At 41.0% G+C, this 236,772-nt stretch overlaps 7 protein-coding genes and 2 non-coding genes across 16 annotated transcripts; 4 read left to right on the forward strand and 5 right to left on the reverse strand.

The window, feature by feature from the left end:
* Positions 1-23,776: 23,776 nt before the first annotated feature.
* On the forward strand, positions 23,777-31,764 carry LOC141911227 (zinc metalloproteinase nas-4-like). The gene is made up of 11 exons (XM_074802208.1): positions 23,777-23,822; positions 24,321-24,359; positions 24,624-24,655; positions 25,064-25,139; positions 26,223-26,367; positions 27,415-27,590; positions 28,397-28,630; positions 29,531-29,572; positions 29,826-29,957; positions 30,873-31,126; positions 31,484-31,764. Exons 1-11 carry the CDS (start codon positions 23,777-23,779, stop codon positions 31,562-31,564), a joined length of 1,257 nt encoding a protein of 418 aa, XP_074658309.1. The 3' UTR covers positions 31,565-31,764.
* On the reverse strand, positions 24,480-24,551 carry Trnae-uuc (transfer RNA glutamic acid (anticodon UUC)). The gene has a single exon. It is a non-coding gene; the product is annotated as a tRNA-Glu (tRNA).
* Trnae-uuc (transfer RNA glutamic acid (anticodon UUC)) lies at positions 30,668-30,739 on the reverse strand. Its single transcript has one exon. It is a non-coding gene; the product is annotated as a tRNA-Glu (tRNA).
* Positions 31,765-43,568: 11,804 nt separating the features above from the next.
* On the reverse strand, positions 43,569-47,889 carry LOC141910884 (U6 snRNA-associated Sm-like protein LSm8). Its single transcript, XM_074801745.1, has 2 exons — positions 47,717-47,889; positions 43,569-45,067 (listed from the first exon to the last, which is right to left on the reverse strand). Exon 2 carries the CDS (start codon positions 45,032-45,034, stop codon positions 44,744-44,746), a length of 291 nt encoding a protein of 96 aa, XP_074657846.1. The 5' UTR covers positions 45,035-45,067; positions 47,717-47,889; the 3' UTR covers positions 43,569-44,743.
* Positions 47,890-73,823: 25,934 nt separating this feature from the next.
* Positions 73,824-85,800, forward strand: LOC141910808 (X-ray radiation resistance-associated protein 1-like). 3 transcript variants are annotated; one of them, XM_074801634.1, is made up of 15 exons: positions 73,824-73,933; positions 75,086-75,294; positions 76,207-76,351; positions 76,833-76,930; positions 77,435-77,589; positions 78,180-78,281; positions 78,378-78,497; positions 78,549-78,625; positions 79,280-79,482; positions 80,199-80,350; positions 81,083-81,380; positions 81,838-82,024; positions 82,831-82,946; positions 83,758-83,928; positions 85,151-85,800. In XM_074801634.1, exons 1-15 carry the CDS (start codon positions 73,828-73,830, stop codon positions 85,274-85,276), a joined length of 2,265 nt encoding a protein of 754 aa, XP_074657735.1. In that variant the 5' UTR covers positions 73,824-73,827; the 3' UTR covers positions 85,277-85,800. The 3 variants fall into 3 exon arrangements, with proteins under 3 accessions (XP_074657735.1, XP_074657734.1, XP_074657736.1); XM_074801633.1 differs by having other exon boundaries at positions 78,378-78,625; XM_074801635.1 differs by lacking the exons at positions 73,824-73,933; positions 75,086-75,294 and adding an exon at positions 76,001-76,070 and having other exon boundaries at positions 78,378-78,625.
* A 5,364-nt stretch (positions 85,801-91,164) lies between these two features.
* On the reverse strand, positions 91,165-124,789 carry LOC141910862 (serine/threonine-protein kinase 25-like). 4 transcript variants are annotated; one of them, XM_074801718.1, is made up of 12 exons: positions 124,107-124,789; positions 122,606-122,833; positions 118,572-118,737; positions 101,662-101,819; positions 99,688-99,873; positions 98,328-98,470; positions 97,472-97,634; positions 96,303-96,518; positions 95,492-95,578; positions 93,366-93,452; positions 92,293-92,516; positions 91,165-91,766 (listed from the first exon to the last, which is right to left on the reverse strand). In XM_074801718.1, exons 1-12 carry the CDS (start codon positions 124,140-124,142, stop codon positions 91,754-91,756), a joined length of 1,707 nt encoding a protein of 568 aa, XP_074657819.1. In that variant the 5' UTR covers positions 124,143-124,789; the 3' UTR covers positions 91,165-91,753. The 4 variants fall into 4 exon arrangements, with proteins under 4 accessions (XP_074657819.1, XP_074657821.1, XP_074657820.1 ...); XM_074801720.1 differs by lacking the exon at positions 96,303-96,518 and having other exon boundaries at positions 91,166-91,766; XM_074801719.1 differs by lacking the exon at positions 95,492-95,578 and having other exon boundaries at positions 91,166-91,766.
* Positions 124,790-125,449: 660 nt separating this feature from the next.
* LOC141910769 (ankyrin repeat domain-containing protein 42-like) lies at positions 125,450-136,590 on the reverse strand. The gene is made up of 12 exons (XM_074801558.1): positions 136,555-136,590; positions 135,891-136,054; positions 134,951-135,058; positions 134,176-134,295; positions 133,297-133,432; positions 132,570-132,770; positions 131,694-131,819; positions 130,982-131,134; positions 130,179-130,304; positions 129,472-129,598; positions 127,579-127,714; positions 125,450-126,727 (listed from the first exon to the last, which is right to left on the reverse strand). The coding sequence occupies exons 1-12, from the start codon at positions 136,559-136,561 to the stop codon at positions 126,593-126,595; spliced, it is 1,539 nt and encodes a 512-aa protein (XP_074657659.1). The 5' UTR covers positions 136,562-136,590; the 3' UTR covers positions 125,450-126,592.
* A 355-nt stretch (positions 136,591-136,945) lies between these two features.
* On the forward strand, positions 136,946-144,670 carry LOC141910885 (FMR1-interacting protein NUFIP1-like). The gene is made up of 7 exons (XM_074801746.1): positions 136,946-137,342; positions 140,851-140,961; positions 141,549-141,611; positions 141,776-141,858; positions 141,973-142,259; positions 143,025-143,368; positions 143,668-144,670. Exons 1-7 carry the CDS (start codon positions 136,995-136,997, stop codon positions 144,229-144,231), a joined length of 1,800 nt encoding a protein of 599 aa, XP_074657847.1. The 5' UTR covers positions 136,946-136,994; the 3' UTR covers positions 144,232-144,670.
* Positions 144,671-145,827: 1,157 nt separating this feature from the next.
* Positions 145,828-232,799, forward strand: LOC141910868 (fibronectin type-III domain-containing protein 3A-like). 3 transcript variants are annotated; one of them, XM_074801729.1, is made up of 23 exons: positions 145,828-145,951; positions 168,065-168,708; positions 199,215-199,387; positions 202,258-202,450; positions 206,354-206,363; positions 210,990-211,144; positions 215,391-215,515; positions 216,131-216,339; positions 217,787-217,925; positions 218,970-219,148; positions 219,738-219,984; positions 220,876-221,014; positions 221,292-221,357; positions 223,568-223,680; positions 224,448-224,553; positions 225,165-225,337; positions 225,942-226,133; positions 226,948-227,022; positions 227,243-227,493; positions 228,198-228,398; positions 228,990-229,156; positions 229,687-229,814; positions 230,566-232,799. In XM_074801729.1, exons 2-23 carry the CDS (start codon positions 168,102-168,104, stop codon positions 230,893-230,895), a joined length of 3,978 nt encoding a protein of 1,325 aa, XP_074657830.1. In that variant the 5' UTR covers positions 145,828-145,951; positions 168,065-168,101; the 3' UTR covers positions 230,896-232,799. The 3 variants fall into 3 exon arrangements, with proteins under 3 accessions (XP_074657830.1, XP_074657829.1, XP_074657831.1); XM_074801728.1 differs by lacking the exon at positions 206,354-206,363 and having other exon boundaries at positions 210,983-211,144; XM_074801730.1 differs by lacking the exons at positions 145,828-145,951; positions 168,065-168,708; positions 206,354-206,363 and adding an exon at positions 181,640-181,909 and having other exon boundaries at positions 210,983-211,144.
* Positions 232,800-236,772: the final 3,973 nt, after the last annotated feature.

The raw sequence follows: 236,772 nt of genomic DNA on the forward strand, positions 1-236,772 counted from the left end.
CCAGAATTTTCGAGATATTCAAAATCTGATTGCAGATTTGGATTCAGCGCCCCTGAAAATAGTAAGGACTAAAATTTTAAGCAAATCGAAGAGATTCGATTTTTTGGCCAAAATCGGCAAAAATCAAAGAAGTTTTTTTTCGGCGAAAAATTTTTTTTCTCTGACTCCTTGTAAACTTGGTAGGAAGATGTATTCTGTGGTGTAGATTCCGGATATGCAATCAGATTTTGAATCGGAATTCATCTTCATTGGCAAATAAGGGTTTTAATGCCCAAAATATGCACCCCAAAAATGGGGTACAAAATCAAAATATTTTTTTGCCCCAATTTTAATAAAATTTGGTACAGAAATGTTTTTTGGTGTGCTGATCACGAATATGAAGTTAGTTTTTGGATCTGAGGCCTCTAAAATGAGATATTCAGGATTTTGTGTTTTGACCCTTATTTTCGTCACAAATTTTGATGAAATTTGGTCCAAAAATACAATTTTATCTATTGAGCCAAGTATTCAATTAATTTTTAAGGCAGAAATTGATACTCTCACTAAAACCCTGAATTATAATTCCTGCCACACAATTACAGGCTGCTATAAATAACTCCATTGACAATTCTTATGACACTCAGTAAACACTATGTTTACAGATAAACTGCTCTCTCATAATTGTTTTTGAAACATAAAAGAAATTCTACTCACACAAGTCTCTCCTCCCTTGTCTAGCAGTAATAATAGTCCACTGAGTTCCACAATTCCACATACAGAGTTCCACACCTTCAGGAGTCAACCACTGATTTTTTACGAGTATCAATCCACTTTTAGTCCAGTTAGTCCACATGTAGTTCGGTAAGTTCACATGTAGTCCAGTTAGTTCACTAGTAGTCCGGTTAGTGCACATGTAGTTCACATGTAGTCCGGTAAGTTCACATATAGTCCGGTTAGTTCACTAGTAGTCCGGTAAGTTCACTAGTCCGGAAGAAGTTGACTGAAGAAGTAAAACTGATGAATTTCAGTCGAAGTCCACATCCAGTATTTGTGATGAAGTTTACCAACGATAGTCGAGAGAGGAAAACCTGAAATATGAAATTGAAACAGTCTCTAGAGAAACACATTAACAAACTCAAACTCAAACTCTCAGACATACTAGTAAAGGCTTATGCAAAAGTTTTCACAACTTTACTGGATTAACAGATTGTTTTTACGTAACTGATATACTCGGCCACTGTGGGAGTAAGATGGTGAAACTGGTTGAGTCAGCTGGTGATGGTAACCTGCTGAACATGTGGAAAAGAGGAGGAATTAACAGGAATTGTAACAACAGCTCATCAAGATTTGTGAAACTATCACCTGCACCATGTCGTGCATGCGGCGCCGCCTGGCTAGTGAAAGTGGTTATTGACACTGAGTGCCGAGGTCCCTGTGTCTGTGAGGTCCCCCTGTGTGTCCCTGAGGACATGAAATCTTGTGAATTCTTATTCTTACGTATGTCTTACTTTAAACGGCCAAGTGAAAGTGACCACAGCCACAGCAAGGTTACCGTTAAACACTGACTCCAGGTCCCTGTTGTGGTGGACGTGTCTGTAAAGTCCGTGTGTCTGTGAGGGCACGAAATCTCATGAATTCTTATCTTTTAAACCAATATCAAAGTTCGTACGTTGGGAATCATTGTGGCTTTAAAGTCTTTATCAATTGAGAGACTTAGTTTCATTGTAAATAAAGAATTAGAGATTGAATTGAGCGCGCTCCACAGTGCACGATTTCCATATCGACCGTCTAGTGCTGCCCCTACATATAACGATAGCGGGGAAAACGTGAACTAACTTAATACTCGCTTGCCAGAGTCTTCGGACGGCCGTAGTGGACGAACTAATTACCGATTTGCGGGCCGGATTCCGAGGGAATTCTCCAAATCTTACAACTGCTCTGAAACGTTTGAACCAAACAATTATTCTATAAGAGAATTAACCTTAAAAGAGTAAATTGAATCGGGATATTTTTAGTATCGTCTGGCAGAGAGCGACAGGTGTTTGAATGTTCCCTGATTATTTGCGCGCAATTAAAATATATCGAAGAAAAAATATGGAAATTTTGTCAATTCAGATGATAAATTATCATTCAAAAATATAACTGAATAACTTATTCTGAATATAAATACTAATTAATTGATAAGAAAGTGAATTTTAGCTATCAAAATTGAATATCGTTCCCTAAAAAATAAGAAAATTTCATTAAAAAGTTATAAAGTATTCATAGTATCATATTTAATCAGAATTAGGCACCACACTGGTCCGTATTGTACGTAATTGGGAAATTCATATTCCGGCGGCGCTATTTTAGTTCACAGAAATTCCGCTGTCGTTATTCATAGGGGCAGCACTGTACGGTTGATATCTAACCCAGCCTCGCAATCTTACTGTGGCATGCAAGTAAAACAGATATTTTTTTAGCCGAATTTCGTTCATTATTCACCACGATTCCGTTTTCTATGAATAATTCAATTAATTTTTAAGCTTTTGGAAAGGGGATCTTCTTTTTAAAACGATTTTCAAGCCATTTTTGATAGAACTCTTCTGTCAACGGAATCTAATTGCATAAAGCGGTAAAGAGGTAGACTCACATGCCACAGACAGAATCTAAAGCAAATTAAATTTTATTCTCCAAAAAAGTGCATTCATCCAACGCTATCATCAAAGTTGCAGCACGTGAACCATTAAACCTCCTATTAAGGTCGACCCTTCTTGGTCAGGGTTAAAATCAAACTCTCCCAACCACAAATTGGTGCAAACAACTGGAAAAACTTCAGTTGAACATCGTTAATACGACAAATCTGTGTAAAGACGAAACCAGTTTGATTCAACAATTGTATCCCACAAGATTCATATCAACGAGATTCCACTTAAACTAGAACAGAAAATCAGTTACAACCACCACAAAATTAGTGAATAATCAATTTATTGTGAAATTTATTTCTTTCAGTGAAAAATGTGCATCAGAGTTAAATATCAAATAAAAGTCTTGCATAAAGCGAACATGTGATCAACTCCGCAAAGAACTGACTGAACTTACCCAGGAATCGAAACCTGAAATCATATTTACAATATCAGACATCAGATTTATGATGCATCAGTATCACACATGTTGTTTCTGGTGCGCTATGTTATTACAGTACAGTAGAGTCTGCTCCTAACTTGAATCAATGTGATACCAGTGATACCCCATTGACTGATGATTCAAGTTCTGTGGTCGAGAATTAAAACCTAGCAATCTAACTCGGAAATGTCTAAAAACTCCTGGACTTTTGTCGAATTCAGACGGAAATGAAATCATTTTCTGACTTTCTAATGGAATTTTCTGATCCTCAACTCAGATTTTTGCTTAGCAAGTATAAATTTTGCAAGTCTCCGCTTCAGTAAGACAAGGTTTACTGTTTTTGAGTTAAAAGCCGACATTTCTTTGTAGAAATAAACCAAAAATTTTGAGTGACTGGTGCTTTAGGAGTGTTTTAAATCTAGAGAAATTGAGACTTACCTTAAACGGAAAGAATTGATCGTCCATGTTTCCGAAACCTAAGGAGCCATGTTTATTTCTACCCCACACGTACAGATCATTGTTATCTACAATATAATAACATTGTAAACAATGTAACATCATTCTAGATGCTAGGCTAGGGATTGATAGAGAGAGGGAGCAGGGCCAGGGAGTTTCACACAGTAACTAGGCTTAAGAATAGAAATCCGATTCCCTTTGTACTAGCATGTCTCCAGCCTCGATTGCCTACGTACCTATTGATAACTATTAAAATGAGACATCAATTTCTAGCATTTCTTCCAAATCACAACTCTACTTGGTTCATCTTGGTTTATCTGGGTTCGTCCTGGTTCATCCTGGTTTATTGGGGTTCGTCCTGGTTCATCTTGGTCCATCTGCTCCACTGCATCAATGTCTGTATAATGTTCAAATCAATTCTCTACTGATTGTAGGTAAAGGGGGAATCGTCACCACCATAACAACCGTCAATAGTTCCGCCATATTGATGACAAACATCCTAAAAATATACATGAAACTTAATAAATTTGAGTTATGTTAGAGTTAAGTCTAGTTACTGGTGTATCATAGAAATGGCAATCTAAGGTACCCCCCAAAACGAGGGTTAGGGGTCAAATATTTTTTGTCTCCAATTTCGGAGAAATTTAGTATAGACATGTATTCTGGGGTGCTGATCACAAATCTGAAAGAATTCTTAGGATCCGAGGCCTCAAAAATGAGAAATTCGAATTCTTAGGGGTAAATTTTAAAAAGGCCCTGGACCCCAGGGTTTTTGAGATATTTGAAATCTGATTGCAGATTTGGAATCAGCACCCCCGAAAATATTTAGGACTTAAATTTCAAGCAAATCGAACAGATTCGATTTTTTGGCTAAAAACGGCAAAAATCTAAGGTGTAAGTCCAGGAGTTTTTTTTCGGCGAAAAAAATTTTTCTCTGATTCCTTCTAAACTTGGTAGGAAGATGTATTCCGAGGTGTAGATTCCGGATCTACCGCGGTCATCCCCGTCTTACTTTGTTGCTATTGTTTCTTCAAAACAATCTGTACCAAACAAGACCTTACTCACCACAATCAGATATCCACGCGCTTCACTTAGCTTCAACTCAGTTATTATATTGACTGTAGAGCGAATTTAGTCAAAACAGATATTGACGAAATGTTTTACAGAGACGCAGAATATTTCGAGGTACAGATAGAAAATGTCATAGAATATTATCACAAACTGAACGCAGTTCGGGAGCGACAGTAAATATTTTTAGAGAAATAATTGCACATGATTATAAACACGATATATTGAAACACGTCTAAATTTAGAAACCGCGGTAATTACAGCGAAACCGAGAACAGATGAAAGTTTCACAAATACGAGACTGGCGCCAGTTTGATGGGAGATCTTTTTACAAAATAATTGGACTCGGTCAATTCGTCAACTTCTGACATTTGCGAATTCGTCATTACTTTGTTTGCAGCCACTCTTATGAGAAATGTCGTGAAAACTTGGAAATAGTTAGAAATGTGTTTGTTTTGAAGCGTGAATTGTGTTCAATATGCCGCGAATGAAAGCGTTGTTCGTAGTTTTACTGATCGCTTGCGGAGACTGTATATTTACGCGGGCTGATCGCGCAAACTCTGTCGAGGAAGCCGCGTCTGTTACAGTCAGTTCATCTTGTAACAACACTCAATACTCCGTCGATTCTACGTCTGGTTACATCGTTTCACCGAACTATCCGTCGTTAGTGCGCGGTGTTGAATGTCGTTGGTTCGTCAACAGCTCTTTACCGGGAAGTTTTCTCGTTCAAGTTTACTTCGACATCGAGCCGTCGATATTCTGTAACAAAAACTACCTTCTCGTCGGTGAGTCCGACAACAAACTCTGCGCTACCGGAAGAAAACAACTAGATATCCGCAGTAACGATTTGATTTCGTTGTTGTTTAGGAGTAACGTCGATGGAGCGCGAGGTAGTCGGGTTTATATCATATATCGTTTTGAAGAACAGAGTCGCTTGAAAATCTTACATACATGTCACAAGCATGCAGTGAAAGAATTACTAACTCAAACAGGTTATGAATTCATGATTTCTGCCTGGCGATGTAAATTGTTGTTAGAATGGATCGGGATGCCAGACAGGTTTGCAATGAATTTAACGTTTATACAGATAGATTTCAGATTATATCCAGGTGAGGATCCGATGAAAACTCGTCCTCAAATTTACGACGGATGGAACAGCACCAGTGAACCTATAGCTCTTATACGAGAACAAACCGGACATCCACCTTCATCGTTTTATACTAAAACTAATAAAGCACGTATTGAAATTATTTCAAATAGAAACCCACTTTTTAAGTCGCAGTTACTCGTGCAAGTTTACCAAATATCAGATTGGAACATCTCTAACCCGTTAATTCAAGTCTATAATAAATCAGGACTGCTCACTACAATTGATGGAATACCACATATAGTAACTCAGTCTAAACACTTATACTGCTGGTCTATCACAGTCGATGTTCTGCAGTACGTCGTCTTCAACTGGTCACGTGATCTCGTCTCGTCACCTGGTGTCGTTGGTGTATATAAACAGGAAGGGTTACGTATTGTGAGAACTGATATTTTACTCAGTTTTAACCATCTTAAATCTCTAAATGTAAAATCAGACGGATTTCTCGTCATTCTGTGCGTTTTAACGACATCGGATTTTGAAAGATCCAATTTGAAAATAGAATTTGAGGTGAAATCAATGACAATATCAGACGTCTACGTCAACAAACCGAGGATATCGGTAAGTTTATTACAGTGATTTGTAAATTTGGTTCGTGTAATAGAATCAATGTAATTATCTATATTTTAATGGCTTTTTTGACCAGTGAAACTTTACCGAGAATCTTGGAATAACAACGTTATGTGTGACCCAAATTTCAATATATTCGGACGCACTTGTTGTTTACGCAGAGTAATTATGATGATTTGTGGAAGATAAGTTAAGATTTGATTGCAACATTTTGAACTATTATCAAAATATCGAGGTCGTACAGAGTTTGAAATTGCCGTTTTGTAAACATAAAATGCTGTTATCAATTTTCTTATATTTCAGCATTTATACACAAGGAAATCAATATCAGCTAATCGATTGTTCCCGAGATCAAAGAATACATTGTATCGTGTAACTACATTACAACTAAACTGGAAAGTGAACATCTATGAAGAACAGTTGAAACTAACAGTGCAATCAGAAAACTGTGATCGAGCTGGTTTTTATATATTTGATGGTAGTAATTTCACAGCTAGACGCTATGGTCCGTATTGTCCTGGTTCATACTACGGTCGATCTGTCGTCAGCCTGATTACATCAGGTGGACCGGTTACTGTAGTAGCATACGCTTATTACTATAACAATCAGTTAACAGTTGGTTACACCGGCAACTCAATTCTTAGATTTGCTCCTACTGATTGTGATGGTTATGTTCTACAGGAAGAAGAACGTCAGATCAATATGACGTCACAATGTCTCGCGATTACACCTGAAAATCGACGCCTTCGCTTGAAAAATATCCATATATTATCAGAACACGAATATCAAATTGATATATGTTTTCTCAAGATGTCATTATTATGTGATCAGTTTCTGAGTTTAAGTAATCGGTTTCTTAATAACAGTCTCGTAAAAAACACTGTAGATTTCACAGGTGGGTTTGTATTCTGGCAAGAACCACTAATAGTTAAACTACGTCGTGAATGTCTAGGAGTGAAAAAAGCGGTTAGTTTTGGATTTCTTGGATCCCGTCTTCCAGTTACTACTAAAGATAAATGTGGACTCGTGCAGTCACCGAACTACCCGGGTTTGGCAGACCCTACATCAAAATCTATTTCCTATAAATTCGAAAACCCGATACAACAAAAAATATTTCAATATTACAGATTTATTGTCAAATTTATTGGATCAATTTCATGCGAAACAAACAGCAGGGTCGAGAATGATCCAATCATTTTGATACAAACAATAAATTATGACCTCTTTCTAAATGGAAAATATTACAAAACCATTTTAACCCAACATGAAACTAAAATATGTGAAAATAACGCGGTTCGTGGACTTATATTTTATAGTTTAACAGATAATACTCTGCGTTTTGAAGTAAAAAATGGTATACCCATCTTTCAAATACAATACACTTTACACGAGTCGTTACCGATTAAACATTTCGATGATTTCTACTGTAAACAAGGATTTCTAGATTCCGGAATTTCTTGCATCAAATTCATCAGAGATGAACGTCTGAATTGGGAGAACGCTGAAATATACTGTAGACAGAAGTTCGCGGGACATCTACTCAGTATCAACTCGGAACAGGAAATGATTTCCATCAAAAGATTATTCGCTACAGAACTTCTCCGAATGGCGTACACATTAAAAGCGCTCATAATGATGATTGGATTGAAATGGCAGGTAAGACTAATGTATTCAAATATGAATTAGAAAAGAAAGGTTTTTAAAGAGAATGATATATATTTCATTTTCTTCACGAAACAGAATGATGGTTATTACACGTGGACTGACGGTAAACCATTGAGCTACACAGAGTGGTATAAACCTGTTATTAATGAAACGATACCAGAAGTTATTCGAGGATTGATATCTCCGCTAAGAAAACAACCGATAAATGACGTCAATATGCCGTGTGCGGCGATGATACTAAATAATCCACGAGGATCAGCGAACTGGGTTCGATTCCCGTGTCAAATCGAGGAGACGCACACGACATTCATTTGTGAATCTGAGAGAATCGACATCAAAAACAAACATAATTCAACGATAAACGACGCGAACAATTCAACAAATACAGGCTTAAATAAAACCAAAGATCAAATGATTCCCGATGTTACTTTAATAAATTCAACCTGTCCAAGAGGTTGGGTAACTATTACCGGACAATGTTATCACATACTAACCGACTGGAAAAACAATCGAGGTTTGAATATTCGGATTGCTAGAGAAATGTGTAACAGCATCCGCACCGAAATAGTAAGAATCAACTTAAATATAGAAAGTGATATGAAAAATTTGATCAACAAATTTCAATATCGCCATCAATATGGCGCTATACTGACAATGGATCGCGGCGGATTTAAAGTTATCAAACCACTGGTGACCAGAGATGAAATTACTTATATTCAGTCAGTTAAATGGTTATTGAAACCTTTCGATAATACAAAAGATAAAGTGCATTCCGTGTTGTGTACCTATAATGTAACTGGTAAAGAGTTAGCTTCTATAAGCGGTTGTAAATCGTGGCAGTTTGAATGTAACGATCGAAGATGTATCAGCGACCATCGCGTATGTGATACCAGACACGACTGTCAACACGGTGAAGATGAACTCAATTGTACGGATATCAATTTACACAGTCAGTTCCGCTGTAACGATGGACAGGTTATATCGATTAGCGGTTTCTGTGACTTTATGAGAGATTGCGTCGATGGCTCGGATGAGAACTCGTGCTATCATCCACCGTGTTTATCTACGCAATATCGCTGTTCCAATGACCAATGCATCGATAGTTATAAACGATGTGACGGACTAGCCGACTGTAAAGACGGTTCCGATGAGATCGGATGCACTGCCGAACTTTGTCAGGGGTTCTCGTGCGCGGACGGTGAATGTATTAGTTCTCAGTTGTATCGGGATGGTGTCGTTGATTGTAGCGGAAGTCTCGAAGAAGACGAATTGGTCAATAATATGACATTGAATCCCGAGGTTTACTGTAATAATGACAATCACTGTACGACTCGTTTCACAGATCTGTGTAAACAATCGGGTGAACAAAGATGTTCGTTCAATTCTCCTCGCTGTTATTCCCGACACGAAAGGTGTATTTTAGAAAGGATGCCGATTGGTTTCCCGGTATGTCGAAATCTTGAACACATACTCGCGTGTAATGACTTCCAATGCGCGGCTGGTACTGTAAAATGTCCGGCATCTTACTGTATACCGATCAGACACGTTTGTGACGGTCGATCCGATTGTCCTAATTCAGAAGATGAACGAAACTGCGAGACTTGGTCGTGTCCGGGAATGTTTAAATGTGGCCAGAAAAATCGATGTATTCCGCAATCTGAAGTTTGCGACGGAGTCGTAAATTGTAAACATAACTCGGATGACGAGTCATACTGTAAGGTCACGTGTCCTGAACGTTGTAATTGCCGGGGTCATTTCATCGATTGTGAAAATGCTCTTTTATCAGATATTACCGGCCGTTTTATAGAATCAACTCGGGTTTTGATTTTGTCGAATAACCGAGTCGTATTTAACGAGTCGACGTTCAACTCTTTCATTTATCTTCGTTTTCTCGATATTTCGGGCAATAATTTGTCTTATATCGTTCCCAACGCGTTTTCTAATCTAAACAATCTATACGCATTAGACCTTACACACAACCGCATAACATCATTATCTGCTAATACATTCGCAGGTTTGATCGGTTTAAAAGAACTATTTCTTATCGGAAATCCGCTGCAACATTTAGAAGACGGTAGTTTTCGAGGTCTGAAGTCACTTACTGTTCTCGATCTTCACGGACTTTCTATATCGGTTCTCGGTGAAAATGTATTCAAAAGTTTATCCGCATTACAGTCGTTAAATATCAGCAGTAACAGAATCCATTACATTTCGACATTTGCTTTTTCTGGATTGGTTGGACTTGAAATTCTAGATCTTGTCAAAAATGCCGAAGTGATATTTGTAAAAAGAAACGTTCTTGGCGATCTTACATCATTGAAATACCTCGCTTCGGATGCTTACAAATTTTGCTGCATGGCACCGAATGTTGACCGATGTCTTCCCGAAGCTGATCAATTTTCGACCTGCTCTGACCTGATGGGTAACGCTGTACTGAGAGCCATCATCTGGATGATCGCAACTTTCAGTTTTCTCGCTAACAGTATCGTTATTGTATTTCGCGTTCAAGCTTTGCGGATTGAATCCTCCGGAACACGTAACACATCTTCAGATATCTTCATCATAAATATTGCCGGTTGTGATTTTCTGATGTCGGTCTATTTGTTTTTGATCGCAGGAGCTGACCACGCGTTCAAAGGCGTTTATTATCTGAATTCTGAAACCTGGACGGATAGCTCATTATGTCGTCTCGCCGGGGTTATTGTCACCGTTTCGTGCGAAGGTTCCTTAACTTTTCTCTTATTTCTAACGCGTCAGAGATATTCAAATATCGTCAACCCGTTTTCTAGAAGTTCGATTATAACTCCTAAATACGTTATCGGTATTTGCTGCATTTGTTGGCTCGTTATGAGCACAGTTTCTATTCTACCGCTGTCATCGTCGTCTTACTTCGGACACAATTTTTACGGTACAACCGGAGTTTGTTTGCCTATGAATTTACTGACGATCGACGTCAATGGCTGGCACTATTCATTCGCTATTTTTGCCTTGTTTAATGCGGCCATATTGGCTACGATAATGACGACGTACGCTCAGATGTATAAACTCGTATCTGGAAGTAGGTCGGGCTCGGGAAGAGCCGATCCTACCGAACTGGTTTTAGCTCGAAGGAGTTTAGTAATCAATCTTTGTAATCTATTTTGCTGGCTACCGATAATAATCGTTCAGTTTTGCGCCGTATTTTCGGTCGAGATACCGAACCAGGTGGCCGCTTGGCTGGCCGTTCTATTTTTACCGATCAACTCGTCTCTGAATCCGCTTCTTTATACAATACTAACTATCGATATGAAATCAATTAGAACGAGATATAAACGTCAACAAAAGAAGTAGATTACGAACACTTCAGTAGCAATAAAGGAGCTTTTAAACGAATCGTTTTAGTGTTCATGGTCGCGCACCAAGCTCTAGTAATGAATCTAAAGAACAAAGGACAGATATTAACGACGACCTTTGGGCCCATGGTCTATTCAGTTTTTATATCACTACTTTATCTAAACAATTCACATGAAACAGTGTTTTTTTCGTAGCTATTAGATTAATTGTAGATCGTTTGTTAAATGCAATAGTATTTACTTAAGGTGTGGATTTAAGGTGCTCGGTGAGCTCTTTACTGACCACTGCAATTGAAATAGACGATTACATAGATGACGACTTATTAATTTATAAATATATTCACTGATGTAGTGTGAGCGTGTGTGTAAGAGTGATTGGTTTGATTTTTCTTTTCGCAATATGTGATTTAAACAGAATAGTAGATTTATTTCTCTCACAATTTAATCATGTTAACCCCTTTATCAGATTTAATTTCGAAAGTTGACTATATTGCTCGCTATACAGGTATATAGTTTATGATTATTTGTCCTTGTTTAATTCCGGTCACGATACAGTTGGATTGACAGGTACTTTCGTTGATCACGCTTAATCAGTTATCAGAAAAGAACACTAACTCTCCATCTATCCACTTATTCTGGAAAATGAACAATTTGAAATTTTTTTTTAATGGCTCACAGAATTGTCGAAACGTCTCTTTTCTTACTATAGGTGGGTTTATCAACTAACAGTTTGCAGAGTTAGCCAATAGATAATGCTTTGGTACGATCATCTGGAAATGACAAAAATCGCTTTTCGATATCAACCACTTTTGTGGGTAGGTACCGAATGGATGCCCCATCTTAAGTTTTATGTAGGACCCAGTTTCGTTAACTGAATATTTTGTTTTAAATCGCTTTCAATGCGGAAAAAAAATTCAAACTCAACCGCGATTTAAAGTTAGAACTTTTTCATAAATCTCTTGCCGTTTTCGTATAAGCAAGTAAATTCCTTTAGGTAAGCGATGTTGTTATTTAGCCATATGAACTGTTCAAACCTGTCTGTTTTACGGTACCGAGTATCCATTGTATTCCGTACGCTTAATGCGGGTATCAGTTTGTATCCATGGAACCACATCGCTTCAAGCGATCACTATTGAAAGGCTGCTGATTGAATGTATCTAACGTCTGGTGCAGTTCATATTTTCCGGGGTGACCTCTGGTTCGAAAATATATAAAAGTTTAAATTTTAGAAATATAACAGAATCAAAGTTCATTTAATTCTTACTTTCATTTGTTCATAGTTTTGATGATTGCAAAAAGCCTCTGCATCTGCCGTTGCCTGCCCCTGCCCCTGCCCCTGCCCCCTGCCCCTGCCCCTGCCCCTGCCTCTGCCTCTGCCTTTCCCCCTGCCTCTGCCTCTGCCTCTGCCTCTGCCTCTGCCTCTGCCTCTGCCTCTGCCTCTTCCTTTCCCTCTCCAATAACAAATATCACAGCCAGTGATAAACATCACGGTTAGATACATCGTTTCATAGCGATGTATAAATATTTTACCACATATTATACGAACGCACCAGCGAGCCGGCGATCATATCAGCGGATAAATCACTCGTAATAAATGCAAATAAAACCGCGATGATGAGTTATAAAAACACGTTTTGAACGAATCTGTATCGATACAACACCTCTCCACACGTCAGCTCGTATGTACGTACCAGTGCGCGACGTACTTGAACAGTCATTTTAATCGCGTTTTTCATCAGTGACTGTTTGTCACACAGTTCTGTGATCTAGCTACCAGTTGTACTTTATCATCGCTAGGATTTCGTCAACTTCGGGAGCCGGTCGAACCCAGTTCCATAGTTGCCGTTACAATTTGATTATGTTGAATTTATGAATGTTAAAAAAACAACTTAATCTCGATCGTATATGATACAAAAAAACTAAACATTTCTATGGCGACTACATTGGAAACTGGATAATGACGAGTGATTCATATATTGAAAACTGGTCGGGATCTCGGAGGGAAAAATTGACAACTGATTTTGAATTTATTGCGAAACAATCGGAAGAAACTTAACAGTGACGTGCTAAAACTGATTGTGACATTACAGATATCATCGTTGGACAACGATTGTGAAAAATGAAATCTGATTGTAAGTTCTAAATCGATGGAAAATTGAATTTGAATTTCTTTAGAAATTGACACATTGAAAACTGATTGTGACTTTCTTGCCAAATCATCGAAAACTAATCGTGATTTGGAAGCGAAATCATTCTAAGCTGATTGTCACTTCGCGATCAAGTTGACTGGAGCGAACTTTTCAGGAGAATTTATCCGCGAATAAATGGAAAGCGATAAAAGGCGTGTGACCCGCGAATTCCGGGACGCCATCAAACGTAACGACCTCGGCGTCGTCAAGAAAACGCGCGACGAATTCTTCAAACTCGAGCGAGGATCGGATTTGATCGATTCGGATCTAACCGTAAATCTAACCGACGATTCTAGCGTCGTCGTTCCCGAACGGCGCTACCCGGACGAGATAGCCGACAAGTCGGTGGTTTCGAACCCGCTGTTTCTGGCTTGTATTTTCTGCAGCGCGGATGTCGTCTGGTATCTCATCGCCGAGGGAGCAGACGTGCTGGTCAAGGACGTTAACGGTAACAACGTCGTTCACGCGCTGGTCTCGGCGGCGGCCGCGTGCCCGCGTCTCGAGTCAAAACTCGTCGAAATCTACCGTCTCGTAAACCGCCAAATATCGCCGAATATGGCAGTTCTACTGACGGACGAGAATAAACTAGAACTTCGACCGTTAGAGTTCGCCGCCCGCGTGGGGGCGTTCGGTTTGTTTTCGGTTATTTTGAACACGGAGGGCGTCTACCGCACGATGACCGCCGATCACGGCATGAAGGTCGTATACTCGTACGATCTCGGGGTTTACGATGCGGACGGCGATCGTTACGATAAATCGCCGCACTGGTTTATCGTCTTGAACGACGCCGATTCGGTGCTGGAGAAGATGCACGCCAGCGCCTGTTTGAAGAACCCGTCGATCGAGGCCTGGTCGAAGCTGATTTGGGCTAGGAGTAAATACGTGCACTGTCTGGGAAGCGCTTTTAGATTGTGTATTTTCATGCTGTTCATGTTGATGCCGCACGTCAGGTTTTACGAATATCAGGAACACATTTCAGCGGATCTCAACAACACAGGTAAACAAGAAAACTAACTTGAAAGTTTAGACGCATTTATAAATAACACATAATGCGTTATATTGTCGACAATGAAAAACGTGATATAAAGTAAGCTAGTATTTAGGATCAATAAAGTAATTTTGGATTTTAAAAAAAATCGATTATCGAATTGACCGGTAACCAGTCCAGTAGCGATACATTGATGACGTTATACAGCTTCTACTGGCGCGCTGGAGGTCATCTCTTCCTCGTTGGCGTACCGTAGCTATTGCAGAATAGAATGGAATAAGTATTTTATTTGTCTACATTGCCGAAACGATATTATTAACAAGTTAATAGCGATAGTAAATATAGCTGCAAGGCAGCGATAACGGATTTTCTGCACAGCCTTGTTCGTATTATATATATACTAGTTTATTTTCAAGAGAAATTATAACAGATATAAATATGAATAAAGAGTCGACAAGATGTTATGATATCTAGTGAAGGATAGCCCAATAGAAAGCATGAATGCTTGTTTGGAGCATTGGGCCACCTTAAAACACACACAATCACACTTCATTCATTCCCCTCGCATACAGATTCATACAAGAAATAACATTAGATCAAAGGCGGATGGATGTCAAATGTAACAATTACAAGCAGATTACAATCAACAAATAAACTAGTTTTATGATTGATAGTTGTCTATGGTCCACTTTTTAAATCAAGATTTCGTTGAATCGATCGAAGTCGAGAGTTTGATGTGTTGGTTTAGATTTTGCCATTTGAATATTGGAATTAGGCGCGTATTCTTGTTGTTGTACCGTGTTGACCACGATAGCGCGTATGATTGACGCATCCGCATCATATAATTGAAAATGAAGGGAATTTAGAATCCTGTTCAACGGTCAACACGGTTTTATAAAAGGAAGGTCTACAAACAGTCAATCTGGCCTACTTTAAACCATGTGTGACTAGAACAGATGCTTTGACCCTGGTAAATCGACTGATAGGCCTATAGTATTTATGGATTATGAATTAGCATTTGATAAGTTACTTCATCAGCGATTACTAAACAAGCTATTAGGAAAATCATCATTGTCTAGTGTGGGCAGACATGTCACATTTTGAGGGAAAATTATTATACTTCTTTTCACGGGAGTCTAGTTCGTATTCAAAAGTTGACTATATTCGAGTTTATTGGGTCGTTGCCAATATCATTCCGCTTATGATTCCTGTCGGCGACGTCTAACTTTTTACACACAAAGATACGATGTAACTCGCCACAGTTACATTTTCGGTCATCGGTTCATCTATCCACTAATTCTGGACGATGAACAATTTGAATTTTTTTTTTCTTAAATGGCTCATAGAATTGAGTCAAAACGTCTCTTAGTTTTTCTTCGTACTATGGGTGGGTTTATCAACTAACAGTTTGCAGAGTTAGCCTATAGATAATATTGCTTCGGTCCGATCCTTTCAGGAAATGAGACAGAAATTGTTTTTCCAGATGCTATTTAGAATCAAACAGATAGTTTATCAGTAAAATCTGTTTAACTGTTTTCTAAAGGCGCCGTTTGTCGCGCAGTAGACGAAAAAATTAGCGGAAGAGTCTAAAACGCTGAGCAGAATCCCTGCTTTACGCATGACCATTAGTTCATCCACAGATAGACCGTGGAGTAGTCCGAAATGCGTTTTGAAGAAATACAGCAGACGGTCCAGCGATGCGGGAATTTCACAGATAAAAAATATAGCTACAATTATGAGAACGACTTTTAATATTTTGAGTTCGGTAGATTTTCCACCGGGCGCCGCTGCGTCCGCGTGAAATTGTTTTTTTCGATTTAGTTTTCTAGATATCATAATTCCGAACAAAGTTAAGTTGATCACGATAAGAGTAATAAAAGGTAAAAGAACAGTCATGAACATATAGGAATTAATAACGTCACGTCGTGCATTATCAAGCAAATAAACAAAAGGTGTCGGTATTGTACTCGCGCCGAAAGCGCCCATTGTATAAACACGTTCGTAACAGCGTTGCGTGCCCCTACCGGGTAAACTTAGCGGAAAGTAATACGGCCAGAAACAAACAGCGGAAGATATTGCGTTCAAAACTGAAAGACAAATGATTTGTTTTTTGTTCCAGAATCGTTTAAAATACAGCGGACTCGCGACGACCAGAAGTCTCTCGAAATTGATTACGACTACGGCCCAATTTTTTGCCATTTGAAACGTATGAAAAAGCGGCAGAACCCAAATTATAATTTCGTGTCCAAAAACCAGTCGTCGAAACGCCCGAGAACAAAGTCACTTTGTTGGAAATGTATTATGAGTATCCTAAGCGGATAAAGAAGAAACACTGAAAATACGAACAGTAAATCGAACCAGGCAAGAATGATTATAGTTTGATAGGTGTCGCGACCGATCTTTCTGAATACTAGAATAGAAACAGAGTTTAGAATCATTCCTAAAACTGAAGCCGGCAAATATCCGTACAAGTAAATCTTATAGCTGAAAACGTGATCCCATCGTTCTGCTGGTAATAGGCTCGGGTGGCAGGGTTTAAGCGTAGTCGTAGTGATTGTGGTAGAATTCATACTGATGCTTCTATAACCTGTAATCATTGACTCGCATATAACCTCTATTTATATATATATATATGTATGTATATAATTCATGCTGAAGCTTCTATAACCTGTAATCAGTGACTCGTAGTGAGTCGGTTATCAAATATATACAAGCATATATATATATATATATAAATATATATATATATATATATATATATATATATATATATATATATATATATATATATATATTTATATATATATATATATATATATATATATATATATATATATATATATATATATATATATATATATATATATATATATATATATATATATATATATATATTCCGGACTATAGTTCCGACTAGCTGACATTCGGTTTCACTTAGTTCGGTCCGAGCATTGTCTCACGGTTGGAGGATCTTTTTGCAAATCGAAGTTAGCGTTAATTATGATATCTAAACAGCTCGTAAGAGCCTATGGTTAAACCGTGTCAATTATGACCGTACCTGATTAACTATCCGAAACTCGAGAATCCTATCTTCACATCTCTCAAATCGCAACCACAATTCGCATACGTTCATTTACATATATTCAAATTTTATATCGATTTTTTTCTCTGCAGATTACTGCATGGCGAATAAGTCATACATACCGATGCCGCGACCGGTTCGAGTATGCATGCGTGCGTCCGCTTACGCGGTCAGCTTGATAGTTGTATTGAAGATACTGGCCTACGTCGCCCTCATCATCGCCGCGCTTAAACGCAGGCTCGTACTGAAATTCATCTTACGAAATACGTTCGGTCAACTTCTCCACGATTCGATTCTGGTGACGATCATGCTAGCGAACGCCGTCTACACCATGAATCGAGTGCCCTACGAGTTCAGCTGGATGTACCTGTTTTTCACGCCGGTTTTTCTCAGCAACGTCTGCGCGTTTTTTCAAATATTTCCCTCGTTCGGTTTCTACTTCATGAGCTTGCAAAAAATGTTGCAAGCTCTGGCGAAGTTTTCCTTCATATTCACGGTGGTTTTCATGATCTACTGCACGTGTCTATCGTCGTTGCTGGTGAACGCGAACGTCTGCGGATGGTCCAGCTGGAAAGTGATCTACGGCACGTTTCTGAGCATGATAAACATGGCGGACTACGCGCAAATATCGTCGGATCGCCACAAGTTGGTGTTGTTCCAGGTTTACCATATGGAAATGGTTTTCATCGTGGCCATCGTGATGTTGAACTTTCTGATAGCGATTATGACCGGCGTGCACTCGAAACACGACGAGCTGAAGGAGACGATTTCGACGGTGACGCGCATGCGCCTGAATACGATGGCGCTCGTGCACGTGGTACAGTGGCGGCGTATGCTGCGTATGAAACCGTTGAGCCTCGGTCTCGGCGATATACGAGTTGTCGTCAACGCGGCGGACGAAATGTGAACGACTCGTCGAGGAACCGGTGACAAACACTAGATGGCGCGACTAACAGTCAGTTTTGGGACATTCCGAATATAAAAACATTTGAAATGTTTTATATATATATAGATCTTGGGTAGAGAGTCTAGATAATTAAAAATCCATAGCAGCAAAAACAGTACAAATCTCATTTCTTATTTATCATAGCGAACGTTTTCGGGAGTTACATTAGCCCCTCTTCAGGCATAGCGCAAATGATTAAATTTACATATCATACTGGTATTTATATAGAATAAGACGAAGCTAATTACTAACGATTTCAAATTACTGAGTGACAAGATAATCATAATATCGTCAAACATCGTCTGCGTTTCCGGTGTCGCTGTGAGCACGTGATCTAAAACGAATCGGGTCAATGTCGTACGCGCGACAATAGAGTTTACTCTTATCTGGAGACAAACAAATAAACAACGGTTCAACGATGAAGAATGTTTGTCAGATACTCGGAGTCCCTGTTCATATACCTTAACCGGTGGGCCCAAAAGCTGTCCCAATAGTTTACGTACCCCGTGCGGTCCAAATTGTACCGCCCCAAGTCGCGTCATCGCGTCAAAAGTCGCTTTACTGATTATACAGGAATCGACCTTCAAGTCGAACCCACGAATCGAACCGATACTGGACATATTGACAATATAAGCGGCAACTTAACGATCGATAGAATTCTTAGCCACGACCTTCAAAATACAAGAAACAGAAATTACGAACGTTGATGTAAATACGTGAGAAGTGTTGTTTGTTGACTGTTTAAATATGCGAGAAGTGTTGAATCACCTGACTGTTCAAATATGTGAGAAGTAAGTGTTTGATCACGTGTTTTGATCATAAAATAGGGATTGTCCACGTTATATATTTGTTTGGCTGGTAAATTTCGTTTGATTTTTCGATTGAGTGTCCCTTACAGACCCACCACACCTGCCGGGAGCGAAACAGGGGGTTTGATTTTAAAATCGAAAATCGAAGTACAGATATAGTTGTGTGATCGGCGATCGAGTTCAAAAATTTTGTTTTGTTCAAATCGAAGTACAATTGGTAATTGGTTTCCTGAGTTACGTTAATCACTAATTTTACATTCACGTTTCATCGTGCTAGGAATGATAAAATTAGAGGATATTTAATCTAATTACCTCATACAAACATTGGAACATTATAGATGAAATATAGATTAAGTAATGTACAAGAATTTCTGAATTAAGCTAAAAGAAAAAAAAAATTTTCAAATGTAATCTTTGGATCGAAATTAATACGATTGGATCAGTTAGCGATATACATGTATGTACGTACTTTTCTGAGACGGGCTCTCTTAAGAAAATGCACGTACTAAGAGGAATCAAAAATCATGTCAAACAGTTATACAATTACAGAATCCTAATGTCATCGTCGCTATTGAATTCTAGCATTAAACGTCCGAGATTTCCGTTCTGGTGGGTACATGAGAGCTCATATTTGAATAATTTTTCTGTTGATGATACAATGCCATTGAGGTTATCTCTGGTCTAAGAACGGATCCAGATGTTTCACCACCTAAGGGCGGATAGGTTAACTGGATAGTCACCTACATCATGGCCAAATATGGAGGATCTGGGGGCACTCCCAAGAAGATTTTGAATGTCAAGGCCCTGAGATGCGATCTTTGAGTATATTCGGGTCATTTTCAATTAATGGTAGGTCAACAATTTGAAAAATAACCTCATACAATTCGTCGATTGATGGGAATAGGCTTCAAAATGAACGTATGGTTGGTCAATAAAGTAAGTACACCTCTAGATTCGGGATTAATGCCATAAGGGGGTGTGCTCACGACCGACGAGAAAGCCGGGTATTCAGCTAGTATGTATATAAAAGTGGAAAAGCACCATGGGACCGGTCTTACAGCATATTCGAATAAGCCACCCAAAAGAAACTCTGGTGGACCACGTTCTTCGACTTTTGGACTGAAGTCTTGGATGTGCATCCAGTTTTCTTTTCTATTTCGAATCACAAAAATAATTTATCAGTAAAATCTGTTTAGCTTTTTTTCTAAAGGCGCCGTTTGTCGCGCAGTAAAGGAAGAAATTTACGGAAGAATCTAAAACACTGAGCAGAATTCCTACTTTACGCATGATCATTAGCTGAGCCGTAAATAGACCGTTAGGTAATCCAAACTCTTTTCTGAAGTAACCTAGCAGACGGTCCAGTGATGCGGGAATTTCACAGATAAAAAATATAGCTACAATTATGAGAACCAATTTTAATATTTTGAGTTCGGTGGATTTTTCACCGGGCGCCGCTGCGTCCGCGCGAAATTGTTTCTTTTGTTTTAGTTTTCTAAATATCATAATTCCGAACAAAGTTATATTGATCACAATTAGAAAAATAAAAGGTGCAAGAACAGTCATGAACATATAGGAATTAGAAACAAAGCTGGATGCTCGATTACTTTTATAAATAAAAGGTGTTCGAATTATTTCCGCTCCAAAAGGTCCCATTGTAAACAAACCTTCAAAACAGCGTCGCGTAGCCCTTCCGGGTAAACGTTTTGGAAAATAATACGGCCAGAAACAAACGGCGGAAGAAATTGCGTTCAAAACCGAGAAAAAGATGATTTGTTTTTTGTTCCAGAATCGTTTGAAATACAGCGGACTCGCGACAACCAGAAGTCTCTCGAAATTGATTATAACTACGGCCCAATTTCTGGACATGTGGAACGTATGAAACAGCGGTAGAACCCAAATTATAATTTCGTGTCCAAAAAACCAATCATCGTAATGGCCAAAGAACACAGCATCTATTTGACCAGAGATAATTATTATCCGAAGTGGATACAGAAGAAACACTGAAAATACGAACAGTAAATCAAACCAGGCGAGAACTATGATAGTTTGATAAATAGCGCGACCGATCTTTCTGAATACTAGAATGGAAACGAAGTTTAGAAACATTCCGAAAACTGATGCCGGCAAATATCCGTACAAGTACAGATTATAGCTGAAAACGTGTGTCCATTGTTCTGGTGGAAATCGGCTGGCGAGGCAGCGCTCAATTTTAGTCGTGGAGATTGTGGTAGAATTCATGTTGAAACTCAAAGAGACCCGTAATCAGTTGCTCTGCAGTTCTGCAGTAACACAACCTCTCTCTCTCTCTCTCTCTTTCTTGCTCTCTCTCTATATCTGACACCCTATTATCAATGATGAAGCTGTGCAATAAAATAACACCCATCGTTCTCCGCGTCTCTCATCCCAACCCCTATCATCAAACATATACATATATATATATATATATATATATATATATATATATATATATATATATATATATATATATATATATATATATATATATATATATATATATATTTATATATATATTCGGTGGAAGGCAATCAAACCCTGGCAAGCGAGGATGGAGAAAACGTACCTATAGCCCAATACGGGTAAATCGGAGAAAATGCCACGTTTCATTACACCGCGCGATAGTATATATCGCGTATAGTATATATCTATCGCGCGGTGTAATGAAACGTGGCATTTTCTCCGATTTACCCGGATATATATATATATATATATATATATATATATATATATATATATATATATATATATATATATATATATATATATATATATATATATATATATATATATATATATATATATATATAACCCAGAATTGACAAAATTTATTCATAACGGTTTAGATAGTATAGATCGCTGGTGTTGTATGTTAGTAAATAGTACATTTGTATAACCTTGTAAATAACCTTGTTAAAAGTCTTTATTTTTCTCCTTTTCGATTGTAAGCAAAATTATTGTTCCCTACATATATACCATTACTATCAAAATGGTAGGAAAATAAATTAATTTATCCATCTTTACATTTAGGGAAAATCATTTTTGCCTACCGTCAGTTTACGTTCAGTCAACCTTAACCAGACAATGGATCAAATTAACTGCTCGGTGTTTGGTAAAGTTAAACTTCAAGCAAAAAAGAATAAATTATCCGATTTCATTTGAATGAAATGTAGAAGGAATTAAAGCGCGGAAGACCAAGTAACTACTAGCGACACCCGCTGGATCCTCACTTGCCACAAGTGGAATTTTCTTGCCGCAGTAGTTGATGTCCTACTGCACACTAGCGACACCTGGTGGATCCTCACTTTCCACAAGTGGAATCCTCTATTGTCGCAGTAGTTGATGTCCTACTGCACACTAGCGACACCTGGTGGATCCTCACTTTCCACAAGTGGAATCCTCTATTGTCACAGTAGTTGATGTCCTACTGCACACTAGCGACACGTGGTGGATCCTCACTTGCCACAGGTGGAATTTTCTTGCCGCAGTAGTTGATGTCAACTGTTAATAGATCGACGTTGTTCGTGTTTGGCGTCGCTAAATCTAAAACAAATTCGAATCTGTGGTTTCGTTGTTTTCGTCGAAATGTAAATAATGTATTGTCAAGATATGCGCAGCTGCAGATAACACAGTCAGATGAGATCGTGATATGTCAGCATGGTTATGATTTCATAGATCTCTTTTATCCTACTATTTATTCTATTGATTGATTTGAATTCTTCGTCGACATAGTTGTAGGGTGTCCCGAGTGAAGGGGCGTAGCCTCCATGTACCACTGTCCCACAAATTTTTGGCCAAGATCATTATTTTGTTCCTTTAGTTCAAATACATAAACTAGCTGGACGGGTTTCCGAGTGCATTTAAAAGTGATATCGAAATAATAAAGTGACCTTGGCCTTGGGCAAAATGTCTCTCAAATTACAGTTATTTCCGAAATCTCGATGTATTAAATTAGGCGGCCAACATAATTAACCCCAGTCAGTCGCTTGCCTGTTCAGGTTAGTTGGAAGATTGGTTGAATGAACCGGAATCGACATTTTACAATTATGCACTTCGATATGTACTTCGATTTAAACAAAAAGAATTTGTAAATTCGACCGCCGATGCTATTTCTATTGTATCTGTGCTTCAATTTCCAATTTCAAAATCAACCCCCCTCCCTCCTCCCTCCCCCATTTGTTTCGTTCCCGGCACATGTCGATGGTCTGTAAGGGACACCGAATAAAAACAGAAAAGAATCAAAATCTATCAATTAAATAAATAACATGTTCAATCCCTATTTTTAGGTAGAAAAATACGAATAAATTTTCGTGGCTGCTACTTTTAAAATCCTGACTTGGTAACCAGTTGGGAACGTGACATCTGGTTTGTTTTTTTAAACAGAATAAATAGTTCAATAAATGTCTATATACTATCATTGCGAACATGTTCGGCATATTCTGGATTTTAGCAGTTTTCCGCTGCATTGGAGGTAAAATGTAATGAATATCGCCTCTTTTTACCAATTCATTTTTGATGAAATCAATATTACCAATTTGACATTGGATTCAGTTTTCAAGGCGTAAAAGCCAAAATACCACAATCTATCAGCCATCATCACACGTGGATTGTCGATGTTTTTTGGGAACAATTGAAGTGTTGTGACATAATCAACTTTTCAATTCTTGATTATCTCTACTATTTTTCAATTGCGGAATCTTGCTTTGTTTATTACTGATTTACGCGTTTGAATAACTGTGGTAAATATTGATGACAAATTCAAAAATTCGTTCCAACATAACTTTAAAAACTTATCTTAAGTCTGTGAGCTATTTAAACTATGTTCAACTTATTTGTGGGACTGGGCCCTGTTTGAATCATGAAATGAGCGTTCATTTTATTTTGGAGTAATCTATAAGACGAATAAGACTATAGCTCCAAAGACGATTTCTTCAAAATTTCATCAATAGCATTCAATCTATGTTTACAGCGTTCAAGATTCCTTACGAGGATCCGCTTTATAAAGATGGTAAGTTCATTTTGTACGATTCATATACGGAAATGAAAAAGATTCCTTTCCATTAATTGAACAGACTTTAATTAATTGCATGTGTAAAAAGGTAGCAAAAACATTAAACCAAAAAGTAAGTTCCCACACCGGGAATCGAACCCGGGCCGCCTGGGTGAAAACCAGGAATCCTAACCACTAGACCATATGGGAATCTAGTCACCAACGGCCACACATGTTCTTAAGTCTTTGTTGTTATTAAGTGATGTCTATTTGATTTTCAAGGGTATTTCGAAGGAGATATCGTATTAGATGACGTAAGTTCGGAATAAAAGCAATTCGTTTACTTATCAATAGAGGACTTAGATTAGATTTAAACAATCCCATTTAAGTTTAAATGTTTTATGTGAATCTTTCGTTGGCCGAAGTAAAACTGACCAATAGGAGATAACAATGCTCTAGAAATATAGAAGTAAACGGTTAGTCCGATTGGTCAATGCGTGTACAGTACAACTTGATCACATCTGATCAAATCGAATATATTGCTTTCGCACTGACAACCTATCGATAGGTCTATATCCGATTTATGAAAAATTTTTTAGAATTACTTGATTTCCAATTATATTCAAATAATCTGTTGAAATCACTAGGAGGACGATTAAATGAAATTCGGCTGAAATCTTTAATCTTGTTTTTTTGTTCGTTCTGGATGTTTATATTTGTAGTACCGCACAGCTCATGCTGATAAATCGAAGAAATGGGCCGATAATACATTCTACTACGAGTTCGACGAATCTTTAGGTAATCGGTTAATCAAACTGACTTGTTGATAGTTTTTATATACAAGAATACCACAATAATGAAGAAAAACAGTCATCTTCCGGAATACTGAATTCCTTGAGCTAGTAGTTTATTCAACGCTTCGACTATATCCTAATAGTCATCTTCAGGAATACTGTATTCCTTGAGCTAGTGTAGTTTATTCAACGTTTCGACTATATCCTAATAGTCATCTTCAGGAATACTGTATTCATTGAGCGAGTGTAGTTTATTCAACGTTTCGACTTTATCCTAATAGTCATCTTCAGGAATACTGTATTCCGTGCGCTAGTAGTTTATTCAACGTTTCGACTTTATCCTAATAGTTATCTTCAGGAATACTGTATTCCTTGAGCTAGTAGTTTATTCAACGTTTCGACTATATCCTAATAGTCATCTTCGTGAATACTGTATTCCTTGAGCGAGTAGTTTATTCAACGTTTCGACTTTATCCTAATAGTCATCTTCGGGAATACTGTATTCCTTGAGCTAGTAGCTTATTCAGCGTTTCGACTATATCCTTATAGTGATCTTCAGGAATACTGTATTCCTTGAGCGAGTAGTTTATTCAACGTTTAGACTTTATCCTAATAGTCATCTTCGGGAATACTGTATTCCTTGAGCTAGTAGCTTATTCAGCGTTTCGACTATATCCTTATAGTGATCTTCAGGAATACTGTATTCCTTGAGCTAGTGTAGTTTATTCAACGCTTCGACTATATCCTAAAAGTCATCTTCAGGAATACTGTATTCTTTGAGCTAGTGTAGTTTATTCAACGTTTAGACTATATCCTAATAGTCATCTTCAGCAATACTGTACACATAATCCTGAAGATGACTATTAGAATATAGTCGAAACATCGACTAAACTACTACATGTAGCTCAAGGAAAGATTTTCGGACTTTATTTCCTTCATTGTTGCGGGATTCTTTTATATTATTCTCACAACACGGATACAGTAACTTATCAATGATAAGTGATGACGAAGAGATAATTTCATATGAAAAAAATATCAAAACGACAATTAGAAAACGCGAAATTTCGAAATTTCTTTTTCCGTCAAGCTTATTCCCGGAAATTGGTCGAGGCAACTCTCGTCAAGTTTGCGGAACGGATCAACTCTGCCGGCCATTGTCTGACGTTCAAGAAGGTAGATCCCAATCAAAGGAAGAAGCCCCACAACAGAGCCCTCTATTACAGGGGTTACGGGTAAGAATATTCTACGAAGAATCGCTTCGTTTTCTTGAAGTTGGCGTTAACTCAAGGCGGTCCCATCACCTCATGGAGGTGATGGGACAAGGCATGACCCATCCTCGCTTGCCAGGAGTCCGGTATCGCTCCCAAACTCGCTTCCACCAGCCCCCTGGCCTCACGACGCGCGATTTCATTACTGGCGCTTTTGCGCATGACGTCATATATCAACACGCGACAATACTTCCGCGTTCGCTACGTGTTCGCTGATTGGTCCATTTACCGGGAAATTCCATAGATGCCTAATGTCGTTTGTAACAAGCGCTGTGATTGGCCCGACCGGATTCTGGTCGGCTAGTAACGACTCCAACGACTCGTGAGGTCAAGGGGTTCGGGGAACGGCTTTAGCGTAGTTGGTTCGAATCCCTTGACGGGTGAAGATGGGCACGACGCGTGGTTCGGTATTTTAGACGGGGTCCAGTTATGAGCGCAAATGCCTCTCAAATCTCTCAAGCAAATGATTGTTAGATCGGCTTAGAGTAATCTTAAATCTTAAATCTGAAGGTTATCTTTAATCTAAAACATGGCGGTACAATTTACCTCGAGGTCAACTCAACGATAAGTCAATTTAGTTAAGTACGAATGGTTGAATAGTTAATCCAGTCAAACAGAACTGGTACCCCGGGTGACGGGCAATAAAGCGACCAAGGGAAATGGAAAGGGTGGTGCATCAAGGCAAATAACTTTCTTTTTGAAATATCAACACCGTCAGTATTGTAAACAGTTGAGACAATTCCTAGTTTTGATGAATATCTAAGAGATCCACAATATCAATCTAAAAAAAACTGTTATTGTTTTTTTCATTCGTTTCGGGCGGAATCCATCGATATTGTCAAATAATCTCCGATAAGATGGGCGGAAGGATTCTGCCCGAAACGTGAGAAAAAAAAACCAACAACAACGAGCCATCAGTTGCTCAAAGATTATCATGTCAACTATATCCATTGGTTAAATCTATAACCAACTTTTGAGCAACTGACCCCAATATGTTTTCAATATTTGCAGATGTAGTTCAAACGTTGGCAGCAATAACGGTTTACAGCGAGTATCGATCGGTCGTGGGTGCGATACAAGCGGTACTATCGTACACGAAACGATGCACGCTTTAGGATTCTGGCACGAACAGTCGCGTATGGATCGAGACGACTATATAACAATACATTGGGAAAATATGAAAACAGGTGACTATTCAGCGAAGAGTCTCGGTTCCGACGTTTCTTTCAGGAGATGAGCGGAACTATGGATCCCGGGTTAGAGTCACGCGGCTTGCCAGGTATCGGCCGCCTTACCGCTCGGTTCATACTTTAGATTTATGATGAATAAATTGAAAGTGAAATTGAAATTGAAAGTTGCAATGGGATACCGGTAACACCAGATCGCGAAACAAAACACTGGCTTATTCGTAGTGAAAATCGGTTCATTTTCGATGCAATTTGAACGCCATTTTTAGCCTTCCAAAACCGAAGATTATCAAACGAATCATTGGATAGTCCCTTTCTCACTCAGTGGCTTGTATTGATTTCACTGAAAATTGATTTACAAATCAAAAAAGTTGACTCGAATTTAATTGAAATGTAGAAGAAATTGGAGCGCGGTAACGCAGTACCACTAGCGATCCTGGCGGATTATCGCCGAATCCACGCTTCCCAGAGTAGCCTCGCCGGTATCCCATTCTAGAGAGAATTAGATTGAACATCTTCTTAAAGTGAAAATCAAATATCTCTTGTATCCTATCGAGATATATTCATATTTTCATCCTATGTTCAGCATTCCAACAAGAGGTCAACTCAATGTTCTCAACAAAATAGAAAACAGGGACAATCCCTGTTTTCAGATTTTAAAAAAAAGATACCGCCGCTTAGAGGATACTGGAGTACTCACAAAATCAAACCTTGCGTGACTATGTCCACTAGGAGTCATCTACGTAACATAAACGAAATGTAAATCTATAATGAGACTGAATAAAGAAATTTCCTGGTTCTTTCAGGATCGTTCGGCCAGTTTCAGAAATACGGCCCGGATAAGATCGACCATCTCGGGATCCCGTACGACCTCGACTCGGTGATGCACTACAACGAATACGCCTATTCGATGAACGGCAGAAAAACGATCGAGTCGAAAAAACCGCTGAAAAAATGGCAGTTTATCGGGCAGAGGATCGCGGCCAGCGAGTTGGATCTGAAACGGATTCGCGTACTGTACGGGTGCGACCCGAGACCCGGTAAGTGTTAGGGAATCACCGTCCTCATTGGCGTCCTCGATTGCCAGGGTTTGATTGTCTCTCGCCGAAGCGTACGCCAACACATAGACCCCAAAAATTCCGTCATTGGTCTTATTACATTGTCCAAGATTTCTCGGGTGGACTGGTTGCCGTTCAGCACCCAGTCTATGTTTTTGCCCATTTTGATTTTAAAGTCACTAATACCCCAAGACTAGTCTAAGCTTATCATGATTCTGGTCATTCAACATAAGACCAGGCAAAGCTCATTTTGGTTCTATAACCAATCAAACAACTTAAGACCAGTCTAAGCTCATTTTGGATCTATAGCCAATCAAACAACTTAAGACCAGTCTAAGCTCATTTTGGTTCTATAACCAATCAAACAACTTAAGACCAGTCTGAGCTCATTTTGGTTCTATAGCCAATCAAACAACTTAAGACCAGTCTAAGCTCATTTTAGTTCTATAACCAATCAAACAACTTAAGACCAGTCTGAGCTCATTTTGGTTCTATAGCCAATCAAACAACTTAAGACCAGTCTAAGCTCATTTTGGTTCTATAACCAATCTAACAACTTAAGACCAGTCTAAGCTCATTTTGGTTCTATAACCAATCAAACAACTTAAGACCAGTCTGAGCTCATTTTGGTTCTATAGCCAATCTAACAACTTAAGACCAGTCTAAGCTCATTTTGGTTCTACAACCAATCTAACAACTCAAGACCAGTTTTATGCCCAATCTAACAACTTGAGACCAGTCTTAAGATCTACTTCTGGAATCAAAGTCAGCGCTCGTTTCGTAAATGCATCCCACTCATAGTTAGGTAGACGACTGACTATAAGTGGGCCACCGGCCACCGGGCTCTTTGAGCGTCTGAAATTATTTAACCTAATATTTCAGCTGAAGCGATCACCACTACTACAACTTTGCCACCAGTCTCAGGTCAGAACATAATTTCTAAAAAAATTGTTATGATTTAAAACTTCTCAAATCAGCCTAAGCTAAATAACGTATGTAATTTCTCAGCATAAAAAAACTTAAAGAAAATATGAATTTTTAAACTTCGTCAAATTGGCCACAAACTACAGAACAAAGCAGATATTGTGGTGTTTTCTTCAATTTCATACATTCGCTTTGTCTATGAAAACGAATAACGGCGCTTTATCCCGTGATATTTCTGATTTTACCGGTGTAGGTCCCGGGTTTAGTTGGAGCTGTAATTTCGAGGACGACTGGTGCGGAGTCACCCGTTCTAGAGAGGATACTTTAACTTGGACGCGACGTAAGGGCGTTTCCGATCTTAAAGATGGACCTGATAATCCTAGAGGTAAGAAGATCAATCGAAACCGCATTTTCGAGATGGCTTTTTAAAAGTCGGCCATGGTTTGCATATCAATGTTGCGCCTAACTTATAGGAAAGGTTCCTAGAGAAAATGATAATTGCAGGGCCGTACCTAGCATTTGAATTTTATAAGATATAACACTAATATTTGCAAAAAGGGCACTTTTCGGAAATATCTGGGGAACGCTACCTGCTAAATGCGGCCCTGAATTGGTGAGTTTGGTTAGTTCGTTAACACAGCATGAGCACCAGGTCCTATAGTGGATCATCTTCACCCGTCAAGGGATTCGAACCCACTACGCTAAAGCTGTTCCCCGAACCCCTTGACCTCACGAGTCGTTGGAGTCGTTACTAGCCGACCAGAATCCGGTCGTACCAAACCGTCAGTAGACTTCTGTTGGTTTTCCCGTTAAATTGACCAATCAGCGAACGTTTTACCGAACAAGGAAGTGTTTCGCAAATCGATATATGACGTCACGCGCGACAGCGCCAGTAATGAAATCACGCTTCGTGAGGCCAGGGGCTGGTGGAAGCGAGTTCGGGAGTGATACCGGACCCCTGGCAAGCGAGGATGATAGTGGATGAGTAATGGGAAGGGAGCTTTTTTAAATAACACGGTCAAATTAAAACAGATACTTTCAAGCAAGATAGCAATTGACCAATACACATTTGGTGTCGCGCGGCAAAAATAATCGTTCCCACACCGGGAATCGAACCCGGGCCGCCTGGGTGAAAGCCAGGAATCCTAACCACTAGACCATATGGGAATCATGGCTACAATACAGCGCACGTGGTTCTTATTGCATATTCGATATTTCAAATAATCTTTCCTAACGATAACCCGTTATGTCTGGAAAAGCAAACTACTTGCGATTAGTAAACACGCAAGATACGTTTCAGAATCGTACGCCCAGGTGTCGCTAGTGAACGCGGATAAACAGGTAAAACTAGGTCGTCTGTACAGCCCGACGATCCCAGCCGACCCCCGGGGATACAAGATCGAATTCACCGGCTACGCTACAGGTCAGAAATCTCGTATCTACATCACGGCGACCGGAACCGAAGTCTCTAAAGTTCTCCGCAACGACGAAAGGACGAACGCGGGTTGGTTCAGCTTTAACCTACCCCTAGAACGACCGGCTAGCGATTTTAAGGTTCGTTCTACCCGTAATCTAAAATTTCTGGTTGGTTTCATGTTAAACCACGGTCTTTTTTACGCAAAATTTAAGGATTTTGTAACAAGTCAATTCTTTTAAAGTCAAATGCGTTCTTAATTTCAATCAGTTACATTATCATTCATGTAATTAACCAATCAGCGCTCCTTATATTGAAGTCGTACTCTTATTGGCTAGTTAATTGAAATACCACTGCGCAAGACCAATCAGAGTGATTTTTATTTACAGCGCCACCTAGTTTGTCATTTTTGGCCCATTGCCTAATTTTGTGACGTTTTATGCCTCCGAAATTCATTTGTTCATTTAATACGATAATCGATCTACCTTTTTTTCCAGTTGAAATTCGCCGTTATTGCTGAAGAGGGCGCTGCCGGCGTTTTCGCTCTGTTTCATGTCAAAGTCACGGCGCTTCGATAGACCGCGCGTATCAATCGAAACACGCTTTTAGCTTTCTTTATAAACTTTCACCAGAAAAATCAAAACTACAAGACCCAATTCCACAGTTCTGAGCGGAGATACGTGGTTGTCGATTCGAAGAGCTAAAACTCAACAATATTGAGACGAACTTAACCACGCGGATACTGTGGAATTGAATTCAAATCTATTGTCTTGGATGTTCATGCGACATTTGTCAAAAACTGAAATAAAATACCATTCGACGTGTTACATGTTTCTTTTAGTTTATATATATATATATATATATATATATATATATATATATATATATATATATATATATATATATATATATATATATATATATATACACTATATATATATATATATATATATATACACTATCGCGCGGTGTAATGAAACGTGGCATTTTCTCCGATTTACCCGTATTGGGCTATAGGTACGTTTTCTCCATCCTCGCTTGCCAGGGTTTGATTGCCTTCCACCGAAGCTCACCGCAAACATACCCCGTCTTATGCTAAGCTATGGTGTATATGTTCTACAGGGTCCGTACGACTCCCTGATTCCTTGAAAACTTCTTCTAAACCAAAAATGTTTTTCAAGTCCCTGAATTTGCCAATGGGCGAAATGATTGGCAAAATGCCCAAAAGTCATTGAAAACTCCTTGAATTTACAGAAATTTGAAAATTTTTAGGTTTCAGGCCTAGATAGTAGTCATAGGCCTAATACACACAGGTTCCCCAAAATTAAATGTTTTAGGCGAAATTACTGAATTAGGAACCGAGTTTAGTAAGTGTAAAGGATTATATTTGCTTACTGAAACACCGAATTAACGGTTTACAGAGATAAACAGTTACCGATTTAGGAGGTGTCTACAGTAATTGAGATATAAAAGTGATGCAGACGCTTCCTCGAAATTTGAAATTTTCTCCTTGACAAGTCGTTGAATTCTGGAATGACTTATCTGTAGGGACACTGTAACTATGCAAATCAAAGCAGCATATTTGACACGTCATAAACCTTTATTTTTGCCATTTGAAACATGAAGAGCCGGTATTTAAAGCAATACCGATCGTCTTAACTATAAAACAGTTATTGTGATTGATCAGCGGCGCCTAACATGCAAAGGACACAGTGATAAAATCGGACATAAATTTGAATATGATTTTTATTACCTTGTATTCTATTTAATTAGCAATCGGTTTTACCGATTTCCCTGAGTAGAATCATAAGCGCAATTATTGTTTAAGGCCCGTTTGAGGATTATAGTCGGTTGAGTTTGAAATTGATTCATTTCTAACGGCTTTACCCTACGAGTCCATATTTGAACCGAAATCTGTGAAGCAGGGTATAACCAGCAGTGGCGGATCCAGGATGGGCACGCATTTACTAGAGCACAAATAAATGAAAAGGCATATATACCAAAAAGGGCAAAATAAGTCTAAGGGTCTAGAAAATATTCTGAATTTCCATTGCATTTTTCAAATAATTTCTAGGCACTTGAGAGGGAAGCTAAATTACGTACTGAGGACTGCTGTGTCATTAGTTGCGGGTAGAAAAAATGCCCCGATTTTCAAAAGGGCATGGGGATAATTACGACAGGAGTCCGCGTGCTCCTTGCGCTCCAGTCTAGATCCGCCCCTGACGAGTGTCTTATAACCCAGCGGTAGACTCCCACCCACCCCTTCTGCCCAATTCTGTAGGTCCCACGAGATCTGAAGCTCCGAACCTTAAAAATTAGCAAGGAAACTATTCTCCAAGATTGTATCAGTTACACTTACAGACAAATAGTACTTTGAAGGTTACCTAGATTCATTCGCAGTACTTTTATATTTCACTTGAATATCTATATCGCCATATGCACTAAAGTGGAACCTCGTTATAACGAACTCGGATACAACGATTCATCGGATATGACAAATATGAAATTGAGTGCCGAGTAAGATCAAAATCAATTTCATACTGGATATAACGAACTAACGGTTATAACGTACTCGAAACGTTTGAGAGTCCGTGGTTATAACGAACAGACTTTCTAGGCCCGTGAAGTTCGTTGTAACGAGGCTCCACTGAAGTAGCGAATGCTCGTACCCTAAATATATCTACAGTTAACCCTCAAAGTCTATCTTTACATGTTCACACCAGCGTCGGGTATCGAAGTTAAAGCTTACAAAGCGGTTCAGTTTGAATCGTTGCCGACATTGTAAACACGTACTAGTCACCAGTACAGCAACTAGACCAAAAATACGAGTCTTTTTCGCGACAGGTTAACAAGACAGGTTAACAAGACTTCATCACAGCTGCCTCTCTGCTAGATTGGACTAATCTTTCAATCGCATATAACCGTCCGATCAACGGGTACGCCTTCCATTTCAATCGAATATCTCCACGTATCCAAAATCAGTTTACCCACCTTAAGAGTTTCGGTCATAATTCCGGCGCTACATGTTCTATTAACGAACGCGAAGTGCTCGTGTAAAGCGGGACAATCGACGTTCATCACAATCGCGTACCGCCACGTTCTGTGCGACAAGTGCAGTGACGTGCATTTCTTCTCGATATCCCCGTAACGATCGAGGATTACCTTTTTCCACCGACGAGGCGCCGGCAACATCATTCCCATGAACGGAACTTTTATCAACGGGAAAATATCCACGTAGTCCCTTCGCACCCAAGGTTGGTAAGTACTGTCCTGCATGTAGACTCCTTTGTCGGCGTACGGCCAAATATCGACGAACGGCCACGATCCTTGCGGCGAGAACGACAACTTCCACGGACGTTTGTACGGCTGGAGTAAGGACATGTTTCTGACTTGCGGGTGTTTGTCGTCGAAAACTTTCTTTATCTTCGCCAAGTCCGTTTCTGGCACCTGGACGTCGAAATCGTCGTCCCAGGGCACCGGCCCGTGGTGGCGATAGGCGCCGATCAGCGTCCCGGAGAACAGGAAGTACGTCACGCCGAGTCTGCGCATCAACGCATCGAACTGTTTAACGAGTAATCTGTATTTGGCCTTCTCTTCCGGTTTCAGTTTTGTTTCGACGAACCTCTTATTGATATCGGCCGACAGAACACTGGACACTGGTTTTATCGGGTTAGCGTCGCCGCGGTGATATTCGTAATAACTGTTCACCGGTCTCGGTGTCGAAGTCGTCTGCGGTGCCGACGAGGCGGCGGCGCGCGGGGCTAAACCCATCCGTTCGCGGCCGTGCAATATCGCAAAAACGACGAACGAAGTCGTTACGATAACGGCGGCAGAAACTCCGAATAAAAACATGCAATATCTCGCCGACGAAACCATCTCGTCGCCGCGCGCAGGTTCAGGCTATCCACTGACTGATCTGAACGCAATCTGTTTAACTACTGCCCTGCGTGTCCCGCTGCGGTTTCCAGATTTCTGGACGAAATCGATTATAACTATTACCGTCACATGTTTGCGTCCAATGACCGAAATGTGGAAAATGGACATTTTTGTGATCAAAAATTTCATATTTTGTACATTCTCGTTTATCTCTTTAGGACATGTGATTTGTTGTGAAAATGAAATTATAATAATGATAATAATAATAATAATAATTATTATTATTATTATTATTATCATTTATTATTACTATTATTATTAAAATACGCGACCAACGTCAAAATGATTGATGCGGACATTGAACTTTATCTAATTCATTACGTTTTTATCATTATCATTACTATTATTATTATTATCATTATCATTATTACGTTTTCTATAAGAAATATGTCAATTTCCAATAATTATCCGGATTAATTAAAAGTCATTTTCTTGTATGTTAATGAACAAATAGACCGCAAATAAGGTCCTGATTAGAACAAAACCCGGATTAAGCCGATCCGGATTAAGCAGGTTTGACTGTACTTTTAAAAATGTATGCCAATCACTGAACATAGATTAATTGTATATTTGGTGGGTCCTCGGATTCGGGGGCCAGTTGCACAGTCGTGGTCTTAAATCTTAAGGCCGGTCTATAGTTGTTAGATTGGCTATAGAACTAAGTATGTCTTACACTGGTCTTAAGTCTAAGCCATGACTACGCAACCGGCCCCGGGAGCGTAAAAATCCATTTCAAAGTTTATTGCTTATGACGTTCAACGCTGAGGGCTTTTCACGACACATGGCCGGATTGCAAGAGTAACGATTTCCCGTTTAAACGTTTCAACGAAAACTAGAACCATTTTCACAGTCGCGGCGCTTAGAGTGAATTAAGGTCAGCCTGTCCAAGGCCAACTTAGACCTATAGCCAAAACTACAAATTGAGACCACAAGTTGTTTCAATATATGCGGAAACCAATTTCGGACTCAGAGTCACAACTGGGCTCTGGGCCCGTATCCAGCAATGGACTCTAAACCGTAAGTCAATGGTTTAGCCTTTTGACGCGTGGCGTTTTGAGACATCGCTCAGTGACACTGCTGTTGCCGCGAGTTTTTCTGGCCATAATCCTCGGCTTCGAATTCGAACTTGACCACGGGTCTTTTTACCTGTATTTCATAAGCTCCTAATTGGATAACAAGATCATCAAAATGCCAATATCTATAAATATGCGTGAATTTTTCTTCGATCGCCACTTTTGTCGAACAGATTTCGGACGCACTTCGAGAGTACATTGATCGGGTAACGTTGCCTAACCGAGTGCAAATATACAGCAATACAAAGTACACGTCAATATATCAAAATCGGCTATAGGCCTAAACAAAATGTTTGTCCAGCTGCCGAGTTTGCAACCGGCGTCATATAGAGAGTTATTAAGCTGTTAACAATTATAAAATGCACCAGCTGCCTCAGATTACAATACATGTACATTTATATTGACGGATATATTCCCTGCCCTTTGATTTTCGAAATTAGTTGTATTTTTTACTAGCCGGAACTTGAAAGCTGAATTCGTTTTACAACCGATCAGTCATAATATTCTTATTGACCAAGAACCTCTCAGTGTCTCGCTGCCGTAGTGGGGGGTGGGGGCAGTAACTGTTGCCCCCCAGGATCCAGTTCCACAGTCATGAGTTACAGTTAACTCTGAGTCGAAATTTGTTCCTTTTCAATGAGTTAACTCAGAGTCAAATCTTAAGTCAGAACTGTGGAACTGGAGATTTTGGAAAAGTGCCCTTCTTCCAAAATTATTGTTGTTTCCTTAAGAACTGGCCTTTTCGGGTTTCTCTAACCCACCACCCCCCCCCCCTCCCGCCACAAACATTTAAAAGCTGGTACGGCCCGAATATAGTTCTTCGTAACGACCGATCTATCGCGTGGAGCTTTCACGATCTGGTGCACGCACCGTGGAGACGCGTGTATTAGTATCGGGTGATTCTAGACTGATTAGTTTACCCCTGCGCTTGTAAATTGGAAGCTCAATCTTTGCCGGTGACATTTGCGCCCGACTGAAATAAAAAAAAAAAATATGTGCCCTTTTGACGAATCGCTATAAAAATGTCGCAGGTTTATATTATCGTAGGTTTTATGGTTGAGCCACACGAATGGCCTATCGAAGATCGATTAAAACCACGCGATCGTTTGTCGGATTCAATGAAATGGCGCGGGCTTCATTGAGAAGGATATAAAAAATGAAATCGAATTCATCGTCACCGTAAACATTACAAGCAGAACACAACCTATCGTTTCGATCTCACGGATGAAAATGATTCTTAAAAAGAAAAAAATTCTCTTTGTATTTTCCAACTTAAGATGTAAAAATATCTAACTTTAAGAGGTTTCGAATTCTGCACTAATTTATTCAGTAAGCTTCCACGCTCACACACGAAAGCAATAAGCTTACTTTGAATTTGTGAAACGGCTTTTCCTGGATATCTAATCAGTTGTTGTTGAGTAAATTTGTAGCATTGATTATTGACTCGAAGTCGACTACCACTGACAGAATGCTAATGTTTAACTGGCTTCTCATATATCTATTAGTCAGAGACAGCTGTGCACATGGTGTCAACCGTACGATTTTTACCATTCGAAAATTCACGATAGCAACAACAGTAAAAACATCGTTTTCTGATGAGTAGAATAGAGCTCTGGGTCCAGTTCCACAGTTCTGAGTTAAGATTTGACCCTGAGTTAACTCATTGAAAATGAACTAACTTTAACTCAGAGTCAACTCTAACTCACAACTGTGGAACTGGGTCCAGTAAGATAAAAACCCACTACGTATAAATTAAAAAAATTTCAAAATCGATATTTAATTTCTAAAATGTGAAATACACGACGATTCGATCTCGCCCACACCTGACGATGATCTCTGCGGTGAGGTCGTAACGTCGTGTATTTTACATTTAGAAATAAATTCTCGATTTTGAAATTCTTTTGATTTGTACACAAAGTGGATTTTTATCTCATTATCCGTGCACCACGTTTGAGTGTGGTTATCGTACTAGATTAGAGCTATTATTGCGAACGTTTTCGGGATTTCGGTCATGGTGTATATAACTGAACCTTGAAAGCATACACCCTTCATTGGTGTATTACATTGCCCAACATTTCTTGGGCGGACGGGTTGCCGTTTAGCTGTTGGCAGATGCTTTGATAGTCACCGGTAGTTCCGCTACGGATCCGATAAGCTAGATATATGGACTGGTTGCCGTTCAGCGGCGAACTGTCCGCCCAAGAAACTTTGGCCAAACTTTGTAATTTACGGCCGGGTTTCGTGTTGGCGTGAGTTTCGGCGGGCGGCGGTCAAACCCTGGCAATCGAGGATGGCAATGCTTAGACAAAACAAAGCGAGTCATTTCCGGGACCAGTCTTTGGTCAGGCCAAACGAGCACAGGTTCATTTGGCAACCGTAATGAACGGTTGTTCCCGGGCCAAAGTTCATTTCAATGACTCCCTAGCCGAATCGTAACTCGTCGAACCAGTAAAAGAATTTAAAAAAACTGTTTATTTCACAAGTTAGAATTACTTTATTCGCATTTATCTGGACACAGAAGAAAAAACCCTGATTTTTTTAAACCACAGATCAGTCATAATACGGCCTAGTGTTCACCATTTTATTGTACGGGGCTTTCATGCACACGATCTGTAGGTAACACCCGCCGTACAGACACGTGTATGAACCGCCACGGAACGAAACCGGTTCTACCGAGCAACTGTTCGAGTACTTTCTGCCGTCGAAATTTCCGAGTCTAATCTTAACCGGTAACCTGTGCGCCCAGCTGAAATAGAAAAAGAAAATGTGTGCACCAGATGGCTCGCAAAAAAAAAATCCTGTTTGATTGTCGGATATATGAGTTAGCCGCCCGAATGGGTTACCGACACGCTACGCCGCTACTTCCACTGGGCTCCACCAGGTGCGCTAGTGTACATCGCAATAAATGTTTTTTTCTAGTACAGCGACGAACGTAAAAAATGTCAATCATTGTGTATGCTGCGTGAACGTATTTCTATAGCACGTGAATGTATGTTAGCATCTTTATGTTTTCAAAAGCTTTTATGATGATGTTGATGATGATGATGATGATGATGAAATACTATTGACATAGCGCCAATTTTACTGGTTCAATGTCCAAAGGTGCTTTAATTTAATGTATTAAGCAGGTTTGTTTTTGGGAGTTGTCTGAATACATCCAGATCGGGTTCAAGACGAATATTTTAGGTAGAGCATTCCAAATGTCATGAGCAAGAAATCCGACGAAGGATCGTCCGCCAAAGGTGCCAAGTTCATAGTTTTAGAATGTTCCGATCCAGATCTAAGTTGACGAGCAGGTGAATATTTTTGGAGAAGTTTGTGGAGATAATCGGAAGCTAATCCACGGTAGCATTTGAAAGCGATCAGGAACAGTTTAAACTTGATCCTTTTTATTGCTAACTCAATTAGAATCCAACCATCCTTTCTCACATTCTTTGGACGGAACGGTTGGTCAAATAATGTAGACAAGTAATTTGTATCTTTTTTTGACGCGAAGGCTTAGAATTTACGTCTGGATGTTACAGTGGTGCCGTCTGGCGGGCTAGCTGGTGTGCTAGAGGAAGCACTTTTGAGCACATGGAGATTCCTCCCGTGGCAATCGAGGGTCCGGTAGGTGCGCTAGTGTATAACGCGCGTCTGCTCTATCCATCGGAAAAATAAGATGAACTTACGGATAGTGGTACATGCATCCAACTAGTTGAAGGTGTGAAGGACAGCCGATCATCGGCTGCTGTTCTAAAGATGTCGTCTGTAGAACTGTGTATCCTTTATCAAGCGGTATCTCTTCACAAATCGCTTTAGCCTATACAAATAAATACCGTAGGCCTGCATTACTTATTCGTGACATCATTCTGATTACAATTTTGGAGTCTTTATTTCAGTTCAGATTTTCAATCAAAACCTCAGGTGGCAGTATAGAGAATCGCAAACCCGGTTATGAATTGTATATAAATGTAGACGAATCACAGTGCGGATAAGATACATAGTCTCCAACCGTATCGTATGAGTGTGGAGGGAAAAAATTATTTTTTTCACAAAGGAAACATATAATCTTCAATATATGCACCAACACACTACAGGGGCGATCAGTTATTAATGTCAAAACCTTCTTAAAAGATTTGATAATTGACTACGAGGTATAATTGACTACTAGCGGATCTACATTCGCCGCAAGTGGAATCCTCGATTGCCGCAGAAGCATTTAAGATTCCCTAATTACGGGCTGATTCAGTGATCCGGCTTACCTTAGTTCTTCCTTTCCCATTCATGTGAAAGGCGGTACAGGTTCGACCGTTGTTTGAAATGACCGCGCCGTCGCAAGTTCCCAAATCGTGACACGAACAGGAGGTAATCTTGAAACCCGACGGGCAGTGGACGGCGCTAGGCGCATCGTCGCGCGAGCCGCTTTGCGGGCCTTCTACGGTCGTAGTCCGAGCAGATACCACTGAAAAGAAAACATGGAAATAAGTATTCAAGAAACTTGTAAAGTTCTGGCGTGACCATCTTAATTTAGGTATCAATCTACAATCTATTTCCCCTTCAGACAGTGAGATTTTTATTTGAAATTGACTGGTTATAATGTCGAATGTCTGGTGTTTGTAGTTCATTTCAATTGAAAATGTCTTAAGTGAAGTTCATGGGCCGGTTACATAGTCATGGCTTAGACTTAAGACCAGTCTAAGACCAAGTTAGTTCTATAGCCAATCTAACAGCTTGAGACCGGTCTTAAGATTTAAGACCACTTTTGAACCTAAGTCACGACTGTGCAACCGGCCCCCGAACACATGCGAAGTGTGGACGATCAGCTTTTGAAAGTGCGCTGATAAAATGTCTAATTCTAGTGGTTTAGTTCATTTTCAATTGAGAATGTCTCATAGTTAGTTCTGAACACATGTGAAGTGCGAACGATCAGTTTTTGAAATTGCGCTGATAAAATTTCCAATGTCTGGTGCTTTTAGTTCATTTTCGATTAAAAATGTCTCAGTCGAAGTACTGAACATATGTGAAGTGTGGACGATCAGTTTTTGAAAGCGTAAGCTACCGATAATATTTATTTCTAATATTTTATTTCGAATGTCTAAACCGGGTACTGCAGGACGCAGACTTGCGGATTCATATCATTGATATAAAGTTACGGTCACAACGTCACGCAAAATTATCGTTCTTTTTTGAAATCGAATGGTAATTGAACTGTTTTGCATACTTACCAGACGGCCGCGGAAATAATGCAAGTAGTGCTACAGCTGAAATACAAGCAGATATACTATATGGTTTCATTATGTCAAAAAATTAAGGCCTCGACCATAGTTACTAAAGTTACATGTTTACCGTACATGATAATAGATTTAGATTCATGAATTACTAAGTATAATTTCTAATATATATATATATATCGGAAGTTCCACAGTCCTTGATTTTGAATATAGCAATTAAAGAGAACATTTGGGATAAACCCGAGCATGTTGAACCCTGAAACCCGTTCACCGTTGATACTAATGAATATCGTCCTAATATGTCCTAAATGACCCGTACCTGCAAGAATGATCGATTTAACCTCCATGATGAACCGAAAAAAGAAATTCCTTGAAAGAAAAAACTATTTTCTAGCCGCCTTTTTCGACTTCAAATTTAAAATGCGTAGTTTTAAGACTAAGATTTAAAATTCTAAAGCATTGATTAGCAAGCGTTCAAGCACTAATACACTAAAACAATAAACCTGCTATTTTCATGCACGTTTTCGTGGATATTTAATCATTCGTAATTGAATACATTTGTAAATTTGATAATTGACTTCAAATCAATCACCATCGACAGCATGTTAATATTTAATGAGTCGCTTCTGGAATATCAATTAGCGAACAGCTGTTTTAGACGTATATTTTTCGAATTCGAGAAGTCTTTGAACTCGATACGATGTTCGATCTACGTCTCATCCACAGACCCTATCGTCCACGCACAACCTTTAGAAATAATAGGCGAATTTATCACATATCAAATTAAATTTGATTTTAAGTAAAATCGTATTTATCTTGTCATAATCAAATTTTATTTGGTCTAATCTTTGAATATAACACGGCATCGAATTCAAATCGATTTGTCAAATCATCAAATCACCTCGAGAGGTGATTTGATACGATTTGAAGATGGTGGACTCAAAAATCTTTTTCTCGAAGAACTAATATGATGGCCAAAACTGGAACAGAAACTGAAACTCATTCATAGGAAATAATACTTTAGAAATCGGGGCAGTATTTTCTTGTCAGCTGTTTGGTGAGCAAGTCATCAAATTCACCCAGTTGTGCAAATCCTATTTGATTAGATTACACGTGACTAGCAAATTATGATTAGGAAAATCAAATCTGATTTGACGAGATAACTTCGCTTATGCATTTTCTCGCGAATACGTTATCATTTGGATGCTATGAACAACCTGGGCCAACATCGGTTTTCGGAGTTAGTCGACTAACTAAGTGAAACCGAATGTTAATTACATGTTGTCGGAACTATATTCTGGAAATAGTTCGGAAATTAGGCGCATTCGGTGTTTCGTTCCGTCCACTAGATACGAAAACCGAATTTGGCCTCGGATGTAAAAACAGTACTCGATTTTTGCATATGTTAATATATAGTTCCTGTCTGTTACGATAGATGGCGAATTGGTAGAAACATATTCGCAAACGGGCTCGAATCCCAGCCGAGGAAAGGATGATGTCCAATACAGTTTTTACGATTTGATCTAATTACTCCTTGCCTGCCAGGCCTATTTTTTCAGGAAATCCTGCGCTTTGCCAGGATTTCCGTGTTTTTCAGAGATTGATAAAACAAAAACTTGAAGAGATATCTTCATCAAATTTGTTTTATTTTGCTCATCTGGTCTTGCTGTCTCATGTAGAATAAGCAGAATTTCTTCTAAGAATGATAAATCTGCAGCAATCACTAGTGCAGAGGGGGTATTTTGCAGAAAATATGCCCATCATCCATGCGTGTTCAGTCCCCATTTCAATAGATGACGTCACTAACTTAGTGACGTCATCTATTGAAATCGGGACTGAACACGCAAAACACTGCGTAGAAGGACTGATGACACTTCAAAAAGCATTCAACTGTTTGTACGGCGAGGAATTCGCCATCTATCGTTAGAGTTAAGAACCGAGTCAACCGTCCCAGTACGTTTTTTGCAGACGAGATAATAGCCAAACACACTCAGATAAAGTGCTTAGCCGAAGGCCTGCTCTTATTTTACGATTATTTTACAAAACACAGCCCATCATCCATATTGCTATATACATGTAAACTGCATGCGTTGGTACTAGTTAGTTACCTAATCGTTGGTGGTAAGCTTTTTTTATAGTCGGATGGGCTTATGTGGTTTGTGAAAATATCCGATCGTGAAACTTAACCACAGACAGGTTACTGACTAGCGTTGGTACCTGCCTTCAAGCCGCAGAAATCAAGCTCACCTTACGATAACAACAGAGATAAAAAACAAACCAGAAACAAAATTCATCATACTGGTAATCATAATAATTATTATTATCATTAAAATATAATAATTGAACATATAATCATTAGATATTTACACAGAAAGTTTGTTTTCTTGTACAAGTAAAAAATATATACACATAACAGGTACCAAGTTAAATAGACTCAAAGTTGCAACTTTACAAACAGCTCTATTTTAATCATTCCTAGTTTTCACCAGCGCCCCCTAGTTCCCACTACAAATGTAAAGACGGTCAGATGCGCAGTTTGCTATAGTAATACATCGAAACCTTACAGTTTTTGCCACTAATTTCCATAAAAGTTTAATCATCGGTTCATAATTTGAGTTTAAAAAAAACAAACGAAACACTTTAAATACTGCAAGTGACAAATCAGACGTTTTCTACGCTCAACATCAAACGACGATTTCATTTTTTGGAACACAGGCCGGTAAAAAACATTTGAGGCAGGTTTCAATTTCGATTCGGGAATTCTCTTCAGGCACATTCAATCATTTCAACCGGAATACGCTCAACCTACGGATCCAAGATTTTTTTTGTAGAAGAACCCTTTCAGTGCTGACTAATCAATACCCCATAGTGCTGGAGGATAATTTGAAATATTCGAAAATTCCACCCTAGTGTGTTTAATAACGGGAATACCGCTATAGTGCGTCTACACCTCGGTGCGGTGTTTCGTTAGTTACTAGTATTTCACTATGTTTGACATGCGCTGCCATCTTTAATAGAGATAAAAACTAATTACAATTTACATCAATAAACTGCAGTACGGTGTACTAGCAAAATCCATCACCGATTCATACACCGCACTGCGGTGTAGACACACTGAAGGGGATAAGGATCCTTGAAAAGACATATTAGTAAATAAGGCATCACATTCGAAAAATCATGGATGGTAAATTTCAAAGCATTTCCAAGTTAAGTAAAACAATTTTCATAATCCTACTCGAGTTATTCATATAATTCAGAAACGCAAAACTGAAAACATTTGAGGATCTTGCGCATGGCGCACACGACTCGGGCTCTGCGCATGACCTATTCCAGAAGGGTATCAGAAAACCTGATAGAAGCGACCCGTAGAGAGTTCGGCAGATTTTGATCGGTCTCTGCCGATTCTGAAATAGCTGTAAACCTGATAGCAGTTTGTAATCGAATATTGATATTCCTAAACCGGAATACGTCCGATCGAAACCTGCCTTCCGGAAGAATTCCGAAAAAAAAAGAAATCCTCGAACTTCCGCGACGATCAATGAGTGACGATGTTCAACGGTTCAGCTTTGATCGCCGCGAAGTCCAGAGCGCCGTCGATACCGTCGTCGATCTCGCCGACGACGGCGACGTTGTCGCCGCGTATGATGTACAACCCGAGCACGACCTGCTCCATGCCCTGCGTAGTGCTGAACACGCGTTCGTGTGACTCGTCCAGAATCAGGTTGATCGTCTGATCGAATCCCTTCAGCTGCCCGACGATGATTCGTCCGTCCGCCGTGATCACCGAAACCGTTTTGTTGACGTATTTCTCCAAATCGGACGCCATTTTCTTTCGATTTTTTTTGCTTTCGACCGGCGACTGAAAAAAAAAAAAACATCGAAATGAAAACGTGAGGATTGTAATAAAGATAATCACGGTGCACAAGACAGGCCACCGAAGTCGGAACAGAAAAAGTTAAATCGCAACAAAAATATCCCCTGTCCGTTCTAAGGAACATTCATTACGTACGCATTAGGGGAGGGGGAAGGGGGTGAAGTTCTTTGCGTACTGTAATGCTTAATGTTTATGAAAAAAATGGCCGATTTACGTACAGGGGGGGAGGGGGGGTAGGTAGAAAAAGTCAAATTTCATGCGTACGTACTGAATGAATGATCCCCAAAGCATATCTGAAATTTCACTTGCCCCCTCAAAAATCAACTTGCCCTAAACAGGCAGTCCGATTGGTGGCACTATCATCCATAGTATCGAGTGGGAAAAAACCTTTGATATATGATATTGCTGCGCGGACAAGTGATAATTGTAACCTACTTGCCCTCATTAAAATATACTCACCCCGGGCAATCGGACCCTGCATGTAAATCTGATTTCGCAAAAGGAAAATTCATGTTTTCCTACTTTGATGTCAAAACAGGGATTAAAAACCTCGATTAAAAAATAAACAGGGAACCATAATCCTTTTTATCAAATAGGCTGGGGGAGGTCCATAGATGTCTAACAGTGGCAGAGGTCTACTAACAGTGGCGGATGTAGGGCACCTCACATGCCTCGCGTGAGGCACTCAAAAAAATCCAAAATGCCCTTCGTGGAAAGAAAAAAAATTTCGAAATAATTTGAAAACTTTTCAAATGTCTTATCAGGCAAAATGTCCCGAGGGTTTGCCTCTAACAAATGAGTGGCACTGGTACCATAACTGCAGCTCCCTGGCGACGAGGGACACCTAGCTGCAGTTTCGCGACTTAGAGAATTCAAGGAAAATGTGGAGAACAGAGTAAGAGAAAATAGAGCGGATAGAGCGAGACTCGAACCCGGGCCGGTAAATTACTAGCATAACGTCTGCCCACTAGACCACCGAGCTCGCTGAAAACCAACCGAATGTTTTAACTAGATATAATACCTCACCTTACCCTTATCCTATCCCTAGGGGTAAAACGGAACCCTCTGGACCCTCTTCTCACCCTCTCAACAGGGACTCGAACCTGATGGCATCGCTACACTCAGCCACGGCACGAACCCCTGCACCAGTAGACCGGGTGCGCAGGTACATGCGCAGCTTTCCGAACGAAAACTGGCGGCACCAATCAGATTGCTCGTTGTATAATCGTTGAGGCAAATTTCAAGGAAGAACTATAAATGGGAAAACCCGGGCTAAAATAAAACGGGATTTCTGATTGGCTAAAAATCACATCATCTGAACTGCGCATGTATCTGCGCACACGGTCGATTATGGCAGGGTTTCGTGCCGTGGCAATCTCGATGCCATCAGGTTCGAATCCCTGCCGGGGGAGGATGTCTCAACACTAGCCCTATCGAAACCCTAAACCTAAACTCAATATAATGATTTTATTGTTACTTTTATTCGTTAATACGATATATATAGTAATAATGTATGGTGAATTAAAAAAGTGGAAGCAAATACTTTGGATCGATTTAAAACAAAGTGGCTACATTAACGGCGTCGTAAAGCAGTCGTGAATTCTATATTTACGACGGTTTTATAATGAATTTAGGATTATGGTCTAGAGAAGAGAGGATTAGCGTCAAGCGGGTGAGAAGAGGGTCCAGAGGGTTAGGGTAAGGGTCCGTTTTACCCCCTAGGGATAGGATAAGGGTAAGGTGAGGTATTATATCTAGTTAAAACATTCGGTTGGTTTTCAGCGAGCTCGGTGGTCTAGTGGGCAGACGCTATGCTAGTAATTTACAGGCCCGGGTTCGAGTCTTGCTCTATCCGCTCTATTTTCTCTAACTCTGTTCTCCACACTTGCCTTGAATTTTTCACAAGTCGCGCACCCTAATGCACATGCGCAACGTGCATAAGCCAATCAGAATGAAACGTCGTAAATATAACTAATGTCTATTTATTAATTGATGAGACCTGTTTTTCTTGGATATTTTGCTTACTTTTTGGGGTACATACCTCATTTATGTCTTAACAGAATGCCAAAAATCGCGGACAACAACTGAATATCCGATATATTTCCAGTTCTGTACCAATTGGATGGATTGGCAAAAAGACTCCTTAAGTCCAGTTGAATGAGAGAGAAAATCCTCCATTTTGTCAAATTTCTTGGATTTGAACATTGTTACCATGCCTACGCCACCCTGATTTAGTTGTTGAGACCCCACAAGAAAAATAACTTCATTTCGTAGGCATGGTGACAATGTAAAAATTTAAGAAATTTCACAAAATGGAGGATTTTCTCTCTCATTCAACTGGACTTAAGGAGTCTTTTTGCCAATCCATCTAATTGGTACAGAACTGGAAATATATCGGATATTCAGTTGTTGTCCGTGATTTTTGGCATTCTGTTAAGACATAAATGAGGTATGTACCCCAAAAAGTAAGCAAAATATCCAAGAAAAACAGGTCTCATCAATTAATAAATAGACATTAGTGTCATTCGTTTACGGCGCCGTAAAAATAGCCTGAGCGATTTAAAAAACGAGAATTGGATTTGATTGATTTTCAAGAATCTGATTTCGACGCGATATTTCCATATTTTTACTCACTTCAAAAACTTCCAACTGGTATGATCTATTTCTTCTCACTCTAAACTTTCTTCTGCGGAACTTTCGGCGTCTGAATGCTGTTTACCGGGTTCAAAATGATGAATCTAAAACGTTTCGACGCCGGTTTCGATTTTTTGTCGATGGTAAAATGTACGATGTCGGCGGAAGATGTCTCGTTCCTGGGAACAATTCAAATTATTTATTGATCAATCCAACATTAAATTAGTTTATTCTTCAACGGAAATTCAATGTAATTATATTGCTAAGCGGGCCGAACCCGATGCTTAGTTTTACGTTGATTTTAAAAAGGGTTTTCTATTGTATTCTTAGTGAATTCATCTTTTTCCGCTTTGCAAATCCGTCTCCTACAGATTCGTAATAAAAGCTTGTAAGTAACAATTTCCGTGAAAGCGCTCTGAACCAGTACTGGGACTTCCGTGCATTTGTCCATCTATTTCAAAACTCAAATTACTTACAAAACCGACCGCAACGCAGAACTACTATGAATGGTAACGCGGTATGATTTTGATATTGTGCCGGATAAATGCGCCATGCGCGATTCCTGGCTAGAACCGGCTAGCTGAGTGGTGACGGTCTCAGCCCACGCGAGAAGTTGCAGGAGAGATTAATTAACTTGCGACTTGGAAAAGCTATCTATTATTTCACCTAATATCGGAAGCCTGAACAAAAATTTTAACTGTTTTACTGACTTTTTGACTTGCTGTAACGGCCAATTTTCGGTTATTGGTTTGACCGAAACTTGGACAAATTCTAATAATTCTAACTCCAATTTATATAGAATTAATGGCTACTCGAGTATTTTCAAGTCTCGCGCCAATGGTCAACATGGCGGTGGCGTAGCTTTATTTCTTAAAGAGAATTTCAATTTCAAAGTTCGGACTGACTTGTCATCTAAGTATCTAAGCTTCGAATCTTTATTCATCGAAATTGTTTCAGAACATAAATCTAATATTACTATTGGAGTAATATACAGACCTCCAGGAGGAAGATTACCAGCGTTTCAAGATGAATCCGAAGTCTTAATGGCTGAAATTACTCGCGAGAACAAACTTTGCTATTTAATGGGGGATTTTAATATTGATCTCATTGAATATGATATGCAAAAACATACGGATATTTTTCTCGAAACATTTTTCTCCTATTCCTTTTCACCTTTGATTGACAAGCCAACGCGAGTGACTTGTGACTCGACGTCTTTAATTGATGATATATTTTTTGTAACGATTTGAGAAACATTCATAAATCTGGGATTTTTATCACCGACCTTTCGGACCATTATCCAATATTTACTATTTGCAGTGGTGAAGAGCCTCTGTCTGATAAACAACCTTATAAAACTAGAATCTTTTCGCTGCGAAATATTTCTAAATTTCAAAGATTATTAAACAATGTTAGCTGGAGTGAAGTTTATTCTTCTGATAATCCTTGTTCCGCTTACTTAAAAATTTCTTCAGTTTTTCATCAAGTTTTTCCTTTGGTATCTGTTAATCCAACCGATCCATCATTTCACAAACCTTGGATAAATCCTGGTATTGTCACAGCAATTAAAACAAAAAACAGCCTCTATAGGAAACTTGTTCGAACTCGTTCGGATGAAATAAAAACCAAGTATAATTCGTACGAAAATCTCATTTCAAAGCTTATTAACAAAGCTGAATCTGATTATTATTCTGAAAAGTTACTTGCTGCTGGAAATGATATGAAGAAAAAGTGGAATCTGTTGAACACAATTTTAGGGAGAAACATTCATTCAAAACTACCAAACTCTTTTATCTCCGATCAACGCATTCTTTCTGGTGATACAAATATTGCCAACGAGTTCAACAATTTTTTTTGTTGTAAATATTGGTGAAAAGCTTGCTAGTCAAATCCCCGATATAGGGCAATCTCCCATCAATATATGAATAATCGTGTCAGTGAAAATATCTTTTTTCTCCCAACCTCACCTAATGAAAGAAGTGATGTTTTTCGGGTCTTCCCTCAAAAAAGAGTGCCGGCGTTGATGTTTTTTTAGTATTTTTATCATTTAACAAGTAATTGATACCGTTAAGTTCCCTCTATCCCACATCTTTGTTCTTTCAAGTTTGTCCTTTGTTTAAATCAGGAGCCCCTAATTCTTTTGATAATTACCGCCCGATTTCTTTGCTTCCTAGCTTCTCAAAAATTCTGGAAAAATTGGTTCACAACAGATTAGTTTCATTTTGTAACAAACAGGATATTGTAATCCCCAACCAGTTTGGTTTTCGTCCAAAGCAAATTAACTGCCTTGGCACTATCCAAGGTCGTTGACAATCTTACTGAAGCCCTAGAAAAGAAAGTTATTACTATAGGATTATTCTTGGACCTTTCGAAGGCATTCGATACTGTTAACCATACAATTTTGCTTAAGAAACTCGAGTTTTATGGTATGGGGGGGGGTTGTCATATTTGGTTAAAAAGTTATTTGACTGATAGGAGTCAAGTAGTTAGTTTTAATAATACTATATCGTCCCCATTAAAGGTATCAATTGGTGTACCGCAGGGTTCCATTTTAGGCCCTTTACACTTATCTTATACATAAACGATTGCGATAATGCATCCAAGTTGCTCCGATTTATTCTTTTTGCAGATGATACCAATTGTTTTTATAGCCATTCAAATATTAATGAATTGGTTTCTACAGTAAAATCAGAACTAGTAAAACTTGGTATCTGGTTTCAAGTGAACAAACTTTCTTTAAACATTAAGAAATGTCACCTCATGATTTTTGGTAATGAAAATCACTTCAATTTTTCCATTCGTTTAAATGGTGAATTAATCAAACATGTTCACAGTACAAATTTCTTAGGTCTTTTCATAGATGATTAATTAAATTGGGATGTCCATATCAAAAATTTTTGTTGTAAGGTTTCACGCTACATTGGAATTCCGAATAGATTTAAAAAACATTTCCCATCACATCTCCTTATAACCCTTTATTATAGTTTTGTTTATCCTCATTTACAATATTGTAATTTAATCTGGGGTAGTAACTATGCAAATAAGCTCAATGCACTCTTTTTATTACAAAAAGGCGTGCGTGCGTGCGTGCGATAAGCCTTTTATAAGCCTTTGTTGGCTTCATCTAATCTCCCCCGCATTACATTAAAATGTCCCACACTTGCATATTTTTGTATATCCTTATGGTATGTTGTATTTAAATGTAGAAATGAATTATTATTATTATTATTACTATTATTATTACTATTATTATCGCTATTATTATCGCTATCGCTATCGCTATCGCTATCATTATCACCATCACCATCACCATCATCATTATTATTATTATTATTGTTATTATTATTATTGTTATTATTATTACTATATTGACTTGAATAGTGATAATATGTGAATCATTTTGTGCTAACTGAAACCAAATTTTTGAAAAGAAAATATATTGTTGGACATTTCTTTTCCGATTTTCGAATTTTTACGCCATCTTGGAAGATACTAAGGCCAACGAAAGGGGTAGCACCGAAAATATCCATATACCCATATCCCTTGCATCCTATGCAAGGTAGATCTGTTGATCGTGTTCGCATTTGTTTTTTTGTCATAATAAAGTAGAATGGTTAAAAAAGAAAATATCCATATCAGAGTATCCGTGGCAGCGCTCTCATAACCAAAACGGGTAATATCCGCGGAGGGGGAAGGAGTCACATAACATGCATCTATCGTTCACTTAAGCGCACAAATTTGATGAAAACTATTGTCAATAAAAACTAGACAGTGAGTAGTTTTTCAGACACAAAAAAACCCAAAACTGACCCAACAATACAGGACAAAAACACCGTAACGAAATTGCGGCTAGCAACTGCAAAATGGTTTTATGCAGGTGCTTCACTTTTCAGCAGTTAAGCAGTTAAGGACGTTTTAAAATCGTATGTAAATATATAAATATAAAACTGACTACTGTATACGTCCTATATCGAATTATATTTTTAATCTCGTTAATCATTACTCGGTTTTGTAAAGTATCGAATTTATTTTTAATGAGCGCCGTGTAGTCTGACTCATCCTCTCTACCGCTCTCTCTCTCTCTTTCTCTCACTCGGAAACGCCCAACATTAATTGGATTAAAATCTATTCGCTGTAGTTAGAGTTAAACTGATCGAGGAGAATGTCAACATGACGCGCAGTCTCTTAACGTTATTACTCATTCTACTAATGAAACTGTCGTCGGTTCAGACGACTGATCGGATCTCTACCGATCAACCGTCTGTAACTGTCAGTTCACGGTGTAACAATACGTGGTTTTCACTCGATTCTACGTCCGGTTACATCGTTTCACCGAACTATCCGTTGTTTACGCGCGGTGTTGAATGTCGTTGGTTCGTCAACAGCTCTTTACCGGGTACCTTTCGCGTCCAAGTTTACTACGACATCGAGCCGTCTATATTCTGTAGAGATAACTATCTTCACATCAGCGATTCTGATAACTTACTGTGCGGTGCTGGAAAACAATTAGATATTTACCGCAGTAATTCATTATCGTTGATGTTTAAGAGTGATGTAAATGATGTTGTGAAAGGAAGTCGAGTTTATGTATTTTATCGTTTGGAGGAAAACCATCTAAAAACTGTTCACCACTGTTCGTCCAACCGACTAAAACAATTGCAAACTTTTGAAATTGGTTATAAATTTGCTATCGCCATGGGTGGAAAATTATGTCATTTCCTGCAGCTCGAGTGGTCCGGGTTACCAGAGGGTTTCGGCATGAATCTGACTTTTGAGGAAATAAACTTAAGATTAGAACAGGCGGGTTTAGATTTGACCGTTCAAATTTATGACGGATGGAACACAAGTGAACCTATAACGAATATACAGGAACAAACGGGACATCCGCCCATCTCTATTTACACTAAAACTAACAGAGCTATCATCACTTTTTCAATGAAACAGGCCGGATTACATTTTGAAACTAATCTATTTGTTAAACTGTATAGAATATCAGATTGGAATATTTCGAATCCATCGATTCCGATCTGTAAAAACAAATCCGGAGTGCTCATTCCTGGTGATAGGCCGCACGTAATAACTCAGTCTAAACGCTTATACTGCTGGTCTATCACAGCTGAAATACTGCAGTACGTCGTCTTCAACTGGTCACGTGTTCTCGTCACTTCCGGTGACGTCATCGGTGTTTATAAACTGGAAGTTTTAACGGTTGTCGGAACTGATATTTTACTCGGCGAAAACTACCTGGAATCGTTAGGTGTAAAATCTGACGGATTTCTCGTGATATTGTGTTTACTGTTATCAGAGAATCTTTCCGGAAAATCGTTGAGGAATTCAACGTCGATCGATTACAAAATAGAATCATTGAAGGAAACAGACGTCAAAGTGGAAGATAAAAAAGTGAGTTAAAACAGCTTGAAAATATCTTTTATATTTATTGTATTGATTTGAAATTGTTTGATAACGATGAAATAATGTGTAGAATTCACATGAATCGTAATTTTTTTAATCAAACCTTATCGAAAACAAGTCATTGACCCTTTAACGGCAGAGTTGCAATATTTTCGGTTAAATGGCAAAGAAAAATACGGCATGAACATTTATTGATTATCGATGATTTACTCTATGTTTGCATCTATTGTAGGCTAGAAATGGTCATTTAGTGTCGTATGACAGTCTGTTCCCCCGTTATTCGAAACGGAAGTTACAATATCGTATCAGTAGATTTGCACTCAGCTCGAAAATCGACATCTATGAGTCTGTATTCGGAACTCAGGAATTAAAACTAACAGTTTTATCAGAGAACTGTGATCGAGCTGGTTTTTATATATTTGATGGTAGTAATTTCACAACTAGACGCTATGGTCCGTATTGTCCTGGTTCATACTACGGTCGATCTGTCGTCAGCCTGATTACATCAGGTGGACCGGTTACTGTAGTAGCATACGCTTACAACTGGCATGATCTACTAGTATCTGGTTATCTCAAGTTTGTTCCTACTGACTGTGACGGGTATGTTCTACAGGAAGGAGAACGACAAATCACATTGACGTCATATTGTCTCGTGATTACTCCTGAAAATCGACGCCTACCGGTAGAAAACATTGATGTATTATCAGAACACGAATATCAAATTGACAGATGTTATCGTACAGCTATGAATCCCTGTTCAGCGATAAGTCTCAATAGTCAATTGTTAAATACCAGTCTCGTAATAAACCATGTGAAATTATTACTCACTAAATATAGATTCTGGAGGACACCACTAATGATTGTATTACGACGTAAATGTCAGAAATTAAAACAAAGTCTACATATTCCAGGGATCCGGGGTGGAAGGGATGCTATAGATTGTGGACTCGTGCAGTCACCGAACTTCCCTGGATTATCAACCTCTTTCTCAACTATATTCTTTAGTTTTTCTTTTCCTACTGACAAAAATATAAATCATTACATCAGATTCCTGTTTAAATTTATTGGACAAACATCATGCTCCGAATCTGTTGGTACCCGCACAAGGGGATCAATATTACTAACACAAATTATCAAAATATTTGATGATCCGAACAATTTATTTTCCACGTTTACAGAAACCCGTCATACAACAACAATATGTGAAAATAACGCAGTAGCAGGACTTGTATTGTACAGTCTACTCGGGTATGACTTGTATTTTGAGCTGTCAAAGTACATGCCAATATTTCGAATTCAATACACTTTAGAACAATCACCTTTAAAAAAACACCGAATCAATGGCTGCCGATCAGATTTTCTAGATTCAGGTGTTTCGTGTATAAGATACATCAAACATGAACGTCTGAATTGGGAGAACGCTGAAATTTACTGTCAACAGAAATATGGAGGACATCTTCTCAGTATCAACTCTGAACAAGAAATGATTGCCGTGAAAAAGCTGTTCGCTACAAAACTGCTTCATGAGGCATATTCACAGGTGGCGCTTATTGTGATGATTGGATTGAAATGGCAGGTAAAATACATATCAAATATTAATCATCTAATTGAGCTTTCATATTATGATTTATCTTCATGTCATGTGTATATATAAGGTATTAAAAGCTATTCCAGAAATGATTAGAACACAGAAAATAATCCAAAACAAGTTTTCACCAATGTAGGTATAACAAGTGTTTGTCTTTAAAGGAGTCCAGTGGTTATTACTCGTGGTCTGATGGTAAACCGTTCAGTTACACGGAATGGTTCGAACCCGCTGCTGTTAATGAAACGATACCAGAAGTTATTCGAGGATTGATATCTCCGCTAAGAAAACAACCGATAAATGACGTCAATATGCCGTGTACGGCGATGATACTGAATAATCCACGAGGATCGGCGAACTGGGTTCGATTCCCGTGTCAAATCGAGGAGACGCACACGACATTCATTTGTGAAACAGAAAGAAACGATTTTAATGCATCTTCACAAAACGATACAACTGGAATAAAGCGGAAAAACTTTGAACTATTTAACTCCACGTGTCTAAGAGGATGGATTCATATAGAAGCGCATTGCTATCAGATACTTACAGACTGGCAAACGCTCCAATCTGAAAGTGTAACAATCCAGACAGCCAGAGAAATGTGTCTTAAAATCGGTGGAGACATAGGTATAATAACATCTGATATCGAAATTCAGTATTTGATAAATGTTTTCCACTATCAGCATCAATATGGCGCTATACTGACTTATCATATAAGCGGAAGAATTGTGGCAATAAAACCAGTTGTAATTAGAGATTGGATAACATATTTTCAAACAGTGAAATGGTCAGTGACTGCCTTCGATAATGTCACAGATGAAGCGCATTCCGTGCTATGTTCCTACGATGTAACTGGTGAAGAGTTAGCTTCTATAAGCGGTTGTAAATCGTGGCAGTTTGAATGTAACGATCAAAGATGTATCAGCGACCATCGCGTATGTGATACCAGACACGACTGTCAACACGGTGAAGATGAACTCAATTGTACGGATATCAATTTACACAGTCAGTTCCGCTGTAACGATGGGCAGGTTATATCGATTAGCGGTTTCTGTGACTTTATACGAGATTGCGTCGATGGCTCGGATGAGAACTCGTGCTATCATATTTCATGTTCCTCTGATCAGTTTAAGTGTAACGACGGACAATGTGTGGGTAAATATAAACGATGTGATGGACTTGCTGATTGTCAAGATAAATCCGATGAGATCGGCTGCTCTTCGGACGAATGTAACGGGTTTTTGTGCGTAAATGGCGAATGTATCAGTTCTCTGTTGTATCGGGATGGTGTTGTAGATTGTGGCGGGGACCTCGAAGAAGATGAAATAGTAACGACCGATATAACAATCAAACCACAAATTCACTGCACTACAGAGAACTACTGCACAACCAATTTCACTTCACTCTGTACCGAATCGGAAAAACAAAGATGTTCATTCGATTCTCCTCATTGTTACGCGAGAAGAGATAGATGTATTTTAGAAAGAATGCCGACAGGTTTTCCTGTTTGTAGAAGACTCGAACATTTACTGAATTGTAATGAGTTTGAATGTGCAGCTGGTACAGTGAAATGTCCATCGTCTTACTGTATACCGATTAGACACGTGTGCGATGGTCGATCAGATTGTCCTAATTCAGAAGATGAACTCAATTGCGAAACGTTTTCGTGTCCGGGAATGTTTAAATGCGCTGACGAACATCGATGTATTCCTCAGTCGGAAGTTTGCGATGGCGTCGTTAATTGTAAACATAACTCGGATGACGAGGCTTACTGCGACGTCACGTGTCCTAACTATTGTAAATGTCAAGGTCGTTTCATCGATTGTGAAAATACTTTATTATCGGATATTTCTCGAATTTTTGCCGCTTCGACTCGAGTTTTGATTTTATCGAATAACCGAGTTAGATTCAATGAATCGACATTTTCCTCTTTTCTGTACCTTTTCTTGCTCAATATTTCCCGTAATGATTTATCTGACATTGTCTCCAACGCGTTTTCTAATCTACGCAATCTAAATACATTAGATCTGTCGTATAATCGCCTAGTATCACTAGATACTGATACATTCACCGGTTTAAACAGTTTGAAACAACTTTTACTCGCTGGAAATCCGCTGAGATATTTGAACGACGGAAGCTTCAACGGTTTGACGTCACTTCCGGTAATGGATCTCCGTGAACTCTCTATATCGATTCTTACTCGTAACGTATTCCGAGGTTTACCAGCGCTGAAATATTTGAATATCAGCAGTAACGTAATCGAATCAATATCCAGATACGCGTTTACTGGGTTGAGGTCACTGGGAGTTCTAGATTTCACTAACAATTCTCGGATCATTTCTACGGAAAATAATATCTTCGATAATCTGACGTCTTTATATTTTCTCGCTTCGGACGCGTATAAATTCTGTTGTATGGCGCCGAATATTGACCGGTGTCTCCCGGATCCTGATCAATTCTCATCGTGTTCAGACCTCATTGAGAACACTGTCCTCAGAGCTGTTATCTGGATCATCGCTTGTTTTACTTGCACTTCCAATATTACCGTTATCTTATTTCGTTTTAGGTCGATTCGAGTTTCGTCAGAAACGCAAAATAAATCGTCGGATATCCTCATCATCAATATCGCGCTTTGTGATTTGCTGATGTCTGTTTATCTGTTTCTGATCGCTGCAACTGATCACGTTTATAAAGGTGTTTATTTTCTGAATTCTGAAACTTGGACTCGTAGTTCATTATGCGGTGTTGCCGGTATTGTGGTGACGATATCTTGCGAAGGTTCTTTAACATTTCTCCTTCTCCTCACGCGTTTCAGATATTCGAATATAATCGACCCATTTTCCGGTAACCCGGTTTTATCCTCAAATATCATTATGATTCTGTCTTGTTTATGCTGGATATTTCTGAGTTTAATCGCCTTTCTGCCGCTGTCTCGGTCGTCTTATTTCGGTGATAATTTTTACGGTAGTACGGGTATCTGTTTACCTATGAATTTAATATCTATAGATGTCAATGGTTGGCAATATTCGTTCGCTATATTCGCTGTATTAAACGCGATCATTCTCACTCTGATAATGATGTCGTACGCGCAGATGTACAAGTATGTATCCGGAAGCAGGTCCGGTTCGGGTAGAGCCGATCCTACAGAACTCGTTCTAGCTCGACGCAGTTTAGTCATCAATTTGTGTAATTTATTTTGCTGGTTACCGTTAATAATCGTTCAGTTTTGCGCCGTATTTTCGGTCGAGATACCGAACCAGGTTGCCGCTTGGCTGGCCGTTCTTTTCTTGCCGATAAACTCAACTCTGAACCCACTTCTTTACACTATTCTAACTATCGATATGAAATCAATACGAGCTCGAAATAAACGCAGAAAACGACAACCAATCAAATGATGATAATACTGATAATCTCTATACTGTGAAGACAATAATGATCAATAATTATCATTTATTTCCTCTATAGCACAGCGTTAAGGATAATCACAACACTTTACAAACATTAAGATAAGATATTACACATAAACGATATTTGAAAATATGAATACATTTCATCGACCCACATTAAAGACTGCGCCGACCGCGGAGCCAATAAAGAAGTTTCCAGTTTCTAAGCGCCATTTTGTGGCGGTCCCTCGAGATTTCTCGAGGCTTCTGATTATCTCCTAACCCGTGATTGTAAACCATCGTCCATCCGACTTCGCTCTACCTCTGAGAAAATTTATTCTTTTCCCATTTTGAATCTTTTTTTTACAATTATCAATAATTAGACACTGGTGAGATTATACTGAATTTATTTTAGAACTTAGAATTGCTCTGTTAATCTTCCCTTATCTGTAATGATCAATCCTGGTTTCATCAAAGTCATCTTTTCTATCGCTGCTTTCTTTTATAAGCTTCTAACTATCGTTTCAAAGCCGTCCTTGATTTAATATCATTACAATTTTAATTTACTTGCTGATTCATTAATTCTGTAAAAATTTTTACCTCAAAATAATTATTCATATCACCTCAACATTGTTGAGCACTATCACGGCTAATGATTTAATTCCGACATTCAGTATTCCTGAAGATGTCTATTACGATACGAGGCGAAACGTCAACAATAAAACGTTACTAACCTTTTCGGGATCGTTTTGCTGCGCGAGAGCAGATAATTTATTTAATGCTCGATCACCGTTAAAGCTTCTCAAAACGCGCAGACGAATAGGGCTGGAAACATGAAAATAGAAAATCAACAAATGTCACCAGCAAGTCGTTGAAGTATCTCCTATTATTCCGATACAGCAGAACCAGCCATGGTTTCGGCGTTGAACGTTAAACTCTCCTCGCAATGGGTAGAGAATGTGTAACCAAATACTGTATAAATAATAAAACAGTTTCCAGTAGCGATATCGGATCTTCTTCTATCGGTTTTGTGAAATATTCGACTACAACAAGCCAGAAATTTTGGGGAATCATCATTCAGTTCTGTTTAAGTTGTGAGGTGGAGTTTATACGTCGGAAAATGAGGAACAAGTCGCTCTCATCCATCGTATTAGTGATCGTTATCGTGATCGCTCGCGGTATCAGTAAGTTCAGAATAATATTATATTACTTTCAACACAACACATTCATTATTCACATTTTGCTGGAAGATATTCGACGGTCGCAAAATGATCAATAAACATCTTTTTAAAAAATCGATTTTTCTACTTCAAATTATTCTTCCGTAAAATCTTCTAATCGTTTTAAACCAAACACATTTTCAGTGTTTTTCTATCGATGAAATACACGCATATCGGTTCGTGACGATGCAATGATCATCGTCGGTACGCTGGGCTAGATATAGGGGTTAATCTCATGGGACCCCTGCCTTCCAGTCGAGTTCGCCTTCTTACCAGGACTGTTGGAGATTGCTAAAACTTAACGATTTTACGCTCATCATTTGAAATCGTATCTATTCTGGTGGATTACTTCAAAAATACCTAGCGCCCCGATATCGTAGCCCACGTCGAGGCTGCTTCCATCCGACGAACGCCAACTCAGACCCCGCTTTCCGATTTTCCTAAAACTAGATCCTGATATTTTCGTACTCGTATATTGTATATTATATATTCGAAGTCTTGCGGAACGTCGCTTTGAACAAACCGGTATACCAAAGCTCCTTAGGAGGAAATGCTCGAAAAGCTGTCGACGGTAGTACTAACACTAAGTACGGAGCTGGTAGCTGTACCCACACCGCGGCCAAACCCGGAATGCATTGGTGGATGGTTGATTTACAGGCTGTTTATGAAGTCAAGGCGTTTACGTTGTTCAATAGACAAATGGCACGTAATCATCTCGTTTTATGAAGTCTTTTTAGAAAATTTTGGAAATCGATCGAATCGAACGCCATGAGCGCTTAATTTACTTTTACCAAATCAGAGGGCGCACCCACGTTCACGAAATCGTGGAGAAAGAGTTGTTAAAAATTATAAATGATTTAGTTCTTAGAAATCATAGCAAAAGGGGGGTTGTTTATACGTGGACTCTCAATGAATTATTCACGTACGTGACGTAATTGAACTCGAGTTTTTCTGATTTTTTGTTCACAGCTCAAAGACTCAGAAACTTTACGATCGTCGTTTTTGAACGCTAAGAACGTTACGGGTAATTTGGTACAAATTGACCCGTCCTCAATCTGTGCCTTTCAAAGTGAACCAATGGAATCCAGTGAGATGAAACAATTCGACTGCGCGCATTAACTGGTCGCTTTATAACGGTCAAAATTAGCTTCATGAACAATAAATGAAATGAAAATCAAACAACGTCCTTTCGACTAGTTATAAACATAATTATCGTCACAACTACTACGACATATCTGAACTGTTCAGTTGGTTTTATTAAGAAATCGAGTGAATAGAAATTACCTTCCCAGGGGCGGATCCAGGGTGCCTTCCATGCCTTCCGGAAGACAGTCAAAAAATCCCGAGGTCTCGAATTTTTAAGTGCCCTTCGAAATTTCACCGGCAATATTTTTGACGGCATTATTTCAGCAACCGCTATTTCAGTGTCCGTAATCCGGGCATAACTATAAAATTAATCGGTATATACCGCTGCCGAGAAAGTGAGGAGAGATAATCATATTTGTAAAGCCTTTAATCATGATAAATTAAAAAGGGCACTTTCCTTTTGCAAGGGGCACTCATGCTTTAGATGAGGGCACCTTGTCCTTGCCTTTTCAGGGAGGGCTAAAGGGGCACTCGTACTTTAGAAGAGGGCACTATACGCGGAAAAATGTTGAAGAAAAGGGCACTTTTTTGCCTAATTTTTAAAATTTTAGGGGCACTTTTGGTTTGGATGGCACACGACATAAGGATAAATGTGAAGACGGGGCAATTTTTGCCGATTGTTAACAATGAAGGGACACTTAGACATATTCTGTATAATTGTTAAGGGGCACTTTTAAAGATTATAGGGGCACTAGGCGAAGTTGGCGACAACCATTCTTTCATGGGTTCACCAGCTTCATTTTTTATCCGCATCTGTTGAAATCTTGTCTCGAATTCGTTTATTCTGGATTGCTCTGCTAGCCTCTAGAAGCCCCCTAAAAGCCTTTAAATGGTACCATATTTTCAAAATTTTCTGGGGGTGGGACCCCCCTCTAAGGACTTCGCGCCTTCGGCGCTCGCATTAACCTGGATACTGGGTGTGCACTAAGATCAGAAAGGAGCCCTTAAATTTCCTTCCAATACTGTTTACCCATCCCCCTGGATCCGCCCCTGGGGGTTACCCCGCACTCCCCCTTTGGGTGCCCTCATTTCTTTAGGAAGGCAATCAAAATATGCCCCTGGATCCACCCCTGCTTCCTAACTTCGTAATGTACAGTATTCTCATCGGGTGAGAAGGGGAAAAAAGTTGATTACAGACATAAGACATATGAGCACGACATAAACTCATAATATATTGTGTTGTGCGATGATTCTATGGTGAGTTTTATCTATATATTATCCATGTTTTGAAATATCCTTCTAAGTACAGCATTGGGTAGTTTACCTTCTTCGACGAGTTCCATATGGATTTTATCGGCTTCAGCATTGGTCGAAAACAAAGATACGTCGGAAATATTTTGCAACCCTACTACTGGATCGAGCAAACCTCATAACTGGATAACAGCCTCTAAAGTGTTGCTCGAACTGCATTCAGCAGGACTCAAACTCTTGAGCAGGTATAATTCTCCAAAGCGCTGATAGCATCAGGCTTTGTTCCAATGAGCTTTTTTTGTGGTTCCTTTTTGAATGTCCAGCTCATCCATCCGTACAGATACTCCGGCATCCGCGAGTATTCTATGACGAAAGGATTTGTTAGATCTGTGAGTAATCGGACGCTGATTATGTCCTGACAGAAAAGCATTATGTCCTGAATGAAACAGCTTGATCCACCGAGCCACGCCGCAAACTACAACAGGGACTAAAACTGTGGATACAGTGGAATTTCTGGATACGGCGAAATACTACCGCTAGCTGTATCGCAAGTTGCTGCCACTATGCTCTTTTAAGCGGGATTTTCATTCTAAAAATTAATTACATCGATTTAAACAAAAAATTCTGTAATTTTGACCGCCGATCACACGACTTTATCTATACTTCGATTTCCGATTTCAAAATCAAAACCCCTGTTTCGCTACCGGCAGGTGTGGTGTGTTTATAAGGGACACCAAATCATAAAAATCAAACGAATAGCAGAGTCAATCCCTATTTTAAGATAAAAAGATATGAATCGAGTCTGGCAATCAACAAATCGATGGCCAGTCGACTCAAGTTGGTATCTAGAAAATCCGCTAACGATGAGGAGAACAGCACCTTACAACGAGCTAGAGGTAGTATTCGAAATAGGACGTTTTGAATTTAGAGTTTTGAAATTGTATGTACGTATATAAAACTGACTCGGCACAAAATATCGAATAACATTTTTACATTTCATTTGAATCTCGTTAATCATTAATTCGGTTTCGTAGATTAACGAATTCAATTTTTAATGAGCGCCGTGTAGTCTGACTCATCCTCTCTACCGCTCTCTCTCTCTCTCACTCACTCGGAAACGCCCAACATTAATTGGATTAAAATCTATTCGCTGTAGTTAGAGTTAAACTGATCGAGGAGAATGTCAACATGACGCGCAGTCTCTTAACGTTATTACTCATTCTACTAATGAAACTGTCGTCGGTTCAGACGACTGATCGGATCTCTACCGATCAACCGTCTGTAACTGTCAGTTCACGGTGTAACAATACGTGGTTTTCACTCGATTCTACGTCCGGTTACATCGTTTCACCGAATTATCCGTCGTTTACGCGCGGCGTTGAATGTCGTTGGTTCGTCAACAGCTCTTTACCGGGCACCTTTCGCGTCCAAGTTTACTACGACATCGAGCCGTCTATATTTTGTAGAGATAACTATCTTCACATCAGCGATTCTGATAACTTACTGTGCGGTGCTGGAAAACAATTAGATATTTACCGCAGTAATTCATTAACGTTGATGTTTAAGAGTGATGTAAATGATGTTGTGAAAGGAAGTCGAGTTTATGTATTTTATCGTGTGCAGGAAAAGCATCTGAAAACTGTTCACCACTGTTCGTCCTACCAACTAAAACAATTGCAAACTTTTGAAACTGGTTATAAATTTGCTATCATCGAAATGTATGGAATATTATGTAGTTTCCTGCAGCTGGAGTGGTCCGGGATACCAGAGGGTTTAGGTATGAATCTGACTTTTGAGAGAATAGATTTTAGATTGTTACAAGCAGGTTTAGATTTGACCGTTCAAATTTATGACGGATGGAACACAAGTGAACCTATAATGAATATACGGGAACAAACCGGACATCCGCCCATCTCTATTTACACTAAAACTAACAGAGCTATCGTCACTTTTTCAATGAGACAGGTCCGAGTGACTCTCAAAACTAATCTATTTGTAAAACTGTATAGAATATCAGATTGGAATATTTCGAATCCATCGATTTCGATTTATAAAAACAAATCTGGAGTGCTCATTCCTGGTGATAGGCCGCACGTAATAACTCGGTCTAAACGCTTATACTGCTGGTCTATCACAGCTGAAATACTGCAGTACGTCGTCTTCAACTGGTCACGTGATCTCGTCACTTCCGGTGACGTCATCGGTGTTTATAAACTGGAAGGTTTAACGGTTGTCGGAACTGATATTTTACTCGGCGAAAACTTCCTGGAATCGTTAGGCGTAAAATCTGACGGATTTCTCGTCATATTGTGTTTACTGTTGTCAGAGAATCTTTTCGGAAAATCGTTGAGGAATTCAACATCGTTCGAATACAAAATAGAATCATTGAAGGAAACGGACGTCAAAGTGGAAGATAAAAAAGTGAGTTGAAACAGCATGAAAATATCTTTTATATTTATTGTATTGATTTGAAATTGTTTGACAACGATGAAATAATGTGTAGAATTCACAGGAATCGTAATTTTTTGACATCAAACCTGATCGAACACAAGTCATTAACCCTTTAACGACAGAGTCGCAATATTTTTTGGTTAAATTGGCAAAGGAAAACACGGCATGAACATCAATTGAATACCGATGATTTACTCTATGTTTGCATCTATTGCAGGTTGGAAATACTCATTCAGTGGACTATTACAGTCTGTTCCCCCGTTATTCGAAACGGAAGTTACAATATCGTATCAGTAGATTTGCACTCAGCTCGAAAATCGACATCTATGAGGATACATTAGGAACTCGGCAATTAAAACTAACAGTTTTATCAGAGAATTGTGATCGAGCTGGTTTTTATATATTCGATGGTAGTAATTTCACAGCTAGACGCTATGGTCCGTATTGTCCTGGTTCATACTACGGTCGATCTGTCGTCAGCCTGATTACATCAGGTGGACCGGTTACTGTAGTAGCGTACGCTTACAACTGGTATGATCTACTAGGATCTGGTTATCTCAAGTTTGTTCCTACTGATTGTGATAGTTATGTTCTACAGGAAGGAGAACGTCAGATCATTATGACGTCATACTGTCTCGTGATTACACCTGAAAATCGACGCCTACCGATAGAAAACATAGATGTATTATCAGAACACGAATATCAAATTGACAGATGTTATCGTACAGCTAGGACTCCCTGTTCAGCGATAAGTCTCAATAGTCACGTGATAAATACCAGTCTCGTATTAAACCATGTGAAATTATTACGCGATAAATATAAATTCTGGAGTTCACCATTAATGATTGTATTACGACGTAAATGTCAGAAATTAAAACAAAGTCTACATATTCCAGGATCATTTGGTGGAATTTCAAGGAACGCTGATCATTGTGGACTCGTGCAGTCACCGAACTTCCCTGGATTATCAACCTCCTCAACTATATTCTTTAGTTTTTCCTTTCCTACTGACGAAAAAATAAATCATTACATCAGATTCCTGTTGAAATTTATCGGACAAACATCATGCTCCAAATTTGTTGGTACCCGCACAAGGGGATCAATATTACTAACACAAATTATCAAATTATTTGACGATCCGAAAAATTTATTTTCCACCTTCACAGAAACCCGTCATACAATAACAATATGTGAAAATAACGCAGTAGCAGGACTTGTATTGTACAGTCTACTCGGGTATGACCTGTATTTTGAGTTATCCATGTACATGCCAATATTTCGAATCCAATACACTTTAGAACAATCGCCTTTAAAGAAACACCGAATCAATGGCTGCCGATCAGATTTTCTAGATTCAGGTGTTTCGTGTATCAGATACGTCAAACATGAACGTCCGAATTGGGAGAATGCTGAAATTTACTGTCAACAGAAATATGGAGGACATCTTCTCAGTATCAACTCTCAACGTGATATGATGGCCGTTAAAAAGCTGTTCGCTACAAAACTGCTTCATGAGGCATATTCACAGGCGGCGCTTATTGTGATGATAGGATTGAAATGGCAGGTAAAATACATATCAAATATAATTCATCTAATTGAGCTTTGATGATTATCATATATGTTCTTGTCATGTGAAAAGATAAGAAGTTGTTCAAAAAATGATTAGACCATAAAAAATAATCCAAAAAGAGTTTTCTGCAATAACAAGTGTTTATTTAATTAAAGGAGTCCAAAGGTTATTACTCGTGGTCTGATGGGAAACCGTTGAGTTACGCAGAATGGTTTGAACCTGCTGCTGTTAATGAAACGATACCAGAAGTTATTCGAGGATTGATATCTCCGCTAAGAAAACATCCGATAAATGACGTCAATATGCCGTGTACGGCGATGATACTGAATAATCCACGAGGATCGGCGAACTGGGTTCGATTCCCGTGTCAAATCGAGGAGACGCACACGACATTCATTTGTGAAACAGAAAGAAACGATTTGAATACATCTTCACAAAACGATACAACTGAAATAACTCGAAACAACTTTGAACGATTTAACTCCACGTGTCTAAGAGGGTGGATTCGTATAGAAGCGTATTGCTATCAAATACTTACAGCCTGGCAAACGCTCCACACTGAAAGTTTAACAATCCAAACAGCCAGAGAAATGTGTCTTACAATCGGTGGAGACATAGGTATAATAACATCTGATATTGAAATTCAGCATTTGATAAATGTTTTCCACTATCAGCTTCAATATGGCGCTATACTGACTAATCATACAAGCGGAAGAATTGTGGCAATAAAACCAGTTGTAATTAGAGATTGGATAACATATTTTCAAACAGTGAAATGGTCAGTGACTGCCGTCGATAATGTCACAGATGAAGCGCATTCCGTGCTATGTTCCTATGATGTAACTGGTGAAGAGTTAGCTTCTCTAAGCGGTTGTAAATCGTGGCAGTTTGAATGTAACGATCAAAGATGTATCAGCGACCATCGCGTATGCGATACAAGAAACGACTGTCAACACGGTGAAGATGAACTCGATTGTACGGATATCAATTTAAACAGTCAGTTCCGCTGTAACGATGGACAGGTTATATCGATTAGCGGTTTCTGTGACTTTATGAGAGATTGCGTCGATGGCTCGGATGAGAACTCGTGCTATCATATTTCATGTTCCTCTGATCAATTTAAGTGTAACGACGGACAATGTGTGGGTAAATATAAACGATGTGATGGACTGGTCGATTGTCGAGATAAATCCGATGAGATCGGCTGCTCTTCGGACGAATGTAACGGGTTTTTGTGCGTAAATGGCGAATGTATCAGTTCTCTGTTGTATCGGGATGGTGTTGTAGATTGTGGCGGGGACCTCGAAGAAGATGAAATAGTAACGACCGATATAACAATCAAACCACGAATTCACTGCATAACAGAGAACTACTGCACGACCAATTTCACTTCACTCTGTACCGAATCGGATAAACAAAGATGTTCATTCGATTCTCCTCATTGTTACGCGAGAAGAGATAGATGTATTTTAGAAAGAATGTCGACAGGTTTTCCTGTTTGTAGAAGACTCGAACATTTACTGAATTGTAATGAGTTTGAATGTGCAGCTGATACAGTGAAATGTCCATCGTCTTACTGTATACCGATTAGACACGTGTGCGATGGTCGATCAGATTGTCCCAATTCAGAAGATGAATTCAATTGCGAAACGTTTTCGTGTCCGGGAATGTTTAAATGCGCTGACGAACATCGATGTATTCCTCAGTCGGAAGTTTGCGATGGCGTCGTTAATTGTAAACATAACTCGGATGACGAGGCTTACTGCGACGTCACGTGTCCTAACTATTGTAATTGTCAAGGTCGTTTCATCGATTGTGAAAATACTTTTTTATCGGATATTTCTCGAATTTTTGCCGCGTCGACTCGAGTTTTGATTTTATCGAATAACCGAGTTAGATTCAATGAATCGACATTTTCCTCTTTTCTGTACCTTTTCTTACTCAATATTTCCCGTAATGATTTATCTGACATTGTCTCCAACGCGTTTTCTAATCTACGCAATCTAAATACATTAGATCTGTCGTATAATCGCCTAGTATCACTACACGCTGATACATTCATTGGTTTAAACAGTTTGAAACAACTTTTACTCGCCGGAAATCCGCTGAGATATTTGAACGATGGAAGCTTCAATGGTTTGACGTCACTTCCGGTTATGGATCTCCAAGGTCTCTCTATATCGTTTCTTACTCGTAACGTATTCCGAGGTTTACCAGCGCTGAAATATTTGAATATCAGCAGTAACGTAATCGAATCAATATCCAGATACGCGTTTACTGGGCTGAGTTCACTGGGAGTTCTAGATTTCACCAACAATTCTCGGGTAATTTCTACGGAAAATTATATCTTCGATAATCTGACGTCTTTATATTTTCTCGCTTCGGACGCGTATAAATTCTGTTGTATGGCGCCGAATATTGACCGGTGTCTCCCGGATCCTGATCAATTCTCATCGTGTTCAGACCTCATTGAGAACACTGTCCTCACAGCTGTTATCTGGATCATCGCTTGTTTTACATTCGTTTCCAATATTACCGTTATCTTATTTCGTTTTAGGTCGATTCGAGTCTCGTCAGAAACACAAAATAAATCGTCGGATATCCTCATCATTAATATCGCGCTTTGTGATTTCCTGATGTCTGTTTATCTGTTTCTGATCGCTGCAACTGATCACGTTTATAAAGGTGTTTATTTTCTGAATTCTGAAACCTGGACTCGTAGTTCATTATGCAGTGTTGCCGGTATTGTGGTGACGATATCTTGCGAAGGCTCTTTAACATTTCTCCTTCTCCTCACGCGTTTCAGATATTCCAATATAATCGACCCATTTTCCGGTAATCCGGTTTTATCCTCAAATATCATTTCGATTCTATCTTGTTTATGCTGGATATTTCTGAGTTTAATCGCCTTTCTGCCGCTGTCTCGGTCGTCGTATTTCGGTGATAATTTTTACGGTAGTACGGGTATCTGTTTACCTATGAATTTAATATCTATAGATGTCAATGGTTGGCAATATTCGTTCGCTATATTCGCTGTATTAAACGCGATCATTCTCACTCTGATAATGATGTCGTACGCGCAGATGTACAAGTATGTATCCGGAAGCAGGTCCGGTTCGGGTAGAGCTGATCCTACAGAACTCGTTCTAGCTCGACGCAGTTTAGTCATCAATTTGTGTAATTTATTTTGCTGGCTACCGTTGATAATCGTTCAGTTTTGCGCCGTATTTTCGGTCGAGATACCGAACCAGGTGGCCGCTTGGCTGGCCGTTCTTTTCTTGCCGATAAACTCAACTCTGAACCCGCTTCTTTACACTATTCTAACTATCGATATGAAATCCATACGAGCTCGAAATAAACGCAGAAAACGACAACCAATCAAATGATGATAATACTGATGAATGATTATAACTTACTTCTTCTACAATGCAGCTTTAGTGATAACCGCTAGCTACACTTTATAAAAATCACGATCAGACATTACAAAAAAATACGAATTTTGAAAATATCACGATGAACCACAGTAAAGACAGCACCTACCAAACGAGGCTTCTGATGATCGTCTCTCCGGTAATATCCAGTTTACAATTATTGAAATTTTCCTAAGAAAAATCCCAAATATATTTGGGATTTTTCTTTTCTAAATAAGCTCAGGCTGCACAAATTCGATCACTCTGTGCCTGCTTTTCGTTCGATTAAGACGCAAATAAACTAGTAGCAGAAATTGACGAAATCGTTCATATTTTCAGACTTGGAAAATAGCAACTAGAAATTCTGTTGCTTAAATGGTTGACAACCCTAAAATGTTGGAGAACCCGGGAGAACCTGGGTATTCTAGGGTTGTTACACCTAACTGATAAATCTTTATATCGGAGCCTTGTAACAAGGTTCCACTGTTCTAACTTAATCGGTGTATAACTCAAATTCTCAATTATGATATTGTTTCTATTGTGTACTTGAAATTAACTACGATACTTAATATTAATTTGCGTGCAGAAAATCCGAAAATAGATTTATTCCAGATGTTGAAATGCTAAGTTCTGCGCTCATATATGTCCCGTTAAAGTGACATTCGTCCAAGAAGTCTGTAAGGGTCTAAATCTTAATCCTGGTGGGCTCGTAACGGTTCGAATCCTGTTTTTTTCTCAGCGTCCTAGAGAAATGGGTTTGAATCCTGCATTTTCCTCGGTGAACAAGAAAAATAAGGGAATGCACGGGTTCGAATCCTACATTTTCCTCGGTGTCCAAGAGAGTTGGGCATGCAATGGTACGAATTCTACATTATCTTTAACGTCCAGGAGAAGCGGCCTTTTGCGAGGGTTAGAATCTTATCCTCAGCGTACAAGAGAAGTGGGAATGCACGGGTTCGAAATCCTACATTTTCCCCAAGTGTCCAAGAGGTCCAAGGGTTCGAATCCTACATTATCTTCAGCGTTCAAGAGAAGTGGGCTTGCGAGGGTTCCAATCCAACATCATCATCAGCGTCCAAGAGAATTGGGTTGGCAAAGGTTCGAATCCAACATCATCCTTGGCGATAGAGAGAAGTGGGCTTGCAAGGGTTCGAATCCTGTTCTCCCCAGCCTCACAAGAGAGGCAGGCTTGCAAGGGTTTGAAGTCTAAATCATCCTAGGCGTCCAAGAGAGTTGGGCTTGCGAGGGTTCGAATCCTAAGTGTTCCTTGACGTCCAGAAAGGCTGCAACATACATAGTCCTTATCAGGAATACAATAAAACAGACGAATCGAAATCAATATTATTTATTTCATTCCGAACCGCCACCTAGCGACACGATTTAACATCGAATATCAGAATGTAGCTCCTTTCGAGTCTTTAATGCTGAAGTGATGATGCAGTCATCTGTGATATGTCTCGTTTGCTGGAGCTGAAGATGTATAAAATAACCAAAAAGTTATCATCAGATATGATCACAGAATGGTCAATAACCAAACTCCCAAAGTGGTCTTAAAACTATTTTAACTGGTTTAAGTCCAAAGTTTCACTGTAATACATCCGTCTTAAGTGTAGAGCAGTTCTAGTCAGATCTCGGTGTTCTAGTCAGTTTTGCTGGTAGAGGTATTCTAGTCGGTTGTGGTAGCGGTGTTCTAGTCGGTTGTGGTAGCGGTGTTCTAGCCAGTTGTGGTAGCGGTGTTCTAGCCAGTTGTGGTAGCGGTGTTCTAGTCAGTTGTGATAGCGGTGTTCTAGTCGGTTGTGGTAGCGGTGTTCTAAATGACTTCGGCACGAAATGACTTCAAAATAAAACGGTGCGAAACGACTTCAAAATAAATCGGCGCGCGAGATGACTTCAAAATAAAACGGCGCGCGAGATGACTTCAAAATAAAACGGCGCGCGAGATGACTTCAACATGAAACGGCGCGCGAGATTACTTCCTGCGCGAAATGACTTCAAAATGAAACGGCGCGCGAGACGAAGTTACTTAGTCTCTTCTTACGCCGATGTAGGGCAGACCTCATCGAAGTCTTCACAACCTCACTCGAAACTACTACAAGTCTCCAATGACCGATAGTTCACCTAATACTAGATAATCGAACCAGAACAAGAGCGAACTCGTTAAAGCTACTGACACACTCCGAGCTATGTTTTTTTCTGCCAATGGAACAGTTTGCCAAATCAGGTCGCTATCAGCACACATCAGTCGACTGTTTTAAAGCTGGATAAGCGTTGTAAAGGACTTGTACCGGGTTAAAAGCAATCGCATCGTGTACTACATGGCACTCCGTACAGTTTAATAACTTACTGTGAATATATATGTTTCGTGGCTATAACTCAGGAAGAAGTCATCCATGCGCTCTCTCTCTCGCAGTTAATACTCCGTATCGCACAAGACCCGAAAGGGTTATTTGTGGCACCTGTCGTTAGCTGGTAAAATGAAACTTCTCGAGATGACTCCAAAATGATACGGCGTGAAAATGACTTCAAAACAAAACGGTACGAGACGACTTCAAAATAAAACGACGCGAGATGACTTCAAAATGCGTGAGATGACTTGAAAATGAAACGGCGTGAGATGACTTGAAAATGAAACGGCGTTAGTTGACTTCAAAAAGTAACACGGCGTGACATGACTTCAAAATAAAACGGCATGAGATGACTTCAGAAAGTAAAATGGTGCGAGATGACTAAAACGACTCAACGTGAACTAAATGGCTCGATTAAGACATCGCGCGCAAGAATCTCAAAACCAATCGGGGAAAAATCGACGCCTTTTAGCAAGCGGTTTTTGTCGATTCATTTTAAGAGTTTAACCAGACGAAGCTGTAGAGTTGAAAAAGAGAGCACCAGTATCAAACTGACAACAATTACACCCAAAAACTGAAAAAAAGTGGGACAGGGCGACGGTGCGAACATGAATATACAAGGTTCTCGGTTCTCAACCGGAGCCCAACATCAATCCGGATTCCAGTAAACCCGTTACAAATTACCTTGAAACACCTGTCTGCCACTCTGGGAGTTTTCACTTTGGGCCTATAGGGGGCGCTAAATACGGGGTATTCGTTTAGAAGGAAAATCGTCAAATATATTGCAAATTTACCTTAAAAGGTTTTTGATCTATTGTACGTCAGCATAGCATGGTTTCATATGTATACGCTTATGCATGAATCGTTTCCGATATGTTTTGCAAACTCAGGCAAGCTATACCCAAAAATGCCCAAAGATTGATTTCTAGACGTCATGCAGTCAGTTGGATGGTTGACTAATACCAGTAACCTAGTGGCTAAATACCAGTCACCAGGCCCTGTTCGATGTTGGGTCTCTAATCCAACACTAAGCCCTAATACCAGTAACCGATTGACTAAATACCAGTCACCAGGCCCTGTTCGATGTTGGGTCTCTAATCCAACACTAAGTCCTAATACCTATACTTATCCAGGCGTATGAGTACCTAAATGTTCTAAGTTCAACCCATCAAATCTCACCAAAGTAACACTTAACTTACAAACTGTTAACTAATTCTAGTTTTTAGTGGGAACGAATTGTAAAGTACATTTATACAATAGGCAAGAAAAGAATTAACAACTGAAATTATGTTTTAGTTGAGGATCGACTAACTAGCTAAATTACTAACATCGATTCTATTCTATGAATCAGTGCAAATAGAAGAAGACATATCATACAGGTCGTACCGGAGTTTTTCAAGCCACTTTGTTATCTCGTCATTTAGCTTCGGGTTCGATCTTCCGTGGCCCGGGGGTCTTGTTCTTCTCACTGAAATCATGGACGTATCAACTCAGAGTTGATAAGTCCACGCTGGTTTATTTTTTACCTTATTCAATCCGGAACACTTTGTTTTTCGTCGCTCGGCGGTGAGGCGAGTCTGACGTATCGTCCATGTAGAGCCGTCAACCAATGACCTATATATTTTTGCAACCTAACCTAGGCTATTTTTTCCTAAATCTAAACCTATAAAACATAATTTCAGCCGCTAATGTTAAATAAAGTTCCACTTACCTTACAGCGACCTTGCGAAGCGATGAACCAGCGATTCCAGAAACTCGATTAATAATCCTCCAATTTAAGTCAATTTAATCCTTCGATTTCGAGGCAATTTTGAAGTCATTTTTAAATTCCGTGTCCCTGAGTTAAAACTAGAATTGTATTTACATAAATAGTTCGCATGAGCTCAGTTGGCGAATGCTCTAATATTCCGTGAAATTTTTTTAAACGTATGTCCTGTGTACACAGGGCAACCACATAGACTTCACAAGATAGAATTTCTAAAAGTTCAATGACGACTTGTGCGAGCGCCCAACAACTTTTAACTGACCTCTCAAATTTTGTACGCGGTTATGATTGGCTGCATCGTCAATAACCGAAATATGACTAAGGAGGGATTAATACAGGCCGCCGGTCAAAGGCATTCTCCGTTCGGGCCAGTAGAGAGACAAGTGTTTAGCGTAGCTGCGGATTTTAAAATTTTTCATGAATCGATAAGCAGTAGAAATGCACATTCAAATGAGGGGAATAAGATTGGTTATAGAACTAAATTTTAAGTTTTAAGCCACTAGGCACTCAGCATCCGGCGCGAACCTTAATGCATTGCATTTTTCAATATAGCGCATTTACATTGAATTTAACCGTACGGTACTGCCACCTTCCTTAATATCACCGTTTCCTTGGTTACGGCTATACAAGATGGCGGCGAAACCAGGGATGGCTGGGATAAAATACGACGATGGTTCGGCTACTTTCGCCATCAACTGCTTCCCTGTTCGAACGATCTTGAAACAAAGCGAAGAAGGTGATTTTTAACTGGCGGAAAACTCTCCCGATAAATAAAACTGTCATCATCATAAGATATGTCAAAAAATTTTTAAAATCAAAAAGATAGAATTTATGACTGACTGGACTCCTTCAGTCCTTGCTTGCTGCTTAAGCCTTTGGTTGCTGACCAGACCTGACCATCCTCCGCTCCCGATAGGCAGGGATTCGAACCTGGATGGCATCGCTAGACTCAACAGCACAAAACCCTGCCACACTAGACTGTGACCGGGTGCGCAGGTTTGTCGCACGTAAACTTGCGGCACCAATCTCAGGCTGAGACAACTTTCACGGATAAACTATGAATGGCAAAATCTGGGCTAAAATAAAACAGGATTTCCGATTGGCTGGTAATGACATCATCTTGGTTACGACTCGCTCAGGGCTTCCGGGTTCGAATCCCTGCCGAGGAGGTTCCTGACTTTTGCCCCCAACTCTGGGACTTTTCATCTTCTTCGACTTTTACCCTTGTCCGATCAGTCCACTCCATCCAGTCGCTAAGACAATCTGCGCTGGCGGATATAGGAATTTTAAGTTGGCCAATGTCTAAAGTTAATTTATTTTCGATTGGCATCAATTGTTTTGGGATATTTCTCTTCATTTTCGGCGCGCATACCTCAAAACGGTCTTAATCGGATCAGTTGTGCAGCTAGATCATCGTAATTACTAATTTAAATCAATTCACCGCAGTGCAGTGTACTAGCAAAATCCATCACTGATTCGTACACTGCGGTGTAGACGCACTAAAAGGGTTAAATCTTAAGTTTTAGGACCAGTTTTGGACTTAAGTCTCAAGCCTAAGCGGTTGTTTCTAGTGTTTATGACCAGTTTTACACTTTAATCCGGTAAGGCTACGTATTTGTGTTTCATTTGAAGGAGCTCATCGAATTGATATACGATTGCCTTTCTCTCTCAGTATATGGTATTGATTTCACTGAAAATTGATTTACTAATCAGAAAATTTGACCCGAATTTCATTGAAATGTAGAATAAAAGGAAGCGCGGTAACCCAGTGCCACTAGCGACACCTGGGGGATTATCGCGGAATCCTCGCTTCCCTCAGTAGCCTCGCCGGTATCCCATCGGTCGATTACGATTAGTTAAGTTCTTTTTCAATTTTTTTCGGTTCCAGGCGAAGGCGCGTGGTTAGTAGAACAGAGGACCGAACAACGCCGTCGTTTCAAAGCCGTCCTCTGCACGAAACCGCCGAAAACTTACTCGCAAATAAGAGAGGAACGAAAACGTGCGGAACGTCGCGAGAAGCAGACGCAGGACGACGACGATGATAACGAAGAGGACGATGACGGCGAAGAGGCTAACGTTCTAGACGGATTTTTTTTAGTAGGTTTTTCGGTGTGATCGATTGAGACTGCGTTCGGGGAGTCGATTGCCTTGGATAATTAATCCAAATCATTCGTGCGTCGTCTGCCCTGGAACAAATTGCGTTTTGAATCTTCTTAATTTTTAACGTAGTGGATATTTAGCCACATATGGCAAAAGTATAAGTAACAATAAAATCATTTTATTGGATTTAGGTTTGTTTTTCGATAGGGTCAGGGTCTAGAGGACCCAGCGGGTTAGGGTTAGGATTAGGGTCCGTTTTACACCTAGGGATAGGGTCGGGGTAAGGTTGAGTTCTGTACGCCATATTGAAACTTACGGATGGTTTGTAAGGAGCTCGATGGTCTAGTGGAAAGACGCTACGCAATAAAAGTGAGTTACGGTATACAATCCGCGATTCCGATGTACCCTATTGCGCATGCTCATACTTTGAAAGCAAAATGGCGGCTTTTTCAATCGGATTTAGGGTCTAGAGGTTCCAGAGGTTAGGGTCCGGGGGGTAAGGGTCCAGAGGGTCCAACGGGATAGGATTAGGGTAAGGTGAGGTATTATATCTAGTTAAAACATTCGGTTGGTTTTCAGCGAGCTCGGTGGTCTAGTGGGCAGACGTTATGCTAGTAATTTACAGGCCCGGGTTCGAGTCTCTCTCTCTATCCGCTCTATTTTCTCTAACTCTGTTCTCAACTCTTTCCTTGAATTTTCTAAGTCGCGCACCTCAGTGCGCATGCGCGGCGTAAATCAGCCAAACAGCGACGATGTACGGTAAAATAGCGAAGGTAAACACTATGCCGTATATGGTAAAATATCCATTGGGAATTTGTTAAGAGTCGGTTTTAATCTTATTATCTGCCAGGTATTCTCCGCGTCTGCCATTCGAATTGCGACGTTAATCGTTTGCGTATCGTTTTCTAGATGAAACACACGTGCGTACAGGATCCGTCCGATTTGTGCTCGGTGAATATCGTCGGTAAAGAATTGAGCGAATACAAAGAGGAAGATCTCGCGTTGTTCGACAACGTCGCGTACGTGAACGCCGCGGAGAATTACCTACCGCTCGGTGAGTACGACCGTCAGACTCCGCTCGAGTCGGATCTCAGAGAGAGAGAGATACCGTGTACTGTTCACAAACACAGTTTTACAAACAGGGTTAACAGGGTTTCTGTGCGTCTACACCGCAGTGCGGTGTATGAATCAGTAATTAATAATTAGTTTTTTTCTCTATTGAAAGATGGCAGCACCTGTCAAACATAGTGAAATATTAGTAACTAACGATACACCGCACAACGGTGTAGACGCACTTTAGTGGTATTCCCGTTATTCAACACACTAGGGCGGAATTTTCAAAATTTTTAAATTATCTCCAGCACTATAGGGTATTGATTAGTCAGCACTGAAAGGGTCAAACAAACAGTTAATAGACAACCTGACGATCCCGCAGTGCAGTGTACTAGCAAATCCATCACCGATTCATACACCGCACAGTGGTGTAGACGCACTGAAAGGGTTAATGTACCCCCGATGATTATTTGTTTTTGTAGAGGCGTTTAGAGGTTTTCCGATTATCCGAGAACTGGAAATGCCGATGAACGGACTTCGCGGAATCAAACTGCAATTAACCGATTTTCAACATTTAGAGGTTTGTACCCGATTGTTATTTCGTGTAAATTCGTTATTTGAAGAAACTTGACCGATGACGGATTACCCAGATCTGTCCCGAGGCTATAGCTAGATTGGTTTTATAAACTAGTATTAACTTTACCCGGACGCTAACTCCATTCATTTTTAATTGACTTAACCCCCGGGTGAAAGTTGATACCACAGTTGCGAGTTAGAGTTAACTCTCAGTTAAAGTTAGTGCCGTTTTCAATGAGTTAACCTAGAGTCAAATCTTTACTCAGAACTGGACCCAGGAGTTTATGTGGCTATTTTGCATTGTTTTCATTTGTTTGATGTAAGCCCTTTTCAAATATTGACTACCCTATCTAGCAGCCATTTTCAGCTTTCTTCTTGCTTCAAAAAAAAAAATGTCCACTTTTCTGAAAAACTTGAAGTGAATTCTTGTATGAGAAGCAATTGTCCTTAGTCCACCGGATTTGAGCCAGGAAATCGTATTTTTCTCAATTACCTGTTTTTTTTTCAGATTCTCGATTTATCGTACAATAATCTATCGAAGGACGACATTCTGCCGTTGGGACTTCTGCCGGTTTTGAAAGTTTTACATCTGACCGGAAACGGTTTCAGTTCATTGCCGCCTGAATTAGCTAAACCACTTTACTTTATGGATAAAAATGAGGAGTAAGTGAAATATATCGAATATTCGCAAGAACTAAGATGTTGTTAGACTTGAGTTGTTAGATTGGTTATAGAACCAAAATGAGTTTAGACTGGTCTCAAGTTGTTAGATTGGTTATAGAACTAAAATGAGCTTAGACTGGTCTTAAGTTGTTAGATTGGTTATAGAACCAAAACGAGCTTAGACTGGTCTTAAGTTGTTAGATTGGTAATAGAACCAAAATGAGCTTAGACTGGTCTTAAGTTGTTAGATTGGTTATAAAACCAAAATGAGCTTAGACTGGTCTCAAGTTGTTAGATTGGTTACAGAACCAAAATGAGCTTAGACTGGTCTTTAGTTATTAGATTGGTTATAGAACTAAAATGAGCTCAGACTGGTCTTAAGTTGTTAGATTGGTTATAAAACCAAAATGAGCTTAGACTGGTCTTAAGTTGTTAGATTGGTTATAGAACCAGAATGAACTTAGAATGATCTTAAGTAGCTTAGATTGGCTATAGAACTAAAATGTTCTCAGTCTAAGACTGGTCCTAAATCAAAACCATGGCAACTGGATATATCAGTTTCAAATTATCTTCGAAAACGTATTTTTCAGATTCCAGAGAATTCCGCGATTTCCGATGTTGGAAATTTTCATGCTAGACGACAATCGATTATCGGATTATACGACATTCGCCGCCCTCGCCGGACTGAAAAAGTAAGTGCTGCCCCCTGGGTGAAAGTCCCTAGATCATTCGTGTGTCTCGGAAAAAAAAAAGATTTTTTCCAAATCTCCGTTTTTGATTTTCTTCAGGTTGAAAGTTCTCAACTTACAAAAGAATGAAATCCACTCGGTGCCGCACCTGAAGGTCACCGAGTGCGATCACGTGACCGAGGCTTCGACCAACGGCGACAAACGCTCGAAACGATCGAGGTCAAGAACGCACACGAGCAGGACGAACTCGTCGAGACGTAGTTCGGCGAGAGCGCCCTCTAGTCCCGTGAAAGAATCGACGAATACGACGGATCCAGATAATCAGATCGCTCCGCAACCTTCAGCAGGTGAGCAGACGCCATGGATCCGGTTCCTCCGTTGTATCCTAGGATTTACTAATTTCCATTGAGTTAACTATGAGTAAAATCTTGACTTGAACAATTGAAATGAACTACAAACACCAGACATTAGACATTTTATCAGCTCACTTTAAAAAACTGATCGTCCATATTTCACTTGTGTTCAGCACGTCACCTTAGACATTTTCAATTGAAAATGTACTACAAAAAACATCAGATATTAGACATCTTATCAGTGCACTTCAAAGACTGATCGTCCACACTTCACATTGCAATGAAGAATATCTGTATCAGTTTACAGGGAGGCACCACTGACTTGGAAAACTGGGAATCAGAAAAAAATCAGGGAATTTGACAAATTTTACCAAAAACCTCGAAAACTCAGGGAATTCGGATAATGTTATTGACCGCGTGTTTCTTTATCAATACGTGATTCATTAAAAAATGAATGAACATTTTAAACCTAGAAACTTCTCTTATTCACTGAGGGAGAATTTTGTGTAATCACATGGAAAAATCACGGAAAACTCAGAGGATTTGTAAATAGGTTGAAAGTAGCGCCACCCTGGTTTAGTTCCTACGTCCTACAATTCTATCGAGTATCCTCCAAACTCGTCTCATTCAATCCGATTAATTCCGCAGAAGATGTAACCGTCGCGAAATCGCTAGCAGACGTGCGACCGGGTGAACTAGACAGCGAGCGTAAAACGGACCGCGACGGCGTCAACACGGAAACCGGTACGTCCGTCATATCGGCGAGATTGAACAAAATGATCGGCGACGTCAGAGAGCCGTCGTTCCCGCCGTTCCCGGAATTACGATCGGTCGATCTCTCGTTCAACAAGGTAAGTAAAACTCGTCGGCTAGTCGCTGTAAACAGCGTTTATATTAACCACTGAATGAATACGCGGTATAATGTACCCTCGATGTATTCTAAAAGGTTTAACTGTCACACCTATCAATCTGTGTGAATAGTTGTTTACTTACTGGTGTGGTTTTATGCCCTTCTGTACAAAGTTATTTCATATATCCTAACCCTTTCGGTGCGTCTACACCGCTGTGCGGTGTATGAATCGGTGATAGATTTTGCTAGTACACCGCACTGCGGTGTATTGATGTAATTAGTAATTAGTTTTTATCTCTATTGAAAGATGGCAACACCTGTCAAACATAATGAAATACTATTAGCTAATGATACACCGCACCGCGGTGTAGATGCACTATAGTGGCATTCCCGTTATTCAACACACTACGGTGGAATTTTTCAAAATTTTCAAATTATCTCCAGCACTATAGGGTATTGATTAGTCAGCACTGAAAGGGTTTATAATGGTAATAATGAATGTCCCACAAATGCCGCTCAAATTCTGAAAGAGTGCTTTAGAAGATCTTTTTAATCGCATGATTCTATTCTGAAGAACAATTCATTTCCTAGCAATTTTCAAACAAGGTGACGATTCCAATTTCAACGGTTCTCCCAGCTTCAAACAATCCTAGATCGGCTCGCCTGGTTTTTCAAACCGTTATTCACGGTATTTTCGTTTGTTGGGTTGTATTTTAGATCGAACATGAGGAAGGTTTACTGGCGACCGCCGGTTGGCCGATGTTATCGGAATTAGTCATCCACGACAACCCGTTAACGACGCGTAACAGCGGCGAACCACCGTTACTGAAACGTTTCTTACAGCAGCGACTCGGTATAGAGGTCGTCAGGTAGGTAACCCCGACCTCCCCGTAACCCCGCCACTTCCCCTTGCATCAGAACCCATTGTCTGTTATAAATCCACTGCTGGGATCACGAAACACATGATGTCGTAACAAATTCAGCGTGTCTTAAAGAATTGTACATTTTCATCGAATTGAATTAAATTCCGCCCAAATATTTTCTCAGAAAAGTTGATGAATTTGACTGTAGTTTATTTAGCCTTGCTAAATTTAGAAAATTCATTAAGGACATACAAAGAAATTGCCAATCTTTAACTCCCCGCTGAGATTTTTATTAGCAATAAATGATCTACGAAGTTAACTCATACCATAACAATGTCTCTGTAAATAATGAATAGGAGATATGGACCCAGTTCCACAGTTCTGAGTTAAGATTAAACTCAGAGTAAACTAATTGAAAATGAACTAATTTTTACTCAGAGTTAACTCTAACTCGCAACCGTGGAACCGGGTCATGGGGTCTAAAACACACCCAATCGAATCGGGTGAAATATGCCCCAGGGTCCAGTTCCACAGTTCTGAGTTAAGATTGAACTCAGAGTTAACTCATTGAAAATGAACTAACTTTAATTCAGAGTCAACTCTTAACTCACAACTGTGGAACTGGGTCCAGAATATTCCGTGGTTAAAGGGTTAATGTTTAAACTCTTGAGGGTCAAATTCAACTGTGGGACTGAATCATGATCGACGAATGTTTGAAATTTTTCTGATCTTCTGCAGAAAGAGAATCGAATACGGTAAAAAGCCGCAGATAGAAATCGCCGACGACCCCGTACGCAAAGTGAAAACGATCGTGCCAAAAGTACCGAAGGTTCCCGTCGACGTCCTACTCGCTTTAGAAGCAGCTCCGCGCACGCCGCCGGGTACAGCGCCATCTACCGGACACGAACGGGAACGACAGTCGACCCCGCCGAAGAGTTCGACCCCGCTTCAGACGCGGGAGGCGAACGAGGAGGAGAGACACGAGACGAATAAGGAGGAAACATTAGCAGGAGATCCGTTCTTCATGACTCAACCGGTAAAAATTGAAAATAATTTTCCAGTCGTCTTTCATTTTAGATGTGTTGATTTGATGCATCAGCCGCGGCCAGTTACCGGCATGCGCAGTCATGGATTAGATTTAAGACCAGTCCAAGACCATCTCGGTTCTATAACCAATCCGACCACTTAAGACCAGTCTTAACTCATCTCGGTTCTATAGCCAATCTAACAACTTAAGACCAGTCTAAGTTCATTTTGCTTCTATAGCCAATCTAACAACTTAAGACCAGTCTAAGTTCATTTTGCTTCTATAGCCAATCTAACAATTTAAGACCAGTCTAAGCTCATTTTGGTTCTATAGCCAATCTAACAACTTAACCACCAGTCTGAGACCATATTTGTTCTATAAACTATAGATGTCCGGTTTCACAAAGCAAAACTTGAATGAGGTTTCGGATCCGTTTTCTATTCTTATCGTCTCGTTCGTTTGTTAGGCCGATCAAGAAGCTGAAAAATCCGAGGAGCCCCGACAACAACAGAGAGTGCCGGTACCCCCGGCGGTCGCTAAGGATACGCGAAAGAAGCACAGACGACGTAAAGGGGTCGAAACTAGGTATAAAGGTTACGAGGATTTGTTGGACGTCGACGCTGATGACGAAGACGACACAGTTTTACCAAAAGGTAAATAGACGAAATATTCTCGCGAGTCCGAGCTCGTGATGGCATAATATGGAAGACATTTTTACGTCGGAATGTCGGCCGTCAAGAACTGAGCTTGGTTTGACATTCACGTTGGGCGGGGTTACTCAGCAAATGCCAGATCGGACTAACTTCGATATCTCTTAATCCTAGTTGCCGCCAAAATTGGCAGTGATTTAACGTTAAAAATAGTAGCTTAACCCTTTCAGTGCTGACTAATCAATACCCTATAGTGCTGGAGATAATTTGAAAATTTTGAAAAATTCCGCCCTAGTGTGTTGAATAACGGGAATACCGCTATAAGTGCTTATACACCGCGGCGCAGTGTATCGTTAGTTACTAGTATTTCACTATGTTTGACAGGTGCTGCCGTCATTCAATAGAGATAAAAAATAATTACTTATTATATCAATACACCACAATGCGGTGTACTAGCAAAATCTTTCACAGATTCATACACCACACTGCTGTGTAGACGCACTGAAAGGGTTAATTGAAAATGAACTATGATTATTTTGAGAGTATTTTGATATTTTTGGGAGTAGTTGAGCCGTTAAAAAGCATAGAAACTATTCTCAAATAGTAGTCGTAGTCAGGTCCGAGAAACATCAGGAAAAGGACCTTTTTTCTGACGTAAGAAACATTGGTTTGATCGAAAATGAACTGTAAATCATTCGTATTTTAAGAGGATTTTGATATTTTTGAGATCAGTAGTTTAGATAGAGAAATAACTGCTCTCAAAAAGTCATCGTAGTCAGGTCTACAACTCGAACCGATTTCTATTGTAGACATGCAGGGAAGTGTGAGGGCGCTACAGTATACGCTGAATCATCCGTTAATGTTCCGCGATCCGGTTCAAGATTTACACATTCCTCAACCTCCGTATCAGAAATACAACAAAAAGGTAACGGCAACGATAATCAAAACAACCGCTAAAAACAAATCCGATCATAGCGAGTAGAAAAATCATTCATTCAGAATCACGTAGTGTCAATTACTCCTCAGAAAATTCAAGGCGAAATCCGCGTTCATCGCGATACCGAATAGCTCATTTGCTGTTTATTTCCATGCGTTACAAGTTTTGATGAGGTGGGCCACGAAAATTGTGTCCTTTTGCCCCCCCCCCCCCGAAATTCATCCAAACTTACTTGGATTTGATGTGAGCGCTCAGATCTGTCATGTTTACACTCGATATACTCGAGAAATGGAAATAGGCATTGGCGTTGGAAATTCAGCCGCGAAAGCCACAGCAATAATTTACTGAATGACGTTTCTTTTTCTTTGAATACCACGTTTTTGAAGCAATTAAGTAAATTCGCCGCGGCAATATTTACAATCTGTCCAAAATCGGCATTTAGCCTCGGCAATCAAAAATTGCTTCCAACACCCCTGATAGGAGGAAGTGCCGGGGCGGATTTGGGCAGCTTGAGGAGTAATAGGCAGGGTGGATGCAGCTTGAGTGCTAATGGGTTAGACAGCTGTAATTGTTTTTCCTTACGTTTAGTGTAGAATCCTTCCACCTATCTTCAGAATTTATTTGAAACTGAAAGGATTCCACCTGCAGAAGAAAAAACAATAACAGATGTTTGAATTGATTTTGTGGGTTTGTCTCAATGCGAGTATTCTGTCTTTGCCTAATCTAAATGTTTTTGAGTACGAGAGAAAATTTGACGACCGATTTCCAGCGATTAACGTCGAGTGTATATATTCTATAGATGGTGATGCCGCCGGCGCCGGAGAACAAAACCAAGTCGGAGCGCGTGAAAGCCGTTCTACGGGAAGTCGAGGAACGGCAGACGATCGTCGAGGCTCCGCTTCCCGTCGTGTTGAAACAACGCAAAAAATATACGAAAGATTTCCCGGAAGCCGACAAACTTTTACAACAGGTATTTCGAGAGAAAAAAAATCTAATCCATTTTCAAGCCTTCTTCAATTTTCTCTTTCATAAAATTCTTAGAAATATTTGAACTATCTTTACTAGGGTTCCTACGACTCCTTGATTCCTTAAAAACTCCTTTTAAGCAGAAAATGTCTTAAAAAGTGCTTGAAACTCCTTCAATCCAAGCAAAATGTCAGAAATTCCTTTAAAACTCCTTCAATTTTGGGAAATAGGCAACTTGCAGTAGACTAAACCTAAATCCATACTGTTTGGAACCAGGTTCTTTTTGTTACTCAATTAGGTGGTTACCTAGTAAGAGTTTATTAGTGTACTACAGAATGCCCAAAACCGAGTTTAGGCAAAGTGAAGGAAAAATAAATTTGCTGACAAAACCAGTCAAGTAATTGGGGTATAAAAGTGATGCAGACGCTCCCTTGGAATATGACATTTTCTCCTTGAAAACTCCTAATATCCAGGAATGACTGATCTGTAGGGACCCTGTATATCCAGGAATGACTGATCGGTAGGGGTCCTGTATATCTAGGATTGACTGATCTATAGGGACCCTGTAAATTGTCTTTCTACAAATTCAAAATTATCTATAATTTTCAAACTGTCGTTCAGCTCGGTGAACAGATAACACTTGACTAAACTACGGCAAGTATTTCATCTAATTCTTTCACGTTTATTCTATTTCATTCTGGTTCATATTTAGGTTCATTCTTCAAATGTTGTGGTTCGTATTTTCATCAGTTCGTTTTCAGCTTTTTTTCTTCAAAACTTTCTCTCTGTTTCAAAAAATTTCTGAATGTGGCTTTTTATACGTATTTGAGTCACTGGTATTCATTTATTAGTCTGCAGTCTGGACCCTGCAACCCCTCAGCCTGGGATGGATTGGACCCGGCATTCCTTCAAATATTAGATATTTTATCAGCCAATCGCCTACACTTCACATGTGTTCAGTGCTTCACCCGAGACATTTTTAATTGAAAATGAACTACAAACACCAGACATTAGACATTTTATCAGCACACTTTCAAAAACTGATCGTCCACACTTCACATAAATGATGAAAGTCAGAAGGGGTGGCTGTACCAGGCTGTAGATTGATGCGTGCATGAGAATCACATCTCACAGCTAAGGAACTTTATCCAAAGTCACATCGAAGTCATAATCATTGAACAACTCAACCCCTTATTGACTGTTTTATGACTTCTTATTATTTTCAGATTCAGAAGAAATACAACGATGTCAGATTTGATTCATTGGCAGACGCAGAGGAAGTCAGATCATTAATACATAATACAATCAGTGATGTGCGGAAAAATGCTCAGAAATTAGAACTCCATGCCTAGTTCTTAACCTACCGAGCTGCCTAGTTCTTAACCTACTGAGCTGACTAGTTCTTACCCGACCGAGCTGCCTAGTTCTTAACCTATGAAGCTGCCTAGCTCCCTTCTGAGCAGCCTAGCTCTTAACCTACAGAGCTGCCTAATATTTACGGGACTAAGCTCCTAGTTCTAGCCCTTCTGAGCAGCCTAGCTCTTACCCTGCAGAGCTGCCTAGTTCTTTAACCTAAGAAGCTGCTTAGCTGTCCTCCAACCTAGCGAGCTAGCAAGCTGCCTAGCCCTTACCCAGCTACCGAAATTCAGCAATTTTATAGATTTCATTCCTTATGTATAAAAACTCTATGGGTGAAAGCAGCAGGATCAAAATAAACTTAGCCCTGTTGTTAATCTATGCATGCAATACGTAATTCCGTCCAAATACAGAAACCTCAATCTGATTATTATTCGTGATTATTGATTATATTGTTAATTCTATTCTATACTCTGATTTTTCTGTTATATTCTAATTATAGAGATTTATTTATACCTCGTCTATTCGTAAATGTGAGTGATGATATTTAAATCGATCGTTTGTTGTTGATATTTATGTAATAATTATTTGTAAATGAAAATTAATTTCTACCGTACGCGAAAATCTTTGTGATCATTGTTTATCCACAGCAGACGACATTGTGTCATTTTAACAGGTTACAGTGTTCAAGGACGAATCTAGGATTCCTTGAAGGAGATCGGCCCGACAATCGAAATGGACACTTGATTTGAAAAGGGCAGATTTGGCAATGCGTGGGCCGCTAGCACGAAAATTGTTCTGGGCTTCAGGCGGCCCTCTGGAAATGTAGGACAAGAGTCGCAAGGAAAATTTAGGACAAAAAACCGGGCTGCCAACATCTAAAATGTGCTATCGGTAACAAACTGAATTTTTTTCAGTAACATTTCATTGAAATGTTAAAATTAATCAGTAATCAATGGGGTAAGACCCTCGGTAACATCTTTCACATATCTATTCAAATTAATCAGTAATCAACAGTAAGACCCTCAGTAACATCTTTCATATTAGTGTTCAAATTAATCAGTAATCAACAGTAAGACCCTCGGTAACATCTTTCACATATCTATTCAAATTAATCAGTAATCAAGGGGGTAAGACCCTCAGCAACGTCTTGCATATTTCTGTTCAAATCAATCAGTAATCAACAGTAAAACCCTCAGTAACATCTTTCATATTAGTGTTCAAATTAATCAGTAATCAACAGTAAGACCTTCAGTAACATCTTTCATATTTCTGTTCCAATTAATCAGTAATCAACAGTAAGACCCTCAGTAACATCTTTCATATTTCTGTTGGCCTACAAATTCACCAGTAATCAAGGGGGTAAGACCCTCAGCAATGTCTTGCATATTTCTGTACGCATCGAACAAATCAATCAGTATTTCTCGTTATTGAACGGTCACAAACACTGAAAATCAGAAGCAGTTGACAGCTCTGCTTACACGTTTGCTGAATCCTAAAAACTAGATACCTCAAACAAACGTCCAAAAACAAAATAAAGAAATGATGTGTTTTTTGTGTAGGTTAGATTGGACTGTCGTTTATTTCATACATTACACTGTACAATATACTGTTTATATATATATATATATATAACACAGATTAATGAACTATCTTTTAATAGATTATACCTCTTTATACCTCCCTTATACGAGCGAGGTTACTACCTCTTTACTCATGCATACAATACACACGCACTCGCGTCACTCACAAGATACCTCGCTAACAACCTCCTCATTCAAACTCGGTATATATTTACATAAATAGTTCTACCCTCACACTCCCTCGCAGCCCCTATCCCCTCCCTCCCCCCTCCCCCAGCTTCTGTTGATTATAAGTGCACCGTGAAGCGAAGTCGAAGATCGTAAATATTCGTATTTGAAAATAAAATCAGTTTTCGTGGTCTCGAAACCATTCTTGTGTCGATCTAAAGCCTGGAACCCGCAACCATTCAGACATTCGCCATTGCAACTGTCGTTTCATTTCTCTTCAAGATAATCGGGACAAAAACCAAAATTTGACTGAAAATATGTCTAACATAATAGAGGGGGTGAAGTCCTGTGAAATTTGGACGACCAAAAAATTGTTAAGACTGGCGATTATTACCGGTAAGTTTAGAATGTTCGACAGGTGCAGGATCCAGGCTGCAGATTGATATTTATGTTAAGACGAACTCAGGTTTTTACCGACTGGAAACTAAAACTCGAGAAGACAGTTTTTAAAATTTGGCAGTTAATTCTGTGGCATCTCATCATAGTTACGGCGATGGTGATTAGTTTGATAAACGGCTCGGGACCGGTCGCTGAAAAGTCAGTTAAAATCATTCGACGTTAACCGACTTTTGAGCGACGAGGCACTAGGTCCCGAGTTTTGCGCTCGGAGTAACCTCTTCACTTAGAATTTGTTGATTTTCAAAGACATTTCATTGGAGAGTGATCTTTATGATTTCAGCTGGATAAGTGCGTAAAAGTCGTCCGCAATGTCCCTAAGTTAATCAAACTCCATTGACTACATTTATCGCCATATTATAAACCAGCAATGCAGAAAACCCGTTATCGCAGCTTTGCAGCTATTTTCGATACTTTTTTTTTCTGTTTGACAAGTTTACTATTTCTAAGCTCGAATGCGAAGGGCGCAGCGATGCAGAAAACCCGTTATCGCTATATGTGTCGAATATGTTTAATTTTAAGTGAAATCAAGCCATATCATGCAGAACCAGGTCCTTTCGATTTTCGTTAAGAAATGATGTTTTTTTTTTTCTAACTCACAATGTGCCTTCATAGTTGCTTTAATCGTGATTTCCTAATTAGAATCGAGAAAAACTTAATACACGGCACGAAAAAAAGCGGCGATCGATTTCTCTAAATAATACATTTTCAACAACAAAACACATTATCATCGAATTTTCACATACACCGAAATAGGATCCATACGTATAAAAAACTGCGCGACTAGGGTACGATTTCGTGAAAAAGTTTCAGCTTCAAAACGGTTAAGTTTGAATTTGTTGTTTGTCCTCATCGGAAACATTAAGTGACCAAAATACAGAAACCCTTGCCCAACTTAGAGATGGATAACTACGATTTCACACGAACTTCGGACGAACTAACTTTTTAAGATTTTTCCAATTGTTGACTCGGATTTCTGTTTACCTTGTTTACCAATTTGGTTGGTGTCAGTTTGTCCGTTTACTGACTACTAAACTGAAAATTTTCGTTTTAACTTTTTCACGGAACTGGACCCCGGCGAATGGAGATATCGTACTGGTAACAAAGCTGTCGTTTGGGGAGGGGCGATCAAGCTAATTTAGGGCACAAGTTTAATAAACGTTTATAGATATTATATATTATCATATTTACATGAAAGATGTTTTTTAAAAACTATTCTGTCTTAGCTTCGAGGAACGCCGACGCGTCCATTTACGCTTAATGAGCAAAGATGAGAAATTCTATTTAAAAAAGAAGTTACATTTGATATGTGAATTGCTGCCTTATTAACATCTATTATTACGTGATTAATTAAAAGATAAATCAGAGGCTTCGGTTTCAGGAAAGAGCTCGAAATGGTTGTTTCTTATTCGCTGTCCTCGAAATTATGAACTAACGTACTATAGCGCTTACACCAAAATTCTAACTGCTTTAATTGTTGTCACTGGTCACCTACCGATCTCAACCCTACGAGATGCGAGCGCAACCATTCCGTAAAACCGGGCCCTGAATGAATAACTGTGGTTAAAAAAAAAACAGACGAACACCTATCTTGGACGAACTCAATCAAAACGGTTTTCAAAGCCAGTTTCTGATAACGAGGGACCTTAAATTGGTTGCATTCAATGGGTCAAATGAATATTTGAAGTCACGAACAATAAAGCATTAACTCTTTCAGTGCGCGTACCCACTATGCGGTGTATAATCCGCCTACCCATCATCGCGCTTACTCCAGTGCGGTGTAGCCATAATCATAAATCAGTTAAAATCTCTATTGAAAGATGGCAGCATTAGTAACTAACGATACACCGCATTGCAAAGTTGTCACTAAATATCGGTATGCCCGTTATACACCGCACTGGAGTGCAATTTTCCAAAATGTTTTTCGAATTATCTTTAGCATTTTAAGGTATGAAACTTTCAGCACTGAAAGGGTAGAAAAAAATTTACCAGACACAGCAAGTAGATAACCTAGATATAAATCACAAATATACCAATTATAATATTCAAGGGGCGACCCCGCCCTCCCCGACAGCTTTGTCGCTACAAAGAGGAGTTAACCCTGAGGATGAGTCTATTACACGTTGAAGGGAGTATAGAAGGTTAATGCGAGATTTCTGCACAGAAAAACGAACGAACATTAATAATAGAAACCTACATAACAACGACACATTTATATCAGTCATAAAACTAAAATTACATAATAATAATGGTAATCGTAATAATAATAATAATAATAATAATAGTTATAGAATGTTTATGACGCGGCGCACCACCCCCACCAACCGCGACCGTGGTGGGGGCGGGCGTTACGCGTCGTTTATCATTCAACGCAAAATAACCACCGAACGATCGTATCGACAATGCGTTTTTTAATCACAAGTTTATGCGTCGGAATTGATAAAACACGGGTCGTCACTTTCTCTCGGCCGTTCGTCCCGAGTTGAGGACCTAATGGAATCCTTAGCGTTTTTAATCTAAAATCAACGAGTTACACGTTCGACAGGGGTGGCTTAGAAAGAAGAGGCTATCACCTTGACCCTTCGCCCCTCCCTCTACTCTCAGCGGGTAGGGCTCTCCGCGATAGGTCAGTGAGACTTTGCTCCTACTAGGATGACAGGAATCCCTTTACATCTCTCATAACCGTTACAAGAGCTCCTTACCTAAATAGTGGTTACAGGGACTCAGCCCGGAAGGAAAGATTCCAACCCCGCCAGGGTGACAGGAAACCCCTTTCCTCTATAAGGGATCATTCATCTATTACGTACGCATGAAATTTGACTTTACAGTGCGCAATTGCACTTACCCCTCCCCTAATGCGTAGATAATAAATGAATGATCCCTAAGGGTGACAGGATGTCTGTGAAGTGAAATTTACTGTCCAATCCCGCGAGGGCGACTCCACTCCCCCGGCCTTTCCATCCGTCTGCCTTTCCATCCGTCTGCCTTTCCATCCGTCTGCCTGTCCGTCCGTCTGCTCCTGTGAACTCTTGATTTCTTTCTACCTATCATCACAGTTCATTGAATGTTTGATTTTCATCTCAAGAAATAATAATTATGATCAATAATAATAATAATAATAATAATAATAATAATAATAATGATAATAATACACGCTTTAAATATAATTAAAAACCCGTTTTGCGCGAAAATGAATGAGTCATTTACGAAGTGAGAATGTTTTTAGTAGCAAAGCAACGGTTTCTCAGACACCCTCAGAACACTTCACAGAACGACCCTAAATGAAATGTTCAGAACAAGATTTTTCGCCACGGTCGAATGTAAGACTCCCCCATCAAAACAGATGGCGGCCTACGCGAATCCCCCCATGACATCATCGAATTGCCCGAGAGGAATACTACAACGATGTCATAGGGAGATTACGCACGACCTCGTTCGTAAAAAAAACAAATCTTCGATCACGTATCAATTAAAAACAGCTACGGTAATTAGTGAGACGATTAAACAATAATTAAATCATTTTGACACGGAAAGACGAACGTTTCGTTTGACTCGAGAAATTTCTCGCGACGAAAAGAGAAATCTAGGGAGAGAAAGAACAGCTATCTTTTTTTTAGCACAAATCGCATGAACTGAATCATGATAATACATGTAATTATAATTAATAATAATAATAATAATAATAATAATAATGGTAACAACGTATGGACAGCAGCCATTATTGCGTCGTCTGCTAATGTTGAATATGGCCGGCAGACGGATCTCGGTTAAATCAATATCTATTCTATCATCTATAGTTCTGGAGTAGTAGTTCACTCCGACGTATCTACTCCGTCCTCTCCTCCGACTTCCTTTCTCGTTTAGTTAAGCGTTTAATTTCTTCGATAAAAAAAAAAACGCACAAAATAAAAATCCCGATCCGATGACCTCCTCCACACGACCTTGGACAGTTCGCTTGACTACGACCGTCGAACGGCCAATCACAATTCAGCCTCAATACACGACCTCCCCACGACCTTGGACAAACCGTAGTTCGGCCTCGTTACAACCTCCACACGACCTTGACCTCGGATGAACCATAGTTCGGCCTGGTCGTCAAACGTCCGTCTGCGAATCGGTTCCGAAATATAACGAGTTCTGGTCGGTAGAGGGCAGCACTAGACAGTGTCTGGTATTTTTGGAATTATTTTCACGTTCCTGTTTCAGATCTATATTGTCTGTAGACAGTTCATTATTTTACACATAGATTCCGGTTTTTATTCATCTCTAGGACGTCTTTCTGTAAAGTACAAAACGTTCAGAACAATTAGCCGCCAACTTTTCTGTTAATTTGACGATGTCATAGGGGGATTTCATGGAGGTAACCATGTTTTCTGGAAAGCCCGTGAATTCTGTATCAGCGTGGGTTCTAGTGACCTCATAAGGGGAATTCGCAGAAGCAGCCATGGTTACATATCCACATATTGTTTTCTTAGCAATCATTTTCAGAACAGGTTAGGGGGAATCAGAACTAATATCAATGTATCGTGGTTTAGGGTATAGGGGGAATCTGAACCAACCTGCATATTTCATCTTTCATACCTGTGGCGTATGATGTCATAGGGGGATTCAGAACGCATAACCGTGGTCTATGATGTCATAGGGGGAATCAGAACTAATATCAATGTATCATGATCTAGGGTATAGGGGGAATCTGAACAAACCTGCATATTTCATCTTTCATACCCGTGGCGTATGATGTCATAGGGGGATTCAGAACACATAACCGTGGTGTATGATGTCATAGGGGGAATCATAGGACATACCCGCGTATTTTATTCGTAGCTTGTCGTAATTGCGTTTCGCTGAGCTCTTTGGCGCCGCACCGTTGGATGATTTCGATGACTAGTTGATCAGTTATACCCGGACACGATTTCTCAACCAGTTCGAACGCGTTTTGTAACTCTTCGATAGCGTCTCCCGTTCCACCGCCGCCGCCGCCGCCGCTACTGTGACTCTGTACCATCGACCGACGGTGTTTATCTTTTAACTAGAAAAAAAAAACCACGAGTAAAAATACTTTCAGTCAGGGAAGTTTCTACAGTGACTCTATACATTTTATGTGTAAACGTCTAATGTAGTTGATGTCCTACAGCACGCAAGTGACACCTGGTGGATCATCACTTGCCACAAGTGGAATCCTCTACTGCCACAGTAGTTGATGTCATAGTTAGTTTGCACTAGCAACACCAGGTGGATCCACACTTGCCACAAGTGGAATCCTCTATTGCAGCAGTAGTTGATGTCCTACTACACACTAGCGACACCTAGTGGATCCTCACTCGCCACAAGTGGAATCCTCTATTGCAGCAGTAGTTGATGTCCTACTACACACTAGCGACACCTAGTGGATCCTCACTTGCCACAAGTGGAATCCTCTATTGCAGCAGTAGTTGATGTCCTACTGCGCACTAACGACACCTAGTGGATCCTCACTTGCCACAAGTGGAATCCTCTATTGCAGCAGTAGTTGATGTCCTACTACACACTAGCGACACCTAGTGGATCCTCACTTGCCACAAGTGGAATCCTCTATTGCAGCAGTAGTTGATGTCCTACTGCGCACTAACGACACCTAGTGGATCCTCACTTGCCACAAGTGGAATCCTCTATTGCAGCAGTAGTTGATGTCCTACTGCGCACTAGCGACACCTAGTGGATCCTCACTTGCCACAAGTGGAATCCTCTATTGCCGCAGTAGTTGATGTCCTACTGCACACTAGCGACACCTAGTGGATCCTCACTTGCTAAAAGTGAAACCGTCTATTGGCGCAGTAGTTGATGTCGTAGTAACCCGTTAAGACGAGATAACCCGATCCCTGGACGGAGTACGACTTACCTCTGATATGATAGGAGATATAACAGAGTATAAAATGGTGGACGTTGATACATTGAGACCAGAACTATGACGACTAGGATTTACAACCTGCAAAATACGTTATACAAAAAAACATCCCATTAATCATAAATACGAGATAACTATTTGACTACGAAAAATAGAGCGGGAGATCAGTTCCACCTTGGAAAAGACCATCCTCGCAGAAAAGATGGCCGCCATTGAAAAATCCCCTTATGACATCATTAGTGACATGTGCAACCACGTTCAAATCGATAGCCAATCAGCTTTTTGCTAAAATTAGTGAAACTTCTCCACGAATCATAATGATGATGTCATAGGGAGATTCACGCGAGCAGCCATCTTTCATGGAATATGTGGTTAAGTGGGATGACAACAATTCTAGAGATCCGTAACCATTTTCACTGGTTTTTTACATGCAATAACAAATCCTACAGAATACAAGAAACGAGAGACTGCGGCTCTACTAGGGACGGGTATTGAGTAGTCAGAGAAATTTGCGACTATCAAAAAAATCTAGAGATGAAATGATAAACTGTTCAAACAAATCCTGAAAGAGGAATCTCGATGAGACAAGAAAAAAAAAGATGAAAAATTTGAAGAAATTCTAGAAGATCGAATTCATATCCGTGAAACACCGTTTATCAAAAAATACCCAGCAGACGAAAAAAACAGATATCGGCGAATTGTTTCAGACTTACATGATGACATATAGTACAGTATTGACTGGGATAATAACTCATACACTGCAATACAAAATAATATCCCTGTATAGTGGCGACTCCTATCTAAAGCCCTGTGGTAGTGCTGCCCCCTATAGACTTATACCTCTCTAACTGTGAGCTTATACCTCTGTAAACTGTACAGTGGTGCCCCCTGTGGGCTTATACCTCAGTAAACTGTACAGTGGTGCCCCCTGTGGGCTTATACCTCAGTAAACTGTACAGTGGTGCCCCCTATAGGCTTATACCTCTGTAAACTGTACAGCGGTGCCCCCTGTAGGCTTATACCTCTGTAAACTGTACAGTGGTGCCCCCTGTAGGCTTGTATCTCCTTCCTAATTCGTTATTAAATATTGGAATATAAGTATTTTTGTATTGTGTTATCCCCTATATAAAACCCCAGAATTACATAAAACTGCTATAAATAGAGAAAAATGTCTTAAACATTGCTGGCCCTGTGTTACCCATATAGGATAAGCTGTATAACCACTGGCCAAGTGGACTATAGTTTGATTGGACTAGCCCAGTCTTTCCGCGTACGAGACCCGGGTTCGATCCCCGGTGAGTGCGCGAAATTTCACTGTCACTTCTCGTAATGGTTACCATACAGCTTGTCGTATACGCGTAACACCAGTATAAACGGTGGTACCCCTAGTTTAATACCCGAGGCATATGATTTCCCCTTTCAGTGCTGCCCCCTATACGATCAATAATGTGCTTACCTATAATAATGAAGTAAAATGAATTAATGAAATGCATTAATGATTATTAGAATATCATGCAGCATACAAAATTAATTACATGCCAGTTGGAACATCCTCGCTTGCCAGGGTTTGATAGCCCCCCCACCAAAGCTCACACTAGACAAAATCCGCGGACCTTTCATTGGTCTTTTACAGGTTCCCGCTCAGCAGTCATTAGTCTATGTATTAAGCCAATCAGATATGTTGTTTTTCAAAGACAGGTTCGCTCTATCCAAACAACGCATCTGATTGGCTAGATACATAGACTGGTGGCCGCTGAACGGCAACCAGTCCGCCCAAGAAATCTTGGGTAATGTAATAGACCAATGAAGGGTCTGCGGCTAGGGTTTGTGTTGGCGCGAACTTCAGCGGGTGGCAATGAAACCCTGGCAAGCGAGGAGGATGCAGTTCGAATAATTGAGAGGTAAATAATTTTCGATGGAAAAATAATTTCGATCGCATAATACATGATAACTATAGATAAAATATTCGGCAAGCGAAAAATCATCACAATCAAACTGAGCATTGATCGATTATAAAAAACCGTCGCGAGCGCGGCAAATCGCGGCGAAATTCTGAAACCGAAACCTCACTCCACCGAGCCGTTCAACCCGAAACTACCACCGGTTTTTATAAAACTTACGATCGGTTTGCGGTAACGATCTAACGACGCTGTTTTACGAATCTCGGCCCCGCCGCTGACGCTCGTTTGCGTGAACACCGACTTACTCTACATCGATACGAATATTCAAATTAACCGTACGATTCGTCGTCTCGGGCAGACGGATTTCATTTCCGAAACTATTTTACATTAATTTTCTGAACCGGGGTGCTACAGTTGAGATCTTAATTTGACCTTTTGAATTAAGTTTTTTTTTTCAATTAAACCTTTACCTCAGACACCATTCAATCGCCATTCAATTAAACATTGACTGTGGAGACACTATTTCAGTAAACTAGGAATTAACTGATTTGTCATTTTTTTCTACGGTGTCAACCTAACTTTCTTTAATGTCTATTTCAACTTAGCCTAGCCTAGCTCAGTCAGTCTTGGTAGTACACAATATAGCTACTAATATCTATTTCAGTACAGATGGACAGTTGAACTTAAAACATCGATTCTTCATCCATTTTACTTAATATTGAAAGATCGCCTTTAAGTTGAAGTTGTTTATGATCAATTGATTTTTCGAATTAAAACCACATTGTTTCTACGGCATTTATCCAATGGTCAAGTTTAAACAACTCTTCAACAACCTAAAAACTTATAAGGTAAACTTATAAGCTTTTCTGGTAAATTGAACGTTTCGCTGTTTTGACGTAAGGATAAACTTTTTTTCGATCGCGCCGAGCAAAAACGAAGAACGATAATTCGCTCCAAAAAAAAAAAAAAACAACAACAAAAAAACGGAAACAAGATAAAGGGATAGAAAGACCGTGCCGGTAGAACTTACAGAATTAACAAGCTGTTTAGAATGAGTTGAAACTTCGTTTGAATATTCAGCAGTAGGTTTATTGTTGGTGGTCGAGTACCGGGCGGAGGTGGCCGTAGTAGCGGTAGTAGTTGCTGCGGTAGTAGTAGTAGTAGTTGTGGTAGTAGTAGCGGCGGCATTCGACGAACTAACGACGCCCCCGTGCTGATGATAAATAGTATTATCAACGACGCCGGGCTGTAATACGCGCACGTAAATTGAAAAAGAAAAGAAAAAAAAAAACGAAAAACGTTCATGCAAATTCAACTTGGGAAGAGCAGCAGACGTATGATGAATATATAGAGACACCAGAATTCTGTACCAGATAATGATATGAATATTTACGATTTGAATATTTTAAATGATGACTCTGATTCGTCGAAAAGTGGCCAATCGCAGTGGCTTTTACATTCAGAACTAGCCTATCATTAGAATATTCTAGTTCTTAGTTCTCATGGGGACTGGGGCGGGGGCGAATTGTTTATTTTGAAGAACTTGTTAAATCCCCAAAAAGACAATATTAGGTGTACTCCCGCACCGAGGGGCTAATTTTGAAGAACGGAGGGCCATAGGGGGATTTCATGGAGGAATTCATCACCGCTGCATATTATATAGGCAAACATAGAGAGTTTGCGAGATCAGATTTTGCTGATGAGAATTTCGCAAATAATTCATTTTTCTTCTCGAGTACAGAATTTCGGGTCGACTACAAACTGAGGAATTTCTACGAAGATATCGACAAGCATACAGCCACGTTCACGCTATCGCTAGTTAGTCCTGGAACGGACCAATTTAGAACGGATCCAACCAAAGCTGTTACAACACTGATACGGCTAGATCGACCGGCAAATAAAGCGACATTTCTATTCGCACACAGAAAACTTGGTCCATACTTAGTCCGTTCAAAACTGACGGGACTAAATTCAGGGATCAGTTGCTCAAAAAATGGTTAAAGTTAACTAGTGGATAGTCGACATAGTGACAATTAAAAGCCGTCGGTTATCTTTAACCAACTTCTGAGCAACCGACCTCGAAACTTTCTAAATCGCGTCGCGTGAACACGGCTTTTAACAGTAATCAGACATAGATATAGGGGGCGCTATTATAGGATAATAATCGGATATAAATATAGAGGGTGCGAGGAGACGTACCGTTTTATCTTTTTTATTCGACGACGATTTCGCGTCGCCGTTCTCGAGTTGTAACTCGCGTAGTTCCTCTTTCATCTGCTCGTCTAGTTTGATCGTGCCGCGGATCGTTTCGTAGTCCCACTCGGCGAGCGCCGGATTCGAGTCGCTGTTCTCGTCGTCCGAGCTGCGAATATACAATAGAAATTCTTACGCGCCTGAACTAACTCAGTGCGTCTACACCACAGTGCGGTGTATGAATCGGTGATGGATTTTTGCTAGTACGTCGCACTGCGGTGTATTGATGTAATTAGTAATTAGTTTTTATCCCTATAGAAAGATGGCAGCACCTGTCAAGCATTGTGAAATATTGGTGTGGATGCATTAAAGTGGTAATCCCGTTATTCAACACACTAGGATGGAATTTTTCAAAATTTTCAAATTTCAATCTCCAGCACTATAGGGTATTAATTAGTCAGCACTGAGGGTTAAATGTCCCCATGAACATTACCATTTGGATATTCTCGGAGCCATCCCCTTATTAGAAATACGCTCAATTTTGTGTGAAATTTCAGACGTTTAACATAATGGCTGCTTTTTTCTTTGATTCATCTCGAGTAAAAGAAGATTTGCGGCGATCTTTCTGCACACTAACGACACCTGGTGGATCCTAACCTTGCAAAAGTGGAATCTTGGATTATTGCAGTAGTTGATGTCCTACTGCACACTAGCGACACCTGGCGGATCCTCACTCGTCACAAGTGAATCCTTAATTGCCGCAGTAGCGTTGGATGTTCCCCAACAACAAAATACGATCAAATCTAATTCTTGGATTGATTTTCTTAATTGGAGCATGAACAATAGAATAAAGGTAACATACATGTCGCTATCACTGCTGCTGTCCTCATGCTCTTGTCTCGCCAGTTTCCATTTCTTATGGCTCTCGATCAGCTCTTGTAAAAACGCCGTTTTCTTCGCTTTGCGTATGAACGTGTGTTTCAACAGTTCTTTCGCCGTCGGTCGCTGTGAAAAATAGAAATAAATCAGTCAGGAATCTGCAGACGGGTTCAGGAATCAGCAGGTGGGTTTCAGGAATCGGCAGACGGGTTTCAGGAATCGGCAGACGGGTTTCAGGAATTGGCAGACGGATTCAGGAAACAACAGACGGGTTCAGGAATCAGGAGACGGGTTCAGGAATCAGCAGACGGATTCAGGAATTAGCAGACGGAATCATCGAAATCAAAATGGATGATAGGAATTTGATTGGTAATCATGGTAAATCACCATTACTCCACTCAAATTAAATTATTCGTATGAATATTTACCGTTTTACTATTATGTTAATATGACTTGGTGAGTACCATTATAAGCATCTTCATGCGTTACCAATTTTATACTTTGTTAAACAATTGTCAATATATTATCATGATTGTCAATATATCATTATATTGACATTACCATGTGTTACTATTTTGTATAACATCTATTACTACTTATCATTCGCACTACGATGTTACTATTACTATTATCATTCTCATTATGATTGTTATTTTCAATTTATTTATATTATTATGGATGAGTCCCATCATTATCATATGTTATATTATTGTAACTAATTCCATGATTTGTTAAATAATTACAATCATTTGTTAAACAATTATAATCAGCATAATATTATGTATTATTATTTATTTTGTATTTATATTATTATTATTACTGTTATTATTATTATTATCAATACTATTATTATCATTATTATTATTATTATTACTAATATTATTATTATTATTACTTTTATTATTATTATTATTATTATAATTATTACTTCTATAATTATCATAATGTTTTTCAGGTGCAGTGACTTGTACAGCCTCTAGGCTTTCACTGCTTCCTTCATTTAACTGTTATTTTTCTTCACTATTGTCGTTATACTATCTTGTACTTTAAGTTAAATGAAAAATAAATTATTATTATTATTATTGAAGTATTGCGGTGTTAACAGCTGTAAAGATTTTGAGAATTTATCAACGTTCAATACAGCCATTCTCTTTTTGGACACGCTGAACACCGATCACTTGAGGGTTACGAATGTATTCATAATCCTCGCTGTTATGTCGCTATGGTCTCCATTCAAAACAGGCTGTCGCACCGCGTTTAGGACGTAATTTTTACGAGTGAAAAACTACGGGATAATGGACACCAGAAACAATCGAAACCGTTTTACTTTTTCGGCGACTTACGTTATCGGGATCTTTGTTCAAACAGCCTTCCACGAATTCTTTGAACTGTTTGGAATAATTGCCGGTCAGTTGGGGTGGGTTATTTTTCGGTATCAGGAACAGAACTCTCATCGGGTGCAGGTCGGAATTCGGCGGTTCGCCCTTCGCCAGTTCAATCGCCGTTATACCTAGACTCCAAATATCCGCCTGCGAAAAAAAAAACATTATCAGTTTTAGAATTGGGATATTGACTCTTTCAGTGCGGTGTATTAATCGGTGATGGACTCTGCTAATACACCGCATTACGGCTAATCCACCCATTCGCGGTCGATTTGCGGTTAATCAATTATGATCTCTATTAAAAGATGGCAGCACCTGTTTAACAAAATAAACTGTAACTAACGATACACCGCATTGCGGGGTAGATAATGCAATATAGCTGTATGCCTATCATACACTTCACAGAGGTGGAATTTTCCAAAACTTTTCAAATCATCTCAAGCGCTTTAGGGTAAATGGCCAGCAATGAAAGGGTTAACCAGAATCTGAATAATTTTGAACTCAGAAACTCATTTTCCGCATTTCCGAATTATTTTTCGATGAGTTTTTCTCATAGCTCTTGAGTGCTATCCCCTATTTTGGGGGTGCGTCCCTTCCTGAATCAGACGCTTGATCCCCCCTCGGGTGCGCACATAGAAGACGAAATTTAGAATCGTTAGCAGTTTGGACAAAGTTCTAAACAATGTCTACAGAAACAGACCACGGCTGCAGTTGCTAGAGTTATTAACCAGTGGATACTTGACATAATGACAATAAAAAGTTCATTGTTACTATGGTATTTATCCACCCGGTTATCTCTAACCAACCTTTGAGCAACTTCAGTCCCTGGAACGTGTTGCCATCTGCAGACGGAACGTCGTACTAACGAATGAGACACGAGGAATTTCAATAAGACGGCCGTAAATCATATTAGATTAATTCGATTAGTTTTTCACGCCGTGTTGCGGATATTTCCGCGGTGTTTAAAACGGCAGACGCATCGAGGATGTCGAGGATATCGACGGCAAGAATATTTTCGATGAGAAATTTTTCCGCGGTAGTTTTTTTTCCTCCTCCTTCCCGAAAGCGTCTGCTACGACCACCGGTGGCAGACGGTTTAATTAAGCAGACGTTTTATTGAGCAGACGCCGATGGATGAATAGTCGAAAGTTATTTTAGATTCATCGAGGCCGATGTTTTCAACATCTCTCTCGCGTGCGGGATCGTCGAGTACTGTATAAAAAAATATCCGCTTAAAAAAAAAAAAACACATGAAGCTATTGACGATTCAAACGAAATCTGTTTCGAAACTAAACAGGTTTTTTTGACCTAATTTCAACGTTGTTCCCGCTTGAGGTAAAATCTAAATTGTTCAACCCGGCAAGATCGCGAATTCCGCAATTTTCTTTGAAAGAAAATAAAATTTATTAGATAGCCTTGTCTCGGTGACTTTTTTATTACGAAATATTCGCGAACATTGGCGGGAAATGAAAGCAATTCAAATCTTTTTCCGAATATTTTCTCAGAGGGGACCCTAAACCGGCGCGCTATTGCCGGTGTCAAATAAGTTCCGCTTCATCTAAATTTGAACCCACCCAAAACAGAGGCTGCGCATACGCAGGACTGTCGTTCTAAAAAGAATTAAATCTAATTTGAAACTATGAAAACTGGGCAACAGAACTGGATCCAGTTCCACAGTTGTCAGATCAAATCAGTTCATTTTCGATGCGTTAACCTCGACGATTCAAATTCAAACTCACAATTGCGAAACTCTGGTCCTTGGCTGCAGGGTTTCAATATTACCCTGAATTCAATTCCACAGTTGTGAGTTAGACTTAAAACTCTTCGAGTTTAAATCAGTTCAATTTCAATGAGTTAATCATAAGCCCATTCTAAACTCATAACTGTGAAAGTGCGGGTCCCGATAAATGGTGATAAAACTGATAAATTGCTTACCTTCGTATCGTACGCCGATTGTTTGATAACCTCCGGAGCCATCCAGAACGGAGTCCCGACAAACGTTATCCGTCTATTAGTGGTATTCGTCAGTTGACCGGCGACGCCGAAATCTGCTAATTTCACTTCGCCGTTCTCCGACAGTAAAACATTCGCGGCTGAAAAATATGAAAAAACGAAAAAACCATGAAAAACTGTGGAGTTTCAACAATGGAGCCACCCTTCTATTTTGCCGAGAACGTCATCCATTTGGATATTGTCGGAGCCACCCTTATTGGATACAGGCACAAAAGCATGGCTTCTTCACGCTAAGATTGATGAAGCCACCCTTCGATCTCTCTAAGAACATAATCAGATAACAAAAGAGAATTAATTTTTTCACCTAAAACTACAAATTCAGGTTATTTCCTATTCTACTCAGAGTCTCCGGGGGTACAGGGGACATCCAAGTATTTCTCCTCGGTGAAGGACCCTGCCCTTCCAATTTGAAAAAACCCCGGATTTTTCAAGCAATTACACAAAATTATCCAAGTTAATCAGAGAAATTTCTAAGTTTAAAATGTTTACAATTCATTCATTTTCTATTGAATCACGTATTGATAAAGAATCACGCAGTAAATGGCATTATCAAAATTCCCGGAGTTTTACAGTTTCTTTAGCACAATTTGTCAAATTCCCTGAATATTTTCTAGATTTTCCTGATTCCCATTTTCTAGATTTTCCCGATTCCCTGAGTTTTCCAGGTATTTTTGTGCAAAATCCATCAAATTCCCCGAGATTTTCGAGTTTTTTTTTCTGATTCCCCGAGGCTTCTCGGGTTTTCCAGGTCAGCGGCCTAGCTGAAGATAGATTAATCAATTGCGAAAAATCGCTCCCACTTAATTCAAGGACAACGAATTCGAGTTACGAAACAACAGTTCACCGGTACAGTCAGCTAGTGTCGCGTAAAAACCATAATTACGCGAACCAACAAAAGGCACGAAAAAAAGCCCGGTAATATTTATTTGACACCTCGAGCGCGCGCGCGGCATCGAGGCCTAAAAACACAGTAATAACCCCTTAAAAATAAACCGAAAAAAAAATAATTCATCATTACTATTCCGCGAAATCGTCGCGTGACCTTGAACTAGTTTCAATACAGCAGTGCAGTAGTATATATATATATATATATATATATATATATATATATATATTATGACCGCTGCGAGCAGACGCGCGCGCGCGCCCAGGGCTCATAGCTCCGTTAAAATATGAATATCATAATCGATAAAAACGACAGCTGGTTCCGAACGGTTTTTTGTGACAATGTTACCGATACAAGTAGTACTGACACGGTATATATATATATATATATATATATATATATATATATATATATATATATATATATATTATATATTACACCTGCTTCAATGGGTGTCCGTGCGCTTGTGTATGGGGGGGGGGTGACCTTCATATGAATTGTATATATTTTTATCTCCGCAGCAGGGGGGGGGGGGGGTAACTGATATGATACGCGTATAGATATGAACCGTCGTAAAAGTAGGCAACGAACGATAACGTTTCTCTCTAGTCCAAGGTCGTTAACCTCGGCGAGAAAAATGTTCCCCGACTCTCGTTTTTTGACTTCGAAGTTGAACTCGCAGTTTCCGCGCTTCAAATTAAGGCTTCGTCATTTAAGTTTTCGGAGGCGGATCCAGAGCTTATATCGAGGGGTAGCACCCGATAAGAAGGACAATAATTATCACGAAGAGGCACTAACCACGCGTAACGAAAGGGGGGGTATGTTGGCCCTCCCCTACGAAAATTTCTAAAAATAAACCCCCGCAGATGAGATTTCCAACGATTTGAGCTTGTTTCAACCAAAGAAAGATATATATATATATATATAAAAGAGCCTTTCGACGTCCTCAGGTGGTACCGAATTTTTTACGGGAATGATTTCCGATGCCTACTGAAAATTTAGAGGGTAGCACGTGCCCCAGGTGCTACCCCTTGGATCCGCGCCTGGTTTTCGTGTCGGGAACGTCTCAGGACTTGTCGTTTACGTTCTCACGACTGTCAGGGTGTGTGAATCCGCGCCGCGGAGCTGGTCCGAACCAGACCCGACTCAAATTTGACCTGCTGCCTAATTAGAGAGTGCGTTCACTCGTAAACCACTCATTCCATACTAATAAATGCTTAAACTGAGTGAAGCGAGTCATTTCCGCAATCAGTTGCAAGACCCGTGCTAAAATTTGGTCCGGCCAGACATGGTCTCATGGAACAGTTGGCCGGGGCCAAAAATGCTGGTGTGATCGCGTCAACTATCGACCCTGATAAAAATAAAGATATAACAAAATAACAAATTGTTGGATGATTAAAATGTTCATCCGAAATATTAGAAATATTTCGGGGTGGTCCCTATATATGCCACTCTTCTTCAATCTGAAATGATTAACCCTGATAAAACCTGAATTATGACTAGAACAATTTCTGGAATGAACGCAGCGCAGTATTGTCATACGATACGAGAGAACTGTTGATAGTTCAAATAAACATAGATGATGTATTGTGTATTGCGTATTGAATGAAGGTATCGGCCACCGCCGCGGGACCTGTTGTATCGATTACCAATACACGACGTATAATTCCATACTCGATAATCTAACGTCCCTCGAAGGTTTTAAACCGCCGAAAACCATCTTCCATCCATCCATCCACGCAATGGCATCATCATCATCGCCGGGGTTATTACTGGTAAAAATGAGTATTGATCAGTCTGCTGGTCGGCTGGGGGAAAGCTGCGGCAGAGAGATGGGGCAGACGGCTGAGAAGAGATGGGGGAGAGATGAAAAGAGAATGAGGAAGAAAAGAACAGGAGACAGGGAGAGGGAGTTAAACAAGGAGATAAATCAAAGAACCGAGGAAGGAGAGGGAGATTAAACAGGGAGATAAATCAGAGAAGGGGAGGAAGGAGGGGAAGGGATTAAACAGGGGGATAAATTGGAGGAGGGGAAGGAGGGGAGGGGGTTAAACAACGAGATAAATCAAAGAACGGGAGGAAGGAGAGGGGGATTAAACAGGGAGATAAATCAGAGAAGGGGAGGAAGAAGGGGAAGGGATTAAACAGGGGGATAAATCAGAGAAGGGGAGGAAGGAGGGGAAGGGATTAAACAGGGTGATAAATCAGAGAAGGGGAAGGAGAGGGGAGGGGGTTAAACAGGGAGATAAATCAGAGAAGGGAAGGAGAGGGGAATGAGTTAAACAGGGAGATAAATTAGAGAATGGGAGGAAGGAGGGGAGGGGGTTAAACAGGGAGATAAATCAGATATGGGGATGAGGTGTTTGGAGGTGAAGGAGAAAAAAGAGAACATGAGAGAGAAAGGGGCGGAGGAAGAAGAGTAGAAAGAACAGGGAGAAATAAGAGTGGAGATGAGGGAATGGGGAGAAAAAAGAAGGGAGAGAGGGGAAGGGGAGGTTGAGAGGCAAACAGCTAGGGAAGGTGAGAGCTACTAATTGCTCGTAGGAGAGAGTGAGGCAGAACAAGGGAAGAGAAGAGAGAGAGCAGAAGAAGAGTCTACGGAGCAGACGTGAGCCGTCTGACTGACTTCATGACGGGGAAGATGATAAACGATTATCATCATCACCAGCATCATCATCATCATCATCATCAATCATCCCGAAATTAATCAATAAAACCTCGCTCTAATTTCAGATGGCAAAAAATACAACTAAACCGCGTCGCAACAGATTATCTCACAAACCTGACCCTAACCTTGAAAATAAGGGGAGGTAATTAAAAAATACAGTATTCTTACCCTAACCGTAAAAAAGGGGGTGTAATTAAAAACTACAGTAGTCTTGTCAGTCAGTTCTAAACCTTGCAACTTCTTAAACGAAAGAAAATGCCTCATATTAGGCCACACAAAGAAATACCCGAGCTTCTCAAGAAAGTCAAATTCCGCCCACGTCGATAAAAGTCCACAATAAAAATCAAAAAATCAAATGCAGTCTTTAAAAAAAAAATATAAAGATAAAATTTTCATCACTTTCGAGAAAAAAATCTGATGAGAAACAAGGGTATTTCTTTGTGCGGTCTTATATTTATATATTTCCCTGAACTAAGCATCCTTTAAGCTAAAACCTTTGCGCGAGCGCGGCCGGGCTTCGCTCGTACTCAATCTAAAACGAGGAACTGCCGTCCGAAAATATCACGCGGAAACGCTTTCAGGAAACGTAGGACGCACGGGTCGACGTGGGAAGGCATTAATTTAAAGCTAAACTAAAAATAGACCAGGTCGATGATACAGAGCATGAACAGGATTAAGTCAGTTCTTCGACCTTCTACGAATACAGCCTGACAGAAAAATATAGAATTTCGATAAATTCTATATTTCGATGTATCAAAAAATTGGAGTTGGCGTTTATTTTTTTTCATAGATTATAAAACTATTCTCGATGCGTTTGTTTATTTATCTATAAAATCATTCGCGAATCGATATCGGTAAAGTTTTTTTATAAGCTCCACCCTGTTGTTGTTTATCAAGGAGAAAAACCTGCCAGCACTGAATATATGGATCTTTCAAAAAATGTGTTAACTATTACACGCTATACAGTGAAATTGAGCCCACGCAACTGTGGAACTGGGTTCAGAGTCAAATTAAACCTACACAACTGTGGAACTGGGTTCAGAGTGAAATTAAATCCACACAACTGTGGAACTGGGTTCAGAGTGAATTAAACCCACACAACTGTGGAACTGGGTTCAGAGTGAAATTTAACCCACACAACTGTGGAACTGAGTTCAGAGTTAGACTCAAATTAAACCCACACAACTGCGTAACTGGGTTCAGTCAAAGTAAACCCATAAAATGGTGGAACCGGGTTCAGAGGCAAACACAACTATGGAACTGGATCTACAGTCATGTCAAATTAAACCCATACAACTGTGGAACTGGATTCAGAATCAAAATAAACCCACAATCACACTTGAAAGAAATAGATCTCTCCAAATATGCTAAAACATTTCTAATCAAAATGTTTCCTAGTATTCAATAAGGCTAAAGCAAATGCGAGAAGGACAGGTGTCAGACGGATTCTTTCTGGGACATTGAGTTAGTCCTGACAAGGACTGTGTTAAAGCGTGTTGAAATTCAACAACACCGCTGCTGCCATCTGGGGTGAGAGTAGCGCCATCTACATGACGTCTGCATCCGTCTGCTGCTGGAAGCGCCATCTACAGGAGAATATACGCATCATTTCTATGTCGTCTGCTGCTCAATCGGCGTCTGCGATGTCCGTCTGCTGCTGCTCTGAGGCGTATAAATCTTCTTCGTCCAACTCGATCAGACAAATCTCCCTCAACGCGTCCATCTCGGCGGCCTGGCGCTTCGCGTATTCGTAATACAGGCGACGCACGCCCTCTATACGCGACGTCTGCAAACGCCGACTGTACATGAACGCGCGCGCGTTCGACGACTTGGCGCGCGTGAACTGCACGTCAAGCCGCGCCAAACGCTGGTCGAGCAGCACGACTTTGCGACAGGCGGCGCGGAACTTCTTTTCGATCGCCATGAACTTCTCGATCGCGGTCGTCGTCGAAGACATTTCTGGTCGAAGTCCGAGTTTATAGTAATTAAAATAAAGCGTAGTAGCTGTAAAGTCGCTGATGACTGAATGAACGGATGATGTTGATCTCGAGTCCTGGCTCTGTATTTATAGCAGGTCTGCACAATACACCTGCTGTGGCTACTGTCAAACATCTGGTCCAATCACTGTTCGGATATCAATATGACTATCGACCAATCGCTGACCACGTCTGGAGTGTGCCAGGCATGTGCCAGCACACTGCCATATCCGGGTTATTTCCGCTGGTAGGTTATTTTCGCCGACACGTAACAAAGGAATAATGCTCGGCCTTGAATATATACACGCAGTTGAATAACTAATTTAGCACACGAGGGGAAGCTTTGTTCCTCTTGTGGGGGAAACATTGTTTAGGCCGAAGCATTCAAATGCTCCCGATCCATACCTTATGCATAATGTATACAACATTGATCTTTGATGAGTCTTCTCGGCAAACAATGAATTTCCCCTCGAGTAGTAATTATTAGTTGCGTTTCATTATTCACGAAATCATCCGCAACTAAAATTCCGATTATCAAATCCGATACGTTCGCTGTGCATTATTTGAAAGTATAGAGGATATCATCATCAATCGATTCAAGTTTAATGTAATATCTGTATCTATCGGGAGTGTTGAGATTACCAGTTTGGAATAGAGATAGCCAGCGTACACGCTTAGACATGGAGTATAGATAAATATAGAATTAAAAACCGCCCTAAACAAATTTCAAAAATTAAAATAGAAACACGAACATTTTATGAAAACAAAACACGAAATTAAAAACCTGACGATGGTCTCTGGAAGAGCGCGAAACTTTGCGCCGGTGAAAATGCGAAATTTGCAAAAACTGATGATCGGATCTTGGAACAACCGATGCCAGGTCAAACTGAATGTATAAATCAAGTTTCAATCCAATTGATTCCGACTGCAATTTAGAAGGAAAGAATTCATCTGATCAATAACTTTATCGCTTATCAATATTCTATTAACTTTTCTTTAAATATAAATATAGGAAAGAGTTTTGACGAATTATTTCTAAATATCTGGGAGCCTGAGTTACATAGTCATGCGTGCTTGCCCATAGCTAGCCCATTTTACTAAAACTTTTAAATAGGCCCTATTAGATTTATAGCTCATTCCCTCTTTACACACGCGGAAACTAGCTCAAGAGATTAACCCCTATCATTTACAACCGAACTAAAAATGCCTGCACATCATATTCATGGTCAGAAAATTTATAACGAATTTCTTTTTCCCAAATTGAAAAAAAAAACTAAATCATTTTCGAAGAAAAATGTTTTTCGAAAAATATAAGGAAAATTTATGTTTAAGAATTATTCTCAGTATAAAGGCCAGCTAATTTGAACTGCTTCAGATCGGTCAGGGCGTTGGTCAGGTGCAGCTCCGATGGCCAGCATTACGTGGACAATAGGAACAAAGGATCGATGGCCCAGTTGTCCCCCGCTGTGTTACATACCTCTAGAACGTGGACCCCCTAGCGGCGTATAACAGGTCACAAGCTTTCTGCGTTAACGTTTAACTGCAAAACTGCTCCGAAAGGTGACGAAAAATTTTGTCAGGTCTATGGCAGTTATATAATGGACTCTGGGCGCCCCACGCTGCTGTGATAGAGGTGGTGTTACCTAACTGTTCGGACTAAACGAAACACCCAGTCCCCAATCCCCCCCCCCAAAAGATCGCAAAATATTGAGAACAACATCAATCGGGATTTGAAGAGGGATTTCTCTGTCCCGGTTATGGGGGAATAAGTAAAACAACTAGTCTATTTAACTAGTCTATTTGAAGTACCGCGCTTTCGCTACTAATGTATAGTAGCTTATAGTCAGGTGAATTTCCATTTTAAAATCATTTGTCAACAGAAGGATTTGTTACTTTCTTATAACAACAAAGTTAAGCATGGGGATTAGTTTTGAAAATCCTGTTCTAACACAATTTAAACACCTTTCACAACTGCGTAAACAATTGACATTGAATCATTTGAAAACAGAACAGGGGATCAGGCTTATGGGGGTAGACAATATATTCTAACTAAGTTCTCAAACCTCTCAAGTTCGGAAATACCAGTTTCGGAGGTGCGCGGGAACAGACTATTGGCACTAAGAAAGGGGATTAAACGTATTAACCCATTTTAGGAATCGCTAGGCAGAGAAATCAGCCACGATTCTAATCCGCATTTGTTTTCTCAACTGGTGAGGCTGTTTTCGTTAAGAGTACAGCTGACCTAATAAAAATAAACATTTCTCCCACTGGCGACCTAACTATTATCCAAAAATAAGGACACCTTTTTCACTAAAACCACCTCAAAAACCCAGGAGGGGGTCCGGGTTTTAACAGAAACTTCAAATCTATTTGCTATAGGTAACTTCGTGATTTCAGATGCGTGGTTCGAAGTGCAGCGCTAATTTACTGAATGGTCGCGGCAATCAAAAATTGCTTACAACGCGCTTGATTCGAATGAGGACAAAAATTCAAACTTCACCGTTTTCAAGCTTTCATAATCCTTTTCGTAAAAACTGAACCAAAAAAAAAATTCTAACCCGATTCCAAACTATTCTTAACCGCAGATATAGACATTCATCGATGAAATAATATCTTTCATAGCCTATTTTTCCGCCAAACGCAACTTAAAAATCGCCTTCACCAAAAAAAAAGATGTCCCTAGGTGTATGCTGTATACACGACATAAATGACTATTTGCTCGGTGAACTGATTCCCGACAAATATTATTCCAAGCATTGACTTTCTACGTAGAATCAACCGCCGGGTCGTCACGCGAGCGAAAGCTATGTTTGAATACTTGATTTGCGCGACTGATAAAAACCGGCGAGCGGCGGGCGGGGCACGGCGGGCGGCGGTGAAAGCCATTTCCGTAGATAAACAAAACGATGAATTCATGTTATCGTATATCAAATATTCAATATGATAGAGTTTGAAATACCAGACCGTTTCAGACATAACCAATATTTGACTGGGCGGAAAAAATTGTTTTTTTTTTGTTGCTTGATCGTAAAGTTTTCATCGTGGCTCTGATTTAGTCCTTAAACGGGCAGAGCTGTGAAATAGTTCGTCGGACATCTGAATCGGCACGACCGGTCTTGTCGTCGAGTTCGCTCAGGGTAGCCAGGTCCGGCGGCTAGTCCACGCAGTGTCTCAGATTTAAGACTAGTCTTAACGAATATCTCGGTTTCGGGTCAGTTGAATACTCGAGGCTTTTTAGATTTAAGACCAAAGACTTTCATTTGCTTCTATCGCCAATCTAACAACTTAAGACCAGTCTAAGCACATTTTGCTTCTATCGCCAATCTAACAACTTAAGAGTCTTAAGCTCATCTTGGTTCTATAACCAATCTAACAACTTTAGACCCGTCTAAACTCATTTTGGTTCTATAGCAAATCTAAACTCAGTTTAGTTTTATAACTGCGGTCAAGCTATTGTGATTTAAGACCGTTTTTGGACTTTAGATCTTGTCAAATAAATAACAGAATCAATCCCTATTTCAAGATCAAAAACAAAGCTTAACAAAGCTCGATTTCAAAATAATTAAGACCGTTGGTTCCTGACATTGAGATGGAAATATTCGCTAGATGGAAATATTCGCTACATAAAACCTCGCGGGCTTAATATCGTAAGTATATCGTACCATACACTAATAACCATTACTCCGCATGTTTAAACAGTTGTTTTAATAAGCGTAAAAACATCTCGCGTGCGCAAGAGAGAAGAGAATTACTTGTTTTTATTAAGTTTAACAAATTCATTCGTTGTTTATTCATATTGCGTATATATATATATATATATATATATATATATATATATATATATATTTTCGCTACTACTACAGACCTATACAACACTTGCGATACTCGTAATAACTACTCGCGCCGTTTAAAAAATCTAATATTTAATTCAACCCAGCAGTGAATAAACAGACAGCGTATTTTTTCCTCTTCAAGTACCGGGTTAGATCGATGAACTCATTCACATTTTTCCGCAGCCGTATAATCGGAACCCGGTTCCACAATTCTGTGAAAACGAACTAATCTTAATTTCGAAGTTAATCCTAACTCACAACTGTGGAACTTGGGCCACGGCGTTTTTCGCATTTTCTTTTCACATAATTTTTCACCGAAGTGGTCACCGATCACGATCCGGACCGATTGAAAAGAAATTTCTTAAACTTTAACACAAATTTAACGCAATTAATTCAGAGCTCGACTCGGTATTAGGCATTAAAAAAAAGGGATCAAAATACTTCTGAATATTTCTTGAATATTTTCACGACATTTCATCGCAGATTTTTTAAAATTTGTTTCCCTTCCCAAGCGCAAAACAATGCTCCTAGTAATGACTCGACCCGCAATTGAAACAACACCTACTCAATGACCTAGATCAAAGACCTAATCAGCCTATCAGGTGCGCTAATTACCGAGTATACTAATTAATTACTAAACAAGCTTAATTAACATTTCTTTCTGAGGAACAGTTAAGCTATATAATCAGGGTAGGTAATTATCAAATAAAAGATCAAAGCACCTCGAATGGGCGTTCAGCTGCCCTCAGATACTACTGATCATAAATCACTTGTTTATTCGAAAAGATTATCATTTAAAGTGTTAATCGTTTCAAAACATTGGAAAAGGTGTTAACAAACCACTGTTTCAACTCAGGGCGAAATTTAAATACCCCTATAGGCGTTAACAAATCACTATTTCAACTGAGAGTGAATTCAAAAGGTGTTATACAAATCCTTATTTCAATTTCGCTTGAAATAATCGCTAGAGCCTTTGTTTTAGGTCGAATTAAATTAGCTTCTTAGGTTCGATAAAATTTTCAACTCAACTCTTGTTTTTTTTTCTTTTTCGAATAAAAACTTCCTCAATCAGCCCATGTTTAGGATATAGTCTAAACGTAAAAATGAATATAGAATCTAGAATTCTTGCTGATGACTTCAGTATAAACTCTGAGTTAACTCTAACTTTTTTCTTTTTAAATGTATATATAGCTTTATTTCAGGGAAAATTTTACAATAAGTTACATTTGCTAAGGTCAAAAATTGACATTAATAGCAAAGTTGTTAATTGACATTAATAGCAAGTTAACTCTAACTCTGACTATGATGTGAAACCGGGATGGAACGAAATTAATTTTTAGAAACATTTAACCTTATTCGAACATTGAACTCGAGGCTGTAGAACTATTGATGGGGGGGGGGGGTGTGGTAGATAGTAGGTCTGGTAAATGTCAGGCACACACTTGTCACCCACCCACGGTGTCTGGTTTGAAGGCTTAATTGAACACATACTGACCATCAGCAGATCAGGTGTGAACAGTGTCATATTATGCAATAGGGACTTGTCATTGACAAAGTCAACAAATAACAGGCACAAGTCACCGATACAAACCAGACTACCTGATCTATCTCTCCTGACGTCTCTGATTGTTGTGGTTTTTACCAGAAATGAGAGTAATTCGATATTAAAAATAGTTGAAATGGACAACGAAAGAGAAATTATTTTTTTGATCCTTAGTTTAAAACAGTCTACTCTCAAATTGTAGTTGAATTGGCAAAAAATGAAAAATGGGGGAAAAAACTTTTTTTTAACATCGAAAATAGTAGTTCGATTGAAAATGAACTAGAAATTATTCCGATTTTGCGATTATTAATTTCGATACTTTTGGGTTCAGTATTCGAGCTCTTCGAAAAGAAGTAACTACTCTCGGAAAGTCATCGTAGTCAGGTCCGAAAATAGGGAAAAGGACCTTTTCGATATCGGAAATGGAAGTTTGATCGAAAATGAACAACAAATTATGGTGATTTTTCGAGTATTTCGTATAAGTTTTGGATCGGTAATTTTGCTGTTAAATAGGGAGTAGAAACTACTGTCAAATTTCAGTCATTGCCAGGTCTGAGCAGTTCTTGACGTTCTTGTTCTTGTTCTAGCGGTTCCGGCCTATATGACGTCATCATCAGACCAACCAACGAGTTTGTACGTAATATCACTCATTGTAGTAGGGGGTAGTGGTAACTAAGGGGGATCTTAAAAGGGAATACTCGACAACTAAAGGGTTCCCATAATAACATAGCACAGTTATTACATCATCAGTAACCTAGACGAGTAGTACTGAATATAGCATCCTCCCCCGGCAGGGATTCGAACCTGATGGCATCGAGATTGCCACGGCACGAAACCCTGCCATAATCGACCGTGCGCGCAGATACATGCGCAGTTCAGATGATGTGATTTTTAGCCAATCAGAAATCCCGTTTTATTTTAGCCCGGGTTTTCCCATTTATAGTTCTTCCTTGAAATTTGCCTCAACGATTATACAACGAGCAATCTGATTGGTGCCGCCAGTTTTCGTTCGGAAAGCTGCGCATGTACCTGCGCACCCGGTCTACTGATGCAGGGGTTCGTGCCGTGTCTGAGTGTAGCGATGCCATCAGGTTCGAGTCCCTGCAGAGGGAGGATGTGAGTATAGGTTAACTATTTATTTGACGCACGAGCTTTCGCTACTAATGAATAGAAGCTTCATCAGGTGAACGAGTGAATACATCATCAGTGACAGGTGCATGTCACCAGTGACAGGTGCATGTTAACAATGACAGGTGCATGTCATCAGTGACAGGTTTATGTTAACCAGCAGTGACTGAGCGAGTGGTCACGCACGCAAACAAACTGATCACAACTCAACAGGTCGGTCACGCAGACAGCTGAAATACTATACAGGCCCTTCAGATGTTTGATGACGAACTGACTGCAATTGAAAGGGATTTTGGAACGCAAACATAATTTCGAACAGCTGACCACTGATAACATACTTTACTATAATAGGTTTTACTCTTCCCGAATTCAGTTTATTCTAAACCGATTTAAACTTATTTTGATACTGGACCCTGTTCCCCCCAAAAAAAAGTCCAACTAACTATAAAGGACCATGGGTCCAGAAGAAGCAACTGAGTGACGTTTTACTTCTAGGCGTAAAAATCAATTTGTTCCGGGATTTGCACTGATAACGATGAATTCATGGTGCAATACTGTACACCATCGCGGTTCTAGACATTGAACTTGAGGCTGAAGGGTTTTCCCAGTGATGTCATCATCACGAAACTAGGTCAAGCATCGATTAGAGGAACAGGGAAAAATTCAATGAAATTTTGCGCATTTTCTCCCAGTACTTCCAAACGGCTTAGAGCTGATGGACGAAACTTTCCACATTAATTCCGACACCTATTTCCCTCCTAACGACAAAACACCGGTGACCAGTTGCTGAAAAGTTGGCTAGAATTAACCTATTGGATAGTTGACTGAGAGACAATTGAAATATCATTGTTACTATAGTATTTATCCACTTTCGACCACTGAACCCAGCTGTGTATATCCAGTGGTTACACTTTGTGCCACCAAGGAGGTCACCTCCCCGGTACCACCAAGAGCTTACGAAAGTCTTACGTTCGATCTAAAAACAGGGATTGTCATTTATTTTGTTCGATAGATTTCGCTTGATTTCGTGAACCGTCCCTTACAAACTCAACTGTCGCTTAAAAACCGGCAGGTTTTTGTTTTGTTATAAGCTCTGAAGAGTCGAATTTCAATTGTAATCAAATTATCGTCTATAATTCTAGACATGTTTAATGCAAATATCGTATTACATCAATCTAAATATAGCTCACTTATATTTACATAGTGGAATATTTATAAATTAAACTAGATTAGTCATAGAATATGAGGAAATCCTGTGACGCAGCGGTAATAAACATATTGAAAATATTTTGAAACATGAATTTATGAATGAATTGTATATTACGGTTGATAATAACATTGAGATAATCTGCTCGCGTTTTAAATCCTTCAAGCCTGCTGCGAACATACGGGGCTGTACACGTATCAGTAACCAGTTGAAATGTGCCTCAAATTCATCGGTAATGAATGAGGGTAAGACCGGAGCGCTTATCAAGAGTGGTAAGAACCTCAGTAACACCTTTCAATGGGTAAGACCCTCAGTAACACCTATCAATGGGTAAGACCCTCAGTAACACGTATCAAGGGGGTAAGACCCTCAGTAACACGTATCAAGGGGGTAAGACCCTCAGTAACACCTATCAATGGGGTAAGACCCTCAGTAACACCTTTCCAGGGGTATGACCCTCAGTAACACATATCAAGAGGGATAAGACCCTCAGTAACACATATCAAGAGGGATAAGACCCTCAGTAACACCTATAAAGGGGCTAAGGGGACAATAGCATTATCTGAATTCCATAAGTTTTTTTCTGATTCTGAGTATAACAGGATTTTTCTTTTGCTAAAATTGTTCTTGATCAGTATCGGTTGAGGCAGCTGAGATTGAGAGATTTCAAACTGACAACAACTAATTAACACTACTCCACACACATACAGATAACTGTGTCAATAATTTACTTAATTAACGAGTTAAGGCTTAATTACAAGCCCCACAGAAACGAGAAGTGATGACTGGTTAATAATTCAATTAGTAATTAATTAACTCCCAGTCAGGTGAGTAGGTATCATTCCGGGCAGCACCGGCTATATAAACCAGTAGCATACTGACAACAGTCAGTTCAGTTCAGTTGAACAGAGCAGACGCATCGAACGCAGACGCATCGAACGCATAGAACACACAGCAGCAGACGCATCGAGCACACAGCAGCAGACGCATCGAACGCTTCAAACCAACCTCTACACGATGGACGAAATACAACAAATGGAAACAGCGCCCCCTGCCGGTGACCGCATCGACTACTACATGAGCGTCGTGCACCGCATCGCCGAGCTCGAGTCGAAGTTCGTTGGCGTCGTGCGCGCGATCGCCGTGCTCGATCGCAAACTTGACCGCGTCGAGACGCAGTTCAAACGCGCGACGCGAGACGACAACAAGTCGTGCCGATTCACGCGGCGTCTGCAACTCGCGAGTATCGAGGGCGTGCGACACGTCCATTACATCTACGCGCAGAAGGTCGCGCTCGAGATGGAGCGCATGAACGTGCTGTGCGCCGAGATACAACGCGACTCCGTCAGCTTCAACGCGCGCAACTGAGATACCGGCGGCGACACCTGGTGGCGTTGATAGCGGTGACACCTAGAAGGTGTAATCGGTACTAATACGCTCGGTCAAACGGTCCTTCTCAGGACCAATCAAACGTCCCAGAAATAGATCATTCATAAAACCGGTCAAAACCCGTATTAAACCCAATATCAATTTTGATATTTCTAAAACACTTTTTGAGTTAAAGTTCTCAAACCGTTGACTAAGTATTTGACACAAACTCGGGGTAGAATTTTAGCGGTCTCAACTTAACCGCAGTAAGAGACAGAGTCTACTGTATTTCACAAACTCTTACTCAGTATTTGACACCAATTCGGGGTAGAATTTTACCGGTCTCAACTTAACCGCAGTAAGAGACAGAGTCTACTGTATTTCACAAACTCTTATTCAGTATTTGACACCAACTCGGGGTAGAATTTTACCGGTCTCAACTTTACCGCAGTAAGAGACAAGAGTCTACTGTATTTCACAAACTCTTACTCACTATTTGACACAAACTCGGGGTAGAATTTTACCGGTCTCAACTTTACCACAGTAAGAGACAGAGTCTACTGTATTTCACAAACTCTTACTCAGTATTTGACACCAACTCGGGGTAGAATTTTACCGGTCTCAACTTTACCGCAGTAAGAGACAGAGTCTACTGTATTTCACAAACTCTTACTCAGTATTTGACACCAACTCGGGGTAGAATTTACTGCAGTAAGAGACAGAGTCTACTGTATTTCACAAACTCTTACTCAGTATTTGACACCAACTCGGGGTAGAATTTACCGCAGTAAGAGACAGAGTCTACTGTATTTCACAAACTCTTACTCAGTATTTGACACCAACTCGGGGTAGAATTTTACCGGTCTCAACTTTACCGCAGTAAGAGACAGAGTCTACTGTATTTCACAAACTCTTACTCAGTATTTGACACCAACTAGGGGTAGAATTTTACCAATCATTACGTAAACTAGGTCGATTCGACTCTCAACTGCGGTTAGAATGAACCAGATATATCCCTGTAGTAATCGTAGGTACGTAACCATATATGGCATTTGAACAATAATAATGTTAATCATCATCATTTCAACTCGGATAGGGGTAGAGAGCGGAAGTTGTCAGCCCACATCAGGATCAACAATACACAGCGCGAAGCCCTCATACATATATCAGGTCGTCGTCATACTCATTTCAGTATGACCTGTTTTTTGTTTTTTTTCATTATCAGTCTCGACAATACTTCGCCAACGGGAAGGAAAACAAAAGCAACCAGTCGGCGATTGAAATGTCAATTGTACGTTCATTCAATGAGATATTTTGACGTAGTTTTTTTTTTTATCCGAATGAACGGGAAAACGCCCAGCGCCGACAATTTAGAGAACCACTCGAACCGCAGTCAAAAGGGGACTAGAAACATTCGCCGCCGATTATAGCGAGGGCTTATACAGTGTACAGGTAGTGGAGGGAATGACATCGACGAGGGGTATGAATAAGGAGTGGAGTGAGGGGATCATACAGAGAATGAGGGGTCTTGAGCGGAGGCAGGGATAACAAGGGGTAGTGCTAGCTTTTCCCGCTAGGTGGCGCGACTCTCAATAAAACAGGGCCGGATCAAAGTTAAAAAAGTTTGCCTTGCACGTATAAAAAATTCGGCAAATTATAAACACAGATTGATCTTATTACGACGATTTCTATTCAACATTCGTAGAATTTTAGTAAATTATCGATAGATCTTAATTGAATCTGAGAAGAAATCCAGCATCTAATCACGCTAACGACACCTAGTGGATCCACACTTGCTATAAGTGGAGTCCTCTATTGCCGCAGTAGTTGAAGTTCTACTGTACACCTGGTGGATCCTCACTTGCCACAAGTGGAGTCCTTTTTTGCCGCAGTAGTTGATGTCCTACTGCACACTAGTGACACCTGGTGGATCCTCACTTGCCGCAAGTGGAATCCTCTATTGCCGCAGTAATTAATGTCCTACTGCACACTAGCGACACCGGCTAAACCCTCACTTGCCACAAGTGGAATTTTAGCTATTTCCTAAAAACCAGGTTCGATGAAAACCTATCATAAACCTAACAACCTTCACATTCCTGGAAAATGTAAAATTCCCCGACACCGCGCGACCTCGATAACCTTGACCAGAGAGCAGACCGTAATGGCTTCACCCTCGGCTGACCGCCGGATATATACATACAACAATTCTTATCTGTTACTTACCTTTGATATCTCTGTGTAGCTTGCGTTCCGAGTGTAAATATTCCAAACCCTTGAGAATCTCTCGTAGAATAATCGCGATGTACATCTCTTCGAACGCGCCCGGTTTCATCAGGTCCAACGCCGAACCACCCCCTAAATATTCCATTATAATCCATAATTTCGTACCCTGAAAAAAAAAAAAAAACAAACGAAATTCACGATGAGTTAACATTTTTTGATTATTCAGGCTCTTTTATATCGTCTAGCATCAGTTTTCAAATAACTTCTTGATACTTTTGATATGTTATCGAAAAGCCAGTAAGTCGCTACCCTAGACTGTTTGTTTTTCAAATATTTCCGGGGTACGTCCCACCCCCAAAACTCTCGCCGAAAAAAATTATTCATGCCTCGGTGGAGTTGGAAGTGCCATGACTGCAGCGGCGAAACCCGAGGCAATAATTTACTGAATGACGTTTTTTTTCTTTGAATACCACATTTTTGAAGAAATTAAGTAAATTCGCCGCGGCAATATTTAGAACCTGTCCAAAATCGTTTGGCCGCGGCAATCAAAAATTGCCTTCAGGGTTTGCGGGGCAGTAATCAGTGCATCTGAGTTCATAACTGTGGAACTGGGTTCACTGTGGAACTGAGTTCAGTAACTGTGGAACTGAGTTCAGTAACTGTGGAACTGAGTTCAGTAACTATGGAACTGAGTTCAGTAACTATGGAACTGAGTTCAGTAACTGTGGAACTGAGTTCAGTAACTGTGGAACTGAGTACAGTTACTGTGGAACTGAGTTCAGTAACTGTGGAACTGAGTTCAGTAACTATGGAACTAGGGGTTCACTGTGGAACTGAGTCCAGTAACTGTGGAACTGAGTACAGTTACTGTGGAACTGGGTTCACTGTGGGACTGAGTTCAGTAACTGTGGAACTGAGTACAGTAACTGTGGAACTGAGTCCAGAAACTGTGGAACTAAGTTCAGTAACTGTGGAACTGAGTACAGTTACTGTGGAACTGAGTTCAGTAACTGTGGAACTGAGTTCAGTAACTATGGAACTAGGGGTTCACTGTTGAACTGAGTCCAGTAACTGTGGAACTGAGTCCAGTAACTGTGGAACTGAGTTCAGTAACTGTGGAACTGAGTCCAGTAACTGTGGAACTGAGTCCAGTAACTGTGGAACTGGGTCCAGTAACTGTGGAACTGAGTTCAGTAACTGTGGAACTTAGTCCAAATACTGTGGAAATGAGTTTGGTAACTGTGGAAGTATGTTTAGAACTGTGGAACTGGATTCACTGTGGAACTGAGTTCAGTAACTGTGGAACTGAGTTCTAAAAACTGTTGGATCAATATTAAGCTATATACGTGGTAGCGATATATATATATATATATGTGTGGTATTTTTTGTCAAGGCGTCAATAAACTTTAAAGTGAGATTTCTTGTTTCGATTGAGTTTAGACGACGAAGGGCTTCTATCATCGGCTTGAATTGAACGCTCTAATGCACAGTATAGACCTGTAGTATATACACGCACGTATATATATATTATATATATATATATATATATATATATATATATATATATATATATATATATATATATATATATATATATATATATATACAGTCGGCGGGTGACATTTCTTTCAAAAAAAAAAAATCACCCATTTAATAAATAGCACCACCCAAAAAAACCGGCTATCATTCGAAGAATGTCTCAGTCACAGCGCGGTGAATGCGCGTACTATAGTTACCTTCATACACCCACCCTATAAACTAGGTCACACATATATACATACATATTCACCCATTCCTGATATTGAACACTGGTGAAAAAAATAACTTATTACTATCACTGAACGTCTCATTATCTGCTGCCCGATAATTACAGGCGACCTGGTCATAAATTGTTTAAAAAAGAACCACCATCGTCTGCTCGTTAGTTTCGTAACTCGCGGTAATTCGATTCGTAAAAATACATAAACGTTGTCATCGTTTTTTTTTCCTACTCTATTACTACAGTACACACAGGCCTAATAACTGGCGTCTGTATCGAACGAAATTGGCGAACGTCTACAAAAATTGACAGCTAGTCCTCAATGAACCGTAGTAGATATCTGAATAGATAATCCATCACGAGGCGTATATATGCATGAAATTGAAATGTTAGAATCGCCTAATTTCCGCGAGAAAGTGCCCGGATTCCCGGAAATCCAAGCGGGGAATTTGTAATCCTAAATTCCGTGATCTGCAGGAATCCTAGAGGACCGCCCAGTCCAAAAGCTCTGAACTATCATAACCCCCTCCCCGCAGGCTCAAGTTATACAATTTTAGAGTATTGCTAGTACCCCGACGCGCCAAACGTCAGGGCTTAGACTTAACCCGAGTTAAAAAATTCAATTAAGTTTCGTGCCCATCTAAAACAACTTATGACCAGCCTAAGCTAGCCTAGTTCTATCTATAACCAATCTAACACTTAAGATCAGGTTCCATAGCACATCAAACACCTTAAGACCAATCTACACTCATTTTGGTTCTATAACCAATCTAAAAACTTAAGATCAGCCTAGGCTAATTCTGGTTCTATAGCCAATCTTACAACTTCTTTAGACCAGTCTAAGTTCTATAACCAATCTAACATTTTAAGACCAGTCTAAGCTCATTTTAGGTCTATAACCAATCTAACAACTTAAGACCAGTCTAAGATCATTTTAGTTCTATAACCAATCTAACAACTTAAGACCAGTCTTAACTCATTTTGGTTCTATAGCCAATCTAACACTTAAGATCAGGTTCTATAATAGCACATCAAACAACTTAAGACCAGTCTTCACTCATTTTGGTTCTATAGCCAATCTAACAACTTAAGACCAGTCCTAAGATTTAAAACCACTTTCGGAACTTTGTCTCGTCTAAGGAAACAGTTCAGGGATAAGTTGCTCGAAATGTAGTTAGATCTAAGCTCGTGGAGAAATACCATAGTGACGCTTGATCAACCACAGTATCAGTCGACCAGTTCACAATAAACTACTGACCACGCGGAGAGTTAGTCTGCATTTTTTAACGGTCCTACGACTTCGAGACCCTACGACCGAATAGTACATGGACACACGTGACGTCGAATGATTAGTAATATTAAGAACAAGGTCGATAACTGTGAACTATAGAAATGTGTGATTAAGAACACTTAAAACCGTACGCGGAGACTAACAGTTATTCCTACATACACTACATGACCTTACAACAGCAACAATAAATAGCATACGCCCACCCAGGTCGCAGCCTATACAGTACAGGAAACATATGTTCAGGCTTCAATGTGTCTAACCACAATGATAAGTGCCTTATTTGGAGTATCTAAAGCTTAGCTCTAAGGGACTTACCCCATCCATCGCGCGTGAAATATCAAAAATTCGAACGCATGCAGCCCTCTTCCGAAGACTTCTCAAATCATAACTGACCGCTATTTATACTTTTGTCTATAAGCCAGGGGTGCCCTAGGCCTACAGGACGCCACTAAAAACTTGTGTGATCTGGACGCGAGATTTGGATGGTCGAAAAAAGACTCTTTTTTTCGACCATCCAAATCTCGAGCCATTACCGAGGGAGGTCTAACCTAGATATGGATGCTCTAACCGTGATAGTTCCGCTGGCCCTAATTAATAGTTCTGACAGTTTCGCTAACCCTGATAGTTCTGCTTACCCTGATAGCTACGATAGTTTTACTAACGCCGATAGTTCCAATAGTTCCACTATCCCCGATAGTTGCACTGGCCCCAATAGTTCCCACAGTTCCGCTAACCCTGATAGTTCTGATAATTCTGCTAACCCTGATAGTTCCAATAGGTCCACTAACCCTGATAGTTCTGATAATTCTGCTAACCCTAATAGTTCTGCTAACCCTGATAGTTCTGATAATTCTGCTAACCCTGATAGTTCTGATAATTCTGCTAACCCTTATAGTTCTGCTAACCCCGATAGTTCCAATAGGTCCACTAACCCTGATAGTTCTGGTAATCCTGCTAATCCTGCTGTTCCACTAAAACGCTTACCTTCAAATAAGATCCGAAGTACTTAGTAACGTACGGACTGTCGCACTGCGACAGAACCATGATCTCCTGTTGTATATCCTCGATTTCATCTTCGGCCTCCTCTAAATCGATGATCTTGATCGCGACGACTTGCTGCGTGCGTTTATCGATGCCCTTGTAGACCTCGCCGAACGAACCCTTTCCAATCCGTTCGAGTTTGTTAAATATAGTCTCCGGATCAACCTGATTCTGAAATGACGAACGAGCAATGATCATTTAACCCTTTCAGTGCTGACTAATTAATACCCTATAGTGCTGGAGATAATTTGAAAATTTTAAGAAATTCCACCTTAGTGTGTTGAATAACGGGAATACCGGTATAGTGCGTCTACACCGTGGTGCGGTGTATCGTTAGTTACTAATATTTCACTATGTTTGACAGGTGCTGCCAATTTTAAAGAGAGATAATTACTAATTACTAATTACATCAATACACTGCAGTGCAGTGTACTAGCAAAATCTATCACTGATATATACACTGCATTGCGGTGTAGACGCACTGAAAGGGTTAAAGCTGGTTTTATCGGTTCTATCAACCTAGACTGTGGGGGGGGGGGGGGTAACGTCGCGTAAGCGTAGAGGTATTGTGCAAGTGACATCATAGCTAAAAGGGTTAATACTTGACGATGTCATAAGAGGATTATCTGGAAAGGTTGTATTTGCTGATGTCATGGGCGATTCGTTTAGGGGGGGGGCAATAATTTGTAGAATGGGACCATCTAATGATGTCATAGGGGGATCGACAGAGAGACCAATCATTGAGTTACGTTGGGTAAGCATAGCGGTGTTGCAAGTGACACCGAAGCTAGAAAGGTTATATTTGCTGATGTCATAGGGTGAGTTATGGAAAATGTTCCAGGAAAGGGTATTTTTGACAATGTAGGGGGGCCAACAACTTGTAAACTGGGACCATGTAATACGGGGGGGGGGGGGGTATGAATGAGAGACCAAGCATTTGATGATGTCATAGGGGAATTTACTGAGGGACTAATCAATTCTGGAAGGGCTACATTTGATGATGTCATAGGGGAATTTACAGAGGAACTAATCGATTCTGGAAGGCCTTCATTTGATGATGTCATAGGGGGATTTACAGAGGAACTAATCGATTCTGGAAGGGCTTCATTTGATGATGTCATAGGGGAATTTACAGAGGAACTAATCGATTCTGGAAGGGCTACATTTGATGATGTCATAGGGGGGGATTCATGGAGGCAGAGATCTAGGTCTATCTATGCAAGGCTACGGCCAATGTCTGAATGAAGCTGGTTTCTAACACCCATTTATAGAAACCGACAAACTGTGCAAATTGTGACCGCTTAAACTGGACTAGGGTCACGAAAAAGATGACAAGTTGTTTTAGGGTCAACGTTGTTACGCTCAAAGGAAACATTTCAGACACAATTTATTCTTAGGGGATACGACAAGGACTGTTTAACATCGAAATGGTTATCGAACTTACTTTTTGGTTAAACGCCATATTTTGTTTGTCTTTCATCGGAACATAATAATCTTAATATCAGCTAATCGCAAACAACCACCACCAGACGGGGAAGAAGGGTATCTTATAACTCCGGCAGCGTGGCAACAACAGGGATTAATCCGAATCCTACTGCGAATGATTCTCAATGAATCCAAACTCGCGATGAAATTGAAATGGTAATATACCGGTACGTCACTTTTTCAAATCAGGAAATAAAACGAATTTACGAGTTCCCAGGAAAAAGTGACTCACACTCTGTCAACTCAATAATTTGTCAATTGTCAACTGGAGAATAATCCACCTAATTCTCTAAACTCTATTTCTGGCTTTTAAGGCTTTTAAAACCGACTGATGGTAAATCCCTTCGAGAAATTACGTTTTCCACGGTCAGTAAAAACCAAGTGTCAAAGTTATGAAAGTGACACGACGTTGCTCTCTCACTCCTCAGCAGAAAATAATGTCCCCTTCAACTTTAGAAAAAACGGCCGTATTTCCACGTTGTCTTCCCCCTATTCGCCGTAATTCCAGCTTCGAATTAAAGACGCACAACTCATCGAACTAATAAATTGACTGACACTATTTTCCGGGCGCTCGTGCGGCTGATATTCCGTATTTTTCGACCGAATTCTCGCTTAGATTTCATCGAATTCTCTCCGCGATTTCGGCCGCCATTTTGTTATAGTTCGGGTGTGGTTCGATCGGGTCGCCTGCGCGCGGAAATAGGCTTACAAACGATCAAGAATTTCTGATCGGAATTAAATCTTTTCGGTAAATTTCTATCATTATTCTATATTCACGGTCATGTTTCAAGTCTCTTGTAAGAAAACGATTAGTCAGGGCTATTTTCGGGGTTTTGTTTACGATGGAAACCTTAGTAAACAAACCGAGCGCATTACTACACGAGTATCGGATGCACGGGCACCAGGTAGCAGCATCGCCCGATAGCTTATTTCAGTTTTTCTTGAAGGCGGCCCGCCGCCTGGTTCTACTGCTAATTTGAACAACTTGCGCCAACCAATACGGTTAAACGTCTCAAGTCGGAAAGATTTTGCTAAATGTATTTGAAAAATGAATTTCATCTCCCTCATTCTGAACTAGGTATTCGGTCAACTTGGTGAAATATTTAAGTCCCAGCCTAGCTTGGCGCAAAATGCAACTAACGTTTTCCATATCCTTGTCTCCTCTTGGCCTTTTGCATACACCATAACATAATCAAACAGATACCATTCAACCATTGAAAACTCATCCCCAGCAATTTCTAAAGAAATTAAGATTAAGGCGAATTAAGCAAAAGTGTTTTTTATTTTCTTGCTTTCCACAATAAATACATAATAATACATTTACGAATATTTCAATAAAACATTATATAGTTGTTCGTCTACGATAAACGCATGTATACAAAGAATTTTCTATAAAAAAAAAAACAATGATTGTGATAAACCCTGTCCAACCCCTAGCCCCGAACTAGCACCACCCCTAGCCCCAACCCAGCCCCAGAAACATTACCAGTAAAACTACGATATTAATCACTGAATTACAATTCAATAATGGACGGTCAAGTGAAATTAATTTTTTACCAAGTGCAAAAAAAAACGTTTTACATGATGTACTTTTTTTTAGAAAAAAAAATATGTATGGTCAGACACAAAACTTTGTGGGAAATTTATAAATTCAATCGACTTTAAGAGGAAATATAGGCTACTTCTCGCTAGGCTAATCGATTCAACCTTACAGATCGGCAGAAATTATCTGTGCATATTTTACGATAACTGAATAAGTTGGGTGCGAAAAGCAAGTGATTCTAAGTGGCCCTGAACAATTGAATTCCTAACTGACGCAAGGGGTTTCAAGTGCTCCCTGGTGAAAAATATCAACTGAGAGTTAAATATCTACAACAACACATGACACAAGAGATTTTGTCACTTCATGATTGCTTGTTGAACCACACTATTACAGGGTGTGTGCCTAATAAATGTCTTAGAAATAAAGTTTGGCAACCTCGTTTACGCAGGAACCAGACCGGGCCAGTTCCTCAGTTGCGCGGTTGAATTTCAGTATGATTTTAAATCTCATGAAATGGGTCAAATCCACACGCACCGGTGGAACTGGGTTCAGATTCAAATTAAAGTCACACTAATGTGGAAATGGATTCAGAGTCTAATTAAACCCACACAACTGTGCAACTGGGTTCAGAATCAAATTGAAGTTACATAACTGTGGAACTGGATCTAGATTCAAATTAAACCAAGGGAACTGGATTCAGATTCAAATTAAACCCACGCAACTGTGGAAGTGGGTTCAGAGTCAAATTAAACCCACACAGCTGTGAAACTGGGTCAAGATTCGAAAAAATCAAACTTATTCAACTGTGGAACTTTGTCTGAAATGAAATTCAACTGCCACAACTGTGGACCTGGATCCAGTTTCTCTGGTTGTTTCAGTCGGTTCCCGATCCCGCGTTCAAATTACACGATCCTCTGGTTTTTCTTCACCGTCACGTTGCGTCGGATGAAAATTCCGTCTTTCTCGGCGCCCGGTTTCGGTTTCCTCGTTTTCTTCTTCTTCGGACGATCAAGCGAATTCAGGTCGCCGTCGTCTCCCTGAAAATAAAAACAACAATCATACGATACCCAGACGAACAGGAAAACTAAAGTCGATATAAATATGAATCAAAGTTAGGGACGCAAACAATTAAGTAATGACCTAAGTTTATAAAAAGATCCGCAAATTATTGCCTTGAGGCGGCAAATTTTCTTTGACCTGCTTTCTCCCTGACTTTCCCCTATCATGTTGTTTTCCCCGACTCGATCTGCTAACAATCGAATCAGTTAACAGTCAAATACGTTGAGACATAGACAGAAACTGTTTTCACACGCAATCTGACCATCTCAACAAATTTCCACGACTTTTTCCTGATTTGCTAATTCTTTTCAAAATTCCCAAGCTATTCCCTAATCTGTTTAACCCTTTCAGTGCGTCTACACCGCAGGGCGGTGTATAAATCAGTAATGGATTTTGCTAGTACACTGCACTGCGGTGTATTGATGTAATTAGTAATTATCTCTCTTGAAAAATGGCAGCATGTGTCAAACATAGTGAAATACTAGTAACTAACGATACACTGCACCGCGGTGTAGACGCACTATAGTGGTATTTCCGTTGTTCAACACACTAAGGTGGAATTTTTTAGAGTTTTCAAATTATCTCCAGCACTATAGGGTATTAATTAGTCAGCACTGAAAGGGTTAAAGAAAAGAAAATTCCCTGACTGTTCTCTGATTTCCCTTACTTCCACGAGTTCCCTGATTCTCAAGTCGGCGAAATATCTACAGCAGTCCCAACGCTACCGAAATTTCCAACACATGGTCAAGTCGACCGATAGACCAGATATCTTCAAAATCGAAAGCAGGGACTAAATCAACGCTCCCTGGTGTTTGACGAAGTAACTTACAGCGCTATCGACCGATAGAGATTCTAGTTGAGCGTTCAGATGCGCGATCTCGCGTCGGTACTCGTCCAGTTGAGCCTCCAACTTCTCGCGTCTCAATCTTTCGTAGTCGAGTTGAGCTTCGAGTTCATTCACTTGCCTGTGTACGGAATGAATGAATGGTAATTACTCAAAAGTCTCTCAGTTGTTAAATGTTTAACCTGAACTAACGAATCTAATGTGTCTGGTATGTGTGTTTGTGTTCAATGAAATAATCTCTACGTGAAATGAAAAAACACACGCCATCTAACTTTGCGTGTACAAACTATGGGTAGAGTGCGTGGGAAGCGTGGTGGGGGAAAGCATGGGGAGGAAGGGTAGGGAGAGAGGGAGGGGTAGAGAGGAAGGGAGGGGAGGCAGAGAGAAATTCTGAGCGTTTTAGTTTGTATAGACGAGTGTGTGAATGGGGGTAGGGGGGACAGGGCCTTAATAAATCAAATACATTAAAAGCCTTGTAAAGCCATTAAAAAGTGGAGCAGGGGAAGTGTAAGCAGATGAATAAGTGGAGAAGGGAAAGGTGTAAGCAGACACGAATAAGTGGAGAAGGGGAAGGTGTAAACAGACACGAATAAGTCGAGCAGGGGAAGGTGTAAGCAGATGAATAAGTGGAGCAGGGGAAGGTGTAAGCAGATGAATAAGTGGAGAAGGGAAAGGTGTCAGCAGACACGAATAAGTGGAGAAGGGAAAGGTGTAAACAGACACGAATAAATGGAGAAGGGGAAGGTGTAAGCAGATGACTAAGTGGAGCAGGGGAAGGTGTAAACAGACACGAATAAGTCGAGCAGGGGAAGGTGTAAGCAGATGAATAAGACAATGGAGCAGGAGAAGGTGTAAACAGACACGAATAAATGGAGAAGGGGAAGGCATAAGCAGACACAAATAAATGGAGAAGGGGAAGGCATAAGCAGACACAAATAAGTGGAGCAGGGGAAGGCATAAGCAGACATGAATAAGTGGAGCAGGGGAAGGTGTATGTAGATGAATAAGACAGTGGAGCAGGGGAAGGTGTAAGCAGATGCACTATGGCGGCTTGTGGAACTTTGCATAATTTGAAATAAGCAGCAGCAGCAGCAGCAGCGACGGTGGGATAATTTTGTAATAACAATTATCAGCAGATAATTAATTAAAATCATTAATCAATCATATTTATACTTACTGGCTCATTCTGTGATTAGAAAAATAACGATAAAGATTTAAGATATTTTCCATTTCATCAAATAACAAGTTATATATAGATATATATAAGATCTAATATATAGATAGAACGGATAAGATGGCCGCACCAACAAATCCTCTTATGACAACATCGAATCGGCTAATTATCTAAATCACAAACAATTTTATCAGAAGAATGGTTCTTAATTTCGATATTACAGTGGTATATACACTAATGATGTCATAGAGGGATTTTATGGAAGCGACCATCTTTTTTATAAGGGTTTTTTACTTATATAAAGCACCGTAACCAATAATGAAAATTCCCATGCGCAAATATTTACAACAATTCTAGCTACTGATGCAAGGATTCATGACGTAACTATTTCTATCGACCTTTTTCCATTCTAAGCAGTTTGCCAGATATTATATGATTTCTATTTTGTTAACATACAGGACTCGGTTCCACAGTTGTGAGTTGGACTTAACTCAGAGTTAAAGTTAGTTCATTTTCAATGAGTTAACCCAGAGTCAAATCTTAACTCCGAACTGTGGAACTGGACCCTGATGCATAACGTTTTCCAGGTCCTCGGTATAAAATTATTTAAACAGCATCTAAAATAAGCTAATTTTAAATCTTGAATCGGACTTATCCAACAACTAGACCTGATTTCTATTTCAACTTAGCTTGATAAAACTGACCTCTCATATTCGCGTTTCTCCTTCATGCGTTGTTTATCCTCGGACAGTTGTCCGCCGAGCTGAGTGTAATTTTGTTTCGCCACCTCGACCAATCTTCCCAATTCGTCGATTCGCTTTTTCGCGCGACCTGAAAATTATCGGAGAATTCGGATTGAAGCGTCAAAGAAGAAATCATCGCGCATCAGAAGAGTCAATTACGAGCACATTTTGTCAATCGAAGTACTAGCAGCACACACTAGATGGCGTAACTAATAGCCAGTTGAACGCTAGGCAAAATCAGTTCATTTTCAATTTTCAATTTTCGAGATCTGTATTCTTAAACTCGCGACTCCAAATATCATCGAATAAGCCTCAAGATGCAATTCACCTTCGTTGTTTGGTAGAATTTTCATTGATGATTAATTAATTCACTTTCAAATAAAAGTTTTTTCCATTTTTTTATGAAATGTAGAAGAGATTTAAGTGCGGGGAACCAGAATAATTCGCACTAGCGACACCTGGTGGATTCTTAATTGCCACAAGTGGAATCCTCTATTGCTGCAGTAGTCGATGTCCTACTGCACGCTACTGACACCTGGTGGATCCTCACTTGCCACAATTGGAATCCTATATTGCCGCAGTAGTTGATGTCCTACTGCACACAAGTCACACCCAGTGGAACCTCACTTGCCACAAGTGGAATCCTGAGTAGCGGTACTGGTACCTACCTAAAGCTTGGCGTTTTTGTTTCGCGGAAAACTCGATTCCTTCCCCCTCGGATGATCCGCCGACCGGGGGCGAGAACAGATCGTCTACCTCACCGGGAGCTGCGCAACTATCTTCCTCTTCTGAATCTGAAATTTCAATTTCCAACGACCTAAGACCAGTTTTATGATTTGAGATCATATTTTGGACTTTGATATGGCACCATCCCCCCCCCCTAAGTGTCACTGACTTAACTGATTTTACATGTCAGTATATAAAATTTAAAAAAAAAGAATGAAGCGTCTGCATCACTTTCATATCCCAATTTAAGTAGACTCCTCCTAAAATCCTGTCCTGTTTATCTCGGTAAACCATTAATTCATGGGTTTTGTAAGCAAATGTATCCTTTACACTAAACTCAGTTTCTGATTTAGTAACCAAACATTTCTAAAATGCCTATTTCTTTAATTTCTTCAAGATTGAAGGAGTTTCAAAGTAGTTTACAGGACCCAGTTCCACAGTTCCGAATTATGATTCGACTCGGTGTTAACTCATTGAAAATGAACTGATTTTAACTCTGAGTTAACTCTAACTCCTTACTGTGGAAGCGGGTCCAGGCATTTTTCTGAAATTAGAGGAGTTTCAAGCACCTTTGAAAAATTTGCTCAAAAGTTGTTTTAAGATAACTGGCCGTTAAATACCATAGTAACAATGAAATTTCAATTGTCACCATATCAACTATCCGCTGGTTAACTCTAACCAACTTTTGAGCAACTGGCCCCAGGAGTTATTTAGGAATCGCGGAGTCGTACGGACTCAAACTCACCGTCGTCATCCCCGCCGAGTAATTTCGCCGCCGCCAGCTGAGCGAACCGACGCGCGATATCTTTCGGACTTTCGCCGGCCTGGTTAGTGATACCCATATTCGCGCCCATCTCGATCAACCACTGTAGAATGTCGATATGACCTTGACCGGCCGCTGAAATATCAACAAATCATCGATTTCTTCAGGGCTTGAGACTTTCTAGACTGGGGTAAGACAGCGATTACGTTTGAAAATTTTGAATTTCTCCACTGTTCAAAATGTGTATATCAAATAAAATATCTCCTAGAAGGGAGGCTTCCGAAATCAATAAAATTTCTAAGGGAAGGAGTTCTAGAATAAATCAAATCTCCAAAACCGAGGGCGTTCTTAATAATTGGATCGAATCAACAATATTATGACATTCATTCTCATAAACCACAACAAAGTACATAGGTACAATATGATGAAGTTTACTTAACTTAAAGTTAAGATTTTAAAAGGGGAACAACTCAATGAATCAAATTGTTTCCTATAAATGAAACACTTTTGACATTTTGACAACAGGGCCTAAAATTTCCCCCGTACAGAATGCTTTGAGATATCAACAAGAAAAGGAGAGATTAAAATACAGTTATTCAATTACTTAAGATAGGAAAGAGTGAGGAGGCGTCAGAAATTTCGTGGATGACCCTTGAATATTTTCAGTAAATACATTATGATTAAGATGTCGAACCTTTATGAGCCGGCGTTGCTCCTTTGTCGTCTCGTTCGTTGATGTTCACGACTCCGTTTTCCACCAACAGTTTCAGATGTTCCAAATCGCCTTTGTACGCGGCGACGTGTGCCGGGAACGATAGATCTTTACGGGAGTGACGAAAAAAAAAAAACGGAAATTCTTTTTTTACTAATACGACGAAAATCGAATGAAAATAAGCAAAATTATTATCATAAACAATAACTGGGAGAATTTCAAGCAACATTTCAACCAAGCATTTTAATTTGTTTATCTCATACCCCCTGCATATTAATTTGTACACCGCACTGAAATCTATACAGAGCGCAGTATAAAAGAAATTGCTATTACCCCCGGTAATCCTTTTAGTGCATCTACACCGCAGTGCGGTGTGTAAATCAGTGATGGACTCTGCTAGTACATCGCATCGAGGTGTATATATTGACGTTCAACCCTTTCAGTGCGGTGTATAAATCAGGGATGGACGTCGCTAGTACATCGCATCGTGGTGTATCGGTGTTATTAGTAATCAGTTGTTATCTGTATCAATAGATGACAGAACCTGTCAAACACTGTTCAATATTAGTAACTAACGATACACCGCACCACGGTGTAGACGCACTAAAGCGGCATGGCCTTGATTCACCACACTGGGGCGGAATTTCTTTTGAATGTTTAAATCATCCCCAGCACTTTAGAGCATTGATTAGTCAGCGCTGGAAGAGTTGACATTATTGATGAAATTTAATAGATTCGTGATTTCAAAATAACATTTCGAAAATACCATTTTTTCGTATCATCTTCAGTTGAAATCATTCTGACGATATTTTCGATTCGAATTTTATCGATAAAGTAAAAATCGAACGGAAAACTCACTTTCTTGTTCCTCGGGATGGTCTTGCTCCCATTCGATCGCCTCGATGTACTCGACGACGTGGTCTTTGTAGAATTGTTGCGCGAGCATTTTCGGCGTTTCGCCCTGGTCGTTGCGAGCGGCGAGCGCGTGCGTCGAACTCGGGCCGCACGACACCAGGAACTTCAGACACGGTAAATGACCTTCAGTTGCCGCTAAATGTGCTGCGAATAAAATCAATTACATTAGTTAAACTGGCTGAAAGAAATTTGCTGCCACTTTATCTATTCTGATTCTTAATTTTTTGATTGTTTGAAAATGCAGCCACAAAATATCATCTGCCAAATAGCCAATGACCAAAAAGGTGATTTTAGATTTGATGATGTAACCTATAGCCATCTTTATTTTAGAACAGACAGTCTATCGCTAAAATCTTGAGCTAATTTCATGATGTCACAGGGGGACTGAAGGCAGCCATGTTTTCTGGAAGGGTTATACAAGATGTATTTGATGATATCACAGGGGGATGAAGGCAGCCATGTTTTTTGGAAGGGTTATACAAAATGTATTTGATGATGTCGTAGGGGGATTCATGAAAGCAGACATCTTTTCTAGAAGGATCTATAGATCAAATGACTAATCAAGTGGTAGGTGATCTGATGATGTCATAGGGGGGATTACGGCAGCCATGTTTTCTGGAAGGGTTATACGAGATTTGATGACGTTATAGGGGGATTACGGCAGACGTACCTGGTGTGTTACCGATGTTGTCGACGTCGTCGATATTAGAGCCCCATTTAATGAGTAACTGAACGCAGCCAAGACGTCCATGATACGACGCGCAGTGAATCGGTAACCAACCATTTTTATCGGCTACGTTCACTTCCTACAAACACCGAAAACGAAACAGTCATTAGAATACGGTTACCACACGGAGGGTTCTTACGCATTTTCACAATTTCATTTTCCATGCCTTTTCCGAACCCAGATAATAACTCTTCCATACCCCTGAGTTACACATATCCAACCTAGCATGTAGGCCCATTCAAAGCGAATAAGTGCCAATTACCAATACCATCCACAAGATTTTTATTAGGCGTATAGCCTCAAAATCAAGATAGAAGGAGAATATCATTTTGAGATCAATTTCTGATTTCCTAAATTCCAAAAATTTCCATAGCTTTTCCAGGGCCTCGTAAAAAACATTCCCATCTTCCAAAACTTTCTACGAAAACTTTCCAAAACCTGTCAGAACCCTGTTACCAATCAAAACTTGACGCTAATGAGACCAACTTATGCCTATCTTACTAACCATAGACAAGATGGCCGACTCTATTAAATCCCCCTTTGACGTCATCTATTCATTCAGTGACGGATAATTGAATACTGTATTGATTGATGATGTCATAGGAGGATTCATGGAGGCAGAGATTAACGGATTGATTCCCGCTATGATATCATAGGGGGACTTAAGCGAGACGACTGGATGTAGCCATCTTATTTGTGGAATGGAATGATAGATCAAGTCGCTTGGTAATATAATGATGTCAAAGGGGGATTTTAATCTTTTCCATTCAGTCTACTGTGAACCTGTTGGAGGATAGAATGTTGGAGGATGAAAATACTTACCGCTCCAGCACGGAGTATCGAGTGTAATGTGAATGAGTTACCATGGCCGGCGGCTAAATGAACAGCGGTGCTGCCGCGAGCGTCTTTAACTCCTAGCGTACCGGCGCTGTTAGCTAATCCCTGCAAATACACCGTCAAATATAGTGAGATCTCGATACGAATTATGGGTTGATTCAGATTAACCGAGGGGGGGGGGGGGTTTAGTGAACGAACCTCCTAAAATTTTCTTTTCAAAGCGCCATTCAAAAATTCAGTCAAAAAATTGGAGACAAGATTTTTTTCAAAATTTTGATACAATTTACAAGTCAGATTCTTTTTTGAAAATGAAAAGCAATCAATGGTTTACTCAGGTACTTAAGATTTTTTTCTTTAGGGGGGGGGGATTTTTTTATAGTAAAGTACCCTTTTCATGGTGGAGAAGTGCCCTTTTTCTTGAAAAAAAGAACATCCCCAGAAAAGAGAATATTCATTTTCAATCAAAAATGTCTCAGGTGAAGCACTGAACACATGTGAAGTGTGGGTGATCAGTTTTTGAAAGTTTGCCGATAAAATGTCTAATGTCTGGTGTTTGTAGTTCATTTTCAATTAGAAATGTCTCGGGTGAAGTTCTGAACACATGTGAAGTGTGGACGATCAGTTTTTGAAAGCGAGCTGATAAAACGTCTAATGTCCAAGGTCTAAGGGTGAAGGAGCAGCTTGTTCAGGGGTTGAAGGGGGGAGCCGGGTCCTGGGGTTAGAGGGGCAGCAGATTTTCTACAATTACGGTATATCTAACCTGTATACAAGCATCCTGTCCGCGTATCGCCGCGATGTGCGCCGGGGTCCAGCCTTGCGGAGTCGTAACCGTGGCGTCTGCTCCGTGCCATAGCAACCAGTGTAAACACTGCAAACGAAATACGAAAACAAATATCAACTACCGTATTTTTACAAAGAAAAGTTGTCTCGGTTTTTCTCATGCGGTTCCCCTACAGGTCAGGTATTACTGGATATAAGGAGTTTTCAAGGATAAAATTTCAAATTCCTTTCATATCCCAATTACAGTAGACTCCTCATAAATCAGCATTGTTTATCTCTGTTCGATGGTTTTGTAAGCACATTTCTATCCTATACACTACCTAAACTCAGTTTCTAATTCGGTAACTGCCTAATTGGGTAAAAACTAATCCAGGGCCCAGTTGCACAGTCGTGACTTAAATCAAAAAGTGGTCTTAAATCTTAAGACCAGTCTGTTAAGTTGTTAGATCGGCTATAGAACTAAGTTGGTCTTAGACTTGTCTTAAGTCTAAGCCGTGACTATGCAACCGACCCATGAACTTCACTTAGGACATTTTCAATTGAAAATGAACTACAAACACCAGACATTCGACATTATAACCAGTCAATTTCAAATAAAATTCAAGAAAACTCACTATCTGAAGGGGATAGAGACTGTAGATTGATACCTAAATTAAGATGGTCACGCCAGAACTTTACAAGTTTCTTGAATACATATTTCCATGGTCCCGACTGTACTGATTTAGGCGTAGTTTATTGTACAAACTACAAACTAGACAAAAATCTCTAATTGCTATTTCTCAAAATTGAAGGAGTTTTTGAAAGGAGTCTCTGACATTTTGCTCAAATTAAAGGATCTTCAAGCACTTTTGAAAGCATTTATCATTAAGGGACCCTGTCACTGGTATCGGCCATCTTGCACAGTTTCGTACGGGTCATACCTCTAAAGCGCCGACCTGACACGCCCAATGTAACGGCGTGAAACGAGTTTTGTCTTCGACCTCGTTGATGCTGGCTCCTTGTTTCACCATCACCTCCATCTCTTCGACGTCGCCGTGACGAACCGCGTCGTGTATGTTACTATACAATAACTTCTCCTGTCGCGCTGGAAGTGAAAATTCTAAATATTAAAAATCCAGATTTACCAGATGGAGGTTTTTAGGCTCGGAGATAGAGGTTTGGGGCTCAAAGAGAAAAATGGATATAAAAGAAAGATTTTTGGGTTGGATTGTTCAACAAGGCAGGTGTGATTCAAGCCTCAGCTCAGTTCAGTGGTCTAGTGAAAAGACGCTGCACTAGCAATATGCCGGCCAGGCTTTGAATACTGAAATGAGATATATGTACCCCAAAAAGTAACCAAAATATCCCAGAAAAATTGTTATTTTGATATCAATAAAATTTATTGAGTTTTGACTGAGGAGGGTGAGTAGGACTAAGATCCTAAGAAACGAATTTCATAATCGATTTTAACACATTTTATATCGTTGGACATCTACTAAATATTTTCTTCGCGAAAACAGACGTGTCAAATTTATTAAAACGTGTAAGAAACTGCGATGAAAATGTTGTCCTTGCTTTTGATTAATAGTTTTAATCGCGACTGACCTCTCATGTTTTCCGCTTTCTGGTTTCGATGGTAAACAAAAACTCGCACCGAATGAAAAATAAATAAATTCGGCGCGGTGTCAAATTTGTGAGTTTGGAAAATTTGTTTTAAAGCTAATTATTATATTAGTTTATAGGCCGGAATGGTGAAAATGAGAGAAATGTATTTTCATTTCAGTAAGTATGAAAAAAATCCATAAAATATTTCTTAATTTTACAATTCATTTAAAAAACTGTTTTGATAAAATTCGAAAGAAATTTCCATGGACTGAACAGTATACAGACATTACTGGATGCTAAGATTTTCTAACCAAATGTATAGAATTTATATTCCATTAACTGCGATTCTAAATCAATTAACTTTTATTTTCCGCTAGGCGGTGCTCCGCGACGAGAGTTCGGTTTATTTACTTCCGGGTTTGAAAACACACGTGCGTGAAATGCAACAACACGGTCCCCCTCGTTATTACGGACCCCAGGGCTCGTGGCCGCCCCCAGATTATGGCCCCGGTTTCAGAGGGGGTTTCAATCGACCCCCGGGACCGATGATCGGGGGTTGCTATCGCCCGATGCGGCCGCAGTTCGCACCGCCGCAACAAGAATTCGGAATTCCGATATCATCGATGAATCAGTGGCCACCACCAGTGCCCCCTAGCGGTTACAGGCCTCCGTACGAGTATGGTCCACGGCATAGAGGTCCTCGACCGTCCGGGTTCTATGGAAGAAGTCGTGGTGGTAATCATCGCGGAGGAAATCGCAGAGGAGCTGGAAACCCGCCGGGCCAGAAGGTAGATTTTGAACTTAAGTACAAAAATTTTTAAAAATTATTATTTCAGAATAGGTAATTCGTAGAAATTAATTGATAATGGTCATTTTAGAATATTCTGCCGATGCAGCGATATTTAAATAAACGTTATTTTGGCAACAACAAAACTGTTATTCAGGGTAAGGGTTTTGGAGGGGGTGCTCCAGGCGTGTTGGAATGAAGGTTTGATTGTCGCGGCCAATTTTTCACAGGAATACATTGCCGTGGCGAATTTACTTATTTTGTCGAAAACATGGTATAGAAAGAAAAAAAAAACCCAGTTCCAACACCGTTGTGTTCCATAGGGTTAGGGTGCATGGATGAGATGCGTGTGAAAATTGTTTTGAAAAATGAGAAAATTTCTAAAAAATTCTATTTTTGTATGAAAAAGTTTCATTTCCAAAACTGCCGGCATATGAAATCTTTCATCAGAAAACCTTAATGTAGTTTTCCTTAAAACCTCTTTTTTCGTACTATCTTTGGGCTCTGCTTTGACCCTAGACTTAAGGTGGGCGTAGGTCGGCTTGCGACTCACTGCGACCGCCAGCGACGGTCGCGTCGCAACGACCAACCGACCTACCTTGCGACTGCCAGCGACGCCAGTCGCAATGAGTCGCACATGTTCTACTTTCTGCGACGCGACCGTCGCAACCGATCTACGCGCGCTTGCGACTGGGAGCAACTAGTCGCACACAGTCGCTGACAATCGCGTCGCAACTGACTTGCGCGGCCACTTGTGACGCAACGCGACGATTGCGTCGCAAGGCCGACCTACCCCCGGCTTTAGTCTACTGTCATTCATATATACCCAGGTTAAATTTGTTACAGTGCTGCCTTAAGCATTCATGAAGGGACATGCTGACGTGCTATGAACATACTTTGAAAGGGGCATTATATGTTACTAGTTGAAAAACCATGTTTTGTTTACGCGCGTGAAGAAATGCAAAAATTTCAGAATCTTGCATTTCATCCCAGGTTTAGATAGATTGTTATACGTAGTTAAAACATTCTATAGAATCCAAAAAAGCCTCGGTGGTCTAGCGGGAAGACGTTGCACTTGCAAATCGTCGCCCGGGTTCAAGTACCGCTCAATTTTCTCTTACTCTGTTCTCCTTTTTGTCTTTTGACTCATGGTGTGGCCGAGGTCCATAAAAAATTCGATAAAGTAAGTTTTTCGTGCGCTGTCGAAAAAGACATCGATGTTCTCTGTATCGATTTTTGCACACTTTTATTATTACTATCAATATTCATTTCGTCATCAAAATTCATATTTACATGATACTTCATTTAATATAATATCTATTAAGAACAAGCATCGATGACGGGGACCTGGACAGAGCCATGAAGGCTGTACGTCCATGTGGGATGTCCAGGCGCACCTCTGACTACTATGAAATGCGAATTAAATCGCTTTTAAATGTAACTTAAACTTGTTCACTAGTCGTAGAACTGCGCCCGGTTCGTGCGTCGCTTGTGAGTGTCCGCGTATGTTTTTCAAGCGTGGCAGGGTTTACATTTTTGCGCCGATAACTGAACGACGCCGAGTCTGAATTTACTGTTAGATAAACAATAGACTAGAAAGTTCATACACGAATCGACCACGGTCAGACCGATGGCGATTTTCCGCTGTACGATTCGCGTCTCGAAATGATTTAGATCACCTATAGTAGTTGCCGGTATAGCGAAACCCGCGCCCTGCATTCTTTCGATAAACAGCAACGATTCACAACTGACGAATACCGCGACGAGGGCGAACGACATCCGCAACGCGCGCAACTCTAACGTGTCGGAAGTTTGATTCTTCATCGCCGCCGAACGACTTCTACCGATTCGCGAATACTTGATCGCGATCAAAGCGACGATCAAAATGACGTTGACGGTGATCAAGGCGATCATCGGAGTGATGATGTTGATTACGGTGCCCTGCCAGCCCTCCATTCGAGCTTTCCATTGACCGAAAATAGGATCGAAGAATGGGTAAAACCCGCCTAGCCCGAGAGTGGGGGAATGGTGAATACAGCGCCGCGGCACGAGCGGGCGGTCGACGATAAACGACGGCAAGAAAGACAAAAAACCGAAAACGGTCAACAAGCTTATAACGCAATTGACGACTTTCCGCGTCCAGAACACTCGCGATTTCAACGGGAAAAGCGTAATTACGAGTCGTTCCAAACTGATGAGAATAACGCACCAGTTTCTGATCAGTTGGAACATGTAAAACGGTCCCATCGCCGCTCTTATGAATTCGTGGCCGAAATGCCAGTCGTCCATACGTAAAACGGTGTCGCCTAGATGTACGTAGAGGTGAATCGCGCGTAGAGGATACATGACGAACACGCTCGACGAGTAACATATGTCGAAAATCGCGAGAACTTTCAGTAGATAGTAGATATCCTTGTTCATCTTTTTCAAGACCAGAATCGTCGTGGCGTTCAAAACGACGCCCGATATCGTGGCCGGTCCGTAGAAAAAGATGTACAGATAAACGCTGATTTCATGTTTTAATTGGATTGGCAGATTAGCCTGAGCCCAATCGCAAACTCCGTGATAGACGCGTCTTGTCGTGGTAATAGTCGACAGAACGGTAGTGTTTGAGTCAGCCATCATTCGTCTAACAGCTCCTCGCGCCCATTGCAACTTTCCTCTATGAAATATCTCACCCGCATAAACTTGTCGACGTCAGTCAGTATACCTGCCTATTTTCGGCAGCAGGTAGTAATTTGTAAGGCGACTGCGCGATGTTATATTCTGTCATGCCCAGAGGCGCGAGTTGATCACAGGCCTATTCTAAATTATACAGCAAACGCTTCTGAACTATAAGGAATATGAAGCTTGTTATTTTCAAAACTATATCTATGAATATATTCTTGTTCATCTTTAGCAAGTTCCAACTCGCATATCGGCTTATATATGGTTGGTATGTCGAGACTCGATAAGGCTTTATGTTTGGTAAATGTCTCTAGCAGGGGTTGCATCCTGACATAAAAACCAACATTTTCTTCATACAGATTTAGCATTCTTGCTAAATCCTCTTGTTGCGTGTCCTTTTTTTCACAAAGTCCGAACACTTCACAAGAATAACCTACTTTTCCTAATTTTGAGGAATAGACACCTAAATCAGTACAGTTGGGACCAGGATTTGATTTTACCCAATTAGACGGTTACTGAGTTCAATTGTGTATATAGGATGAAACTAAATATAAAACCACTGAATTAACGGTTAACCAAGATTAACAGTACTGATTTAGGAGGAAGGAGTCTATAGTAATTGGGGTATGAAAGTGATGCAGACGCTTGCATGAAATTTAAAATATTCTCCTTGAAAACTCCTTATATCCAGGAATCACTGATCTGTAAGGACCCTGTATATTCAGGAATGACCGATCAGTAGGGACCCTGTATATTCAGGAATGACTGATCTGTAGGGACCTTGTATAAATATGACCGAAATTCGTGAATAATTCAAATGGTTTCGTTGAATTGTTTTGCAGAAAGCGCCGGATTCAACAACGACTGAAGACGCCGATTATTTCTGCGAGACGTGCGATCGCGGATTCAAACAAGAAGATAAATATAAAGAACACTGCGATCAACATGTCAAGGTAGCGAAGATCTTTACGAAATAGATTAACTTTTTTACTCAACCCTTTCAATGGAGGCAGAGGCCAATTTTGAAGGACTTGTCAAATATCCCAAAAGGGCATTTCGATGTCCACAAAAGTCAAAGGTAATACCAGTATTAGGCGTAATCCTGCATTGAATTGCTCCAATTTTCTGTTTGTTGACAAAATGAAAAAGGGCATAAATTTGATGTACTTGTACGAGGCCCCCCGGGTCCACCCCTAAAATGCTGGACATAATTTCAGAATTCTAAAAATTCCACCACATTGCGATGTATAATGGGCACATTGTATATACCCTGCAGTGCAGTGTATTGTATCTACCCTGCAGTGCGGTCTTTCGTTTGTTTCTAATATTTACAATGATTTTGCTCATTTCGGAAACTTCATTTTTAGGTTAAATAGGACTGCAGGATAGTGTATTTTGTCAAAATACACTATGCACCCCTAATCTCAAATTGAGATTTCCCTTGCCAACATTTTCTCCGAGGATTCTCGCAAGTATGAAGAACTTAAAAAAGATTTTATTCATATCTTTTTTAAAATATAGGCTTCATTGATACTTTCAGTGTAGCATTGATGGCTGTATGTACACGGCGGCGCCAAAACTGGTCAAATTACATCATCAATGGGTAAGTAATATAAATTTACCTGAAATCATGGCACCCCTAGTGGGAGATCAAGGAATTTCATTCAGGTAGTGTCAGAGGCCAACAAGGGAACAATTGCTACCAGCCTCCAAAATGGGCTGGCATAATTTTTGAAAAGGAACCAAATTTTCTCTTTCTTTTGATAGCAACATAAAACTGGATTCGCGAAGAAGATTTGGAAATTGGAGTCAGCAGAAGACATCGAAAAATGGAGGGCAGAACGAAGGAAGTGAGTTTATTTCTGAAACTGGTTGTAACCCGGCAGTTGTAGGGAAAGGTCGGGAAAGGGTTAATGTTCATCATTTGAATGAGATTTCGAATCAATCTTTCGATTTTGTTGTAGAAATTACCCGACGAAAGAGAACGTCGAACGGAAAAAGAAATTGGAACAGGAAAGAATCGCGCGGGGCGAAGTGGTCGAAAATAAGGATTTCAGTAAAATGCGCGGACGCGGCCGGGGGAGAGGAGGTCGCGGGCAAGGTCGGGGCTGTCGAGGTCAACAACGAACTGATCCAACAACAACAGCAGAGTTAGCGATTACTAAAAAAACAGCGGTGCCACCTATTACTGAAATGGAACACCAGCAACCGGACGGAGATCCATTGTCTTATTTACTGACTAAGAATGAAGGTAAAGGCATATCGCAATATTTTGCATATTTTCAACGTCCTTGTATGTAAATTTAGCCTGCTGTTCTGATTTTAGAAATAGTAGTTAAACCTAGCAGAAAAATGAAGTTCACTGATTTAAGACACTGTCAACAAACTTACGAGAATTCAGTGCTAAAATTTTAAAAGGGCTGCATCCATCGTTAAGTATGACATGGCCGCTGCTGAAGTAGCGGGGCTTTTGAACCCCCAAAAGTGCAGAGAATTATGCTAAATTTTCGTATATTTGTCACATTAGCTCAATATATTTCAAAGCAGATATGAGCAATGATAGAATATTAACATCCACTCTGGTAGGGTCGGCAGATATTTCATAAGGGGTGGCTGACTTTCAGAAGGATGGATGTAAAAATGAAAGGGGTGGCTGCTGTGGAGAACACTGGAATATATAAAACTTGAAGCCTATTCATTTGGGCACTTAAGAAAACTTCCATGACTAAGGCTAAAAAAAATTGATTAGTTGTTTCTCCGCTCTGCTGAGCTTAAATGTTGACCCGTACCGGCCGCCTATCTACCCTATACATTACTTTTTTTTAAATCGTGATCAATTTTACCATAACAGACCCGGCCGCTATAGAAATGAACTGTTTATAAATTTTATCATATTTTACAAAAATGACCCGGCCGCTGCGGAGAAACAAGGTATCATTTTTGTTTAGCCTAATTTTTGGGTGGAAAAATGTTTGAAATGTTAGTTTTGTATTTGATGTTTCTGTTTCATCCGTAGAGCACAAAGCAGTCGTCAAATCTGAAATACCCGTACCTATCAAGTCGATAGGTGGTGCTTTAAGTTCGTTGATTTCGTTGTACGAATCGGACGGCAGCGATGAAGACGAAAACGTAGAAGTCGGAATATCGAAAACTGGCGCGGACGTCGAGATCGAAACGACGCGACGCGATACCGAGCAGACGGACGAAGCGGCGGACGCGAAAAACGCCGATCACCATCCCAAAGGCAGACGTAAAAACAAGTGCAGACGCAGCAAACGAAAGAACGAACGAAATAATAATAATAATCACGAACAGGAACCGGCGTGGAAGAAAATACGTAAACCGACGTTACTCGAAAAAGTGAGTTCATTCTTTTGAAAAATTAGCGATCGGCGGGGCAGACGTTGGGAGGAGTCTGCAGAGAGCGATGCCGAACACTCCCTTGATATATGAAATTTTCTCCTTTAAAACTCCTTGATAAGCCCTACCCTGATAGGAACTTTTCCAACGAACAAAATTAGTGAAATTAATTTTTTTTTTTTTCCTAAATAAAATTCTAATTTCTTTTTCCAAATAAAATGTTGTAAAAAATTTTCTTAATGAAATTTAGATTTTTTTTTCTAACTAAAATTTGAATTCTTGTTTTCGTCTATTTCCAGCTGTTAGCCAATGAGATCCGACACGAACGTAACGTCATGTTACAGTGCGTTCATTACATCGTGAAAAATAACTTTTTCGACAAAGTTCCAAACTCGTCGAACCAGACACCGACTGATAACAACAATGTCGATAAGCAGGATTCAGTTACCGCGACGACTGAATCCGAGATACATCGTCAACAACGTGATCACAATGATGCACTGGATTCAGTAACCGTGACAACTGAATCCGAGATACATCGTCAACAACGTGATCACAATGATGCACTGGATTCAGTAACCATGGTGACTGAATCCGAGATATGCAATCAACAGCAGGATGATATTGATAATCGTGTTGCCATAGTTACCGAATCCAAGGTAGATACTCGAGAGGACAATATTGATAAGCAGGTTGCCATGGTTACTGAAGTAGAGACAAACTGTGAGGATCAAAGCAATTTGGTTACCATGGAAACTGATTCCCAGATAAACTCTGAGCTACATAATGTTAATCAGCAGGTTGCTATGGTAACTGAGGCTGATAATAAGATTAAATCCGATCAACAAAATAGCCAAATCTGATCTGAATCTGATAATGATGGTAGGCAGGATTCGGTTACCGAAGCTCTTAATCTGATGTGATTTGTATGAAACTGGTTATTTCAGTGAAAGTGCATTTAAATGTTTCGTTAAAATAAATCTTTGTTCATTATTTGAGAATTATTTTTGTTGAAGAGTTTGAAAAACAGGATACAATAATAGAACAGGATTCAGTTTTGTGAGTTAAGATCTATTTGACTTAGAGTTTACTCATTGACAATGAACTCATCTTAACCAGAACTGCGGAACTGGATCCAGGATCCCATTCTGCAGTTGTGAGTTAACTAGAGCCGATTTAGAATTTATTAGTCTCACAACCAGAGATGACTTAAATTTAAGAACTCAAATCTTAACTCAGAACACCGTGGAACTGGGACCAGTTGTTATAGTGAAAAGTTGGATTTTGAACAAAAAATGCTTTAAATTCAAAATTGTATTCAGTAAATAATCAAATAAATGATTAGGCTGAACAATATATGAAATAAAAACAAATTTGTCGAGATTCTTTATATACGAGAATTACTAAATCTTATATAATGAGGAATCTGATTTTAAAATGTTTCTGAAGGAGGCCAGATCCCCACACGGCGCTCGCTGGTGACACCTCAGACCCTTCGAAAAAGTTAAACTAGTCGTCTGCTCGGACCGATCTACAATTGGCAGCAGGGGCGGATCTAGGATCAACGTAAAGGGTGATGCCCACAAGAAATTCAGGCCCTTTTCGCTAAGCCCCTCTGCAATTTGTTTTTTCGCAATGATTTTTTAGATCTTCTAGGATTGGTAAAACAGCTAATTGCCACTACAGAATTTTGATATATTTTTATTTGTTCGATATCAATTTTGACCTTTGTTTAGAGAGTATCGAGTTCGCAATACTTGAGGATGGAAATTTTAAGGGACTTGAAAATTTTAGGGCAAGTGTCCGGACCCCTTTTGATCCGCCACTGGGAGGCTCTTTGAGAAATCGGATTATTTGAAGAATTTACAATCGACTCTGGTTTCGCGGAGTTCAAGTTCTAGTTTATTTCACGGAAAGATATTTTTGTGCGTACAGGCATTAGAAAATAACATCAATACAGTACAAGTTTCACATTTTCAACAAACACCATCTAATATACCCCAAAAAGAAAAGGAAGTTTTCTGATTAAAGAGGTTTGCACAGTAATCTGAAAGAAACCGGCGTCTATGAAGTCTAATTACGATCGGATGTCTACGGATTGTGTTTCTTCGCGCGCTCATTCATCTCTGCATAATATCTGACAGCTGTACGCCGACCACGTGGCCACGTCACCGGATATAAACAAACAAACATGCTGACGTAGTAGGCAGCCCGATCACGTGACTTCATTTAAAACCTTAAAAAACACGACGCTTGAATAGACGCGTCTAAAAATCTCTAATTACTGCATTGAAATGGCCATAATTCGATAGTGGGCGAAAGAAACCCGAGTTTAGGGGGCCCAACAAGCCGTTTTGCCGTAAACGCGAAACTACCGGCGACAATTCCAGGAAATCGGCGTTAATTGAAATTTTACCCGTCGAGCCACGCGCGCTAATTGGGTATTCAACATGGCCGCCAATCGGAACTTCATCTTCTAACCGAGACGTGAAAATAGGATTTTTCTGGCTGAATTTTCCCCGCAACGAAGACCCGTCGATGGATACCAGTCGGCTGACCGAACCAGCGTGTTGACTACAATAGGTAGAATATATTTTAAGTCCGTTTTCGTTTCCAGTTTCGGCGAATTAGTCTTAAAACCCGGCCTGCTGTTTACATTTCTGCTCTCTGATGAGGAGTGAGAGTCTACCGAATCCGTCGCAGTCCTACTCGGCTTTACCCCCGACTTTCGTTATCGTTATCTCTACCCCCATTCCTCCTGCTTGTTAAATATTTGTAAACCATGTAGAACCAAACATGTGTTCTAGTTCGACCAACTCTGTACTTTGCGCGCAGAGCAACTACCTACAAATCAATATGTTATTTGTTGTTGTTGCTTTGACATGATGACATCAATACTGGAGCATCTTTCGAGACTAAAAAATAACCCTCAGCTGGGCAAGATTTTCGAATTTTAGAAATTCTAGTTTTCAAATTTTAAAAATTGTACTCGCCATATCTACCCCAGAGCCAGACCCTCTCCCCTTGTCTGGGCATATGGCGAATATAGCATTTTTAATCCCCCCCCCCCCACCAGGCCTATCTTGTCCTGTCCCGGGTTAGACAGCTGGCTGAAAGTACCGACTCAACTCCCATATTCCCCTTCCCCGGCAGACTGTCTTGCAATCTTATTGTTGACAGCTGGCAGGGAATTTTTAATGCCGCAACCTTGAATTCAGTCTAGCATATTCGAGTAGTGCTGGACTTATTGGTTCATGGTCAAAATATGATTCCACGGAGTTGAAACATTTAATATGAACTGATTTTATTTAATATTGACTTAACACAAAGAACTATTACTAATCTGTAGTCCGGATAGGTCTACTGACTAAACCTCAATCCTGTTACTGACTGGACTGTAGTCCGGATAGGTCAACTGACTAAACCTCAATCCTGTTACTGACTGGACTGTAGTCCACATAGGTCAACTGACTAAACCTCAATCCTGTTACTGACTCGACTGTAGTCCGCATAGGTCAACTGACTAAACCTCAGTCCTGTTACTGACTGGACTGTAGTCCGGATAGGTCAACTGACTAAACCTCAATCCTGTTACTGACTGGACTGTAGTCCGCATAGGTCAACTGACTAAACCTCAGTCCTGTTACTGACTGGACTGTAGTCCGCTGTTACTGACTGGACTGTAGTCCGGATAGGTCAACTGACTAAACCTCAATCCTGTTACTGACTGGACTGTAGTCCGCATAGGTCAACTGACTAAATGTCAGTCCGGTAATGTAGGTAATCAAATTTTTACAACAATATCAAGGAATTCATACTATGTAGATATCTTATTATTACTTATAAACTATGACGAGAGAAATCCCGCAATAACGAAGCCAAGATTGAAAAATTCTATAGGCCTATCAGAATGATTGTATTTGAGGAGCGACATTTCGGCTAACAACTGTTAGTACGCCTGATGATGGCTAACAGTTGTTAGCCGAAACGTCGCTCCTCAAATACAATCATTCTGATATAGAATTTTTCAATCTTGGCTTCGTTATTGTGGGATTTCTCTCGTCATCATCATACACGGATATTGTGTATCTTCTCGTATAATACTTATAAACTATATTCCCTCTTAGAGATTTTTCTATTTCCGGGATTATTACCCGTTACCGCAGTCCCGTACTGACTGACTACACTGCAGTCCGGTTACTGACCAAATGGCTTTCAAAATTAACTGCCAACTATTGAACCGGGCGTCCTGCGCTCTATGATCCAACCCCTTCCCTTCCTCCCATATCTATTGATGTTACAAATAGCTTCAAGGAATAATTTTTACGTATCTTGTTTAGGCCTACATGTTTAGGTGACCTTCTATAGGCCTATAGTGCACCATTTCCGCTTAAGCTTGTTTAGTATCAAACTTTTGCCATTTTGTGTTACGCCGTTTAATGATTTTCAATATAAAACTGAATTAACCCTTTCAGTGCGTCTACACCACAGTGCGGAAGTACGAATCGGTGATAGATTTTGCTAGTACACCGCACAGCAGTGAATTGATGTAATTAGTAATTAGTTTTTATCTCTATTGAAAGATGGCAGCACCTGTCAAACAGTGAAATATTAGTAACTAACGATACACCGCGCCGCGGTGTAGACGCACTATAGTGGTATTCCCGTTATTCAACACACCAGGATGGAATTTTTCAAAATTTTCAAATTATCTCCAGCATTATAGGGTATTGATTAGTCAGCACTGATAGGGTTAAGTACTGCATTAACCTTGGCTGTTTTATCTAAAACGTTTTTCTTATCGCGTTTCGTACCGAAAAAATGTCGCGATAATCGAGGTATTATTTTAACGCTCAAATAATCGGTTGTTTTGATTCCGACATTCCGATACGAAATTCTGCCACAGAAATTGTGCTTAACACAACGGCTTTACTTTATTATTTTATGGATGCCGATAATACAGCAGTCCAGTTACCGCTTAAAGAACCGCAGTCCACTATTTAGGAGTGCAGCCACTTAATAGTCCGGCCTTTTAATAGAGATTGCAATCTGGTTACTGATAAAACAGTTAGCGCTTGGAAAACTGCAGTTGACTGATTAGCAGTGCGCTTATTTAATTGAGATCGCAGTCTGGTTACTGACTAAATTTTAGTCCAGTAACCAAAACCGCAGTTCACATAGACGAGTCTAGTAACTGACTAGACCGCATTCCAATTTAAGTTTTTGACCACAGTCTAGTTATTGACCAAAAAGCTGCCCGGTTAAAAATTTAAACCTTCAGTCCAGTTACCGTCTTAACCAAACCACAGTCCAGTTTCTGACCAAATCACAGTCCGGTGAGTTACCCACTTAAGTTTCTAACCATTCTTTAACCCTTTCAGTGTGTCTACACGGCAGTGCGGTGTAAGAATCAGTGATAGATTTTGCTAGTACACCGCACTGCGGTGTATTGATTTAATTAGTAATTACTAATTATCTCTCTTGAAAAATGGCAGCATGTGTCAAACATAGTGAAATACTAGTAACTAACGATACACCGCGCCGCGGTGTAGACACACTATAGTGGTATTCCCGTTATTCAACACACTAGGGTGGAATTTTTCAGAATTTTCAAATTATCTTCAGCACTATAGGGTATTAATTAGCCAGCACTGAAAGGACTAACATACTAAGTAAGTCAGACACATTGTTTATACCTATCCTCCAAATGGAAACTCTAGGTAAATCCTTCTTGCGGCCTAAGAAGCCAGGCACTAACTAACCTATGAAATAGATAGTTTGTGCCTATGCGTTGGTCAATGCGAATGGCTAGTTAGTCGCGGTGAATGGTTCCGGGGAATCTACCATTGTTGAACAGAGTTGATAGTTTGTCTCAGTTCTAGGGCCGGGCGAGTTAATTTAGCTTTTGAGTAGATTGATAGTTTGTCCCCGGTAACCGGACGATGGTTTCGAGTTGGCGCAGCGGTAATCTAGTTGAATAGATCGTAATTCGCTTCAACTGTAGATGAATAAAAAAGGTCTATGAATAGAATTTTATGCTAAAGATTTTTTTTTGTTGAAATCTTGTTAACAAATTTGAAATCAGAGAAATTAGAATGATATCAAACAAAAATCATTTTCTCTGATGATGGGGTTCAGGAGGAACCCCAAAACAGTTCGAAATAAACTTTTCTATATATCTACTATGGGTTTTTTATTTGTTTACTCTAAGAGATCAATATCAGTTCACTGCAGTCATAATAGATATTGTTATTGTCTGATATCTTTGTTAAAATCAAAACTACATTGGAAAAAAAAATCGCATTTGAAAGAAAAAAGTTTTGATTTTTCTCGTTTGGTTTTGATGTACGCACATACGCTTGTATTATATTCAACAGATCTCAATTAATTCTAAACGAAGCTCGTTAATAGATTGTTTGCGATGTCAAGGTCGCGTACGTCCTGGTGAAAGTGGTCGGGTGGTGCGTTTATTTGTCAGGTGCCACCGATTGTGATTTATTAATTGCGCCTTTGACGGGATGATTTATTTTTTTGTTTGTTTTTAAGTTGTGATTAACGATCAATGGCTGCTCTCTGATAAACAAAACTCAGAACCAAGTTCCACAGTTACTGGACTCAGTTCCACAGTTACTGGACTCAATACACAGTTACTGAACTCAGTTTCACAGTTACTGGACTCAGTTCCACAGTTACTGGACTCAGTTCCACAGTTACTGAACTCACTTCCACGATTACTGGACTCAGAACCAAGTTCCACAGTTACTGGACTCAGTTTTACAGTTACTGGACTCAGAACCAAGTTCCACAGTTACTGGACTCAGTTTTACAGTTACTGGACTCAGAACCAAGTTCCACAGTTACTGGACCCAGTTCCACAGTTATTGGACTCAGTTCCACAGTTACTGAACCAAGATCCACAGTTACTGGACTCAGTTCCACAGTTACTGGACTCAGTTCCACAGTTACTGGACTCAGTTCCACAGATACTGGATCCACTTGCATAGTTCTGCTCACTTCCACAGTTAATGGACCCGGTTCCACAGTTCTGTACTCAGTTCACAGTTCTAGACTCAGTTCCACATTTCTGGTCCCAGTTCCACAGGTTACTAGACACGGTTGCACAGTTACTGGACACAGTTCTCTGCCCGATTCTACAGTTGTGGACCCAGTTACCGTAGTTCCGAAAGTTTGACCCCAGAATCAATAACTCAGAGATTGCTCTTTATCGATCCCACAGTTGCCAGTTTATTATGACTGTTTTTAGGGTCAAATATTTGAAAACAAACCAATTTCAACAGTTTGAGTTATAGTTGATACCCATAGCTGGTGTTACTGACAGTCTAATTAATAGTTAATTACTGATTAATTTGAACATTTTCTTTCGTATCTCAATGAAATGTCACTGAAAATTCAATTTGTAACTCAGCAATTTTCAGAGGTGTTGGCAGCCCTTCACAACACCTTGGAGCTGGGTCATTTGTAACTGGGTCTAATGACTCACATCAGTTAACTATTGTTAACCATGAAAATGTCAAATATGTCCTGCGGGGTTCGAGCATTAGCCGGTTAACGAAACTAGCCCCTCAGGGGGGCCGATTGTGGGTGTGGTCCGATTAAAGAAACTGCATTAGGAACTGCGCTACTAACACGTAAATGAATCATCGATAATGAGATTATATAAGTCCACCATTTCTTGGCCCGTGAATAGAAACTTCCCTTTATTTGCCTGTCAATCACACAGTGTTGCGTTTAGCCGGACCAACTGATTTAAGAACGCGCGTGAACATCGATTTAGTCCATTTTAAATCGGCCCCAATTTCCCGGTTTCGACTGATTAAGAACGGACTAACTTTACTAAAATAGGCCTAGTGTAAATGGTTTGATCGAGATAGTTTGACTCAAATGAAAATGGCAGAAAACATAAAATACTTTTAAACGTGGATGAAACTCCTTCGATTTGAGCAAAATTCCTGAAACGGAAACTCCTTTAACACTCTCAGTGCATCTACTCCGCACTACACCGCAGTGCGGTGTATGAATCGGTGATGGATTTTGCTAGTACACCGCACTGCGGTGTATTGGTGTAATTAGTATTTAGTGTTTATCTCTATTGAAAGATGGCAGCACCTGTCAAATATAGTGAAATACTAGTAATTAACGATACACCGCGCCGCTTTGTAGACGCACTATAGCGGTATTCCTGTTATTCAACACACTAGGGTTGGGAATTTTTCAAAATTTTCAAATTATCTCCAGCACTATAGGGTGTTGATTAGTTAGCACTGAAAGGGTTAAAACTCTTTCAATTTTCAGAAATTATTAGAAATTTTTAGTGTAATCGCCATTGGTTACTTCATATTTTGAATGAGGACAAAAATTCAAACCTAACTGATTTAAGTTTAAACTTTCTCATGAAACCGGACCCAGGATTTGTTGTTCACCCAATTAGATGGTTACCGAATTTGAAACTGAGTGTTGAAATTTTCTCACAAAACTTTTGAATAAATGGTTTACCAAGATAAACAATACCGATTTAGGAGGAGTCTGCAGTAATTGGGATACGAAAGTGGCGCAGACGCTTCCTCGGAATCTCAAATTTTCTCCTATGAAAACTCCTTATATCCACGAATGACTGATCTGTATCGGTACTGATTTTTCGTTCTTCTTCATAATTCTCGGTTTTTTCTTTAAAATCTACAGGGTATATTACAACTGTCGTTATTTTCTCGATTTGGGACTCTTAACCCTCCGAGTGCTCACTAATCAATACCCTAAAGTGCTGGAGATAGTTTGAAAATTTTAAAAAATTCCGCCCCACTGGTGACGGGTATACTTCTGTAGTGCGTCTACACCACAGTGCGGTGTATCTTTATTACTAATATTTCACTGTTTGACAGGTGCTGCCATCTTTCAATAGAGATAAAACCAATCACAAATAATATCGACATATACATTGCAATGCGATGTACTAGCAAAGTCAACACCGATTCATACATCGCACTAAAGGTTTAAAAATGAATATATAAACAGCTAGGCGATGTACTAGCTAAATCCATCACTGATTCTTACATCGCACTGAAAGGATTTAACATTAATATATGCACAACGATGCAATGTATTAGCAAAGTGCGCAGTTATTCATACGCCGCACTGAAAGGGTTAACGCTCTTAAACGTTTTTAATTGGCACAAACTGGTAAAGAAGATGGAAACGCGCGCGACGCGCACCTTCGGGGGGTTGTTTCGCGTTTCAACGACGTTCTTGCGAAACGGCCTCGAGCCGTTCGTCGCGTGATTAGCGGGTAAAAGAAAAAAATCATTCGAATTCGACGTCGCGCCTCGCGGCGAGTTTTATCGATTCAACGAATCACGTCGCCTCGGAGGGTTGCGTACGCGCACGTGCGATCGCCGGGGTTGGGTGTTAGCCGTCGTACGCGGCGGCGCCGGAACGCGCGTCGTCGATTGAAGTACGATACGAGCCCTGAAAACACGTAACCGGAATCGATTTCGGTCCTCGGCGTGTAATTATTCATCGATCGCGAGCGAGCGTTGTTTGAATTTTTTTTCGCGCCATCCTCTTCGAATATCCTTTCGAAACGCGAGCCTTCAGGACGCGGCGTCGGAATCTCTCTTGCGTTCCGAGATCGACTGGCATCTTGTCAATGAAACGAGGAACCTCGATTTCGGTCGGTGGAAAATCCTGGTAGCAGAACGCTCCTTACTGCAGCATATACCCGCTACACTTGCCTCAGATTTCTTGTTCTGGGTTAGACTTTACTTTCTTTTTCTGACTTGAGCTTGAGAGTGATTTGAACAGACACACGGGTTCTTTGTGAACCCCTCACAGCTCTGGTGAGTGCGAGAGACTAGAAAAAATACATGGGTTCTTAGTGAACCCCTCAGAGCTCTGGTGAGTGCGAGAGACTAGAAAAAATACATGGGTTCTTGGTGAACCCCTCACAGCTCTGGTTAGTGCGAGAGACAAGAAAAAATACATGGGTTCTTGGTGAACCTCTCACAGCTCTGGTATGTGCGAGAGACTAGAAACGATACTTGGGTTATTGGTGAACCCCTCACAGCTCTGGTGAGTGCGAGAGACTAGAAAAGATACATGGGTTCTTGGTGAACCCCTCACAGCTGTGATGGAAGTGACAAGAACCCATTGGTCTCGATAAAAGACTCATGGTTATGGGTATGTTTGTTGTATTACAACAGACATGAGTTCTTGGTGAACCCCTCACAGCTGTGATGAAAGTTGAGTGGTTAGAACAGACACACGGGTTCTTGATGAACTCCCCTCACAGCTCTGGTGAGTGCGAGAGACTAGAAACGATACGGGGGCTCTTGGTGAACCCCTCACAGCTGTGGTGGTAGTGAGAGACTAGAACAGATACTTTGGTTCTTGTTGAACTCCCCTCACAGCTGTGGTGGGACAAGAACCCTCGTGTCCCTCTCAGCTGTGGTGAGGGTGTACGCGGTATTCCGCTAGCGTCCTTAGTGAACCCGCCAGACGGAATGAGGCGTCCGGTGACTGGTTCGTATCAAAGCATCGCGTGTGGTGGCGCTAGCGTCTAGTAACCCGATGCGGCGATGGTTTTTGATTATAGTTGCCGCGCCCGCAGGCTATGTTCATCTGAGACCTTTCAAACACACTATATATAGCTATCGCAACCGCTACGGGCGACATGCATAATAAACATTGTAGAGTGTTCTGATGCCACCATCATCGTCACCACCGTGGCTCGCTTTGAATATTTCACTTAGAAACATTTCTATTCTGACTTCCTCACTCTCTTTCCTCTCTCTCCTCCCTCTCCACATCCATCCCTCTCTCTCCTCTCCCTCTCTCCCTCTTTCCCCTAATTCCCTCTCTCCATTATCTCTTTCTCCCTCTCTCCTCCCTCCCTCCTCTCTTCTCTGTCTCTCCTCTCCCTACCCCTCTCTCACTCCCTCTCCCCCTCTCCCCATTTTTCCCTCTTTTCCCCATTACCTCCCTATGTCTCCTCTCTCCCTCCCCCTCCCCTCTCCCTCTCTCCCTCACCCCATTCCGTCTCTCCTCCCTCTTCTCTCTCCTCTCCTCACCCCCTCCCTCCTCCCTCTCCCCATTCCCTCTCTCCCTCCCTCTCCCCTCTCTCCCTCTTCTCTCCTCTCTCCCTCCCTCCTCCCCCTCTCTCCCTCCCTCCTCCCTCTCTTCTCTCTCCTCTCCTCACCCCCTCCCTCCTCCCTCTCTCCCCATTCCCTCTCTCCCTCCCTCTCCCCTCTCTCCCTCTTCTCTCCTCTCTCCCTCTTCTCTCCTCTCTCCCTCCTCCCCCTCCCTCCCTCCTCCCTCTCTTCTCTCTCTCCTCACCCCCTCCCTCCTCCCTCTCTCCCCATTCCCTCTCTCCCTCCCTCCCTCTCTTCTCTCCCTCTTCTCCCTCTCCCGGTTCATCATCTTTAAAAGTTTTGTCATTTCTTGCTCGTGGCGCAAAACGAAATCAAGCGCTAATTATTTTCCCTGCAACGTTTTGACTTTTCATTCGGTGTTACGTGATATCCCTCAGTTTTAAAAGTCTTCAGGGGCAAAGTTTGAAATGTCGACCCTTGTAGAACTGGGTTAAGATGTTTGATTTTCTACTGCAGAGTTAAACGTTGGTCCTTGGTCAGACGCTTAGCTTTGGCAGTGAAAGTTTGGAAATGAACTAAATTCTGACTTTTGACTGGATCCGAGTCAAATGCTGACCTTGTGACTGTGGAACTGGGTCAAATATTGACGATTTGGCTAGGTCGAACGTATGAACTATGACGAACTAGGTCAACTGACTGCCTAATTAGGTCAACTTATCACCTTAGACCGTTGAATTTGGTCAAATCCGAAATGTTGACCTTTGTCTGTTGTGCTGGTCGACCCATTGCTGTTGAACTGGGTGAAATATTGACCTTCTGGCTGTTGAACTGGGTGAAATGTTGACCTATGACTGTTAAACCGGTTTCAGGATCCCAGTACTAACCGAGTTATAGGTATTTCAATGAATTACCGCTGCTATGATATTCTTTATCGCTGTGCTATTTGTCGGTCTATTGTATTTGTATGGATTATGTACAGATGTCATTACAATGTCGTTCCAACATTTATTATCGACAATAATGAATGGAAAGTTAAAGAACAGCTGGTTTATCACTCTCCGTTCACCGGTGACGCAAAATATTCACTCTCCGTTCACCGGTGACGCAAAATATTCACTCTCCGTTCACCGGTGACGCAAAATATTCACTCTCCGTTCACCGGTGACGCAAAATATTCACTCTCCGTTCACCGGTGACACAAAATATTCACTCTCCGTTCACCGGTGACGCAAATATTCATTCTCCATTCACCGGTGACGCAAAATATTCACTCTCAGTTCACCGGGGACGCAAAATATTCACTCTCCGTTCACCGGTGACGCAAAATATTCACTCTCAGTTCACCGGTGACGCAAAATATTCACTCTCCGTTCACCGGTGACGCAAAATATTCACTCTCCGTTCACCGGTGACGCAAAATATTCATTCTCCGTTCACCGGTGACGCAAAATATTCACTCTCCGTTCACCGGTGACGCAAAATATTCATTCTCCGTTCACTGTAGACCCCGATATTCACTCTCCTTTCACTGTGGACCCCGATATTCACTCTCCTTTCACTGTGGACCCCGATATTCACTCTCCACTCACTGTGGACCCCGATATTCGCTCTCCACTCACTGTGGACCCCGATATTCGCTCTCCTTTCACTGTGGACCCCGATATTCGCTCTCCTTTCACTGTGGACCCCGATATTCGCTCTCCTTTCACTGTGGACCCCGATATTCGCTCTCCTTTCACTGTGGACCCCGATATTCGCTCCCCTTTCACTGTGGACCCCGATATTCGCTCTCCTTTCACTGTGGACCCTGATATTCGCTCTCCTTTCACTGTGGACCCCGATATTCGCTCCCCTTTCTTTGTGGACCCCGATATTCGCTCTCCTTTCACTGTGGACCCCGATATTCGCTCTCCTTTCACTGTGGACCCCGATATTCGCTCTCCTTTCACTGTGGACCCCGATATTCGCTCTCCTTTCACCGTGGACCCCGATATTCGCTCTCCTTTCACTGTGGACCCCGATATTCGCTCTCCTTTCACCGTGGACCCCGATATTCGCTCTCCTTTCACTGTGGACCCCGATATTCGCTCTCCTTTCACTGTGGACCCCGATATTCGCTCCCCTTTCACTGTGGACCCCGATATTCACTCTCCTTTCACTGTGGACCCCGATATTCGTTCTCCTTTCACCGTGGACCCCGATATTCGCTCTCCTTTCACCGTGGACCCCGATATTCGCTCTCCTTTCACTGTGGACCCCGATATTCGCTCTCCTTTCACTCGACGATATTTTTAACGACCGTTTCAGACACTCCCTAATAAATTCAGCCTTCAGCCCCGTTCGTTCGTTTGCTGTTTATCATAGATGTGAGAATAAATATCAACTTCATCTACAGCAACAGCAGCAGCAGCAGCAGCAGCAGCAGCAGCAGCAGCAGCATTGCTGGCGGCAACGCAACCAAACCAACAACTATCTCTCTGATCTTTAACATGAAAGTCACGAATCATCATCAACCCCCCTCCTCTACCCTCTCCTTTCTCTTCATACCTGAAGCGATATTTTTATTTTTAATGAATGTCGCGTGTTAAGCTCCGCCTCAAACCTGTCGATCTGAACAGATCGATAACGTTATCAATGATGATTATATTATAATTGGGGTCGAATGAACTGAATTTTTGAATCTATCGCGTCATCGGTTTTTAGAATATCGTGATTGTTCTCGTGGTAGGGGCCAGTGGACTGCAACTAGACCTTTATGGTAGTCGTGCAGTCAGTCGGCCAGTGAGTCAATCAGTCATTCATTCAAACCAGTCAATCAGTCAGTCATTTAGTCAGTCATTTAGTCAGTCACTCAAGTCAGTCAGTCAGTCAGTCAGTCATTCAAGCTTCATTCATTCAAGTCATTCATTCAAGTCATTCAAGTCATTCAAGTCAATCAGTCGATCAGTCAGTCAGTCAGTCAGTCAGTCAGTCAGTCAGTCAGTCAGTCAGTCAGTCAGTCAGTCAGTCAGTCAGTCAGCCAGCCAGCCAGCCAGCCAGTCAGCCAGCTAGCCTTTCTCATATACTGGTCACTCACCAATCCAGGGTTCACGTGTTTGAATCCCAGCTGGTGAAAGCAAAGTTTCTTAATAGAAGAATCTTCCCTCCTGGTCTCTTGCCCTTTAAGCAGGAAAAAAAATTTTCGCACCTGCTGATAATGACCGGAGTGGCGCCCAATGGGTCGAGGGGTATGAAGATGTCTGTATGATATTAAACCACAAACTTTCCTAATGATGCGCCGAGTGCGACATAACGGATCGAGGGTAAAATGATACATCGAATCTGCTTACGATGACCGGAGTGGCGCTCAGTGGCTGGCAAAATCCTCAAAGCGTCTTATGATACCTCGAGTGGGGTTTATATCAGTTGGACTCAGTGGATTGAGGGAAAAAAGCAACTTTGCGAATAATGACCTCAGTTGCGCTCCGCGGTGCGAGGAATGCTTTGGAAATTCGTTCGAAAATGGGTTTATTTTTTCCTGGCCCTGGTTGAGCGATGGAGATTTTGTTTCGTTTTTCTCTATGGTTATGGGGAAGAGGTATCGAAAATCAGAAAATGGTGTCGAAATAAAATTTTCCTTCTATTTTGAATTTGAGGCTACGTGCCTAAACATCTTACTACGCATTTGATAACAAACTTGATGAAAACACTTTGTCGATGGTATTGATAATTGGCAATTATTCACTTGGAATCGGCCTACATTGCCTGTTCTAGGTTGGAAATGTGTAACTCAGGGTCCAGTTCCACAGTTCTGAGTTAAGATTTGACTTTGATTTTTGGGTTAAAACATTGAAAATGAACTAACTTTAACTCAGAGTTAACTCTAACTCACAACTGTGGAACTGGGTCAAGGGGTATGGAAAATTTATAATCAGGCTATCCCAAAATAATTGTCTGTTTGCCGTAATACCGACTCACAAGTTTTTTTAAGATGAGTCGGTAGGTAGGTTGAAAGATATTTTTGCAAAATTTTAGGGCAAAAAACAAATTAATCACCTTTTTTATATGGAAACATTATCAGAAATAAGATTTATTTCAATGAATCCCACAAAAAAAGGTTTTCACTCGGTACCTTTTAGGTCGGGTCGGTCGAGTTACGGCAAACAGACCATCATTTTGGGACGGCCTCATGTAAAAGTAATGAAAATTAGGAAACACACGTAAGAACCCTCATTACGAAAGAAATGTTATTTTTTCGTTAACGATAATTCGATATTTTTCTCGAGATCATTTTTGATAATTTTTCGCGCGGCCGCACGAAATAGATTAACGAATAAACGCTAATAACGCGACAATCTGGATTAATAGACGACGCGGCGCGGTGCGATTTCGAGCGGATAGTACCGGTTATTTACTATACAAATCTAACGAAATATACGTTTATTTTCATCGACCGTTTCCGCGAAAAAGTCCGATTACGCGTATTAGCGTTAACGGTTATAGAAATCGGCAGACGTAAGCGTTTTTTTTTTTGCGCGCGCCGGGAGATCGGACCGAGCCGATGCGCCGTTTGAATGTAAACGCTGTCAGCTGTCTGCGACGAACGAAGACGCTCCCGGTTGAAGCAGACGCCGTGTAATGTCGTCTGCTCCCGCGAGCAGCGTTTCGACTCATTATCTCTCGCGATGAAAAACCCTCGAGGGCTCGACTTTTCCTCCTGCTTCGCTCCGCGTTGTTTTTATCTAACTAAAGTTCGGTTGTTTTTATTGATTCGCGTTCGCCTGCGCCTTGCGAAATGATGAGTGATCAAAATTGTCGTTTCATCTTTGTGTCGAAACTTTGTCGAAGTCATCGAATTTTTAAAACGCCTCAAAAGGTTCGCGATTTAATGATTTGTTTTGTTTGCTATTATTAGACTTGGAGTTCGAAAGTTGTTCATTTAGTTGGACCTGAACCAGTTCCACAGTTGCGTGGGTTTTATTTGACTCTGAACCCAGTTCCACGGTTGTGTTGGTTTAATTCAACTCTGAACTCAGTTCCACAGTTGTGTGGGTTTAATTTGACTCTGATTCCAGTTCCACAGTTGTATTGGTTTAATTTGACTTTGAATCCAGTTCCACAGTTGTGTGGATTCAATTTGACTCTAGATCCAGTTCCACAGTTGTGAAGGTTTAATTTAACTCTGAACCCAGTTTCACAGTTGTGTAGGCTTTATTTAACTCTGAACCCAGCTACACAGTTGCGCCGTTTTAATTCGACTTAAAAATCTGGGCCCCCGGTTTTCCGGAGCCAGAACGAGTGGTATTTTCGATATTCCGATAATTTCACATATCATCGCAAAAAAAAGAACATACAAAGGAGCATATAAAACATATCTATCACTCATGATAAATATATATATATATATATATATATATATATATATATATATATATATATATATATATAAAATGTGCGTGTGTATATAGGGTTTATAGATATTTAGCGTTAGCGGCGTTCGTTGCTTTCATCTACAGGAATTCGAAACGCACGCGACTGCCGGCGATATTTCATCAAATACCCGTCGTCGTTTCTAGTTCGTTTCGCCGAGCCGAGCTCGCGCGCGCGAGGTTTTCGCGTTTTTTTATACGAAAACGCGCATCGATTTTTACCGACGGTGATTATAACGACGACGACGACAGCGCGAGCTCGGTTTTACCCGCGGCTGCCGAGCTGAGCCGCGCCGAGCGCGAGATCGATCGAAATAATATCTATATCTATCCGTGTATATCTAGCGCGTTTGTTTGAATGCCTATAGCGAAAACGGCGTTCGATTCCTCGTCGCACCGCGCGCGTGCGAGCTCGATTCATTGTGTCGATTCGTCGCGTTTTGATTTCACTCGAGTGCGCGTACGTCGATTCGCACGGTTGCTGATTCTGTATGTAAGGCGCCGATTCGTTTGCGATTCTCGTTGTTGTTATTATTCATCCTCGGTGATTCTTTTCGCCATTGTCGGACGATGATTACGCGGTATTGTTGTTCTGTTTCCGGCTGGATTTAAGCGGTTGCCGGGGTGATTTTAATTAGTCCGTCGTAGCCTCGTTAATCCCGTTTTAATTGCAGGTCAGACGATGGCGATGAGGATTTGTCGCGTAAGGAATTTAGGTATTTCGTAATCGTTTTGATTTAGGTATCTAACAAACAGGTTTCGGTTTTGTTGTCAGTATGGTTTTAGTTGATTTTCAGGTATTTTAGAAACTAGAGTGAGATGTTAGTTAAAACCCATTTTGACTTTAATTTGACTCTGAAATCAGTTCCACAATTGAATGGGTTTACCCTGGAACTGGGTCCCCACTCCAATTTGTCACAGAATCTGTTTCCACAGTTGTGTGGGTTTAATTTGTCGCTGACCCCAGTTCCTCAGTTGTGTGGGTTTAATTTGACTGTGAAACCAGTTCCACAGTTGTGTGGGTCTAATTTGACTGTACCCAGTTCAACAGTTGTGTGGGTTTTTTATGTGATTCTGGATCCAGTTCCACAGTTGTGTGGGTTTAAATTGACTCTTCATATAGTTCCACAGTTGTATGGGTATAATTTGACTAAACCCAGTTCCACAGTTATGTGGGTTTAATTTGACTCTTCATAGTTCCACAGTTGTGTTGGTTTGATTTTATTCTGAACCCAGTTCCACACAGAAGAAACCTGAACATAGATATGGTTAGAGGTTAGATTCATTACATTGGCAACGTTAAGAGTTTACCCTTTCAGTGCTGACTAGTAAATACCCTAAAGTGCTAGAGATAATTTGAAAATTTTAAAAAATTCCACCCTAGTGTGTTGAATAACAGGAATACCACTTGTGCGTCTACACCGTGGTGCGGTGTATCGTTAGTTACTAGTATTTCACTATGTCTGACAAGTGTGCAATTTTTCAAGAGACAACTATTAATTACTAATTACATCAATACACTGCAGTGCGGTGTACTAGCAAAATCCATCACTGATTTATACACCCCAATGCGGTGTAGACGCACTGAAAGGGTTAAACAATAATTGATATTTCGCGGTATACAGTTGTACGGGTTTAATTCGAGCCTAGCTCCGCGGCGTTTAGGATTCCAAACGCGCGAACCCTGGATCGCGCGTACAAAACAACTATAGCACGATTTTTTTTATAAACGACTTTTTTAAATGTCCTAATTAACGACTCCAACACGGGATACCTCGCCAAAAATGCGCGAGAGCGTTGCGTTGCGTTTCGCGATTTGAATTTTCGCGTAATCGTATCCGACCGACCCCGGGGAAAGGAGATATAGGTTTAAACTAGCACGTTCGGTCGGGTGTCGCGTAAGCGCGTGTACGCAGTTAAAAGGACAAGTATCAAATTGTTAGCATCTAAAATCTATACTCACGCAGTAGGTCGCATTTATTTTTCGAATGGTCCTTATTTTTTTTTAGATATCGGATATTGCGCATTTTTGGTCGGTCGGTTTTTTTACTGTTCGAATGGCGTTCGATAGTTAATGAGAGTTTAATATCAAGAGTGAAATTGAAACCGCGGAGCGCACAGCTGCGCGACCTAGATCCGGAGTCGAATTAAACCCCACACAACTGTGGAACTGGGTCCAGTGTCGAATTAAACCCCACACAACTGTGGAACTGGGTCCAGAATCGAATTAAACCTGGATACAAGTTTGGGGCTGGATTCAGAGTCAAATTAAACCGACTCAACTGAGGAACTGGGTTCAGGGTCAAATTAAACCCAGACAACTGTGGAACTGGGTTCAGAGTCAAATTTAACCCACTCAACTGTGGAACTGGGTTCAGAGTCAAATTAAACCCACACAACTGTGGAACTGGGTTCAGAGTCAAATCAAACCCACACAACTGTGGAACTGGGTTCAGAGTCAAATTAAACCCACACTACTTTGGAAGTGAATTCAGAGTCAAATTAAACCCACACAGCTGTGGAACTGGGTTCAGAGTCAAATTAAACCCACACAGCTGTGGAACTGGATTCAAAGTCAGATTATAACAAGAGTCAAATTAAACCCACACAACTGTGGAACTGAATTCAGAGTCAAATTAAACCCACACAGCTGTGGAACTGGATTCAAAGTCAGATTATAACAAGAGTCAAATTAAACCCACACAACTGTGGAACTGAGTTCAGAGTCAAAGCAAACCCACACAACTGGTGGAACTGGATTCAGATTAAAATCAAACCCACACAACTGTGGAACTGGGTTCTCAAGCCCGTACTGTTTTGAGATCACCCACAATAAATCATAGTTATGCGAGTTTGACATTTAGCGCTAATAGGGGTAACATATTTTTGGTAATCATTGCGTAGGTGACAATTTTAGCGTAACCCGAAATTAGACCGAGTGAGACAGCGAAAGTTTGAAAACAATTCTCCAGAATTCCGGAGTAAATGTCGTTAATGTATTTACCGAGAGTTAATCGGGTTGCGTTTACGTCATAGGAATTATAACATTATTACGTTGCTACAAATATTATTGTTTAGTTGGTTTTCCGATGGGACGCGCGGAACTCGGGAAAACACTGTCGGCGCAGCTTCCAATAGATACAGGTAAAAATCTAAACAATAACTCGGTATTATTACAGGGCGGTCAGTTACCTGGACCCCAAGTTACGCGGTTATGAGTTAAGATTTGACTCGCGGTTAACTCGTCGAAAATCAACTGATTTCAACTCAGAATTTTCTTTAACTCGCGACTGTGGAACCGGATCCTGGAAATCGAAGGGAAAAGTCTGGGTGGTAATTGTCTTTTCTTTCGAAAAAGGAATTTAGTTTATTGAAAAAAGGAGCTTAAGATCCTGGAAATCGAAGGGAAAAGTCTGGGTGGTAATTGTCTTTTCTTTCGAAAAAGGAATTTAGTTTATAAGAAATAAAGAAGCTTAAGATCGCGGAAAAGTCAGGGAAATTTCTTTTCTTGAAAAAGTTGGGGAACGGTCGGAGAGTTTTGTAAGAGAATGGCTTAAAATCAGGGAACGGTTTTGTAAATTCGTCGAGATTGTTCGATCGCGCGTAAAATCAAACGGTTTCCAACAGTTTTCATCTACGTTTTAGTTAATGAATTTATCAGCGCGGCCAGTTACCTGGAAATCAGTGAAAAGTCAGCGAAACTAATTTTCGTTAAAAATTCTGGGAATAAAAGCTTGAAATCATGGAAAAATGAGGGTATATTCAGAGAATTTTGTAAAGAAAAAAGCTAAAAATCAGAGAAAAGTTAGGGAGATTCCTTGAGATTGCTAGATCATGTTTAAGAGCAAACAGTTTGCGTCTGTGTTTTACATATTTGACTGTGTTAAAAATGATTTGATTCTTGACGGATCAAGTCAGGGAAAATAACTAACGCGTCAGGGAATAGTCAGGGAAATATTTTTTAAGATTTCTAGATCGCGCTTGAAATCAAACAGTTTCCGTCTGACGTATTTGACTGTGTTAATTGATCGGATTCATAGCGGATAAAGTCAGGGAAAATAACGGTGTATGTCAGGGGGAAAATGCGAGTCAAATGAAATTGCCTTGATTATTTTCGACTTAATCGTGAAAGTCATCTTTACGAAGACTCGAACATCTGAAATCTGCTCTTGATTTAACGAGATCGTCGATTGATTAAGCCTTCGATGATTTTTTGACACGAACAACCTCCGCATAATGCGCGATTTCGCGGGTTTTCCCCCGAGCGTCGAATGCTTTCGAGTACGATTTTATTCTAATTCCCCGCGCAAGTAATCGATTGCGTTTTTCTCGATCAATATTTATATATATATATATATATATATATATATATATATATATATATATATATATATATATATATATATATAATGATTATTTATACGTCGATGGTCCTCGCGGGCACGACCGGTTTCTCGCTCGTGTTTTTCCGATGAATCGCGGAAAACAGTCATTGTTGCGCGTGCGTGGTTGCCGTGGTTACGCGAGCGTCGGCCCTGTCAATTCTGTTTGAACAGGGCTCGTCGCTCGTTGAGTCATTGTTGGTTTTATTTCTGGTCGGCTTGGTTACGAAACTGCGAAACTGTCGGAATTTAGTCACGTAGGGTGGTACATCGTTTTTATTCTGTTTCGCTTGCAAATTTCTCCCGATCTATTGAGTCATTGTTGGGATATTTCCAGTCGCCATGGTTATGTCATGGTTTTATTGATAAAGCTACATCATCCGGGGCGGGACCGGGCGTTGTTAGGTTTAAGTTTCTGGGAGTGGCGTAATTCGTAAAGGTAACGAAAATTATTTCCTAGGTTCAGTTGCGATGAAGTTTGCCTAAAGTCGTCGTAGTAAGTCGTCGTAACTCGGAGGACTAACTGGTACCAGCGAAATTGTTTCGTGCTCAGCGAAGTCCGAGTTGAGGATAGGAAAAATGTGTTGGGAATTTTTTTTAAATGGTTTCGTTCGTAAACGAGTTAGTCAAAAGTCCGAGCCGACCATGTCCGTGTGAGGTGTGACTTACATTTAGTCAATTGAACTGGAGATATACAACCATATAAGTAGTGATCACTTAGATGCCCTTTTCAGAGAGCAAAACTAGCAAAACTGTTTCTTTTTATGTTTGGTTTTTTTCAAGGCAGAAAACCCGTGATAGCTGCTTTGCTGCTACATTTCATCTCGCGTTTCTTTTGATTATGTGAAATAGACATTTCTAAATACTCTGTAGTATCTGGTAGCCCCCTATTGGATAATATATGAACTAGTCTGTCATCAATCTAAAAACTTAGTAGGCGTCAAAATCAAAAAACCTGTTGTTGCCGCTTTGCAGCTATATTCAATTTTTGCATTTTTTCGTTAATGGGAGAAATAGACATTTTTGAATCCTCTAACATCTTGTAGCGCCCCCTAGTGTAAAATATACGAAATGTTCCGCCGTCGACCGCGAAATCGGGACGAATAATAACAACGACGAAATATTATCAATTCGCGATTTTTTTAAATTCGAATCAAGATAACGAGATAAAGAGATAATCGGAGACGTCGATGAGTATCCATGGCGACGTCCGTCGTCATCGCAACCGAGAAAAATGGCGAGACGTATTACATGATCTGCTCGACGACGAACGACGCATTGTTGAATCCGTCGGCGCCGTCGTTACCGCAAACGGCGACGCCGCCATCTTTAATTCGCACTCCGTCCGTCTGCGAAGATGCCGGTTATTTCTCGGAGGTGCAGACGCACCAGCAGCAGCAGACGTCGATACACCCGCACCAGCAGACGCAGATACCGCATCAGATTTACACGCTGTCGAACGAGGTCGTGCGCGAGCCGCCGCCCGTTTATAACTTCTACACGGACTACAACACGCAGTATTGTCACCCGGCGCCGGTGGCGGCGTTGCCGTGCGCCGATTGTCGACGGCCGGGGTACGCGGCGTATGGCGGAGGCGCGCAGTGTCACCCGCGTCGACAACAGAATCGACGGTATGATCACCGAGCTGTTATCACCTGTTTCACTAAACACGGTTTAACTCTGAAATAGATTTAACTTCTTCTACTCGGTTTCGGTTGGATCAATTTTGGAGTTAATCCTTTTTCCGTGAAACTGCACCCAGAGCTGTCACTTTTCTTGATTTTCAGTATTTTGTAACTATTTTGTCGTGAGAATTGATGAATTGATTGGTCTGATGTGTAAAGTAATTTGAAAGTGTTACCTAGGGTCTTACCCCCTTCGATGACTGATTGATTTGGGGGTCATTCATTTATTATCTACGCATTATGGGAGGGTTAGGGGTCAGTGCAATTATATACTGTTATGCTTAATGTATATGAAAAAATGGCCGATTTTGCGTACTGAGGGGGAGGGGGGTTTGAAAAATTCAAATTTCATGCGTACCTAATAAATGAATGATCCCTTCAACAGAAATATGAAAGTGTTACTCAGGTTTTACCTTCTTGAAAGGAGTGGCCGCCGGTCTTAGCCCCTTATGATAGGTCTTACTGACTTGTTTAAACTGAAATATGAAAGTCGTTACTGAGGGTCTTAACTCCCTTGATTACTGATTCGTTTAAACTGAAATATGAAAGTCTTTACCGAGAGTCTTAACCCCCTTAATTACTGATTCGTTTAAACTGAAATATGAAAGATGTTATTGAGGGTCTTAACCCCCTTGATTACTGATTCGTTTAAACTGAAATATGAAAGATGTTATTGAGGGTCTTAACCCCCTTGATTACTGATTCGTTTAAACTGAAATATGAAAGATGTTACTGAGGTCTTAACCTCTGAGTACTGATTATGTAAGACAATTTCTCTCATATATCGATGAAATATTCCTCGAAAAACTTTAACATTGATATTAATAGCGCTTTTCAGAGGTTGGCAGCCCTGCACTTTTGTCATGCTTAAATCGGTGTAGCTACATTTTCAAAAGTTGTGTTATCGCCATCCTGTCTTAGCGGTGACCGTATACAACTGGAAAATTTAATCATCAAATCCGACCCCTGTAGGCGCCGTCAAAAACACCGGCCACAAATATGTATAGGCCTACGTTGATTTTATGTAAAGAGGTTCCCTGAACGTGACGTTTTTATCGCGCGGTTCCGTCTGCCGCTGTCGAGTTCGGTTTGCATTGTGTCGGGGAAACTTGACGCCGGTTACGACGAATGAATATTAAAACATTTTACACTCGATCCTGTGTCCTGATTTATTCGTCGGTTTTCGCGCGCCGGGCGACCGTCGGTTAAGTATAGCACGAAAAAGCTGCCAAGAGGTTTTAACGTCTCTCGTTGCGGTGTCAAATGCCTAGTAAGAGTTTCTGAAATGCTGTTGTCCCTCATGGCGGTAAAGTTGAGGAATTCAAATAGAAATACAGTAGACTCTGTCTCTTACTGCGGTTAAGTTGAGACCGGTAAAATTCTACCCCGAGTTGGTGTCAAATACCGAGTAAGAGTTTGTGAAATACAGTAGACTCTGTCTCTTACTGCGGTAAAGTTGAGACCGGTAAAATTCTACCCCGAGTTGGTGTCAAATACCGAGTAAGAGTTTCTGAAATACAGTAGACTCTGTCTCTTACTGCGGTTAAGTTGAGACCGGTAAAATTCTACCCCGAGTTGGTGTCAAATACCGAGTAAGAGTTTGTGAAATACAGTAGACTCTGTCTCTTACTGCGGTAAAGTTGAGACCGGTAAAATTCTACCCCGAGTTGGTGTCAAATACCGAGTAAGAGGTTGTGAAATGCGTTCAGACTGTTGTCCCTCATCGCGGTAAAGTTGAGGAATGCGGATAGAAATACAGAAGACTGCCTCTTACTGCGGTTAAAACTGAGACCGTTAAAATTCTGTTGGTGTCAAACACTTGATAAACACCGTGGTGCGGTGTATCAACAGTTACTAATAGTTTACTATGTTTGACAGGCGCTGCCATCTTTCATTAGAGATAAAAAAATGATTACTTGTGATATTAATAGAAAAGTCCATCACCGATTTATACACCGCACTGCGGTGTAAACGCACTGAGAAGGTTGAATATTTGTTTTCATGGCTGCAGAAAACCCGTAGCGCCGCCTTGCAGCTATATTTAATTTGCATTTTATGGAGATGCCTGAAAAGACGAAGGAATGATTTAAATTTGTTTCTCTTTTTCTGTTTTGCGCAGGAGACGGAGAAATTTCTCAACTCGACGCCGTGGAGGTATGAAAGATATCCGACCTAAAATCACCACGACAACACCGAGCGCCGCCGCAACAATGGACGCCGTGACGACGACGCCGGCCGAGAGCACGCCGACGACGACCGAACCGGACGACTCGCCGTCCGATCTTATCATTCCCGCCGCAGTCGTCGCGGAAACCGTCGATAAAGGCATCGTCAAGGACGACGACGAGCCGATGCCCGGCGACGACGACGATGACCCGGTCGTCGAGGACGACAACGACAATGTAGTAACGCTGACAGACAGCACCGTCGTCGTCACGCAGAACGGCCACGATTCGTCGCCAGCCGAGAGCGTCAACGACGACGGCGGCGCGGACACGCCCGAACCGGACGCGACGAATCCGACGACGACGAACGATAATATCGTGTTTAATTGCGACGCGGAGGCCGGCACCGGACGGTACAGTCCGCCGGCGCAGCAGCCGCCGCGTATAGATAACAATGACGACGACGACGACGTGAGTCCGCCGGCGCAGCAGCCAGTCGATGCGAATAGCGCGCAGAACGAACACGTCGTACACGTGCACGTTAATCCCGGTGAAACGTTTTCAGTTCGAGTACGAGATCAGATACAACATATACAAGGTGAGTCCGAATACGTGTTTTAATGTTACCATTTCAGCATTGCAGCGTATGTTGTGAGTTCCCTTTCCAGTTAAAAATGACTTCAATTCGGGGGGATTTCATGTTTACAGTTAAAGATAGGCTATGATCCTGCTTAAAACGTGGATTTTGCGATCCTGGTTTTGTATGATGTTCTTAAAACTTATCAAAGACCATCTTAGTTCGATAGTCGATATAACATATTGAGCCCATATCAGTTTGGAAGTGGGGAGCAGATGACTGGAGGAATGGAAGACCAGAGCAGACGACTAGATGAGTGGATGACCAGAGCAGATGACTAGATGAGTGGATGACCAGAGCAGATGACTGGAGGAGTGGATGACCAGAACAGATGACTAGAGAAGTGGATGACCAGAACAGACGACTAGAGAAGTGGATGACCAGAACAGACGACTAGAACAGACGATTGGACGAGTGGATGACCAGAGCAGATGACTAGATGAGTGGATGACCAGAACAGACGACTAGAGGAGTGGATGACCAGAACAGACGATTGGACGAGTGGATGACCAGAGCAGACGACTAGAGGAGTGGATGACCAGAACAGACGACTGGAGGAGTGGATGACCAGAACAGACGACTGGAGGAGTGGATGACCAGAACAGACGACTGGAGGAGTGGATGACCAGAACAGACGACTAGAGGAGTGGATGACCAGAACAGACGACTGGACGAGTGGATGGCCAGAACAGACGACTAGAGGAGTGGATGACCAGAGCAGACGACTAGAGGAGTAGATGACCAGAACAGACGACTAGAGGAGTGGATGACCAGAACAGACGACTAGAGGAGTGGATGACCAGAACAGACGATTGGACGAGTGGATGACCAGAACAGATGACGAGAGCAGTGGATGACCAGAACAGACGACTAGATGAGTGGATGAACAGAACAGAACATTGGACGAGTGGATGACCAGAACGGACGACTAGAGGAGTGGATGACCAGAGCAGACGACTAGAGGAGTGGATGACCAGAACAGATGACTAGAGGATGAGGGATAGCGATTTTAATAGTAATAGTGATTCAAATTCTTAAGCGACCTTTTCACAGTGATACAAAGTTCAACTGCGTGTTCCATTAAATCGGTATTATAACCCCCAGCCTTATGACTCTATTCGATGTATCAGTCATCTCTCCCTGGGGAGAAGTAACATCCGAGCAGCTGCTAGACGCTCAGGAGTCATCTATCAGGCCAGGTACCCATTTACTCCTGGGTGGAGAGAGGCAATGAGGATAAGCGTCTAGCCCGGGGACACGACTGTGATGTACGGGTTTCGAACCCAGATTAGGAAAAAAGCCAGAAAGATAATACAACAACGCGAAAATCATTTGAACGCGTTATTTTTTTGCCGATACGGTTTTCTGTATACGCCACTGCAGCGGTGGTTCGTATGGTTGGTATTTTTATACACCGAGAGGTATCTTTTTCCCATTGCTGTTGATGCTGTTGCCGTCGGCGACTGACTGCGAGTCGGTTACACAGTGAGATGAAAGCGTGTCATCGATGTATTCTGTGACTGCGCGCGCTCGCGCTGTGTTGGCGACCGTTGAATGCGTCGTAGCTGGCGGCGTCAAAACGCGCGCTTGTTGTATACTCACATACATACACACCGCGAAACCATGAAAAAAAAAACCGTCAACAATTGATTCGGTTTTGATTTGGCTCATATATATGAATTCAAACAGCCTTAGGGTTATTTTACTTCATCAAACCTCTCTCTCTCTCTCTCTCTCTCTGTCTCTCTCTCTCTGTCTCTCTCTCTCTCTCTCTCTCTCTCTCTCTCTCTCTCTCTCTCTCTCTCTCTCTCTCTCTCTCTCTCTCTCTCTCTCTCTCTCTCTCTCTCTCTCTCTCTCTCTCCTCTCTCTCTCTCTCTCTCTCTCTCTCTCTCTCTCTCTCTCTCTCTCTCTCTCTCTCCCTCCTCCCTCCCTCCCTCCCTCCCTCCCTCCCTCCCTCCCTCCCTCCCTCCCTCCCTCCCTCCCTCCCTCTCCCTCCCTCCCTCTCCCTCCCTCCCCCTCCCTCCCTCTCCCTCCCTCCCTCCCCCTCCCTCCCTCCCCCTCCCTCCCTCTCCCTCCCTCCCTCTCTCTCTCTCTCTCTCTCCCTCCCTCCCTCCCTCCCTCCCTCTCTCTCTCTCTCTTCCCCTCCACAACAAGCTCATCATTTATGTGAAAGTGCCGGAATATTATTTGTGCCGACTCTTAAGGTCAGTTTTAACTCCCTTTGTTTCCATTAACAATCTAGCCACTTAAAGACCAGTCTAAGCTCATTTTGGTTCAATAGCAATCTAAGAAATTAAGGCTAGCCTAAATACATTTTAGTTCTATAGCATATCTAACCACTTTAGACCAGTCTAAGCTCATGTTGGTTCTATAGCCAATCAAACAACTTAAGACCAGTTTAAGCTCATTTTGGTTCTATAACCCATCTAACAACTTAAGACCAGTCTAAGCTCATTTTGGTTCTATAACCAATCTAACAACTTAAGACCAGTCTAAGCTCATTTTGGTTCTATAACCAATCTAACAACTTATGATCAGCCTAAGCTCATTTTGGTTCTGTAACCAATCTAACAACTTAAGACCAGTCTAAGCTCATTTTGGTCTGTATAGCCCATCTAAGAGATTAAGACCAGTATAAATCAATTTCGGTTCTATAATCAATCTAACAGCTTCGAACAAGTCTAAGCTCATTTCGGTTTCCGTATCAGATTTAACGACCTTACGCGCATTAAGGTCGTATTACGCGATTTTTATTTCGACTTGGCACCGATACAAAAATGTAATATCTAAACACGAAATGACAGTTGAAGTTGCGCGCGCGTGATTAAGAGAGAGAGGAGTCACGTTCGCCGCGGGCTATAGCCGATCAGACGAGCTGATCTCCGTGTTTCGAGTGGGCAGAACCCGGCGATGATACCCGCGGGTGTTTATACGGTTTCGTATCGACGATACCGCGCCCGCGGGCTCGTGTTCTCTTTATTTTCGGTCGTCGACGTCTGCCGGCGATTCCAGGGTCGGTTTTAACTTCTATCTCTCTCACGACGCCTGATGGGTGCGATTTTTTTTTTTACCTCGTCTATAATAATCGTTAATGAGCTGACTGTAGCAAAACTGAACGAGCGACTGGTAAAATTGATCGAGGCATTTCGAGTTTCGTCGAATTCGCTGGTCCTGCGTATCTGACTCTAGAAAACTTGACTCGCCCGCACCTGACGATTATCCCTAAGGCGAGATCTTGCCTTAAGTAAAAAATTTCCGATAAAATGAATTCTCGATTTTAGAATATACTTTCAATTCTTGCGTAGTGGGTTTTTATCTTATGGACTCTTAGCCTTTTAGAACGTATGAAATGAACTGATTTTAACGGTCCTTGCGACTCCTCGATTCCTTAGAAACAAACTCCTTCTGAACTGAAAATGCTTTTATTAAGGTGCTTGAAATTCCTTGATTCGAGCGAAATGTCGAAAACTCGTCGAATTTTGATAAATGGGCAATTAGGTATTTCAAGAACTTTTACATTTAACCGCTCCTTGATCGGTAGAGTCGGAATCAGGATGTTTTCGCTACCCTATTAGTCTATATCTTATATGCCCTAGAAAAAGAAAAAACTAGAGTAGGCCTATAACAAAATGCTAGTCAGTCCCGAGTGAAGGATTCCGCATTCAATTTATTTTGGATATAACAATAATATTAGCAAAAAAGGGCGTTTTTCCTAAATTTCTTATAGGGCCTATTCACAAAGAGGGTACTTCTCCTATTTTTTTTTTTCGGGGGGGGGGGAGGGAGAGAACTGTCCACCCTGGCCCGCTATGTAACATCCCTACCATGCTCTTAAGTGAAATTTGAGTAAATGTACCGATGGAACCCGATATTGACTCGGACATATAGAACATGAGACATTTGAAATTTCGTGAGATTGCACAGTTCTTCTCATTTTCGACCAATTTTTCAACCAAAAACTTCGATGGAATTAACGGAATATTTACTCGATTCATTTCAAATATTTCAAATCCGCAAACGTATTTGTAAGATTATTTCGTTGTTGTACTTAATCCAGACTGGTATATAGGCCTAGTTATTTTTTCGAAAAAAACAAAAACCAGTTTCGTTTCTTTTTAAGTCGATTAAAAACGGAAATATTTATTCGGAAATATTCGGTTTTTTCGGCGGGGGAGATGATTTCACTGGTAATGATGATGATGATGTACTTACCCGGTCCATCAAATATATACATAAATGTCGAAACCTCCTTCGACCTTTAGATTCATTATTATTATTATTATAATTATTATAAATGAGAGCTGATGAATTTAGGTCGTCATTTATTTCGTCAGTCGAATTCTCTTCCCTCGCGAAATAACTACATCCGGCCTTCAGTATAGATCGGCTTTACGTTTCTAACGAACCCGCTTCCGTTGAAGCCGATATTGATCCACTACTGTTGACGATGAACCTTCTACGGTTCGAATGAACCCTCTATTGGTTCCGATGAAGCCGCTACAGCCCGGGTGAACCTGCTACCGTTCCGCTCACACGACTACAATCTAGATGAACCCGCTATGGTTCTGATAAACCCATGACAGTAGTCTAGACGAACCTCCATGGTTCTGATAGACCCACCGCGTTAATTCTGATGCAACTTCTATGGCTCGGATGAATCCGCTACAGTCCGTATGAACCGGCTATGGTTCTGATGAAACACCTATGGTTCCAACGAACCCACTGGAGTTCCGATAAAGCAACTACAGTATTGATAAACCAACTACAGTACTAATGAACCAATTACAGTATTGATGAAGCCATTATAGTACTGATGAACCCAACACGGTTCTGATGAAGCCACTATAGTGCTGATAACCTGTCAACAATGACTCATTCGCGTTTGATTACAGTTCCGATGAACCGGTCGCGGTTCCGATGAACCGGTCGCGGTTCCGATGAACCGGTTGCGGTTCCGATGAACCGGTCGCGGTTCCGATGAACCGGTCGCGGTTCCGATGTCGGTTTCGTTGTTGTCGTATTTTTAAATGTTGTGTGATATTTTGTTGTTGTGATTTCTTTCTAGATGTTGCACATATGTGTGAATTATACCACGCCCCGCCCGGTAAGAGTTCCGCTCAGTATCATCAATATCTCATCTCTATTTTCTAATCCGTTTTTTCGCTGCTTGCCTTTTGCCTTCATTTTGTTGTTATTGATGCGTATTTAATTTAATTTTTGCGTGATCGACCCGAAGTGAAACCTCGACCCTCCGTACTCTGTCGTTACAAAAAAAAAAAAAACATGTCCGCCTCCATAAATCCCCCTATGACATCATCGAACTGCCAGTTATTTGATCTATAGATGCTTCTAGAAAAGATGCCAGTTGCCATAAATCCCCCTATGACATCATGAAATATGTCTACTATTTCAGGAATGGCTGCCATCATACCATCCCCCATGACATCATCAAATTTTCTGTCTACGAAAGGTGTGAGCTTCCGTGAATCCCCCTATGACATCACCAGATTGTCTAGTAGACGCTGCTAGATATGGTGCCTGCTTCCGTAAATCCCCCTATGACGTCATCAAATCACTACTAATCATTGAACTGTCCGGCTGACTCGATTCAGAAGCCGATGTCGTAATTCGATGATGTCATAGGGGGATTCATTGTGGCGGACGTCTTTTCTGTTATTGTCTGTAGATCAAGCGGTTTGATGATGTCATAGGGGGATTTTATGAAGGCGGTTAACGATCGTCGAAAGGTCTGTTGATGATGAAAGGTCGTTCGATGATGTCATAGGGCGATTCATGGAGGCAGCCATCTTTTCCCGATAGGTCTATAGAAACAACCGGGCTAAATTTTATGATGTCGTAGCTGGATTTATGGAATGGGCCATCTTTTCAGTTAGTGGATTAGCGCAGATTTCCTGGGCAGCCATCTTGGATAGCGCCTTTCCAAAAAAGTGTCCCTATTAACATAATAAACCTATGGTAGATATGATGATTTTATTCCATCGACTTGTTGCCCTTTTAAACCCAGTGTTATGGATTTCGATAATTGCGCTGTATTTTATGGCATGGTTTTATACGTTGTTTAAAAAGGAAGTTTTAACCTTCTTTCACTTCAAGTATTAATTCTTCCTATTGTTATCGTGCATGAGACTCTCTGAATAGTTCGTTCGTTCGTAACGATGTCGACTGTCGCGTTGGAACAGATATTCTCAATTTCGACCTGTGTTTGAATGTCCGTTATAGATTTGTTATTATTCAGTTACCAGAACTGGGTTCAGGGAGTTGAATTAAACCCGCGGAACTGTGGAATCGGATCCAAAGTCAAAACAAACCCGCACAACTGTTGAACTGGGTTCACAGAAATGAATTAAAACCACAAAACTGTCGAACTGGATCCAGAATCAAATTGAATCCACAAAAATGTGGAACTGGGTTCAGAGTCAGATTGAACCCATAAAACTGTGGAACTGGGGTCAGAGTCAGATTAAACCCACACAACTGTGGAACTGGGTTCAGAGTCAAATTAAACCCACACAACTGTGGAACTGGGGTCAGAGTCAAATTAAACCCACACAACTGTGGAACTGGGGTCAGAGTCAAATTAAGCCAACACAACTGTGGAACTGGACATAAACTTTCGAACTGGCTTCGGAAATGAATATAAAACTGGGTTCTCGATCATTTGTCGACTATAGTCGACGGTGAAACTAGGTCTAGAGTCGTCTGTGGGTTAGTTTACCAGCTCTGAATTGGTTATTGAAGAATACAAACCTCTATTGTTCGAAATGCTAATAGCTATTGTGAAAAGTGAATCAAGTTACCAACCACCAGTCTATCCCTCCCCTCTCTCTCTCTCTCTCTCTCTCTCTCTCTCTCTCTCTCTCTCTCTCTCTCTCTCTCTCTCTCTCCTCTCCCTCTCCCTCTCCCTCTCCCTCTCCCTCTCCCTCTCCCTCTCCCTCTCCCTCTCCCTCTCCCTCTCCCTCTCCCTCTCCCTCTCCCTCTCCCTCTCCCTCTCCCTCTCCCTCTCCCTCTCTCTCTCTCTCTCTCCCCATCTCTCCCTCTCTCCGTCTCTCCCTCTCTTTCCATCTCTCCCTCTTTCCCTCTCTCCTCTCCCTCACTCCCTCTCACTCCCTCTCTCTCTTTTTTCGATAAACAATTCCCTGCTAACCTATATCGACTAGAAGAGTTCAAGATGCCTATACTAATTTCTATAAACTACGTAACGCATCTAATAATTCGACTCGTGAAAATCTGATAGTACAACCACCCACGTAGAACGGGGCTCGCATCGGGGGAAAATTAACGTTTTCTCCAGAGCGCTACCTGAGCTGAACTCGGCGCAGGTAGATGCAATAACAATTCCGAAGATAAAGTCAAAATATATTTATCGTTAATAGCCATCCAGGGGCGGATTAAAACTCCAGACGGGCCTGGTTACAACTACTATTTTCAAAGTGGTTGCTACTGTTTTTATGAGTTCAAGACTCCTAAAATCACCATAATATTAGTTCATTTTCAAATAAGATAGGCCTACAATTTTTTTATATTGAAAAATCACCATAATAATAGTTCATTTTCAATTAAACTAGGCCTGTAATTTTCATATATCGAAAAATGTCTTTTAGTTCCCAATTTTCCCTACTTTTAAATCTGCCTATGACTACTATTTGAAAGTACGTAGTGCGTACGCGAGAGCTCATGATCGCGATCATTTCTAGTTCATTTTTCCAATTGAACTACGCATAATCAGGAAAATCGTAAACAGGTAACCAGGAAATAAAGAATCGACGGGCGAGGGTTTTTCGAAAAAAGCAGGAAAAAAACCAGTTTTTTTGTAATAGTACGTTCGACCCTACAGCCGGCAGACGCGAACGTGTCGGGTTTTTTGCTTCCGTTAAAAAAAGAAACGAGGCGTCTGCTTAAAAACCGCCTTTCTCTCCTTCGCAAACTTACGAAGTCATTAAAAGTAATTCATGACTCGGAGCGAAGAATGTCGGTTCATTTTTTTTAACGCTCCGACGCGAAATACTTTACAGTCCCCCTCGCGGTCCCGTCGTTCCCCTTGCGGCCCCGTCGGTCGCCCCACGACTGGCCCCTTGAACGAATTCCATGTGAATTTTTTTTTTCAAGAGAGCGAAAAAAAAGAAGACGGCTTCGGTCGTCGTCGTCGTCGTTCGTTTCTATGGAGTCTGCGCAACACTTCACGTCTGCGTTGTACGTGTACAAAGAGGCCTCGCTTAAAAAGTGGCGTATTAAGAGAAAAAATTTTTTTAAAAATTATTCTCTGGGAAAAAGATCTGGATCGTCGCGTACGGATTAATGAGATATTGCCGCTTAAAATTCTCGAGGGGAATCTCGAATCAGCCGTACCCGATTCCGCCCTAAATTCTACTCTTCCCTTTCCCCACGTCTCAAATCTACTCCTCCAAATTTCGTCCGGCCAAATTCCGACCTTCTCTTCCTCGATGAGGGGTGTATCCAGGATCGAAGGCAGGAGGTCGTCTGTGTATGAAATTTTAGCGCCTTTTGCCGAGCTTTTTCGCGATTTCAATGGAACCTGTTTTTATATATATATATATATATATATATATATATATATATATATATAAAATAGTCATGTCGTTACTATTTACATAAATGGCCTAGGGGCCGAGGAACGTAGACATTTAGGTAATTATTTAAGGGAGGTAGTTTCAACTATCATCATGAATTGATCATTTTGATGATAACATATGCATTATTTTGAGGAATATAATAATAGACTTTGAAATTATGAAAAAAAACATTACATTTCCACCGCTAAAGTGCGAATAACTGTAGATAGAAAGATAGATATTTATTTTCGGTAAACTGTACATACAATATGAATGATAATCGATACAATTGTTTTTCTATTATTTATACATGATGTTGGTTCCAGGGTTCGAGGGATTCAGCGCGAGCCAATAGGCTGGGCCTAGAAGTTTAAGTCGCAGTAAAACCGTGGTTAAACAGCCGATAGGAAATTTAGATTAGTTTTTTCGTCGTTCAAGAAGCTTAATTCATACTTTTCTTGCAGAAATATTCAGTCTGGAATTATTTAGGGGTTACCCAGTTCGCCCGCCGCCGCGCGACATTGTTTTTCTTTCCTCCACTCAATACGTACTCGTATTCAGGCCTCTCGAACCGCGCTCAAACTCAACTCAACTCAAATCGCGCTATTACAATGTCGCTGGAGAATTATCATTCGCGTTAATTCAACGTTCAATGTCAAGAAGCTTAATTCATACTTTTCTTGCAGAAATATTCAGTCTGGAATTATTTAGGGGTTACCCAGTTCGCCCGCCGCCGCGCGACATTGTTTTTCTTTCCTCCACTCAATACGTACTCGTATTCAGGCCTCTCGAACCGCGCTCAAACTCAACTCAACTCAAATCGCGCTATTACAATGTCGCTGGAGAATTATCATTCGCGTTAATTCAACGTTCAATGTCAAGAAGCTTAATTCATACTTTTCTTGCAGAAATATTCAGTCTGGAATTATTTAGGGGTTACCCAGTTCGCCCGCCGCCGCGCGACATTGTTTTTCTTTCCTCCACTCAATACGTACTCGTATTCAGGCCTCTCGAACCGCGCTCAAACTCAACTCAACTCAAATCGCGCTATTACAATGTCGCTGGAGAATTATCATTCGCGTTAATTCAACGTTCAATGTCAAGAAGCTTAATTCATACTTTTCTTGCAGAAATATTCAGTCTGGAATTATTTAGGGGTTACCCAGTTCGCCCGCCGCCGCGCGACATTGTTTTTCTTTCCTCCACTCAATACGTACTCGTATTCAGGCCTCTCGAACCGCGCTCAAACTCAACTCAACTCAAATCGCGCTATTACAATGTCGCTGGAGAATTATCATTCGCGTTAATTCATCGTTCGCGGAAACGATACATACACGATTATCAGAGATTCGTTTCTAATTACGAGTCGTCAATTCTCTATAGTCACATGATTAATGCACTTGTTCCAGTCGGTCGGGGTCATGTTACCCTGAACTATGTGAACTCTATATATACATTCATTATCACGTATTTTACTGATTGTAGTCGAGATGTGTTACTGCGGCATGTATGGATTCTCCTGTGGTCCACCAGGTGTCGCTAGTAGTTACTCGGTGGACGAGTCTTCCGCGTTTCAATTTCTTTTCTATATTTCAATAAGAAACCTGAACTGCGCCAATTTGCGATTCCTCTTTAGGCATGCAATGATCCACCAGGTGTCGCTAGTAGTTACTCTATCGTTGGTGGCAAGTGAGGATCCACCTGGTGTCGCTAGTGCGCAGTAGGACATTAACTACTGCTGCAACAGAGGACTCCACTTGTGACAAGTGAGGATCCACCTGGTGTCGCTAGTGTGCAGTAGGACATCAACTACTGCGGCAAAAAAGGACTCCACTTGTGGCAAGTGAGCATTCACCAGGTGTCACTAGTGTACAGTAGGACTTCAATTATTGCTGCAACAGAGGACTCCACTTGTGGCAAATGAGGATCCACCAGTTGTCGCTGATTTACACACCATCCTGTGGTTGAGCAGGTAAAAATGTCCCGTTTCTGCCTTTGTTTGCAGTTATAACACCAGGGGGCAGGTCTGCTGGTGTTCCCCGCTTTAACGGACCCCTGTTTAGTTCGGCATTTAGCTTAATCGTTCTGTAATATGAGAAACTGCCGGGGGTGGGGAAGGCCGGAATGTAAGATGATTTCCGACCTTTCAATTGTTTTCCGGAGGTACCGATCTCGGCCAAGGATATGGGAATCGAATGTTCTAACGAGATCCTGCCGACCTTGAATCGGTGTCGATTCGTAACGAATCTGCAGCGCTCTAATTACACGGCGTTCGTTAACTTCATTCTCGGAAGGGAAATGTTGTTTTACGTGTTTTCACTGTTTGATTTAGAAATGATAGCTACAAGATTTGGGATTTGGTGAGAGAGGGGAAAGAATAAGGGGAAGGATGAGATCGCAGCTAGGAGTAGGAAGGGAATGGGAATGGCGAGTGGGATGGGAGATTAGAGAGTGGAAGAAGATTGCAGCTAGGATTAGGAGAGGGAAGGGAAGGGTGAGATCGCAGCTAGGAGTAGGAAGGGAATGGGAATGGCAAGTGGGATGGAAGACGAGAGAGTGAAAGGAGAAGATTGCAGCTAGGAGTAGGAGATGGAGGGGGAATGGTGAGTGGGATGGGAGATGAGAGAGTGGAAGGAGGAGACCGAGTAGAAGAGGGAATTGACAGTAATAGGTAGAGAAGGAGAGAAAGGTGACGTTAGAGGATTAAGATTAGAAATTAATTAGAAGGGGTTTTAAGATTAGCAAAAGAGAATCAAAGAGGGAGAGGAAAGAGAGAAGAGAGAAGTGTGATAGAAATTAAGAGAGGGAGAGAGATGGGAAGAGGAGAGAGATTAGGAGAGTGAGGTAGAGAGGAGAGGGCAACAGACGTGTGACAGAGCGGAAGAGGGCGATGAAGAGAAGAAAGATCGAGGGAGTACAGAGATTGATGGAGCAAGAGAAAGAAGAGAGAGTGAGAGGGGAACGAGTGAGAAAGCAGAGAGAGAGAGGAGAGAGAGAGAGAGACTAGAGATATTGAGAGAGTGATAATTGACGTCTGCTGAATAATTAAACGAATCTCACACACGTACGTCTGTCAACAGAACGACGACATTCAGACTTGTGTAAGAATAACAGCGGGCCCGGGGCACACGCACGAGGATTTAGCTAATCTCCGTATCTGATTACGGATTTGAAACTCCACGATGACATAGTATAGTGTTACCCGGATAAACTGCGTCTGCTATTGAGACGACGATGCTGACCGCCGGTTAGGTATTCTCAAGGTCGGCGGCGGCGGCGCTTTCATGAATAATGTAATCAGTTTTATCGACGGCGGGAGTTTTTATCGTGGGGCGTCGCGCTACGGTTTTGGAAACGGAATCATTTTGAAGCTGGCGACAAAATATCCGACCCCGAGACTTGTACAAGAAGACCCAGGGAGCTCAGTGCTGCCTGATGCAGAAATAACCGAACAATTTTTATCATGTTCTTCATAAAACGCAACATTTCACGACGAAATTAAGGGAAATGCCTATAATTTGCGAGTTATCAAGTTGGCGCCACTCGTCTGGAAAACCCGAAAAATGGGGAGAGTCAGAAAAATCTAGAAAAACTCAAAGACTCAGCAAAAACCTGGAAAACTCATGGAATTCGGATAATGTTATTGGCCGCGTGTTTCTTTATCAATACGTGATTCAATGAAAAATGAATGAATTGTAAACATTTTAAACCTTGAAAATTCTCTGATTCACTCGGGGAATTTTGTGTAACTACATGGAAAAAACAGGGAAATCTCGGGTAATTTGTAAATGGCTCATTTTCAGGTTAATCTGATTACATCCCATTACATCATAACTGCCCTGTCCCCCTCATCCTCCCCTCTGGCGCCCCTCCCTGCGATTAATACTAAAAGCTCGATATGAACTTGTTTCGAAAATATTCTCCCCGTTTCGACATTTTCGCCATCACTCAAATCGAATACGACGACATTTTCCGACATTTCTGAAGGGATGTATTTCGCGCGCTTCAAAAAAAAAAGCCATCCAAGCACGCATAGCGCACGGGTCCCCGGTGTGAAGGTCATTCAACGCTGCGCGTCGAGCAGATGCAAGCGCGAGCGAGCGTTCGAATAATTAGAGTGTTTACGGGGGTTTAGTACAGCAGCAGCTATAGCAGTGTATGAGAGTTAGTGTGTGAACACAGGCAGCAGATACAATCACATGACTGGAGAGAGAGAGAGAGAGAGAGACAGAGAGAGAGAGTGGAGAGTTCATCAATATAGAGCCTCATACGCAGCAGCCGTAGCAGCAGCAGCAGCAGCATCATTCCCGGATTATCATACACGCGATATATTTTTCGAGCGAAATTTTCCGGTGAAAATAGATAGATACCCAGCCGGAGATACGACCGATGAGTTAATCAATCGGCGAGGTCGTTCGTTCGAAAAACTTCGGAAACGATAGGAGAATCGGCGGGGGGAATCGGCGGCGGAGAGAATCTGTCGTTCGTGCGGATTCATGGATATACGTAGTACATGCATTCTCAAAGGATTATGTGCAGTGTAGTGATAGAAGGTTATAACGATGAATACGGTATGTATCGTTCTCTCTTCTTCGCACGGCATGATTCGACGGACGAAATTCTCGTCGCGATGACGCCGCGTTTTGAACCGTCTCGAAGTGGGTCTAATTCGACTGTGGATCCGGTTCCGCAGTTGCGCGAGTTTGATTTGACTCGGGACCACATTTCAAGTGGGTTTGATTTGACTCTGAATCCATTTTGACAGTTCCACGGTTATGTGGGTTTGATTTGACTCTGGACCCAGTTCCACAGTTGTGTGGGTTTGATTTGACTCTGGACCCAGTTCCACAGTTGTGTGGGTTTAATTTGACTCTGAATCCAGTTCCACAGTTGTGTGGGTTTAATTCGACTCTGAATCCAGTTCCACAGTTGTGTGGGTCTAATTTGACTCTGGACCCAGTTCCACAGTTGTGTGGGTTTAATTCGACTCTGAATCCAGTTCCACAGTTGTGTGGGTCTAATTTGATTCTGAACCCAGTTCCACAGTTGTATGGGTCTAATTTGATTCTGAACCCAGTTCCACAGTTGTGTGGGTCTAATTTGATTCTGAACCCAGTTCCACAGTTGTGCGGGTTTAATTTGACTCTGAATCCAGTTCCACAGTTGTGTGGGTTTAATTTGACACTGGATGCAGTTCCACAGTTATGTGGATCTAATTTGATTCTGAACCCTGTTACACGGTTGTTGTGTGGTGTTTAATTTGTAGTTTGACTATATATATACGTATTGCGACAACATGACTGACGGAAAACACACGTGTACAAGAAATCAGTGTCTATTATTTCATAGTTAACACGTGGCATAATGTCACCGCAGTGAGAGCAGTGAGAGAATAGTGTGTATGTGTGTATGTGCGTGCCAGCTGTACTTCATTAGCAACACCTACCTATAGATTTACTCACTAATCTTCATTCATTCAAGTATCTCTTCATTCAGAGTGGAAGCCTCCCTTCAGAGTGGAAGGCTCCATTCAGAGGGGAAGGCTCCCTTCAGAGTGGAAGGCTCCCTTCAGAGGGGAAGGCTCCATTCAGAGTGGAAGGGACATGAAGATCGTCCCTCCGACTGCTGCTGAGTCACGCTTTCCTCTTACTAGGCTTCTCTCCTCAACTCTCCTAGACTCAGCATCTCGTTCCTCGAGGTCCGTCGATAACTCCATCTGCGATCCTACCCTAACTGTACTAGCCCTATCACTCGCCATGCACTACAGAGAATGGTTGAGGGACGGACCGAGCGATGTCAGACGGACTTGAGACCGATTATAGGATTGATTCTATCCTCTCCTCCCCTACGCTTAGACCTGGTAACTATGTCCCTCCCTTTCATCTCCCCTCCTCTGTCTTCCTCTCAAGTCCCTTCCCTCTCACCTTTCCCTCCCTCTTTGTCTCCCTCTCATCCTCTCTCTCTCCTCTCCCCCTCTCCCATTCCCTCTTTGTCTCCCTCTCCCCTCCCCTCTTCTCTCCCCTCTGTCTCTTCTCTCCCCTCTGTCTCCCTCTCTCCCTTCCCCTCTCCCATTCCCTCTGTCTCCCTCTCATCCCCTCTGTCTCCCTATCTCCCCTCCCTGCTCCCATCCCATCTGTCTCTTCTACCCTGCCCTCTGTCCCTCTCTCCCCTCTCCCTTCTGCTGGTACACTAACCCGACCGTACTATGAGAACAGATACGAGATCAGTGGTTGAATTCCGCATTTCGATGATAGCACGTTAAACGGATAGAGAGGAAAGAGCAGAGAGAGAGGAGAGAGGAGAGAGAAGAGAGAAGAGAGGAGAGAGAGAGTATGTGGAGTGAGTGATGATGTTTTTAGCCTAGAATTCGACTGACAGCAGAAAAAAACAACATGTTAATAGTCGTTGTTGCTCCTCTCCTCGTGCTGCTGCTGCTGCCACCGCTGCGCGCGGTAAATTACTGGTTTATTTAAGTGCACTTTGTGTTTTATGGCATTGACCCGAACTGCGATATATCAACACCCGTGAATCATTCTATTTTAAGTGTTTGGGGAGTTCTGCGAGTTTTAATTTTGACACTTTAGATTTAAATATCTGAAAATGAACTATTTTCAACTCGGGATCTATGGTACTATAACTGTGGGTTACGAGTTGAAATCAGTTCACTGTTTTAAGTTTGAGATTAAACTTTTAGGATTTAAGATCAAACTGTGGGTCGAATCATCGGATAATTTAGGAAGTTTTAAGAGGTGTTTCGTAGTGTTTTCTGTGGATGTTTTCTTAGTTTTATTGGCGACATTTTGGAGGAGTTTTTTGAAGGGGCGTTTAGGTAATTGTTATTTCGGTTAATTCTAATGGCCCATCTCTAACGGGGTATTTTCTAAAGTTTTAAGGGGGCATCATAGGGGGTTTTGGGGGAATTTGTGAGGGGGTATTGTGGCGTGATCATGGGATGTTTTAGGATGTTTTAAGGGAGTATTCTAGGGGATTTAAAGGGAATTTGTGAGGGGGTATTATGTGGAGTTATCATGGGATGTTTTAGATAGTTTTAAGGGGGTATTCTAGGGGATTTTAAGGGGTTTTGTGGGAATTAGTGATAGGGTATACTGTAGCGTTATTAGTATATGTTTTCAGAAGTTTTAAGGGGGTTTTTGGGGGGTAATTATGAAGGGGGTATCTGCATAGTTAATAATTAATTATCTGCGGTGTTAATTACGCGATATTTTAGGAAGCTTTGAGGGGATATTTCGGAGCCTATTTAGAAGTGTATATTCGTACCCGATGACCTTCAAACACGTCTGCCTGTAAGCGGACCGAGCGCCCGTCCGTATCTCTTTACCCACTTACATAACAAGAGGGGTGAAGGTCGCAGATTTTCGCCAGCGCTAACGCTCTCTTCCCCCCGGCATCATCGGCGGCGGCGGGCGAGATGGCTGGTTGCTATTGGTAACCGTTAAGTGTGACGTTGATGTTTGAGTTGTGTCTGCTGTACTGTTGTTAGCGTTCGCTGTTGTTAGCCGAACTTCTACCGAAACTCTGTAAGCAGGAGGGGATTTGATATGATAATCGGGGCATTTTATGAAATTATCCCGAAAATTGCATGAATTATTGAATAGTATCGCGTCAGATATTGGTGTCGAGCTTATACGGGCGGGTGCTGCTTTATCGATACATGATTCAATGAAAAATGAATGAATTGTAACATTTTAAATCTAGATATTTCTCTGATTCACTCTCAAGGGGAATTGTGTGTAATCACTTGGAAAAATCATGGATATCTTGGGGAATTTTACAAATTTTGCGAATAACTTCGATAACTCAGGGAATTTGTATAATGCTATTATTGACCGCGTGTTTCTTTATCGATACGTGATTTGATGAAAAATGAATGAATTGTTAACATTTCAAACCTAGGAATTCGAGATTGAAATCGGTGTATCTGGCCCGGCGGCCGCGGTCGGCAGATGGGTGTATGTGTCATCGGAATAAGTTGATCTATGTGATGTTCATTCAGTTGTAATTAATTGCCTGTGTCATTGCGCATCAGGGTTATTTCATATGAACAGACAATACATCAATCAGGCTCTGGCTATCATTAGATAACATATTCACTCCTCACAGACTGACCAGTTGACTGACTGTCTGGCTGACTTCACTGATTGACTGACTGACTGACTGACTGACTAAGATGACTGACTGACCACTTGATTGACTGTTAGAAATTGAGACTGGTCAGTCTTAAGTTGTTAGATTGGTTATAGAACCAAAATGAGTTTAGACTGGTCTTAAGTTGTTAGATTGTCTGTAAAACTAAGTTTGTCTTCGACTGTTGTTCTAAGCAATGATGATACAACTGGTCCGTGCTCTCAACTCATTCACTGCTCAGCTCAGCTCAGCTCAGCTGGTTAGCTCAGTTCAGCTCTAGTTGCAGAATGATATTTCCGGATATGAAATAGTTCGGATTAATGACCTCGTTATATCTCCCCGAAAAATAGGACAATTTTCCCTTCTGCGTCGTAGAACAGCAGCAGACGGCTCGCGTGATAATAATGAACTATCAGCAATTGCATCAACGTCGAAATATTCCTACCATTCGCGAGAGCGCGTACATCGAACTGAAATTTATAAAACTGATCATACCCAGTTGCTAGTGAGCGAATAGACCCCACTCACATCAAAAAAATCTAGTAAAAACGATACAAGACAAGATCTTAGGACTCTTTTAGATATATTTAGGTCAACAGAAATCTAACGAGCGATGATAGATATTTTTCTCCCGTTAAGTCCTATGTGACGACTTTCAGTAGCCAGGTGTTAGTCGACGCGACGCTCTTTTAGAAAAGAAAACCAGTTTCTAACGATCGCGATTATAATCTGTCACTTCCGGCAGTGAGGGGGGTTGATATTCTATTCGGGTCCAATTATCGACCAATTACGTTTTCGGAATCTTCTGCTATTGTCATCTATGGGGGGGGGGGCTAATATGAGGGTAATGCACGCATGAATAGGATGATTATACCCTCAATGACCTCTCTGATTATAGCGTTCACTTCAACAGGCGCGCAGGTGCCAGCGTTGCATTGTGATCAGGGCCTTGACCCGGTTACCTACGAAGGTCAGCGAATTACAATAAGCAGGGCTATATATAAACGATGCAACCTCCCGTCATAAGTGGCTTTTTATATAAAGTGTTTTCTTTTTATATAGAATGGCCACTAACTTGGAAATCAGGGAAAAGTTAGGGAATTTTCTTTTCTTTAGAAGAGTCAGCGAACATAGTAAAAGTGCTCAAAATCGGGAGAAGTTCAGGGAAATTTGTTTAGATTGCTAGATCGCGATATAAGGTTAAAGCGTCACGGGAAAAAATGTCCCGCAAAATATGTCCCCGGAAAGTATGTCCCTGGAAAAAATGTCCCTGGAAAGTATGTCTTTTTTACCTACATTCCTGGATCGCGCAGATGAAACAACTTACATGTCAGGGAATAGTCAGGGGAAAAGCGAGTCAAATGGTTCCCACAGAACTGGGAAATTGGGAAAAACTTGGGAATTTTGAAATGATAATTCCCGGTTGGGAAATATTTGGGAATTTGAAAAATTTTCCTCAAATCAGGGAAATACTTGGGAAATTCATTACATTTCACGTATTACATTAAACAAGGGCAACTTTCTTTGGCAATTTCCCATGAAAATCACCTTTATCAACCAGTCACCGCTAAAATGTTGACTGTAGCATGACGATATGTGTTCATTTCCATTTGGGAAAATTGAAAAATCACCCATGAAATACTTGGGAAAAACTTTGGAATTTTGAATTCACATAACTGTGGGCACCATGCGAGTCAAATGAAAGTGGCTTTCAGCGTTGCTTGAATTTTTACGAAAAAAAAAAAACATTTTCAAATCTTTCGTGGATTTTTCTTACTCGATAGAACTCGAATGTTCTGTTGAGTTGTTTGGGTGGATTTAACAGGTCGATGTATTCCCCGCCTGCTGCACAATAAGTAATCGGATAGTTTCGTTTAGTGGAGATTTATTGTAAACACTTTGCTGTAAACTTCTTCTCCCCGGAGGAATGTCACAACTCTTCATAAAACCACAAGTATTTCAGTACATAACAACAGTGCATGTGAGTGGATATAGTTACTGACTGTTGTACACTTGTGTGTGTGTGTGAGTTTACTTAGAGACTCGGGACCCAGTTCCACAGACCCGTGCATTTTGTATGGGACCCAGTTCCACGCTTGTGTGAGTTGACTCAGGACCCAGTTTACTCAGGACCCAGTTTACTCAGGACCCAGTTCCACAGTTATATGGATTATATTTGAATGTGGACCCAGTTCCACAGTTATGTGGGTTTAATTTGACTCCCGATCCAGTTCCACAGTTGTGTGGGTTTAATTGAACACTGACCCCAGTTCCACAGTTGTTTGGGGTCAATTTGACTCTGACCCCAGTTCCACAGTTGTGTAGGTTTAAATTGACTCTGGACCCAGTTCCACAGTTGTTTGGGTTCAATTCGACTCCGGATCCAGTTCCACAGTTTAGTGCATCTTATTTCAACCATCGGTCGTTAATCCAGTTCATCTTTAAAAAGCAGTTCATTCTTTTTACGAAACTGAACCTTGGAGTAAAAAAAAAAATCATTCAGTTTTTTTTCCCGAACGTTTCAAGCAGGATGTTTATCGCCCGCCGAATGGAGTGAATGAATTTCCGAAAAGGAAACGGCTAAAAACAACTCAAATACGGCGGCGTGGTGACCTGTGACCTATTTTACGTCTGTTGGTGACACAGTTTCACCGCGGGGCGAAAACAAACACACGCTCTCTCTGAGCTGATTGGTAACTAACATTCCTAAAACCGCAATCTTAAAACGAATCGCGTTATCACTAAACTCAACGTGGATTTATCGATAGGATTTTTGTGATAAGGATTTCATAGGATTTCGTAGTAGTAGAGACTTTTACTGGCCCCTCGAAGTTACTAAGCGTTAATGAGGCATGCGCGTCCGTAGACCTGTCCTCGTGAAAGCGTGAAAATTCCGAGCACCCGTTTAGAATCTAGTTTCGCGTTCGTCGCGATCGTATTTTTATCGGGATTTCGAGCGCCGATGGATTTTTTAAGTGTGTAGTATTTTCATTTTCGCGGGATGTATTTGACTCTGGATATCCGGCGACCGGGCTTAGTCGATATAACCAGGCTCCGTCGCGTAGGTACGTATATCGTGTTACAGAAATTTTATCCGTGAAATGCGGCTTTTTGCCGGACGCGAGCTTTTCACGCTCGCCTGGTTCGATTCAACTGAATGAAAAAGACGTTTTTCGAAGTCGGTTTACGGCGTTCTCCGCAACAGGTTCAAGAGGCGCGGCCACCATTTCATTTTTACATCCGGTAACAGGTTAAAATCCCCCTTAGGTAAAATACCCCTTAGGTTAAAAATGCCCCTTTAGGTAAAAATACCCCTTAGGTTAAAAATGCCCCTTTAGGTAAAAATCCCCCTTAGGTAAAAATACCCCTTAGGTTAAAAATGCCCCTTTAGGTGAAAATACCCCTTAGGTAAGAATCCTCCCATATTCACTTTCTATCAAACTAGATTAAATTTTTTACGTGCATATTTAGGAATACAAGATATTTTCGCATTACTTTTATGGAATTGTCACTTTCTATAAAGACTAGGGGAGATTTTTATCGGGGGGGGGGGGAAATTTACACCTGGCGGATTTTTACCTCGTGTGATTTTTGCCTCGTGGGATTTTTACCTACATTACTTATATCCTCCACTCTGTCAATCAGAAAATAAGCCACCCCTTATAGAATATCTGCTGCCCTTACCGGAGTGGATGTCAATATTCTATCAATGCTGATGATCGCTTTGAAGTATATGTCACGGATCAGGCTCGGGCCAAATTGGCCCGTGCCTAATTAGAGAGTGCGTTCACACGCAAACGATTCACTCGATACTCAACAATGCTAAAAAAAAAGCGAAGTGGATCATTTCCGGTGCCAGTCAATTCCGGTGCAATTCAAACGCAATCATTTGTCTGGTGCTAAAATTTGGCTCGGGCTTAATTTCCCCTATTTTTTTGGGGGGGGGGGTCGAAAGCCTTGCTACTTCAGCAGTCGCGCGATGTCATACGCTTAACAATGAATGCAGCCCCTTTAGAGTGCTAGGGTATGGAGAGAACACTGTTTTATGAAATCATCACAAGAATCTATTTTGATTTAGAGGCACGTTTTAAGTGTGAAACTAAGATCGTTTGAAATTCGTCGCTTTTCGGTCACAGTTTGTATCGATGTTGAAATATTCTTCAGACCGAGTTCAGCGTAGATGATTAAAATCAGTTGTGTTTAAACGCGTGAAAGTTTTTGATTATCTCCAAAATTATTGTGAAGCCATGTTTTTGATCTTAAAATAGGGATTGTCCCTGTTATTTATTTGGTTGGCAAATTTTGTTTGATTTTTTGATTGGGTGTCCCTTACAGACCCACCACACCTGCCGGGAGCGAAACAGGGGGTTAGATTTCGAAATCGGAAATCGAAGTACAGATATAGCTGTGTGATCGGCGGTCGAGTTTACAAAAGTATTTTATTTAAATCGAAGTACATAATTGGGAAATTCGGTTCCGGTTCATCCAAACAATCTTCTTTGGAGCCATGTTTTTAAGAGAGAAAATAAGATCATTTGGAAGTCTTCACTCTTCGGTCACCGGTGTAAATATTCTTCAGAACGAGTTCATCGTAGATGATTAAAATCGTTTATTGTGTTCGAACGAGAAAGTTACGCAGTATCAAAATCAATTTTCAGTTCGGAATCAATCATAGCCACGTGAAGAAACCTTGTTCGTAATTGCGCCGGCTCCAAGGATCTCCGCATCAAGGTTGTCACGTACTCACTTATGGCTAAAATTGTCCGTCATAAAAACAACGCGCTTTATTTTTCTACTTGAATATTTCATATACGCTCAGCCTTGAGTCATGAATATATGGCGAGATAAAGAAATTGCGAAACCTTCGCCGCGATTTAATTTCTTTCTTGTTAATGGAGTTTTATTTGCGCGAAGCCCACAACTTTTAACACCTTTGATTCAGCCTTGTAATCCGCGCGCGGGCACACATGCCGCCGCGAAGGTGTGCAAAGGTTATCGGTATACTGGTATTTGCTCTCAGATAAGAATAATACTTTCAACGGCTTTCTCTATAGAATTTAGTCGAAATCTACGCTGCGTCATAAAAGTGATCAGATTGTCTCGCTAGTCGCTACGAGGTGATACTTTGAACGAGGAATTTTATTCGCTCGGAAAACCGGTCAAATTTCGGTTAATTTGAATTTTGAAAATCGTTTCCAGACGCTTAGCGGTAATTACGTAGGGCGGGCAGCCACTTATCTGCTGAGTCGCGGAATGTCCTTTTTTTGAAAATGTCGAGGAGGGAATTGTTGTTTCTTAAAAAGCGAACCTAGAAATCGGGGAAATTTTCGAGAGATAGCACGTATAAAAGAAAAGTTTCCGCCCGTGTCTTACGTATTTAAAACGTGTGTTGAAATTGATTGAATTCTTATCGGTTTTGAGTCATGGAAAACCGGAAATGGTTGGGGAAATATGTTCATATTGCTGAATCGACCCCATCAAACATTTTCCGTCAATGGTGTAATCGAAGAAATATCTCGGTTTGAAATGTTCTCGAAAAGTGACCAAAAGTGCGGATTTTTACCTACTTTGAATATACGGGGGATTTTTACCTACGTTCTTTAAATCGGGATTTCCCTCGTACGGGCGCGGGTACAGCCGACCGCGCGGCTGCCACCGCGCTACACGCGGGTACAACATAAACATTACGCTTATTACCTTGACTCGAATATCATACCTGGCTGTCTAAATATAGCAGGCGTGTTTCTCAGAATAGCTGCTCTCTCGCGCGCGCTCTCTCTCTCTCAGCACCGCGGCGGCTTTCTAGACTGCGGTACATCTAATCATCGTGTTTTAGTATTTCCGTCTGAGCGAGAGAGGGGGGATAGTCTCCGCTGCGGGGTTGAAATAGTCCGGACTACCCGCGATTCCGACAAGCGCAGTCTTAATCGCCCGAACTACGAACGCGTTTCCAGAAATTATTCGCGCTTCGAAAAGTTGCTTATACATCAACCGGCCGCCCTGGTATTTCAATGAAAAATTCAAATATCTATAGCATTTTTTGTTTTAATTACAAACAGACGACTTGTGGGGGCGAATTTTTGCTATTTTGAATCCGCAATGTAAACAAATTTGGATCTCCTAGTGCAGTAAGTGGATATTTACTTGCTGAAAGTGGAATCCTATATTGCTGCAGTAGTTGATGTCCTACTGAGCACTAGCGACACCTGGTGGATCCTCACTTGCCACAAGTGGAATCGTCTATTGCCGCAGTAGTTGATGTCCTACTGCACACTAGCGACATCTGGTGGATCCTCACTTGCCACAAGTGAAATACTCTATTGCCACAGTAATTGATGTCCTACTGCACACTAGCGACATCTGGTGGTTCCTCAATTGCGAAAAGTGGAATTCTTTACCACACAAAAGTGGTTAAGTGGTTCGCCAAAAAATAAAAATCTACTTGTAAAAAATATGTTACACACACAGTCAGTTGAACAAATATTGTTTCGTAGTAATATTCCCAGAGTTTGGCGGTAGTGTTGTTTAGCGGGAGCGATGGAATGGGGTTAGGGGGTGAGTGTATAGTGAAAGGTGACTAGGCTAATAGGACAGTATGTCTGTATACGTGTCTGCAGCAGAACCCTACCGCGCGCGCGACAGTGAAACACCCCCCTCTACTCGCGTCACTCTCTTGATACAATGGATGGAAGTCATCGAACTTATTTGGAGCCAGTTTTATGAACTGGTTTCGGGTTAACCCAATTGGCTATGAACTGTTGAACTTCAGTCAGCCCTTCTTAGTTGAAGATGGCCGACAAACCAGATGGTCATGGTAAAACTGTTAACCCTGAGGTGAAAGTTTAAAACTGCTCTATGAAACCAGCCCAGCGCGCCGGTTCAGACTGATCGGAAGATTGTTTGAATAAACCGGAGCCGAAGTTTCCAATTTTGCACTTCGATTTTTACAAAAATTTGTGAATTTGATCACACAACTTTAAAATCAAACCCCTTTCCTGTTTTGCTCCCAGCAGGTGTGACGGGTTTGTAAGGGATACCAAATCAAACTTAACTTAGGTAGATAATAGGGATAAAAAAAATCTGCGGCCGGTTTCATAGACTGGTATTACCTTTAACCCGGGGGCTAACTCAATTCATTATCAATTGAATTAGCCCCAGGGTTAAAGGTAATACCAGTCTATAAAACCGGGCCCTGGTCTTAAAGTCTTGTACTTGAGTAAATGACTGACTGCCTGATGACCGACCGACCGACCGACCGACCGACCGACCGACCGACCGACCGACCGACCGACCGACCGACCGACCGACCGACCGACCGACCGAACAACTGGCTGACCGACTGACTGACTGACTGACTGACTGACTGACTGACTGACTGACTGACTGACTGACTGACTGACTGACTGACTGACTGACTGACTGACTGACTGACTGACTGACTGACTGACTGACTGACTGACTGACTAAATGACTGACTTATTGACTGACTGACTAAATGACTGACTGACTAAATGACTGACTTATTGACTGAGTGACTGAATGAGATTATCTATCAAGATTGCTTTTAAGATTTTGCGAATGATTTCAATAAGTAATGTGACGTACACGTATCAGCTATACGATATCTAAATGAAGCATGGATATGTATATATATATATATATATTTATATGTAATGCAGCGCGCTCGAGAAGCTGGAGGCCTCTCATCAATCGACATAATTACTATATTCCTATATTATAAATAGACGTATCATTCATATGCGAAACAATAACTAACTATACCTCGCACAATTATACAGCCTCACTGACAGCCTCAATGGGAAAATTATTTCCGGGTTGAATTCCATCTCGCGCGCGCGTAATTTGCCTCATCGATTGTTGTTTCGTCGCCGTCGATTAGAAAACTGATTCGAAATAGCGGATATTTCGGGTTCGTATTGTGCCGTGAATCGCGTTCCTCGGAAGGGGAGGGGTAGGGGGTTGCGATCTAACACACATTTTTATGGCCAGCGCAAAAAGGCTCAGGGGCCGGTTCAATAGCCAAGATTTAAGACCAAATGTGGTCTTAGATTTTAAGACTGGTCTTAGGTTGGCTAAAGAACTAAGTCAGTCTTAGTCGACTATGGAACTGGCCCCAGAATAACTGTTCGCACGGGCGCCAAATGCCCTTTCAACCGACCAAAACTTCTGACCAAGCCCGAGATTCTAGCACGGGTCAAATGATTGCGTTTGAATTGCAACTGTTTCCGGAAATGACCCACTTCTCTTTGTTCGAGTATTGTTTAGTATCGAGTGAGTGGTTTACGTTGTGAACGCGCGTTCGCTAATTTTGGAACGGGCCAAATTTTACTCGGGGTCCGACCCGGGCCGAATCCGTCCTCGCACGTGATCGCGGCTAGTGCCCGTGAAAAATCTTATCAGATCCCGCGATGGTGGCTAGTGCCCGTCGTGAAGAGTCTTGTCAGATCCCGTGCGTGAAAGGGTTAATGTAGCGTAGCTATGAATGTAGGGGTCGTCTGCTGTGTCATGTGAGTAATGAATGAATCGTTCCCCGGATGGAAATATAGAGGATTTATTTCAGCGTTTTTCCGTGCGCTGTCTCTTGATTTATTAAGCATCACGCCGCCATCCCCCGTTCCCCCTCCCCTTCCTCCTCCATTACAGTTCACCCACCGGTCAGATATTATCTTCTTCATCTCAGTTTTGAAGCCGTTGTATTTGTATGAAAAAACATCGTTCCTCCGTTAGAGAACGCGGGCGGGTAATTTCAAGAATTATTAGATTCTGCGATTCCTTAGATATATATCCCTCTTTCCCTCTCCCTCGAGAACCCCTCCCTCTCTCTACCAACTCTTCCCTCTATCTCTCCACACTCTCATCAGTTTGAGGAGTGTCGGGCACGCTCTCATCAGCTTGAGGAGTGTCGGGCACACTCTCATCAGTTTGAGGAGTGTCGGGCACGCTCTCATCAGTTTGAGGAGTGTCGGGCACACTCATCAGTTTGAGGAGTGTCGGGCGCACTCTCATCAGTTTGAGGAGTGTCGGGCACACTCAGTGCTAGGAGTGTCGGACGCTTTCTCATCAGTTTGAGGAGTGTCGGGCACACTCATCAGTTTGAGGAGTCTCGGGCACGCTCTCATCAGTTTGAGGAGTGTCGGGCACACTCAGTGCTAGGAGTGTCGGACGCTTTCTCATCAGTTTGAGGAGTGTCGGGCACACTCATCAGTTTGAGGAGTGTCACGCGAACGTGACGTGATTTTCGAAGCGCGTTTAACTCGCGATCTATCGATCGATCTGATGACTCGTACCGCCCCGGTCCGGACCCGGCGCCGCCGTCGAGCGAGATATCACTCTCTCGAATCTAATCCTCGGCGCTAATGAAATTCATACCGAGATATCTCTCTCTACGATCAGATCAATACTTATACTACAGCAGCATCAGCATCAATACAGCTGCAGCTGCAACCTCAGCATCAATACAGCTGCAGCTGCAACCTCAGCATCAATACAGCTGCAGCTGCAACCTCAGCATCAATACTGCTGCAACCTCAAACCTCAGCATCAATACTGCTGCAGCTGCAACCTCAAACCTCAGCATCAATACTGCTGCAGCTGTGACCTCAAACCTCAGCATCAATACAGCTGCAGCTGCGACATCAGCATCAATACTGCTGCAGCTGCAACCTCAAACCTCAGCATCAATACAGCTGCAGCTGCGACATCAGCATCAATACTACTGCAACCTCAAACCTCAGCATCAATACAGCTGCAGCGACAACTTCAGCATCCCTTCATCGATATTACCATCACACCGGTCATTATACTAGGAATAGGACATAAAATTTCTGATTTCCTGATTGTATTCTGTAGTGTAGTCATCTCCTCTCCATTCTCCTCACTCTCCTCTCTTTTTTCCACTGAAGTGCAGCTCGTATCTCTCCCTCTCCGCTTATTTCCTGGAATCGACGTCGATAAGAAAGAATCCGAAAACAACCTCTGGCATGCGAGGGGGGTTAGTTATCAGAAAAGAACGGTGAGGGGGCTCGACTGAATCGGCGGTTTTGTGGTAGAATCTTCTTCGATAGTCCGTTTGCTATTTGATTCCGACCGCTGGCATGCGAGTGGCTGTTGTTGACTTTAAAAAAATAACGAGATCAGTCTGATGATTCCGACCCCTGGAATGCGAGGAGAGGGCTCGAATTAGTCGGTGGTTTCGCGTTGAATCGTCTGTTAGCTATTTGATGCCGCCCGCTGGCATGTGAGGGGGATTGTTGACCTAAAAACGGGATAGGTCTAATTCCGACCTCCCCTGGCACGCGAGGGGGGGCGCTTGAGTGAGTCGGTGGTTTATGGTAGCTATTAGCTACTTAACTGGTAGAGTCTCCTGTGTTAGCTACTTAATTCTGACCCCTGGCATGTGAGGGGAGCTTTTTTCAGAGGTTTCGCATTGATTGGTCTGCGAGCTATATGATGCAATTCCGACCGCTGGCATGCGAGGAATTTTTACCCTGAATAAATGAGATGAATCTGATAATAGCAACCCTTGATACGCGTGGGGATTGTTGACCTGATAGGGCTAATTCCGACCCGTGGCATGTGAGGGTAGCTTGACTGAGTCAGTGGTTTGTGGTCTGTTAGCTATTTGATTCCGACCCCTGGCATGTGAGGGGAGCTTGACTGAGTCAGTGGTTTGTGGTCTGTTAGCTATTTGATTCCGACCCCTGGCATGTGAGGGTAGCTTGACTAAGTCAGTGGTTTGTGGTCTGTTAGCTATTTGATTCCGACCCCTGGCATGTGAGGGGAGCTTGACTAAGTCAGTGGTTTGTGGTCTGTTAGCTATTTGATTCCGACCCCTGGCATGTGAGGGTAGCTTGACTAAGTCAGTGGTTTGTGGTCTGTTAGCTATTTGATTCCGACCCCTGGCATGTGAGGGGAGCTTGACTGAGTCAGTGGTTTGTGGTCTGTTGCTATTTGATTCCGACCCCTGGCATGTGAGGGGAGCTTGACTGAGTCAGTGGTTTGTGGTCTGTTGCTATTTGATTCCGACCGCTGGCATGTGAGGGGAGCTTGACTGAGTCAGTGGTTTGTGGTCTGTTAGCTATTTGATTCCGACCCCTGGCATGTGAGGGGAGCTTGACTGAGTCAGTGGTTTGTGGTCTGTTGCTATTTGATTCCGACCGCTGGCATGCGAGGGGAGCTTGACTGAGTCAGTGGTTTGTGGTCTGTTGCTATTTGATTCCGACCGCTGGCATGCGAGGATGCTGGTGTTTTCACAATTTTTTTCGGCGTGATCTGATCTATCAATTAGATCACGCGGGCGCGCGCCGACCCCTGGCATGCGAGGAGTTGGTGGTTTTTCCGCGTAGTTTCGATGATGGACGGTTTGTTCTGGAAGCGATCTACTTGATCGCGCGGCGCGGTCCATCCATCCGTCCGTCTGCTCCCTGAGCTCCCGCGGCAGGCGGATATGTTTATACGCGATTCTCGGAAAATTGCCGAGGGTTTGACTTCGCAGATTTATAGCGTGCGATTCGTCGATTCACGATTCGTCGATTCAAGAGCCGCGAAAAAACGTGTTTGTATAACGAGCGAAAAAATGAATGAATGGATGGGGAGAGGAGAGGGAGGGGAGAGAGGAGAGGGAAGGGGATGCGAGCAACACTGATTCATCAGTTGCCGGAAACATTGAGTGATGGAATTTGCGGTTTTTATCGCCGTGAACGCTTGCGAAATAATTCTTGGAAATATTTCTAAAGATTATTGGCAATTTCGTCTTTATCGTTTTAAAACCAATTCATTGCCAAATTCTCATCTTCATTATCTTGCCTTACCCTCTCCCTATCCCCCCTATATCCCCTCTTCGGCCTTCACCCTGTAGTTCTACTACTTTATCTCACTTCTCTATCTCCACATTTCTCTCTTTTGACTCTATTCATTAGGGATAACAAATCAAATGAAATCTACCAATCAAATGAATAACAGGGTCAAGATCCCTATTTCATGATCTCTCTCCCCTCCCTCCCTACCTCCCCTCTCCCTCCCTCTCTCTTTCCCCTCTCTCCCACTCCTCCGCTTCCCTCCCTCTCTTCCCCCTCTCCCTCCCCTCCCTCCCTGCCTCCCCTCTCCCTCCCGCTCTTTCTTTCCCATCTCCCTCTCCTTCCCTCCCTCCCTGCCTCCCCTCTCTCCCTCCCTCTTTCTTCCCCTTCTCTCCCTCTCATCTCTCCTTCCCTCCCTCCCTGCCTCCCCTCTCCTCTCTCCCTTCCTCTTTCTCTCTTCCCCCTCTCTCCCTCTCCTCTCTCAGTGTATAAAAAAACAAGTTGAACAACACATTTTCATATAAATCCACCCTAAAGGTTACTGTTAAATCCGTTAAATCCTCGACTGCAAGTCGTAGGCGACGTGTAACGAAGACGATTTACGGAAACAACCAGCGATGAAAATCGTCCTTCCCTGGGGTTCGGAATTAGTCGAAATAATGTTCCGTCGACGACGAGCGATTGCGGCGATCGTATCGTAATTAAAATCATCTCGCTCTTGTTCATATTTAATGTATTCATCGATCTGATCGTAGGCAGACGACAGTTTTAATGAGAGAAACCGTTCGACTAATTAGAAGCTTTACTACGGGGGCGGATTAATTAGAAAGTTTACGGTAGATTAATTAGAAGGTTTACGGTGGATTAATTATAAGGTTTACGGTATATAAGTTGAATGGAATATTGAGAGATGGCTGATGACGATGATCGGTTTAGAGCGTGTGGGTGTGTACTCGAACACTCGCGTTGTTCACTCGCGCACACTCACACACAGTTCCTCGGTGAACGTAAATGTCAAACATTCATTCATGAAATATCGACGCGCGATCTCGACTCGACTATCGAACGGCTATTCTTAAAACCCGGTTTCCTGAGATAAGTAGGTTTTCGATCACGGGGGTGGACGACGCCGTCCATTTGCCTGATTCAGCGGAGCCATGTTTTTAAATGTTGATAAGAGCGTTTGAAAGTCGTCGCAGTTTGTATCGACGTGAATATTCGAATATTCTTCGGACCGAGTTCAGAATCAGTCGCGTTTAAACGTGAAAGTTTTAGATTATCTTCTAAGTAAATTATCGTAAGGCCAAGGTTTTACGAGAGAAACTAAGATCGTTAGAAAGTGATGACTCTTTGTGGTCACAGTTTGTATCGATGTTGAAATATTCTTCAGACCGAGTTCATCGTAGATGATTAAAATCAGTTGTGTTTAAACGCGAGAAAGTTACACAGTATCATCGGTTTAATTGTCAGGTAGAAATCGATTCTAGCCTGAAGAAACAGCGTGAAGAGGAACCAGTACACCTGATGATGGCTAACACTTGTTAGCCGAAACGTCGCTCCTCAAATACAATCATTCTGATATAGAATTTTTTAATCTTGGCTTCGTTATTGCGGGATTTCTCTCGTTATCATCATACACGGATATTGTGTATCTTCTCGTCTAATAGCATGAAGAAAACTATGTTTTAAGCGTGAGACTAAGATTGTTTGAAAATTGTCATTGTTCGGTCACAGTTCGTATAGAAATGTAAAGGGAGAAATCTACGCCGAAGCCTAATAGGAGTGGCTCCAAGAATATCCAAATCACGAAGTTCGCGGAAGCATCCACTGGCTGAGGGTGAAGTCCCGACTTGATCGAAAAATTATCTGCGTCATTTTTCTCTAACAATATTTCTATGTTTCTATGTATTTTCAGGGCCTGCCACCGTACGGATGGTATCGAACAGCGGGCCGCCGCTGCCGATGCCGATGCAGGTGCCGCCCGGTCACATGGTACAGCAGATTGTCGACGAGAACGGTATTTTAACGCACGTCATATTGTCACCCCAACCACCCAGTATACCTGCACCCATGACAGTCGGTTATTACGTAAGTATCGAACGGCTTTCCGGGCGGGAATTCGCTGCGGCGATTGGGGATTGTTGCAATAGAGGATCCACTAGGTGTCACTAGTGTGCAGTAGGACATCAACTATTGCTGCAATAGAAGATTATTACACTTGTGGCAAGTGAGGATCCACTAGGTGTCACTAGTGTGCAGTAGGACATCAACTACTGCGGTAATAGAGGATTCCAATTGTGGCGAGTGAGGATCCTCCAGCAGGTGTCGCTAGTGTGCAGTAGGACATCAACTACTGTAGCAGTAGAGGATCCACCAGGTGTTGCTACTGTGCAGTGCATTAGGACATCAACTACTGCGGCAATTGAGGATTCCACTTTTGGCAAGTGAGGATCCATCATGTGCATCCAAGACTACTAATCTTTGAGAACTCAACTACATAAGAAAATTTCAAATTGTTCCTAAAATCACGATGATTTTCAGTTCATTTTCAATAAAGCTGCTCTTTTTAATATCTGATTACGCTCAATTAGTGGAGAAAAAACTACAACAATTAAAGATACCAGGTTCTGATAGAGATATCAGTTTGAAATAATCTCTGAATATAGGATGAATGATTCTTTCCGAAAATGCCGGAACAACTGATTTTCTAGAAGTCAATACTTCGTCAATATTGCGAGGTGCGAGGGGGGGCGTTATATATACGTATGCAACCTGAACGTTTACACCCCACGTGTTTCCAATAATAATAATGATAATAATAATAATAGTCATTTTCAGCTGATTCTGATTTCATACAGGTGTAAAACGCACTGATTACAATGTGTAGGAGTGCAATACATCGTTGTGATTATTATTACGATTATTATTTCGGAATTTGTAGGAGTGCGCTATATATTTATATATGTATATATATATATAAAATATATTACGAAAATTAACCATTATGATTATTATTATTATGTAGGAGTGCGCTATATAAGAAAATAAATCGTGATTATTATTAAGGAATTTGTAGGAGTGCCCTATAGGCCCTATAAGAAAATAAATCATTATGATTATTTTCATTATTATTATTATTATCATTATTATTATTATTATTATTATTATTATTATTATTATTATTATTATTGTAAGCTCTGTAGACGTAGCCACCTAAGCTACTAATATGACTCGAAAATCGTGTCGCCCTACGTAAGTAAAATCAAAAACCTTTTTTCCGATTCTTAAAGTCAGGAAAATCGCCGCTTGATGACGTCTTTTCTACCTCGATGATATTTTCGTTTTCGAATTTTCGACATTTCGTATTTTCGATGATAAATGATATTTGAAGTTCAGAAAAATTCTCGAAGCGCGCGGATGTGGGTCGAGTTTTCTGCGTTCTTCATTGTAATTAGATTTAATCGCTGATATTCCGTTGTAAAGACGTCGATGTATTTGTGTATGTCGGCGAGGTGTGTGTGGCGCGCGCGACAAGGCACTCCCCGTTGACCGTCGTCGTCGACGACGACGACTATCCCCTCAAACACCATCATCCGTCTGCTGCACAGTTGAGCATCATCGTTACCATGGTTACAAGACAATCCTCCTCCTCTTCGTAGCCCGTCGTCGTTACAGGCGGCTGATGATGCTGTGCTTGTGCTTCTATTTATATATATATATATATATATATATATATATATATATATATATATATATATATATATATATATATATATATATATATATACATATATATATATATATTTAAACGTCGGATCTGGGGCTATTTTTGTTCTGTTTTGAATCCAACTGATATCCGTGCTTAGATTTCTGTTTTTCGCACAAGGTGACCGTCGACGTGTTGGAAAATCAGGGGAAACTCAGGGAATCGGCAAAAATCTAGAAAAAGATCAGGGGAAAATCAGGGAATCAGAAAGGAAAATCTAGAGAAACCTGGAAAACTCAGGGGAATCAGCAAAAATCTAGAAAAAGATCAGAGAAAACTCAGGGAATCAAAAAGGAAAATCTAGAAAAAAATCAGGGAAAACTCAGGAAATCAAAAAGGAAAATCTAGAAAAAAATCAGGGAAAACTCAGGGAATCAGAAAGGAAAATCCAGAGAAACCTGGAAAACTCAGGGGAATCAGCAAAAATCTAGAAAAAATCAGGGAAAACTCAGGGAATCAAAAAGGAAAATCTAGAAAAAATCAGGGAAAACTCAGGGAATCAAAAAGGAAAATCTAGAAAAAAATCAGGGAAAACTCAGGGAATCAAAAAGGAAAATCTAGAAAAAATCAGGGAAAACTCAGGGAATCAAAAAGGAAAATCTAGAAAAAAATCAGGGAAAACTCAGGGAATCAAAAAGGAAAATCTAGAAAAAGATCAGAGAAAACTCAGGGAATCAAAAAGGAAAATCTAGAAAAAAATCAGGGAAAACTCAGGAAATCAAAAAGGAAAATCTAGAAAAAAATCAGGGAAAACTCAGGGAATCAAAAAGGAAAATCCAGAGAAACCTGGAAAACTCAGGGGAATCAGCAAAAATCTAGAAAAAAATCAGGGAAAACTCAGGGAATCAAAAAGGAAAATCTAGAAAAAATCAGGGAAAACTCAGCGAATCAAAAAGGAAAATCTAGGGATTTGACAAATTTTACCTTAAACCCGAAAAAAATCAAGGAATTTAGATAATGTTATTGAATGTTGTGTTCTTACGCTTTCAAGAATTTGATTCAATTTCGTCCAGTTTTTGTGATCAGTAATTGCCTACGTACCTTGGCGTGAAAAAATGTGACGAATCTGGAAAACTTATGTGTCTATAGAACCGGGCCTGGTGTTTTTTTTTTTTATTTTGAAAAAAGGAATCGGCCCGGAATGAAATTTTGTTTTAAGCGTTATTTTTGATCTCGTCTTTTTTTCTTTCAGGGTGGACCAAACGGCACGCCGCAACAGGTGTACCCGGCGTACGGACCGCAGTACGCGCCGTACGCCGGCCAGTACGCGCCGCATCCGCACGCGCCTGCTCCGCACATGCACATGGCGCCGCCGCACGTGCATACCACGACACCGCCGCATCAGTGCAATAACCACAGTCATCATCAACATATGCATCCACAAGGTAAGGCACAAAAATATTTTATAGATTTCAAAGATTTGGAAGGACGATTTTGTCGAACCTGGGACAAAAAAATCAGCGCAATGGGGAACCGGCACACCAGCTATCCCGTCAGATGGCGCCGCTGAGATATCAGAAGCACTCGATATCAAAATAAGTTCATTTTCACGTAACTTTGATCTCAGTTTTCGGTCTTCCAATCCAAAAATTGGGCAAATCACCCATCGAAATAAACTCTGATTAGTCTTTAGAGTTCATACGTGCCACCGTGTACATATATCATGCATAGAAATTATTGAGAAATTATTGTTAGTTTTTAATCGATTTCGAGAAGAAATCCAGCGTCGACGTCCTACTGTACACTAGCGACACCTGGTGGATTGCGGTGCAATTCCGCTTGCCACCGTTGCGTCGCCGGTGCCCGATTAGAAAAATCACGAAAAAAATTAGGAAATTTGACGAATTTTGCGAAAAAAAAACAGGAAAAGTTGGGGAATTCGGATAAAGCTGAAATGATTTGAAGGACATTTGTCAAAGGCTCTGCGATCAGATCTTCCGGAGGTGTCTGTGATGATTTAGAGGCCTTGTTTTAAGAGTTGAGCTGAGAGTAATTTGAAGTCATGACTTGAAGAAGTAAAAGTCGTTTTGACTCGGAGCCATGTTTTTAAGAGAGAAACTAAGATCGTTTGAAAGTCTTCACTCTTCGGTCACCAGTGTAAATATTCTTCAGATCGAGTTCATCGTAGATGATTAAAATCAGTCGCAACTTGAGAAAGTTACGCAGTATCATCGGTTTAATTGTGCGCTCAAAATCTATCGAAGCCACGTGAAGAAACCACGTTTTAGTTTTCACGTGTATATTCGTCATCCAATAAGGGGTTGCTCCGCGAATATCCAAATCATGGCTTTTCATTTTTGAACTTAGAGTTGTTTTTTGAATTGAAAGTTCGTTTTTTTTTTTTCGAACATTTTCTTGCGCATCATTAGTACGAAGTTTATTCTCGTCTCTCGTAGAGTCTGGTTTTTATCATGGACACAATCCTCCCTCTCTCCCTCATTATTCCGGTTGTGTAAGAACCCTGTATCAGGATGGTACTGATTTGATTAGTTGAAATGATTTGTGGATGGCAAAATAAACAGGTGGCTTTATAATTGAGAAATTCCATTCTACTCCCCCCTCCCACTCCCCTCCCCCTACATGCACACTCCCATTTTCTAAGCTATTTTATGCGTAGTTACACTAAACCAACATACACAAAATAGAGACTGCTGTTGTTGCTATACTGAAAATTTTGGACTGTAAAGGACCGCTTGACTTCTTGAGAAATAAGACCAGTCTAAGCCCAACTTTGTTTTTTAGTCGATCTTAGCCAATCTAACAACTTAAGACCAGTCTAAGCTCATTTTGGTTCTACAACCAATCTAACAACTTAAGACCAGTCTAAGATCATTTTGGTTCTACAACCAATCTAACAACTTAAGACCAGTCTAAGATCATTTTGGTTCTATAGCTAATCTAACAACTTAAGACCAGTCTTAAGCTCATTTTGGTTCTACAACCAATCTAACAACTTAAGACCAGTCTAAGATCATTTTGGTTCTATAGCTAATCTAACAACTTAAGACCAGTCTTAAGCTCATTTTGGTTCTATAACCCATCTAAGAAATTAAGGCCAGTCTAAATGAATTTTAGTTCTATTGCCTATCTAACAACTTAAGACCAGTCTAAGCTCATTTGGTTCTATAGTCAATTGAACAACATAGACTAGTAAGAATGAAAGGGTTAATGAATTGAGTTGCCACACCTGACTAACTGGTCACCACAACTAAATGCTCACCCACACTGACCAGACAAACTTACAACTCCGTCAATCACCAGAGACCTGTGGTCTGGTGGTAGAACACAGGGTTTGCAAGCTGGTGACCTCGGTTCAAATCTCAGGGCGGGCTATCACATATTGACTGAAACATTTGTTTAATTTTTTTTTCGATAGGACCTGGATAAGGTTATTATAGTAGAGTCATTTGAATCACGAAGTCCACGCGTTAAACATGAGATGGAATAAATTATACGCAGACCTGAATACATGTGAAATAAGTACAATTCAACACAACAGCCTTAGGTTAAATCTTTCCAAGGAAATAAAGGGGTCTGTGAATAGCATTGAACAAATTTTACTCTACGAGTCCAGAGTAATTGAAAACTAACCAAGTTCGACTCTGTATGGGAGTGAAAAAAGGGATTCTTGAGTCAAAGTAATTGAGAATTAGTTAATTCTAACTCTCTGTATGGGAGTCAGAATAACTGAGTCATTGAAATTTGAAGTGATTGAAATTTAGATCATTCCGACTATAGTGAAATACTAGTAACTAACGATACACCGCGCCGAGGTGTAGACGCACTATAGTGGTATTCCCGTTATTCAACACACTAGGGCTGAATTTTTCAAACATTTTGCAAATTATCATTTATCATATTCACAACACATTTATCAATTTAACCGTTATTTCTCTTCACTATTGTCGTTATTATATCTGGTACTTTAAGTTAAATGAAAAATAGATCATTATTATTATTATTATCTCCAGCACTATCGGATATTAATAAGTCAGCACTGAAAGTGTTAAGAAACACGTTCGCGCGGAAGGCGTCCGCCCGGCCGACACTAGACGCGAGAGCCGTCCGCGCGGGCAACAGCTCTCCGCGAATTAAATGCCTACACATATATAACGAGATTATATATATATATATATATATATATATATATATATATATATATATATATATATATATATATATATATAGACAGCTGTGCTCGTGATAACGGGCAATTTTATTTCATTTCACATTATACTATATAAACGAGAGAGAGACTATAGGCCGGGGACAGACAGTACTATATATATATATATATATATATCAGTGTATGACACAGTGTCACAGTGGCAGACGTAGATAGTACATACACGTACGCAGATATCTCTCAAACGCTGACGTCTTTTTTACCGTTTCACCGCGGATTTAGTAATTATATCGCACAGCGGCGCCGGGTCGAAATGTCGTCGTCGTCGTCGTCGCAATTCGAAGGTAAAATCGATTAACTGTTCGCGTCCGTCCGGTCGGCTCCCCGTAATTTTATACGTTATTATGTATAATGTGAAATTAAGGTCGTCGTGTAGGGTTTATCGCGCCGAGGTGGTGAAAATTGGCCATCATTATTTTCCGAGAATACCTGGTCATATGAGTATGTAGTTATGTAGTACGTGTAGCCGTGACCCGGATTACTAGTCTATTGATTAGTCCGCTAGTTCGATTTCACTCGATAATTTACGTCTATTCACGCGTAATTAGAATTCAGAAGTGTTACGATCCGACCTCTCGGGCCCGGTACGTACTAATTAAAACAGGCCTTTGAGTATTGAATTCAACTTAGACGAATAACTCGGAATGTGATGATTTAACAACGCTGACCGGAACATCAGAGTTGTTGTGCGGCTTTAGAGACGGACCTTGAATTGTCTGAAATCCTGAATGATGGCCCTGTGTCTGTGGTCCCAGTTGGCCCCGTGTGGTCCCTGTTGCCTGTGTCTGTTGGTCCCATCTCTGTGGCCCCGGTTCATTTGGCCCCGCGTCTAAGGGTCAATTTCAGTTGGCTCCATGTCTGTGGCCCCTGTTCAGTTGGCCTCGTGTCTAAGGGTCAATTTCAGTTGGGTCCTATGTCTGTGGTCCCATTTCAGTTCAGTCTAAGGGTCAATTTCATTTGGCCCCGTATCTGTGGCCCCAGTTCAGTTGGCCCCGTGTCTGTGGCCCCAGTTCAGTTGGCCCCGTGTCTGTGGCCCCAGTTCAGTTGGCCCTGTGTCTGTGACCCCAGTTCAGTTGGCCCTGTGTCTGTGACCCCAGTTCAGCTGGCCCTGTGTCTGTGACCCCAGTTCAGTTGGCCCTGTGTCTGTGGCCCCAGTTCAGTTGGCCCTGTGTCTGACCCCAGTTCAGTTGGCCCTGTGTCTGTGACCCCAGTTCAGTTGGCCCTGTGTCTGTGACCCCAGTTCAGTTGGCCCTGTGTCTGTGACCCCAGTTCAGTTGGCCCTGTGTCTGTGACCCCAGTTCAGTTGGCCCTGTGTCTGGGGTCCTGTGTCTGTGTTTTCAGTTCAGTTGGCCCCATGTCTAAGGGCCCATTTCTGTGGTCCCAGTACCGTATGTCCGTGTGGTCCCAGTTCAGTTGGAGGTCCCAGTTCAGCAGTTGGTCCCATGTCTAAGGTCCCAGTGCAGTTGGCCCCGTATGTGAGGTTCTATGACTAAGGTCCCAATTCAGTTCTCACGAATCGCGATGAAATCATCCAAAACGTGGTTGTATTTCTTTCTTTCTTTCTTTTTTCATTCAAAAAACGATTAACGCCACAATCTAATGTAACAAATCGTTAATTACACACGATTTCAATAATTAATTCCAGCAATTAGCGATCTCGTTAAGAAGAAAGATTGCTCTCGTAACGAGGAACGCATTGCGCTAATAGCGAATGATTATATATAAGAGCGAAGCTCAGTTTTTTTTATTTTATTGGTCGTCTGCGTTCTAAAACGCGGTTCTAAAAATGTAGCATATGCCGAATTTTGATGACGCCATAAATTCTACGAGTTTTATTTCAATTCGACAATAAATTTGATTCGAATTCGTCGACACATTTTCGTGTCTGCTCGAAAAAAAAACAAATTTAATTCGAAATAATTTTTCAACATTTGTATTAATCCTTTCCCGACTGACCTAGATTTTTATTCCGTATTATGTTATTGAAAAAATATCACACCGAGCTTGATTGGATACAGGCGCATTGCCTAATTACGATGGTAAATATGTCATGTATACATTGTCTATTTAGCGATTAGAAAAAAAGCTCAGCAAAATCCAGAGAATAGCCGAATATTCGGACCTTATTGCCTTGTTCTTGTGGCCCAACCCTTTAAACGGAAATCTAGACCTTTGACCGAAATATGACCTGGTGCCGTTATCATGGTTGATACCTAGAGGGCAGCAGAAATGGTTGGAGTGTAAATAAAATCGTAATCAAAGATGCCGTTAGTTTACCAGAACATGCGATATAGAAGTGACCGCGTATAATATTGCCGAAGGATTGACCGTATGTACGTGGGCGGAAAAGGGTTAATTAGAATTATTGGTATCATTTAGCATTAGTTGAATGATGAATGATGTACTGTATGGTGTAGTATAGGAGAAATTGAACATGACCTTCCTTATCTATTCAAGGTATAAGTCCCGTCACCCCCCAACCTCACCCCCTACGCCCATGACTAAACGACAGTGGAGGAATTCTATTTACTTTTCGAGATACCTTCGATCCCCTCGATTACATCGTTGCTCCCCCCTAATCTCATGAAATATCCCCCTAAGACCCTCCCATATCCGTGATGCCTCTCCCCTATATCTCAACGAAATTACCGCCATCCCCCCAAAAAAGATTTTCTATAAAACACCGCTTCCTGGCCCACAATCGGGACGAAACTCTACCATAAGTCTACGACACAACCTGTCGAACGCGATCTCTGAAACATGGTACGATGGGAGAAATTTCATTAAGTCATTGCTATTTCCCCCCCCCCCCCCTAAAATGTAAAGGTATATTTTGTAGAACGTCAAGTTTTTCGATGCCCCCAAAACATGAAACGTGGTCGTATGGTAGAGATTTCTGTGATTAGCGAGCATTTTCATTAGGTTCGCGATGATTCCGATTAACCACCTGCGCCACGTTGTTGGCACGCGCCGAGGTACGGCTCGGTGTACGGCGTATAACGGCGCGAAAGCCGTTCGGTCTTAATGAGTTCAACTTTTCGTTCGAAGCATTTTCTCCATCAGCGGGGGATGGATCGTGAAGAGAGTGCACCAGCGCCGATGCTCCGACGAAATTGAATCAAAAAACCATCAGCGGGTTTCAACAGCAGCAGCAGCACTTAGGTCGGTGTACTTTAGCTGAAATTGATTCCGCGCAATTGCGACTGTTATAGATAATTATCATTCCAGGTCGTTAGCTTGTTTTTTTTTTTTTTTAACCAGAGGGGATCTTTAAAAAACTATATATCCGATTGCGTCATCCGTGTAACTTTCACTCTCCACTTGCGCGCGTCATTTTACTGACTCCGTCACTGCTAGAAGAATTACGTTCGATGGTAACATTAGATCGTGTCAAGATCGGTTACTGTTTTCACTAAAAGCCCGGGGTCGAATGTATGGATGCCGCCGGTTTCCGCTGGTTATACAGATCATAAATGATTTCATTTTTGACTATATTGCGAATGAATTTATTTTCGACTATATTTCAATTCAATTAGAACTTGCGAGCGTTGAATCGCGTATTTGATTCAGACGTTGATCAAGGAGTTCTCGTGGGCCTTGCGCCAGGCCTTCAAATGTTTTCAGTGGCACTTTTCGGAATGAGCTCTGTTTATTTTTCACTACCTTATTATATGAAATCGCGCAAACCTTTCTCGTATGATTGATACTAGGATCAGGAAAAGTTTTCCACTTGGAAATACTGTAAAATGCATCTAACCCATACGCAGATTTTCAAACGCTAAATACGCCTTTTCAATGATAGAAAATGCACTTAAAATGCGTCACAAGACATTCGAAAGTAGTCCTTAGATCCACCCCTGAAAGAGTCCTTCTCGTAGACACGGGGCTTGTTCGACTTAAGACCATCTTGATTCTATAGATAACCGAACAACTTTATACCATTCCTTAGACTTAAGACTAATTCGGACTTAAGTCGCGCAATGCCCCCGGGGCCAGTTGCACAGTCGTGACGTAAGTCCGAAAGTTCTCTTAAATCTTAAGACCGGTCTTAAGTTGTTAGATAGGCTATAGAGCTAAGTTGGTCTTATACTGGTCTTAAGTCTAAGCCGTTACTAAGGAACTGGGCGCTGTCTATAACTGAGGTCACACTTACTGTAGGTCACTCCGACCTCGAACGAGAAAATAAGAACGAAGTAAATCAGTTGTATTCGATACGGTCGGTACCAGACGGAGCTTATCAGCTGCATACGTGTAGACGAACGCTTCTACGAGCTTGTTTCTCGAGCCGACAATTTATCCGCGCCTAACGAGAGCTAAAAAAAGCGCGAAACGCACCATGCGTCTGCTGTATACCGAGTTTCGGAAGGTATACTACAAGGCGAAATAACGAGCCCCCTTTCGTTCGATCAAACGAGATCAAATGTTGTATTGAGAATGTTTAATTGCCGCTTTGCAGTTTGTTTGTTTATTCTCGCGCCTGTTCGAGTGTATCGACTTCGTTTCTTTCGTTCGCAGTCGGTTCGCCTTGATTTGATTAACTTCGTTAGGTATTGTAGACACGTGTGAAATCAGTAGGAGAAATACCCGGGATTTGAACCCGATGGCATCGCGAGACGACCGCTTTCCTCCCTCGCCAGGGACTCAAATCTGATATCGCAGTACAAACCCCTGTCCTAGTAGACACATCCTCCCTCAGTACGGATTCAAATCGGATGATATCATGAGTTCGAAGAGACTGTTATCAAAGTACAAACCCCTGCCAGGGGCTGGTTCCAAGAAGAACATGCAAAGCTTAATTAAGCCGATTAGCACTCAGTATTTTCACAAGTGTATCTGTTATTCCTTTGAAGATGTTGATTTTTGTTCGGTATTCTGAGGGGTTGTGTGTCTAGTTTATCATAAGCTATTGGGTTTGAATAGCACTACAACTGTTTTTGTGCAGCATACGAAAAAGTGTCAGGGCAGATTCGGGCGGCTTGAGGACTTAAAAGCTGGGCGGATATGGGCGGCTTGAGTGCTAATGGGCTAAACAGCTTACCTAAAACTTGAAATCTAAGTTCAACTTTTTTGTATTGTGTACTACTGGTTGTTGGTTATCTGCTTATTTCTTTCGAACTTCTAGGTTCGGGGCTAAAATGTGATGAAACTCTCTGCCCACTTTGCGGTGCTGGTTATTTATGTCGCCCTATTCTGAATCGTCTATATTCTGGATCAAGTTCCACAGTTATGAGTTAGAATTAACTCGTTTCAGTTGAAATTGGTTCATTTTCGGCGAGTTTGAGTCGAAACTTCTCACAACTTTGTGGAACTGGGGTCAGTTACACGGTCGTGGCCAAAAGTTCAAAAGTGGTCTTATATCTTAAGAGTGGTCTTAAGTTGTTAGATTGGCTATAGAACCAAAATGAGCTTAGACTGGTCATAAGTTGTTAGATTGGCTATAGAACCAAAATGAGCTTAGACTGGTCTTAAGTTGTTAGATTGGCTATAGATCCAAAATGAGCTTAGACTGGTCTTAAGTTGTTTGATTGACTATAGCAACAAAATGAGATTAGACTGGTCTCAAGTTGTTAGATTGGCTATTGAACTAAGTTGGTCTTAGACTGGTCTTAAGTATAAGCCGTGACTATGCAACCGGCCCCAGGGTTCATTATCCACCTGTTATATGTGTATCTATCTATCTATCTATCTATCGCTGCCTCTTACGTGTGTCCGCTCGTTTTGTCTATTTCAGATTTCAGTCCTTCCCTTCCACATCACAACAACTCTCACCACGCGTCGGACGAGCGCGCCGGTCAAAAACAGAAATACCGACCGCAGCAGAAGATGCACCAGCGCCACCGCGACGGATACTACAATGCTCAAAACGCGTCGCCGCGACGAAATCGAGGAAAAGGTAAAGGCCGAGGTACATAAGACACGCCGCCAGCGGTAACATGGTCGTTGTCAATCTGTTATGTACCCATACCACTGCCCCCCCCCACGGTGCCATCTGTGCGAAGAATATTTAATACTCCCTCGCTATACGAATACAGTAGACTCCTTCTTAACTGGGATGATTTGATTTCTGTTTTCAGTGAACCCTTTTTTGTGCTGACTAATTATTACCCAAAAGTGCTGGAGATGATTTGAAAATTTTCAAAAATTCCACCCCAGTGTGTTAATTACTGCGTAAGTGCGTCTGCACCGAGGTGCGGTGTATTGTTAGTTACTAATGCTGCACTATGTCTGACATTTTGCAATAGAGATAAAGACTAATTACTAATAACATAAATACACCGTGATGCAGTGTGCTAGCAAAGTCCATCGCTGATTTATGCACCGCACTGCGGTGTAGATGCACTGAAAGGTTAAGTCATTAAGTCGTAAGTAAGGATGTTTTGAGTTAGAAAATGGAATTCAATTTGCATTCTGTTGCAATGGTCCTAAGATTTGTATTAATAGTTTCACTGCCATGCGATGTAGAATCCGGTTATACACCGCACTGTGGTGCAATTTTCCAAATTTTTCGAATTATCTCCAGCATTTTAAGATGCGAAACTGTAAGCACTGAAAGGGTTGAGAGATAATTTGACTTAATAGCATTCGAGTTACGGGGAGTCTATCGTACTGACTTTCAATGTCCTCTGTTCCAATTAATTGTTGTTTATTTGTGTACGTTACATGTGGTGTTAGAAATCCATTGCATAAGTGGTCAATCAGCACTGACTGTAAGTCATGCCATCTGGTGGTAGTCAGTATTGAATGTTGCTATCAAAAGATTAATCAATCATTCGTAAATACCTCTTTAGAACCTCACGATATGAATTCTAGGAAACGTAAAAATGATGATGCGATTATTTGCTTATTCCATATCGATGATCGTATATTTCTTTGAACGGATATTCTAACCAGGCGGACAGCTTATATAAGAACACTGGTTGGGTCGCGTCGGCTCCGTTTACCCCCCACCCCTCCCCATATCATCGATCTATGATTAACTATGATTAATACTGATTAAGGAAACGCAGTAATTTCTTTCATATGTTTACATTACCCTCGTCGGACTAATGTTCGAGCATCCGTTATGGGTCTGATGTTCGAGCATCCGTTATGGGTCTGATGTACGTCCGCAGTACGGATAGGGTCGTCCAGCTTTAAGGGGAGATAACCGAGACATACTCACCACTTGCAGTAGACTCTACTGTTGCAGCGGTTGTTGTACGCGCCTTTCGCGGTGGTTATCATTTGAAGAGGCATTCCTTCTGCAGTGGTTGCGTACACTCTTTCTGCAGTGGTTAAGATTGAAGGGGGTATTCACTCCTTTTTTGCAATGCTTAATATTCAAGGGACAGACTGTTCTTTAGCAGTGGTTGTGTACCATCCTTTTGCAGTGGTTATGTTTGAAAGGGCAGTGTTGTGCAGTGCTTAAGATTGAAGGGGTATTCACTACCTTTCTAGTGGTTTTGATTGAAGGGTTGCCAGTCCTTTTGCTGTGGTTAAGATTCAAGCGACGGACAGTCCTTAAGACGTGTACACTACCACTGCTAAAGGACTGTCTGCGGTGGTTTTGTTTGAAGGGGGTATTCAGTCCTTTTGCAGTGCTTAAGATAGAAGGGTGTATTCACTCCCTTTCGCAGTGGTTGTGTACACTCCTTTTCGCAGTGGTTGTGTACACTCCCTTCGCGGTGGTTATGGTCGAAGGGACATTCACTCGTTACTTTGCTGCGTCTGCTCGGCGATCGGTCGATCGTCTGCTCGACAGTCCGTCTGCTCCAATCATGTATGAATAATAGATAGATGTTTCTGATGGTTATTTGATCGTGTTATGTCTGTGAGGATGTCGTCCCACGCTGCAGCCGGCTGCGCGACTTCACTGCGAGTTCATATCGGTTCAAATTGTTCCAGGCACCGTATTACTGTCGGCCTGTTACTTAGATCAATAGCGTAACTGAATCCAGAGTCATATTAAACCCACACAACTGTGGAACTGGATCTAGAGTCAAAATAAACCCACTCAACTGTGGAACTGGGTTCAGAGTCAAATTAAACCCACGCAACTGGGGAACTGGGCCCAAGAGTCAAATTAAACCCACACAACTGTGGAACTGCATCCAAAGACAAATTAAACCCACACCACTGTGGAACTGGGTTCAAAGTCAAATTAAACCCACACAACTGTGGAACTGGATCCAGTCAAATTAAACCCACACAACTGTGGAACTGGATTCCGAATTCAATTAAACCCACACGACTGTGGACCTGGATTCAGAATTCAATGAAACCCACACAACTGTGGAACTGGATTCAGAATTAAATTAAACCCACACAACTGTGGAACTTGATTCAGAATCAAATCAAACCTGCACAACTTTTGAACCGGGTTCAAAGTCAAATTAAACCCGCATAAAAATGGTATAGTAGCAAGTAACGATCCAAACGAGCCTTTTTTATCGAAAAATCTCCCGTAATGAAAATGGGCCGATTGGTGGTAATCGTCATAGTATATATGTATACATATAACTCTATTTATCAACCATTTATTGCATCATACCAATCATTACATACCAGTCCAGTTGTATATACATCATTACGTATAGACAGCATAGATAGATAGAAGCTGATGATTGTTATTTATTCAGTGGTTTATTTAGTGGCTGCTGCGGAGGGTTTTTTTCTCTATATCTACGCAGACAGGCAGACGGACAGACAGACAGACAGACAGACAGACAATGTCTGGTATGGAGCAGAATTCGTATATAGGCAATTATCGTACACGCGCCGCTAGGCCCGGGCTCTCTCCGATACCACGACGATACCCGTTTTATTAGCTCTATACGCAGATGGTCCGTAAATATTCCGATGACACAATAATAAAAAAACCTGTTTATCCGATCGTGTTAATAGTTGCGATAATACTAATAGTGATCATGATAATTTATTTCTTAAAAGCATTTCTTTACAATAAGATCAATCTCACATTAGAGCGGATATAATTGACGCAATCAGTAGATATGAAATTAGTGGAGATGGTATTCTCTGAATGAAATGTTTCAGCCCGATGATCTAAAAACCTCAAACGATGATATAGTTTTGGCAAACTATTCCAACATTTCGATGGCGCTTTCCACATTCCATTAGGGTTTTGGAAAACAATATCAGTGCCGAGTGACGAGCGGGTTCTAGTCCGGTTGGCTGCTTACAGCGAGCGGGCAACACTCAAAGGTCGTGGTCCCGTAGTGAGGTTAAATGAAAAATCCAATTGGGCAATAGGGCAGTACTTCAAAGGCTGTGGCCCAGTCGTGTGGTTAAGGCTTAAACTTCAACCGGAGGTTTAACTCGACTATCAAATTATTTAACCCAGTCAATTGGTATACAGCTCAGTGGGATAAGGTGTGATGCTGTTGCGTCCACTATCAGTGTTGAGTTGCAAGCAGGGGCCAGTTGCGCAAAAGCTGGTTACAGTTAACCAGTGGATAGTTGACATAGTGACGATTAAAAGTTCATTGTTACTATAGAGCAACTGAACCCGGGTTCGAGTCCTGTTGGCTGCTTGCGGTGTGCGGGCAACATTTCAAAGGCTGTGGTCCCATCGTAAGGTTAAATGTACGAATAGATATAGGGTTTGTCTCGGGAAAACACGATCACTGCTAATTGACCAGCGGTTTCGAGTCCTGCTGGCTGCTTACAGTACGCAGGCAACACTCGTAAGGCCGTGGTCCCGTCGTGAGGTTAAATGCACAATCAAAATAGGGTTAGTTTTGGGAAAACAAGATCATTCTCAGTGCTTAGCGAGACAAGCGGGTTCGAATCCTGTTGGCTGCTTGCAGTGTGCGCTGGCAACACTTCAAAGGTACCTTCGAAGTGGTACAGGCTGAGATCGTTAACTATTGGGTCAAAATCGGTTTCATTTTCGATGTTTTAACTCTATATTCCATGTTTTTATGCTATAAGAGTTGGATTAAGTCGGAACTTGGGAACAGCTTCCGTTTAAGCTGTCATTGAATAAGTCGTCGGATCATCTTCGGGTCCAAATTTACTATGCGTTAGTCGTCGGTCGGATAACTCGTCACTTTTTCCGCGAGTTATCCAAGGTTTCTGGCTGTTATGTTAAACTGTTGATGTATCGTATCGTAATTGTTTACGCGGTTGATTATTTGTAGTGAACGGTGATATACGAACTTGTAAAAACGAGGTGCACAGCAGTTCATCGAGCGGAGACGGAAACGAAATCGAGGAAGAACAGAAACTGTTTCGGGAATTACTGTCAAAAATGCAGCTTCCAAAGGTTAGTATATACCCTTCTGCGGTCGGTAATGTTACTGTGGCAAGTGAGGATCCATTAGGTGTCCAGTATGACATCAACTAATGCGGCAATAGAGGATTCCACTTGTGGCAAGTGAGGATCCACCAGGTGTCGCTAGTGTCCAGTATGACATCAACTACTGCGGCAATAGAGGATTCCACTTGATGCAAGTGATGATCCACCAGGTGTCGCTAGTGTGCATAAGGGTATCAACTGCTGCGGCAATAGAGGATTCCACTTGTGGCAAGTGAGGATCCACCGGGTGTCGCTAGTGTGCAGTAGGACATCAACTACTGCAGCAATACAGGATTCCACTTGTGGCAAGTGAGGATCCAACATGTGTCGCTAGTGCGCATAAGGGTATCAACTGCGGCGGCAATAGAGGATTCCACTTGTGGCAAGTGAGGATCCACCAGGTGTCACTAGCGTGCAGTAGGACATCAACTACTGCCCAAACTTGCGGCGAGTGTGGTTCCACTAGGTGCACAAGATTTTCAAAAATAAATCCTGAAATTTCAAGACGGCTGACTGGCAGTCTTCAGTACATTGTAGAAAAAGTTATTAGTGAAATAATCATAAATTTGATCGATTTTTCAGATCTCCAATATCGAGTCTCGAAGTGCCTTGATATTATTGATGGCTCCCGATTTTGGAAACACCGATTTCGACGTGGATATATCGGATTTTAAATACGAACTGCAGCTCTCCGACAAAGGTAAAGAGGGCAAGTACAAACTAGTGTACAGCGGCGACGCTACGGAAATAACTCTACAAGATCTGAAACCTGCGACAGAATTCCACCTGCGGTAAGTGAGCGAAACCGTGTCTACGTCAAAGATGAGTTAATGAAGTCCATCCGCGTAATTGTCAGAGTTATCTGGTTTCGATCCAGAATTGAAACTAAGATCGTTTGAAATTCGTCGCTCTTCGGTCACAGTTCGTATCGATGTTGATATATCATTCAGACCGAGTTCATCGTAGATGATTAAAATCAGTTGCGTTTAAACGCGAGAAAGTTACGCAGTATCATCGGTTTGATTGTCTTTAAAATCGATCGTATCCACTTGAAGAAATTTTGCATTAATGGTGGAACTAAGAGCGCTTTTAAGTCATGTTTTGATGTGAATATTCTGCAGGCCGAGTTAAAATTAGTTGCACGTTTAGACAACAAAGTTATGCCGTATCATCAGTTCAATTGTCAGTTCAAAATCAATTATGGCCATGTGAAGAAACCATGTTTTGGGTCTTACTGTTTTGGGCCTCTTAGGGTCTTACTGTTGATTACTGGTTATTTTGAACAGAAATATGAAAGATGTTACTGAGGGTCTTACTGTTGATAACTGATTAATTTGAACAGAAATATGAAAGATGTTACTGAGGGCCTTACTGTTGATAACTGATTCATTTGAGCAGAAATATGAAAGATGTTACTGAGGGCCTTACTGTTGATAACTGATTAATTTAAACAGAAATATGAAAGATGTTACTGAGGGCCTTACTGTTGATAACTGATTCATTTGAGCAGAAATATGAAAGATGTTACTGAGGGCCTTACTGTTGATAACTGATTAATTTAAACAGAAATATGAAAGATGTTACTGAGGGCCTTACTGTTGATTACTGATTAGTATGAACAGAAATATGAAAGATGTAACTGAGGGCCTTACTGTTGATTACTGATTAATTTGAACAGAAATATGAAAGATGTTATCGAGGGCCTTACTGTTGATTACTGATTAGTATGAACAGAAATATGAAAGATGTTACTGAGGGCCTTACTGTTGATTACTGATTAGTATGAACAGAAATATGAAAGATGTTACTGAGGGCCTTACTGTTGATTACTGATTAATTTGAACAGAAATATGAAAGATGTTACTGAGGGCCTTACTGTTGATTACTGATTAGTATGAACAGAAATATGAAAGATGTTACTGAGGGCCTTACTGTTGATTACTGATTAATTTGATCAGAAATATGAAAGATGTTACTGAGGGCCTTAAAGTTGATTACTAATGAATTTGAACAGAAATATGAAAGATGTTACTGAGGGCCTTAAAGTTGATTACTGATGATAAACACTTCTTTTCATATTTCGATGAAATGATCTGAAAAAATTCAATTCGTTACTGATAGCACTTTTCAGAGGTTGGCAGCCCTGATTTCCTAGGCCGGTGATCTTTCGATCCCTGTTTATGTAATACGCACTTCGTCCCGTCGCTGATATTTTAGTCATTTTTTTTCCGTTTCTAGAGTGTGTTCATTATTGGAGGATATGAAAGGCGATTTGACGGAGTCGGTGAGCTTTAAAACGCAGGCCTGCGAACCGGAGACTCCGTCGCAACCGAAATTGGTGAGCAGAACGAAAACGACGTTACTGCTGAAGTGGTCGGTAAGTTTAAAACGGAAAAAAAAACTAATGAAATGATGATATCTGAATGAAAAAAAAGTTCTAAAAAATCAGGACTCTGCATTTGACAGTGGCAATAGAGGATTCCACTCGTGGCTAGTGAGGATCCACCAGGTGTCACTAGTACGCAGTAGGACATCAACTAACGCTACGATAGATTATTAAACTTGTGGCGAGTGAGGGTCCCTCTGATGTCGGTAGTGTGCAGTAGGACATCAACTACTATCGGGTGATTGAGGATTCCTCTCGTGGCAAGTGAGGATCCACCAGTGTCACTAGTGTGCACTAGGACATCAACTAAAGCTACAATAGACGATTACGCTTGTGGCAAGTGTGGATCCACCAGGTGTCACTAGTGCGCAGTAGGACATCAACTAATGCTTCAATAGACGATTGAACTTATGGCAAGTGAGGGTCCCTTAGGTGTCGCTAGTGTGCAGTAGGACATCAACTACCGACGTGGCAAAAGAGGATTCCACTTGTGGCAAGTGTGGATCCACCAGGTGTCCCTTGTGCGCAGTAGCACATCACCTAATGCTACAATAGACGATCGCACTTGTGGCAAGTGAGGGTCCCTCAGATATCGTAAGTGTGCAGTAGGACATCAACTACTGCGGCAATAGAGGATTCCACTTGTGGCAAGTGAGGGGAATCGCTAGTGTGCATTGGGATAACGATGCTGGATTTCCTCTCAGATTCAATTAAATCAATCCATAATTTTCTCAAATTCTACGAATGTTATGAATAAAAATCGTGCTGTTTATGGATGCTTTCAATTGATCTTAGTACAAATTCAGTTCCTTGTGTTCATAGATTTTAACCCTCTATTCACTACCTGCTATATTCGACTGGGCCCAGTTCCACAGTCGTGAGTTAAGATTTGACTGAGTTAAAACATTGAAAATGAACTAATTTTAACTCAGAGTCAACTCTAACTCACAACTGTGAAACTGGATCCTGAAGACAATTGTGAATGAGATAAGGTCTCCAGAATATTAGCCCTTTATTTGCTTTTTTTTTTTTCAGGCTTGCGTCGACAATGGGTTAAAAATAGCGAGCTATTCGTTAGAATACGACCAAGGTCGCGGGGACAATAGTTTCACCGAGGTTTACAACGGTGTTCAAAAACAGTTTAAAGTCACTAAACTCAGCGCGTCAACTCCCTATGTGTTCAGACTATCTGCTGCTAATGCCAAAGGCAAAAGGTAAGCGATTCGAACATGATGACATCTTGAGACTCGGTCACAAAACAAACCCCTGTCCTAGTAGACACATCCTACCTCAGCAGGGATTCAAACCTGATGACATCGTGAGACTCTGTCACAGTACCAACTCCTGTCCTAGTACACACATCCTACCTCAGCAGGGATTCAAACCTGATGACATCGTGAGACTCTGCTTCTAGTAGACAGAGATTTTAATTAAAAAATTGATGCGAAATGACCAAAAAACCATTTAGTTCATTACAATTGATTTGAATTAATTGAAAATCAGAATATGAGCATAACTTCATAATTTTGTTTGGTTATATATCTATTACAATGTATATATGGTAATGTAATGTATGTATATACGATGTATTACAGTGTAATATTTAGTATGTATGTATTACAGTGTAATGTATGTATATACGATGTATTACAGTGTAATATTAAGTATGTATGTATTACAGTGTAACGTATGTATATATGATGTATTACAGTGTAATATTATGTATTTATGTATGTATTACAGTGTAATATTGAGTATGTGTATGTGTATGTATTACAGTGTAATATTATGTATGTATTACAGCGGTAATTGCGACGCGGTGTGTTACTACACGAGCGGGACGGCGCCGTCTCAACCGGACCCGCCGATGTCGTCGGAGTCGTTCGTCAAGGCGTTGACGATCTCGTGGATCCGCCGGCCGAACGACGAGACGTTCACGCTGCAGATGGAGGACGAGGAGACCGGGCACGGGTTCATACCCGTTTACAACGGGCCCGACCTGTCGCACACAATCAAAAATCTCCGCCGCAATACTGAATATAGATTCAGGGTGAGTTGTCAATTGAGGCACACGGGGGGATTCTGTTGGGGGCACACGGGGGATTCTATTGGGATCGCACGGGGGATTCTGTTGGGTGGCGCACGGGGGGATTCTGTTGGGGGCGCACGGGGATTCTGTTGGGTGGCGCACACGGGGGATTCTATTGGGGGCGCACGGGGGATTCTGTTGGGTGGGGCATGGGGGAATTCTATTGGGGGCGCACGGGGGATTCTGTTGGGTGGCGCATGGGGGGATTCTGTTGGGGGCGCATGGGGGGATTCTGTTGGGGTGCACGGGGGGATTCTGAAAGGGGGAACAAGTGAGATCGAGATAAAGCCTTGTCGACCAGTGATATACCGCCCTCCGCGATGATCCGTACTTTATCTTGGAACTAGGCAAAATTAACTCTCCGCATACTACCCTATTTGTCTATTGAGGTCTTGCAGCCATTTACTTTTTCAATGTTGGTTGGCAAACACAATCACTGATTTAACCCTCGAAGTTTGTAGATCCCTTGGATCCAGATTATCTTTTGTATTTGTGTACGGCAAGTCTCCGGCATTTGTTGACCAATGACTACTAGGTGTTCGGCCTATCATAGATGACGGCCTCTATGATTCCCCCTATGACATCATCAAATGTAACCGTTCCAGAAATGATTGATCCCTCAATAAATCCCCCTATGACATCATCAAATTACTCTTCCGGTTAAGATGTTTGCCTCCATAAATCCCCCTTATGACATTATCAAATATAACCCAACCTGATATAATGTCAGCCCGCATTTGCCCCCTATGATATCGACATACCTCTGGAAGAGATGCCTGCCACGTTAGATATGTTCCTTAAAGAATTGAAATTCGTTTCTTTTGAAAAGAAATCGTTGTTCGTTTCTTGTAGTTAAGTGCCAACAATGACGAGGGTAACAGCAGATGGAGCGATATCGTCTGCTACCGGACGTTACCAGATCGACCAATGCCTCCCGGTAAACCGGGCGTCAAGGGCAAAATATTCCCGACCAGTTTCAGAGTTATTTGGGGTAAGTTTTTCTTCTCTCCCGTTTTAGGAGCGCGGAGAAATTTGATCTGGGTCACGACCCGGGAAAAATTGTCTCCACGCGATCGCGCCTATGGAAAATATACAGTTACCGATAGCTCTTGAAACAAACGTTTTAGTTTAGGTTTCTGTAAAACCAGTTTTGTCTTGAACCCTGTAGGATGAACATATTTCGTTCAAGTTTAATTCGTTCATTCAGTCATTCATTCACTCATTCATTCATTCATTCATTCATTCGTTCGATATGTTATGAATTCCAGATTCGCCGAAAGATAATGGCGGAACTGACGTTACTAAATACATTCTAGAAATTGACGAAGGAAGAGGTACGTTTTGACTTTCCGATTTTAACTTTAGGAATTTAAAAAATTACTCTTAAGTTGTGAGATGTAAGCTTCGACTGTGAGTTTTGAACTTTTTGAAAATGAGCTGGTCATAGCTCGGAGTTAACTCTAACTCACTACCGCGGAACTGGATCCTGAGTTCAGAGTTAACTCTTACTCACAACTGTGGAACTGGATCCTGAGTTCAGAGTTAACTCTAAACTCGCTACTGCGGAACTGGATCCTGAGTTCAGAGTTAACTCTTACAACTGTGGAACTGGATCCTGAGTTCAGAGTTAACTGGCTACTGTGGAACTGGATCCTGAGTTCAGAGTTAACTCTAACTCGCTACTGTGGAACCAGGTGCTGAGTTCAGAGTTAACTCTAACTCGCTACTGCAGAACTGGATCCTGAGTTCAGAGTTAACTCTTACAACTGTGGAACTGGATCCTGAGTTCAGAGTTAACTCTAAACTCGCTACTGCGGAACTGGATCTTGAGTTCAGAGTTAACTCTAACTCGCGACTGTGGAACTGGATCCAGTTACACAGTCATGAGTTCAGATTTAGATTGAATTTGGACTCACAACTTGTGAAAACACGTCCCTAAACTGTCTTTCTTATAGACCCGATAGATGTTGAATGGATTCTATTCGAGATATTAAAAAATTCTTTCCATTGTTTCCGTTCTAACAGGAGAAGGTGAATTCATCGTTGTAGTTTATTAGAGTTTTAGAAACGGATTTTTCGACCGGGGCTTTAAATTTTATGAATTTCAGTCATGCTGTAGAGTAGACGTGTTCTGAATATCACGGCAATGTTTATGAACTTTCGGGAAACCCGAGCCTCGGTCGATGGTCTTCAAGCTTGAATGAAATTTATTTCAAAACCTTTCTGTTAACCCTCTCAGTGCTGACTAATTAATAACCTATACTGGAGATAATTTGAAAATGTTTGAAAAATTCCACCCTAGTGTGTTGAATAACGGGAATACCACTTAGTGCGTCTACACCGCGGTGCGGTGTATTGTAAATTACTCATAGTTCACTTTGTTATTTCACTATTTAACAGGTGCTGCCATCTTGCAAGAGAGATAATAACTAATTTCATCAATACACCGCAGTGCGGTGTACTAGCGAAAACCATCACTGATTTATACACCGCACTGCGGTGTAGACGCGCTGAGAAGATTAAACTACTTCAGACCAGTTCTAGTTCACCGCGATGCAATGTACTAGCAAAATCCATCACTGATTTATACATTGCACTGTGGCATAGATGCACTGAAAGGGTTAATAGATAATTTTTGTTTTTAGATACAATTTTTTTTTGTTTTCAGAAAATATTTGTCGTGATTTTCTTTTTCAAATCCGTAGATAAAAATTGATCGCCAGTATTAGATCAGCTAATTATTTCAGTTCGTTTAATCACAATCGTTCGTTATTCTTTCGAGTCATTAGTGTCGGTCAGATTTTCAGTTTTAGCTCCTAATCAATTTAGTTCTGTGTCGTACCAGCTAAACTCCTCGGGAGCCAGTCCCCCAGTTGCGATTCAAGTTCAACAGGCCGTTATAACGCCATCGTTCATACCCAGGGAAAAATCCAGAAAAATCTGATTTTTTTTTTATTTCAAAAATCTTAAAAATTCTTTCTCGAAGAAAAGGGCAGAAAAAAATCAAAAACGACTGTGAAAACTTTTGAAATTTTTTTAGGTAAAATTTCACTAAATCTGATAAGGTTTTAGATGGGGGAAATGGCTTATGCTGTGAATTAAGCCCCTATTCTTTGACCCTGGGGTCCATTTCTTGAACGTGGCCTTATTATAATGAATGCGGCATTAGAAAAATGTTGGGTTCCGTTTCATAGACTTGTATTACCTTTAACCCTGGGGCTGATTCAATTGATAATGAATTGAGTTAGCCCCCGGGTTAAAGGTAATACCAGTCTATAAAACCGGCCCTTAGCATTTAAGGATTACCAGTAGAATAAAAAAAGAAGGGTGTTATAACTGAATGAGTCATATTTGAATGTTACAACTGCGGAACTGGCCTTTTTGATAAAATAGTAATCAATCAGTAAGAAAATCCGAAAGTTGAAAAGAAAAAACAAAATCAATCATTTTGATATAAGAAATATTGATAATCATCAATTACGTCGTTAACGAGGTAATTACTTAACACGACGGCTAACGAGATGTTCCTTTTTTCGATCGACAGGTTTTGAAGCGACCTACGAAGGTTTAGATCGGGAATTCGTCTGCGATCGTCTGCTTCCCGGCCACAATTATCGTCTGCGCGTTTCTTGTCTGAGTAAAGGCGGTCACAGCGACGTAAGTATCGTCCAGTCTCCATTAACCCTTTCAGTACTGACTATAGTAAATACCCTTTAGTGCTGGAGATAATCTGAAAATGTTGACCTCAAGGCATTGAATTACAGGCTTACCCCTATAGTGCATGTACAGAGGAAGTGCAGCGACTGCAGGGGTGAAAGCTGCGACAATAATTTACTGAATGACGTTTTTTTTCTTTGAATACCACGTTTTTGAAGTAAATTCGCCGCGGCAATATTTACAATCAGTCCAAAATCGGCATTTGGCCGAGGCAATCAAAAATTGCTTCCAACGTGCCTGGTGTACACCGCGGTGAATCAGTGAATCGTCAGTTACTATCTAAATATATATTCATATGAGTCTCATTTTACTGATTCAACATCCGTAAACAGGGGTGGATCTAGCCTAGTTTGTGAGTACTGCTCAGCTGTGGAGAGGCTCCTATGTCATAGAAAATCTTAAGCGCTCTGCAATCAATGTTAAAGTAAAATCATTCATAACAAATAAGAAGTTTACACAATTTCGATTATTCAAATCGGCCATTCGAAATTACTTCCAACCAGAACTAGAAAAATAGAAGGGCACTTCTGCAATAGTGAGCCTCGCTCAAGCGGTTGTAGCTGGATCCATCCCTGGTAAACAAAAACAGAATAATTTCGCAATCCCCCAAATGAGTACGGAACAGGTGTAAAATCAACCCAGTTTTTCCCGGCCGGCGCCGTTGATAATTCCCGATCGATAATCCTATTTCGTTATTTTCGTTGCAGCATTCTGAAATCAACACGATAACAACTCAAGCCCGAGCGCCGGACGCCTGCCAGGCGCCGAAACTTCAGGGCAAACCTAAAGCCACAACGTTACATCTTAGATGGAGTAAGTACATTCAAATATATGTCATAAATTGTGTAAATTTTGTATTGTAATTCGCTGGCCCTATAGTAAATTCTGAATTGTAGATTTGTAGATTATTCAATTCTTACTGTAGATTGTAGATTATAAATGCTTAGCTAGGGTGGCGCCACTGACATGGAAAACCTGGAAAACTCAGAAATTCAGAAAAATCTAGAAAAACTCTCGGAATTTGACAAATTTTACTAATAACCTGGGTCCAGTTCCGCAATTGTGAGTTAGGATTTGACTCTTGAGTTAACGCATTGAAAATGAACTAACTTCAACCCAGAGTTAACTCTAACTCACAACTGTGGAACTGGGTCCTGGGAAACTCAGTGAATTTGGATAATGTTATCGACCGCGTGTTTCTTTATCAATACGTGATTCAATGAAAAATGAATGAATGGTAAACATTTTAAACCTTGAAATTTCTCTGATTCACTCTCAGGGAATTTTGTAAATTCACATGTAAAAATCTGGGAAAACTCGAGGTATTTGTGAATGGCCGAAAAAGTGGCGGCGCCCCGTTAGCTGTAAATAGTGATTTGTAGATTTCGAAATGAATAAATAATGTCTGATGTGTTTTCATACAGATTATCCCGATAACGATGGCGGGTCGCCGATACAGGAATACGACATCCTGATGACGTTGCCGGATAATACAACGCGTGAAGCGTACAAGGGCCGGGACCTTGATTGCGTTGTCGCCGGTCTCGCCCCCGGTCGGCCGTATTTATTCCAAGTCAGAGCTATAAGCAAGGCAGGGGTATGTACCAAGTTATGGAAATATCGCTTCCCTATGACATCATCAAATCTGTCGTCATCAATCCACCTATGACATCATCAAATGGCCTACTAGTGGTTTGATCTGTAGAACCTCTCGAAAAGATGGCCGCCTCTAAATCCCCCTATGACATCGTTAAATTGCTTACCAGTGGTTGGATCAATAGGCCCATCTAGACAAGATGTTGGCCTGCGTAAATCCCCCTATGACATCTATGAATTGATGTAAAGGCCAAATTTAGAATAGATAGTTGCCTCTATTAATCCCCCTATGACATCATCAAATCTATCTAATGACCATTCTGGAATGGGCGGCCGCCTGCATAGATCCCCCTTTGACATCAATTAATCGCCAATTACTAGCGGTTTGATCTATGGAACTTACTAGAAAAGATGTCAGTCTCCATAAATCCACCTATGACATCATTAAACCTATCAATAAACCTTTCCTAAAAAGATGGATGCCTTCATAAATTCCACCTATGACATCATGAAAACAGTTGAACAATAGGAGACTCAATGAAAGCAGCTATCTTTGTTGAAGTGTCCGCACTTGTATGATATTGATGTTCGGTTTGCTGTTTCAGGCTGGACCCTGGTCGGAGTCGTTGGAGGTAGTGAGCGGAGCCGGAGTACCCGATCCGCCTCGCCCTCCGACGGTCAACTGTAAAGCGCCACACAGTGCAATAATCACGTGGGAGGAGCCGGTGAATAACGGTGCTACGGTTACTGATTATAAATTAGAGTGGACGCAATGTTCGGAATCTGACTTCACTCAAGTAAGTCTGCAATTTAGAACGTATCGTAGATTTAATCTTAACGACTTAAGACCAGTCTAAGCACATTTTGGTTCTATAGACAATCTAATAACTTAAGATCATTCTAAGCTCATTTTGGTTCTATAACCAATCTAACAACTTAAGAACAGTCTAAGCTCATTTTGGTTCTATAACCAATCTAACAACTTAAGATCAGTCTCAGCTCATTTTGGTTCTATAACCAATCTAACAACTTAAGATCAGTCTCAGCTCATTTTGGTTCTATAACCAATCTAACAACTTAAGATCAGTCTAAGCTCATTTTGGTTCTATAACCAATCTAACAACTTAAGATCAGTCTAAGCTCATTTTGGTTCTATAACCAATCTAACAACTTTAGACCAGTCTAAGCTCGATTTGGATCTATAACCATACTAGCAACTTAAGACCAGTCTAAGCTCATTTTGGTTCTATAGACAATCTAACAACTTAACATCAGTCTAAGCTCATTTTGGTTCTATAGACAATCTAACAACTTAACATCAGTCTAAGCTCATTTTGGTTCTATAACCAATCTAACAACTTAAGATCTAAGCTCATTTTGGTTCTGTAGCCAATCTTAACAACTTTAGACCAGTCAGACCTCATTTTGATTCATAGTCAATCCAAAAGCTATTTTAGTTCTATAGTCAATCTTACAACTTACAGTCTAGGTTCATTTTGGTTTCTTTTACCAACTTGAGAGACCTGTCTTAGAACCAGCTCAGACTCACGACTATGCAACTCGGTGCGGTAGGTGTTTATTATTAACGAATGTTTGTTTATTTTCATACAGTTATACTACGGCTCGTGTATTAGTTACGAAGTGAAAGGATTAACTCCAGCTACTACTTACCACTTCAGAGTTCAGGTACGTCGCGTTCCTCTCAAACATTCAACTTTCTCTATCAGAAACCCACGGTAGGCATTTGAACCTGATGGCACCGAGACAAAACCCTGCCTGACTTGCCATAGTGCGCAGCTACATGTGCAGCTAAAGCTGATTCCTGAAATAGTGAACTTTCAGTCATATAAATCCACCCCCTATTTCTGGGAGAAATATTCAACAAAATGTTATTGAATTCTTTCAGGCCACAAACAGCGCCGGCCCGGGACCATTCAGCGCGATTTCCATGGCTACCACTCCTCCCTCTAGTCCGGGACCGGTGGCGTGGATACGACCTTCGGTGACGGCGACGACCTTGCACTTGGTGTGGAAGGAGCCAAACAACCACGGTTCGGAGATCATCTCGTACAACATCGACATCGGCGACCGACATATCGCCGTCGGCAACGAGCTGGAATACACGTTAGAAGATCTAGTCCCTGAAACTACGTATAGGTACGTCTGAAGGGTGTCCCCATGAATTTATTCATGAAATTGTTGGTTTTTCATTAAAAAATGGGGGCTGTTGTCCTAGGGGGCAATTGTGCGAGAAACGCCTGTCTGTTCTCTGTTTGTAGACAAGTCTGTTAACTCGTCTGCTGACCCATCTGTTAACCCGTCTGCTGACCTGTCTGTCAACCCATCTGCTGACCTGTCTACAGATCTGTCTGCTGACCCATCTGTTAACCAGTCTGCTGACCTATCTGTTAACCAGTCTGCTGACCCATCTGTTAACCAGTCTGCTGACCTGTCTACAGATATGTCTGCTGACCCATCTGTTAACCCGTCTGCTGACCTGTCTGTTAACCTATCTGCTGACCCGTCTGCTGACCCATCTGTTAACCTGTCTGCTGACCTGTCTGCTGATCTATCTGTTTGTACCGTCAGCTTAAACCTGTGCGCTAAAAGAATACCAGAACGGACTGGTTCCACGCCTCATTTTAGTTGAATGTTCACTTTTATCTGCAAACTATGGAACGGGATACTGGACTCCGTTCCACAGTCTTTGAATTTAAATAGATTTAAATTAAGCCCTGCTACAGCACTTGTGGAGGGGTGATAGACCACTCTGGAACCAGCCAGTCGTCTAATGATATATGATTTATAAATGATTCATAAATGATTTGCTTTAAAAATGGCGTTGTTTTTATTTTGTACAGAATCCGAATTCAGGCGGTGAACAGTATCGGGGTCGGCGCGTACAGCTCGCCGTTGAAAGTGACGATGCGAGCGTTGCCGCCGCCGCCCCCTCGACTCGAGTGTCTGAACTACGCTCCGAACAGTCTGAAGTTGAAGTGGGGCGAAAATAAAAACACCGAACTGATTCAGTACTGCGTCGAAATCAAACGCGATAACGGCAGGTAAGACCTAAAGCGCCATCTATTGCAGATATGTTGTATGATTCAAACCCGTTCAGAAAAGATGGCCGCCTCTAACCAATCCCCTTATGACATCACATATTTGTTATAAATGGGTGACTGCTGTGTTTTTCAATATATTCTATCTATTCGATCTATCCAATATAGAATTTGGTGATGTCATAGGTGGATTTATGTCGAGGCAGCCATCTTCTAGATGGGTCTACTCTACATATTTATTTGAAATGATCAATAAAATTTGGTGATGTCATAGGTGGATTTATGAGGCAGCCATCTTTTCTAGATGAGTCTACGTATATGAAATGATCGATGGTAATTTAATGAAATGAAATCATCGGGGGATTCATAAAGGCAGACATCTTTTCTAGAGTAGTGCATAGATCAAATCACCGAACATTTTGATGATGTCATTGGGGGATGTATGAAAGTAGCCCCTTTTTTCCTGATCTGCCTAAAGAACGAAAATAATGAGACGATGATGTGATATCATTGGGGGGGGGGGGGGGGGGAGTACGGAGGTGACCGCCATCTTTTTGAAAAATCGTAATTCTGACCGATGCATTTTATTTTCAGTTATCAAGTGATATATCAAGGCATCAGTCAGAATTATAAAGTGAATAAGCTATCAGAGTTGATGGATTACCGGTTCCGAATTAGCGCCAGTAACGAGGCTGGCCAGGGTGAATACAGCGACGATTACTGCTTCCGAACTACGAAGGCGCCGCCACCGGCAGTCAGAGGTACTAAACCCGACATCGATTTACATCGATATACACGGATTTACATAATCAATGTACATAAATTGAATCAGGATGACTAACCTGGAAATCAGGGAAAAGTCAAGGAATCCTTCTTTTCTTTCAAGTCGAGGAATAGTCAGGGGATTTCGTTAACATAGCTATTTCGCGCATATTGTCATACACTTTCAGTCTAAAGCCGTGATCACACGAGCCAAATTTGGCCCGGAACAACTGTTCACATGGATGCCAAATGGGCCCGAGCCTGTGTGGCCCGGGCCAAATTTTGCCCAACCAAAAACGTCTGACCAGGCCCGAGCCAAATTTTAGCACCAGACAATTAAAGAAATCAGATTTCTATTTCTATTTGCAAATCAGTGAATTAAACTCCCCGATAAAGGCCATCAGCTTATTAAGATTTATGAAATCCATGTATTCTAGGCTTAATAACTGGCCTCGGTTTATTGACCGCAAATATACGGTATTCGAAAGATGTTCGGAAATTTCATCGTTGATATATTATATATTTTCAGCTCCGAAAGCGGTGAACGTGTCGATCGACTCGTGTCACATCGAGTGGAGTCCGTGTCGACCGATGGGCAAAGACACGATCGAGTATATATTACAAATACAGCATAGACATGACTCGGAATATCGGCAGGTAAATAAGTACATCTAATTTACATCGATTGGCATATATTTGCGTAAATTTTCATAATTTTGCATCAATTTGCGTATACTTACATCGATGTAAATCGAATTACATCATTTTGCGTCAATTAACATCGATCTGCATTGATTTTGATATATATTTTACAACAATTTTCATCGTTTTGCATCGTTTTATTTATGTATTTGCATCAATATACATCTTATTTCATCACTTCTCATCGATTTACAACAATCTATGTCAATAATGAAATTGTCATAATGACTTCCTTTATTTCACCCCTTCCTTTGGTTCGTACAGTCTCTCCATTTGGGGGGTATCTCTCAATCTATGTTCCCTCAGCGTATTGAAATTGATTAATTAATTCATACCCAAATTTGCTGGAGATAATTTGAAGTTTGAAAAATTCCATCCTAGTGTGTTGAATAACAGGCACACCGCTATAGTGCGTCTACACCGTGTGCGGTGTATCGTTTGTTGTTTATATTTTACTATGTTTAACAGGTGCTGCCATCTTTCAATATAGATAAAAACTAATTATTGATAACATCGACACACCACGATGCTGTGTACTAGCAAAATCCATCACCGATATATACATCGCACTGCGGTAGAGTGCGGTGTAGACGCACTGAAAGGGTTAATCGCGAAAGAAAATTCATTCATGTAGATATTAAACGAGAAATTCATTCCATCATTCATAAACGAAATAAAGTTGATTTCGGGATTGTTTTCGTTGCAGTTGTACCGAGGAACGGCGACGAGTTATCGTTTGGACGGTCTGTCGTCGAAGACGGAATACACAGTAAGGGTTTGTGCAATACGCATTTGCGACGACGACTCAGAACTGACGGGCGCGTACAGCCCGGGGGTCAGCTTTAACACGCAGAGCGTGCAGCCGGTGAGATCGGTGGCGACGCGGTCGGCCGACTCGAAGTACGCCGAGCCGCGCCAGCTCACCGATCAACAATGGGCCGTGATCATATTGTTGTGCTTCACGATATTCGCCGTGTTGTTGGCGTTCGTCGCGCAGCAGATTCTCGCCGCCGTCACCGACGACAAGAAGCAATAGTCGCGGCGGCGGTGATTCAAAGATGGCGCTGTCGTCGTCGTCGCTAGTCAAATGGCGCGCGCCCACGTTCGATTTCGTTCGAAAGCCGTTCGGATTCTTAACCTCTCATAGGCGTTCGTTTCGAGGAGTATACGGTACGCCGTCTAGTGAGCAGACGGCAGAAACGAAGTCGAAAGCGAGCAGACGCCGAAAGCAGCAGACGGCTGTATCTCGATCGAAAACCGCCGAAAACGCTCGCCAACTATGGAAGATATCGACTTAAAACGCGGTATATAGAACGTCAAACCCAGAAATCGGAATAACAGAAATTTTAGTCACGATCTAGTGGTAATTACGATCACCGATCACCGAATATTCATTGCATACGAGGTTAAGTAAATCTTGTCGATCGAAAGGTGTGCGCCATTTTTCTCTGCGTGGCTTACTTATAAAACGTTCATAGATAATTAATAATAACGATGATGATGTATTTAATGCTGATATAGAGAGATATTCTTTAAGCGTAAAATGCCATGGATAAAACTTGCTGCTGAGTTGCTGCGGAGAAATTCTCTCGTCTAAACCGTTACGCCGCGATCAGTTCGAATCGCGAAGTTCATCGGGAAGTTACCGATCGCCGCCTCCTTACCGTCGGCGTCGTGTGTTGTGGGATTTTGTTTATCGGAATCGTTTTAGGGCGGCCGGGAAAACTTAACGCGAAGATTGTTTCGAACCGGACATTGGTAGGGTACGGTAGACTACTCCTAACTCGAATTGTTCACGTTTCTACGATAATTAGCTTTGAATTTCGAACAATTGAAATTCAATCGATGTTCTGTTCGTCGTGATGAGGTACCACCGCACACCACCAGGTGGCGTGACTGCATTTCTAAGTATCCAATTTTCAAACAAGTTTGAACTGAATTTCTAACCTATGGAATCCAAAATGTAAAGAGTCTCTAAAAAGATATAAGAGTTTGGGTACAGTTTTTGCAAGTAACTACTAGCGCACCCGGTGGATCCTCACTTGCCACAAGTGGAATCCTAGATCACACTAGTGACACCTGGTGGATCCTCGCTTGCCACAACAGTGCTCTGTACCCCCTGGTTCTAAGATTTATACGCTAGTTCAGCGATGATTCGAGTTCGAAGAGAAGTCTACCGTAATCTACCCGCAAGACTTATTCTTTCTGCAATGTGCCTAAATGCTTAATCATGTTACGTCGGGGAGTGGTTGAAAAATCTCGTAATTCGGGGCTTAAGGTATAGTTATACTTAATAGGTGCAGGTTCCTGAATAAATGCGCGCACAACCGGTAAGGGGTCTTGCGAAGAAATGTTCTTGCAGTGTTAAGAAAGAAATTTCTAAGTCGAAAATCAAAAAAAGAATCTATAATACGTGAGGACAATTTATATACAGTTTTTACCGGTTAAGCAGAGTTAAGACTTTATTCACGCGAGGTCGCGGACTACGCGCGGGCAGACGGATTTTTCGTCGTCGCCGCGTCCGAACGAAACAGGAGATGTGTATTTTAATCGCGAGAAAATAACTATATATTGGTTAACCGATTGCATTTAAAAGAAAAACAAAACAAAAAAACGATTGAAAATAAACGGGCACGTCGAAAAGAGAGAAAGCGCCCTCTATAATAGCACGTATGTCGTCTGCTACCGCGCGACCGCTTCGTACGGAGACGAGGGCTTGTGAATATTTAATGAGATGGGCGGGGCTCGATCCGTCGATCGTTACGGGCATGTGCTGAAGAGTCGTTCGCGCGTATCGAGCAGTGGACGACGCGACGACTGATTGGATGCTTGTGAAGCTCAAATTCAGTGAAACTGATTAAGATATCCGTACGTTCACAAACACATATTATTATTATTATTATTATTATAAACGGATGTGTATATTCTCTACTTATCGCATGCATGCGTAGTTTCGTGTTTTTTCGGTGGTTTTTTCAGGGATATTGCATTTCATTCGAATCTTGAAGTCGTTTTTTTTTTTTTTTTAATTTCAATTTACCTTCGGCGACGAAAGCCGAGAGAGGTCGGTCGTGCGTTTTAAACGCGATGGAGTCCTCCGGTTCGTTTCGTTACTAGTGAAAAAAGTTCGATATGAATTCATCCCCGAGCGGAGCGCGGGTTTCTTTCGGAAAAACTAGCTCATACCCTTTCAAGTGCTGGCTAATTGTAATACCCGAAAGTGCTGGTTCGAAAATTTTGAAAAATTCTGCCCCAGTGTGTAGAATAATGGGCACACTGTATTGCCTCGACACCGCGGTGCGGTGTATCGTTTGTTACAAATGCTGCGCTATGTTTGACAGGTGCTGCCGTCTTTCAATAGAGATAAAAAACAATTACTAATTATGTAAATACACCGTGCAGTGGTGTACTAGCAAAGTCTATCACCGATTGATACACCGCGCCGCGGTGTAGATGCACTGAAGGGGTTTACTTCTAGATCGTTGAAAACGATTTATGGGTTGAGAAGTTTTTCTAAAAAAAAAGAAGAAAAACCGCGACCGTTTTCCTCAACACCGCCAGATCATTCATTTCCCAATAGGTGGCGAAATCTACTTAGCAGATGTCTGCTCGATACGACCATATTTGTTGAGTCCGTCTGCTGCCGTTTTTGTCACAAACCGGAACTTCACCTGGTTTTCCAGCGGTTTTTAAACTAATCAGTATTCAACGCACCGCGTTTTGATACCGAATATCAAATCGAAAAAGAAAAACGAACACGAATAAATACCCGATATTAATCTCGTTGCCATGACAACCATTTACGTATATCTTTCTCGTATTCCGATTTGAGCGAATTGTTTGTTTTGTTATTTTTTTGTTTTTAAAATCGCAAAATGGCGATGAATGAATCCTTCGAAATAGTCTTAATCGAAAAGTGAATCGGAAATCGTTTAGAAAAAAAACATGGGTCTTACTTAAAATGTACAGTCAACTTGGTTCTTCGGATTTTGACCGAAAAAAAATGATAATTTTAAATATTGATATTGATGATAGTAATAATGATAATGATGATGATGATGATTATTATTATTATTAACATTATGTGTACGAGTATATTATATAAGTAAATGAATAAATGAATAGATATATAAATATATATATGTATAAATAAACAATTGCGTAGACCGAGAGGGGACGAGTTGTTGGAGAAAATTTTATTTTCGAAAAAAAGAAAAAGAATAATTGTCTCGTATTAATCGCACTTAAAAAATGATAAAACGTATATTAATAATGCGTGTGAAGTGAATTGTTTTGATGTTTGTTTGTATTGATAATTCTCTCTATAGGAATATTATTAGTATTATTATTTCAAACAATCTTCTTTACGTATCTATAGTAACTAGTCACCGAGGTTGAAATGTCATCGGGATGGGGAGTCATCGGGGGTGGTGGGGGGGGGGTTGACAACATTTATCGGATCTGCGTTTAAAAAAGGGCCATCTCTGATAGCGCGCGATAAAGATTAGAAATGGTTTTCTCTTTTAGAAATTTGTATTTTTTTCGCCTCGAAATTTGATTTTTCGATTACGAAAAAAGAAATTCGTCGTTGATTTCGTCTAGGGGTGTGTTTATTCGGTTAAAATGGTGCTCTCTGTAATAAATGATCGATTCGTTAACTTCGATTGATTAGAAATTTTCGTTAATTATACAATTATTATCATTATCATTGATAGTGTCCGTATATTATTATTATTATTATTATTCCTCGGTGCCAGCTCTCGGTCAACGGTGCATCGATTGCTGTGCCCCGCGTTGAAACGGGGCTCGCATTTAAACAGATTTCTCATCTCGCGTCTCTGAAGAATTGCTATTATTTCCTTTTCGTTAACGCGTTCGCTGCTGGTAGTACGGTGCTGCCCCCTATTGCGGCTAGGATCAGCTATGCGTATAGCCTGCTCATAGCGGCAAAGATGGCTGAACTGTAACTATGAGATATCTCGTAGTGGCAATAATGGCTGAACTGGAACTAAGAGATATCTCGATCTTTGGCGGCGAACGCGATGCTATGCCTGTGATTTCATTTTCTCGGCCACCTGGTGGTCGAAAATACTCGCAGCGAAAATTTGAAGAAAAAAAAAATGGTTGTGTTAGAAATTTCTTTTTTCTCTCAAAAGAGGACCATCTGGAATAAACTGAAAAATACGTGTTGTCGTGTCCCATCGTTGTTTGGTCGTGCCGTTTTAAAATATTACGTAATCTTCCTGTCTGTTGCTTAAGTAACTCGGTATTTGTGTCCATGACAGCGGTACGCGGTAAATGTTGCTAGAGCGTGTTTGTGAGCGTGTCCGATGAGGTACCGGTGGTGCGCACCAGTTGGCGCAATGATACACGGTTTCTGTTAGGAGGTATTTTGAATTTTATCGTCGGCTCCCGAAACCAAATATTATCAAAAAAGTCATCGAACGGGTGGAGGATCGAAACCTTGCTAATTCAGTAGCCACATTGTCACACACTTAACAATGAATGCAGCCCGTTTCAAATTCCAGCATATATATAAGTCTGGCTCAGTGTATGATGAAATTCGTGACTGAAATTCGTGAATGCAGTGACTGAAAATTCGTAAATAGTCGAATTGAAAATTTGTGGTTGCATTTCAAAATTTCAAAAGCGAATTTCCAAGTAGAAAACTTGTAAATAGTCGAGAGTTCTTTCAGAAAAGGGCAACTTGAGGGTCTTCTGCAAGGCTTACAACGCAGCCTTGCTTGACGCCATTTGATAATGAAAAAAGTTGATTCGAATTTAATCGGATGTTGAAGAAATTGAAGCGCGCGAACCGCTAGCGACACCCGGCGCTTCCTCACGGAATCCTCGCTCGCCACGGTACCTCATTACGCGTCAACTCACGAACACACTCCTCGTGAAACGATAATTCTGGCGACTCGAAAGCGTTAGATATGTGAATGCATAAAAAAAGAATAAAAATAAAAATGCTGGCTACACAGTGGTTCTTTTCTGTGATAAATAATAACGTATGTTTGCGAGGAAAAAAATACGGAAATTATAATAAGATTATAATTATAATTATTATTATCATTATTATTATTGTGAGGAAATCAAGATACCATTATGTGATATAGAGAAACTTATTATTATATACAGTATTTGGTGCTTCAAACGTGGCTTGGGAAAAATTGTATTATTACATTTTACGCCGGCTGTATCGTAAAGATCCGATACAGGTATCAACCTGTAGCCTGGACCCCGACCCCATTAGACGTTCACCGTTTAAGTGCGAAGTGTCGATGATCACTTGAAATTGATCTCGTAAAATGTCTAATGTCCGGTGTTTGTTGTTCATTTTCAATTAAGAATGTCTTGAGGTGAAGCCCTGAAGTGTGGACGATCAGAAACGGGCGCAATGGTGGTAAAGGGGTTCGGGCTACAGAATGCATCTGCTTCGGTCAGGTCAGAATGGATATAGCGCAATATCAATGACGATAAACTGGCCTTGTTGCGCTATGTGTCAACGCAAACAGGTTTTTGCCCTTACCCAGTATCGGTCACTGCTTTCGAGTCGGGGTGAATTTCATCAAAATTTATTCAGAAAAATCTTACAGAAAATTGTTTCTCCGATTGTCAACTCGTCGTAATATTTACGGCAGTGCCAACGCTAACGAGTACGCCGATTCTCAACGCGGTGAAATATTCGCGGCAGTCGCTACTGCGCTAAGGCGCGGTTTACTTACGTCACCTTAAACTCAAAACGATCGGTCGCCGCGTAAACTTCTATTGTAAAATACGCAGCGAGCACTTTTTTCTTTAAAAAAAAAAAAACGTCTCCCGGTTACCGAGATTCGTGCATTGTCTCGAAATATTCGCCGCGTTCAAACGAATAAACAGCTCTATATTATACACATACATAGATATATAT

This window comes from Tubulanus polymorphus, chromosome 9 (genome assembly GCF_964204645.1).
Source record: "Tubulanus polymorphus chromosome 9, tnTubPoly1.2, whole genome shotgun sequence".
Classification (NCBI taxonomy): Eukaryota; Metazoa; Nemertea; class Palaeonemertea; order Tubulaniformes; family Tubulanidae; genus Tubulanus; species Tubulanus polymorphus.

Bases quoted from the DNA above. Each gene is read 5' to 3' on its own strand.
- LOC141910862 (XM_074801718.1), bottom strand. From the start codon at position 124,142: ATGAAAGACAAACAAAATATGGCGTTTAACCAAAAA. The intron at 118,738-122,605 runs GTAAGCGTTTTA...TTTTTTTTTCAG, and splicing joins ACTTCGGATCTTATTTGAAG to GGTACGAAATTATGGATTAT. The intron at 101,820-118,571 runs GTAAGTAACAGA...CATATTTTTCAG, and splicing joins GCTACACAGAGATATCAAAG to CCGCGAATGTTTTACTGTCG.
- LOC141910868 (XM_074801729.1), top strand. From the start codon at position 168,102: ATGAAAGATATCCGACCTAAAATCACCACGACAACACCGAGCGCCGCC. The intron at 216,340-217,786 runs GTAAGTGAGCGA...TTCCGTTTCTAG, and splicing joins GCGACAGAATTCCACCTGCG to AGTGTGTTCATTATTGGAGG. The intron at 226,134-226,947 runs GTAAGTCTGCAA...ATTTTCATACAG, and splicing joins CGGAATCTGACTTCACTCAA to TTATACTACGGCTCGTGTAT.
- LOC141910885 (XM_074801746.1), top strand. From the start codon at position 136,995: ATGCAACAACACGGTCCCCCTCGTTATTACGGACCCCAGGGCTCGTGG. The intron at 141,612-141,775 runs GTAAGTAATATA...TTCTTTTGATAG, and splicing joins TCAAATTACATCATCAATGG to CAACATAAAACTGGATTCGC. The intron at 142,260-143,024 runs GTAAAGGCATAT...TTTCATCCGTAG, and splicing joins TTTACTGACTAAGAATGAAG to AGCACAAAGCAGTCGTCAAA.
- LOC141911227 (XM_074802208.1), top strand. From the start codon at position 23,777: ATGTTCGGCATATTCTGGATTTTAGCAGTTTTCCGCTGCATTGGAG. The intron at 26,368-27,414 runs GTAAGAATATTC...CAATATTTGCAG, and splicing joins CTCTATTACAGGGGTTACGG to ATGTAGTTCAAACGTTGGCA. The intron at 31,127-31,483 runs GTTCGTTCTACC...CTTTTTTTCCAG, and splicing joins GACCGGCTAGCGATTTTAAG to TTGAAATTCGCCGTTATTGC.
- LOC141910884 (XM_074801745.1), bottom strand. From the start codon at position 45,034: ATGGCGTCCGATTTGGAGAAATACGTCAACAAAACGGTTTCGGTGATC.
- LOC141910808 (XM_074801633.1), top strand. From the start codon at position 73,828: ATGGCGGCGAAACCAGGGATGGCTGGGATAAAATACGACGATGGTTCG. The intron at 76,931-77,434 runs GTTTGTACCCGA...TTTTTTTTTCAG, and splicing joins CCGATTTTCAACATTTAGAG to ATTCTCGATTTATCGTACAA. The intron at 78,282-78,377 runs GTAAGTGCTGCC...GATTTTCTTCAG, and splicing joins GCCCTCGCCGGACTGAAAAA to GTTGAAAGTTCTCAACTTAC.
- LOC141910769 (XM_074801558.1), bottom strand. The intron at 131,820-132,569 runs GTGAGTTTTCCG...ACTCCCGTAAAG, and splicing joins CCATCCCGAGGAACAAGAAA to ATCTATCGTTCCCGGCACAC. The intron at 131,135-131,693 runs GTTCGACATCTT...TTGATATTTCAG, and splicing joins AGCAACGCCGGCTCATAAAG to CGGCCGGTCAAGGTCATATC.